A 288,358-nucleotide genomic window follows, 5' to 3' on the forward strand; every position below is an offset into this window, starting at 1 on the left:
GTTAATATGCAAATTGTATACCCCTCCTCCCCATTGGCAAATATAGTTAAAGCTAATGTCTAGCAACAGACTGCTGCATTCACATCTGGATATTCTCAAATTCCTATTTAAAGAGTGGGCATGGTTCTGATTCTGTGTGGTGGGCAACAGAGCCACCTGGTGGTCAGATTTAATACAGCTGGAGAGACCTTTTTTTGGGAACAGCTTTTGAGTTTGGGGTGTTTTCCTGGTTTTCTCATTTTGAAACTACTAAACATTCCTAAGGCACTTGAGAGTGGGAGATCAGAGGGAAGAAATTCAAAGCAATTGCAATGCAGTATGTCCCCTTTGAAGCAGCTAACATTCATGGAACTCCTTGATATCCATATGAAGGTAACAATAGCCCATTTCTACAGTGCTGGAAGGATTAGTGTTTTCCTCACAAAAGCTGAACACAATATTGGAGATATAAAGAAAGACAATAACAATTTTGCTTTTGAGGAACTCACAGTCTAATGCAGTGTCTAGATAAGGAAATACAATACTGAAAAGCATTGAAGGAAAGACTATAGAGATATACAGTCATAGACAAAAACAATTTTTTTCCTTCAAATCACAGGCAGTAGATAAGCAGAAGTCATTTAATGGCTAATGATAGAAAATAGGCTTCAACTTGATGTGGCTTTATTGCTAGAGTCAGAGGAACTGAGTTCATATTTCAGTTCTGTTTGACAGCTAAGAGATTTACTTTGGGCCTCTTCATTTTATTTTTTTTTAATTAAGGCAATAGGGTTAATGACTTGCCCAAGGATACACAGTAATTACTGTTTTTTGTTTTGCAAGGTCAAGTGATTTGCACAAGGTCACACAACTAGGCAATTAAGTGTCTGAGTTTTGATTTGAACTCAGGTACTCCTGATTCCAGGGCTGGTGCTCTATCCACTGTGCCACCTAGCTGCCCCCTTACCCTTTACTTTGACCAGATGAATCAGGTTGACTGGATGTGGCCCTGGATGGGGGACAATCAAGTGATTTACCTAAGGTCTGCACAGCTAGTATCAATTGTCTGAGACTGGATTAGATCTCCCATCCTGACTTCAAGGCCAGTGCTCTATCCACGGTGCCATCTACCTAACAAAAAATGGTAGGAGTAAAACTCAGATCTTCTGACTTCTAAGCCAGTTCTCCTATTACTCTGTTCAGTCTCCAAACCTGTTAATGGAGTAATAGAATTTAGAACTGGAAAGGAATTTATACAATTATATATAAAAACAATTTTCAGCATTTTGTCAAATTTTTTTCCACCATAGGAGAGAGCAAGTAATCTGAGAAAAAATAGATTTCTGTTAATTAAAAAAAGATTAAAATGATGATGGTTGCCTCACATCCAAAGGCCTGATTTATTTGTATCTGGCCACTGGACCCAGATGGATCTGGAGGAGAAGGTGAGGCATAGCACTTTGCATAGCACCCCCCTCACATATCTGATTCACATGCATATTATGGCATATCCTCCCTGATGCATGTCTTCAAGAATTAGAGACAAATGTAGGTTATACATGTAAAATTGCTAACATTTACATATTCATGCTGTGAAAGAAGAATCAGAACAATAAAGGTAGGAGGCAATTAGGTAGTATAAATGGAGTGCTGTGTGTGACCTTGGGCAAGTGCAAAAACCAAAAAAGTGAAAAATCAGAAGGGAAAAAACTAATGGGTAAAAATACTATGCTTTGATCTTCATTAAGATTTTTCTCTAGATGTGGATGAGAGTTTACATCGTAGTCTTCCAGAACTGTCCTTGATCACTATATTGCTGGGAAGATGGAACAACATTGCTGTTAAAATGTATAATGTTCTAGTTCTGTTCACTCAGCATCAGTTCATATAAGTTTTATTTGGGTTTTAGAAAGGAATTTAGACTTTAGTTCAACCCCTGGATTTACCTGGTTTACTCTAGTGAGAAGATAGACCTGTTGTCTCCTGTCCTGGGTTATTTTTGGCCTCTATATTTTAAGAAAAACAGTGCTAGGCTGAAGTATTTTTCTGAGGAAAGGAAACCAAGATGGCAGAGATTGAAGATCAGCTGAGGGACCTGGATAGCTATTTAGCCTGGAGTGGAGAAGCCTCCAATATCTGAAGGGTATTATAAAAACAAAGATTTATTTTGAATCCCAGGGAAGGTCTGTGATCACAAAGAGGCAAATTTAGACCTGATATAAGGAAAGGTTTCTTAATAATTATAGATATTCAAAAGTGGAATGGGGTGCAACAGAAAGTACTGGATTCCCCATTCCTGGAGTTTCCTACACAGGCTAAAAGACCACATTTCAGGAAGGGCAATTTTGGTTCGTGCATGGAATATAGAAGCTCTGAGATGTTTTGATGCCCATTACAGATGGGGTAATGATCAGGATTTCATAGGTGAAAGTAGCAAAAATTCAAATCCAGCTCCTCTGTCTCTCGAGTTAAGAACTCTTAAAAAAACACCCCCCAATATAAAATTGATTTATTTTATTTGGCCCTTAAAAACAATTAGGGAATTGGTTGGAAATTGCAGTCACATTTTGGTTGGATACCAAAAAAGCCCTCTCTTAATCAGGACAATCTAGATGAACTTGTCTTTTAAGAATTATAAATTTGAATGTTTAAAAAAATGTCAAAATTGTATACAAAAATGTCAACTTAAGAAGAAAAGGTTTGCCTTTAAGTTTATCCAAATGTAATCAAAATAGCACCACATCTTGGAGGGGAGGTTTGGAGTGCCTTGGGGAGGTCTTTTAACATAACTGATAAGACAGACATATCCTGAGTTGGAAGGGAATAGCAGGGAATTCTAGACGTGACATGAAGCACATCCCGAGTTGGGAGGGAGCACTCCTTTGATGGACAAGTTCTGGAAATCTGGCCTTCTGATTGTGCAAATATCATAATTAAGCTCCAAAATGCCCCCGGGAGACTAGTTCAACTGTATTTTCCTTCATGCATGACTGACTACAAACCTAAATGGACATTTAATAAACATGTAATTAGCCTAATAATGTATTGCCTTTTATGAAGGCCAAACTGGAGGTTAACATGGTCTAGGGCTCCTCCTGTTTAGAAAGTTTGCATTTCTATGGTTCACTGAAGTTTTAAAAATTTGGTTCATTGCTTTCCTAAAATTTGAATATGGACTCTCAACTGGATTTTCTTGAGTGCACTCAGAAGCTTGTCCAAAGTTAAAGCCAAGGCACACCTAGTCCCCTTCAGTTGTACACTATTGTTACCAAGCCTGAACCTGTAGTCATAACTACCTGAGTGGATTCCTTTGGCACCTGAGGCTGATGTTCAGTCTTTGGGGAGGTTTCAGTTTTGGGATGCTGACCCAAGACACTTGACACACTGTCTTTTCTCCTATTTGACCCACTATTTTACACTTTGCCCTCCAAAGAGGAAGTAGCAATTGGTACGAGTCCTTTCAATAGTTACTTCATCATAATCCATTTGTTCAGTTTTTCAGTCCTGTCCAACTCTTCGTGACTACAAAGTTTTCTTGACAAAGGTGCTAATGGTTTGCCATTTCCTTTTCCAGTTCATTTCACAGAAGATGAAACCAAGGTTAATAGGGTTAAATGACTGGCCCAGGGTCACACAGCTAATAACTATCTGAAAGATTTGAATTCAGGTCTTTTAGACTCTAGGACTGGTGCTCTATCCACTGGTCTAGCAAGCTGTCATGATGCATATATGTGAGGAATATGGGGATGTTTGGCTTCCACAAGAATGTGGATGGAGATTGTTAGTTTACATTACAAAGTCTAGGGTTTGCCTGTGTTGGTCCCTATGGGCAGGTATGTGAGTGTAAGACAAAAGACTTAGTCTCAACTTGATCAAAACCTGAGATTAGATCAGGTCTTCCCCATCTAGTTCTGAGTTAACCTAGTCTCCCTCATGCAGCTCAGGGAGTTTAACTGAAAGTTCCTTCCCCTGTGCTCAGTAGTATAATGAAGGGCAGATGTATCAATTAGATTGTGATCCCAGCCAATGATTGGCATGAAGGGGTTGGTACAAGCCTTTCAAAGTGCATATAAGACCTAGCATTTTTGGGATTTGATGCCCCTCTTTCCTTTAGAGGGAAGTGGTTCTTTTATTAAGATATCTTAATGGGGTGGCTAGGTGGCACAGTGGATAGAGCACTAGCCTTGGAGTCAGCAGTACCTGGGTTCAAATGTGACCTCAGACACTTAATAATTACCTAGCTGTGTGGCCTTGGGCAAGCCACTTAACCCCATTGCCTTGCAAAAACCTAAAAACAAAAAAGAGATATCTTAATAAAAGCCATTTTAATCTCAGTGAACTAAGTATGAGCCATTTATAACAACAGATATCCCCAATTAGCAATTTTCTGGGGGGGGGGAGGGTCCAAATGTACTGTCCACCATTTTACAAAGCTCATGCTGCCTTGGTCTTGTCCACTGCTATTGTAATTTATGCTGACAATATCTAATTGCTATTGCCTATGCTAGAACACAAAACTATCTAGAATACCTATCTTTATGTCTATATGGTTATATCTTATCTAAATAGGTTTATAGATCTATCAATAAATCTTTCATCCTGGACAAATCCATTTCCTCTCTTCACACCCAAATGTTAACCCTTGTTTTACATCAAATGGTTCCTCCTGAAGGACCTGTATAATTTTATGGGGCCTCTCACTTGGCAGGTTTGCTGCCTCCACCCACTTAGTCCTGGGCACAGCGTCTCCTTCCAAGGGAAGCGCAGTTTCTTCCTCGTGTCCTTTTTCAAGGCTAAGAAAGCTTCAAATGTGTTAACAAATTAAAAGGCACAGAACCGGCTCACATTCAAAAACGAGTCAAGAGTCTTCCTCTCTCAGGTCCCAGAGACCCTTTAACTGGGGTGCACTGGGAATGGGGCTCCAGCAAGAGGATGGGGCCTCAAGTGACTGCGGTGCCACCCCAATGTTCTTTGACTGCATTTCCTGTGGTACCAAACCTTCCGTTTCTCGGTGTTTGTTCTGTTTCTGGTTCTAGCCTCTTTGGGGTCCAGTTTTGGGGCAAAATGGAATGACGTTCAACAATCCAGTGAAGGGGCAGCCGGCTTAGTCCCTATTCACCTAGAAGGGTCTTCGTAGTCCCCAGGGATGAGCCACTCTCACGGCCCGGGGAAATTAGGCGTACCCTGTCTGTAGGTGGCGCCAGTGAAACTGGACAAATTGGCTTCTGACCCAGCCTAGGCGGGGTCCTTCAGTCCTTAACCTTCAGTCGGCCGCGGTTCCCTCATCTTTAACTGGGGCCAGTAAAGGAACGCTTCCTGCCGCCGCCTCCCTCGCTCCACCCATGAGACGGAAGCGACTTGCCCAAGGTCTCCCGGCTGTGAGCCGCGGAGAGGCGGGAAGCGGCCCAGGAGAGCTCGGGCCGGGTACTGGGCGGGCGGGGGCGGGGCTTCCGGCCAGAGGCTCCGCCCCCTCCCTCGGGAGTCGGGAACGCGAAGAAGGGCGCCCCCACGTGGCGCCGCGCCGCGCTTCTCCGTCGGCTTCCGTAGGGACGCGGTGACGTCACGCGCGGGGCGGCGCGGTTGCCGTGGTGACCGTTGCTCGGGGCAGCGCGTCCCCGGCATCGCTCTCCCTGCGAGTCCGCACCGGAGCCCAACCGTGGCCCCGGGCCGCGCCTCTCCGTTTGGGTGAGTGCCTGCCGCGGCCCGGCGGACGGACGGACGGACGGACGGACGGACGGCCCCGCGGACAGGACGAGCCCCCCGCGGCGCGCAGCCCAGGGGACCCAAGGGGCCTGAGAGCCGCAAGGAGCCTCCGAAGCCCCCGGAGCCCCGCACCGAGGCGCCCGGGCCCCCCACCGCCGCGCCTGGGAGCGGCTCTCCTCAGGAAGTGGGTCCTTTACGTATTTATGTAGTTTTGATTTGTCCACATGAGACACCCCCACTTCGTATTATCCCCCATTACAACCAGCTTCTCCCTCTCGGGCCTTCCACACCAAGTCTTATCCCTCTTTAAAAGCCCTTTGGAAACTCGGGCCAACACTCCTCCGTGTCCCTTCCCTCGCGCTCCCTCACCGTCCCAGCCTTGCTCATTAGTTTTCTTATGATCCTATAAAAGGAGGTGCTTGGACTAAAATGACAGTCTCCATCTCCAAATCCTTTGGTCCGTACTCTGATTTTGTGTCAGTGTGGCTTTTTCCTAAAATAGGAGGCCCAGAAGTGGGAAGTGTCCCCCAGACGGACAGGTAAGAGCATCACTCGCCGGTCGGAGATCATAGTGACAGCTTCAGCTGCCAAGACATTGTTGATTCATTTTACCATTGCAGGTACCTGTTCTCCTTAATCTCTCAATTTATTATTTTCAGGAACTACCATCTAGGTGTCTCTTTTCTATCCTCTACTTGTGTAGATGATTGTTTGAATCCTAGTGCAGAATTTTATATTTATCCGTCTAAGATTTCATCCTATTATATTTCACTTATCATTCTAGTTTTTTTGGAATCCTTTTATCTAATTCATTAGTGATCTCTCCTTACCTTTCATCATCTGCAAACCTGCCATTTATTCCTTCCTCCAAGTTACTGTCCAAAATAGTGAACAGTACAGGTTGTGGCTAGATCCCTTGGTGCACACCTCTTTCAGGATGATAGAAATGTTTTATCATTAGATCTGAGTGTTTAATTCTGAAGCCAACAAATTATTACTTGTTCATTTCACATCTTGCATTCTGGCTGCTCCTGCCTCCCCTCTGTGATCTCTGAAGATAGTGTCTAACATTTGGTTTCATGACATACATCTGCCACCTTGTTTTCATTTGGCCTTCAAGTGCTTCCGCATAGATTGGCACCCCACCATACATTAAGTCTGGGATACTCCCAACTGTTTTCAACAAACAGGTATCAGTGGATGATAATAGCCAGCAGAGCCAGGTTTATACCCTAAGCTCTGAGCTGGAGAAAGGCAAAAACCTGCTCTTTAGGTGAGTGGAGAAGTAGAAAACAGCATAGAGGAAAGCTCTGAGCTCAGGGTCTGAGTGGACATAGCACAAGATATCCAGTGCACCTTATGTGCACTTAGTTCAAGAACTGTAGTTCAAACCTTAGGGTTGCTACATAATAGCTTTGTTTTAATTTGGGCAACTCATTTTCCTCTGTAAAATGGGGATATCACTTGTATTTCCTACATCATAGGACTATTTATTTTAGACATTTTCTATAAACTTTAAAATTTTATAGAAATGAGATATTGTCCATGAAACAAATATACCTGTTCTATCTATATCTATCTATCTATCTATCTATCTATCTATCTATCTATCTATCTATCATCTATCTATCTATCATCTATCTATCTATCTATCTATCTATCTATCTATCTATCTATCTATCTATCTATCTATCTATCATCTATCTATCTATCTATCTATCTATCTATCATTATCTATTTTGATCAGTGGATGTAAAGCACTTTTTATAATACTATGTAAATTGCCAGCTGTTTGTAATTATTTATTAATCCCACATTTTTAAGCACCTAACCCTGTGTTAGATATTGGGTGATATTGTTTACGTAAGACACAGTCTTGATCTTAGAAAGCTTGTAGAGTAGTAGGGCAATACCAAAGTAGATAATAATAATAAGAACATAGAACAAACAAAATGATATCTTGTATCAAAGGGGAAAGTTTGTTTTCAGTAGAGGGCTTCTGAGAAGGATTCCAGGAGAAGAGGCAGCATTTGAGTTGACTTTTTCCCAGAACTTGGCTAGGAAAGTCTCAGAGGAGGTTCTTTGAGGAGAAGGCATACAGAGAGAGATCAGAAAATAGTCCAGTTTGAGCAGATCCATAGAGTATATAGAAGGCAGTAATACGAGATAAGTCTGGAAAAGTAGAAAAGGATCAGATGGTATAGGGTCCACAAATGACAGACTAATGAGTTTCAATATTGCCCTTTTGGCAATAGGGAATCCCTTTTTTTTTAGATGGAAAATGATATTGCTGAGTTTGCCCATTTCTATTGATCCTATTTGTGATTTCATTAATGTAGTAATTCCTCCTCTACCTCCTTGTCCCCCAGGAAATTTTATCTAGGAAGATCAGTAACTATTCCCTAAGGTCCAAAACCCTGCTAAATTTTGAAGGGTACATTAGAGAAAGGAGAGGGTAGAATTCAGGAAGGGGAGAAAGAGGGTCTATATTATGGGGGTAGTAATAGGGTATAGATGTGAGATATTTTAGGAGATGAAATTCAAAGGACTTTATCATTGACTAGATAGGAGAACAGAAGGAGGGGTACTAGTCCAAGATACTTAAAAATCACAAAGGATGAGAGAGGATGAGGAATGAATGATGGGACTGTTGGTAGAAATAATGAAGTTAGTAGGAAGGTGATTTTTTTTTGGAAAGATGATGAACTTGGTTTTGGACATGCTGAGAGTCAGTTGTCAATCTGGCATTCTTATAAGGAGGATGCAGGTCTGAGGCTCAGGAGAGAGAGGTCAGGATTGTTAAGTGTAGGTTTGAGAGACTTTTGCTTGGTAGTTGAAGCTTTGAGAGTGAATACAATTTCCATCAGAAAGTGAGTAGAGAAGAAAGAGGCCAGAGATAGGCCTTTGGGGAACTCTCAACTTTGGGGTTGGAAAAAGAATAAAGAATCAGCAATTGAGACAGAAAAGTGGTTACAGATATAGGGGTTAGAACCAAGAGAGAATTAAGTCTCTAAAATCAAGGGAGAAGAGAAGTAAAGATGATGACTAAATAAAAGATTGTATTTGGCCTTGGTGACCTTTGAGAAAATTTCAATAAAATATTGAGAAATAAAGCAAAATAAAGAGTGATGATTGAGTACAGGCGGTAATACAGGATTAGTCTTAAAAATACCCTAAATAAATATTCATATTTTCCATTAAGTCATCTTTGTCAAATATCAGGTATCAAGAGGTCTGCTTTTTGCAAATGATGGTTCATCACTAATGCATGATTTCAATAGGATATATATTAGGGCAGGGGTAGGGAATATCTGGCTTGCACACTGTATTAAGGTTTGGCACTGCCATGGCAACTCTAGGTGGGGTTCAAAATTCAGTAAATCTAGAAGATTTTTAGGGGTGAATTAATGAAATGTTTGAACAAATATGCAAAGTGAATGATATTATAAATATCCAAATGACCTTTGGCAGAAAAAAAGGTTCCCCACTGCTGAATTAGAGACTCCAGGGCCAAGTGTGGTCATAAACTCTAGGGGAGAGTTAATTGTGACCAGTCATCAGAGAAAGTTTCATAGAGGCTTTAGGGTTGGTGAGGCAGGTATAAGATTTAGATAGACAAGGAAAAGTGGTAGGACATACTAAAAAATTCCAGCAAGAAGGTAAAATCAAAAATATTTTAATCTTCATGCCTAAGTCATCTCTGCAGCTATAAAACAACAGGTGATCTATAAGATCCATTTCAACTATTAGCTTCTAACACCCTAAAGTCATCCTTAGCCACCCCATTGATGTTTGGAGTTGACTCAGGGTTCTTGAAGGTCAGGCCAATGGATAAGCTTCAGCATATGCTACCCTGTTGATAAGGCTTTAAATAGTCCGTGTGTCAACAGACCACTTATTATTTGAGGACAGATAGGAAATGAATCATTTTGGCCATGGTCAATCAAAGAAGGCTAAGATTTGAAGAGGCAGTAATCGACATTGCAGGGGGGGGATTATCTATGCTGATGGACAAATGAATCTTTGAATTAGTGAAGTAATCCTAAACCTTAAAAAAAACTTGTAGGGATGTTTATTGTGTTCTGTAGCGGCAATGATTTCTGTGCATATTACAGAGATGGATGCCAATTCTGATCTGGGAAAGAAAGAATATTGCTTTTATAATCTGTACTGTATCAGCTACCTCGTATTGACCTTTTCATCTGCCCAGCTCTTATTTTCATCTGCCCAGCTCTTATTTTGTTTGCATGCTCTTTTAATTCTCACTAAATTGTGCTTGTTTAAACATAATAAATCAGCTGAAATGACTCCTAATATACTCATCTCAGTAGCACTTAACTGCAGTGTTAGCCAGGATGTTGACAAAAGGTGATTTTGGAGCAACAGTTTTGTTTATCTTTTCAAGTGTATCAAGCACTTAGGAAAAATGTAAATATTTGATGAACTCAGGAAGAGCTAAAAATTGTACCATAACCAAATGATAAACTCATGCCTGGGGCATACCCCTCTCTAACTGTAGGGAATGTATTTCTAATAAGAGTGGCAAGTTCTGAAGTGGTTTAAGGCACTATGCTAAGCACTTTTTAACAGGTATCTCATTTGATCCTTAAAACAACTCTTCCAGGTAGGAGCTAATACTATCCCCATTTCACAGATGAGGAAACTGAGGCAAATGGCAGTTAAGTGACTTCTCCAAGGTCACAAAGTTAGTATCTGAGGTCAAATTTGAACTCTGGACTTCCTGACTGTAAGTCCAGGGTATTTTTATCCATGGCACTACTTGACTACCTCCTATGAAAGTCAGGGACCTTGTCCTCAAGGAGCTTTCAGTTGAACTGGGGATTTGACAGGCATTAAAAAAAATTAAATAACAATACATACAACAGTGGAGATAAGACATTTTTGAGAAAAGAAAAATAAAAAATTTTTTTGAAATAGAGAAACAAACCCCTAACCAATGACCAATTTGATTTTTTAAATATAAATATTTTATGTTTTCCAATTCTATACAATAGTAGTTTTTACCTATCATTTTTTGTAATGTTTCGAATTTTACAATTCCCTCCCCCCACTCTCTCATCCCTCCCCCCCATAGAAGGCAGTCTGATAATTTTATGTTGTTTCCATGCTATACATTGATCAAAATTGAATGTGTTGAGAGAAAAATCAAATCCTTGAGGAGAAAATAAAATATAAGAGCTAAATGACATAGTACATAAGACAACTTTTTTTTTTTTAAATTGAAGGTAATAGTCTGATTTTTGGTTAAAATCCACAATTCTTTCTTTGGATACAGATGATATTCTCTACCACAGACACCATAAAATTGTCCCTGATTATTCTGCTAATGAAATGAGCAGGTTCATTACTGTTGATCATCACCCCATGTTTCTGTTAGGGTGTACAGTGTTCTTCTGGCTCTGCTCATCTTGCTCAACAGCTGTTTATGCTAGTCTTTCCAGGCTTCTCTGAAATGCCATCCCTCCTTGTTTCTAATAGAACAATAGTGTTCCATGACATACATATACCACAGTTTGTTCAGCCATTTCCCAAATGATGGACATTCATTCCAATTCTTTGCCACCACAAACAGGGCTGCTATGAATATTTTTGTACAAGTGATGTTTTTACCCTTTTTCATGATCTCTTCAAGGTATAAACCCAGTAGTGGTATTGCTGGATCAAAGAGTATGCACATTTTTATTACCCTTTGGCCATAATTCCAAATTACTCTCCAGAAAGGTTGGATAAGTTTACAGCTCCACCAACAATGTATTAGTGTCCTAGATTTCCCGCATCCTTTCCAACATTGATCACTGTCCTTTCAGGTCATATTGGCCAGTCAGAGAGGTGTGAGGTAGTACCTCAGAGAAGCTTTAATTTGCATTTCTCTAATCAGTAATGATTTAGAGCAATTTTTCATATGACTATGGATTGCTTTGATTTCCTCATCTATAAATTGCCTTTGCATATCCCTTGACCATTTATCAATTGGGGAATGGCTTATTTTTGAAATAAAAAAAGAAACCATACAAACCCTTAACCAATGACCAATTTGATTTTAAAAAAAAGAAGTCAAAGAGAATATATGATTGGGTGTCACATGAATGGCACAGGGAAGGGACTGAAAGAAGCTCATAGGAGGGGGAGATTGTTTCCAGTGTGAGTGGTAAGGTACAACTCTGCGCAGGTCTTAAAAGCTCTGAAGTATTAGGGTACGTTATGATTGAGACCTGGAAGGAACCTCAGAGACCAGTAGTTTATATTTGAGGGAGCTGAGGCTTAGAGAAGGAATGACTGCCAAAGACCACACAGGTAGTCAGGAGCACATTTGAAATCAAGCTCATTCTTTCAAAAAAAAAGTATGCTGATGCCTTTTGTTTTTAAATCATATCCTTTTCTAGATATTGCTACTAACTCCATCCTGGAATTGAACCTTCCTTTGTAATGGGGAAAAAAAAACAAATAGAAAACAATTGATTCAGTGACTGAATTTTATAATGTAGTTGACATTTTGTCCTGGTAACTCTCTACCTCTCTGTCAAGAGTATTTTAGGAGCATAGATTTAAGAGATAGAAGGGACCTCAAAGGTCATCGATCATACATACATTTAGAGATAGAAAGGCCAACATCATTTTACAGCTGAGGAAACTGAGTCCCAGTCACACAGGTAACAAGAGGCAGAGGCCAGATTTAAATCTAGGTTCTCTGTTTTCAAATCCGACACTCAGCATTCTTTCTCCTGAGTCATGATATATGTGTATGTGTATGTTATAAGATAAAATGTATATTTGATATATACATAAGCAATTTCATACTTACATACATATACATAAATACATGTGCACACACACATTACACACACATTGTTGTCTAGGATTGGAATTAGTTATTACAATTTCTCAATCTGGCTTTATATTTTCACCATTATCAACTATATGGTTCTTCTGATCCTGCTTTTCTCATTCTGCATCTGTTCTTAGGAATCTTACATCATAACATACCTCTGTGAATTTTGTTATTTATTATTAATCACTGAAATCTAAATCTAAAATGAACTAAAACCACCTTTGTGATTTGTTATTTATTGTTATTAACTAAACACTCTCTCCAGCACTTTAAAGTTATTTAAAGGACTTTGTGACATCTTTGGGAGAATTAATTTCATTTTATAGTCGGGGAAAATTAGGGCAGCCAGATGCAGGCCTCCTTTACTCTCAAAGTAAGTCTGTCAGTGGTAGAAAGGGCCTGAGTGGTAGAATCTGGGCATGCTGTCTTCTTCCACCCCAGTGGGCTGGGGTTCTGGCAGTGGACTTGCCTGGAGTCCTTAGACCCTTGCTGCTTGGGAGGTCACTTACAGGCAGCACGTTCCCCGTCTTGAAGCTTTAGTGTCTTCTTTTGTAAAGTGGGCACTGTGTGAATCACAGTTCCCTCCTTCACAAGGTTGATGGGAATAAAAATCTATGCAAACCTAAGGTGAGATATCTCTGAGCTTGTTCTTATTCTCTCTGGACTGACTATAAACCAGGAGGGGGCGGCGATATTTTCAGATAATAATAATAATAGTCCAACTGCATAAGTAAATCTGGCATTGACCAGGTATATACTGAGCTTCTCCAGAAGTCCTGGGGAGAGAGAAACACCACATAAAACCCCTTAATTAAGGAGAAAGCTACTCTTATCTCCCTCTAAATTAATAGCAACAATCATTTATATCACATTATTATTATTATTTTTTTTTTTGGTTTTTGCAAGGCAATGGGGTTAAGTGGCTTGCCCAAGGCCACACAGCTAGGTAATTATTAAATGTCTGAGGTTGGATTTGAACTCAGGTCCTCCTGACTCCAGGGTCGATACTCTGTCCACTGTACCACCTAGCCGCCCCCTATATCACTTTTTTTGACAGATGAGGAAAATGAGGCTTAGAAACAGACTGACTTAATCCTTCATTGCACAGCTCTTAAGTGTCAGGGTCAGGATTTGAACCTAGCTTTATTTTTTTTAATGTATCAAAGGTTTATTCCTTTTTTTAAAAAATTAATTTTAAGCTTAAATACAAAATGAGAAAACAAAAAAAAATTTCCATGTACACAGCAGAACACAAAAAGATTCAATATAAAGTAATTAATTTCAAAGCTGTCCATCTTTTCTTTGCTTCCTTAGGTTTTCTTTTGTTCTCTGCTGTGCTGTATGTTCTTTATTTTTATCCCTTCTTCCCCTCTCCCCCAAAGAAGGCTACAATCAAGCACAGATGTATATGTATATACATATACAATTGCACACACATGCATATATACATATACATGTACACATATACATATAAATGTACATACACAGATGCATAGTTATCTATCATCAGAGACATACATTCATGGGCATATATGTAAGACTTTTCTTATTTGCACTTGTTTCTCTGATTAGGTTCAAATCTTTCCATATTTTTCTAAATCCAACAGCTCATTTCCTATACCACAGCAAGGTTTCAACCTTATATTGTCTAGCTATTTTAAATAGTGTAAAGCAGTTGATGAATATTGCTGACATAATGTAGTTTCCCAATTTTTCTCTTTTTACTAAATTTATTTTAGTTTTAACTTTTGTCTGAGATCATGATTATGGCCCTTGCTTTTTTTTTTTAACATAATAAATTCTACTTCTGACTTTATTTTATGTTTATGTATCTCATTTTTATAACATTTATTGAAAGCAACAGATGAAAACAATTTTTTTTTTAGGTTTTTGCTAGGCAGTGGGGTTAAGTGGCTTGCCCAAGGCCACACAGCTAGGTCATTATTAAGTGTCTGAGACTGAATTTGAACCCAGGTACTCCTGACTGCAAGGCCAGTGCTTTATCCACTGTGCCATCTAGCCGCCCCTGAAAACAAATGATTAATCTTGTATCTGTTCCATTTTTATAGGTGAATTCATCCCATTCATACTCTATAGTTACTTGTTTCTTTTCCTCCTACCTGTTTTTCTCATTGTCCTTACCTTATTCCTGTCCCTCTGTGGTTGGATTTTTTTTCTCTTTTGCCTGCTCATTAAAAAAAAAAAATTAGCAGCTTGTTATTATAATCACTTCTAATCCTGGAATAATGGAGGGGGGTAGAACCTCTGGCCTCAAGGTCCTGCTTACTATTATTTTTCAGATTTTGTTTAGGGCCCAACCTCTGGACTCCCTTCCCCAAGTCATAATTAGGACCACTCTCCACCCCTAGCCCCTCTGTGCTGGAAATGCTCTTGTTCCCTGACAGCTCTCCAGTGACTGTAACCTTCAGTTCTCTCCACTGGCCTGGAACCAAAACCTCTTGTAAGTGCCCACAGCCAGCAGAGGACTAGCCCCACAGCTTCTGCATCACCGGGGTGGGGGTGTGGTGCTGCCTCCTTGTCATCCAGGACTGCATCTCAGCAGCACATTTGGGTTTAGCATCCCTTATCAGCAGAGGTTCCCTTAATCTTACCCAGCTCAGATGCCTAACTCCCACACTATCTGGGAGGTGAAAATTGCTGTGACTGAGGCTGCCTCCCAACCCAGTGTTCCTACTTGCAATTTCAGCAGAGAACCCTGAAGGTGTTGTCACTTCACATGGACCAAACCCTGCATCCTGGGAGCTTTCTTCCATTTTCAGTTGTCCCAGAAGGACTGTTGTTCTGCTCCAACCTTTGTTTATTTTTGCTGCTCAACATTCGCACTGAAGTGCTATTTTTATTTTTTGCTGCTCTCTGTTCACCCTGAAGTACAGTTTTCTCCTGTCTGTGGAGGAAATCTGGAATTCTTAGAATTTTCTGATCTATTCTGTTCATCTTCCCAGAATCCTCTTGGACCTAACTTTAGTAGGACATATGACCAGTTAATGTCATGCTGCTTCTCACCACCAATGAAACATTATGAAAATTATTATTCTGCATCACTATTATAGTTCATTATCACCCCCCCCAAACACTCTAATATTGGGGCAAATATGTAGACTTTTGTTACTGAAAGAAAAAAGAAAGATTACATTTAATGAAACTGAAATATAATTTCTAATACCCTTCTAATGTTCTGGAGGCAGTGTAGCATGGTTGTAAAAGAATGGAGAATGAAGTTAAGGAATTTTGGTTTGAATTCTGATTCTGCCCTTTAGTAGCTGTGTGGTCTTACACAAGACTCAAGGGCCTCATTTAGATATCTGGGCCAGTTCTGATATGATTATGTAGACAAGGAGTTGAATAATACTTGCATGCTAAAATTTCCGTGTTCTAGTAAGAGAGAAACATTCTGTTTACTATGCACATGAGAATATGCTTTGACTCACCTCCTCTTTTGCCTTCTTTTAATTCATCTTTCTTACATAATAGATCTATTCTTCAAACATCTTCAGTTGTTCTCCTTTACCTACTTTGTTGTTGTTCAGTCATTTCAGTCCTGTTTAACACTTCATGACCCCATTTTCTTGGAAAAGATACTGGAGTGGTTTGCCATTTCCTTTTCTAGGTCATTTTACAGATGAGAAGACTGAGGCAAACAGTGTTAAGTGATTTGGCCAGGGTCTCACAGTTCAGTCTGAGGCTAGATTTAAACTCAGGTCTTCCTGACTTCAGGCCTTGTGCTCTATGCACTGGGCCACGTAGTTGTCCACATTTCCTACTTAATAATGTCTAAATTTCTTTAACTGGCATTGAAGGCCTTCTTCAATCTGGCACCATCCTAGCTTTCTAATTTTATCTCCAATCTTCATGTAGTCTGTGCTGCAGCAACACTGAAGAACATTCTGTCCTCTGAACATGCCTTATCCAGACTACATCTCTTTGCATGGAGCACAATAAGTCAATGCTTAATGTTTGGTGAAAGTTCCCAATGTCAATACTTAATGTTTGGTAAATTGAATTAAACATGGAACATGAAAACTAGACAAGACTTTAAGAGAGAGACTTGGGAGAGACCTTGGGTAGATTGGGAAGGGCTCAATCTGTGCCTCTCCTCTTTTCTAGATTCCAGCTATCAGAGTAGTAGGGATTGTGCTGAATTTTAAGTTTTGCATCTTCTCCCAGCACCTAATGCATTTTTACATAGTAGGTGTCTGTGCTAATGAATGAATGAATCAACAAAATTAGTACAATTAATATTTCTAAAAGGACTTTAATATTTACAAAGTACTTTTTCAAAATAATCCATTAAAAATAGGTAAGGGGGCAGCTCTGGCCCTGGAGTCAGGAGTTCCTAAGTTCAAATCCAGCCTCTTAGCTGTGTGGCCTTGGACAAGCCACTTAGCCCCATTGCCTTGCCAAAAAAAACCCCAGAATAAAAACCTATAAAAATATAAAAAAAAAAGAAAATAGGTAGGATCATTGTAACCATTTTGTAGATGAAGGAACTAAAGCATAGCAAAGCCAAGTGAATTGATCATGCTCACAGATCCAATAAAACACAGGCTTGAACTCAGGTTTTACAATGTCTAATCCACTGCTTTTTCTTTTCAAACAGACTTCCTCTTGCCTAGTACACACTTAATACATGCTTGCTGATTGATCGCAAATTAATCTGTTCTGATGAGGTGCTATATGATGGATTTTTGTGATCATTTTGTTGGACAGTTTTTAAGAAGTTTTGAATTTATCAGAAGAGCTATTTCCCAATTGATAAATGGTCACAGAATATGAAATGACAATTTTTGAAAGAAGTCATGGGAATAAATGTCTCAAATCTCTAATAGAGAAATGCACATTAAAGAAACTGATTCTGCCTTCCATCCATCAGATTGCAAAGCTGATAAAAAAAAGAAAATTAACATTTGGTAGAGGCTATCTGTGAAAGCAGTCACATTCCCTCTTTGTGGAGCTGTGAATTAGATAGTTCCAGGCTATACTGCAAAAGTTACTAAACTCTACATATCTGTTGATCCAGCTATAGATACCAATACTAGGTCTAGGCTCCAAAGAAATCAAAGATAGCAAAGAAGATGACCTGCAAGTACAAAACTATTTATAATATCTCTTTTTATAGCAACAAAGAACTGGAAACTAAGGGATGGAAGCCCATCCACTGGGGAATAGTTGAATAAATTATGACACGAATGATAGTGTCATTGTGTAATAAGAAATGAGAAAAATGGATGGTTTAATTCATATAGCTTGTATGTACTAGGTAGGGCGCTAAGCACTTTAACCATTATTATCTCATTTGAATCTCATTACTACTCTTTTAAACAAAGCCTTGTTTAAAAATTGAGACAAGAGAAGTTAAGTGACCTGCACAAGGACACACAGCTAATGTGTGTCTCAGGCTGAATTTGAACTCAGATTTTTCTTACTCCAGACCCAGGAGTCTCTACTGTACCATCTAGACTATGGGTTTCAAAGAAACCTGGAAAGATTTGTGTGAAATGGTCAAAACCTGGAGAAAAAATTAGACAACTACAACATTGTAAAGACAACTTTGAAAGACTTAAGAACTCTGACCAACACAATGACTAACCATATTTCCAGGGTATGCATGATGAAACATGGCCACCCCGCAGGACCTAATCAGCTTAGGGGACAGAATGAGACATGGCCAATTCAGCCATTTGTTTTATTTTGCTATGTATAAAGGATTTTATCCTTTCTTCTTAGATGGAGGTGGAATGGAGAGAATGTAGAGAAACTAAAATTTTTAAACTAAAGAAAATATAAAATTAAATCTTTAATAATCCATTAAAGAAGTTTTCAGAAAATATCACCTAAATCTTTTGATCCTCTTATTAATCAACTTTCTGGTTATTATTTTTAGCACAAAATGGAATCTGAGGAAGGGATGCATGAGAATTTACGACTTCAGTTTAAGGCTCTCCAGGAACAGCAGCACAAGAGGTTACAAAGACAGCTGGAGAAAAAAAGGGAAAAACGTATGAACATCAAAGGAGGTAGAAGTGACCTGAAGGTAACATTTGGTATTCAGAATGAACTGAACTCTCTTCGAGAGGGTGGGCAGCCAGCCAAGGATACCTTCAGTCAAAGGTAAATGGACACATGTGCCCAGCAAATTTCCACTAGGAGAAGTATGGAGTTAGGGAAGAGAGAATAAGAGAAATGATAAATGATATTGGTTCAAAAATCATGATATTTAGATTTTTTTCTTAAGTACAAGAGACTGATTTCAATGTAGTATTTGCTTTTAGTGTTTGGAACATTTGATTGAAGGCCTATGCTCTGTTTACATAATTTTATACAAATGTATTTGTGTAGCATTTAGAGTCAAATTGAAATGAATACTCATTATGATTTTGTTTATTCACTTGTTTTCCTCTGTGGAAAGAAGAGAGTATTTTGCATTAAAGAAATACATTCAGCATAATGTTGGTGGAATTTCCCAGGAGCTGATTGATTTTAATATGATGATATGTTTATGAGACATCTTTTAAGCTCTGTCATTTTCTCTTTTGCCCTTTGCTCTTTTTGTGTCAGTCTTTCCAGGATATAACCATACCCATCATGAGTAAATCCTGGTTTCTAAATAAAGGTCAATGGAGATTCTTTTTTGTTTTCTTGGTACACTGGGATTGATTTTTATAACCACAGAAGGATCTCTATCCTTGTCATTTTTCCTAAATGTCTCTAAAGGACTCATTGCATTCATTAATACTTGAGGGATCAGTGATCTCCTTGGTATGGGTGCTCCCTCCATGTCTTCTAACTATAGTGTTATGAATAAAAGCATTCATTTATTACCCTCTGATCAACCCCCTAGTGGTGAGCTCCTCTGAGCTTAATGAGACTGGGCCTCAGGTGATAGACACCCAGATTTTCTGGAACCTTTACAAATTGAAAGGAACTTTGTGTAATTTGGAGATAATTTTTTGAGAATACAGGGTCCTTTCCACTTTGTGGGGATTCATTGAAGGGGAATCTTAGTGGAGGAAATTTCAAAGGAAATAATGATTGGTTTGATTTGTAGGTTGCTTGAAGAAGAGATTGAACAACTCCATGAACAACTCAGAGAAATTGTAGATGAAAATGGAAGATTGTATAAACTGGTGAAGGAAAAGGACTTTGAAATAAAGCACCTCAAAAAAAAAATAGAGGAAGACCGATGGGCTTTTACAGGTAGGGTTGTAGAACTTGGGAAAAATCACTCAACTTCTCTGGGACTCTTTCTTCAACTAGGATTTGAAGAAATTGTACCAGATGATCTGTTTCCATGGTTCCTTCTAGTACTAATGAAACTTGCTGCAGGTATGCCACGAGGGCCATATAGCTCAGTGGTGGTCATAGAGCCAGGATTAGGACCCTACCCTACCTCCTGATACCCAGCTCAAAATTCTTTACTAGAGAGCGTATATATATATATATATATATTATATATATATACACACATATATATATACTGTGTATTGGCCTATGAGTGTTTTTGTGTGTGTGTGTGTGTGTGTGTGTGTGTGTGAGACAGAGAGACAGAGAGAATGAAATAGATTGCAATAATGGGGTCAGATGGAGTTGTGTGATAACTTGAGATGTCACCATTTCAGACAAAAATTGTGATTATTAATGGAAAGCTATAAATAGATTATAAATCTCATAGTCTAGAAAAGGGCTATTGCAGGAGATGTGGGGACTATGCTGACTCTTAAAACTTTGTGTGGGGGCGAGTTCCCCAGGTTGTTGGGCTGGAGGATTCAACAGTAACTTCGAAAAGTTCTGCATTTCCTCCAGGGCAGAACTATAGAGGTACAGTAGATAGAAACAGCTCTAAAGTCTAGGAAGAAACTGAGTAAATGAGGCAAAAAAGGGTTTGCCCCAGTGTTTCCTTGGCATTGTAGAGCCTTAAAGGACAAAGGATCTTAGTGCTGGAAAGGACTTCAGCAGTCATTTAGTCCAACTCCTTTATTTTACAGACAAGGGAACTGAAACTCAGAGAGAGACCAGATAAGTTTTCCAAATGCTGCTCAGTAAATCCTTTCAGCTGATTCCTGAAAGGGAATTAGGAAGTATAGTAGAGTGAAAAGAAGGTTGGGTTCTGAGTCGGAAGACCTACTTACTAGTTGATTATCTTACTTATTTCATGACCTTGAAGAAATCACTTCCCATCCTTTAGCCTCAATTTCCTCATCTAAAGAATGAGAAATCTGTTCTAGATGATTTCTAAGGATGAAATTCAATGTTTGCTATTCTAAAGGATCTTCTAACTATAATATTCTAGAAAATATGGGAAGGCTGGATGGTTTCAAGATCCACAGCTTTGTCCTCCTCTTTCTCTCATTTGCCTATTTCCTCAGTTTCTTCCCAGATTGTAGAGCTGTTTCTGTCTACAGTACCTCTTTAGTTATAGTTTATAGCCTCTTAGGGCTGGCTAGATGGTGCAGTGGATAGAGCACCAAACCTGGAGCCAGGAGGAACTAAGTCAAATCCAGTTTCAGATACTTGATATTTACTTGAAACCTTGTTCCCTTATGTGTTACCTTGGGCAAGTCACTTAATCCTGATTGCCTGGCTTCCAGGGCCATCTCCAGTTCTTCTGATCCATATCTGGCTACTGGACCCACTGGCCACTGGACCTTTCTAGAGGAGAAAGTGAGACAGCACCCTCCTCGCACAAATTCTGGTCATGTGTTTGTCATGGTATCACTTACCTGATATCTTCTTTTTTTTAAAAAAAAATTATTTATTTTGAGTTTCACAATTTTTCCCCTAACCTAACCTCCCTCCCCCTACCCCCCACAGAAGTCAGTCTATTAGTCTTTACATTGTTTCCTTGGTATACATTGACCTAAGTTGAATGTGATGAGAGAGAAATCAGGATATCTTCTTCAAGAACAAAGAACAAAAACACCATCATCAACTTCTTTGGCTAGATAAGATTATAAAAATCTCAGCCTCTTGGATCAGTGGTAACTTTATCCTAGACTATATCTAGGGTAAAATGAGAAACAGGAATAGAGGGTTAGCATTGAAGCCAATAACAGAGTATCTATGAAGGGGAAGAGGAGAGAAATCCCATTGGTGGGGGGGGGGGGAAGAAAGAACAGTTTCTGTGTAGTCTAAAAGAATGGCCAAATGTAAAGCAGGAGAGTATATAATGATTGCAATATATGGTTTAGAAAGTCTCTAAGGGGTTTCAATGTTTTGATATATTTTAAGAAACCTCAATGACATTCATGTAATTTGATAGAGGAATCATGTGAGAGACATTCAGGTTTTAAGGTTTATGCTTCAAGGTCCCAAAACAAATCTGAAAATAGAAAAAAATTATCGCAGTGCTGTCTAAGTATAAATTTTTAGACAGTTTGTACCCTATCCAAGTAAGGGTATGATGGTTGGTTGTTGTCTTTTGTGCTTGGAGAGGACCAAAATGGTGTCACTATGTTGAGGTCAAGGTTCAGCCTGCCCAACCATGACTGATCTCTTGGAGTGATTTGCTTATCCAACATTTCTTCTGAAGGATATGACCAAACTGAATGAAGGTATCAATGAACTAATGTGTAAATGTAGATTGAAGAGATATTTATTTAGAGTATTTCCTGACACTTGGGTCCTTGTAAGGGAGGCAGTGTGATATGATGTGGTGTGTTGCTTCTGGAGTCAAGCAACCTTGAAATCAAATCCTTCTTCTAATACTTAACTGTTATATGCTTATGGGTGAGTAATGCAACATTTTATTTTTTTCAATTGATTTTTCAATTACATGTAAGGTTTTTCAATATTCATCCACATGCATATGTATATTTTTAAGTTATGTAATTTCCTTCTACCTTCCCTTTCTTTTTTTTTTTGACAAGACAATGGGGTTAAGTGACTTGCCCAAGGTCACACAGCTATGTAATTATTGTCTGAGGGCAGATTTGGACTCAGGTTCTCCTGACTCTAGGACCAGTGCTTTACACTGTACCTCCTAGCTGCTCCCTCCTTTCATCCTCTCTTCCTCCCCTCCTCCCCTCCTCCCCTCAGCAGCAAACAGATGAATATTATATATTTGTGTTTAACATGTTTACAGATTAGTTATTTTTGGTATGTGGAATTACGATTAAAGGAAAAGAAAGAAAACCATGAGATAGGAAATTTATGAGAGAATTTTTTTTTTTTTTTTTAGGATTTTTGCAAGACAAATGGGGTTAAGCGGCTTGCCCAAGGCCACACAGCTAAGTAATTATTAAGTGTCTGAGACCAGATTTGAGCCCAGGTACTCCTGACTCCAAGGTCTGTGCTTTATCTACTATGCCACCTAGCCGCCCCGAGAAATTTTTTAAAGAAAGATTTTATTTATTTTGAGTTTTACAATTTTTCCTCTATTCTTGCTTCCCTTCCCTCCACCCCCTACAGAAGGCATTCTGTTAATCTTTACATTGTTTCCATGGTATATATTGATCTCAGTTGAATGTGATGAGAGAGAAATTATATCCTTAAAGAAGAAACAATATAAGAGATAGCAAAATTACATAATATGAGAACGTTTGTTTTTTTTTTTTTTCTAAACTAAAGGTAATAGTCTTTGGTCTTTGTTCAAACTCTTTCTTTGGCTACTGATGGTATTCTCCATTGCAGATAGTCCAAAATTGTCTCTGGTTGTTGCACTGAAGGGATGAGCAAATCTATCAAGGTTGATCATCACCTCCATGTTGTATAAGAGAACTTTTTAAAAAATGAATGTAGTGTTCATTTAGATTCTGAAAGTTTTTTTTATGTTGTTTTGTTTTTTTTCTTCTGGATGTGGATAGCATTGTTCATAGCCAGTCTCCTAGGATTGTCCTAGCTCCCTGACCTGCTGAGAGGAGCTGCTTCCATCAAGGTTGATCAACTTACAATGTTGTTAATGTATACATTGTTCTCTTGGTTCTGCTCCTTTCCCTTAGTAGACTTCTCTAGAGTCTGACCATTTATGGTTTCTTATAGAACAATAGTTCTTCATATCATTCATATATACCTTAACATGTTCAGACATTCCCCAATTGATAGACATTCCCTCAATCTCCAGTTCTTTACCACTACAAAAAGAGCTACTATGAATATTTTGGAACATGTAGGACTATGATTTCTTTGGATATAGGCCCGCTCCTCCCACAACCTCTCCAACATTGATCATTTTCCTTTTTTGTCATCCCAGCCCATCTGATAGGTGTGAGGTGATACCTCAGAATTGTTTTAATTTGCACTTCTCTAATCAGTAATGATTTGGAGCATTTTTTCTATGATTATATATAAAATTTTAATTTTTTCATTTGAAAATGTTTGTTCATATCCTTTGACCATTTATCAATTGAGGAATGACTTATTACCTTATAAATTTGATGCAATTCTCTATATATTTTAGAAATGAAGCCTTTGGGACAGCTAGGTGGAACACTGGCCCTGGAGTCAGACAATTTGAGTTCAAATCCAGCCTCAGGTACTCAATAATTACCTAGCTATGTGACTTTGGATAAGTCACTTAACCACACTGCCTTGCAAAAACAGCAAAAAAAAAATTGAGACCTTTTTCAGAACCCCTAACTGTGAAAATTGTTCCCCAGCTTTCTGTTTTCCTTCTAATTTTGGCAGCATTGGTTTTATTAGTAATGCAATATTTTATATCCTCATTGTTCTTGTCTTGTGCTATCTTCCTCATGGTGTTATTGTGAGAAAAACTTACAAACCTTAAAAATGTCATATAGTTGAGAGCTGTTATTGTTAATTCAGTCAAAAGAACCCTTGAAAAGAAACCTTGAAATATAACATGGCTATTCAGAAAATTTCCATCCACTCATATAGTATATTTAGGTGGAAGGAACTCATGGCACAGGCCACCCAGAAGACAAACTGAGATCACTCTTCATCAGTTAGCACCTTCATCAAAGCTAGGATCAACCCAGACAGATACTTTGCAATGACTGATGATTGTGGCCATGGACTGGATGTGCTGCTGAGCAGCAGGGCCGAGGGTCAGTCAGCAAGAGCAACGTGGTTGAAATAATCAATGGCATCCTTTGCTGGACATTCTCAATGCTCTAACTGGGCTGTTCTTTCTTCAGTCAGGCAAGGAACGGAAGGGAGAGATTAATTTTTCCTGACTCCGGGGCCAGTGATCTATCCACTGAACCACCTAGCTGCCCCAACTTTACCCAAGTTAGATTCCTCACTTCCCAATTCAAAAGGAACCCTCATCACTGCAAAGATAATTAAACCCAACAGTTTAATTCTCTGCTATGAACTGAGTTCTATTCTCCTTACTGGAGGAGATAGAAAGTTTAGCTAAGCAACACAGGGATTTCACAATCCAGAAATGGGATAAACACATGCACACAGTTTTAAGAAAAACATTGTGTACCAGCCTTTGGTAGTTGAGGCTGGAGGAGAATGTTATTTCTATTGGGGATCAGGGAAGGCTTCCTGGAGCAGATGCCATTTGAGTTTGACTTTTAAAAATATGTAGGAATTCAAAAGGCGGAAGGGAAATAGAGAACTTGAAATGCATGAGCTTTAAAGGTATGATGGCAGGAGAGTACAAGAGGGTCCAGCAGCTCAGTTTTTCTGGAGCACATAGTACATAGAAGGGAAATCAAAATAGAAAGGTCTTAAATGAGTGACATAACCAAACTTGTACATCAAGAAGCTGGATCTAGTTGGGTGTGATGGATGGATGATCTTCTGCTACCAATTTGGCAACACCTCTTCTCTCCTCCTCTTTCCCCAGTTCTGTAGGAGGAGGAGGAGGAGGAGAAGCAGCTTGTTGGAGACTGACATCCAGCCCCCCAGTGTTTTCTCCCTTGTGGGGACATAACTTGTAGCAGGCCCTAACTGCTAGCCTCTCTCTCCTTATCTTCCCCTCCCCTTCTCCCCATAGGAGGAACTGTAAAGAATGCCTAAAGTTTGACAGCTCTGGGAGACTGTAAACTTTATTATTCATCTGCTACTACTGAGCATTATTATCCCTAACAATTTTCTATGACCTGTTTCTCCTATGTTACTCAGTCAACACCCACACTTTGGAGGAAAACTATATCCAATCTACCTTTTCTTCTCCCATTCCAATCCTGCCTCTGGAATTCCCTCTCCATAGTAAACAAGCTTCTCATCACACCACAAGCTTCTTTCTTTCATACTCCACCACTTTCAGACTCTCCCTTTCCCCTTATCACTCATCAATTTCTTTGAAGTTCACAAAATTAAAATTTTCCACTTAATTGAGATCATGTAGCTGTTGTATATTGCCCCCACATAGTTCTTCCTTCCTTTCTCAAGTTGTCTAGTGACTGACTCACCATCTTCCTCTTCTCCTCATTTCCTCTCCTTATACTTGGAAGCTTCAGCATCCTTATTGATGCTCTCTCAGATTTCTCACTTCCCAATTCCTGAGTCTTCTTAAATTCCATGCTCTATTCTTTTACTCCATCTCAGCCACTGATTGGGATGGTTACATACTGGGTCTGTCTCACCATTACTCACAAGTGTTCCACTTTACTAAAAAAATGCTCTGTTATTCTTTCTGACTCTCTCTCTCTCTATCTATATCTATATCTATATATATCTATATATCTATATCTATATATAATTCCATCTGTTTCAAGGCCTTACTCTCCTTAAATCTATTCTTTTCCTGATCATTATAACCTCCATCCCTCCTCCCTGAACTTAGTATTTTCTTGGTCAGTATCTCTGTTATGACTCCACTTTCCTTCTTTTCCAATGTTGGCTCTATAGTTAGCAAATATGGAATTATCCTTTCCTTTAGAATCCCTCACCATCTTATCCCATTGATGCTTATCTTTGTCAAACCTCAGCTTTGGATGACTCTTACCATTGGCTTCTCAAGCTGCTAAATGGAGCTGGAGATGTCTTATAACCTTGTAACCTTGCTAACTGGGCATGTCATATATTATTATTTTTTTTTGCAAGGCAATGTGGTTAAGTGACTTGCCCAAGGTCACACAACTAGAAAATTATTAAATATCTGAGGTCAGATTTGAACTCAGGTCCTTTTCACTCCAGAGCTGGTGCTCTATCCATTGCACCACCTAACTGCCCCTTATGTGTTTTAATTATTAATGCTATCTAACTTCAACTGGACCCTCAATGAAAAAAAGCAATGCTTTTTTGTTTGTGTTTATTTATTTTTCTAACCTCGTGAAATGGTAGTTTTCAACAGTCTTTTTTTTTTTCACATTCCCCCCCTTCTCTCTTCCTTCCCCCTCCCCCGGAGAGAAAGCAATGTGATATAGACTCTATATCTATCACCATGCTAACCAGGCAATGCTTTTATTCATCATAAATCATAACTTATTTCCTTTCTCACTCTCCTCAGAGGCTGTTCCATTTCTTCTCCTCTTTCTTCAAGGCCTCCTCTCTCCTCTCTTTCTTAGTGGAGGACCTCATCCCTTATTTTTCTTCAAAGATTGTCTCCATTCAGTATGAGCTTCATCTTCTCCCCTTTGCTTTTCCTCAAAACTCCTTGACATTATTCTCTTCTCACTTTTCCCACTGCATGATGATGAGATGGCTCTTCTCCTTATGAAGACCAAACTCTATGTGCCTTTGAACCCCATCCCACTTCCAAGTTGCCCAGCAGATTGTAATCTAGGATTCCTCCTCTAATCTTCAATATCTCCTTGGTTCCTTCCCTACTACCCCAAATATGCTCCCCCATGTTAAACAAAAAGCAAAATTCACTAGATCCTACCAATCCTTTAAATTACTGTTTTAAATATTTCCTAGAAAAAATTATTATGCACCTTCCCTCCCTCCCTTTCTTTTCCTCTCACTCCTTGTGATTCCCTGAAATTGTTCCATTCAGAGTTACTCAAATCTTACATCTTATATCAAAGTTACTCACAATCTCTTGACCAGATCTCCCCCATCTGGTGCATTTGATAGTGCTGACTAACCTTCCTTCCAGGATAGTCTCATCTTTCTGGGCTTTCATAAACTTCTGGCTTCTGGTTCTCCCCCTCCTATCCATATTCTATGTATATCCTAAAACTCTGTCTAGGGTCACCTCTATACTGTCTGTCCCTGTGACCTTATCATTTTCCATGGGTTTAATTATCACCTCTCCACACACAAGTCAAAGCTATATATTTAGCCTCACATTATACATTACCTCTTGGATATTTCAAGTTAGATATCCAAGACTGCTTAAACACAAACCCCAAACTCATTTTGTTTTTGTCAAATAGACCATCCTTTTAGCCTCTCTGCTCCACCTCTGCTCTGATCACCTGACCCCGCTGAGGTACAATTCTACCATGAATCCAATTCAGCGAAGGTGAATCCTTGCCTGGAACTGATGTCATAAGAAAACCCAGCCATATCACTCTCTTTCCACTTCTGGCTCTCCCTCCAGTTTGTCCCCCCCCCCCCCCCCCAGCTGCCAGGTCCCTTTGTAAAGATCTCTTCTTCTCCCTATCAGAATGTAAGCTTCAGTGTCTGGCAGATAACAAATATTTATATTGGATTACCTGTCTGTCTGTCTGATTTTCCATCTTACATCTATCTACCTACTTATCTGTCTGTTTGTCTGTCTATCTACATTTTGCTCAACTCATTGTCTCACCTCACTTTTCCAGTTTCTCTCTCAGCTCACATAGCTACCATCTTTCACTTCTCACTTGGGTAAATTCAACAGCCTTAATTAATTAGTTTTCCTGTCTCAAGTCTCTCTTCACTCCCATCTATCTAATCTGTTGCCACACTGATTTCTTTAATTGTGGATCTGATACCTGCTTAGTTAAGTCCAATAACTTTTTTATTGTCTCTAGGATAAATAGATTTTCTTTTCTTTTTTTTTTTTTGGTTTTTGCAAGGCAATAGAGTTAAATGACTTGCCCAAGGTCATATAATTAAGTAAATGTTAAGTGTTTGAGGTTGAATTTGAACTCAGGTCCTCCTGATTCTAGGGCCAGTATTCTATCACTATGCTGTTAAATAGATGTTCTTAAAAAAACAAACAACCCCCCCCCCCAAATCACAACAAACTTTGAAGACCTTCAACAACCAGCCCCACAATTGCATTTCTAGCTTCATTTTGCTTTCCCTCTTCTCCCATACTTTGGAATCCAGCTAAATTATAATTTCTCATAGTTCTACACATGTGATACTTTACACAAGTCCTCTGTACTGGTATATTATCCCAGGAGGAAGAAACTTAAAACCTTGAAAACAAAGCATTTTATGGGACTACTTAATTGGCACTTCATATTTCACTATAGCTCTTACCTGTCCACTCATATTTATTCCCCCACCCTGTCTTCTGGCAAGCCTGTCTAGTAATAGACTCCTTCCCTCTGATGTCAGCTTTGTTCAAGGAACCTAGGCCTTCTAGACTTTTTTAGAGTCATAAGGTGGCCTCCAGGGATGCTTAGTCACCTATAATGTCAAAGAAATAAAAAACAGAAGTAGAAGTTAGGGTTCTGAGATCCAGCCTCTGGCTTGCTCTGGCAGGACATATTCTTTGACCACTCTGGCCTCCCAGAGAAGGGTAGCCCCTTGCTTCTTCCCTCTTGCACAGAGGCTCAAGTGCATCCTTCTGACATGATCTGCAGCTGGAAAAAGGAAAGAGGGATAACTGTCAGGCCACTGAAGTATGTTCTTTTTCTCTTGGAATTCTTCAAAGTTCCCAGGGTAGTTCTGAGGCACATTCTTTGGCATGGTCCCCATGGATGCTTCCTGAGCCCACTGAAAGATAGTTGAAAGAATAATTCCCACTGACTGAAAGTACAAGAATGAGGTTTAGATATGAAAACCTTTTCCTACTGAGCCAGAAAAAAAATCAGTGACAACAATTAAGTGAAAAATGAGCCAACAAGAAACCCTTTCAGTTTTTTTAGATGCTCAATAACTCTCCTTTTCCCAACCCTTGCTGCTTTTTTCTAGTTTTTTTTTTGCAAGGAAAATGGGGTTAAGTGGCTTCCTCAAGACCACACAGCTAGGTAATTAAGTGTCTGAGGTCGGATTTGAACTCAGGTACTCCTGACTCCAGGGTCGGTACTTTATCCACTGCGCCACTTAGCCACCCCTCTAGTTTTTTTTTTAAACAATACTACTTTTGGGGGTGGCTAGGTGGTGTAGTGGGGGCGGCTAGGTGGCGTAGTAGATAAAGCACCGGCCCTGGAGTCAGGAGTACCTGGGTTCAAATCTGGTCTCAGACACTTAATAATTACCTAGCTGTGTGGCCTTGGGCAAGTCACTTAACCCCATTTGCCTTGCAAAAATAAAAACAAAACAAAACAAAAAAAACACAATACTACTTTTGGAATAGTTCAATAGAATAATATTCCTGTTGACCTCATATTCCCCATACCTCCTTGACATACCTCTGGTGGTATCTATAGGACTATGTAAAAGGCCCTTAAATTCTACAGTCTGTGCTCAGTTCGAGTGTTGTCATCCTCCACCAGGTGTCACTCTCAGCCTGTACAGAAATTGTAAAGGGACCCAGAAAAAGCTCCTGCAAAACCTCAGGATCTCCTTAATGTTGCAATTGGAAGTGATCTTGGAGGACTCCTAGGCCAACTTTCTTATGTTATATGGCTGAAGAAACTGAGCATCACTTGCTTTTGGAGGTTTCCCCGTAAATGAGTGAGAATCAGAGGATTTGAATGCAGAGTCCTTGGACTGAATAGTTCCAGTTCAGTTTTCTCCACTATGTTAGACTTCTTTCCCAAGTGGAAATTTTTAGACATCCCAGGTGCTGGGTTGTAGGAAAGTACCCAGGATTTAAGAGCAATTGGTTTAGGTTCATGTCCTGGCCCTGCTATTAACTAGATAAAGTATTGATGAAGAACTTGCTATATTTGCGAGGCACTGTGCCTACATTAAGGATCTAAATTCAAGCAAGCTGGAAGCAACTTACATTCTAATATGGGAGGTAATACCTATAGCTAGGAACCTGGAATGATTCAGGGAAAATATCACACAGGAGAGAAGGAGAAGTAGGAACAGCTGGCCAGAGTGCAGGCTGATTGAGGGGAGGTTGGCATGACTGAAGTTCTTCCTAAAGGTGGGGTCTCAGGTTGGCTCTTATCACAGACCATTTGTGTAAACTAAACAATTTTATGTCTTTGGCATTCAATTTTCTCATCTACAGTGATCGCTGAATTTTCTAGCATTGTCTCTGACCATTTCTATATTTTAAAGGTGAGTCTGTAGGATCCCAAAGGAGCCACTTTTACATTCAAAGGATGCAATACTCATAGGTTTCATTGGTAAGATATAGTCAGTGGTGAGTCATTTGGTGGAAAAAGTAGACTTAGAATGAGGTAAACTATACTTGAGTCTGGGCTCCAAGACTTAGTTGTATAAGTCATTTTATTCTCTAAAAAATGAAGACAATACTCTTTGCCATCCTTAATATATGAGGAGTCTTTAGGGAAGGGATGCTTTTTCTGTTTTTTTTTGTTTTTGTTTTTGTAAGGCAATGGAGTTAAGTGACTTGCCCAAGGTCACACAGCTAGGTAATTATTAAGTGCCTGAGGCCAAATTTGAACTCAGATCCTCCTGACTCCAGGGCCGGTGCTCTATCCACTGTGCCACGTAGCTGCCCCTTGGTTGCTTTTTTAAAGAAATGCCAGGTGAGCTCTGACCTCTGCCCACTTCTGGGAGTTACCATGTACTGTAGAGGCCAACAGAGTACTCAGACCAAGAAATGCCAGAGGGTTTGATGTCTCAGAGGGCAACATTTTCATTAGCTTTGTCGTTTATCTCTTATTTTATCCAGGGACAAATAGTTTAACAGGAGATGTCATCGCAACCAAGATAGTAGAGTTGTCAAAGAAGAATCGAGACTTATCTGCTGAGACAGAAAGTGAAAAGACCAAAGTGAAACAACTGACCAACCGAGTCCGAGATCTGGAAAGAGAAGTGAGGTGTTTTGATCATTTCCCATCCCTTGCAATCATTCTGGAGGATTTTCTGTGTTTGAGTTCAAGTTTTCTTTGCTATTCTTTAGTTTGCTCTACATTAACTGGTTAGGGGTCAAGCCACCAAGGGAGCCTGACAGAGGATATGGGAAAGGAATAATGACACAAGATAAATAAGAAGCCAGTTTGTTGTAATTGCTAATTTGCTTCAGAAAATGCAAGTGTAATTTTTTGGTTGCTATTTCACTTTACTGTGCCTTTTGGATTTTTCATTTTATCTGCTCTTCAAAATCTAATATGAAACCCTTTTATTATAAGCAAATCATATCCAAGTGGATCATCTTCTCTTACTCTTAAGGATAATGAGTTGAGCCAGGCAGGACATGCTTGAGTCCATTTGGACTTGTGTGTATTTCTGGGATTTTGTTTACTTCAATTACCTAAAATTCAAATTTATTAAACACTGACTATGGGCTGAGTTCTGTGCTCAGAGTCAGGGGAGATTTAAATAAGCAAATACACACACACACACACACACACACCTCTCCTCAAGTAGCTCATAGTCTAGTAGAGAGAGAAAAATCCCAAAACAGATAACCACATAATATCAAGTGAAAATTGCATTAGAAAGAGAAAAAGTACTATGTGAAATCTGAGGACAGAGATTGTTAGCAAGGAGTTTGAAGAGAATCAGGAAAATCTTCAAGTTCAAACTTCTATTGAGTACCCACTATTTTCCAGGCACCCTCCTAAGGTGCTGGGGACATTAGGAGAAAAGCAAGAAAGTCCTTGCAAAACTTCCCAAAAGAGATGACATTTTGTGTTTAAAGGATGGATAAGAACTAAACAGACTTCTAGGTGAAGCAGTGAATGTAGAGCTCTGGGTCTGAAATTCAAATCCAGCCTCAGATACTTTACTAGTGTGTGATTTCAGGCAAGTTATTTAACCCTGGTTGCCTCTGTTTTGCATCTGTCAAATGAGCTGGAGGAGCTAATTTTTTGCTAATAAAACACTATATGAAGAGTGAGATATGATTCAACACCACCACCACCACAAATAAAAGAATTAAATGAACAAAAAGGGGAAAAAATTCTAATCATAGAACAAAGGCATGGAGGTGTGAAAGATCACTGAGTCTTGTAGGAAAAAGGACTGGTAGAAAGTAGTCTAGTTTGGTTGAAGTTTAGAGAATTTGAAGGGAAGTAATTTGAGATAAATCTGAAAAAGCAGGACTTCTCAAGGTCCTTGGATGCCAGGAAAAGAGGTTTGAATTTTGCTTGATAGGCATTAGGGATCTGATGAAGATTTGTGAGCAAAGAAATGACATGTCCAGATCTGTACATAAGGAGTATTATCAGGCAATAATAAGGAGCATGGGTTTGGGGAGGGGGAGAGAAGTGAAATGGGCAATACTGTAATTCTTGCTGATAGGCACCCTACTTTAAGGCCTGCAAAGTCCCAAGCTAAAGGTGCTTGAAAATGTACTTGAAGGCTCAGGAAAGAATAGTAGGCACATGACAAATCACTGTATAGGAAGAAAGGTTTCAACATAAACTCATTAAAAAAAAAATCTTTATGGCAGCTACTACATTCAGAGAAGTGGAATGACTTCTATTATGACTTCATGACTTCTATTAAATCCTATTCCAAAGTCTCATCAGGATGGGGAAGGAGATCTGAGGTTCCCAAAGGATATGTTAATAAATTGAAAATTATGAAAAGTCCTTCCAAACTGAAGAACTTCAAGTGCTGGTTCTTTGAAATATTCTTTTATCTAAGGACAAGTGCAGGGAGATGCATACCAAGAAAGCTGGTTATGAGGTGATAAATGTTTTTTGGCCACAGCAAGTCATGTTCTATAGGGGGCTGTGTTCTGTACCTATAATAATGAAGCCTGAGAGCTTTTGAAGGATTGAAATCCTACCTAACTGAAATCAGCATAGTCCAAACTCTATCTTTACCTTTCTTACCTGAGGTCAGGAACAGGCAGGGTTCTTATATGAAGACCTGAAGAAGCCTTAGAGAAGATATCATGATTCCAAGTCTACATAAGAAAATTACAAAGGAGGATCCAGAAGGAATGGTCCATAGAATTCAAACACAGGAAGGATTATTTGCTTTTGTTTTGTTTTTAAGTTTTTCCGAGGCAATGGGGTTAAGTGACTTGTCCAAGGTCACACAGCTAGGTAATTATTAAGTGTCTTAATTATTAAGTGTCAGATTTGAACTCAGGTACTCCTGACTCCAGGACTGGTGCTCTATCCCACTGCACCACCTAGCTGCCCCAACCTGACCTGCTTTTAAAATAAATGAGATGTCTGACACTCCATGATCCCTGTCTGTTTGATACTCTAAGCCCCCAAGTACCATCATAGGCATCATTCAGGTGTAAGGTATCAATAAGTACCAGGGAGGTAAACTATGGACCAGAAAGAAAAGAAGGGTATATCTAGTAGAAACATGCATAGAAGTTTAGAAGTAAAATTCTACAGGGCCTGTTAAAAAGGATGGAATAACTGAAATTGTAACCCTACAGGGAAGGCTTTTGAGTTTGGGTTTACTATGTCAGCAGCAAAGTTATAAGCAGTGAGCTGATGAAGCTTCCTGGCAAAGATCAGTGGTGTGGCCAAGCCACTCACATACAAAAATGGCATAACCTGTGGGTAAGGTTTTTGAAGAAGAGCACAGCCCTCCAGCTCATAGTAATAGCCAGGCTACGATTCTGATGTCTTGTAATAATATAGGTTGACTTTGAAGTAATGCTTTGCATTTAAACCTTGAATCTCATAACTACCCTGTGGAGTAGGGAATTTCAGGATTTGAACCCAGTTCTCTCCATAATAGTTTTAGTTCCTTTCTAAGAGAGTCAGTCAGGCCCTGGCAAACCTGACAGAAGGGTGAATGTATTGTCAGAGAGAGAGAGAGAGAGAGAGAGAGAGAGAGAGAGAGAGAGAGAGAGAGGTGTGTGTGTGTGTGTGTGTGTGTGTGTGTGTGTGTGTTTTTCATGGCACCATCCAAATGGATAAGGGTAAGTGCCACAGCTTTCATTGAATTTAACTTTGATATGGGGTACTATGATTTGCTGTCTAGATAAGGGTGGGGCCTGTCCAGGAATGCCCCACTTCTGTCCCCCTGGATGTGGCAGGCATGCCAGAATCCAAATAGTATTATCACACTAGGTGGGAAGATGATCTATAAATTGCAAATTAAGGAAAGTCCTTCCAAACTGAAGGACTGAAAGTCCTTCTCTGCTCCTCCCCAGACCCAGTGGGATAAAAATGGTGGGCTGCCTCTGCTAGTCCTGTGACTTAAGGATCAGAGGCAGAGAGTATTCATCGCTGATGACCTCTTGTATTGAGGTGTTTGTGTCCTGGTCATTGTTGTGCAACTGGAGTTCCTCATTTTATTCTTCACAAATAGAGATTTTCATCATAGAGATTGGTAGGGAGAGAAATAGGCAGGAGTCTTATGAATCAAGTCCATAGTGAAGTCTAAAGACTTCCCAAGGGAAGGATCTGTCTGCAAAGAGTAATAGAAACTCACACTTAGTCCATACTTTAAGTCCTGCAAAGTCCGAGCAGCTCTGTGAGGTTTCCTGAAACTGAAGCATTCAGTTAATCAGCAAGGGTTCTCAGGCTGCTGTGACTGATGTCTATGGAGTGATGTGGCCCAATAATCTCTTCCCTATCTGTGATCTAGAAATCTTATGATCCAGGAACTCCAGGATAAGGGGAAGGGAAGAGAATAAGCATTTGTCTACAAAGCATCAACAATGGGCTAAGCACTTTATAGATATTAGCTCTCTGGATCCTCACAAAAGCCCTGGGAAGTAGGTGCTGTTATTATTTACAATTGAGACAATTTGAGACCATCTTGCCCCGGGATCACATAGCCAGTATTGTGTCAAGGATTGGATTAGAACTCAGGTCTTCATAACTTCAGTCCTAGGGATCAATCTATTGAATTGTCTAGCTAGCTCTCTAGACTAAGGAAAGAAATCCAAAGCATAAATCTACTTGGAATTCCTAACCCAAGGACAAGAAGAGGTCCATTTTAAATGGTGAATAAGGGGGTAATTTAAAGTGAGTCATGAAGGTAACCTTCAACATCATAGTCATCATGTGATGTATTGGCAAGGTCATGGACTTGTTCTGCTGTGCCCTGTCCTGACTTAAATGTACTATTGAGGTTGTGGCTTGGATGCCAGACTAGATGAACCCAAGCTATAGATTTTTAGAACTTGAAGGCATCTCCAAGATCATCTAGTCTGTCTCATTTTTGTTGTTTTTTCAATTGTGTACAACTCTTCATGGGCCCATTTGGGTTTTTTTTGGCAGAGATACTGATGCATTTTGCTGTTTTCTTCTCTAGTTCATTTTACAGATGAGGAAACTGAGGCAAGCAGGGTGAAGTGACTTGTCCAGGGGTCACACAACTAGCAAGTGCCCAAGGTTGGATTTGAATTCATGAAGATGAATCTTCCTGACCCCAAGCCCAGCACTCTCTGCCCTGTGGTGCCACCCAGCTTCCTCATCTCATTTTCCTGAGAGAAAAATCAAAGACCAGAAAGGGGGAAAAGGACTTGTGAAACATCATAAGTGGCAGAGCTTGGATTACAGCCCAGGGTTTCTGTCTTCAATTCTACCACATTGTCTTCTGACTCTTAGTCCAAAGCTTTTTGCTCTATAGTGTGGGAGCCCCCCAAGATCACTGTCATTAGCTTGCTTTGTTTGGTGGCTGTTAGGAGACCAGGACAAAGAAACCAGAGATGGGGGTTGGGGTTCAAACAGCTCAGATATGACTTAAGAACATTCCCTTTGATGAGCCCCAGGCAACACCACTCTACAGCCCTTGTCCTCCTATAAAATCTTCACTGTTGGCAAGAATATTGGTGGGAGAAATAAAGAAACAGAAATGTTTGCTCTCTTTAGGTGGTCCCACTTCAAACTGTGCTCATAGACCTACCCTGTGGCTAAATGGAGGATTCATGTCAATCTGATGCTTTTCAGCTGCATTACAATTAACCTCCAAATCATCAAGTCTTTGGGCTGGAAGGAGCCTTGGGAAGGATCTTTAGTCTGAACTGCATCTAAATCATTTGGGAAAAATCATCAGGCTATTATAAAATAAAAACAAAAACAAAGCCTTCAGAGAAACTCTACAGCCTACCCTGCAAGCATATTTCCCTGTCTCAACATATGTAGTAAGGAAATTCCATAGGCACACCTAAATTTTAGCTTGAGTGCACTCTATTAAAGTGAGTGCATTCCTGTCAAATAGCTCTGAAATGATAGGTTTATCTGTCTTGGTTTCAATCTGGGTTTGCCACTTTCTAGATATGTGACCTTGGGGAAATCACTTGGCCTCTTTATGTATCTATTTTTTCTCAGCTGTAAAATAAGGAAGATGATCCCTGTATTACCTACCTCACATGGTCATTATAAGATTAAAACTAAAAGCTCAATAAAGTGGGGAAAAAACTGATATAAAAAAGTAAGTTAATGGGATCTTGACCTTCATGAAGAGAAGAGATGATTCCACTGGCCTCTGCCCTGGCCAGACCACAACTTAGTATTTTTAGCAGTATTGGGCATACATCTTTTAGCCTGTAGAGCATCCAGAGGTGGGCAACCAGAATGTTGAAGCTTGGAGAGCAGAACCTACACAGAATTGAGGGGCTTAGTATTGTTCTTTTAGATTTGATTTCTTGAAAATCTTCCTACCACTAAGAGCTGTCCAAAAGTAGGATGAGTGGGTGGTGGGTATTTAAAAGTTAAAAAAAAATCACTTGTTGAGTATTTTATTGTGGAGGATTCTTTTCTGAGGTTGGTACAGGTTGGCCATGCAAGTCCTTTACAGCTTTGAAAAACTGGGATTCTGAGCACTTTCTAAACATTAAAATGATATCTAAATGTCAGCTCTTGCCATTACCATCTACTTGCATAATTCCATAGACTTAGATCTGCTAGGCATTTACATGAGCTGTTGGGGCAGATGCAGTTCCTTTTTGGCAGCTGACCCTTGGTGGTGAGCCTTTCCATTTGGAGCAAGACTGCTGCTTGGATGACATGCAGTCTATTTCTGGACCTATACTTGGAGTCTTTCCAGCTTGGTAGGAACTGCGGAAGTTTGTGCATTATTTTTGAGAGCCCAGGTTCCCCCCACCACGCCAAGGACATGTTAGAAGAAGATGTTAGAATAGGGGTAAAGGATATATTTTTTAAAAAAATCATTAAGCTTTGCTTGGAATTTATCTGAAACAGGCTCTCAGTGTGATATATAAAAAAAGTTTGAGAGACATAGTTTCTGGGCAATTAATCATTTTATTAATTATCGCTAGCAGATAATAAAAAGGGTCAGTGATCCTCTTAAAGCCAAAGACCAAAAAAAAAAAAGAAAAGGAAAAGAAGAAAAAATGTCAAAGACCATACATATTGGCTTCTTGATGTTTATATACCCTTGGAAGAATGGATGTTCCTGACAGGTAGCAATCTACTTTGATTGGTTAGCAATTAAAGAGAAGAATGAATATTATAATGAGACATCTAGGGAAGTAACTGATCATTTGAACTTTAGAACACAATGGGCAAGATTTCATCCAGATTAGATTTTCTTCATAAAATTTTTCTTGTTGAGTGGATCTAGTCAGGGTAAAATTTTGGGCAAGGTTAGAGATCTTGAAAGACTGGAGTTTGAAATAGAAAAAAAGAAAAAACCTGAGTCCCCCCCCCAATTGATTATTTAATATAAGAAATAATCATTTCTCTCACCTGAAAAATGCTACCAGTTTCAAAGATTGTGCCATTTAGAATATTGAGATATGAAATAATTTTGGACAAAGGATATTAGAATTAGAAGGGACCTTGGAAATTATCAAGTCTAAACTGCTTATTTTTTGGAGAAAACTGAGAAGTATTAGAAATGAAGATGCAACTCATTGTTGATCTGTGATCACTATATGATTTCAATCTTTTGAGTAAACTTGAGAATCTAGATAGACAGGAAAGAGTACTAGACTTTGAACTAAAATCTCAGTTCTGACGCTAACTTTGTGTCTTTGGTCTTTGCTTTACCTGTGTGGAAGTCTCACCTCTTCCAGCTATGAAATGTGAATAACAGTAATACTAGTACTCTTCACATTAAGGGATATTTTGAATAATGTACTTTGTAAACTTAAAAGTGTTGTGGATATGGCAGAGAAATCTTAGGAGGTTTCCCATTCTCCTTTTCCAAATCTTTCCCTTTGTTCTCAGGCTCTCCATCTCCAGACCCAACAGACCTTGCCTCTTCCTTAACTGAGCTCGAGGTCATCTTAACAGGAACCGTTTCCACATCTCAAAACTAATGTGTTCTCAGCTTTGCTCTGTTCTCCTTCATCCTCTGAATGGCATTCCTTATGGCAAAGATAACTCATCCACCCTTGCCTTTGACTTTTGTTGCTCTTGATTCTTCCAAGACCCCTCTTCATCAGTCATTCTTTCTCTCTCCCTTTCACATCTTAACTTTCTTCTTCTCCACTGGCTCTTTTCTCTTCTGCCAGAAAACAGCTTCAGTTTTCCCATCCAAAACCAAAACAACAGAAACATCTTTCTTTAGCCCCATTTCTCTCTTAGATAACTGATCATCTTCCTTTCACTAACATATTTCCTAAATAAATAATGTGCTCTTCTTGTTTCTTCTTCTCCACTCTTCATCTCTTCTGGTGTTACAACTTTGCTATGTCAGCTATGAACCAGGCTCCTCCTCTCTAAGGGACTTTGGGTTCTCATAGACCAGGAACGTTTCTTCCTTGGCTCATGTCCCAACCCTAGAAACTGGGAGAAACAGCTTGAATATAGCTTAGGTCTGACTCGGGGATTTTTCCCCAATGTGAGTTACAGGGTGCCCCAACTCCTTCCTAGGCACTTGATATTGGGCATAGCACAATCTTATACCATCTATTATAGAAAATGCACAGGTTGCAAAGAAAGAAGGAAACGTTTATGAAGTACCTAATTTATCCCAGGCATTGTGATTTAAATGCTTCAAAAATATTATCTTGTTTGATCCTTACAACAATGTTGAGAGGCAGGCATATTATTATCCCCATTTTACATTTGAGGAAGTGTCTAAGGCTCATTTGGAACTCATGATCTTCCTGACCCCAGGCTCAGTGCTCTATCCACTGCACCACTTGGCTGCTTCTCCACTAAGGATGAACAAGAGCCCATGATCAAATACAGGAGAATAAAGGAACCCAGAAGCCCTCTCCCTTGTTTCTTTTATCTTCCTAGCCAGAAGACACTTCAGAGGACTACTAAAGAAATATTTTCCATTCTCCTCGGTCCTACTCTTGGTGAGCACATCCCTGCAATAGCAGGGTTGGCAAAAGTTGGTCCAGCTCTGTTGCCTTGGCACTTCTCCCCAGAGTAGGGAGGACATCAGTCCTTCAGCTGTAGAACAGTTATCTCTTCTCCAAGCATGCTATTGAAGGAGTTTTCTTCCAGGAAGCTAATGCCTGAACTCTCAAATTTGGGAATTGTGGCTCTCTTGGGAACCCTGGAACTTGCATGGAAAGGCTAGTCTCAGGAGTTGTGTGGTCTTTGACCTGTGCTCAGACAAGGAGCTAGGAAAGCACCTAAATGAGGTCTAGGAATTCCCTTTGCAGACTGTTCTGGGCAAGCAGAGGTCATTTGTTATCCATTTCTCAAGAAAATTACCGTTTTTTCTTCTAGTCTAGAGCAGGGAGAAAACTGCCTTTCCATCCCCCTTAGCTGTGCTTAAGACTGAAAATTGAAAGAAGAGAGGGTGCAGAAGAATTTGCTCTTATAAACAATGGGGATAGGACTCCTTGGACAAACATCCCTCTCCCCTGGCTCTCAGTCACCATTTAGTCTAGCTTGGACATAGCTCAGTGACTAAGGATCAATTAGAGGAATTCCCCTAAGTCCTTCCAACAAAGCATCATCTTTAATTTTTCTTTTACCCATTCCTTTATTTACCAAGTAAATAGGGGAAACATCAGTTTTATTTCCAAAATATCTTTTACAGATGTTCTAATTTGTCTTATTTCCATTGCCATCATTCTAGGTAAGATCCTTATTATCTTTTGCCTAGACTCTTGCAGTAACATCTTTATGAGTCTCTGTTTGCTTTCCACTCCCTAATATATTTCACATTTATAGCTTGAAACATTTTCCTGATTCCTCATTAAAATTCAAAAAACTCTGCTTAATAAAAGTCCAAACTCTATAGCTTAGTATTCAAAGCCCTCCACATTCTGGTTTCAACCTATCTTTTACACTACTTCTTTTTGCATACTATTTATTTCACTGAGACCCAGCTTTTACCCCAGATTCATTCATTGCTTTAATAACTGTTTCTTTGTCTTAAAATTCTCTCCCCACCTCCATCTGAAATATTCTATACCTCTTGACAGCTTTCCTAGCCGTTAAATCCAGTTCAAACATCACCTCCGCCATGAAGCCTTCCCTGTTTTCCCTAGATGGAAGAAATCTTTCTCTTATCTGATCTGACAACATGTTCTTTCTCCTCCTTTGCATTTGATGTATTCTAATTAGTTTTGTGTTTATCTGTGTACATATTTCATCACTCCTAAGTAGACTCTGATGCTTTAAAGGCAGAGACAACAATGCTTTATTTTGGACATAGTGTCTTGTCTGTGGTTGGCATGTAACAAAGGCTTCTTGGATGAATGTTGAGTGTGTCTGACTTCAAGTACTTTAAACTCGGCATTTGAGTTTTTCTGACCATTTACCCCTTTTATTCCCTTACAACTCCTCTGTCCCCTTTTTATCTCCTCTTCTCCTGTACTCTTAATGTTTAGGTGTTCTTGTTCAAGTTTCCTCTCATTGTGTTTTTGAAAAATAATAACCTAGCGATTATAAATACTCTGAAACATCAAAGTAAAGATATAAATGCTAAATTGTAATTCTCTTCCGCCCCCACCCCCAGCATCAAAGTGCTTTACTTTAGCAGGATAAATTACGGAATATAATCAAATATTAACTCCAATCATTTGCTTTTCCAGCTTCAGACAACTTTGGCAAAGATCCAGGGACAAGGAGGCCGAGATTCAGTAACCAAGCTCAATCCCAGGACAACAGATGGAATCTTGGTATGAATTCTGTTTTGACCTGAAGAAGACTGTGTCTACTAGTTTATATTTTGGTTGTCTGCTTCACTTGGGTGAAAATAGTTATCTTCGTAATTGCCTTTAAAGTCCTTGTCTCATAATCACTATGATCTAAAGTCTCTAAAGGAATTTGAACTGGGGTGGCTAGTGGATAAAGCACCCACCTTGGAGTCAGGAGTACCTGGGTTCAAATCTGGTCTCAGACACTTAATAATTACCTAGCTGTGTGGCCTTGGGCAAGCCACTTAACCCCATTTGCCTTACAAAAAAAAACCCTTAAAAAAAGAATTTAAACTGATGTCTAATCACAGGGTTATAGATATTAGATCCTTAAGGATCCTTAGGGACCATCAAGTTGATTCCAATGCTGACTAGCTTTATGATCATGCCCAAGACAACCTCTTGAAACTTGTTTCCTAATGTGTAAAACTGGAGTAAGAATACTTATGCTACCTAACTCAGAGGATTGTCCTCCCCCAAAACCCCCAATACTACTTGCTACTCCTTAAAGTTCTTTCTAAACATGAGTTATTTTTATTGTCTTGTCTTGCCCCAGTCCCTCCCTCAGTTTACAGGTAAAAAAACTAGTTAAAGTTATTGGTCAAGGTAACATGAGTACAAGGGTGGAGTTAGAGACAAGTTTTTCTGACTCTTCCTTTGAAGGGAATATATTATAGTTACCATTCTTATTATGCCTTCTTAGTAAATTCTTTTGCTGAGAGTTGTGTCTACACAGGAACCTAGGAATTGTAGCCACTTTCTGGGGATTCAGCCTGTGAATGGACATGCAGCTTGGTATAGACACTGGGGGCTTTATCCAGGACATATTTGAGTCCTCCAGTCCCATAGGCATGATTCTCCATCTGGGATTTTATTTATTGGATAACCTAATTTTTCAGGTGTCCACTAGAGAAAATATATTTTCCTTTCGTTTCAAGTCCTAATTGTATCACCCATTTTCCAGCATGCTTCCTTTACAAGTCAGGTCAATCTCTTAACATAACATTTGGATAGTTGTATTCTTCATTAGGAATATCTGTTTATTATTCTGCCATCATGACTATGGGAACTAATATGAGCAGTTTGGATTTTGTATCCTTGGACTACTGAGGACAATGTTCAGTCATTTTTCAGGTGACTCTGACTGTGTTCCAATTTGAAGTTTTCTTGGCCAAGCTACTGAAGTAGTTTGCCATTTCCTTCTCCAGCTCCATTTACAGATGAGGAAAGAGTGGCAGACAGGGACTTGTCCAGGGGCATACAACTAATAAGTGTCTGAGGCTGGAACTGAACTCATGGTGATGAGTCTTTCTGACTCCAAGCCCAGTGTTCTATGCTCTGTTAGTGCCATCTAGCTGCTCAATTTGCAATTTCCATAGAGCTCACCATGAAAGCTCATTCATGTGCATTTTTTAAAAATAAATTTTTATTTATATCTTTTGTTTAATATCACATTTATTCCTTTTGTCCCTCCTTTCCTTCTTTAACAAATAATACTTTTAAAGACAAAAAAGTAAAAAAAAAGAAAAAGTATCAGCAAAATTAATCAAAAATAGGAAGTCTGAAACTATATGGACTGTAGTACACTCGTAGACTTCCCATATCTGCAAAGGGGTGGGATGTAGGAGTGTTTTCTCATATTTTTTTTTGAATCAGGCATGTTCTTTGTAATTTCGCAGATTCACTTTTTGCTTTGTGTGTGTGTGTGTGTGTGTGTGTGTGTGTGTGTGTGTATCTGTGTATGTGTTTTCAGTTTACAAGGTTGTAGTCATTGTACATATCGTTTTCTTGGTCCTGTTCACTTTGCATTTGTTCATATCTTTCCATGTTTCTCTGTATTCATCCTATTTGTTATTTCTTATATAACATAGTAATATATCATTACATTCATAGACTACAATTTGTTTAGTCATTCTTCAATTGGTGGACATCTACTTGGTTTCCAATTTTTTGTGATTACAGAAAGCACTATGAATATTTTGATTTGTATATTTCTTCTTAGCAATAGACTCCTTAGGGTATGAGCCTAGTAGTGACCTTTCTGGGCCATTTTAGTCATTTTAGTCATTTTAGTCATTTCATTACACAATTCTAAATTGCTTTCCAAAATGATTATTATACTTTACAAAATGATCTACCAAAAATGTACTGATATGCTTATCTTCACAAAACTCCTCCAGTATCGACTATTAAACCTATTACCATCTTTACCAATCTACAGGATGTGAGGTAAAACCTCAGGTTTGTTTTGATTTGCATTTTTCTTCTTATAAGTCATTTGGAGCATTCTTTCATGTGGGTTGTTAATAATTTGAAAATTTGGAGAACTATTCACATATTTTGGCCACTTACTTCTTGGGGAATGAGTTTTGGTTTTATATATCTGTTAATTGTTTATATATCTTAGATACAAATCCTTAACAGGGAAATCTGCTATTAAGTTTTTTTTTTCCATTTATTTGTTCCCCTTCTTATTCTAGGTGCGTTAATTATATTTGTGCAGAAGGTAATCAGTTAAGAACAGTTCTTCTATCCATAACTGTAAGAGGTATATTGATCTGTTTCTTTTCTAATTTTTTATTGTATAATCTTTAATATTAAGGTCATGTGGCAATTTAAAATGCATTATAAGATATGGCATAAGATATTAATATAAGCCTAATTTCTGACAGATTGTTTTTCACTTTTCCTGGCAGTTATTTATCTTACCATGAGTCCATATCAATTAATCTGAGATTTTTCTGGACTTTTTTCATAGGATAAGATTTGCCTGCTGGCATAGAAATCCTGAGTAATCAACCCCAAGTGCTTAAATCCTTTTTTTGGGGAGCTGCACACTTCTTTGAGGCTTTTTTGAATTTATTTTAGTTTTAAAATAGCATACTTGTTCCTGTGATGGTTGAATTCAGAAATTCAGTTGGATATTTCCCTTGAGTTGAAAGGGGATCCCAGGAAATATTTAAGTATTCTAAGCATTGCAAGAGTTTATATCCCAGAGGAATTTATATCCCAGGATTAAACCTGATCTGTGAATGTAGGTCTAAAGCAGGATGGGTCTTTTAATGAGAGGAGGAAAGGATGAGTGCCTCAGACCCTTCTAGATCCAGCAGGTCTGTGTTATTACATGGGCACCAAGGCAAAATGTTTGGGCTTCTCACCTCAAGGTTGAGGAGGTGATTTCTAGTCAATCATAGGTACCTAATCCTTATGGAGAGTCTCATGTTTTATTGTAGCTTTATAGGGATCAGCTCTTTTCTTTGAGGAAGGAATTTTGGATTTCCTTTTTTTTTCCTTTTTCTTTTTTTCCCCCTGTCTTCTCAAGTCTTTTTAGACACTGATATATTTCATAAAATAATTTCTGTTTTTTAAAATCCTGTATTTGGAAGTGAATGTGATTCTAAGGTCTACTAATTATGGTAGAAGAATGTTAATCTCTGGATCATTTGTGAACCATATCATGGGCTTTGCCAAAAAAAACATTACAATTTATTTCCTGGGGACAGAATTTTTTTTTAGAAAGATTTTATTTATTTTGAGTTTTATAATATTTCTCCCATTCTTGCTTCCCTCCCCCGCCCCACAGAAGGCATCATGTTAGTCTTTACGTTGTTTCCATGGTATACATTGATCTCAGTTGAATATAAAAGATAGCAAAATTACATAATAAGATAACTTTTTTTTCTAAATTGAAGGTAATAGTCTTTGGTCTTTGTTCAAATTCCACAATTCTTTGGGACAGAAAATAAAAAAAATTATTTATGGAAATGGGGTTAAGTGACTTGCCCAAGGTCACACAGCTAGGTAACTATTAAGTGTCTGAGGTATGATTTGAACTCAGGTCCTCCTGATTCCAGGGCTGATGCTTTATCTACTACACCACCTAATTGCCTGGACAGCAATTTTTAAGCTAGGGGAATAAGGTTTAAATAGTTTTCCTCCAACTCTAAAACAATGTGTAATCTTTCTTAGTCAACCTGAGAGGATTATACATTGAGTGAAGGCAATTGATCCCACAAAGTAAATACTTAGTAACAGACTGAAAGAATAGCCATACTTTTGGGGTATATACATATATATGTATGTTTGTAAAAATGTATATACAAAGCTCAGGGGAATCTAGTTGAGAGCCAGATGAAAGTATTCTGGGAGGAGAGGATTTCTCTGTCCTCCCTTCACCTCCCATTACCTCCATGTTATTCAATCAGAGCTACTTCAATAGGAAATAATTTATCTTTTAGGAAGCAGAGATAACACACTCACACTTTAGACAAACACTGATAGAAAAGGGGGCATTTCTGAGGAAGGAAACCACTTCCAAGGAAGCCCTGATGTTGGAGAAGGGACCTAGCTATGCCCTTGAGAGATTTAGCTCTGGTCACCAAGAGTTAGAGTTGTGTGAGGATTCTTCCAATGCATTTTGTTTGTGTCTCTTCTTCTGGTAGATGCTCTACTAATGGGAATTTCCACCCCATGTTTGTTTTGTAGCTTCTGTTTTTACCATGCCACCTTCCCTGAAAGGTAATTGTGTGGATTGATGGATCGTTAATGAGGAGGAGCACACCAGTGGAGGCTTGTGAGCTTTAGGGTTAGAAGTACATATCCACAGGGCAATCTCTAGAATCTAGGGTAACAGCCACCACCCGAAGACTCAACCTTTGAGTTGGAGTGCCAATATGAGTGCAACTTAGGTGGGACTATTCCAGCAAGGATACTAAATAAGTGTTCTGAAAGAGTAGGTACACAGTAAAATGTTCAGAGTTCAGTCGACACTGAGCTTTTCTATTGGAGTAGCTGTTTGATTCAGTGAATAAAATATTGCATAGGAAGTAGAGATCTGGTACATATCATCACAGAATAAAGAAGAAGACTTTTGAGATACTCTAATCCATCCCCTTTAATTCATAGATGAGAAAACTGAGGTTAAGAGAGAGGAAATGACTTGTTCCAAATCACATAGCTAGTTAACAGCAGATTGTTTTCAATGACCAACAGCTGGACTCAGTGTACAGGGGAGGAACTGGGGGGGAGATAGAACCAACTTTTCATTCTCTCCCAATCATTCATTCCCCCACTGGGGTCCTTTTAAGGATTCAGAAGTTCAGGGGAATGTTCCTGATGTTCATCTATAACTGAAGAAGTTTGGCCAGGTTGACAGAAGTATAATTCCCACATACACAGATACCAATCTCTCTTTCCTTGGAGGGAGTGAGTAAGGAAAGACTTGGCATGCCACTTTGGGAAGATGGATGACCTTGTAAGCTCCATGACAGCAGAGAACTATGGCTTATCCAAATTCATTGTCCTGTATAGGCAGCTGGTGGTGCCATGGACATAGTGCTAGGCTTGGAATCATGAAGACCTGAATTTAGATCCAGCCTTAGATGCTTATGAGCTGTGTGACCCTGGACAAATCACTTACCCTCTCTTTGCCTCTGTTTCCTCAATTGTAAAATGAAGATATTAACAATACTTACCTCTGAAGAGTTGTTGAGAGATTCGAATGGGATAATATGGATATATTTCTTAGCATAGTACACACTCTGTAGTGCTTATTACCTTCCTTGGTCCCTCTTCCCCAGAAGAGAGCTCAGCATATAGTAAGTTTTTAATGAATATTTATTGGATACCTAATGAAGGTCCCAAAAGGGTACAAATAGATATATGTTTGTATGTATGTCTGCATGTGTATGTATGTATGTAGCCCTTATAAGCCCTGAAAATCCTTATCTCAACTTACATTCTCCCTGATGAGTTGAGATCTGAAGTAAAGCCAAATCTACAACCCAGGGTCCCAGGGTTACTGTTTTCTAGCCCAGACTCTGATGTATTCTCCCCCATTTCAGTTACCAATGATTTGCACACCATTTAATGTAACCATAATTAAGATTAACATTAACTAGCTTTTCAGAGGGATATTTATTGAGAGGATATAATAAGACTAGAAGTATAACCATTACCTCTTAACAATTGGGGCATATTCTCCCTCTACTATTTCATTCATCCCCAGGGAAAATGAACTTAAACATGAAAAAATTTTTAAAAAAAATTTATTTAAGGAAATGGGGTTAAGTGACTTGTCCAAGGTCTCACAACTAGGCAATTATTAAATACCTGAGGTTGGAATTGAACTCCAGACTCCACTGTGCCACCTAGCTGCCCCATGAAGTAATTTTTTAAAAAAATTATTTCCTGGGGCGGCTAGGTGGTGTAGTGGATAAAGCACCAGCCTTGGACTCAGGAGTACCTGGGCTCAAATCCGGTCTCAGACACTTAATAATTACCTAGCTGTGCGGCCTTGGGCAAGCCACTTAACCCCATTTGCCTTGCAAAAACCTAAAAAAAAATTATTTCCTTTTTAATTTATGGGATTAAACAAACATTTCTATAACAGTACAAATTTAATAAAGATGATTGAAGCAGGTTCTACAAAACATTTACCATCCTAAGTTCACTTCTGAAGGCAGCATTGCCTATGGACAAATCTTTTCCTTCTTAGATGACCCCACACATGCAGAATCCCTGCATGAGTTCTGAGTTGGAGAATCTGACTCTTCCTTTACAAGACTTTCTGGACTCAAGCTCCCCAGCTGCCTCCTCAGGGTGGGCAGGTAGCAGGCAGAGCACTTTTACTTTGGTGAGAATGGGGTTCCTGTGGCTAGGCACACTCTGTTATTTTCCTAACCTTGATGTACTTATTCGACTTATACTTGACTATAATCAAAGGCTGCCTTATCCTGAGAGAACTAGCCCAAGTCAAGTCAACAATAATTTGTAAATCACTTTGTTGTTGTTGTTGTGTCACGTCCAGTTCTTTGTGACTTCCATTTGAGATTTTCTTGGCAAGGATATGGAGTGGTTTGTCATTTCCTTCTCTAGCTCATTTTACAGATGAGGAGACTGAGGCAAACAGGATGAAGGACTTGGCCTAGAGTCACAAAGGTAGTAAGTGTCTTTGGCTGGATTTGAACTCAAGAGGAGGAATCCTCCAGAATCCAGGCCCAGCAGGAGCTTTGCTCCTGTACTACCTTGCTGCACCTACCACAGTAGTCTACAACACCTACTATGATAAAATAGGTCCTATTTCTAAAATATTTTAAGACACTTTCCCCATAATAATTCCATGAGGCATGTAGAACAAGTAATATCCCCATCAAAGAGACCCCAAAACCCCTCAACCAGAGAGGATCAAAGAGATAATGTGATTTCACATAGAACCAGGATAGGAATGCAGCTCTCCACTCCGGCTGCCAAAACCAGCCCTGTCCACTCTCCCAAACTGCTTTTCTCAGTGCCTCACAATGTTGAGTAGTAAAACTGCTGCCACAGGTCTTTGCTAGGTGGGGAGAAGCAGGGGCTGGAGGAGAGAGTCTTGATTACTTGATTCAGAAGTGTATTTTCCATTGATAAGTGTTTGATCAAAGACTTTGATCAGATCTCCACACACCAAGGAACAGAACAGCCCTCAGGACAACTATTGTTATCAAATTTAGGATCTGCTGGGTTATGATCTCAACTCCAGAGGCTTAGAAACCTCAGATAAACATTCAAGAAAGAAGTTCCCTCCTGAGGCAAACCAAACTTATTGAATTTCCACTTGCATTCTCCACTAAGGGCTTTGGGTAATCATATTACACAAAGCATTGTCTATTGTATCTCTGCTACATAGAGACCTCTATTTAATGTCTTATCAGAAAAGTGACTCTGAAGTGCGCATTTGTTTCTCTTATCCAATGTTCCCTTCTCATTATATAGAAGTGTGAACACTGGGGGGAATTTGTACTTTTGACTTTTCAGGCAAACTGGATTACTAGCTGTTTTTTTCATCTTGCCTTCTCTCCCATCTCTCCCTTCCTCTTCCTTTCTTTTTGTGCACATATATGTATATGTATATTTTTTATAAATGTATCATATATGTATGTGTGTATTAAATAGCATATCAAAAATGTTAAGATTAGGAAAATACAAGTTTGCCATTATACAGTGATATAGTCCCTTCTAACTTTAAAACCAATAATCCAAGAGTATTGAAGTTATTAATGACCCTGAGTCATCCAGAAAAGGCTAATTGATGTTCAGTGCTTTCTAGTTAAAAAGGCAAGAATATACCTTATGCTGTTTAGAAATATTCCCATCTAAAATTTTTTGAAATGGTACTTAAAGGGGAAAATCCTTAGTTGCCTGGAAACTTAAGAGACATGAATGGAAAGATAATCAGTTGATTAATCTTCCTCATTAATTCTATATAAAATGAAAAAAAAAAGAATGAAAGAAAAAGGTGGGTGAGATTTAAGGTGGGGAAGCTTCAGTACCATCAGAGACCCAAGTCCTATCTAGATTTTTTATTCTCTAGGGAGTGAGGACTTGTCATTCTGATTTTTGAAACTACCTCTACAATGATGTTAGAGAAGCAATTTCCTTTTTCTTTTCATTGTCAATGAAAATAAATTAGAAAGGATAATCGGATAAGATAGGATAATAACTCACATATATAACAGAAACTCATTCTCACATTTTTATAACACTCAGAGCCTTACAAAACACTATCTTCTCCCATCATCAGCTTTTAGAATTGAAAAGGACCTTATAAATCATTAAGGGCAATGCAATGGTTTTCCAAGGTTATGAAGTTTTTAACAAAGGGTCCATACCCTGGGCATGCATTTTTTTCATATTGATGGCTATTCATAGTACAACTCCTACCATTTTAAGACCTGTAAAATTTTTTTTTAGATTTTTTTAAAGGTAATGGGGTTAAGTGGCTTGCCCAAGGCCACAGGGCTAGGTAATTATTAAGTGTCTGAGGTCGGATTTGAACCCAGGTACTCCTGACTCCAAGGCAGGGGCTCTATTCACTGCGCCACCTAGCCGCCCCTAAAATTTTTTTATGTTAAAAAGCAGTCTTCATTCTTGAAAAGGCGGGGAACTACTAATTGAGTCTAATCTCATTTTCCAGAAAAGAAACATAGTGGGGGAAAATGTGGGATCTAGAAAAAAGGATCTGAGTTTAATTCTTCTTTAGAAACTCACAACCTGTGGAATTATGACCAAACCATTTCATGTTTCTTAGTGTCAGTTTTCTCATCTGTAAAAGAAGAGGGTTGAGTTAGATCTCTAAGGTCCCTTCCAGCTCCAGATCCTATCATCCAAATGATAGAAGCAGGACTCCAACCCAGGTATTCTGAATTGAAGATCTGCACTTTTATGGTTATTGTATTGCCTTTCCACGAATAATGAAGGAGGAATACACGTGCTCATGCCTGTGGCTATACACACGTGTGCAACAAGGCTCAGATGCATATGTGACTATAATATGCATTTATATGTGTCAACACAGATAGGACCATATGTGTGTAATGCTCATAGTTATAACTTCAACATGCCTGCACATGTGTGTACATGAATGAGTAGATACACAGATATACATATTTTTGTTGTGCAGTTGTGTCCAGCTCATTATGACCCCATTTGGGGTTTTCTTGGCAAAGATACTGGAGTGGTTTGCCATTTCTTTCTCTAGATCGTTTTATGATACTCACGCTCACATGCATGCATAAACACATGCATAAACACCATGTCAAATTATTCTCAAGGCCTTGGTTTCATTATCTGTAAAGTGAGGGGGTTGAGTTTGGTCCCTTGGAACTTGAAATTCTTTCTTTTAAAGGTATTATTACTGCTACTAATGAAAGTCTAATAATACATAGTTGACACAATTCCTAAGACATTTAATGACATCGGTTTGGAGACCTGGCTGTGGTCCTCCCTTCCTATGTCTCTTGGAACAAGTCCCTTTCAGCTTGCTCATCTTTAAAATGAGGGGGTGGGATCAGACGACCCCCAAATCCCTCCCAGCTCTATATTTTGTGCTGACTTTATTATGGCAAATTTTTTCCCTTCTTAGTTTGGTCTAGTCTTCTTTCTGTTACCCCTGGGCATTCAATATTCTGAATTTGAAAAGAGGTTCCTTTTCTATTTTTTTTTCTTTAAGGCAGAAAATCCAGAGGTGAAAACTTTGCAAGAAAAACTGGCTTCAGCAAACTTTAAGATGGTAGAATATCGCAACCAGATCCAGACAATCAAACAGGAGCTCAAAGTTGCACAGAAGGTATCTTTGAGCTTCTTCTTGTCATCATAGGCCCCACCTTGGCCAAGAGAAGGGCAAACCAGAGATGGCTCTTTTTTTCTTTTTTTCTTTCATTTTTTTTTTCTGAGACATAGCCAATCTCAGTTGAATTCCTAGGAGACCAAGATTCAAGGGAGACCAGAACAATAGGTTGTATTTAGAAGTAGAAAATATTCAGTCACATGAAAACCAGGCAGCTCTTTCTGGGCATGTCTCAAGATGCACTGACCTAGTTTCATGATCTCTATTGACTCATTCAGTTTGATGCCTGAGGTATATCTCGTGTCCTTCCCCAGTCCACACCTTCAGGGTCTCTTAGGCACTGAACCCTAAGTTTCATCTTCTCTTATCCTTACAGTGTGTTAATTATTATCAAATAAATTTCTGAGTTTGTTTAGCAAACCATCTTTGACTTGGCAAATTGCCCCAGAAATTAGATATGTCCCTGGGTCTCTTTGACTTATTTTTGTTGACCTTTTGGTATCTTTTACTTAATATCGAAAGCTACACTAATTATGATTAAAGCTTCATTTTCATAACACTTGACAGTTTATAAAGTACTTTCTTCACAATAACACTTGGCTGATCTTTATATTTCAGTTTCACAGAAATAAGAAACTGAGGCCCAGACAAGAGCAGATGCTCTGACTAAATCCAGGGCATTTTCCATTATATGATGAGGTTCCTTTCTAAAGAAAGTGTGCAGAGTTGGAATTAAGTCCCAATTGGTTTGTTATTTATTTTCATTTAAATAGTGACTGCAGCTAGAATTCTTTAGAGTTTTTCCTCTCTGCTGGAGCCTTTAATATTAGCCAAGATTTCAGAAACAGTCTTCTATTGTGGAAACAAGCTGAAAAAGCTTTGTATACATGGCTCGGTTTCAGTTGACAGGCATTAAAGAGGCCAAGTTTATAAATCAAAGCATATTCTTTCAGATTTGAAATGCCAAGTCAGCTCTGGGCAGAGAACTTCACTGATGTCACTGTTTGGTTCCCCTTGAGAGCCCCCGATAATTTCACCCCAGTATAACCCGATGGACATATTCTAGTCCCTCTCCATTTGCTGCTGCGTGGAGACGGCTGTCCATTTGTTTTTGTCTGATTCTACTCTCTGTGACTGAAGGGATGTGGGGCCAAAGATTTGCAAACACACCATGTGGAATGTACTTCCTGTAATTATCCAGAATTAGCCAAGGTTGAGGCAAAATGGGAAACACGTTGGAAGAAACACAAGGGTTTGCCATTACGTTTCATCTATCATGTACTGGGGGGAATGAGTTGTAGTTGCAAAGAGCTTTCTGCATCTGGGGTGTTGTGAGCCCTGGCAGGTGAGGGGGGGATTGCTGGCTAGGCATTCTGGTATCCATCTGGTAGGTGGTCATCTCCCCACTCTCACCCTCTGTTAGCCCTGTCCCTCAACCCTATGGAACAGTGTCATTATGGAAGGGGGGGTCAGTGGCGGTTCATATGTAGTGATGGGCACTAATTCCACTGGCCCCAATTTGTAGGTTTTGTCAAATGAAGTTGGGGAGGACATCAACATTCAGCAACTGTTATCTTCCCCTGGGACTTGGCGTGGTCGGGCCCAGCAGATTCTCATTTTGCAGAGCAAGGTGAGTTATGGCTCTGTGTTCTCTAGTTCCTAAGTAGTAGGTAATTTTTAAAAAGCTCATTAGAGTGCTATTTTCCCAGCAGCTTGCTTGTCCCAACTAGAATGAGAGAAGTGGAAAATTCTCATTTTTGCAAGGTTGCACCTCACAAAGCACTCCATTTAGAAGCAGGCAGTCATATCTTCCTCTGTCTGCATCCATAAGACTTTAAGATCCTCTTTCACAATGGACCTGTGAGGTGATTAGTACAAATAGATTGCAGATGAGGAAACCAAGGAAGTGAAGTGGCCTTCCCCACAGTTATAGCTGGGGAGCTGGGGTTCAGATCCTAGGGCCAACCAATCTTCCAGGGCCAACCAATCCCAAGACCAGTGCCCTCTCTATTGCAGCTCCTGCCCCTGACAGTGAACATTGGAGACCCCATGACTAGTGCTGTGGATGATATTCATAAGTCTTTATTAAGCATTTATTTTCCCAATTTGTTTGTACAGTCAAGTATTTTTTTCCAAAGAAGCTGCATTGTACAGTGGAGATTAGAATGGAATTGGGCTCTAGTCACCTGGGTTCAAGGCTCTTCTTTTCTAGGTATGCCCTCACTTCTCTCTGAGCTATGGTTTCCTTATCCGTAAAAGGATAAGATCAGATTACTAGCCTTTTCAGTTCTGACCAGCTCTACATACTATTCAGTTTAAGTCAACAGATATTTCTGAGTGCCTGGCATGTGCCCACTGGCACTGGGGAGACAGAGACAAAATGAAGCAGGCTTCCCTTCTAGTGGAGCAAACATGTACAAATATAAGTCAGTGTAAGACATGTGAAAAGTAATTTACAGGAGAATGGTTTAAACCTAAAGGCAGTTTTCCAAAAGTGGATCAGGGATTTTGCAGCACAGAATGGAAGGGAAGGGAAATGATTTAGAACATGGGATTGACATGACTGAGGACAAGGGACTTGGGAGTGTGGATGGCAATGGGAACGCTGGCTTAGGCAACCTACAACCCTGCGGCCTAGGCTTTCTGAAGGGAGCCCTGAGGTCCCCTCCCTTTAGGAGATCCTTACAGCCTCCCCAGGAGCAAAAGCCTAAGTTAATTTGATCTTCCAGTCTCTTATGAAAGAGGTAGGAAGTGGGGAGGAGAGGCACAAAGGAGCAAGGGAGATGTTAGATGCTGTCGGTGGGGGTTGGAGTCCTGGGCTTAGGAGGCAAATTTGAGGGACGTGGCCTCTGGCAGGTCAGTTCTCCTTTAAGATTCACTTTAGTGTCCCTGTTGGGATCTTAGGTCTCTGGATCCAAGCTAATTTCCTTCAGGTTTTGAAGAGGTGATTACAACTAACAGCTTCAGGTCAAATTCTCTATTTCAGGATGACCACAGGGGTCAAAGATCTCACCTATAGGAACAGTGGGTCTTTCTAAATAATTTGCCCAGATTTCTTGTAGTTGGTTGGTTCCAATTTCTCAGTACAATGAAGTTTTTATTTTGAGGCATAACTCCATTTTTTCTTGTCAATTGCTCTTGAGAATAGTTCTGTAGTGTATATAATGTTTGAGTTGGCAGGGACCTCACAACACAGAGGGTAGACCTGGAGATCTTAGACTGTTAGAGCTACAAGATACCTTAGAACATAGAATGTCAAAGATAGGAGGCCTCAGAATATAGAATGTTAGAGCTAGAGGAGTGCTTAGAGCACAGACTATAGACTGTCAGAACTAGAAGAGACTTAGAACATAGGATGTCAGAGCTGGAATGGACCTTAAACGCAGATCATAGAATGTCTTAGCCAAGGGAGCTAGAGATTCTAGTTCATCTGTCTCACATTATAGATGAGGAAACTCAATCTGCAGAGAGAGGATTTGCAAGGTCACATAATAAATGTGTTAAAGAGGAATTGGATTAGTACCCAGGTTTTAGGCCTCTTTCCTTGACCCTTCTCATTTGTGAATAGTTGCACACATTTTGGTTTGGATTTGAGGACAGATCTCTCTGCCCTTGGGGCATCCTGACTGCTCACAGCTCCTTAGAACTTCTCCTGTGGGCTTTGAATAATATTGAAGCTGTGATTCAAGCTAATATCCTCTGAAAGATTTAAAATGTTATTAAAATGTTATTATATGAAGTGGCTATAACCAGAGTAACAGGAAAAAACCTTTTCCTAGTCGTATATGAAAAATTAGGAGCCAGGGATGGGAATTACCACTGTCCTTTGTCAATGATACTAGTGAATTTTGATTCCTCCCTTCCATGGTCAAGCTTTTTCAGTTTGCGCATTTGACAGGCACCCTGTAGAACCATTCCCCTTTTATTGGATTAAAATGATCTACTCAGCAGTGGGGCTTGAACCTACACCTGTGGAACTTTGTTTTTCTATTTTCCCCCAGATTCGAGAACTTGAGAATCAATTAGGTTCAACTCGGAATCGTTCCATTAATAATGAGGAGGACATGTCAAACCACTCAGAAACAAAGAAATTTTCGGCCCAAGAGAAAAACCTCTTAAAGATCCGTATCTTGGAAAAAGAAAAAAAGGATGCATTAGAGGTAAAGAAGAGCTTCTCTGGCTGGGATTCCGAAGGTTTAAGCTGGATACTTCCAGATACACTGGGCTAGCTCTCAGGATGTTCAAGACATTCCCATTTTTTATAATATAATAACAGGCAATTAAACATTTATTAAACACCTACTTATGTACAAAACTAGGTACTAAGTTTTATGAAAAACAAAAATCTTAGATAAGACATGGTTCTCATCCTTATAGAACTAATAGTCTTAGTTGGGCACAAACTACACATAATTATAAATCACGATAGGGCAGATAGGTAGCACAGTGGAGAGCACTCTGGGTTTGAAGTCAGGAAGACTCATCTTCTTGAGTCCACCTCTGGCCTCAGATACTCACTAGTTCTGAGACCCTGGGCAAGTCACTTCATGCTGTTTGCCTCAGGTTCTTTATCTTACAGATCATCATTTTACAGAAGAAGAAACAGTTCCAGATTGGGGAGGTATTACCTGCACTAGGTTACATACAAGAAAAGTGACTTAACTGGTATACATGCCCAAAGTCCAACCCAAGTCTCACTGCTGCCTCACCCCCCAGGTGTATGCTACACCCTTGGCTGACAGCTATTTACCAGATTCAGAGTGCTGACCTGAGTACTTTGCCCAAGTACCATTTTGTGGTTAGAAAGTATGTTTTATGTGGCTGAGTCCTGGGGCTACACAGACAACTACTTGAAATCACCATCTTAAGAAGGCCTTAGGTTAAGAAGGGTTTGATCATATTCCCACAGGGAGAAGTATTTTTGTGGTTGTTTGTGAGTGTGTGAGTGTGAGTGTGAGTGTGTATGTGTGCAGATTAGCTTCTGACCCCTGACTTTTATCTTATTTGCTATAGAAATTCATTTATTTGACAAACGAATTGTTCTAGGAGCTAAAGGAGTTACAACATTTAGATATTCCCCCAGGACCTACCCTCATGATCCCAATTCTTTTGGGGGGATAAGATAAGCAAGAGGGCATTATGCCCACGCATCAGAACAGATATCCATATAAAGTACAATAGCCCATGCTATACACACCAGCAGACTGAGATCAGAAGATCAGAGTTGTTGCCAGTTGGAGCAGAGCCAGGGAATTTGCAAGTCTTCTTGAAGATGGTACCATTTGAATTGGGCTTTGTCAGCTATGTAGAAATGAACTTGACACAGAGGGAGGAGAGAGAGACATATCCAAGCATAGGAAACAACCCAACACAGTATAGAGTCCCGTAGAAGTTGAGAGAAGAGGAGATCCTGTCAAAATGGAGTCCCTGAGAGGCCTCAAGAAGCTGGCAACACTTGGGCTGAACCTCAGAAGTATGGAAAAGATCTGCCTTAGGGAGGAAGAGGGAGAAAGTTGTTTTTTTTTAAATTATCAGTAAAATGTTATTAAAAAAATTCTGGAATTGAGACTGAATATGTTGTGTTTAGGATCGGGAAGAAAACTAGGCCACAGGCAGCAGGATGTTCAAAGCAGTGGTACCTAAGTTTGATTAGAGAAGGAGAATTGGGGATGCCACCCAGGATGTGAGACTGTAGGGCTGTGACAGTTGTGGTAGAGGAAGCTAAGCCCTCTCTGGTTTTGGAATGAGAGATCCTGACTTGGGAAAGTCAGTCTGAATTATGTAGGCTCCAGTTCCTTCATGTAGGACCAGAGGGTGGCACTGTGGAAGGCTCTGTAGTCTTTCTTTTTGGTCTTTGAAGGGGTAAAGCTGAAGTGTTCCTTTTCAGGCCTCACCTGTCTTCCCCCTTGGGGGTGGCTGAGGATGTAATTTTTTTGTTCCATCATCACCTTCTCCTCCTTACCTCAGTCTTCTCCAAAAATTTAATCAGCCTCATCCTATTTCAACAATTATCTTGATTTTATCCTGAGGGCAGATTCACTTGGTCCCTTTCTCCACTATGTTAGAGTTTTTATATAGGACAGAAAGTTATTAAACAATTATTATAGCTCAGATGCCCACTCCACCCAAGTTAGAAAAATTTCTAAAATTTGGTCAGAAGTTGCTTCTTTTCTCTAATTTAACGTTTACCTGCCCCTCCCTCCTTCACTAACCTTGTACCACTATTTTTTTTTCAGCTTGACTTATTAAGTTCTAAGTAGAGTAAAGATACCATCTCACTGCTGCTACTGCTGTTCTAATATAAAGCTAGCTCTCTAATATAAAGTTAGCTGTCTCACAGGTTTGGTGCTCCTCTTTCAAAAACTCTTGGGTGTGAGTGACTTCAAACCATCTTCTGGATCCAGAGATTTGTATAGTTTATCTTCCTCCCAGGATGAAGAGGGACTATTTATCTCTCTGAATTACAAATCTCCATATGCCAATCAGTCCTCGAACCTTTATTACATATAAAACAAGGTGCAGCAAGGTGGGAAAGTGTATCAGTTGCTGAGTTTGGTGTCAGAAAGTCTCATCTTCCTGAGTTCAAATCTGGCCTCAGACACTTATTAGCAATGTGACTCTGGGCAAATCACTTCAACCTGTTTGCCTCAGTTTTCTCATCTGTCAAATGCGCTAGAGAAGGAAAAGGTAAAAAAAGTAAACAAAGATACTCTAGTATCTTTGCCAAGAAAACCCAAATGGGGTCATGAAGAGTTGTACATGACTGAAAACCAACTGAATAACAAGTGGGGTGAATTAAATTGCCTTCCAATTCTAAAGTAAGTGTCTTTTGCCAGTCTCTGAATTAACTGGGCAATGGGGAAAGAGGGAGCAGGCCTTTAGATATTTTGGAGTCAGAGCTCAACATCAAATTAATGTTTTAGGAAAGTTGGCTTGATGTCCTTCAATAGGAATGGATTAGATATAGAGAGCATTTAGAAAGCTGTTAAAGTCCATACATGAGGTGGTAATGGTGGTGGTGGGGCGGGGATGGGGGTATGATGGCGGAGCTGAACTAGTATGACAACTGTGGGAAGGGGGAGGAAGGAACAGATGGTATAGAAAATTCAACAAACATTATGTACCTGATTTATGTAAAGAGAGCAGCTGTGTTCCTTGACTAGAAACCTCCAGCCAGTTCCAAATCTGTAGTAGTCTCTCCTCAGGGTCTTCTAACATTTTCTCAAATACAGTAAGATCAAATGATAACTTGAAATATCACAGAGCCTAAAGGGCAAAAGGGACTTCAGAGACCCTCTAGCTCACCCTGAGCCAGTCCATTTCACTTTTGGAAGTTCTAATTATTAGGAATGTCATTATTTATAGTGATGGCAATAATATCTCATCTCATCTTAATTGAATAAGGTTTACATAAGGGTAGTCTTGGGACAAGTTTTTTTCCTGCTATTATTATTAAAGGTTCTGGTCATTGTAGGACAGCTGGAAATAAATGACTGTTTTTTTCTAATTAAATTTTACAATTTTTGGATGTGAAATAATCTTCTGTAGGCTCATTGAAAGCCTGGGTGGGAGATCTTGAGTAGAACTTCCAGTAATGATGATACTGTATGTCATCCTGCTCTGATAATGGTTTTCTTTTTTTTAGGTTTTTGCAAGGCAAACAGGGTTAAGTGGCTTGCCCAAGGCCACACAGCTAGGTCATTATTAAGTGTCTGAGACTGGATTTGAACCCAGGTACTCCTGACTCCAGGACTGGTGCTTTATCCATTATGCCACCTAGCTGCCCCCGATAATGGTTTTAATTTTGAGTAGGATCATAGAATTATAGAACTCTAAACTGGAAGGGACCATATAACTCAACCCTTTGTTTTATAGATGAAGAAATTTAAGAGATTAAGAGATCTGTCCAAGGTCACACAGTCAATCATCATTAGAAGGGTATGTGAACTGAGATTTTCTGACTTGAGATTCAGCATTCTTTCCACCATATCATGCTACATTCATAAAGACCTTTCTTCTTCTAGGACTCCATGCCTTGTACATTTTGTAGTCTATATATCTTAAAGATTGAGTTTCTATGTCAGTGTCTACTAAAACCATCATACTGGCACCTGGATTAAGATGACTATGAAGACCACCTTGTGAGTCCTCACAGCAGCCATCTTAGCCTGGGTGTTTTTAATGAGTGTCTCATGGCTCACCTGGCCTTGGGTATGTGGTATAAAGGGCCAGGTGGCCAGGATATTGAAGGGTTGAGCTAACTTAATGACCTTGATGACCTGATGCCTTCCTCCAAGCCACCTGAACATAAGCAATTGAGAAAGCAACATAGTTCAGCTAGTTGGATGACCTGCTTTCCTCTATGTTACACAAAGATTATCAAAATATGCCAGGAATTAACAGTTTAGTATTGTGAAAAGTCTCATTTCTAGAAATGGTCACCTAGAAAGAGAAGGTGAAGATGGAGAATAATTGCTAAACAAGGTCATAACAAACTTAGAAAAGACACCAACACCTTTCAGGTTCCATTTAACAACAATGACAGTCAAGATATCCTGCAAGACCTTCTTTCATTTGGTGGCTTCTCTTCTTTCCTCTTTAGTTTCCTCCAGCTTCTGTGTATCCTGAAAAGCCTTAATTGAAAAAGTCTTTTTAGTCACCAAGTGACAGCGTGAAAGTTAGGAGAAACAAGGGAGAATCATGTACTTGATTCCCAGCCATGATGAGGAGCATCATCAGGAAAGGCTCACAATTGATATCCCGCTTATGTCCACTGGTGTAGCTAACTAGGTGGCCCAGTGGATGGGATAGCAGCACTGGAGTCAGGAAGACCTGAGTTTAAATATGGTCTCAGATACTTACTTAGATGTATGACCCTGGGGATGTCACTTCACCCTAAATATCTCAATTTCCTCATCTGTCAAATGAGCTAGAGAAGAAAATGGCAAATCTTCAGTATCTTTGCCAAGAAAACCCAAAAATGGGATCATGAATACTCAGACACAATTGAAATTACTGAACAACATTAGATCACTTATCAGAGAAAGTTATGTAAGAACTTCAGACCAACTATGGCATGTTTGAAAAAACATGTCAGACTTGGTTGGGGATCAAGTACATGATTCCCCCTTGTTAATCCTGACTTGCATGCTGTTATTTGGTGACTTAAGACTTTTTACATTAAGTTTTTCCAAAGATGCACAGAAGCTGGAGGAAACTAAAGAGGAAAGAAGTCACCAAATAAAAGAACAAAGAAGACAAAGAACTAGGAAGATTCAGTTTGATGTCCTGGGCTCTTAGATAAAGTTAACCATCAATTATCAAAAAAAACTCCCCCCTCCAACCTAAAAAAACCAAATCCCAATGCACATTTTTCTTGATTTTTTTTCAAATCAGTGTTAGAACCAAGTAATTGTAGTTAACAATTTGAGCTGTGATAATGCCTCAGTTTCAATATAGTTTATTTATGGAATTCTCAAGAATAGTTTGAGGCTGTCCCCATTATCTGTTATTTTTGTAACACATAATTACCTTATGGTATATATACCTCTAACCAACTGATAATATTCTTCTAGTATGGAATCTGGTAGATTCCATATTTTTACAGCCTGCTGTGAAATCTCTTTTTCAAGCTTGTCTTTCACTTCTGTATATTTACATCTACAATCAGTTATTCTCTCTTTTGTTTCTATGATCAGACCTGCCACTGAGGTAGGGGTGAGGAACATCCAGCCCTTGGGTCATATAAGATCATTTGGTCTGGTGTTGCTAAAACAATGTATTAATCTAAGAGGTTTTTCGGAGTGAATTATTTAAATGTTTAATCAAATATAGCAGGTTAATTTTCAAGTTGATAATTTTGTATGTCTGTGAATTGATATTATAAATATCCAAATGGCCCTTGGCAGAAAAAAGTTTCCCCCCTGCACTATGGAATAGAGTTTTTCTACTCTGCCGATTATTTCTGCTGTGTAGGTCATAAATTCTATTTTCACAATTCCTAATTTTTTTTTAAACCATTCAGAATGGAGCAGCTAGTTGTTGCAGTGAATGGAGTCCTGGAGTCAGGAGGCCCTGAGTTCAAATCTGCTCTCTGACACTTAATACTTAGCTTAGCTTTGTGACCCTGGGCAAGTCACTTAACCCCATTGCCTTGCAAAACCAAAAATTATTCAAAAATATTCTGCTATGTTTCCATGCTTTCTTGAGAGAAAACGATCAATGTTGTTTCATTTTCCTTTGTCTTTTTTAAATTTTTAAAAAAGATTTTATTTGAGTTTTACAATTTTTCCCCCTAATCTTAATTCCCTCCCCCACCACTATACATTGATCCAAATTGAATGTGATAAGACATAAATCATATCCTTAAGGAAGAAACATAAAATATAAGAGATAGCAAGATCAGACAATAAGCTATCAGTGTTTTTTCTAAATTAAAGGTAATAGTCCTTGGTCTTTGTTCAGCCTTCACAGTTGTTTCTCTGGATACAGATGGTATTCTCCACTGCAGACAGCCCCAAATTGTCCCTGATTGTTGCACTGATGGAATGAGCGAGTCCATCAAGATTGATCATCACCCCCCATGTTGCTGTTAGGGTGTACAATGTTTTTCTGATTCTGCTCGTCTCACTCATCATCAGTTCATGCAAATCCCTCAAGGCTTCCCTGAATTCCCATCCTTCCTGCTTTCTAATAGAACAATAGTGTTCCATGACATATATAGACCACAGTTTGCCTAGCCATTCCCCAATTGAAGGACCTTTACTTGATTTCCAATTCTTTGCCACCAAAAGTGGGGCTGCTATGAATATTTTTTGTACAAGTGATGTTTTTACCCTTTTTCATCATCTCTTCAGGGTATAGACCTAGTAGTGGTATTGCTGGATCAAAGGGTATGCACATTTTTGTTGCCCTTTGGGCATAGTTCCAAATTTCTCTCCAGAAAGGTTGGATGAGTTCACAGCTCCACCAACAATGTAATAGTGTCCCAGATTTCCCCCAACCCTTCCAACAATGATCATTATCCTTTCTGGTCATATTGGCCAGTCTGAGAGGTATAAGGTGGTACCTCAGAGAAGCTTTAATTTGCATTTCTCTAATAAGAGCAATTTTTCATATGACTATGGATTACTTTGATCTCCTCTTCTGCAAATTGTCTTTGCATATCCTTTGACCATTGGTCAATTGAGAAATGGCTTTTTTAAAAAATATGACTCAGTTTTCTGTATATTTTACAACTTAGTCCTTTGTCAGAAACACTAGTTGTAAAGATTGTTTCCCAATTTACTACATTTCTTTTGATCTTGGTTACAAGTACTATTGATATAACCTTGATGGACTCACTCATTCCATCAGTGCAACAATCAGGGACAATTTGGGGTTGTCTGCAGTGGAGAATACCATCTGTATCCAGAGAAAGAACTGTGGAGTTTGAACAAAGACCAAGGACTATTACCTTTAATTTAGGGAAAAAACCTGGTATTACAGTCCGTGCAAAAGCTTTTTAATTTAATGTTATCAAAATCATCTAGTTTGCTTTTAGTGATGTTCTCCATCTCTTCCTTTAGTCATAAACTGCTTCACTTTCCATAGATCTGACAGGTAAACTAGTCCTTGATCTTATAGTTTGCTTATAGTATTTTTTTTTATGTCTAAAATCCATTTTGATCTTATCTTGGTATAGGGTGTGAGGTGTTGGTCTAATCTAAGTTTCTTTCATACTAACTTCCAGTTTTCTCAGCAGTTTTTATTGGAGAGAGTTTTTAGCCCAATAGTTGACTCTTTGGGTTTATGAAACAGCAGATTAGTATAATTGTTTCCTGCTATTGCACCTAGTCTATTTCACTGGTCCACCACTCTATTTCTTAGCCAATACCAGACAGTTTTGATGACTGATGCTTTGTAATACAATTTTAGATCAGGTAGGGTTAAGCCACCTTCTTCTACACTTTTTTTCATTAAATTCCTGGAAATTCTTGACTTTTTAATTCTCTATATGAATTTACAACTTTTTCTAACTCATTAAAGTAATTTTTGGAATTTTGAATTATGATTTAAGATTAGGGCACTAAACAAATAGTTTAATTTTGGTAAAATTGTCATTTTTATTATATTGGCTCGACCTATCCATGAGCAGTTGATGTTTGCCCAGTTATTTAAATCCAATTTAATTTGTGTGAGAATTGTTTTATAATTGTGTTCAAAAAGTTTCTGAGTCTGCCTTGGCAAATAGACTCCCAGGTATTTGATATTGTCTGACGTTACTTTGAATGGGATTTCTCTTTCTAGCTCTTCCTGCTGTACCTTGCTAGTCATATATAGAAAAGTTGAGGATTTATGAGGGTTTATTTTATGTCCTGCAACTTTGCTAAAATTGCTAATTGTTTCTAGTAGTTTTTTGGATGATTTCCTGGGATTCTCTAGGTATACCATCATGTCATCTGCAGAGTGAAAGTTTTGTCTCTTCCTTTCCAATTCTATTTTTTTTTTTAGTTTTTGCAAGGCAGTGGGGTTAAGTGGCTTGCCCAAGGCCACACAGCTAGGTAATTATTAAGTGTCTGAGGCTGGATTTGAACCCAGGTACTCCTGACTCCAAGGCCAGTGTTCGATCCACTGGGCCACCTAGCCGCCCCCTCCAATACTAATTTCTTCAATTTCTTTTTCTTCTCTAATTGCTGAAGCTAATATTTGTAATATGACATTGAATAGTAGTGGTGATAATGGGCACCCTTGTTTCACCCCTGATCTTATTGCAAATGCCTATAACCTCTTCCCATTGAATATAATGCTCTAGACCAGAGGAGCCCCTCCTTATTATTCTAAGCAACAGTCTATTCATTCCTATACTCTCTAGTGTTTTTAGTAGGAATGGGTGTTGTATTTTGTCAAAAGCTTTTTCAGCATCTATTAATATAATCACATAATTTCTGATAGGTTTGTTGTTGATATAATTAATTATACTAACAGTTTTCCCAATATTGAACCAACCCTGCATTCCTGGGATGAATCCTACTTGTTCATAATGTATTATCCTAATGATAACTTGTAATTTTGCTAAGACTTATTTAAGATTTTTTCATCTATATTCATTGGGGAGATAAGGCTATAATTTTCTTTCTCTGTTTTAACTCTTCCTGGTTTAGATGTCAGTACCATATTGGTTTCATAGAAAGAGTTAGGCAGAGTTCCATCATCCCCTATTTTTCCAAAGAGTTTATATAGAATTGGAACTGTTTGGTAGAATTCACTTGTCAATCCATCAGGCCCTGGAGATTTTTCTTAGGGAGTTCAATGATGGCTTGTTGAATTTCTTTTTTCTTAGGTATTTAATCTTTTCATTTAACTTGGGCAACTTATACTTTTGTAAATATTCATCTATTTCACTTAGATTGTCAAATTTATTGGCATAGAGTTGGGCAAAATACTTCCAAATTATTACTTTAATTTCCTCCTCATTGGTGGTGAGTTCACCTTTTTCATTTATGATACTAGCAATTTGGTTTTCTTCTTTCTTTTTTTTAATCAAATTGACCAGAGGTTTATCCATTTTATTTTTTTTTTTGTTTTTAGGTTTTTGCAAGGCAAAATGGGGTTAAGTGGCTTGCCCAAGGCCACACAGCTAGGTAATTATTAAGTGTCTGAGACCAGATTTGAACCCAGGTACTCTTGACTCCAAGGCCGATACTTTATCCACTTTGACACCTAGCCGCCCCAATTTCATTGTTTTTTTCATAAAACCAACTCTTGGTTTTATTTATTAATTCAATAGTTTTTTTTTTGCTTTCAATTTTATTGATTTCTCTTTTAATTTTTAGAATTTCTAATTTGGTATTTATTTGGGGATTTTTAATTTGTTCTTTCTCTAATTTTTTTAGTTGCATAATTAATTCATTTATTTCCTCTTTCTCTAATTTATTCATGTAAGCATTTAAAGATATAATATATCCCCTGACAGCCACTTTGAACGAATCCCATAGGTTTTGGTATGTTGTTTCATTATTGTCATTATCTAGGATAAAATAATTAATTTTTTCTATAATTTGTTGTTTGATCCACTCATTCTTTAAAATGAAGTTATTCAGTGTCCAATTACTTCTAGGTCTGTATCTCCCTGGCCCAATATTGCATATGATTTTTATTGCATTGTGATCTGAGAAAGATGTATTCACTATTTCTGCCTTTCTGCAGTTGATCATTAGGTTTTTATGCCTTAGTACATGGTCAAGTTTTGTATAAGTGCCATGTACTACAGAGAAAAAGGTATATTCCTTTCTATCCCCATTCAATTTCCTCCATGGGTCTTTCATGTCTAGTTTTTCTAACATTCTATTTACCTCCTTAACTTCTTCTTTATTTTATGATTCGATTTATCTAGATCTGAGAGCAGGAGGTTGAGGTCTCCCATTAGTAGAGTTTTTCTGTCCATGTGTTCTTGTAATTCTTTCAGCTTCTCCTCCATTGGGTATATATATATATATATATATATATATATATATATATATATATATATATATATACTCAGTATCGAAATCATTTTATTGTCTATGGTACTTTTTAGGAGGGCATAATTTACTTCCTTATCTCTTTTAATGCTATCTATTTTTGCAGCTGCTTTGTCTGAGATAAGGAGTGCTACCCCTGCTTTTTTCACTTCAGCTAAAGCAAAATATATTTTGCTCCAACCTTTTACCTTTTCTCTATATGTATCTCTGCTTCAAATGAATTTCTTGTAAGCAGCATATTGTAGGATTCTGGTTTTTAATCCACCTGTTATTTGCTTATGTTTTAAGGGAGAGTTCATTCCATTTACATTCAAAATTATAATTACTAACTCTTTATTGCCCTCCATGCTATCTTCCCTCTATTTGTATATTTCCCCCTTTTTCCTCTTTATCCATATTTCCCAGTATTTAAGTATTTAAGTATTTCTCCTAAGTAGGGTTATAGACCTTGGCCTGGAGGGAATGTTTGAAGCTATTAAATACTTTTGTCTTCAATCAATGGTGGGCTATACCCTGGGGTGAGGTCATCACTCTCTATTGTCAGCTGAGGTGGTTCTTCTGCTCCTGCACCTGTGCCTGGGGCAGAAGGTCCATAACTGTGTTTGTTCTGGGAAGAGGCTTCAGCTGAAATGGAGGTGTAGACTCAGAGTTCCTCTGTACCAGAGGAGTCCAGGGATGATGTCCACAGCTCTCCTGCACCTGAACTCTCCCCCCAGCCCTGTCGGCTGAGGGTCAGCACCTCCACCAATGCCTTTGCTCCCTAGTTGATCCAAGGCCCCGTGGTAGACCAGGCTCTAGCCCTGCCGCTGATCAAGCAGGTCCGGTTCTCCGGCCCTCAGGTTCTGGGGCTCCAACCCTGTGCTAATCAGGCTGATCCATGGCTGATCCATGGCTGATCTGCACTCTGTGCCTGGACTCACCCATGATTGGGGAAGACAAATCCTGAGTGGATGTTCTTTCTCCTGGCTTTTCTTTCTGGGTTTTGTTGACCATATTTCTGTTACGAGGTTTATTTCATATCATATATGGGGAAAGATCAGGAGATTTTAGAACTGTGCCTGTCTTCTCTCTGCCATCTTGGCCCCATTTTCCTTTATCTTGCAATATTTCTTCATAGATGTCTAGAGTCATTTAATTGATCTGGAAACTGAATCCCCTTTTGTTATTAGTGTCTTCTCTGTTAGTTTATCTACTGATGTTCAGGGTCTTTAATTGAGATTTCTTCCTCTTGAATCTCTGCTAAGTTCAAGTCTTTTTTTTAACCTTTTATTTCCCTGTTGCTCTCTTTCTGACTCCTTCCTTATTGATGGTGATGGACCTTAAAGCTGTCTTAGGCTTCCCATGCTGAACAATTCATGTTTCATTGCCCTTGGTCTAACTTAAGTGATGTCTTGGGCGGGGGGACAGAATTGAGACTAACTGGATGCTGGGCTCTTTCCCTCAGGATTGGTGGAGTACCACTGACCACTCACATGACTCTTGCTCCAGGTCCTTCTGTTCCTTAATTCTCTGGTTGAGTTTTGTTGCATCACAGAGCAAGCCTCTCTCTTTTGGTTTTCTTTGGCATAGGGAGGAAGGGTAGAGTGAGTAGATTTGAGTTCAACCCTGACAGAGTATGACAAGTGGTGATGCAAACAACTTAGGGGTTAGGGATTTCTCAGCTCTAAGTTCAACAAATTATTTCCTCTTTGGAGTTCTTGGTGACCAAGGAGTCAACTAAAATTGATTTTTCTGTTGTTTACAGTTCCTATTCTGGTGACATTTGAGAGGTCATGAAGATTGGAGAAAATGTCTAGCCTGCCATTTTGTCATGTATCCTAAAATTCACTTGCTATGATATGTGATTTCCACCATTTAATAGTATGATGTGCATCGATTAACAGAAAGATAATCTTTCTGTAATTTCTGGTGGTTGGTCTGATCCTGGATTGCTATGAGAAACCTTTCCACTTCTATAAACAAATTTGTATGATTCAACCTTGTATTCTAAAATTCCTAGCTGACATGTGGACTTCACCCAAGGTGATAAGACAGGCAGTCAAGAAGGATTTAAGTGCTTACTGGGCAGACCTGGAGTCAGAAGGAGCTGGGTTCTAATCCAGCCTGGGATATCTTGCCACTTACTAACTGTATGACACTGGGCAAGTCACTCAGTTCTGTTGACCTTACATCCAGGACCATCTCCTGTCATCTTGATTGATATCTGGCCACTGGATCCAGATAGCTCCAGAGGAAAAAGTAAGGCTGGTAACTTAGGACAGTACCCCCCAGTTTACATGCATGTCTAATGGGGGAAAGCAAAACACAAAAAGGAAACCCTCATAATGGGGTCTGAGGAGAAACTCACCAATGGAAGAAGGGGGCTGACATGGCAGAGAGAGATATTCCAGTGTGAGAATAGCAGCTGGGGCATTGTCCAGAAAGTCAAGAGTAGAGTCAAGAGGGGAAGGAATCAACTCTCAGTGAAGTACCTTTTGATTCAGCTCTTGAATTTTAAACATTTCATCAGTTCCATCTGATGACAAACCACTTTTGATTATATTTGACAAATTCAGTGAAAAATACCTTATCAGACTTTAATAATAATAATAACTAATATTTTATATAACATTGCTAAACATCTTATAATTATTAGTTCATTTAATCCTTACCACAACCCTGAGATTAGATGCCATTTTTATTCCCTTACCGATGAGGAAACTGAAGTTGACAAAGATAAGTATAAGGCTTTCCTTTCTTTCCTTTCTTTCTTGTTCAATGTTATCATCACAACCCTATCTTCTCCAAAAAGTGGTCCTCTTTACTTATTTTGTCCTCCTGTTTTCTCAAAACAAAAAAAATGAAACAAAACTGTTACAAATGCAAACCTTTCCATTACTCATAGCTCTTCTTGCCATATCCAACTCATTCTGAACTTTAGCACTCCTGAGACTATCGTAAAACTATGCTGCACTTTTGTGTCCATTCTCTATTCTTCCCTTGCTTTTATCTTCTGTAGATATTTTTGAAAAAAATATAATTTGATGATGGATTCCTTTTCTTCCCCATCATAACTGGATTTTTTTGAGTCTTCAGAATTTCATTTTGAGAATTTCACTTCACTGGGGCTAATTACCCATGTAGAATTTGAATCTATCAAATCCTACCTATGTTTTCTTTGAACTCATTTGAAGACTTCTTCCCCCAAATTTTGGATATATATCATAATATTCCTGGCTTTCTTCTCCTTTATCCCAAACTCAAAGATGAAGCAATTTTTTTTCTACCCAAGGTTTCTCTTATTTTTACTCTAATATACCAGATCACTCTTGGATTGGTGAAAATCAGATCTAAAACAGAAATTCTCCTCTTGTTATTTCTCTGTGCCTTGAAAAATACAGTTAACATTATAATGAAATTATCATTAAGGCAATCAAGAAATAGCTAATTACTCTCTGAATAAAAAAGTATTCAAGTCACATTTTTAATTTTTTTCCATCACTTTCTTAAGTACACAATCAACAGAATAAATCAAACCCTGATTTGTAGCATTTCCTGATTTCCTAAGTATAAAAATAAACACTGAAAATTTAACAATTAACTTTCAAGAGTCAGTGAGATGGGCTCCAGTGCACTCCCACTAATATTACATTCCCCATAATCTTTTTTACTATCTCTTTTTTCCTTTTGAATAGGAATATCCTTCTAGAACCTTATTCTAGTCATGGGCCTCATCCCACCAAGACTCGTTGTTATTTTTCTCTTTGAATTTGAAGCATTAGGATCATCTTCCTTGTTAACCATATATTGTAAATTTGTGACCAGACATCTGAGGCTATGAGTTTCAATACTGTTTTTTCTTGTATATAGTTAATGTTTACCAAATGCTTTGTTGACTGACTGATGAGAATATTTTCTCCTATGAATTTCTGGCTCTTTAAAGGTATTTGTCTTCCTACACTACAGCTAATCCTGATCACAAATTTGGTGGATATATGGAAGCAATTTTCTTCTTTCCCCTTGTCTTTCAGTTGATTGGATTTTGTCAGACTTCAGACAAGTGCACTTAATTAGTCAAGTGCATTCCATCCCTAACTAGGAGCCTGTCATTCCTATATTTTAAACTGCAATCCAGAAATTTTGAATTCTGTCTTTGACTGCATACATCTGCTTTTCTGTCCAAAAGTTTCACCTTCAATTAGCAGCATTGTTGAAAACACCACTTGCTATTCTTCAGGCCTTCAGCATGTTGTACTAGATGCCATAGCTTTCTTGATTCCTCTTGTTCTATATCTAGTTATATCATTTGTTCTGAGCAGTTCACCACAAGTGATGAGTTGGCATCCAATTTGCCAAGGCTTAGGAGAGTCTTTTTCACTCTTGTCTACACCTTTAGGCCAGAAAAGTACACTTCTGTCAGAATACAAACTTCTTGAGAGCAAGGATACTCACTTTTGGGAGTATCTACTCCAGTACTTGGCACGTGGTAGGCACTTGATAAATGCTTGTTTATTGATCTGTTCAACAAATATCCAAGTGCTTCTTAGCATGGAATCTCCAACCAATGCTTCTTCCTCTGACAAACCTTACTGGATTGTCTCTCACCCAAATGTCCCTGTGTATCCATATAATCATCCCTCAAAAGGAGAAGTAGCTTGCTTCTTACTCAGAGTCCTCAACTCTCTCTTCTGAAATAGCCTGATATCTGTTAACTTAATCCTAAGTGGTCAGTGTTTTCTTACCTTTCTACTCTGTGGAACATCCTTCCATCCTCCTCTCATTGCCTCTTCATATTTCTTTTCTTCTTCATTTTCACATTGGGACTCCTTTCCCATTTTTTTTAAAGGATCACTATTTTTCATAATAACCTGTGGAGCAGAGAAGCATTTTTCAACCTCCTCTGTCTTTTGTTCTAGGAGATAAATGAGCTTACTCTTTGAGTACTGACTGAAGTCACTTCGCTGTGGCAAAAATGTCAACATCTCATTTTCCTTGCAGACCACTGTAACTTCTTCCAACTTTTCCTAAATTCCCTACTGTAAGTGAGCTTTTCAGATTTTGTTGCTCTGTCTGGCGGCTCCTCTTCTTCCTCCTCTTGATTTCTTTTTTGAGTCCTCTGTGGGTTGAGGAGTAGACCCTATTTCACTGACTGACTCAAACCTAGGTGACTCAGGCTGGGAAGGCTTCAAACATTGGCACTTGAGGCTGCCATATTGTCAACAGCCAGACTGAGAAAAATAGTTCCTCCATCCTCTGTAATACTTTAAGGTTTAAAAATCACTTTACTCAGGCAGTTGATACAAATATCATCCATATTTTACAAATGAGAAAATTGATCTTAGAGAAAGGAAATTTCTCACCTGTAGCACCAAAACACATTAGTATCTGATACAGAATTTTAACTGATCTCCCTGTCCCAAGTTCACTGGATCCAAGTCTATTACTTTCTCTTTGAACTGCTGCCAAGAGCCCAGGAGCTTATCACCTATTATGTGGTAGGCTAGCAAGGAGTGAATTTTTTCAGTCCCATAAATTTATGAAGAACCATCTATTAATGGGTAGGAAAGACTGAAATCTGCACTGGTGGAGGGAGCCCACATGCCAATGAAATTACATGTCCTTGAACTGCTGAAATAATAAATTATGTTGTACTGCTTTGCATTTCTATAATTAATTTCATCAAAAATCTTTTAGTACTTTTCAAATTTTAAACCTTAAACAATTTTAAATTCAAATATACATACAATAATTTAACTCTCCAGATAGGAAATGACCAGTGAAGCAAAATGAGTTTGAAATGATTTGCTTAGAAGTCCCATAGGAAGAGTAGCATTTCCTTTCACCTCATGCTGAAGAGGACTGGAATAACTGATAGGAAGTGATGGGTAAGTAGCAACATTCCTCTGAGGCTCCGTTTTCTCAGCTGCAAAGTGAAAGGTTTTGAATTTTATGGTCTGAAAATCCTTTTTCGGCTTTAAAATCCTATGACTATAAGCTCCTTAAGGACAGGGTCTATGTCATGATCATCTTTTCATTCCAAGTGCTGAGTAGTTGCTTAATAAATGTTTGTTGAATTACTAATTGGGATTATTTTGTATAATCATGCCTTATCTCATTTCAGAGACTCACGAGTGAGCGAGATATTCTTCAAAAAGATCATGAAGAACTGAAACGAAAATGTGATGGCATAAAATCCCGGAACAAAGTGTTATCCAATGAAATTAAAACACTTAAGAGCCAAATCATAACCTTGCTTGAGAAAGGCAAACATGACGATGAGCTCATAGATGCTTTAATGGTATATCCATCAGTAGCTGTGTGATTGCCTTATAGACTCACACTCTTCCCGAAGCGTGCCAAAGGCAAAAGAGCCTTGATCCTAGGAGGGAGACCTCCTTGCTATTACCATTCATTCAGAGGTGACTGGTAGGACTAATGAAGCACTTGCAAGGGGTTTTGTCTGGGAGATTACTGCTTCAGGCAGGGTTTGAATTAGATGCCCCTTTGGATCCTTTCCAGTTCAGAACTTTGAAGATATATGGTATATTTGCAATCTCATACTTTTTATGTTTCCTAAGAAATAGATATTGTAAAGAGAGAAAAAGCTCAGTGAAGCTAGAATAATTGGGAATCATCATGGGATGGATAAGCCTTGAGCTGGTCTGAGAGGTTAGATAGAATTTGAATAAATGGAGAAGGGAGATTATACTATAGGGGAACTAGTTTAAGTAACTGCATAGATGAAGTGGGGAATGCATAAGACTCGTATAAAAGAACAAAGAAAAGTAATAAAAGATACCTGAAAGGTTCTCAGGAAGATCTAGTTTTCTTTCTTGCCCCTGGGAGATGTGAAGTTAGTTTTGCATGAATCATGAAAGGGATTGTCATGGAGGAATTTCATTGTTGGTATTCAGATATATCCTCTGACTCAGGAATCTCTCCCAAGTAGTACATGTGGTAAAGACAGCAAGGAGTGAATTTTTTTCAATTCCATCAACTCATGAAGAACCATCTACTAATGGGTAGGAATGGTTAAGATCTGCACTGGTGGAGGGAGCCCCCATGCCAATGAAATTACATGTCCTTGCTAAAGTAATTATGCTGTGCTACTTTGCATTTCTATAATTTCATCAAAAAATCTTTTAGTACTTTTCAAACTTTAATCCTTAAATAACTTTAAATTCAAACATGTTTGAATTATGAGACCCCCTTTTAAGGTGTTTAAAACTCCAACATTAGATCTTTGTCTCTTTGAATCTAAAAGACTTTTTTCTTAAAAGTCATCTGAAAATGCCTGTTGAAGGAGATAGCTTTAACCATTTTCAGCTGATATTTTAGTGTGCTTCTAGGCAACGAAGATCAAAGTGATTGCTTTTGGGGAGTAGGAGTAGGACTTGGGAGTGGAATGGACTGTCTCTTCAAGTTTTTTATGATTCAGAAGGTAGGAAGGGATTCCTCAGGTTGATGGTTAGGGCTCATGTGTGCTTATTTCTAGGCAGCTATAGCCCCAATTCTACCAAACCTCCTCCTGGCAAGGAAGGGGGCTTAGTGGAAAGACAGCATAGGAAATTGAAGACTACTGAGGAAAAAATTGGGTCTAAGGTTATTGAACTGCTTGTGTGTTTTCCCTTGTTAGTGCAATGAAGAGCTTCTCCATGAGTGTAACTCAAGGAAGGTCTTTGGAGGTATGCTCCAAGACTCTATTTTTATCCATGTACTTTATAACATTTATATCAATGATTTAGATGGAGGCCTAGATGGCAAGTTTATTGAATTTGCAGATAACACACAGGTAGGAGGTTTAACTAATATGCTAGATGCCATGCTTAGAATCTAAAGATTTGGACTGGAATGATGGACTTAAGTTAGGAAGTTAGAGATAAATGTTAAGTGCCTCAAATTTGGGGGGTAGGATTAAAAAAAATCACCTACGGAAGTACAGAATAAAGAGCTATGGCTGCTGAATGGTTCATGTGCAAAAAGACTAGGAGGTTTTAGTGACCTGCATGCTCAATATGAGTCAATAGCAAAACATGGTGGCCCCAAAGCTCCTGCAGTCTTAATTGCATGAATAGAAGCCCTGCACCCAGAATGAGGGTGGGGATAATCATACTGTCCTTTACTCTGCTCAGGTCACATCTGGTGTATTGAATCCAATTCTGGGTACAACATTTTAGAAAGGACAGTTTGTCTAGAGGAGAGCAGCTATGATGATGAGAAACCTAGAAATAATGTCATTTAAGGATTGTTTAAATGAAGCTTGGAAAAGACAAGATTTGGGGGTAGGGGTTGGAAGGATTATGGTTGTTACCTGGTATTTCCAGGGCTAGCATGTGGGGAAGGATCTAGATTTATTCTGTTTGATACCTGAGAGCATGCAGAAAAGTCTGGTTTGGTTCACTGAAAGAAATTTCCCAACACTGAGACCTATACAAAAGTAGGATGGGCTTGTTCCTCTCCCTACAAGTCTTCAAGCAGATGTTAAATGACTGCTTGTGAGGGAAGTATTCCTGCTTCAAGTATTGGCTGAAATGCACCACAAGATCCCTTCTTGTTCTGAGTGTCTATGATTCTGGAGCATTCAGAACTATGATCTCCAGTGACTTTTTTTTTGAACTTCCTCAGAGCCAGTTAAAACAGCTGCAAGATATCTTAAGTAAACTCAGTCACCATGATGAAAGGACAAAGGAGTCTCAACAAAACTTGGACCAACAGCTGACCATGCAGAATCAAAAAAGCAGCTGTCTTATAGCCCAGCTCCAGGAGATGGTGGCTGAACGAGAGGCAAAGGTCCAAGAGCTGGAAGAAGAAATTGGTCACCTCACTCTTCAGGTAAAAGCATAGTGTGAGCATCCATAAGTCATGTTTGAAAGAGTTTTTTTGAACTGGATAATTCACCTTGGTGGTTTATTATTTATTATTATTATTACTGGCAGTAATAGCAGCTACATAGTGGAAGAGCATGGAACAAGGAGCCAGGGGATTTGCAGTTTAAGAATATCTTTGTCATCATTGTACTGTGTGATTCCATGGGCTAAACCACCAATTCTCCTTCCTTACAGGTTCCCAAAAGCATTTTGTCTGGAGCTTCCATCTCAAATTTTTCTCAGAATGTAGTTGTGTAAGAACTCAAAGGAGTGTTAAAAGTCACTAAGTGTAAACTAATTTTACAGATGAGAACACTGAGGTTCACAGAGGTGGACTATGTTGACCAAGGTCAAATAGGGAATAAGAAAGGTTTTTGAACCCAGATCCTTTGACCTCAGATGTGGTGCTCTTTTTATCATACCATAGCATCTCTTGGCAGACCCTGAAGAGAGGACAGAAGAAGGTCATCTTAGAGTCTTTCTGATCAAATCTTTTTAATCTGTTAATAAATACATCATTGCAATCTTGGAGATGTCTTCATTGGCGGTGCTTCTCACAGAGCACTTTAGATTATTTTCCCATGAATTTTCCATTGTTGAGATTTCAACTTTGCCTCATTACATTGTGGGATCATAATAATTTGTGAATATGTTCCAGTAGCCACATTCAATTATTTTTATGATTGTACCCTTTGTATTTCCATCACTTTGCACATAGTAAGTGCTTAATAACTTTTTTTTACCTTTCATTTGTTCGTTCATTCTAAGCTCTTTGAGACTGGGCACCATGCCATTTTTCATTGTTGTATACTCAACCCTGATTTTAAGGCCATGGGCATAGTGGGAAGTTTAATCATAGTTATTGAATTGAATGATAAAAGTGGAATAAATAATGCATGTTCCCTAAATACCTGCTTGTAGGGGTAGGATGAAGAACTAGGGAATCTGATAGTCTTTCTATATAATAAAATTGTTTTTTAGGCCATAAGGCTTCAGGAAGCCAGACCACTGTGAATATGCCACACTGCTAAATGGGGGTTCAACTCACTTTGGTGGTGATGTGGGAAAAGAGGGTGGCTAGGACTGGTATGGGCTACTGTGGCCTGTGGTTTTTCATGTTTTGCCTTTGCTGCCACTGAGCTTCTTTCCTAATTCTCCCTGCCCCCATCCCATGGTAGAAGAGATTCAGGAATATACCAGTCAACAAAGAATTAATTTTTTTTTAGATTTTTTTCAGGGCAATGGGGTTAAGTAGCTTAAGGCCACATGGCTAGGTAATTATTAAGTGTCTGAGGCTGGATTTGAACCCAGGTACTCCTGACTCCAGGGCTGGTGCTTTATCCACTGTGCCACCTAGCCGCCCCCAAGAATTAATTTTTAAAATATTGACTGAATAGCAACGATGTGCTGGTCAGTGGCCCAGAAATGAAATGAAAATTCTTTGACTTTAAAGAACATATAATCCTTTTAAAAAGTTGTTATTTGGTAAGTTTTCTGTGTTTTACTTTACCATAGTTTTCACCAGCACTTTCCCCCACTCTCCCTCCCATAGAGCCTTTTCATTAAACAAATACTATTTTTTTAAAGATAAAAAAGGAAAGAAAAAGAAGTCAAAATCAGCACATCTAACACACTGACAAAGTCTCAAAATATGCAAACCCTTGGTTTGGGGTTGGCTTTGCCACTATCTTCATTTGAGTCCTGCTTGGACTTTATAATTTTGTTATATTCACTTTTGATTTTTTTTTTTTTGGTGTATTCTCATTTACATTTTCATGGTATTGTGTATATTGTTTTATTGGCTCTGCTTAGAGTATACATTCTTTTAAAATTATGTAATCTAATTGGGGAGGTAAAATAATCTTTTCAAAAGATCCATGATTTCATCAGTTTGTGTACAACCTTTTTTCCAACCTTCCATGCCTCTCTTCTGAGCTTTAGTCTTTTTTTTGTTTTTTTATTTTATTTTATTTTATTTTAATTTAATTTAATTTTTTATTCTCATTTTGTACAAATTTTTTTTACATTAATAAAATATTATTGTTTAAGAGTAAACAAAATACTCCTCCCCCCATGAATATAGATTTGCTTGGGCGATAAAGTAAAGGGGAGATAAAAAAATTAAAATAAAAAAAATAATAGTAATAATTGTAGGTATGGCCAGGTGGTGCAATGGACAAAGCACCAGCCCTGGAGCCACGAGCACCTGAGCCCACATCCAGCCCCGTAGACCCAACAATCACCCAGCCGTATGACATGCAAGCCACCTGATCCCCACTGCCCTGCAAAAACCAAAAAGAAGAAAAAAAAAAGACCCAAAATAAAATAACATTAATAATAGTAGGGGTGGCTGGGTAGCAGACAGAGCATTGGCCCTTGAGCCAGGAGCACCCGGGTTCAAATCCGGCTATGTGGCCCTAGGCAGGCCACCCAGCCCCATTTGCCCTGCACCCTCCCCCAAATAATAATAATAAAAAATGTGCTTCAGTCTTTGTTCCAACACCAACAACTCTGTCATGGGTGGATCACATTCTTTATGGTAAGTCCATCGCAAAAGTTACTTCCATATTTTTCCAACGTTGCCATTGCTGATCACAACTCCCTCCTTTCTTATTTCTCCACTACCATGTACTATATTTTCTCTCTCCTTTCACTCTGACTCTGCTGTAGGGTCGCTGAGTGGTGCAGCAGACAGATCCCTGGCCCTGGGGCCAAGAAGCCCTGAGCTCCCATACCACCCCTTAGGCCCAGAATCCACCTGGCCTTATGGTCCTGGACAGGCCTTCTAATCCCAGCCCCTTGCAAGAAGTAAAAAAGAAAATGTGTTATATCTGACCACTCTCCCCCCATGGTCCATCCTCTCCTCCTTTCTTCACATCCCTACCCCTTCCCCCCCTGTTCCCCCCCTCCTTCTTACTCCAGATGTCTATACCCCATTGAGTATATATGCTGTTTCCTCTCCTAGCCATCTCTGATGAGAGCAAAGGTTCCCTCTTTCCCCCTTGCCTCCCCACTTCCATATCATTGCAATAGCTCATTGTAAAAAAAAAAAATCTTATTATATGAAATATCTTGGCCTATTCCCCCTCTCCTTTTTCTTTCTCCCATTACATTTCCCTTTTTTTATTGACTCCATTTTTGCACCATATTTTATCTTCAAATTCAGCTTTCTCCTGTGCTTCAACTATAAAAGCTCCCTCTACCTGCTCTGTTAACTGAGAAGGTTCATATGAGTATTATCAGTGTCATTTTTCTATGCAGGAATACATGCAGTTCGTCATCATTAAGTCCCTCATATTTTCCCCCTCTCCTCCAATCTCCATGCTTCACCTGATTCCTGTATCTGAAGATCAAACCTTCTGTTCAGCTCTGGCCATTCCAAAAGGAACCTTTGAAATTCCCCTGGTTCATTGAAAGTCCATCTTTTTCCCTGGAAGAGGACATTCAGCCTTGCTGGGTAGTTCATTCTTGGCTGCATTCTAAGCTCTTTTGCCTTCCAGTAAATTATATTCCAAGCCCTACGAGCTTCCAATGTAGTTGCTGCTAAGTCCTGTGTGATCCTGACTGTGGCTCCACAATATTTGAACTGTGTCCTTCTGGCTGCTTGTAATATTTTCTCTTTGACTTGGGAGTTCTGGAACTTGGCTATAATATTCCTAGGGGTTGGTTTTTTGGGATCTCTTTCTCAGCGGGATCGGTGGATTCTCTCCATTTCTATTTTGCCCTCTGCTTCTAGAATATCAGGGCAATTTTCCTGTAGTAATTCTTTGAAAATGATGTCAAGGCTCTTTTCCTGATCATGACTTTCAGGTATTCCAATAATTTTTAAATTATCTTTCCTAAGTCTGTTTTCCATATCAGTTGTTTTTTCAATGAGATATTTCACATTTTCTCCTAATTTTTCATTTTTTTTTGGTTTTGAAGTATTGATTCCTGATCTTTGGTAAATTCATCAATCTCCCTGAATTCTATTCTTTGTCTGAAGGATTTGTTCTTCTCAGAGAGTTTTCTTATCTCTTTTTCCATCTGGCCAATTTTGCTTGTTAAGGCATTGTTCTCCTCAATAACTTTTTGAACTGTTTTATCCATTTGACCCAAGCTGGTTTTTAGCATGCTATTTTCTTCAGCATTTTTTTGGATTTCCTTGACTAAGCTGCTGACTTCATTTTCATGGTTTTCCTGCATCTCTTGCCTTTCTTTTCCCAGTTTTTCTTCCAACTCCCTCATTTGATTTTCAAAGTCTTTTTTGAGCTCTATCATAGCCTGAGCCCAATTTCTGTTTTTCTTGGAGTCTTTAGATGCAGGAGCTTGTGCTTCCTCATCTTCAGACTGAGTATTTTGATCCTGCTTGGGCTCATATGCAAAATATTTCTCAATGGTCTTCCTCTTGTTTCTCTGCTCATTTTCCCAGCCTGGGCCTGGTTTTGGGGTGCTTCCTGAGCTTTTGGGACACTCCCACAGGGGTCTCAGTGTGTGAGGCTCTGTCCTCCCTCCTAGTCTGTGAATGACCATAAGAGCCCCGCCTCTGCCATGGGGCTGAGGTGGGGGGGCCCTGCTGTTCTATGGGGGGGCCTAGACTGCGATCAGGATCTGAATGTGGTCAGAGCCCCAGGGTCCTGTTCTAGGGGCAGAGGACAGAGCTCTGCAGTCTCTCTTCACTCCCCTCCCTCAGCTCAATGGGCTCATGCCCTGGAGGCTCCTGCTTATGGCTCTGCCTGCTTCTGTTTCCAGATCTGGGCTGCCAAAAGACCAAGCTGCTTGCTGTGTGTCCTGAGGGCTGGGCTCCATGTGCTTGCTCTGGCAGAGATCCCCCGCTGTTCTCCCACTTTGTGCCCAGTGCTTCCGGGGTGCAGCTCAGGAGACTCCCCCGCTGCTGTGAGCTGGGGCTGCCTCTGGGAGACTGAAGTTCTTTGACTCTGGCGGGCCACCCCTCTGGCAGGCTGCCCCTCCAACCCCGGGGAGAAGGGCCTTTCTGCTCTTTTCCAGGTTACCTTGAGTAGGAGAACTGCCTCACTGGGTCCCTTTGTGGGTTCTGTTCTGTCTCTCAAAAGTTTAGTTAGAGTCCTTAGTTTCGAAGTTTTATCAGAGAGCGCCTAAAACTCGATTCTTTCTTGTCACCATTTTGGCTCCGCCCCCTCTGAGCTTTAGTCTTGCAAAACCAACTACTTGCTGATCATCTCCACCTGAATATGCTATAGGCCTCTCTGACTCAACATGTCCAAAACAGATTTAATTTACTCTCTCCTGCCAAACTTAACCCATATCCAGTCTTCCCTGCTTCTGTTGAAGGTCCCACAGTTCTTCTAGTGACTCATGTATACAGCCTCAGAGATATCCTCCTCTCCCACAGATCATCTATTGATTAGTTATTGCTGCTTCAGTCTCTATCACTCATCCACCAATCCATCAGACCCTCATCTGATTTCACCTGGACCCCTAGCCCTCCAGTCCAGTCCTTCTGTACACAGTAGTCAGGGAACACTCTTTTGAGAGCTAAAGCATAAGTGGCTCCCTCTTCTAGGTTGAGGTATAGATTTGGCATTTAAAAATCTGAACAATTTGGATCCAGTTTCCTTTTTCAGAATGACTTTACATCATTCCCTTTTAGGCACTCTCTATTCCAACCACATGTGCCTACTTGCATTTTCCAGGCCTTGGCATTTATCTCCTATCATCTTTGCAGAAGGTGTCCTTCCTCACCTTGGCTCAAGGGTCATCACCACAGGTATCCCTTCCTAATCTTCCTGATTAGTAGCTCTCTCTCGCTCTCTCTCTCTCTCTCTCTCCCTCTCTCTCTCATTCTTTCTCTCTCTCTTCAAATTAGTCAGAATATTTACTTTTCTGCGATACATTCTAGCTCCCAATAGAATGCAAGTTGTTTGAAAACTAGATCTGTTTGTCAATCTTGTTATTGTGTCTCCCACACTTAATAGACTAAAGTTTTGCCTCTTGTGACTGCTTAAAAAATATGTGTTGGACTAAAATAAATTGATCATTTATGAGTCTATCAGAGGGTCTAGTTCAACCCCCTCAGTTAATAGAATGAGGAAGCTGAGAGTCAGAAAGCTTTGGGCCACCCTGGTGATAGTTAGCATTCAGAATATGAACTCAGGCCCTCTGACATACCTCTAGTACTCTTTTTGTGCTCTTGGTTTTCAGCTAGCCCTTAATGATTGATTTTTGATGATGAACCTTCTGAGTTAGCCAACTGACTAGTATTCATTGCTAGGCCTCTCTTCAGAAACTTTCCCTCTTGGGAGGGCCTGTCCTCGAAGGACCAAGAATTATGCAGGTCATGCCCTAATGGAGCATCAAAGGCCTAAAGTCAGAAATACCTAAACAATAACTGACATCAGGCTCCCTTTCCTAACTATTTTTGGTTTATGCTGCATTTTCCTCCTAACAACCCTTGGAAATAGGTAGTACTAGTATTAGATCCATTTTACAGATAAAGCAGCTTTGTCTCTTAGAGGTGAAGAGACATGCTGGTCATACACTAATTATTTAGATGTGACACTCAAAGTTTATCAGACCTAACTTCATTAATTCCCACTGTCATGTTCATCACTGGTTCACATTTGCTGAATGTTAACTGGTGTGTGCTAATAGAGCACTTGGGCTGGGTCAGATAATGCCAGGGGTATGCTGGTAGGTATTTAACTACCAGCTCTGGGGGGGAGGGGAGTACAGATGAAACTTTAAATTTTAATCTGTATTATTAACATTTTCTCATCACTATCTTAAATCTATAAATCAATAAAACGATTGAGTTCTGGTTTGTATCAGTTATTAATTTATAAATACATTGAAATTTTAATATTTGATCCTCTGGCACCAGTAAGAGCTAATTCTAGTGCACCCCTGGATAGTGCCTATGAATTCCAAAGGCTTTTCATCTCAGCAAAACTAGGTAGCAGAAGATGGGAGAAAAAAGTTGAGTAGGAGAATCCAGAACTAAAGTGTGCCTAACTTAAACTTTTCCCATTTTGTCTTCACTTACCTCCTATGAGCTAGGGTTCATAGTTGCCACTGCTGCTCCTAGTGGAGCCAGACTATGAGAAGGAAGAAACCCACCAGTTCTAGGATAGGGAAAGTCAACACAGACAGGTACACCAAGAAGCTGAGCAAGGCAGTGAAGTGGCGGAAGATATGCCAGACTTGGAAGGTTCCTATTCTGATTCAAACACTTATCAATCAATAATTGATCTAGGGCAAATCTTGTCACCTTCTGGGTTTCAGTTTTCTTATCCATAAAGTGGGAATGACAATATCCCTAATATCTCATTCACACTGTTGTTGTAAGGGAAGTATTTTGTAAATCTCAGAGTTTTGTAGTCATACTCAGAGAGCTCCATATTCTTGAGTTTGGAAATTTTCTCCAGTGATGTAGACTCTAGTTCATCCACATCTTATCATCATCATCCTCTATTCTTAGATCACCACTAGGAAGTCCATCCAACCTGATGGAGGCCATCCTCACCTTCTCCTGACATTCCAAGGGTATCAGTGGAGCCTCCTGGCTGTTGTCCTCCCCTAATGTTGATCCTCATCTCGCTATCTTCTCCTTGTATATTTTTTGATGTCACTTATTCCTCTTCTTCTTTGAAGCCCTTCATTGGTTATATGGTATAACATGCTTGCATCCACCATGCATCTTTTTCTTGGCCTATGTATGATATTCAGTTTTAATTTATCAGAGGCATTTGTATTTTATGTGTTTTATGTAACACTGAGTATAAAACCTTAGTATCAAGAAGATGGGCAATTGCCTTCATGGAAGGTATCAGTAAAGGAGCTCTTCAATTTCCCAAAGAAAATCTAGTCTACCCTCTTCCTCCCCATTTCTGGGCCCAGATGTTCAGCCCAATGAGCAAGCTCTCTAACCATTAGGCAGTACTGTCTCTTTTTTTCCTATTGTGCTAGGAACATTAGTCAATTTAAAAAAAAAAATTTGCAATGCAATGGTGTTAAGTGACTTGCCCAAGGTCACACAGCTAGGCAATTATTAAGTGTTTGAGACTGTATTTGAACTCAGGTCTTCCTGACTCCAGGGCCGATATTCTATCCACTGTGCTACCTAGCTGCCCCCTGGGCCACCTAGTTGCCCCCATTAGACAATCTTAATATGGAAAAGGAAGATTGAGGGAATCTATTAGACTTTTGTTTTTTTAGGGTTTTTTTTTTTGCAAGGCAAATGGGGTTAAGTGGCTTGCCCAAGGCCACACAACTAGGTAATTATTAAGTGTCTAAGACAGGATTTGAACTCAGGTACTCCTGACTCCAGGGCTGGTGCTCTGTCTACTGCACTATCTAGTCGCCCCCTCTATTAGACTTCGTTGTGAGCAAATTTGTTGCTCTTGTTCTTTTATTAATGCTGATTGTGATCTTTATCATTTATCTTCTGGTCTTCAGTTCTCTTGATCCCTGATTAGGAGGGGAAAGGAAGGATTCTAGAGAACCTTGGGCTGGGGGACCATGACTGACTGGTTCCAGGCTGCTGTCTGTGGAGGCCTTTCTGGAGTCATCCTGGAAGGCTGACCACCTGTGCACATCAGCATATTTATTTAATTTGTAACAGATACATCCTTTGCCTTTCAAGCTTAGGAGATGGGGAGAATGGGGGACAGGGCTAGGGGATATAACACAAGATCAATATACTCATTTCTAAAAAGAATCATAATTTCCAGATCAGGAAAAGGCTGAACAAGAGCTAGCTAGGCACAGTTGCCCCTGCAAGTTTATAAACCCCAGCTGAAGCATTCGGATATGATAATTTTCTGATGGTCTTCAAATTTTAAGTGAATATCTCAAAGTAGAAACTGCACATCTGTTTTGGGAGCTTTCTGTGTCTAACACTGTTACTGCCATCTGATTTACTGGCATGAAAGGAGGCATTATTAGATATCATTATTATGCAAGAGGCATTTTCATGAAGCCAAACTCACTTTTCTCTCCTGCTAAAAGGAATCTTACTTATTTATTTATGACTTTTTGATGTGGCTGTTATAGTTAGCAAAATAATAACAAAAATGTCCTGTTTCCTTCCATCACCCTTTTGGAGTGCTTTTTCTTCTTTGCATTTTATTTATTTATTTTTTCCAGCTAGCTAATAGAAGTATGATTAACCTAGTTGCAGTCGCTGTGTATATTACTCATTCTGAATTCTTTGCCCTGCCTAACTTCTTAAGCCATCCTATATTTCTTTGTATTCTTCATATTTGTCATTATGGTGAAATAATAGTCCATTATTTTTTTGGGGGGGGGTGGGAAGACAGTTCAATTTAGAGTTGACAATGTTAGTTTGTATTATTGCCTGCATGACCTTTGGCTTAGCTTGCTTAAACTCATAAAACCTGAGTTTCCTACTCTTTTTGTTTTATTTTGTTTTGTTTTGCAAGGCAATGGGGTTAAGTGACTTGCCCAAGGTCACAGAGCTAGGTAATTATTAAATGTCTGAGGTCAGATTTGAACTCAAGGTTTTCCTGACTCTATCCACTGTGCAACCCAGCCGCCCTGAGTTTCCTACTCTTAAGAGAAAAATTCTAAAACTTTTTCCATCTCTAAATGATATGCTTCTAAATAACACAATTTATTCAGCCACCCAAGTGTTTTCTAAATGGGTGTGTTCAAGATTTGTTTTTGGATTGGTTTTGTTTTGTTTTTACCATTACAAATAAAGTACAGATGAACAGTTTTGTACAGAGATTTTTTTTCCTCCCCTTTTTAATTATACCCCTGTAAAGGGATCACTGGAGCATTCTTTCAGACATCTGAAAGAAGAAGATCCATAAAGAATGCTCCAATTCATTTCTGTGCTTTTGAATGCTTGGGTTCCAAAGCTTTGTCAAACCATGCTTGTGTTCCTTTTTTTTTTTTTAACTGCAGCATCTTCAGAACAAAGATCGAAGTGAGGACTCCAGTTTAATGGATGGCAGTTCACTGTCTTCCAAGTTTACTGAGGAGCCAAACTTTAGCCTACTCAAACCACCCGCATCAGCCGGAGATCACATTGGGAGGGTCGGAGCTTCTCGGTAAGAGGCATGCAACTGAGATATTTGCAATGAATATCAATTATTCAAAAGGATATTGTTTCCTGCCAGCTATCCAAAGCCACAAATGCCATTTTAAGATGACTGCGGCATTTCTTATACAATATATGGCTACTTCTGATTACATTATCTCTGCATTTGTAGGAAGGACCCATTTAAACACAGACATTATTACATTAGGAATGTGTCTATTACAGTACACTTTAATAATAGCTGCATGGTTGACTTTTAAGTGCCTCTGCTTCTAAGAATTTGAAAGAGGGAATCCATTTAATTATTATTCATGCTATTGTTATGCCTTGACTTCTTCCTAAGGTGGCCGCCCATGCCTGGTGGTGCCTCTTAAAGGTTATGGCAGTAGAGTGCAACTTTGTCAGGTCCTACCTAGCCAGAAAGGATTTGGATATGGTCCCAGAGGTGGTCTGTAAGTCTTTTGTCTGAGGACCTGCCCAGCAAAGTGCAGAGAGACTCATTATTTAGAAGTTTGGTCAGAAGGTGTTGATTTTTTTTTTTTGCAGCCACAACTCATTAAGTAAGGGTTAGAAGTGTTGGTGCTCTGGACACCACTCTATTGGGAAATGATAGATCCTTAAAGTATGGAGTTGATATTGTTGCTGTTATAGTTGCATCTGGTTTTAGGTAATCAGGAGTTCTGAAACAGTACCTCAAATGAGGATGAAACCCTGATTACCTGCTACTAATGATCTTGGGGGTGTTAGCAATAGCCAAGAAGTTGGAAACAGACTTGGCATTGTGGTTTTCTTGGATTTCTCATCAACCAGTTTCTGGCTGAGTTTGTGCTCAGTTGTCCTGAGAGATCCTTCTTGTTTCATATAGAACGGTGAGCAGCCTGGGACACACTCTTGTGGAATCTTCAATCACTCAGCCCTCTCTTCCCAGTCCTAATATGTCACCTCGAAGGTAGGTCCTCATAATGACTACAATTCTTTCCATTCACCTGCTTCTTTGTGGCTTCTCAAATGCATTCCCATCCATTATCTCAAAAGCCCCAGTGAGGCAGACAGTGCAAGGATTATGAATCTCAATTTTGAAGAAGAAACTGAGGCTCAGAGAGGCTAAAGTACAGAAAAGGGATTTGAACTCAGGTCTCCTGACTTCTTTTCCATAACTCTTTTCTCTGTCACACTCTTGCTGTATCCACTTCCAAGGTCTGAATTACTCCCTGTGAAATAAAGCCCCATTTTCTGTCCTATGTTGTTCCCTTAGCTGGGACTTTTGTGTCATATCAGTGAATGTTTTCAAACCACTGAGCCATCTTGTCTACTTGGCCTTGTCTTTGTGATAACATTTAATTTTTTATTTAAATTTCCCTCTTGGTTAATTTAACTAGATTTTAGTCTTAAATGTTTATGCTTTTCTAAGTGCTCTCAAATACTTACAAGTATTGTAAACAGTATTGTAAGTAGTCTTTTTCATTTGTTATATTTGTTGTCAAATACATGCTTCACACATTTACTTTCTTAATTGGCATGGTGCAGAGCCCATTAGAGAATGAAAAGATTTAGGGAAGATTTAGTCCAACCTCCTCATCTAACAGATGAGAAGGTGTGTGCCAGTTGCTTGGAAGATGTCCAGGTGAGATTATACTAATTGCTTTTGAGATCTAGAATTCATAGCCTTGCATTCATAGTCATTTAACCATCTACAATGGAAAACAAAATGGATAAAACCATATTGCCCAAACTTCAGGATGGGTTCCCATGAGATTAGCCCATGATGTCTTCCTAGGATAGATACTGCAGATAGACAGTGAAGTGAGCCAGGGTCAAGTGGTAGGAGAATCACACTAGATTGTATTATGAAAACTGCAAGGACTTTCAATGATTCCAAACCACAAAAGTCCATCTCTTTTAATACCTGTCTCGTCTTGGTGATACTGTGTGTCTGTGAACTCAGAAAGAAAAAAGTTGCAGATTGCAAGTAGGCTATATAGCATGTTATTAGTGATGACCCATGCATAAAAGGCTTCAGCAAGACTATGTTAAGACCAGAAAAATGGATGGTTCAGCCAAAGGGTCAATGAGAGTCAACAGATAGGCATCCCAACTTGTAAATTCCTATATCTGAAATCCTAAAAGAAACAGAGGAAAACTTCCAACATTTTGAGTAAAACTATGAAGAATTTACAAATAAAAACACAGATGGGGATTGTATAGGATAGGAAGACATGGAGAGTCTGGAATTTCCATGAGTTGAGGAAGAACCTTCTCAGATGAGATAATGGACCTATTCAAGTACCAAAATATGGATCTTGGTGCCTCTTTTCCTGGTTGACTTCATGGCCTAGGTTCAGCTGAATTGGGTGCTCCAAGACTTGAGAATAATTCAAATCTTGATTGGAGAGGTCATTTATCAGAGATCACCACAAAGGCCTTATATACTCTTATATACTTATATAGTCTGGTATATACCCTTATATATTCTGCTGAGGTCTACCACAGTCCTGATTTTGACACTAATTTGCTATGTGACCTTGGATTTCAGGATTCTCATCTGTCAAGTAACATCATTAGACTAAGAACTGGATGGGACTTTTCAGACCATTTTGTCCAATTCTCTCATGTTAGAGATGAGTAAGCAACATGGTGCAGAGCAAGACTCAGGAGATCTGAGTTCTAACCATGTTTCTTCTGCTACTTTGTAGTGTGACTTTAGGCAAGTAATGCCCCTTTTTTGACTTCAGTTTCATATTAAAAAGAGTGGGAAGTATTGGACAAAGCTTCCTTTCAGCTCTGATAGTCCATGATTGAGGTAAGGGAAAGACAAAACCAAACTGAGTTTTAGGAAGGTGAAATGACTTGTCCAAGATGATAAAGGTAATAAATAAGCAAAACCATTATGTTTGACAAATGAAGAGAGATCAACTAGAAGCACCTGAGAGGCAGGTTTTGTTATCTTTGAGCTATTTGCCTTGGGATAAAGTAGGTTAATCAGAAAATTTATTGAGTAAGCTGTGAAACGCTTAGATTTGGATTAGTTGACCTCAGAGATTCCTTTGGAATCTGTGACTCCCAACCCACTGATGAGGCCGGAGTCTCCCACCATCCATCTCCATCCCATGGTTCTAAGGTTTTGCTAGAGTTACCTTAAAACAACTCAGCCTCCTCTTAAGTGACCACAAATATTTCCCAACCCCAAGATTCTCTGATCCTCATGCTTTTTGATCCTTATGCTTTTTGTAGGACTGCAGAGGTGGACTCTAATGAACTGAAAAAGAGCCTAGTGCAGATATTGGAGTTCAAGACGCTCTTACAGTCTGCTGAGGTGGAAAGGGATCGGCTTTCTGAGTTTGTTGTTGTCCTGCAGAAAAGGTAAGGCTCTGTGAAGTTTTTCCTGGTCTTGGCCATGATGATTCAACTCTCACCTACCCCACTGGCTTCTGGCACAAGGGCATTCCTCTCTGCCTTCAGAGACTGTTCAACTCACTGACCTGGTGGTTTCCTGTTGAGTTCCCTTGTCCACCAGGGGATTCATTCAGCTCAGAAGAGAAAAGAAACATGCATACACTTGGGTGGGGTTGCTAGCAGGACAACTAGCAGAGCTGTTTATTGGTAGTATCAAACAGTTCTTTATAGCAGAAAACCATAAAATTAGCATATAGGATAAAACTAATGATGTAAGTTTAATTTGGGCAGGATGTAACCCAGGTCAAGAAGTTCGGCAGGCCTATCAATAAGTGAAAACAGGAATGACACAGTTGTGTTATCAAATCAGAGTTCTGTGGAAAGCCTTCAGCTTGAGCATCACCACAGTTTAGGTTTTTTAGCCATAACTGACTTTCTAACCCAAAATTGCTTGAGCGGCCATCAACAGTTTCCATAGCTTTCTGTGCTTCAGCTAGAATAATAATATAATAAATATAATATAATATAACTCATTGGAAAGTCTCTGTCTTTTGCTCTCTGGGGTTATATTACAGTTGAGATATGGCTGTAACATTTATTCATCCAACGTTATTAAGCACCTATTGTGTGCAGAGAACTGTGGTAAGGGCTAGGGAAGGCACAAAATAGGTTTAAAGTGACATAATTTGGTAGATCCTCTGCTCTGTTTAGAGTCAAGAAGATGTGCTTCACTTCCCAGCTCTGAAACTTAGTAACTGCATAGACGTGGCCAAGTCATTACCCTTTATAGCACTGATGATGAAGAAAGAAGCAGTTCCCCATCACTGCTCCTTCATCCAAGATAGAAATCAAGTCAAAAAGACAGTGTTTAGAGGGTATACAAAGCCACCAAAAGAAGACCATCTCAACATCCTGCCCCTTCCGACAACCCCAAGACCATTTGGCTTTGAAGACAGCCCAAATACCTTTGGAATGAGAATGGTTCTATGAGAAATAAGCTTGAGTTTTACTCTGCTCTGGTTTTCCTTGGCCACTGAATTTGCTATGAAGAAGGTCACCCAGGTATTCAGTGTAGATGTGAAAGCCAATAAATATCAGATCAAGCAGGTAATAAAGAAACTATGACATTAATGTGGCTAAGGCCAACACACTGCTCTGGCTTGATGGAGAGCAGAAGACCTTCGTTCAGCTTGCCCTCTAATTACCTGGCTCCACCTACAATAAAATATTTTCAAGTAAAAAGAGAATAGATGTTTACCTTGTATCAAATGCACACTCCCTTCTTATTTCTGACCATTGAAATCCTCCCATTTGCTTCAGGTTACAGATTAGGGGTCACTTCTTCCATATAGACTACCTTGGTATTTCCCCCTGAATGTGACCTTCTCTTCCTCTCTAAACTTAGAGCATTTGGACTGGCTCTTGAAGCTCAACAACATTAAGTACCACCACTCTTCAAGATCCTAGGCCCTTATCACATTCTACCTTTTGGTGGACATCTTATATCCCTTTGAGTATATTTCTTGATGACGGGTATTGTGGGCCCTACATATCTATAGAACCTTAAATTAAATGTTTCTTGAATTAAACCCTGTGTTAGAAATTTGAGGGGGTGGAAGTAGGCAGACAGATTACAGAAGATCCAATCCCTCTCTATAAGGAGCATATAATCTAGTTGGAGAGAAAAAATACACAAAAATAAAACAATTAGAGAACAAGACAGCATATAATAAAATGCTAAATAGTATTATCGGAACAATTAAGGAACAACACCGTGTGTAATAAAAAATGATCACTAGTTAATGCAGACACAAGTACACTAGTAAAATTGGAGCAGGAAGAGAGACATTAGTGCGGGCTTGAGTCACCATGGAAGGTGACAGGGACAAAAATTCTATTTCATGTGAGTGTTTCAATTAACAGTTGGAAGGATAAATATCATTGCAGTGACATTGTACAAACCTCCAAAGTCTGAGTACGAAATTGCATGTTGAACTTATGAAATATTTAAAAAGTAAAACTGCATGTAATAGAAATTTGAAGTTTCTGGTAAAATCCTCTTTCTGTTCTATTACTATTATATGGAAATACTCATTTTTATTTGGAATAATATTTATTTGGAATATTTTTGTTTGGAATAAAAAATCTAAAATTAATGAAATTTTTTCAAAAAAGTTTATTTCTCAAGAAATAAGCATTTATTTGCTTAATAAATGTTTGTTGTTTCTTTGTTTGGTTTTTTACTTTATCAATTTTTGAATTTTGCAATTTTTCCCCTAATCTTACCTTCCCTCCCCCCACCCTCCACAGAAGGCAGTCTGATAGTATTGTTTCCATGCTATACATTGATCTAAATTGAATGTGTTGAGAGAGAAATCATATCCTTAAGGGAAAAAAATAAAATATAAGAGATAGCAAAATTATATAATAAGATAACAGGTTTTTTAATAAAGATTTTATTTATTTTGAATTTTACAATTTTCCCCCATCTTACTTCCCTCCCCCCACCCCCACAGAAGGCAATTTGTGTCTTTACATTGTTTCCATGTTGTACATTGATCCAAATTGAGTGTGATGAGAGAGAAATCATATCCTTAAGGAAGAAACATAAAGTATAAGAGATAGCAAGATCAGACAATAAGATAGCAGTTTTTTTTTCTAAATTAAAGTTAATAGTCCTTGGTCTTTGTTCAAACTCCACAGTTGTTGCTCTGGATACAGATGGTATTCTCCATTGCAGACAACCCCAAATTGTACTTGATTGTTGCACTGATGGAATGAGTGAGTCCATCAAGTTTGATCATTGCCCCCATGTTGCTGTTAGGGTACACAGTGTTTTTCTGGTTCTGCTCATCTTGCTCAGCATCAGTTCATGCAAATCCTTCCAGGCTTTCCTGAATTCCCATCCCTTCTGATTTCTAATAGAACAATAGTGTTCCATCACATATACCAGAGTTTATTAAGCCATTCCCCAATTGATGGGCATCCCCTCAATTTCCAATTCTTTGCCACCACAAACAGGGCTGCTATGAATATTTTTATACAAGTAATGTTTTTATCCTTTCTTATAATCTCTTCAGGGTATAGATCCAGTAGTGGTATGGCTGGATCAAAGAGTATGTACATTTTTGTTGTCCTTTGGCCCTAATTCCAAATTGCTCTCCAGAAAGGTTAGATGAGTTCACAGCTCCACCAACAATGTATTAGTGTCCCAGATTTCCCACATCCCTTCCAACATTGATCATATTGGCCAGTCTGAGAGGTGTGAGGTGGTACCTCAGAGATGCTTTAATTTGCATTTCTCTAATAAATAGTGATTTAGAGAAATTTTTCATATGGCTATGGATTGCTTTCATTCCTCATCTGTAAATTGCCTTGGCATATCCCTTGACCATTAGTCAATTGGGGAATGGCTTGTTTGTTTTTTTTAAATTTGACTCAGTTCTCATTATATTTTAGAAATGAATCCTTTGTCAGAAATGCTAGTTGTAAAAATTGTTTCCCAGTTTACTACATTACTTTTGATCTTGGTTACAGTGGTTTTGCCTGTGCAAAAGCTTTTTAATTTAATGTAATCAAAATTTTCTAGTTTGTTTTTAATGATGTTCTCCATCTCTTCCTTGGTCATACACTGTTTCCCTTTCCATAGATCTGACAGGTAAACTATTCCTTTTTCTCCTAGTTTCTTATAATATTGTTTTTTATGTCTGAATCCTGAATCCATTTTGACCTAATCTTAGTATAGAGAATGTGAGGTGTTGGTCTAATTCAAGTTTCTGCCATAACTAACTTCCAATTTCCCAACAATTTTTTTTTTATCAAAGAGAGAGTTATTTTAATTGACACACACACCCTGCTAGTCCCCACTATTGTCAAGAGGTTTTTCTACATCATCTCAAAGTGACAGATCTTTCAGGTCTAAGCCACCACATGGATGTAATCTGACCCATCACACAAGCCAAGGTCACACCTGGAGTAGGCAGGTCATTCATCATGGTCTACAGAATTCATTTGCTTCCCTACGTTTTGTATCCTTGTCCTAGCCTAGTAAGGTGAAGCTGTCAGGTGATTACAAAGATTTGGGTTCATCATTTGATGAAAACCATGGACTGAGTATTTAAATTAAATCAAAAGGGAGGGAGGAGCCTGTTTAGCACAATCAGAATTATGAAGGGCATAATGAGAACTGATGAATCCCTCTCTTCCACTGTCCGTAATAAAAGAGTCAGAGGGCTTCTCTGTGAAATTAAAGGGCAGTGAATTTAGAACTAATGAAATGAAGTACTCTTTGATGCAACAGAAAGTCGACCTGTGGAGATTCACTGCCAGCGTGAGGTTAGGAAGTTAAATGCTGTTCAGGGACTCAAGAAAGGAGTATATAATTTTATGACCATTAATAGCATTTTTAGTCATTCCAGCTATGGCAGTTGATAAGGGTAATCATAGCTAATGCTTCAGGGAAGGACTGTGATTTTTCTGCCAGGATTAAAAAGGAGCCTTTCTCTAAAAGTAAGATCAGGCAATTGACTTTAGTGCATTAGAAGCTATTTTCTCTAGAAAACTGGCTGTTGGTAGTCACTGTTGGACATAGGATATTGGACTAAACATACTGTCTAGTAGCCCTTGGGTTTCTACCTCAGCCTTTGTGACTAATTGTGTGAAAGTAGCATGAGGTTATAGAGAAGTGTACAAAGGCGGCTGCTCACTGTGTGCATCGTCCAAGAGCAGCCTCCTCTCCTCCCCACCCCCAACTCTCAAGGCGCCTATTAGCAATGTCCATCCTGTCCTTGTTCTTCACTCCATCTCCCCTCCCCCTACCTCCTGCCCCCTGAAATTTCCTCAGCTTAATGATTCCAATTTCATTCACAATTGGACTTCTCTTTGGACTAGAGATATAAAAAGGAAGCACACATCTGCACCTTGGCCATCTCATTGCAAGCCTCCTCCTTAAGATGAGCTCTAGATCGTCTTCTGTGTTATGACCATAAAATTGTTCTTCTTTGTTTCTTTATCTTCTCCATTTCCCAATACAATCCCTAATATCTTTCCCAGGGAAAAATCCCTTGAAACAAAGAATAAGATGTTAAAAGTGTTAGCAAAACTGACATTGACAGAGTCCAACATCACATACACTACCACATGCATAGTGGTTTTATAGTGTTGATGGTTCTTTCCATTTACACTGCTGCAATTATTGTGGATATGACTTTCCTGGTCCTGTTTATTTCTTTTTGTATCTGTCATATAAGCCTTCTTCTTGTTTCTCTATTCATTAGATAGAATGCTTATTAAGTGCTTTTGTTTGTTAGGCATGGTATTAAGGGGGAGGACGAAATACTAATATATGCCAAAAAAACAGGGAGCTAACCTTATAATGGGGGAAAACAACACATAAAAGGGAACAAGAAGTTGGGAGGTGGGGTGGCAGAAAAGGATGCCTGAAAAACATTACTTGTACAAAAATATTCATAGCCCTGTTTGTGGTGGCAAAGAATTGGAAGTTCAGTGAATGTCCATCATTTAGGGAATGGCTGAACAAATTGTGGTATATGTATGTTATGGAACACTGTTGTTCTATTAGAAACCAGAAGGGATGGGAATTCAGAGAAGCCTGGAGGGATTTGCATGAACTGATGCTGAGCGAGATGAGCAGAGCCAGAAGAACAATGTATACCCTAATAGCAACATGGGGGTGATGATCAATCTTGATGGACTTGTTCATTCCATCAGTGCAACAATCATCGACAATTTTGGGCTATCTGTGATGGAGAATACCATTGTATCCAAAGAAGGAAATGTGGAGTTTGAACAAAGACTATTACCTTAAATTTTTTTAAAAAACTGGACTGTTGTTTTGCTTTACTTGCTTCTGGTTTTTTGTTTATCTAGATTGTTCCACTGATATACTCTTCTATTTTTAGCTAAGTACCAAGTTAAATAACTTGATGACTACTGGTTTATAATAGTTTAAGCTTTGGTCCTACTTCACCACATTCATTTATACTGGAGTTTTTCAGTTATCTCCCTTAAGTTTCTAGACCTCTTGTTCCTCTAAATGAAGATATTGTCTTTTTCTAGTTCAATAAAATATTACCTTGATAATTTGACTGGTATATTACTAAATTTATAAATTGGGTAATACTGTCATTTTTTAAATATTGGGCAAACAGACTAGATTTAGGTACATAATACACAGTAATGAATGAACATAGTAATCTTGTATTTGACAAACCAAGATTCAAGCTTTTTGGGAAAAGAATTCACTATTTGACAAAAAATTCTGGAAAAACAATTTAGCAGAAACTAGTTATTGATCAACATCATACACCATATATCAAGATCAGTTCAAAATGAGTACATGATTTAGAAATCAATGTGATAAAGGAAAAATTCAGAACATGAATACTTTACCTGTCAGATGTATGGATAAAAGAAAAATTTATGACTGAAAAAGAGATCGGTAGTGTTATAGGATATAATATGGATAGATTTGATTATATTAAATTAAAAAGGTTTTGTACCAACAAAACTAATGTAGCTAATATTGAAGGAAAAACAGGAAATTAATGGAAAATCTATGGGAAGTTTCTCTGGTAAAGTCCTCATTTCTCAAATTTTTATATATATAGAGAGAACTAAGTCAAACTTTTAAGAATATGAATCATTTCTCAATTGATAAATGATCAAGTAGTTTTCAGCAGAAGAAACCAAAGCTATTTATAACCATATGGAAAATGTTCTAAATTATTTTCAGTCATGTTGATACTGGAGTGGTTTGCTATTTCCTTCTCCAGCTCATTTGACAGATGATAAAACTGAGGCAAACAGGTTGAAGTGACTTGCCTAGGATTATATATGCTATTTGGGGGGGGGTTTGGGGGAGGGGGCTAGGAAATGGGGTTAAGTGGCTTGCCCAAGGCTACACAGCTAGGTAATTATTAAGTATCTGAGGCCAGATTTGAACTCAGGTACTCCTAACTCCAGGGCCGGTGCTCTAATCCATTGCACCACCCAGCCACCCCCAGATTATATACTCTTGATTAGAAACATTACAAACCAAAATAATACCTATCAGATGGGCTAATATTACATACAAGGAAAATGACAAATGTTGGAAATTGGGATGCTGATGTATTGTTGGTGGAGTTGTAAAATGATCCAACCATTCTGGAAAACAGTTTGGAACTATGTCCAAAGGCTATAAAAACTGTACATACCTTTGATTCAGAATATCACTCTAAGGTCTGTATCCCAAAGAAATAGGAAAAGGTCCTATATGTACAAAATATTTATAATAGCTTTTTTGTGCTATAAAAGAATTGGAAATTGAAGGGGTACCCATCATCTGGGGAATGGCTGAACAAGTTGTGGCTTATTTTTTGATGGAATACCATTGTACTATAAGAAATGGCAAAAGATTTTCAGAAAAACCTGGGGAGGTATATATGAACTAATGCAAAATAAAGTGAGCAGAGGCAAGAGATAATTGTACATAGTAACAACACTACTGAATGATGATCAATTGTGAATGACTTATCTATTCTTAAGAATACAATAATGTAAGACAGTCCTGAAGGATTTATGATGAAAAATACTATCTACCTCCAGAGAAAGGGGAATCTGAGTGTAGTTTGAACCATACTTTTTAAAAAAATTTATTCTTTTGTTTGTGAGTTTTCTTGGTCTAAGTTCTCTTTTGCAACATGATATATGTGGATTTTTTTTTTTTTTTAGATTTTTCAAGGCAATGGGGTTAAGTGGCTTGCCCAAGGCCACACAGCTAGGTAATTATTAAGTGTCTGAGATCAGATTTGAACCCAAGTACTCCTGACTTCAGGGCCGGTGCTTTATCCACTGTACCACCTAGCCGCCCCTATATGGAATTTTTAAAGGAGCCCAGTGGAAATGCCTAAGGGAAACTTTCTGAAAAACTTCATGAAGGGGAGAAAAGAACTTTCAGCAAAGGGATTTCTAGGAACCAGTTTTCACCTGTAATCTAAGCTTGAGCCTTTGATCTCCCAGACTCTGTATGTACTTGTAGGAAAGCATGCCCTGGTTTAAGGATATTTTTGTATTAAATGTTCTTACTACCCACCTTAGTAGATACTAATTTCTAAAAGCTAATTAAATCTTGCTGGCTAATTGATGTTAATTTTATTAGGATAAACGTAACAGTTGGGGCTCATAAACCAGATACTGGAAAACCACCTCCCAGCCTCTTGGGATTTACTCCTAGTCCTTAGAGGAGAAAGACTAGCTTAGGAAAGCAGCATAATTCCCTTTCTCCTATTTTCCTTTCTTGATTTCCCCTTCCATCTCTGCTTCCCCCCACCTGTTGAATTTGATGTAATTTTTACACCAAACTGTGAGTGTGTATGTATGTATGCACATGTAAGAATATCTATGTTCAACCCTATTTTGTATGGTTCAGAGAAGAATGAGGTTTTTCTGATGCTCATACTCCCCACCCTTTTTCTATTTATGCTCCTCACATATTTCAATGATTAGAAACAGTCAGTTCCATCTTCTTCTTCCTCCTTTCTTCTGCATTTCTCTTTTTCTTTTTTCCTCTTGAAATTCTCAGAACAGAATAAATCCACTGCCAGGTCTGCATTTCTGTTAATTAACCCCCTTAATACCCTTTGATGACTTGGAGATTTTGAAAAGACACATACCTTGGAATATTTGTTTTTTCATCATTATATATCCCCTTCCAATTGCTCAAATACATTTAACACTCTAGGTTTTTGACTCTTGTTTGCATTTCAGTACCTACTCAGTTCTGATCTTTTTATCATGAATGTTTTAAAGGTGCCCTTTTCTATTAAAGGTCCCTATAGGGCTGTGCTTAGCTTTGCAGGGTGTTACTCTTAATTGTAAACCTATATCTTTTGGAATATGTATTCTAAGACCTCCTTTCATTTATTTTAGAAGCTGCTATATCATATGTGAACATAGTTCTCTGTTATTTGAGTTTTTTTCCTGAATATTTGCCGTAATTTTTCTTCAACCTGGAAGTTCTGAATTTTGACTATGATATTCTTTGTTTTGGGGGTTTCAGAAAGTTATTTGTGCTTTATTTCTATTTTCATTTTGCTTTCTATTTTTTGAAAATAAATTTATTTAATATTTTTTCTTTATAAATTTTGAGTTCCAAATTCTTTACCTCCTTCCCATTTATGTCCCACCCACTAAGAAGACAAGCAAAAAATCCTATCAATTGTATATGTTTAAATCATGGGAAACATATTTCCATATTAACCATATCACCAAAAAAGAAAAGAAAAAAAGAGAAAAGAAAGTTATACTTCAATTTACATTCATAGTTCATTATTTCTCTCTCTGGAGATAAATTGCATTTTTTTCATTGTAAATCCTTTGGAATTGTCTTGGATCATTGTATTGATCAGAATAGCCAAGTCTTTCACAATTGATATTGGTGTTACTGTGCACAGTGATCTCTCAGTTCTCACTTCACTTTGCATCAGTACATATAAACTGTATTGGGTTTTTTTCCCCTGAAACCACCCCCTCGTCATTTTTTATAGTTCAATATTACTACATCATAATCATGCCACAACTTTATTCAGCCATTCCCCAGTTGATGGGTGTCTCCTCAATGTCCAGTTCTTTGCCACCACAAAAAAACTGCTATGTTTTTGTATATATATACAAATATCCAAATAAACATTTATTGCTTTTTCTTTGCTCTCTTTAGGATACAGACTTAGAAATGGTATTGCTGGATCAAAGAGTATTTTATAGTCCTTTGGGCACAGTTCCAAATTGTTCTTCAGAATTATTGGACTAGTTTATAATTCCAACAGTGGTTTTATTAGTCTACCTTTTTTCCTTCAACCCCTTTAGCATTTGTCATTTCTGATAGGAGTAAGGAGGTAACTCAGAGTTCTTTTAATTTGCATTTCACTAATCAATACTGATTTAGAGCTTTATTATAGATAGCTTTGTTTCATATCCTTTGACCATTTATGAAATGACTATTATTTTTATAAATTTGATTCAGTTGGGAAATGAGACTTATCAGAGAAACTTGCTATAATTTTTTTTATATTCATTGTATCTTTTAACAAATTTAGATTCCCTTGATTATCTCTTTTAATTGGGTCTATTTTTGTTTTGCCTTGTCTGAGATCATGGTTACTACCCCTACCTTTTTTTATTCTGCTAAAGCATAATTGATTCTGCTCCCATCTACCCCCCCCATCCAGACCCTCTATCTCTGTTTTTTAACTCTGTGTATTTGTCATTCTATTTCAAGTGTGTTTCTTGTAAAAAAAAAAATATTGTTGGATTTTTAGTTTCTTATTCATTTGGCTATCTCCTTCCATTTTACTTGTGAGCTCATCCCACTCACAGTCACATCTATGATTACCAACCATATATATTTACCTTTATCCTATTTTCTTAGTGGTACAGCCATGTGGTCCAGTGGATAGAGCACTGGCCTTGGAGTCGGGAGGATGGGATTTTGAATCCAATCTGACACTTGTCACTTATTAGCTCTGTGATCTTGGGCAAGTCACTTAACCCTGATTGCCTTGCATCTAGGACTATCTCCAGTTGTCCTGATCCATATCTGGCTACTGAATCCAGGTGTCTCTGGAGGAGAAAGTAAGACTGGTAATTTAGCACAGCAACCCCTCACTCAAATCAGTTTATGTGCTTATCAAAGCATCACCTCCCTGATGTTGTGGTCTTCTTCGAGAATAAAGGACATTCTATTAAAGAATGAAGGACATTTTATTATGTTTATCCCTTCTCTCTTTTTTATCCTATCCTTCCTCTAAAGTCTATTTTGTTTATATTTATTATATTATACTGTTTTATTATATCATATATCATATTATTATTATTATATTATATATTACCATTGCCTTCCTTAATCTGCTCTTTTTTATCATGCCTCTTTCCCTATCTCTTATCCTCTTCTTCTGTTTCCCTATTGAATCATAGATTCAATTCAATTTCTTTACCTAGCTGGGTTTGTGTATATGTGTGTATATATATGTATATGTATATATATATATATATATATATATAAAATATATAAATTCTTTTCTCTTTGAACCTATTTCAATAAGAGTGAGATTCAAGCATTACTGTCCACTACCCCCCCCCTTTCCCTTCCATTGTAAATGGTCTTTCTTGCATGCCTTTTTATGCAAGAAAAAATTTTCCCATTCTTTTTCTTCCTTCCCCCTTCTCTCAGTGCATCCCTCTTTCTCATTCTTTCATTTTTTTTTTTGGAGATCATTCTAACATAATCTATTCATGCTCAGGTCTTCTGTCTATAGACTCCTAACTTCCGCAATAATGATAAACTTCATAGGAATTACATATATTATCTTCCTGTATAAAAATGTAAATAGTTTAACTTTATTGAATCTCTTATGATTACTCTTTCATACTGATGTTTTTATTCTTCTCTTTAAGTCATTTCTTTGAAATGTCAGATTTTTTTACTTTAGCTCTGGTCTTTTCTTCAGGGATTGCTTTTAAAGTCCTTTATTTTATTAAATATCCATTTTTCTCCTTTGAAGGATTGTACTCAGTTTTGTGGGACACAGGTTATTCTTGTAATCCTAAATCCTTTGCCTTCTGGAATATCATATAAACTCTCCTCTTCTTTGACTTGGAAACTGCTAAACCTTGTGTGATCTTGACTGTGATTCTATATTTGAATTGTTTCTTTCTGACTGCTTGCAGTTACTACTTGAGAAATTCTTATTTAGCTAAAATATTTCTGGGAGTTTTTATTTTACAGTCTCTTTTAAAACACAATCAGTGGATTCTTTCAATTTCTATTTTACCTTCTGGATATTAAGGCAATTTTCCTTTATTATTTCTTGAAATATGATTTTAGAATATTTTTTGATCACGGCCTTCAGGTAGTTCAATGATTCTTAGATTTTCTCTTCTTGATTTTTTCCTGGAAGAGAAGGCTCAGCTTTGTGGATAGTGGATTCTTGGCTGCATTTCAAGCTCCCTTGCTCTTCAAAATATCTCGTTTCAGGCCCTTAATGTTGATGCAGCCAGGTCCTGTGTAATCCTTACTGTGGCTCCTTGATATTTAAATTGTTTCTTTTTAGCTGCTTGCAAGATTTTCTCTTTTATCTGACAGTTCTGGAATTTGGCCACAACATTCCTTGGTGTTTTCATTTTAGGATCTTTTTCTGGAGGGGATTGATGTATTCTTTCAATAACTACTTTGCCCTCTGGTTCCATGATATCAGGGCAATTTTCCATCACTAGATCCTGTAATATTAAGTCCAGGCTTTTTTCCTCTTCAATGTTTTCAGGAAGTCCAATAATTTTCAGGTTGCCCCTTCTTGACCTATTCACATTTTCTTCTATTTTTTCTATTTTTTGATTTTGTTTGACATGTTCTTGCTGTCTCATGAAGTCATTAGTTTCCGCAGACTCCATTCTTTTTTTAGGGAGGAGTTTTCTTCATTAACCTTTTGCAATTCCTTTTCCAATTGGTCAGTTCTACTTTTGAAAGAGCTTTCCATTTGACCAATTGAGGTTTTGAGAGAATCATTTTCTTTTTGCATTTGCCCAATTGAGGATCTGAGAGATTTATTCTCATTTTGTATTTGTTCAATTGTATTTTCTAAGGATTTGTTTTCTTGTTGCAAGGTATTAATCTTCTCTTGGGTTTCTTTTGCCAAATTTTCCAATTGATTTTTTTTTTAGGATTTTGCAAGGCAAATGGGGTTAAGTGGCTTGCCCAAGGCCACACAGCTAGGTAATTATTAAGTGTCTGAGGTCAGATTTGACTTCAGGTACTCCTGACTCCAGGGCTGGTGCTCTATCCACTGTGCCACCTAGCCGCCCTCCAGTTGATTTTTAAACTCCTTCCTTAATTCTTCAAGGGAGTCTTTCTGTACTGGAGACCAGATCATATTCTCCTCAAAGGTTCTAGGTCTCTCTGAGTTAGGGTCTTTTCCTTCCAAGAATTTTTCTATGGATCCACCTTTCAGCTGACCCTTTTTCATTTTGCTAAGACCTTGAGTTGGGGAGGGGCTGATTCGCAGGGGTTTGGTTTTGGGATTGCTAGAGGCTTTACTCAATGAGTGCAATTTCTCTGGCTGGCCAGTAGGAGGTGCTGGTTGCTTTTCCTGGCGTGTCTGTGACCTTGATTGAGGCCTTCTCCCTTAGCTTGAAGGGAGGGGTTGGAGCTATTGAATTCTTTTGCCTTCAATCAATGGTGGGCTTTACCCTGGGGTGAGGTCATCCTTCTTCCTATTGTCAGTTGGGCTGGTTCTTCTGCTCACACACCTGGGCCTGAGGCAGAAGTAGTTTGTAATTGTTTGTTCTGGGAAGGGGCCTCAGCTGCAATGGAGGCATGGACTCAGAGTTCCTCAGACCTGAGGAGTCCAGGGATGGTGTCCACAGCTCTCCTGCACCAGAACTCAACCCCCAAGCTCCAGAGGGTCAACACGCCTCTGCTCCCTAGTTGACTCAAGCCGCCCCCCCCCCCCCATCTAGCCCCACCGCTGATCCAGCAGGTCCATCTCTCGGGCCCTCAGACTCCCTGGCTCTCATTCAGCCTCTAATCTGGCTGATCTGGGGCTGATCCGCCCTCTGTGCCCGGACTCGCCCTCCCAAACTCACCCAAAGCTACAGAAGAGAAATCCTGAGGTAAATGTTCTTTCTCCTGGCTTTTCTTTCTGGGTTTTGTAGGTTGGATTTCTGTTAAGAGGTTTGTTTCATATGATAGATGGGGAAAGATCAGGAGACTTTAGAACTGTGCCTGTCTTATCTTCGCCATCCCAGCCGGAACCATAGTCTTCTCTTAAGATCCACCCTCCTTTCCAGCTCCCCCCTTTCTTTCTTTTTTCAACTTTAGGGCAAATTTTATTAATGTCCTAAGAGCAGGGTAACTATCAGAATTCTTCTATTAGGTACCTAAAACTATAGACATTACCAGGGACTTGGGTCTAACCTAGTCATAGCAGCCATTGGCTATGTGTGTGGTGGGAAAGAGGAAGAACAGTTCTGGGGGTGGGGAAGACAGCAACAATGGGCTGGTGAGCTGGCTCTCAAATGAGATATTAGTTATATGGTAAATTCTTTCCCTTTTTCTTCTTATCAGTGCTGAATTTGCTGAGTTTGGAGAAATATTTTTGTTTATTTGGAGGTGATGAATAGGGAGTAATATCCTAAGTTATTCCCACTCCACACCTGCCCAGAATTCCTGTCTCTCTCTTTATTTCATTTAATTCCCTCCCCTTAATTAAATACCCCAGATCCAATTTTCATTTTTCAAAAATTTTCCAATTTTCAAACCAGTCTTTCTCTGCTCTTTCAGATGCTCAAAGTACTTACCTCTGACAATACTGTGAGCAAAGCAGCACAAGTATTAACATCTCCATTTTACAGATAAGTTTAATAGTGTAGGGAGGTTAAAAGACTCTACCTTAGTGACACTGTCAGTAAGTAGCAAAGCTGGGATTCAAACCCAAGTTTCCTGATCCCAAGTCCAGTTCTCTTCTGGGTAAACTATAAAGTTCAGCCAGACTCAGATCCCAGAAGAATGGGAAAATGTGGGGTGGCTAGGTAGAGCAGTGGATAGAGAGCACTGGCCCTGGATTCAGGAGGTCCTGAGTTCAAATCAGACTTCAGATACTTAATAATTACCTAGCTGTGTCACCTTGGGCAAGTCACTTTAACCCCACTGCCTTGTTAAAAAACAAAGAATGGGAAAATGTAAGGATGGGAAAGACAAGACCATCCCTGGGAACTTGGGACCCTCTGATTGAGGAAGGCAGAAGACTGCATCATTTTAGTACAACCAGACTTTTCCCCTCATGTGATTTCATTTGAAATGGATTTCACCATGAGTCATATGTTCTTTGTGGTCTTCATTATTATCACCTTTTTCAATACTTCAAAAGGTGCCTAACTTTTCCATTGACACAGACCGCAGACCCTCTTTGCTATTTCATTATTTGTCAGGATCACAAAATGTCATTGTTTCATGACCAGTCCACTGGTGGGTTTAACCTGGAGTATCTGGCACATAGAATAACTATGTCCTTAATATAATGTTTATTAAATGAATGAATGAATGAATGATGAGAAGTCTTCCTACATTTTGCTAGGCTCGTCCTAATAAGACGGACAGCCAGCCCATCACCACTCCAGGCTTCAGATTTTCACAGGAACTGCAGCAACTTGCATCTTGCAGGCATTGATTTTATGGAAGTGTGGTGTGGTGGAAAAGACACCCTGCTTCAGACCCTCACTAGTGGGTGACCATAAGCAGGGCGGTTCCCTTTTGTTAGCCTCAGTTTCCCCATCTATAAAAAATGGACAATTCCCCTTACACTCCACTTCCCAAAGTTGTTATAAGAAAACTGATTTGTGAAATACAAATAAAAATGTGTGACAAAATGTCATCAATCTATTGCACATATTGTTGAGAAGATAATTTTCACTGGCATGAGGGCCAGTTGCTCTTGGCATATGCTGAGTTGGCAGAGCCCAGGGCCAGATATCATCACAGGAGGATTCCTGTTGTGACCTGACCAGGCAAGGCCCCTCCTTTGGCTCACTTTGTTCCCTCAGGCAGACAAGATGAACAGGTCCCCAACAAGAATCTTTGCTACTGTGGAAGGACACGTGACCTTCTTTGCCCTTATGAGGGCTATCACCATCTGTCCTGGAAGTTGGGGGCTGCCATGTCCTTTCCTCACATTCTCTCAATGACATCAACTCTAATCATAGCTGCCATTTCTTTAGATCTTTAACATTTACAAAGCACTTTCCTCACCAAAATTCTGAGATGATAAATAGTGCAGAGATTATTATCCTTATATTACAGATGAAGAAACTAGGGCCTATACCTGTAAGGAATTTGTGGGTGGTCACACAACTGGCCAGAACTTGAACTCAAGACTCAACTCCCAATCCAGTGTTCTTTCTCCTACATTATGCTGAGAATGAAACACCCTCTACCTGGAGGGACAGGACAGAAGGGGACTAGGTCTTTGGCATATCTCTTTACAAAGGTTGCCAACTTCTCTACTAATTATTTCTGTCAGAAGTGGCTTAAGTCACCGTGGCTCACCAGGGGATGAATTTGTGCTTTCCCTCCCCCTTGGCCAGTTCTGTGTTCACTGTCAGTTCAGAATGTTGAATGCACCTCTCCTCAATGAAGTCTCCTGCTCCCAGGAGCTGAAGAATAAACAGGAAGTAGAGGTCTGCCCTTGCTCTCAAAAAGCTTGGGGTATAGTTGAGGACAGAGAATTTATACAGAAAAACACTAGATATACTTTTGTAAAATTCACAGCACAAACTGAACCACAAATTTCCACAGATTTCAAGATTGTGGGAGTTGTAAAGGTCTTCAGGGAATTTGAACTCCACTCCCTATCCAAAGCAGGAATCTTTTGTATAACCTCTCTAGCAAATGCTCATCCGACCTCCATTCAGAGGAGTGATGGTCATTCTAGTGATAGTGAGTAAACTCATTCCATAGATGTCTCTTTCCCTATTTGGATAGTTCTGATTCTTAGTTAAGCTTTTTCCTTACTATCTTGGTTATCTTCCTGGGTTTTTTTTAGGTTTTTGCAAGGCAAATGGGGTTAAGTGGCTTGCCCAAGGCCACACTGCTAGGTAATTATGAAGTGTCTGAGGCTGGATTTGAACTCAGGTCCTCCTGACTCCAGGGCCGGTGCTCTTCCCACTGTGCCACCTAGCCGCTCCGGTTATCTTCCTCTTGACAAAATACATTTGGTGACTGTTGTGATGGGGGGAAATGCAAAATCAGGGAATGCTCAGATTCATGTAGAATCAATCAAGAAAAGATTCCTGAAGGAGGTGAGTTTGGGAGGAAGTAAAGAACATGGATAAGAAGAGGGGGGGGAAGCATAAGACACTCAGGTTAGAGCAATAGAATGACCACAGATGGAGTATATGTTGGGATGGCGCAATATAAACAAGACTGACAAAAAGGGACTGTCAAAAGGGAGAGTTAATTGGCAGAGAAGCTTTGAAAGTTTAATTAACTTCAACCTCAAAGCTCCTAAAGAGTGCCAGTTTCATCCATATGGGGTGTTCTCTCCATCTGTGGAGATCATGACCCCCTCCATACTCATTAAGCAAATACTTTGTATTGTACAAATTCCTTTGTCAGATACTGAAAGATGATACAAATTATAGATTTTTACATATTCAATGTCTTTATCAAGCTTAGAATTTAGTAGAAGGGAAAAGTAAAACATACAAATAACTATAATCTATGTCACAAAAGTGTAAAAAGTGCTAAATGAGGTCTTAGAAGGAAAATCAGACTAGCGGTGGAGGTGGGGGGGCAGGATTAAAGAAGAATTCCAAGAAAGGGACATTAAGGGTTAGTCTTTATTTTTTTATATAGTTTTAATTGCTGCCTAAAATTTCTTACATTGTCATAGTTATTTGCAGTATCCCTTCCACATTTCCCCCCTGCCAAAGAGTCATTCCACATCACAAATAGTATTTTCAAAGACAAAAAAATCAACATAACCAATCAAGACATTGAAAAAGTCCAAAAACATGTGAAATGTGTTAACACCTGACTCCACCTCCATGAATGGGTGAGCTGAGGATGACCTGAAGTTAGTCTTTAAATTATGGCTAAGATTGATTAAAAGGGGGGAGTTGGCATTCTAAGCTTAGAGAACGATGAGCAAAGACACAGAGGTGGGATTCAGGTATCAGCATGATATATAAATACAAATACCTCACACATAATTTGTAAACTACAAGTCTAGAATAGGGATTCTTAACTTTTCTTTGTGTTATAGACCTTTTTGGCAGTGTCTAGTGAAGCCTACGGACCCTTCTCAGACCCATGTTTTGGTTTTTTTTAATAGTATTTTATTTTTTCCACTTACATGTAAAGACAATTTTTAGTATTCATTTTTTATAAGATTTTGAGTTCCAAATTTTCTCCCATCCCCCTCTCTTCTCCCACTCCCTAAGATGTTAAGCAATTTGTTATGGGTTGTATATGTGCAATCATGTAATACATATTTCATTGTAGTAGTCATGTTATGAAAGAAAAAACAACGAAAGAAAAAACCATGGAAAAAATAAAGTGAAAAGTGTGTTTTGATCTGTATTCAGACTCCATCACTTCTTCCTGTGGATGTGGATAGCATTTCCATCAGGAGCGTTTTGAAAATGTCTTGGATCATTGTATTTCTGAGAAGAGCTATGTCAATCATAGCTGATCCCCGCTCAGTGTTGCTGTTACTGTGTATAACAGAACCATGTTTTAAAATACATAAAATACATAGGTTTACAAAAGAAACCAATTATATTGAAATGAAGATGGACTTTTCCCCCCATTCAAATGCAAACCATTTCACAACAGATTCAGAACTCCTGGACTAGAGAGAAAGGACAAATGATAAATGTGGGTAATATATGAAAATAAATGAGTAGATGAGTATCCTGGTTATCAAGAACAACTTTTTTCCCTGAACATGACTCTATTTGTAATGAGAAGGAAAGCTTCAAATCGATGCTTCCTAGGTACACACTGAGTGATTGGGACCCAAGACCAGATTTTTTAAGCTGATTCCAGTTGTGACCTTATTAGTCCTGGTTATATCCCTGGCTAGTTTCTACTACCCACAGCAAAACAAGATGAACAGATCTGTGACAAAGGATCCCTGTTGTCCCAAAACACAGCATTAACAACCTTAAAGTCTGAATTGTAGAGAAAGGAATGGGAGGGAGATAATACAAACTCATTCATGAAGAAGACCACCATGATGGCGGATTCTTTATAGGGTTAATGACTCACCTTATCCTTGGTGAAATAATTCACTTTAGTTGTGTTATATATTTGCTTTGGTTTTTCCAAAATCAAAATATTTATTCTATAGAATTTTCTGATACTTTACATTGACATTAGGAAAGGATTGAAGAGCAACTGGATAAAGATAACTGATAGCAGGGGTAGCTAGGTGGCACAGTAGATAGAGCACCAGCCCTGGAGAGAGGAGGATCAGAGGAACTGAGTTCAGATCCAGTCTCAGATACATAATAATTGCCTAGCTGTGTGACTTTGGGCAAGTCACTTAAACCTATTGCCTTGCAAAAACCAAAAAAAAAAAAAAATATAACTGATAGTACATATAACATTACTCGTTCATAGTTTAACTTTATTTTAAATGACTAACATTCTTTGTTTGAGCTTCAAATTCTCTTCCACACTCCAGTCTCTCCACCACCCATTGAGAAAGCAAATAATATGATGCGATTTTACATGTGAAGTCATTCCAAACCATATTTTTATATTAGCCATGTTGCAAAAAAAAAAAAAGAGAAAACAAGAAAACTTTTTTTAAAGTGAAAAAATATACTTCAATCTGCTCAGTTTTCTCTTTGGAGGTGGACAGAATTAGTTTATCTTATTTTAAGAGAACTGATGTCTCATAATTTACCACCAATGGTGCCCAAAATTTTCATCCCAATTTTGTTGCGATGTGAGTGGTATTCATTTATATGGTTGCACCAAATTGTAGTATAGATCTTATTCTCAGTTTTATCTGTTTATGGTTTGAGAATCAAGACTAGCATTATCTCATAGAAAGGATTTAGCAGATTATCTTTTTTTCTATGTTTTTAAAAACAAGTTTATATAGCATATGGATTTTTTATTGTTGTTAATTAGTTGTTTCACTGAATAAATTTCTAAATCCATCTGGTCCTGAAGATTTTTTTCTTCCATAGGAGTTCATTTATGACTTGTTCAGTTTTGCTTTTAGATGTCTGGCTTTTAAGTTATCCTCTTCATGTTTTGCTAATTATAGTATTTTATATTTTTGTAGCTATTCATCTATTTCATTTAAATTTTCAGTTTTATTGCCATATGATTTGGTATCATAATTTCTGATGACTTTTTTCCTCCATTTGTTATGAATTCTGTGGTTTTTTTTGCTTTGTCTATTTTATTTCTCTCTTTTATGAAATTAGCTAATTATCTATAAATTTTTTTCATTTTTAAAAAAGATTCAGTTTTTTTAGTAGTACAGTTCTTTTTTTTTTAAATGTTAGTTTGGAGGCAACCAGGTGGTACTGTGGAGTACTGGAAGCAGGAGGACCGGAGTTCAAATCTAGCCAAAGACACTTGAAACTCACTAGTTATGGGATCTTAGGCAAATCACTTAACCCTAGTTGCCTCACCAAAAAAACCCATTAAATGTTAATTCATTTTAAGTTGGTTTCCTCATTTTTATTTTTTTAAAAAATCCCTTTTGTGTTTATTTTGGAATTGCTTGTTTTGTAGTTTAAAATTGAATTAATTTTTGAAAATTTTGTTTCTATGACCCACTTATTATTAGAATGTTATTTTAGGGCATAGTTAAGCTTGTATCTTTTGTTCATATTTCCTTTACTGATGATTTTTTTTTACCACTTTGTGATCAGTAAAGGATATGTTTAAATTTTTGTCTTTCTACATTTGTCCATGAGTTCTTTGTGCCTTTGCATGTGATCAACTTTTTAGGATGTCACCTGAAAATTACATATATTCTCTTAGGTGTCCATTCAGAAATCTCCATGGATCAAACAAACTGAAAATTTCCAACATTTTCTTCATGTTCATAATTTCCTGCTTATTTATCTTGTTGAATTGAACTTTGAGAAGAGGACATGCAAAACATATATTGGGGAACACAAGTAGTTCCATTTGGCTGGAGTATGGAAAATGTAGTAGGGAATAATGTGAAATAAAAGGTTATAAAAGCAGGGTCTTACCAGATTGTGAAGAGCCTGGAATGCCAGGCTAAGGAGATTGGATTTTATTTAGTGAGCCTTAGAAGTTTTTGAGTAGAGAAGTGACATTCTGATCAGAGTAATGTTGCTAGGGGATTTCATCCTTCCCCCCCCCCACCTCTTTCTCTAGATATTTTGGGAAACAATTGTGAGTAATCTGAATAGCCTTAGCAGCTGCACCCAGAGGGAATTGTGGTAGACTGTGACAACTGGGGAAAGTGAAAGGTTACCAGTCCTCAATCCTAAATTTTACTGTTTCTGGGTATTATATTCTCAAATGCCATATCTCTTCTGAACCCCCAGATATATGAGAGGCACTGCTAATGTAGGCAGGAGCTGTATACTGGAGGAGAGGTGGTAAGGAAAAGCAATCTGTTCTAGGTTAAATAGAGGTTGGAGGCAGGAAAATTTTTGCTACCATTCAGGGTGAGTGTAATGAAGACCCTAACTATTTTGACAAAGGTAATGGGATTAGAGAAAGAAGTTGTGGATATACAACATGATTGCTCAAAGAAGCTTTTTTTCCCCAAAAAGAGTTACTTTTGTAGCTGCAATCCTCAAAAACTTGTGTCCAAATACCTACTTTACCTAAGGTCCTGTATTTGACACAGAATAAGACTGATCCCTAGTTGAGTGACCTCAACCATGTCTGTTAATTGTCCTCCATGGGCCTCAGTTTCCTCTTCTATGAAATGAGGCAGGTGGTTCAGATGGTTTCCGAAGTCCCTTCCAGCTTCAGATCTGAGGATTCTGATGAAAATAATTTAAGAAATCAAGCATGATTAACCAGCCAATGAAGTACCCTGGTAATGAAACTCAAAGAATGAAAGGCCTTAAGAGATGCTGTAGTCATAGCTGAAAGAGGACTTTCTCTTAAGTGAGGGTTGAGAAAATAAATTTAGGTCACTTTTGTTTGTGTGTCAGGGTTGATGAAGGGAACAACAAACTTCTGGACACCGACAAGAAGCTCCAGGAGGAGCGACACAGAAATGTAGTTTTGGAGCAGATGCTGGAAAAAAACAAAATGGATACAGGCAAGCCCACAGCTTCACAAAAGTCCTCAACAAGGACCAAATCAGGTAAGACTCGGGTGTCAGTAGCCAAGAAGTCACATGGCCAAAGGTACGCTATGGGAGGGAGCTTATTACTAGTGGTAAAAGTCTCTTTCCTATGTATGAGTTCCCTAGAAAAAGGGATAGAAAGATGAATTTCCTAAAAATTAGAGCTATCCCAGGCAGGATGGTTGGACACAGGAGATCATGAAGTTTCAGTTCAGACATGAGGAGGAGGAGGTTCTTTCCACCTCTAAGATTCTAAGAGTCTGTGATAGCATAATAACCTCTAAGTGATAATTTAATTGTAAAACAACAATCTCAAAAAATTAATTTTCTTTCATAAAAAAGATTTTTTATTTGCGTGTTTTGTTATCACAAGTTGGAACTACTGGAGTACTCTACAGATAATAAAGATAACAATTGGCATTTTTTTCTTTAATACTTAAGGTCTTTCCTCACAATAGTCCTGAGGAGTAGGTAAAGGAAGTTTTGTTCTCCCCATTTGACAAAACAAAGTGACTTGTCCAAACAAAGTGACTTGTTCAGGGTCCTGTAGCAGGTGCATCCTCCTCTTGCCCCAGAAGGTCTCCTAGCAGAGACTATCTGTCCACTTCTCAGAGATGTTGTAGAGGAGATTCCTGTTCAGATACAGAATTGGGGTAGATGTTATCTTAAGGTTCTCTCTCTCTGAGACTGTGAAATCTGAAGACTTCTGTCTCTAAAGGAATGTCTTTTTTTTTTTTTAACAAAGAGAGGTCATTGCAAAGACCCTTTTGCTTGACATTTTATGGCTAGTGATGGAAATACAGGACATATAGGGATACCGGTGGATGTAGACTTTGTCTGACCCACCCCAGTTGGGTGCTTCCTTCTCCCCTCCAGGTATGCCAGGACCTAATGGCATGGTGAATATAGCATGGATGTGGAATCAGAGGACCTAGTGGAATCCTGACTCTGATCACCCCTAGTGGTGTGATTCTGGACAAGTCATTGGAACCACATCTGTAAAGGTTGATCTCTAACTCTGACCCTACCAGGGTCAAAAGTACAGAGAAAAATAGTATGATGAGGTCTCAGAAAAGATAATTTTAGCAGTGAAGGATTTTGGTTACCATATAAAGAGCAGATTTAGCCAAGTGGTATCTTGGAAGTAAGATTGAGAAGTGATCAGGAAGTGAAATCAATGACTGTGGACCACTTTTAAGAGATTTTTGTTGTAAAAAGGAAAAGAAATATAGCATGACAGGTTAAGGAATAATAGGTTTTGTTGAAGTTTTTATTTAGCACATTAGCATCTGAAATGGAATCAGATAGGAAGAGATTTCAACCAACCATGCCTTGCTTCCTTTCCTCTATGGAATGGATGATGACAGTGGGAGTATAATAATCAGAAACAGTAAAATGTAGGAAACTGGGAACAAGTTTCCTCCTCCCTCTGTTAGAGCCCCTTCTCTTTTAATGAGAACTGGTGAACATTTGTATCATAAACCATGTGATTTGCATCTGTGAGGGACCCCCCCCCACCCCAGAGATCATCTTCTTAAACCCATTCATGTTATAGATGAGGAAACTGTGATCCAGAATGATTCAGAGATTTGGTCAAGATTATATTGGTAATGAATAATGCAGCTGGGATTCAAATCCTGCTAGCCTTGACTCCCATCATGCCCTTTCTTTCCATACTATGTTGCCAACTCAAGGACCAACTGGTTTATGGAACTCCTTAAAATCCTGCTCACTCCCCATTTTCTGTTTGAAATTTCACCTAGCTGAAGGTGAAATTGAGAATGGCATTAGAGGGTACCTCGCATTTTAAGATCTGTCAGCATCCATGAAAAGCTATTGCTGGTGATGAAGTAATTAGACCCCCTGTAATTTATTACCACTGAAATATGATAATCTGCTGCTATAAATATGAAAGCTTCACTAACACGGTTAAAAAAAGAATTCACTGCAGAATGTTAACATTTTATTCCCTTGATCAGACTCTTTTATGACTTATGGACTATAATCCTATAAATGCCTAATGCTATGAAACTTCACATCCCTGGAAAGAACTTTTCATTTTATGTTTAATTTGATGAATTAATAAAGCTCTAAAACAGAGGGTGTTACTCAGGATAAAGTATTGATTTGCTAATAAATCACCAGCAGAGGTTTTGTTGTTTTCCTAATAAGTTTTTTTAGACCCAGATTAGGGTCAAAAGACTTATAGTTGGAAGGAACCCTAGAACCTAGAACCCAGAATATTGGAATTGGAGGGAATTTAGAAGTCATCTTATGCCAAGGATACATGGAGAGATTTTAGGGGGGGGGTCTATGCACCTAGGTGGGAAAGAAGTGTCATCTTTATTTTTTTACAAACTTCTAACTCGAGTTCTTAAGGTGTGTGTGTGTATACATCCTCATGTGAGACACTTCTGGCAGTCTGGTGAAACCTAGAACCCCTTCTCAAAATCATAGTTTTAAATTTATAGAACAGAATATATAAGATTATAAAAGAAACCAATTATATACAAATAGAGTCATCAGAGATTAAATAATATCCACAGCCCCCCTCAAATCAATCCATGGGCATCTAAGGAGTTCTGTGGAACCCTGTTAAAAACACTTGCTCTAACTGAAATTTAATATTTCCTTCAATTTTGACTTAAAACAGAAACAAACCTCATTCTGAGAAGGCTCTCTCAGTCTACCCAAAGTGTCTGAGACACATTAAAAAAAAGGTTAAGAAATTCCTGCTCTGGTCCAAACTCCTCATTTTATAGATGAGGAACCTGAAGTACTGGGGAAGGCAGAGATTTGTTGCAGCCCACATTGCTATATGAATGTGTCAGCCCTCTTCTATGACAATACCTCTCTTCTTTTAATTGTATTCTCCTATCCCAACCATTGAGCCAAAACAATCCTTACTATCTGGGTCATGACTTACCTTTCAGAATCACTGAAACCTTGGTTGTCCCCCCCACCATTTCTGGATCAGCCTTTCAATTTTAAAAGCCTTTTGTTTGAGGGTGGGGGTGGGGAATGGCCAACTTTGAGTACTAACAAGCTCTGAGGTTTTCCTACATTTATTAATTATTACACCCATCTAGCCTCCACTCAGGTCTTTCCCCAGGGTCTCATTGTGTCAAAGAGGTACCCAGGAGTCTTGAAAGCTATTTCAGTTCTGACAGGTCTTTCCAAGCAAGAAAGGCTTGGGGATACAGACCTAGTGATGGAATCTTTTACCTGAGGACCATCCTAAATGTGGATAGCTGTTTTTGGCTATGGCAAAATATCCCATCAACAAGTCACTCAACAAGTATTTATTAAACCTTTATTATTATGAGCCGAGGATGGAAGGCAGTGGTCTGCCTTGGCTGAGTAGCTACTGAGTCATACAAAGATAGTGCTTTCTAGGCGTCTCCTAAAGTTAATGTTTCCCCACCCTTAATTGTGATCCTTCCAAGTTCCCAAATGAGCTAATGCCAAATTGCTTCAATGGACTCATTGCTATGCCAATGAGCTGTCAGTCTCATCAATGATGATCTATATGCTGCCATAGGATTGGGTAATACTGTACCCTGCTGACCACTCTCTCTCTCAGTCTCTCTCTCTCTCTCTCTCTCTCTCTCTCTCTCTCTCTCTCTCTCTCTCTCTCTCTCTCTCTCTCTCTCTCCCTCCCTCCCTCCCTCCCTCCCTCTCTCTCCCTGAGGGGCTGGGGCTGAGAGGGGAGGTTTTCTACTCCTCAACCCAATTTTCCATCTGCAGATATATGTTTCCTCTTCTATTGGTCTTGAATGCTAATATATTCTCTTTTCCAATTCGCCTTTGGTATTGTGTAAAGAGTATTGGATATGAGTCAAGAGACATGAGTCTGAATCCTAACTCTTAACATTATCTGCCTTACACATAACAATTTAGTTTTTTCTTAAAGAACACTGGACCTAGACTCAAGAGAATCAGAGTTCAAATCTGACATTAGATATTTACTAGCTGTGAGACCCTGGGCAAGTAACTTAACCCCTGTTTTCCTTAGTTTCTCATCTTTAAAACCAGAAGGAAATGACAAAGCTCTTAGAATCTTTTCCAAGAAAACACCAAATCACAGAGGGAAACACCATTGAAATGACAGCAACAATTGAACAACAACAAAACCTTTGTAGTTGTCTGGCCTAAGCAAGTCACAAATTGTTTGCCTCAGAGTGATGGTAAAGTATAGGAAGACTAGAAAGTTTGGGGAGAGGGTCTAGGTTAGAGAGGACTTTGAATACCAAACAAGATTTTTTATATATGGTCCAAGAGAAGTGATAGGGACCCACTGGTGTTTACTGAGGATGGGATGAGGTAGTGTATGACACAGTCAGACTAGTGCATTAGGAAAGTCATTTTGGTGGCTAAAAAGGGGATGAATGAGAATGGGAAGGGGCAAATGAGAATGGACCATGTCAGGAGTGTGTGAATCTTCCTCACCCCTGGTCTTCACATGAAAACTGAATGACCACTTGCCAAGGATGCTTGTGGAGAACCATACTCAGATAGGACTTACCTCTGAGGTCCTTTCCACCTTCTGTAACTCTTTAGAATTGATAGTCAATCCCCACCACATCAAACTCTCTTTTCATTATGACTTTCCATTGTCATGGTCTTGTCTTTTACCTCAGTTACTTCCACCTTTCATCAGAACTGCCAGAGTAGGGGCTGAAGCTGAGAGAACATTTCTGTTGGAGAAAATCCATGATGCTGACTTGGATCAAAGTCAGAACTTCAAGTTTCTGGGTGAAGGGTATTTTCTATCTAAGGGTGCCAGAATTCTAGCCTGTGCTTGTCACCATTCAAACTATTTCTTAGCCCCAACTATTTATTTTTCCAGAGGGCAATAGCTCAGTGCTATCAGTAGCACAAGCTTTATTTGACAGATGCGGATACTGAGGCTTAGGGAGTCCAAAAGTTTTGCCCTGAAGTTACAGATCAAGTTAGTGGAGAATTGAGCTCATCAGGTACTTGAGGACTGTAGAATGAATAAAAAAGCCTGTATGAAGTGCCTGCTCTGTGTAAAGTACTGTTCTAAGCAGTGAGGATGCAGACAGAAAAAGCAAGATGGTACCTGTCCTCAAGGAGCTCACATTCTAGGAGAGGAAATACCTCAAAATCAGAAGTAAAGGTCCAGTGGTCCTCAATGGACAGTGACAAAGCAGATGGGAATGCATCTTCTATAATGCCATTTCCACTGATAAATCATGTCCCTTTCTGATGCCAAAACATTTGACGATGGAGTTTAGAGACATTTTTTCCCCCCTGGATTTTCAGTAGTTCTTGCTACTGAGGAAGTGGGAGTTGCAACATTTGCAGAGGAAGTTGCCAGGTCTCATCTTCACAAGAGTTGCTTTCCTGAATGGTGACTTTGGGGGCTGGGCAGGTCCAGCGGTATGGGGAGGGGAGGGGAGCTGCTATTCCCAGGACTCTTGGCCTTTATGTGTTCATCTGTGGATTATACATTTAGAACTGGAAAGGACCCTAGAGGACCTTGAACCTAATTCCCTCATTTTACAAGGGAACTGAAGTTTTCAGAAGTTCAATGATGTGCCTAAGGTCACATATATAGGAAGTATGATCCTATGATTTTTGGTCCACAAAATATTTTCCTTACAAAATTCTTTACTCACAAGAGTAATTTTGCATGGACTATTGTATTATTTAGATGAGGAAAATGGAATCTCAGAGAGATTGAGTTCTCCAAGGTCACAAAGTGAGTCATGGAGTTGGGAATGGAACCTACATCCTTAACCCCAAATCCAGGGTGTTTCTTTACTATGCCAGACAACTCCTTTTTGATCAGTAATCCAAACCTCTCTCAATGAACATCAGATAAACACCCCAAACTAGAATGGGCCAAAAGGGCTGATTCGGTAGAACAGTGGAATGGAACTCCTTGAGGGCAGAGACTGTTTGGTCTTCATCTTTGTGCTCCTGTTGCCAAGCCCAGGGACCGGTATACAGTTGATGCTTAATATTCGTGATCAAATTGATAAGGAAGGGTGAAGGCACTGGCCAGTCAAGGTCTAGTAATCCATCAAGACACATAGAACAGCCTCCTGCTCTTTTCAGAATTCTAAAATGGGAAGCTGATGGCAGAGCAGCTCTAATTGCTACCCATGCTTGAATGCTAATGTTTTCATCCTGCCCCATGCTGAGCGTCCTGGCAGATGACTGTGGATAGAATTCTTGCAGATCCAGCAAATGATGAGGCCCTGAAAACTCTTCCCTGAAACATATATGCAAGGAAAAAAACTTACTCACCCTTCCTTTGGCAAAAATGAAGCCATCTGGACAGCACAGTCATTCTGGCTAGTCTGGAGATCAGAAGGGTACACATATCTTATCTGGTGTTCAATGTGTGTTTATTCTCTGACATTCTTCAGGTTTCATCTGTTCTCCTTTTCTCCTCTTTGTTCTTTCTGAAAACTAAAACTTTCCAAACTAATTAAGGAGGATATATCCTTTCCATATTGATAATTATGGTGACCCATGCAGAACTGTAGCCTATCTGTTTTGGAAGGAATGTTAGAAATTAGAATGCCAAAGGGGGATAGGAACCATTTTGTTCTCACGGTTCAACATTTTCAATATTAACAAAGACAATCAGCATCATTTATATTTGATGAGTAGGGTAGTACAAATACTATTATTCAATTTACAGAAGAAAATGGGACTCAAGAGAGATCACATAGTTTTCCCAAGTGACAGTTAAGACTCAACTCTAACTGGTCTGATTCCTAGTTAAGTTCTCTTTGTAAAGGGCTTAGCAATGTCTGGCATATAGTAGACATTTCAAAAATGATTGATCTCTCTTAATATTATTATTATTATTATCATCATCATCATCGTTAATATTAGACGAATGTGATTTTCAACAGTGTCCAGCAGTTTTAAGACAAATATCTTTTCTCTGTTCTCTTCTCCCCAAAACCAATCAGCCTCTGCCCTCCTACTTACTGTATAAGTTCTGCACTCATGACCCCCACTTCCCCATCTAGTAATTCACTGCTCAATCCCTTACAGTGTCACTTGTATCCCTTTCTCCTGAAACAACCTTCTCTAGTCACCCTGATTACCAAATTCAGCAGCTCTTTATTAGTCCTCATCTTCCTTAATTTTCTCCCCTTTCTGCACCTCCCTCCCCCCATGCTTTACTGGATATTCTTTTTCATTTGTTCTCATGATATTTCTCTGTCCCATTGTCATCTTTTAAAAAAATGGATCTAAGGGGCAGCTAGGTGGTGCAGTGGATAGAGCACCAGCCCTGGAGTCCAGAGAACCCAAGTTCAAATCCAACCTCAGACACTTAATAATTGCCTGGCTGTATGATCTTGGGCAAGTCACTTATCCCCTATGCCTTAAAGAAAAATAAAAAAAAATTGATCTGATATGCAGATGGGAAATTTGTACTAGGGGCTTCACACTCTTAAATTTATTGAGGTGTCAATTCTCAAGATATTTTTTAAAAGGAAAGAATTCGAAAAATCACAGACCTTATTACTCTTTGGAAAGCAGTTGAGAAAATATCAATGATGACTGGCCCATGTATGTGCTTTTCATCTCTAGAAAATCATTCTGAGAATAATCTACAGACATCTCAGGGCCAAGGTGTGAGAGGGGGACCATGTGTACTGCTACTGAATTGATGAAGATGCTCACAGAATCCAAGGTGCTATGGTGTTTGATGCTTTTTATTACCAAAAGAAAAATGTTCATCAGAACAAAATAGCACCATAAAGACTCTCTTCACATGAGGCTTTTCTCATGCATATCTTACAATCAGACAAGGTTACTTGAAAAATAGCTTTAATGAACTTCTAATTCTAATATCAAGTGAGGTATAATGATAATGATGATAATAATAATACTATTTGCCTAGCACTTTAAGATTTACAAAGCATTTTACATCTATTAAATCCTCACAACAACCCTGTGAAGTTGACATTTGTGGGTAACACCGTGCTCATTGCATTTGTACTAAGACATTGAAGAGCCTACTCAGTAAGGTTCATGATGCTTTTTTTTTTTTGTTTTTGTTTTTGCAAGACAATGGGGTTAAGTGACTTGCCTAGTGTCACACAGCTAGGTAATTATTAGAAGTTTGAGGTCACATTTGAACTCAGGTGTTCCTGACTCCAGGACCAAAACTCTATTCACTGCGCCACCTAGCTGCCCTCATATTCCTTTTTAAAAAGGATAGTTTAACCATTCTCATGAAACCAAGCAAATGGACAAAGAATACCTCTTGCCTGTCTAGATTCTGATGTTTGCTTGGATGGACAGAAAGTCCATAAAGCTGGGCTATAAGTAATTGCATCTTGGGCAGACCCAATGGGTGAAAAATGATCCAGAGTCAGAATTGGATAGTGGGAGGAGATTAGGTTGGAGCACAATTGAGTAATTATGCAGTATCTTTTTTTTTTTTTTTTTCCTAGGATCTTCTGTCTCAAGATGCACCAGACCTGTTGATTGTGGGCAGCCTTTGGGGATGGGTTTTTTTTTTTAGGTTTTTATAAGGCAAATGGGGTTAAGTGGCTTGCCCAAGGCCACACAGCTAGGTAATTATTAAGTGTCTGAGACTGGGTTTGGACCCAGGTCCTCCTGACTCCAGGGCTGGCCCTATGCAGTATCTTTTAATGACTCTTAGCTTCTTTCTAAAACAAAGACAGACCACCCTTGCAACACCAACATTTTTCCAGTGATGTTCTATGACTTGGAATTCTAGAATAACACAGTCTTTGAAGAATGAAATCTGGGAGTAACTCAGAGGGCAATGGAGAGCTAAGGAGTGTGAGGAGGCTGAAGCGTATATGATCAAGGAAGTATCAATTTCATAGAACAGCGAGGTAGAGGAGACCATTGGAGAGATGTTTGACTAGCATTGGAGGTGGACTGGTCAGGCAACTAGGGAAAGGAACAGCTGATGGATGGACTGTTTCCCACAGAGTCAAAAGAATTAAGGGAGGCTCCTCATATGTTGGGTGAGTCTTAAAGGGGCACATGGATAAAAGTCACACAAGATGAGGGTTACCACCTGCCCCAGTGGAGTGACCAGACCTGTACTGATGAGATCACAGACACATCTGACATTTATATAACAAGTGTTTTATATATATAAATAGATATATACATGAACACACATATACCCATTTACATATATATAGAAATATATATGCGCACATATACACATTTACATATATATAAATAGATATATACATGTACACACATACATTCATATATATAGATATATACATGCACACACATTCACATATATAGATACATACATGCACACACATATACACATTTACATATATATACACACACACAAACTTGAACATTATTAAAACCCACGCATGGACAATGTCATTTTTCATTTGGGTGTCACCTGAACTGAACCAGGGCCTCACGTATCCTAGGTACTTAATTTAATGTGTTAAGCTGAACCAAATGGAACTGCATTGAATTGACTTAGGCCCCGTGACTTTTAGGCTGTGGGAGATGGTCTGAGCAGGGGGAGAGGGTGGGGCAGAGAGAGATGAAAACAGGGCTGTCTCATATTGTTTCCTGGCTCTCTCCCTTGATCCCTTCCCCCCCCCCACATGCTTTTCCAGCTTTGGGCACAGCTCTATCAGGGAAAGTGATTTCTCTGAGTCAAACAGGGACATGGGGGGAGAGCCAGGACAGTAAACCCTCTCCATAATCCTCCACCTTGCTCTGAGTTTCATGAAAGGAGAATTAGAGCCTCAGGAAGAGATCCCGATCCTGCCCTGGCCACTTGTGTGACCTTGCAAATGTCATTTCCCTTCCCCTGACTTCAGTTTCCTCATATGTAAAATATCTAATTCCTTGTTTTTATGTATCCTAAGATTCCTTCCATTTCCAAATCTCAAGTGATCTCTGCAGGATATTTGACTTTTCCCTGAGCCTTCCAAAGCAGATTTCCTTTCCCTTTTACCCTCTACAGTGTTTTGATTCAAAAAACTCAACAAGCATTTATTAAGGTCTGCTACAAAGGTCTCTGCCCCCATGGAAATTCACAGACTATTAGATCCAGAAGGTTTTGATGTATAGTATTTCATGAAAAGTTTATAATAGAGGTACAAAGTTTTTGTGATGTCTGAGGAAGGAAAGACCCTTAACTTGAATAGAGTGGTTTTATTGATAGATATTTCCTTTCCTGTTTATAAGCAAAGGCATGACTAGTTGGATCATTTAAAGACTTCAAATGGATATATATATATATATATATATATATATATATATATATATATATATATATGATATTTAAACACATACACACATAGAGAGATACATAGCTATATAGACAGACATAGATACATATAATACATAGATGCATCGATGCACAGACAGACATAGTGAGATTAATAAATAGATAATTAGATATATTATGTATTTAGGAGTAGTTTATTTTTCCTTTATTTTCACTTGCAGCCCTTTAGGTCCTTGGTCAAATTTGATTTTTATTGGCTGTGAATGAGTATTCAAGTTTTTGGCTCAGCATAGATATGGCAGGATTTGACAGTTACTGGGGATTCATTATATCATAGTCTCTGAAAAATAACTATTAGATACATAAATAGTTATAGGGACAGATAGATACATAGACAGACAGACAAATACATCTACAGACAGATACAGATAATCAGATTCATGAATAGATATACAGATTTTATATATATGTATAGATTTTATACATTTGTGCCTATGTATGTATGTGTGTATATAATGGATATATGTATTGTACTCCAAACCCTCAACATAGGAAAAGCATTCTTCTGTGTTCTAAGTTTAACAGTGGCTGACATTTGTGATGTTGGCCCAGAAGGTTCAGAAGGAGAGCTCCTTCTCTGAGCTCACAGGGACCCTTGATTCATCCTAGAAGTAATGTTTGCTCTTCCTCCTTGAAGAAGATTATGATATCAGGGAGATGATGCCATGACAAGCACATAAAATGGATTTGAGTGGGGGGGTGCTATGCTAAGTCATCAGCCTCACTTTCTCTTCCAGAGCTATCTAAGATCCAGTGGCCAGCTATGAATCAGAATAACTGGAAATGGTCCTGGATGTGAGGCAATCAGGGTTAAGTGACTTGCCCAAGGTCACACAGCTAGGACATATCTGAGGCTGGATTTGAACTCCTGTCCTCCTGATTCCAAAACCAGTATTCTATCCACTGTGCCCCACCTAGTTGCCTCATTCCTAGAAGGAAAATAATTCTAAAGAAGAAGATTGGACTTTTCTCCAAATTCGCACCCTAGAATAGTACTCTGCCTCATGTTTGTAGTCTCCTTAATAGTATTTTAACAGGGTTCCATCTAGAAAAGTTCTTAACATACAAAACATATCAGATTTAGGTTAGCAATTTATTTCCTCCACCACAAAAGAGATGCTTAAAGTACACATGACTGATAAGTGCACATTAACAAATACTTAAAACATAAATCTGTAACCATCACACCTACTCTACTCTCCCAGAAGGTAAAATAACTGTGGAACTGCAGATATTTCGGATTCACCTTCAATCTGTCCCATCCAGGCAACTCAAGAGGTCCATATTTCTGAATCAATTAAGCAAAACCCTTTTGAGATTTTCGATGATCTTGTTAGAATCCCAGCATCCCAGAAATGAAATGAGGAATCTGGGCCAACTTGTACCTGAACAAGGATATTTTCTATGAGATTCCAGTGTTAAGATCATTGGATGGTTTTAAAGAGTAGAACTACCTTTCTCTGTGACTGTGGGGCTCTTCTTTTCAGGGGCTTGTTTCTTTCTTCACAAAATGGAGGTAGACTTTTATATCTTTATATAGTCCAATCCTAAAATTGGAGGGAAAGGCTTTCAAATCTCCTTTTGCCTCAAAAGCCATCTTTCTATTTTCTGTAAGCATTACCATCCCCATCCCATCCCAGCCCAGGTCATCAGGCTTCTTGGGTGGCTTGGGAAAAGACAACTGACTTTTTGTACCTAATAATAAAAAATAAATAATTAAAATAAGAAGCTGTCAGGTGGTTTGCCTCCTAGTAAAGGGGATGGAATTGGGGGGAGGCATGTGGGTAGCCTCCTCAGCAGCTTTGTTGTGTCCCAAGATTTTCACTTTGGGTGGGGGTCTATTTGCATCCCCATTCATGCCAATTGGGGTTACCTTCCTACAACTTCACTTGCCTTTAGTATGCTTTGGAGTGCATGTGCAGGTACAAAAACTCCTACTTACTGTTCTGAGGAGTAAACTGAGGATATTAGAAAATAAGTGACTTGCCCAAAGCTATTATCCAGGACTCCTGATATCAAGACCAGTGTTTTTTTCACTATAATATGCGCTGAACATGAAATATATTAAGAAATACAGTAAGTTTTGCCTCTATATTTTTTTGTTCAAAATACTTTTCCCTATAGGAGAGATCATCAGAGGTTTCTACAAATATAGATACAATAATGCAAATGGGTTATGTATTTGTAATTTTTTTTTTTTTTAGTTTTTGCAAGGCAATGGGGTTAAGTGGCTTGCCCAAGGCTACACAGCTAGGTAATTATTAAGTGTCTGAGGCTGGATTTGAACTCAGGTATTCCTGACTCCAAGGCCAATGCTCTATCCACTGCGCCACCTAGCCACTCCATTTGTAACTTATTTTTAAAATTGCTCACAACTCCTCTTAACCAACAGGGATGATTAAGGAAGACTACCTGAAGGAAGTGACATTTAAATAGGTATCAAAAGACTGGATAGGAATTCAACAGATGACCCAGAAAGAAAAGGTTTGGGTCATCAATAAAGATCTCTGTAAACTTAAGTTTAAGAATCAACTTTTGTGAGTTACTGAATTTACTTTTCATGTGATTATCTAGGACTGCTTGCTAATTCAAGACATAACTTAAATGTGAGTGAGAGGAGGGACCTGTCCCTGAGTCAGCTCACAGAGGTACCACTGGAGTCACAGGTGGAAGAGCTTACCACCAGGTAATCGGTTCTGTTTACTTTCCTTCTATCATATTGTTGTTCTTTCCCATAGAAGGTTGTATCTGTTCATCAGGGACCAATTTGTTTGAATTTGAATGAACAAAGGAAGACTAGACAACAGATGCCATATTTATAATTCCAGCAATTGACAATAGCCAAAGGATCCCAAACCCAGAACCCCAGAATCCCAGAGATGAAATGTGGAATCTGGGCCAACCTGTACCTGAACAAGGATATTCTCTATGAGATTCCCCAAAAGTGATCATCTGTCCTTGTTCAAAGGTCTATGATAAGGAAGCATGCTATTCTTCCCAAGGCAACCCATTCCATTTTTGGAAAAATCTAATGGTTAGCAAGATTGTCCTTTCTCCAAGTCTATATCTTCTTTTCTGGAATTTCTACCCCTTACTCCTTCAATTCCACCTTAGCTCCTACCCTCTGGGGTTACACAGAGCAAATTTAATACTTTTTCTACATTGCATCCCTTCAAAAATCAAAGTCAGCTATCATCTTTCCTCTAAGTCTTCTCTTTTTCTCTAGGAATAACATCCTCACAAACCATGGGTTCAAGTCTCTTCAAGGACCTATTTGTATTCTTTCAGATGCTCTCCATGTTATTAAAATCCTTCCTAACATGTTATCTCCAGAGAACTGATAACAGTATTTTAGAGGCAGTCTGACTGGAGCAACAGGACTCTCATCTTCCTCTTTTCGGATACTATACCTGAGGTCACATTAGCATTTATGTTGTTGACCCATATTGCACTTGCAGTCCACTAAAAGTTCCAGATTTTTTTCAGATAAAGGGTTCTATAGCCACGACTTCCCAGTGTTGTTGTTTTTGAAAAGCTGATTTCTTTGAATCAAATGTAAGATTCTACATTTATCACAGTTAAATTTAATCTTATTAGTTCATCTTATTTGGTGCTATAGTCTAGATTCTGAAGTTCTTGAATCTGGTAGCTTTCCCTTCTAGTTTTATGTTATCTATTTTATAAGCATAATATCCATGTCTTTATTCACCACCTTGAGAAAGAAAAGGGTAAGGATTACAGATCAAGTCTTATACCAGAGAATGTCTTCCAGTAGACATTGTACCTTTAATGATTATTTTTTAGGTCTGGCCATTCATCACCTGGCTGCTAGGCGATGCAGTTGATAGGCCAGGCCTGGAGTCAAGAAGACTCATCTTCCTGAGTTCAAATCCAACCTCACACACTTAGTAGCTGTGTGACTTTGGGCAAATCACTTAATCCTGTTAACATCAGTTTCCTCATCTTTGAAATAAGCTGGAGAAAGAAATGGCAAACCATTCCAATATCTTTGTTTAAAAAAAATCCCCAAATGGGATCACAAAGACTTGGACATGACTGGGATGACTTGACAACAACAAAAGATTCACCACCTTCTGAAATCACCTGACAAAGATCAAACTCACTAGAAGAATCTGAAAAAGTTTGTCAGATCCTGGTAAGGAGTATATCTCTGCTTCGATCTGACAGTTTAGTGACCCTAACCAAAAAGGAAATGAGGTGAGTCTTCAAGATACTATGCTGTCTCTTTGGGATCACTGTTTGCTATTTAGATGCCCATGAGTCATTCATTTAATAACGGCCCCTAGAAATTTGCCAGGAAGGAAGTCAAGTTGATTGGCCTATAGTTTGCAGACTTCACTCTCCTCCCTTTTGGACACTGAAGACAGCACTTGCCTTTTTTTTTTTTTAAGTCATGCAGCCTCTCATCCTTCAGAATTTTTCAAAGATTGCTGGTAGCTCAGGGATCAGAGCTGACAGTTCCACCCCAGGATGTAGCTAATCTAGGCCTTGGGACTTGAACTCAGAAGTTGCTTGATGCTCCCTTGTCATCCCTCACCTTTTCTGGAGTTTCCCCTTAGCCATTTCTAATCTCTTACAATCCAAAGATCCCTCTGTTTAGTAGAAAAAAGAGAGGTATAAGATTGAACACGTCTGCATTCTTTTTATCATCTTTTATCATTTTCCTACCTATTCTATCCCCTTTTTAATCATCCCTTCTCCACAGTATAATTTTAAAAAAATAGCCCAAACCCTCTTGTTTCCTCACCAAACTTCTTTCAGAATCTTAAAGGAGCCTTCCACTCTTCCTCGACTTGTTACAAAATCCAAATCAGTCAGTCAGTGAGTTCTACTCACATAGGTCTCTTTGGACAACTCATTTTCCTCCTCAGAATGGTTTCTGAGATTCAATTTGGGAGTCTGATATGATCACCAGAACTACCCCATGAGTATTTCTGGAAAAATTAGCACTTACAGTAAATAGCTGAATGAAAGATTTTAATCAGCATGTCTACTGTCTCTGAACCAAAAAAACCCAACTTGTAGTGATTGATTGTTTTGCAGGTTAATTTATTCTCTGGGCCTTAGAAACCACTGAAGTAGGTTATTCCAATAATAAAGAGGGCTCCCCTTTTAGTTTGCCTGCCCTAGACTTACAACACCACATGGGACCCAGTTGGTTCACATTGTTTTGTTCTTGTTAATTCTAGACATGTCATTTTGCTGGCATATGATGCTCCAATCAGCAACTTATTCCTGGGGACCCTGAGAGGTTGATGATTTAATTTGGGTCACACAACCAATATACATTAAAAATAGAACTTGCTTCAGATGACCCTGGTTCCGAGGTCAGCATTCTTATCAGCTATATTATTCAGGCAGCTTAGTGCCGGGCCTGGACTCATCTTCCTGATCAAATTCATCCTCAGATACTTACTAGCTGTGAGACCCTGAGCAAGTCATTTAATCCTATTTGCCTTAGTTTCTTCATCTGTAAAACAAGCTGAAGAAATGGAAAACCATTCTGGTGTCTTTGCCAAGAAAATTTCAAATGGCATCATGATATCATACATGATTGAATAACAGCATACTGTTCTACTTCTTTATTTTATTCCCATTTTTACAGAGGAGAAAGCTGACCTTCCTAGAGAGGGAAATGACTTGCCTAGGGTCACATAGCTAGAAAATGTCTGAGGAGAGAATTCTAAAATTCAAGCCTCCTGACCCCAGTTTCAGTACTCTGTCAACCATCTCAGACTGCCTCAAGTAGTTCTTTTATTTTCCCTTTAGTTCTTTTTGATCACATTCTTCTCTGAACATCAGTTTTGTTCTCTGTGAAATGGGAATAATGATATATACTCCTTATCTTACAAGGTGCTTGTCAGGGAAGTGCTTTGTAAACCTTTGGAACCCATTGGTATGGGACTCTGTCTCCTCACCATTTGAACTGATATACTTTGCTCTCATTGGGAGAGCGCCTTCATTCTGTGTTGCATATTCTCCAGTTTGCCTTCTCAGGCTCTGTTTTTCTGTCGAGTTAGATAAATTAGTTTCTTTGCTATTTTGTATGTTCCTTGTGGAACTAATTTTTGGTGGGGAAAAAGTTCAGCCTTGGCAGCAGAGTTGAGGGACCACCTTTCCCCATTAATGGATGTGACCAGGTATTTAACTTAAAACTGAAAAGCACATCCCCTGGACTACCAGCCTAAAAGGGAGAAGAAGAGAGCTTGTATTCTAGCCTGGTGGCTCCTCTCTCTAAGAAGAGCAGAGCAGCCAGCCTCCCTCCTCACCCTCCTACTTCCCCTAATGGAAGGAACAGGAAGAGGATGGGAGGATGAGATTCTAGAGATGGGATCTATTCCTGTCTCCCTTTAAGCCACAATTGAGAAAGCCTCATTATTTGTGAAAGAACCTGACTAGCTCTACAGAAATAACAGTAACTCACATTTCTACAGCATTTTCCAGTTTACAAAGCACTTTCCTCACAATATCCTTCATAGGCAGGAGGCGCAGGCATCATCCTCATTCCTGAAGAACGACTTAAGGTTCCAAAAGGTGAAATTAGCAAGTCCCTTTCCTGTAGTCATACATACACACATGTACACACATGCACATGTGCACACACATGTACACACACAATATCTGAGCTGAGTTTAAACTCAGCTATTTCTGCTTCCAGACCTATCCTCTTCCTCATGTGAGTGGTTTGAGAAGTGAAGTTTTATTTTGAGTTTTTACACACACACACACACACACACACACACACACAGAGTCTGAGCTGAGCTTAAACTCAGCTATTTCTCTTCCAGATCCATCCTCTTCCTCATGTGAGTGGTTTGAGAAGTGAAGTTTTGTTTTGCATTTTTATCTATTTAGACTTTTGATCCAAACTGAAGAGAATGAAGCCTTGAAAGCTGCTATGAACAACATTCTGAAGGTGAAGGAGGAAGACTTCAAGTTGTACCATGATACCATGAGCCAAGTGAAACAGATCTTCCTACAGGCCCTGCGACAACAACAAACAGAAAAAAACTAACAGCCATCTCTGCAAGCAGGACCCTAGGGAAGAAAGTGGGGAGGCAGAACTGGACAGGACAGACTTCCATTCTCCATAGCCAGGATCTTCCTACCCTAGAATCATGTAGCCTCAGGTTTTGCTTGTCTGTTGCCATCACATTGAGAGTTGCAAATGGAAGAGGAACTGGATCTGGGATGGGGATTGGCCCCACCCCACCCCCCGCCCCAGTCTTCATCCCCTTTCTTTCTTATGGTACCATTAAAAATGAGTAAGTCCAAGGTGACATCAGTTGAGTAAGGCCTAATCCCTTAGGGTGAGACTATGACAAAAGAAGAGGTCTTAGAATTCCATCATAATATGAAAACAGCTCATGAAGCACTTATTTCATAAAACCCTAGAATGCATAGAATTCAAGCATCCTACCCAAGAGGCTATGTTAACAGTAGCTTGTATAGGATGTTGGGATCATGGGATTTTAAAGTGCAAAGTGACCTTAGAGATAATAAAGTCCAATCTCCTGAGACAGAAGAGGAAATTGAACCCCAGAAAGGGAAAGGGACTTGCCCAAGGTCATAAAACTAGTAAATGATAGAGTTAAATTTGAACCCAAGTCTCCCGACTCTCAGGTGAACCCACCAAACATTCATTGAGTGCTTACTATGTCTGGGACTGTGCTCAACACACAGAGGTGAAAACTTGTCTTCAAGAAGCTTAGCCTAATAGGTGGCAGGCAGACATGCACACAAAATATGGTACTAGGAGAAATGGGAACTAAGCATCAAAGGAAGAATCCATTCAGAGTGCACTAGGAATATCAGATGTCAGCCAGAGGGGCCCTTTTACTTGAATGGTTGCTAGGGGAGACTAAAAGGAGTAGAAGGAAGAGAGGATTTCAATAAATATACAAGAGGAGAGAATGCATTCAGTAATGGAGACAATGGAAGCATGTGAAGGCAAGAGGATACCAGGAAACAATTGAGGAGTCTAGTAGTCCAATTTGACTAGAGCATCAAGTATGTACAGGGCTGGTAATATAAAGTAATTCTGTGAAGGTAAGTTGGAACCAGATTGTGAAGACCTTGATAATTGGGCAAAAGTCTCCATTGTTTACCCTTCAGACTCTAGGCAGTCACTGAAAGCTTTTGGTCAGGGTAGTGACATGGGAAGAGCAATAAGAATGATATTCTGAAAGATATAGGAAAGAATAATTAATTGGATAGGACTTCTATCTCAGGTTATAATGTTCTTTCCACTAACTCAGGCTCTTTTTTTATAGCTTATTTATTTATTGTTATGACTATTCCAAATAGCCTCAAAGCTCCAAATGAAAACCCATGAGACTAACATCTAGCCCAAGTCCACCCTTCCAATTAGGTTTCATTTCTCATTGCCTATAGACAATCCAGCTGTTGCAGGGGCAGTAAGAACAGAATAATGACCTACTCCCGGGTTGTAGTTTGTATTATAATCCCCAAACAATCTCGTGGTTAAGGTTGCCGTAATGGAAGAATTAATCTTCCAAACAGACTGTTCTGAGCATCACTCTCCTGCTCTTTTGTGGCTCCCCATTGTCCTCAGCAGGTCCTTGGAGGCCCTTCCTGATGTGACTCCCAGTTACCTCTCCAGGCTTATTTCATAATCATTCCAGTCACATAACTACAACCTCTCAGACTGGACCAGTTATTCCCGATCTCATCCTGCCCTCTCCTGCTACCATGTCTACACTTGGGCTACTCCCTTCCCCCCTCACTTACTTTTCATTTCTACTTGTTGAAATCTTTCTCTTAAAGACACATCTCAAATGTCAAGTACATGAAACCTCCCCTGACCTTCCCACTTCTCCACCCTCAGCAACCACATCATCACCAAAGCTGGCAATGCTCTCTCCCCCAGGGAAATCTGCCCCATTCTCTCCTCTGCTATCATCACTTGCTATTTTATATTATATTTTTTGCCCATGTGTTACATTCTCCCACATTATCAGTAAAACGTAAGCTTCTTGAAAGTATAGTCTGTGTCATTTTTTTCTATACTTGTATCCCTTAGTAGGGTTCCATATAGACTCCAGACCATAATCGACCTTTAATGTTTATTAAGTTGGATGGAAGGCAAAGGATCTTTAGTTCCTCGTATAGTTACCATTTCGTAAGATTTAGTGCACTAAGGGCCCTTAGAATGTAATACATGGATCTTCAGAAAGGAAGTAATTTTAGAAACCTCTGCATTTTACAGATAAAGAAACTCCAGACCCAGAGAAAGGAGATGACTTGTCTAAGGTCACAGAGATGGTAACTGTCAGAGCCAGAATTCACACTCCATTCTGATAATTCCATATCCAGTGTTTTCTCTATTCTGGATATCTTTGTCAAGTTTGTGAAATGTGGTTAGAGTGGAAAGAGGCCTGGATACAGAGGCAGCAGACTCTATGGGCCCAACTTTGAAACTAAGTACATGTGTGAACATTTAAATAAACATTTATATTCTAGGCACTGTGCTAAGAGCTGCTACTATAAAAATAAGCAAAAGACAATCCCTGCCCTCAAGGAACTCACAACTTAATGAACTAACAGTCTTTCTCTGTAAAATGAGGAGTGGGACTAGATCTCTGAGGGGCCTTATACCTAGTTCTAGGATCTCTATGATCCATGATCCTCTCATCTTGAGAGATAAGGGATCCTTAGATCCCTGAGAACCATCCACTCAGAAAGTATAGACTTAGAACAGACCTTCCCACTGTTGGGATCTCCTCTTCCATATTTCCATATCAGGAGACTGAGACACTGATGTTTGGGAGGACAGAAATCTGCCATCTCTGGAGGGTTTTTTTTTTAGGTTTTTGCTAGGCAATGGGGTTAAGTGGCATGCTCAAGGCCACACAGCTAGGTAATTATTAAGTATCTGAGGCCAGATTTGAACCCAGGTACTCCTGACTCCAGGGCCAGTGCTTTACCCACTGTGCCACCTAGCTGCCCTGTGATGGTTTTTAGTAGCTCTCTGCCTCACTCCCCTGACAAGGGGAAGAGTTGCTCTCCACTGAGGGTGGTACAGGGAGCCAGAATCATAGGGTCTCAAGCTTGAAGAACTAGAGACCAGTTTGCCCCCCACCCTATCATTTTTAAATATCTGAGGCCCAGAGATGGAAAGGGACTTGCCAAAAGGCACTGGGAGCCTCCTGGGGCATGAGAGATTTTGTAGATGAATGGCCTTGAAAGTGAAGGGGGCATTCGTTGTGATCCTATGGACTTTCTTGTGAGTGTTAGAAGTAGACTTGGAGAAAATGAAAGGGAGAGGTCAAGGAGGACCTCTCTTTTTACTTGATACAAATTGTACCCAACCTACAATTTTGTAAAAATATAAAAAAAATCTTTGGGATAAGAATACTAAAATTCAATGATTCAGTTTGAAAGAAGAGCATTGGACTTTTAATTAGAGTATTTGGTTTCCATTGGGACTGTGCCTTGTGAGCTTGGGAAAGTTCCCTTCCCTCTTTCTAGGCCTCAGTTTAAGGTATAAATGGAAAAGACTGGGACTAGATCTTTAAAGTCTCCTATGACTTTATCCCAGTTCCTCTGACTTGAAATCCTTCATTCTTTATACTTTTGCACATTGTGCCATTTCTCTTGGCATCTTCCCATCCCTAGATACTCCTGGGTGGCAAAGTGAAAAGACCTCTGGGTTCAAATCCCAATTCTGCCATCTTCTTGGTAAGTCAGCTATCTCAACTTGGCAGTTTTCTGTTCTTCCTTTGAGAGACTTGGATCAGTTGACTTGTGAGGTTTTTCATAGCTCAATAACCTTGAAATTATTCTCCTTTTCCTAGTGAGAGCCCTTAGATTGGGAAGTCAGGCACAGTGGGTACTCTTACATGTCTCTCCTGGCTTTGACAAAAGGATCTTGGGGAGGACAGAGAGACTTTGCATGTCTGACATCCCCTCTTTGTCCCTTCATTGCTGTGGCAACTATCCAACCTCCCTTCCCACCTCAATCCCCCTATACAGAACAGGGGTCTTCTACAGGAGCCACATCATCTCAGGGTGAAAGTCCTGATGGGCTCTAGGCTGAGCCAATTCCTAGAACCTACTTGGTGGTAGCAGGTTCAGCCCCTTGGCATCAGTCTGATGCATTATGTAGCCGGGGAGCTTTCCCACTTAAAAGGATTGTTAAGGTCTCTAGTCAGCAGTGGCCTTGCCACTGTCAGTACCTGAAGACAAGAATAGGAACAAACTGAGCAAAAACTAAGTTCATTTTGGGTTTTAGAAATTCATAAGTAGAGCCATAGTCCTAGGTTACTTCATTGAAAGGCTTTAGGCCGAAGCCAACCATGGAAAGGCTGCCCCTCTCATCTATTAATTCATTAATCAACAAATATTAAGTACCTAATGCAGCTTGTACTTAGAGAGTTTAGGTAGAGCTGCCCAAGTGGAAGGATCAGGAGCCCTGGCACTGGAACACTTAAGGCAGACACTGGATTTTGTCAATGGGATTATTAAGCATAGATTGGGTTAGAGGTCCTTTCAAATTTGTGATTCTATGAGAACCTCTGCCCTCATTGGGCTCATAATGCAAAGTGCTTTGAATCCAAAGTCAATTCCTAGTTATCTAATCAGGCAAGTCACTTAACCACTCTGGGCTTTGGTTCTTCCTCAATAAAATAACTAGATTGAAGGGTTTTGAGGTGTGTGTGTGTGTGTGTGTGTGTGTGTGTGTGTGTGTGTGTGTGTGTGTGTGTGTGTGATGGACCCCTTTGACAGGCTGGACCCCTTCTCATAATGTTTTTAAATGTTGATAAAAATATACATAGGTTTATAGAGGAAATCAATTATATTGAAATAAACTTGTAAATTTTTTTTCCCATCCAAGTTCTTGTACCCTTTGGGAGGGTATAGATAGAGATTTGTGGCTCTCAGGTTAAGAACAACTGGGCATAAATCTATGAAAAGATAAATATAGTAGAGAAGTAAAAATATGTGCTATATGAGGTCCAATCATAGACTAAAACCAGGCAGACACTTGGCATGGAGAAATTTGGAGGTTTCCCACAGAAAACTAGATGTGACAGCCCCAGAGTGGTAAATTTCCTTTAGGAAAATGGTAAAACTGGTCCACAACTTCATCAGCAAATCCACACTGATTCTAATTCTGGCAACCTGCATTTGTAATGGGGAAAGATTCAGTGGTGAATTGGCAGGGAGTTTCCCTTGGCACTGTGTTTGTGTGTGTGTGTGTGTGTGTGTGTGTGTGTGTGTGTGTGTGTGTTGGGTGGGGGCTAGGCTAAGGAAGGACTTGCTCTGTGACTATATTGGTTTCAACCAGATTGCCAGGAGAGTATTTAACCTATTTCGGAGAACAAAACTGGTTAAGGTGGCCTCATTTACATACTGTCACTAGATGAAGTTAATTCCAAATTATTGTTCCCTTTTCAGCAGATGGCCCAAAGATCTGTCCTGGTCAAACCCCATGTAACAGGGCTGGATTAGAGTACCCATAAATAATATTGGCCACACACACACACACACACACACACACACACAAGAGAGAGAGAGAGAGAGAGAGAGAGAGAGAGAGAGAGAGAGAGTGTTAATGAAGGTCTATCATTGAGTTAATGGAGACCTGTCAATGAGAGCTGACAGAATTAACTTCCTTGCCTACCTACTATGTAATATGAGTGAGTGCTGCATATCAGTCCAGGGAAGGTCTCTTCTGAAAGATGCTGTTATATAATAATGTATAATATGATATAATAATAATTATATAATTATATAATTATATAATAATTTCTTTTGTTTTACTACTTCCACCTTGGAAGAGCAGAATCTGGCTTAATTCGCTAGGGATATCCAGCCCTTTATAAGCGTTATATTGTCAAAGCACTAAACATGGATTAGATTTATTAGCAGAATGTAAGAAAGAGGTACTTTTCTTTCCTTCTATGGCACCATACTCATACCCCTCAGACTAGCTTCCAAACCATTCCCATGGCACAAATATCAATCCCCTGCTTATTTCCTAATATCCCCAAATACCCCCATGCCTTGGAATTTCACTCATCTATTCTTTTTGGGAATTGCTCCAATGTTGAAAGTTGGGCAAGAGATTTTTCCCAGACAAGCTTCAATGACTGCTTCTATCTTACCCGGTTTTTATGGGGACACCCCACAACAGAGGTAGCTTCTGACAAGTCTTTCAATAGTAATTTATATTAGTAATTATTTAGACATTTCTAGCTAAGAATCACAGGAGGTTAGAGTTGGAAACTTAGAGATCATTTAGGCTAAACCAATCCCCCAATCCCCCCCACACCAGCTCCACGCATCACATACACACTAAAAATGTCAGCCCTGCATTAGCTACTTTGGAGGATGAGAGACTTGACTAGGAAGCTAGAGAAGAGAGAGCTGGTGGCTGTGAAGACAGTGATTCTGATTGTACCTTACAGAGAAATCAGAGTTGGTGTGTTGCTTTGCTAAGTTTGGAGCTTGGAAGTCTTGACAACACATGACTTAAGAGAGAGAGTGAACTGGGTTGAGATATTAGTTTGAATGCTAATGCTCATTCAGTTCAGTGTATCCCAGTTTGTTGTGTGTGAGCACTGATGAAAAGGTGGTAAGAGCAGCTTCTGTCTCACATAATGTATTGGAATCATGGATTCTTGCCTGAACAATACCAGTTAACCTTTGATAGAGTCCTGGGACTTTCACTCTTCCCTAATTTCTAAACTTTCACTGAACTCTAAACCCCAACTCCAAGTTCTGAACTTTTCTGGCCCCTGATTCTGCATTCTTTGACTCTGAGATTGGCAGTACCTAGTCCTGCCCCTTTTTGCCACTGGCATCTACCATCCCATCTATATTTTCCTCCTGGTCTTTTTCTGCTGTGTACTCTAGATTACAAGTATGGTTTTCCTGGGATTGGTTTATAAGAAAAAAAAAACAAAATTCAGAAATAACCCATAATATTCCCTAAAAGTGAAGAGAAAAATTACCCTCCCAGACTGAATGGTACCTGATATTCATTTTATTTTTATTTTTTCATTAAAGATTTTATTTATTTTGAGTTTTATAATTTTCCCCCAATCTTACTTCCCTCCCCCTATCCCCCCCACAGAAAGCAATTTGTCAGTCTTTACTTTGTTTTCATGTTGTACATTGATCCAAATTGAGTGTGATGAGAGAGAAATCACTGATATTCATTTTAAAATGTAAACAGTCCTCTATTACCTGCCCCTTTTTTTGTCATTGGCATCCTAATTGGGTAGCTGAATGTACCATCCCTTCTATCTTTTCCTCCTTGTCTCTTTCTACTATGTACTCTAGATTATGAATAGGGTTTTCCAGCAGTTTATAAGAAAAAAGAAAAGTAAAATTCAGAAATAACCCATTAGGAGTTCACTAAAAGTGTATATAAAAAAGAAAATTATTCTCTCAGACTGTATGGTGCCAGAACTTTTTTTAAATGTAAACAGTATGTTTAAAAATTACAGGTAAAAACAATTTTCAACATTCATTTTTAAAAGATTTTAAGTTCCAAATTATTCCCCCTTCCCCCTTTCAAGACAGCAAGCAATCTGATAAAGGTTATATTATATATGTACAATTATATAAAACATTTCCACATTAGTCATGTTGTAAAAGAACAAAAGGAAAAAAGTGAAAGTAGTATGCTTTGATCAGCATTCAGGCTCCATCAATTCTTTCTCTGGATGTGGATAACATTTTCCATCATGGAGATTTTGGAATTATCTTGGGTATTACCGAGAGGAATGAAGGCAATCATGGTTGTTCATCACACAATGTTGCTATTACTAGTGTGTAATGTTGCTCACTACACTCAGTATCGGTTCATGTAAATCTTTCCAGGTTTTTCGTAAAATCTGCTCATCATTTCTTATAGTATTCCATTTCATTCATAAAATACAACTTGTTCAACCATTCCCCAACTGAGGGGTGCCTGAACTTTCTTAGTTTTTTCATCAAATCAGACTTCCTCAGAATTTCAGCTCATGACTCACCTTTTCTAGTCTGAGAACCCCACATCATAGTCTAGATCCTTCCTGGTCCCAGTGAATAGTAATCGATTTCCCGGAGTGGCTCCCTATGGGTTTGAGACTGACCAATCTGGGCTCATCAGATGGTGTTCATTGAGCTATTCTACAGTTTGAGACTGTTCCTGTGTCTGATCAATTAGGCAGGCCCTTAATTACCAGTGGGCTTTTAGGATTCTTCCCCAACGATGTAATCACTGGGCCAACTATCTATCCCATCCCCTTCACCAAAAGTAGAGAGTTGTCACCTTAGAAAGCATTTCTAGGAGCAGCCTATCAATCCCAGGAATGCCCAGATCACCACTAGAAGAATATTCTGAGCCCCATGCAGACACACACAGAACCCATAATATGGAAAATTTAGCTTTTATCACTCCTCTAGTTTTGGAGGGGAAGGAGGAGTATTGAGAGTGGTTATTTTTGTTCAGTCATGTCCAACTCTCATGACCCCATGGATCTTATTTTCCAAGATCTTTGTTGACAGAGATACTGGAGTGGACGCCATTTACTTCTCTAGTGGATTAAGTTACTTAACCAAGATCACATAGCTAGTAAGTGTCTGCAGCTGGATTTGAACTCAGGTCTTAGCAACCAGGCCCAGTGCTCTATGCACTGAGTCACCTAACTGCTTCTAGAGCTTGCTTTATCATTGCAAACAGCAGTACTTTCAGACAACTATTTTTATAGAATTCTTTGCTTGGTATTCAAGACCCTCCCTATTCTAGTCCTTCCCAACTTTCCCCACTTTGTTTTAAATCACTCCTTAGCCCTCCACCAAACTATATGTGACTCCTGTCTCCTGAACGTGAGCTACATCTCCCACTGTTAAAAGACCCTAAACTCAAAATCACTTTCCCAACTCCAGGTTTGCTTGCAGACTTCAATCCCTGAACACTGTCTTTTTTTCCAGAGTAGTGGTGGCTCAAGCCTACGTCATTCAGATATATCATCCTTTAGAGATCTTTTTCGTTTCCTTGGATACTGGAATTGCTCCAGTTTCCGAATCAAGGTTCTTCTCAGGGTTTGAAAATAACACCCTGGGAATCCATACTTGGGTAATCCAATAAAGGGCTCAAAACAATTCCATTCCCCAGGTTATTAATCCCCATATCATCAATAGATCTAAACATACTCTGTCACAAAAACCCCAAGGGCTGATTACCTCCTTGCTGAACTTACTCCACAGATAATTTAAGATTTCCCCCATCTGTATCACAAAGGGAGTAACTAACAATTACTGACATCTTTGCCTTGGACATATTTAAGTATTTTATCCCTCCATCCCTTGCTATCATTTTCTAGAGCAGCCTTCAATGACAACTGACACCTCCAGGAAGCCCTCCTTGTGCCCTTCTGTTGGTAATGACTTTTCCTTGGAACCTCCCTTACCTCTTCATGCCTCTCTAATGTAGTTCTCATCCTATTTTGAATATTAAAGTTAACTCTTTGAGTCTTTTACCCATACAAGACTGGGAGTTCCATAAGGGCAGGGGCTGTGTTTTAATCTAAATTTCATGTCTTTTTGCCCTGAACACAGTGCTATGTATTTAGTAAGCATTTAATAAATGCATCTTAAATTAATGTATAATTTCCAGAAAATACTCCTAGAGACGAATTTTTCCTAAGGCCAGTAACAATAAGTGACTGTAATTTTCATAAAATTTTCTCAGAGATGAGCTTTCCCAAAGCTAGCTCAGCTACTTCATTAAATCCAGGTAGAGATATATACCTTAAAAGGCATAAAAAGTATGTGAAATTTCCAGCAACTGACAGGGCCCATTAAAGCCCTGACATTGTGTCCAATGAATGTTTAATTTATGTTCCCAGGTTTACAAAGTGGAGCTCAATGATGCAGAAAATAGGTAATGGGGCCTGTCCTCTATGGGGTTCACAAAGTTCTGCCAAATCTTAATTAACAGGATTGCAGGATCTCAGGAAAAGTCAGGGACAAGAGAAGAAGGGAATTAACGAAGAACTGAAATGCTGGTGGATGAGAAAAGAACTCTGCACACCCAGAATGGGAGTCAACACCTGAATTAGGACATGTGGCTGTCATTTGGGGACCCAGAAGAAAGTGGGATGGAGGCCTTGAGGTTAGAGTGTCCCATCTCCTTCCCACTTGGATTCAGTCACATTCATCATCAATCATTGTGACTGGGAATCTACTATTTGAAAGGCATTGATTGTGCTAAGCATCATTGGAGGAAAGCTAAAAGAAATTTCATGAAAGGTGCTTTCCCCCCCATTCTACTACTCCCTCCCCACCTCTCTCAGGTTGTTTATCCCAACAGAATGTATATTCCTTGAGGGCAGGGATTGTTTTTGTTTTTATATTCCTTGAATACATAGTACTCAATACATACTTATTGATCTCTCGACTCTAAATGTCTCTCTCTCTCTCTCTCTCTCTCTCTCTCTCTCTCTCTCTCCTCTTTTTCTGTCTCTCTGTCTGTCTCTTAGAATCAGATTCAAAAACTTCCTGGGCCTCTTCTAACTCAAAATGTAAGATTTGGGGACCCATAGGTTTGGGGTTCTAAGGGGTTGTCCAAGTCCTGCCTCTTCTTCTCTTTGCAGATGAGGAAATTGAATAATTGGGAAGACCAAGGGATTTGCCCAATAAGTGTCTTAGGTAAGATTTAAACCCAGGCCCCCGGATTCCAGATCCAGTTCTCTATTACCTTATCACCTTTACCTATGGTACAGAAGGAGGAGGAGGAGGAGAGGGAGAAGAAGAAGAAGAAAAGAGAAAAGAAAAGAAAAGGAGAAGGAGAAGGAGATGGAGAAGGAGAAAAGGAGGAGAAAGAAGGAGAAAGGAGGAGGAGGAGGAAGAACAAGAAGGAGGAAGAGAAGAACAAGAAGAAGGGAAAAGAAGGAGAAGGAAGGAGGAGAAGAGGGAAGAAGGAGGAGGAGGAGGAAGAGGGAGAACAAGGAAAAATGGAAGAAAGGAAAGGTCTATAGATCTATATCTTCAGAGACTTCTTTATATTTAAACTTTTCTGAATGACTCAGCATCAAATCTATGAGCATCTGTGGTTATTTGTCCTTCGTTCCTGAAGAGACCCACGTCAGGGGGGTGATGCCATGTCAAGCACATGAATTGGATTTGAGTGAGAGGGCACTGTGCTAAGTCAGCAGCCTCACTTTCTCCTCCAGAACCATCTGGGTCCAGTGGCCAGATATATATCAGGATGACTGGAGATAGCTCTGGATGACCTTTCTAAACTTAATTTTTTTCCCAGATCTGTTTGCCTGAGGTAATGTCCATTCAGTCATTAAAGCTAGGTAAAAACTGAACAGAAAATACAACTAAAACTTATAGTCTTGGGCAATACCTTCGGGGCCTTTTGAGGTGTTGGGAAGTTCTGTGTCCCTGTGTTCACTGATCCTGCCCCGGGATCTTGCATCTGTAGTCGCAACTTTTCTGTCTCTTCTCTTTCCACCTAGCCATCAGCGATCACCTAGAATCATGGAACCTTAGATCTGGGAGGGTCCTCAGGATACAGGGTGCAACTGAGGCAGAGTCCCTTCTAAAGCATCCCCAATAGGTGCTCATTTGGCCTCTGCTTGAAGATCTCTCCTGTCAGAGGAATCACTATTTCCCAGATTAACTAACTCCCCTGGGTCAGCTCTCACGATTAAGGTCCCCCTCACAGCCCAGGAGTTGGCCTTCCTAGCCAGCCTCCTGGTCTGTGCGCTCCCTGGACCAGAGGATCTCAGCGCGAACGTTAAAGGTCTAATTTTCCAAGGGAGAGCTTGGCCGTGGCCACTCTGCCCCCGCGGCCTTTCCCGCAGCCTTCCCAGGTCACGCAGGAGAAACTCTCTTCTGAGACTCAAGCCGAGCAGTTGGCTCTCTCCCCTGCCCTTCCCCGGTCTTCTCCGGGCTAGTTCTCCTAGCAGACTCCTGGTACCAGGCTCCTGAGCCAGCACACTCACTCTCCCCTCCTCCCTTGACCTCAGGCCTTGCAGCTTCCCTCCCACCCTGCTATTTCTGCCCCAGACTCGGGGGCACTATAGATAAAAAGCCGATGATAGAATGGGGGAGGGGGAAGGTGACTGGGGGTAGGTGGGTCCTGGTTTGTTTCTCCTAGTTTTGCCCCCCTCCCAGCCTGTAGAGTCTCTCTCTCTCTCTCTCTCTCTCACACACACACACACACACACACACGCACACACACACACACACACACACACACACACACACACACACACGCACACACACGCACACACGCACAAACACGGACATATATTTTATTCGCCCCTATCCCTCCCCTGTATCTGTCCTGAATGGAAGAGAGTGCCAAGTACTCTTGGCCCTGCTTTACACATATTGAAACTGAGGTCCAGAGAAAGAAAATGACTTGTCCCGGAGAACAAAGTCTGAGTCAATCTCAGGTTGATTCCAAATTCAGGACTTTTCTCTATTATCCAATCTCTCTGAGCCACCGAGGCCCAAGTTGGGGTTCCCTGTCCTCAGCTACTTAAGGGTATAGAACAGAGGCTGGCAAGGGCAACGAGGAGAGCTTAGTCTGATGGGGAACCTCAAGACCATCCCTGGGCTCCAGGAGGTGACGGGACTCCCAGAACCTTTATTATGACTGCTTCACCTTGAGTTCTGTCTCTGATTCCACTCGAGCCTTCTCTCGGGACCTGCAGTCTCCTTCCCTGCTCTGCCCATGCCCCCCACCCCCTGATAACTCCCCGAGGCTGGCCCTGGCCTCTCCTGCAGCCTGGCTGTGACTGGCAGCTTCCTAACCAACCCCCTCTCTGCAGAGCCGAGCTGGGGGAGCACCAGTTCTCTGCAGCCTGGGCGCCACTCACAGCTCAGCTCGGTGGGGCTGGAAGGGAGGGGGAGACACACCCCTGCCCAAGGGTCCCCAGAGCCCTCCTGGACCCACTACTGGACAGACAGACACAGTCACCTCCCCCTCCCCGGGGGTCAGCCCAGTCCTCTTGGACCCACAGCTGGACAGAGGAACAGACAGAGGAACAGATCCAGGTGCCAGCCCCCATCCCTTGAGCCCAGCACTGCTTGCTCCCCTACCTTCCCCTCACCCCACTTGTGGCTCCCTGGGGACGCTCTCTGGGGACTGTGCCAAAGGGGCACCAGCAGCTTTCTCAAGGTCAGTGCCAAGCCAATGCATGCCCTTGCCAGACTAGAAACTCTTTTTACACTTTGGGTGTCAGGGACCCACAGACTGAGAGGGGGGCACAGGAGAACAAACTAGGACCTCCCCCCAGTCCCTTCCCCCTCTCCCCATGTCACAGTCTGCTTTTCATCTGTAATGCCACCAAGTCTGGGGCAGGAATGGCAGGGTGGGAAGGAGGCTGCAAGGACAGAGGCAGCTGGGGCAGGGGGTGGAGGAAGGCCACGAAGTGTCTTGGGTCTGGTGCCCAGGTGCCCAGGGTGGATCATCCACATACCCCTTTCTCCGGTCTCACTTCAGCCCCTAGGATCTATCTGGACGCGGACCCCAGCAGTGGGAGCAGGGGCATTGTCAGCGTGGCCCCTTCACATACACAGCGCACACCTCCCAGGACCCCTGCAGGAAGGCCGAGGCTGCCAGGGGCCTTGTTGAAAGCTAAAATTGGAAAGGGACGTGTGGGAGGCAGCTGACAAAGCTATTTCTCTCGCCTTACTTCTTGGTTTCAATTTCAGGCACTGACTCCAGTAGCATTATCCCCCAGAGGCCCCAGGACCACCTCTGGTCAATGGGAAATCATCTCTGGGAGGAGAGGGGCTACGGGACTGGAACATTAAACAAGACCTTAGAGATCATCTGGTTTAACATCCTCGTTTTTCAAATGAGGAAACTGAGACCCCGAGAAGGGGAAGTGACTTACCCAAGGTCACAGAGTCAGTGGCAGAGCTGGGATCCAAACTCTTGAGTCTGGTGTCCCTTCCACTTTGCAAAGTCTTGGTTCAGGTTTAAGCTAATCCAGTTTATAGATTCCTGCATTCTCCTGATGTAATGGGAGAGTTGGGCCAGGATCCTAGGTGCTGGGGGCTCTGGACTATATAGCCTCAGCTCCATCACTGTCTTGTGATTGTGACAAAGTCCTACCTCCCCGGGTTCCAGTCTCTTTCCCTGGAAAATGGGATTGTAGACATATCCTGAATGGATTTTTCTACATACAACATGAAGAAAAGTGAATTCTGAGGGGGGTGGATTCTGATCAGACCCAGGACTACCTAAATAACCACATGGAGGAGGAAGAGTGTGTACATTTATGCCCATTTTACAGATGAAGAAACAGTCAAAGAAAGAGATGACTTTTCTAAAGTCACAGAGTTGAGATTTAAACCCATGTCCTCTTATCTCGGAATTCAATTCTCTTTCTACTAGCAAAGGACAGGAACTTTGCCATTGTGGTCACAGCGGGGCTGACCTCCCTGCTGACCTCATCTGGCAAGGGAGGAGTTGCTCCGAAGTGTTCTTGCTGATGCTCACAGCGTTCTCCCCAAGGAGGGCCCAGCTGGGAAGTCTCAGGAGCCTTGCCTCTGAGCTCTCCAAGTCCCTATCCCAGGAAAGCCCTGTCAGAACTAGATCCTGTATCCCAATGGAACAGCTGGGCTCCAGGGGGTGTGAGACAGTTAGGAGGAGAAGGAAGGACGGGAAGTGGTAGAGAAGGAGACAAGTGGGGAAAGGCAGGCAGGGAGGTAGAGAAGGAGAGACAGACAAGGAAGGCTGGACGGAAGGGGAGAGAGGGAGGAAAAAAGAAAGGCAAGCAACAGATGGAAGGAAGAGGAGGAGGGACAGACAGAGAGAGAGAGACAGAGAGACAGAGAGAGACAGAGACAGAGACACACACAGAGAGAGAGAGAGAGAGAGAGAGAGAGAGAGAGAGAGAGAGAGAGAGAGAGAAGGCTTAATTGGAGGGAAAGGGAATGGAAGATATAAACAGAGAGAAGAAGGGAAGGGAGGAAGAGAAGGGAAGGAAATAGATGAATGGGAGGGAAGGAAGGAGAAAAACTAGGACCTTCACAAAGTATGTTATTAGAAAAGATAGTGGGGCAGCTAGGTGGCATAGTGGGTAAAGCACCGGCCTTGGAGTCAGGAGTACCTGGGTTCAAATCCGGTCTCAGACATTTAATAATTACTTAGCTGTGTGGCCTTGGGCAAGCCACTTAACCCCATTTGCCTTGCAAAAACCTAAAAAAAAAAAGATAGCAATGAGGTAGATGAGGGGAGGGAGCTCTCAGGAAACCATGTCAGAGGTGGGGACACAACCCACACCATCCTATAGTCCATGCCTACCTCCTTGGGGCTTGGCAGTAGAGAGACCTAGTCAGTATAACTGAGGGACTTAGTCATTTCCATGGAAGAAGCCATGGTCTCAGCATCATGAGATTCATGGTTCAAGTCCTAGATCAGTCAGTAACTCCCTGAATGACCCCCTGGACAAGTCTCTTCCCCCTTTCTGGATCTCAGTTTCCCCATGTGTAACATGAGGGAGGGAGGCTGGACTGTCTCCAAGGTTCTGTCACTGTGTCACAAGTTGGAAGGGACCTCCCAGAGCATCTAGTTCAACCAAGTAGGAATCTTAGGCTCATCCAGCTCCTGCCTGAGGACCTCCAGGGATGGGAACTTGTCTCCTCCAGAAGCTCTATTCTATTCCAGCTCTAACAAGTGTCTTATATGAAGCTGAAATCTGCTTTGTGAGGGGAGGTTGGGGAGGGGGATGGAGGTTCAGTGAAGGGCAGGGGTGGACAGGTTAAGTGAGGTGATGGGAGCTAAGTGCAGAAACTACAGGCAATACAGCTCATTGTTGGGGATGAAGACTCAATAAGAACATAGAGGCTCATTGAGGATGGGGGCTCAGTGAGGGGGATGAGGATTCATTAAGAAGACAGGTAGTATGGCATAGGCCAGGGAAAGAACTCTAGCTTGTCTTGGAATCCTGACCCTGCCATTTACTTCTGGAATATTTTTGTAGGTCCCTCCCCCATCTGATGCCTCAATTTCCCCATCTATAAAATAGAGTTGGACAAAATTATTTCAGATTCGGGGTGGCTAGGTGGCACAGTGGATAGAGCACTGGCCCTGGAGTCAGGAGTACCTGGGTTCAAATCCAGCCTCAGACACTTAATAATTACCTAGCTGTGTGGCCTTGGGCAAGCCACTTAACCCTATTGCCTTGCAAAAACCTAAAACTAAAAAAAATTATCTCAGATTCTTTCCAACTCCAAAACATATGATCCCAACAGGCCTGGCTCTTACCCCAGTTGCCCCAGGAGTAAAGGGAGTACTTCACCGTGCCCAAGACAGCACAATGCTTTAATAGTTGCTTGAAGAAACTGGAATTGAAGGTCCTTGTGGAACGAATCCCTCATTTAACCTCTTCAAGTCTGTTCTTTCGTCTATAAAATGAGTATGTTGTTATAGTAATATCATGAATATTAACATAAATTATAAGCTAGTACTATACTTTGTTGTGGAAAGAACATTTGACGCGGAGTCAAAAGACTTGGGTGCGAGTCCTGATCGGATGACTTACTATGTGACCTTGGGTACGTTATCTGCCAGACCTTTCTAGACATCAGGTTCCTCAACTGTAAAATGAGAGGGGACAGGGCTGGACTGGATCTAAGGGCCTTTTGTGGGTCCTTCGCCTCAAGATATGAATGGGGAAAGGAAAGGGACTATCTCTTCAGTGTGCCCAGCCTGGGGAACTGGACAGCCGGGCGAGGCCCCTGAGAAGGAGGGAGGGAGATAAGCTGGCCTTACTCCACCTCCCCTCCCTTTTCAGGAACCTGAGCCCTGGGCCGTGGTGGCAGAGCCAAGGCAGTAACCGGAGCAGGCTGGCCCGGGGAACCAGGCTCCTGAAAGGGAGGCAGCAGGAGGGACCAGGCCTTGCTTCCATTCTGAGTCCACTCTAGGACTCCTGGGAGACCCGGACCCAGGCAAGGTAAAGACCCTCTCCGCTGGGCCTTGTGGAAACAGATGGGAGATACTCACTGGGCACTAGGAGATGGGGGGAGTTCATGGGGAGAAAGTGGAGGAGGGTAGGGTGGTAGACTTGAGGGAAATGACTCCCATGCATTATGGGAGCCTGAAGGGTCCGCATCAGAGTCCCAGGGAATCTAGAAATCTGGGGTCTTGTCCTAGGCCTGCATATCATCATTGTGCCAATTTGAGACCTCTCTGAGCCTCAGTTTCCTTATTTATCAAATAGGGCTAAATAGTCCTGCCCTGTCTCCTTCAAAGGGTTACTGTCTGAGTCCAGTAGGAATTCAAAGACATTACCAATAGGAAAATGACTGAAAAATAGTAAGTGAAGAATTCACATTAATATTCTTTCAGTAAAACTGACTCCATTCAAGAAGTGTTATTATTCTTTCTATCTCCTTAGTTCAGAGGCTCCCACAGGAGCAGGGCTGGTTCTCACCTTCAGATGGGGAAGGGAATTTGCTTGAGGACAAGGGGCTATGATTCCCTCTCTCAAACCAGGAATGCCCTGAAGAGAGGGATGGTTACACCCAGCATTCCCAGGGTAGAACACCGACTTTCCCCAAGAGAGGCCAAAGAACTGAAAAGGGCAGGACAGGTGTGAGTGGGACACTGATAGAAGCACATTAGTGCTATCTTGCTTGGGTTCTAAACATGAAAAAGCAGGTAACCTGGTTCTGGTCCTGTTCTCTAACTCCAGGGCCCCAGTGGTCTCCTTCCTTGAGGATGGGCATCAAGACTTCACTGCCCCATCCTGAACTGGCCATCTATGCCCTGGTTCTTGTGGGTGCTCTGGGCTATGCTGGCAATGGGCTCTTTGAGGCATCTAGAGGTAAGTTCTTATGTTGAAAAAAAAAGGGGATAGTTATCTTTGGGGGTTTTCTTGGGGGGAAGAGGGGAGGTACAGGGGTGGATGAGGATGGAGAGAGTGAGAGATTCTCATTCCTTTGGCATTCTGACTCAGAAGCCCTGGTTTCAGATCTCCATTCCTATGCCTTCTATCTCTGTGATCCTGAGCAAATTGCTCCTCTCAAGACCTCAGTTTCTTCATCCATAAAACGGACATGAAAACCTTTGTATCACCTATCTCATGGCCTTTTGTGAAGGAACTGCTTTATAAACCTAGAGCCCTTTGAAAATTGAAGCTAATATTTACACCAGTACACTTCTTTTTCTGCTTTTGTCACTTAGATCTACACAAGAGGGATAATCAATCAGAAGTACATTCCTTACCTAATGGAGTAGTTATAGGAGAAATCACATTGTTATATACTCTACCATTATTAGAATTGGGATGGGGGGGAGAGGAGGAGGAAGAGGAGAGGAAGAAGAGGAAGAAGAGGACAAGGAAGAGGAGAAGAGGGAGAACAAAAGAAGGAGGAGGTGGAAGAGGAGGAGGAGGAGGAGGAGGAAAAAAACAGGAGTAGAAGGAGATATAAGAGAAGGAGAACAAGAAGGAGGAGGGTGGGATAAAAATGGGAGAAGGAGGTGGGGGCAGTGGAGAGGGAGAGAGACAGAGATGAGACAGAAAGGGGTTGGGAGGCAATGCTGTAGGGAGGAAAGCCCACCTGAGATCACTTCCAGAGTTGGATCTCAATGGTGCCAAGAGGGCGTGGGGGTGACCACACACAGATATCAATAGATGGCACAGTGCAAAGAGAGCCCGGGTTGAAGTCTGGAAGACCTGAGCACAAATCCAGGCTCAGACACTTACTGTGAGATCCTGGGCCAGTCACCTAGCTTCTCTCTGCCTCAGTTTCTTTACCTGTAAACTAGAGAACACCTCCTTTCTAGGGTTGTTGTGAGACTCAAATAAGATAACAATTATCAAGTGTTTAGCACAGTGCCTACACATTTACTATTGTTGTTAGTCATTTTTAGGCATTTCTGACTCTTTGTGACCCCATTTGGAGCTTCCTTGGCAAAGATACTGGAGAGGTTCATCATTTCCTTCTCCAACTCATTTTACAGTTGAGGAAACTGAAGTAAACATAATAAAGTGCCTTACCTAGAGTCACACAGCCAGTGTCTAAGACCAGATTTGAACTAAGGAAAATGAATGTTCTTGACTCCAGGCCTGGCTCTCAATTCACTTAACTGTTCCCCTGCAAATAGTAGGTGCTATATAAATGTTAACCATCATTATCATCATGAGATATACTTAGAGAATGATATATATACACTGAGAAATATACCTATGTTCCCGGATATTCCTCCTTCCATAAGCACACCCAGATGCATAGGCTGCCTTAGGAGGGGGTGAGTTTCCCCATCTCCAGAGCAGGATGCAAAGGTCAGAGGATAACATGTCATAAACAGGATAGATGGTAAATGGGGTTTCCTATTCAGGGATAGACTGGACAAGAAGGGTCCTCCTAGGACCTCTGAGGTTCTAGAATATACACAAATGTAGATATTTGGGGAAGGGCCAAGTTCTGTGCCTTGATCAGCAGATGGGCACCTGCTCTGGTACAGTCTCAGAGAGTGGAATAGTGCTCTGAGAAAATAAATGACCCATCCAGGGTAACACAGCCAGTATGTGTCAGTGACCCCAGGAGTCCTGATTCTGAGCCAAACAACAGGCAATGATAGAAGCACAGGTGCAGATTATAGAAACACCCACACATATATCTGTACACACACACACACACACACACACACACACACACACACACACACACACAAAGACAGCATTTATAGGAACGCCTCCCCTCCCTCTCTTGCTTCCCATGTAAAAGCTCCTGTGCCCAACTCTGGTCTTCAGAGAAGCCAGTGATGTGATCCAAGGAATCTCTCCCCAAATCTATTATGTGAATAACAATGACTCCTTCATCTTTTTTTTTTTTTCAGACAGCATGAACAGGAAGGCATTCAAGGATTTAATACAGCCTGGCTGGCATTACATCGGACGAAAGATGGTAGGTACCCACTCCCCAATTTTCTTTCCCTAGACCATCAGGATTTCCTATTTCACAAGAAGGGCTGAGAGACAGGAAGACGATATTGTTGAGCTGACCGGGCAGGAATGAAGGGCCCCTACTCTATAAGTCCATCTCTTGCACCTTCTTGGCTACTAACCCCTTAGGCCTCTGATACAGTCATTTGTCCTATATATTGGCTGCCACCAGTAGGGTCTGGGAGTTTCCGGTTGACCACTCCCTTGCCTAAACCTGCTCTCCACCAGAAACCACTCTCCCAGCTGAAGTTGACCCACCTTTTTATTCCTTCCTGTTAGGATCCCTTCTATCAGACAATCAATTTGCCAGGGTTGGTATGTCCTACCAGATCTCACCTTTCAAGAGGATCTGGATTTTAACAAATTTTAGAATCACAAGACTTAGGGTGGAAGAAACTTTAGAGATCGTCTGGTCCAAACTCCTTATTTTATAAGTGAAGAAGTTGAGGCTTAGAGAGATTCACTGATACCCCAGTTCTCACAGCCAGAAAGTATCCGAACTGGGGGATCCTATCCTGGGCTCTCTGACTTTAATCTTTAAAACCAGAACCCAGTGGTTCCCAAGACCTCATTTTAATTTCAAACAGTCTCTCTGAGCACCCACTTCTCATCTGGAATGCTGGTTGAACTGTCAATATTCTGCTGATTAACAAAAAGCAGCTATGAATTCAGGAAATTTTGAAATGAATCGATAGGTTATTAATCACAGTAGCATGTAGAAGCACAAGAAAATATTATTATGTGAGGCCTACTCACCCTCTGGGTCTCTCCTCTTATTTACTGCACTCATTCATTTGCATCTTCTGTCAGTGAGGGAAGCTGAGTTGGTGTGTGGATTTATGAACCCTTTGTAATCAATTCCATAACTCCCAGCCACTGCCTTAACCCAATACATAAATAAATTTCTCAAACTATAGGTATATATTTGGCACTCACTGTATACTAGACTCAGTTCTAAGAGTTAAAGTACTCATGGTGGAATCTTAAATTTGAGAGGAAATGTTTGGGAGTAGAGTAAGAGATAAAAGTTCCAGGTCCCCAACCATGGGTGACCCTGGCTGTTTAAGCAACCGTAGAAATAATCTTTTTAAAAATTAATGTATTTATTTTGAATTTTACAATTTTCCCCCCTAATCTCGCTTCCCTCCCCCCACCCCCCACAGGAGGCAGTCTGCTAGTCTTTTCATTGTTTCCATGGTATATATTGACTTAGACTAATAATCTTGACCTGGCCATTAGTGGAAATCTACCCCACACAAAAGAAAGTAAATGCCATCCTATTCAGACTCTGAAGAATACAGATAAGTATGTTCCATAAGGTGGGGGCACAAATCCAAGTCCCTACTCCCTTCCCTGTCCCCCTAAACTGGAGGAGAATTCTAGTATCTCTCTACTTCCTTTCTTGTTGTTGAGTCATTTCAGTCATGTTGGACTCTTCCTGATCCCATTTGGTGTTTTCTTGGCAAAAAGTACTGGAGTAGTTTGCCATCTCCTTCTCCAATTCATTTTACAGATGAGGTAAACAGAGTGCAGTGACTTGCCCAGGGTCACACAGCTAGTAAGTGTCTAAGGCTGGATTTGAGCTCAAGAATATGAGTCTTCTTGACCCCAGATCCCATACTCTTTCCATGATGTTACCTAGACCTTCTATTTGATCTCTCCCTCCACCAGGATGCAGCAGATTTCGAGTGGGTAATGTGGTTCACCTCCTTCCGTAATATCATTATCTTTGCCCTCTCGGGCCACGTGCTCTTTGGCAAGATCTGCTCCATGATTGCCCCACAGGTGAGTCAAAGTAGATGTCACCTCATCTGTTCCCTTGCCTGTCTTATGCATGTCCCCTTATGGTCTCCCATGTCCCAGACTCTGGCAGAAAGTCCTTCCACAAACTTAGAATCATTGAACTATAAACTCCTCGAGGGCAGGGACTATTGTGTTTTTATCTCTGTACTCCCTTACTATGTCTAGCTCACAAAAGATATTTAATGAATGCTTGGGGAACAGAACTGAACAGTATGTCAGAACTAGAGATCCTTCAGTCTAAATTCATTTTAGAGGACCCAGGAAGAATGACTTTTCTAAGGTCACGTGGGACATTTTCCTAGATAGAGATAGAGGGGAGTCGGGTCTCCTGACTCCCAGCCTAGGGCTGGCCCAACTTCCTCAAGGTGCCTCCAAGCCTCCTCCCACACTGGGTCTACTCCTTCATCTATCTTTCTCTTCCCACAGTTCCGCTCCTGGATGTATGCAGTGTATGGGGCTCTAGCTGTGCTGGGGACCATGGGCCACTCATATATGTTGCTCCTGCTGGCGCATTGCCTGGGTCTCTACACGATTTCTCTGCTCAAGCAGCGGTGGCTTTGTTTTCTCCTGGGTCTCGCCAGTCTGGCCTCTTTTAAACTGGAGCCCACCAATTCATGGCAGGTACTCCTGAGACAGGGGCAGGGTGGGAGAGGGGAGAAGAAAAGAGGGGTCCCAGGTGGCCAGGGAAGAGTCCCAGCCCCTAGAGTCAGAAGGGAATGCAGGTTTACTCTAGGAAAAACCTGCTTCTTTTATAACCTGAATCCCAGAAAGGGCAAGTCACTGGTCCAAGGTCACACAGTTACTGTCTGTGGCAGGGCTGAGATTTGTGCCTTTCCTTCTTGATGCCTCTGTGAGTGCTTCTTGTCCTTCCAGATGAGACTCAATTCCCCTTCTGGCCCAGCCTTCCCTCCCCACCCTCTTCCAGCCTCGATTCTACACTCTTCTCTCTTGTCTTCACACTCGGCCTTGTTCACAAGTCTTGTCTCCATTTGACTTTGAGCTCTGTAAGGACGGGGTTGGGTCTTCCTAGTCTCTCTCCTGAACAGTGATCTTCCTGACGTTGGGGACCAGATTCCCTCTTTCCTTTATTCTCCTTTACTATTGTGGCACTTAGGTCCAAACAGGAAAGGACCTTTCCTGAAGACCTGAGTAAATGAATGAATGAATGAATGAGTGAGCCTGAATAGGCTGGAAGGAGGGAAGTGAAGGCAGTGAGAAATAGGCATTTATGTAGAGGGGCCTGTTATATACAAGTAACCGTGCTGAGGGGCCTGTTATATACAAGTAACCGTGCTGAGCATTTTGCAGATCTGATCAGTGAGATGATCCATAGGCTGGGGTGATCGGGAGGGGCTTCCTCAGTGGATGGGATTGAACTGGATCCTGAAGGATGGAGAGGATGTGGGGAGGGGAGGAGGAAGATGCCAAGGTGCCGCCAGTGAGTGCGGTTCCTGTTCTTTTTCATCCAGAGCGGGTTTGTAACAGGCACTTTTGATCTTCAAGATGTGCTGTTTTACGGGGGCAGCGGCTTCACGATTTTCCGATGCATGAGTTTTGCCCTGGAGAACTGTGCTCGGCCCAAAGACAATTACTCCTTCCTAGACCTGCTCAAATACAACTTCTATTTCCCCTTCTTCTTCTTTGGACCCATCATGACCTTTGACAAGTTCCATGCCCAGGTAAGAGAATTGGGGCAGAGGGAAATCATGTTCTCCCACTCCCCCCCCAAAAAAACCCCATGAACTCCCTTGAGGGCAGGGCTGCATTCCCCCCCACCCCCAAATTAGATTGAGGGTGGGAGAAACTTGAAGGGCAGGACTGTGACTCCAGTAGAGTGAGGCCAGAGCCAGGTAAGCATCTCCTCCTCCCCCCACCCCCAGGTGAGCCAGCTGGAACCTGTTCGAAGGGAGTGGGAAATGTGGCAGATCGGTATCCAGGCCGGACTCAGCCTGGCCTCCATTGTGGCCGTGGACGTGTTCTTTCATTTCTTCTACATCCTTACCATTCCTAACGACCTCAAGTTCACCAGTCGACTCTCAGACTGGGCCTTAGGTGGGTGCGGACTAGATGTGGGATCTGATAGGGACCAGTGGTCTTTCTCCCATGCCTGTGGCTCCCTTCCTTCCTCTGGGGCCTAGACTGATTTTTTTCAAACAAAAATGGCTTAGAGAAAGCATTTGTGTGTGTTAGAAAACTCCCAAAGTCTCCCACCTCCAGTGACCTGAGCAGATTTGAGATTTTGGGGTAGGACATATCCATCTCCAAAGAGTGAGCAATGTGTCTAGATATGGGTATGACTCTGTGTTTCCATCCATGTGTGTTTATGGGGATCTGTGCATACACACATGTGTTTATGCATGTTCTTCATATCCCAGAAAGGGTAAGTCACTGGTCCAAGGTCACACAGTTGCTGTCTGTGGCAGGGCTGAGATTTGTGCCTTTCCTTCTTGATGCCTCTGTGAGTGCTTCTTGCCCTACCAGATGCGACTCAATCCCCCTTCTCCTCTCGCCCTTTACAAAGCTGGCCCAGCCTTCCCTCCCCACCCTCTTCCAGCCTCGATTCTACACTCTTCTCTCTTGTCTTCACACTCTGCCCTGTTCACAAGTCTTGTCTTGTCTCCATTTGACTTTGAGCTCTGTAAGGACAGGGTAGGGTAGGAGAGGGGAGATGGGCATCTATGTTCCATATATACATTTTTGTGCATATGTTGCTGTGTTTATATTCATGTGTCTATGGATATATTTTTGTGCCTGGGTATTAATATGTTTATTTCTTGTCTATATATGCATATGTGTATATTTGTGTGTGTGTGAGATAAATGTGTGTCAGAAAGCTGAGACTTAATCAGAAGTTGGTCAAAGCCCCCCCCCCAATTCTTTTAGAGAGGGAAACTAATCAATTCAATTCCAAAAACTGCTATTAAGTGCCCACTTAGTGCTTTCTCCTCTTTTTTTTGGCTTTCTCCTCTAAAAATTTTGTATTTTATTTATCTGGGCCCTTGCAGCCTTCTAGTAGAATGGAAGCTTCCCAAGGGCAGGGACTATTTGGTACTTACCAAATATTTCTTGAATTGGAATGGAATTGAATTGTAAGTCCCTATGTTCAGGACAGATGATGCAAAGGTATAAAACATGTTCCTGCACAGGGAGTTTATACTCTAATGCTATATACACGTATGCCCAAGTATATCTATTTATTCACACACACTGATAACTATTTCAAGGAAGAATGTGATGGATGAAAAAGACAGAGACCCCCAGACAAAGTATTCTAGGTAAAAATTTGAGAGGTAGAGATCTTTTTCAGTTTGGTAGGGGGAGAGAGAAAGTTGTCAAGGAAAGTAATGAGGAGACATGTTCCTGCAATAAGACATGGTGGATACCAGTGTCTAGAGGCTAGAAAGGACAAGATAAGACTAGGAAATACCTCCTTGTCACTCTTACTGGAACCTGGTAGGAATGAATGGGAGAAGTTAGCAGGAGATAACACTGAAAAGAAAACTGGAGTCAACTATGAATATTCCTAAATGTCAGACAAAGGGTTTGTAGTTTTGCCTGTGGACAATGGAAAACCATGGAAGAGTCTAGAAAATCAGTCCTACCCTGTGTACCCAGCCCTTTACTAGCTTGGAGAGGGGCAGATGAGCAGATCCAGGCCTTACCCTCAGGGAGCTTATAGGCTGGTTGAAGAGATAAGAACACCCCTTGGTGTCCTTATGTGAGGAGTTGAGGTGCGAAGAGAAGGAAAAGGGGTGAGGGCACACCCCTGGAACTGTGAGAAACCAGAGTAGGACAATTCTCTGTGGTTGGCACAATAAGGATCAAACTCCAATAGCTCAGATTGGTCGGTGAAAGATGGTGGAGTAGGGAGTGTGCTCCAGATGGACCTTCTCTAATAGGGGAAGAACATGAGCAGCAAATTCCAAGGAATTGCAAGCAATAATACCATAAATCAAACCAGAAATAGGCCTGGCTAGATGGGAAGAGCTGTGAAGAGGAAAAAAGATAGAAATGGTGGGTTGTGGCCAGACCCTGAAGGACTTTGACTTCCAAAGGGAATATATCTCAAACGCTAGTGAAAAGCAGTCACAGAGATCTAAGTTCAACTCCTGGCTATAATTTCTTGTGTGACCTTGAGTAAGTCTCTTTCTCTGTCCGGTGTCAGATCCAGGCCTCATCTGCAACATAAGGTTGTTGTCTCTGAACTCTGGGGTCTCTTGGCCAAGAAATGCTTCTGAGATTCTCTGATTCTGGCATAGCCTTCATTACCGGGGTGGGGTGGGGGGCGGGATAGGGTGGAGATAGGGAGGCAGGGAATCAGAGATGCTCCCTTCCAAGCTAAAAGGGGTCTCCCTACTTCAGCCGTGCTCTGGCAATGAGTCAGAAAAGTGAGTCATGTAGATAGGAAAAGGATGGAGGGAGCCCAAGATGGAGATAGTTGTTCATTCTGATCAGGAAGAGGTACCAGATGTACCTGCTAGTACATAAGAGGCAAAATTCAAACCTCCCCTCTGGTCACTTGCTCCTTCATTTCTTGAGATAATTTCAGCTTCCCAAACATTTCTTCTCCCAACCTCCTCTCCTCCTCCCAAGCCACAGTGACGCCATCTCTTCTATTGCCCAGATTAAAATTTTAGCCCTATTTGTCCTCAAACAAAGAGTACCTTTGTGCCACTGTCTCCTCACTCCCTTGACCTCAGCAGCATCCTCCCAACAATAACAGCTCCCGTTTCTGGGGTGCTTTAGAGTTTACAAAGCACTGTGCTCAAAACAATCCGGGGAAGTAGGGAAGTACAGAAGATGAAACTGAGGTCCAGAGACGTGAAGGTATTTTCCAGTGTCATACAGCTGATAGGTTTAGGAAATGAATTCAAGCCCAAGTTCTGTGACTCCATGTCGAGAAAAAAACAAAAGAACAAAGCTGAAGTCCAAAGAAGATGTGATTTTCCCAAGGACTCATGGGAGACTCAGATCTCCTGACTTGTAGCCCAAGAGTCCAGAGCAGAGGAGATAAGAATCCTTCTCTTTTGAAAGACTTCACAAGGGGGACTGTCCAAGTTGAGGGTGCTACATTTTAGGAAAGATACAAAGTAGAGTAAGTCCAGGGTGACCTTGATGGTGAAGGACCCAGAGACCAGGCCTTTTGGAAAGGAGAAGAGAAACCTTAGAGAGGATGTGTGGTACCCATCTTTAAGGATTCAAAGGGTTGTCACATGAATTCTGTAGGATCCTGTAGGACCTCGAGAACTGAGCTCCAGAAGATCAGGGACCAGGGCTTTGCTAAATTTGGTAGCAACCCCAGAATCCAGCAAAATGATCTGAGCACACTTAAGTGAAGTTCCTTGGAAGGGGGCAGATTTTAGGTTCATGGCCATATTAAAAAAAAAACAACAAACTTTCTAAACCTCAGAGGAATGAGGTAATGAAGCTCTATCCTGGAGGGTTTTAGATAAAGACCACATAGCCATTTGGTGGGGGGGGGTGGGGGGGCTCATGCTCAGATATGATTTGAACCAGATAATCCCTTCCAACCCCACTTCCAATATTTCCATTATGCTGTGGGCTTGACTCCTGTCCTAGGGTTCTACTCCTTGATTGACAAGCAAAGCATTTGCTGAGCATCTTTGTGTTTGAGTTCCTTTGGACAGAACTAGGGACCTTCAGTCACTTTAAAATAACCCCTGGTATTTTGGAGAGCAATGTGAGCAGGAGGGGCAAGGTCTAGCTCAGGCAGGACACTAAGAATCAAATGATGGGGGCCAGGGCAGGACAATCAATGAGTCACTCAATTCACCTGACTAAGAGATCATTTTGTTTTGAAAATTTTCGATATTTTCTCAATGGCCCCTTGGAGAACTAGGCCCCTAAGGTGGAAATGGGAGTGAAGGTCACACCCCCAGGGTAAAGAGGGAAGGACAGGTCCTGAGGTGACAGGAGAGCTTCCTTTTCAGGTTCTGTAGAGGGTGGCTGAGGGGGAGGGCCTGATCGGAGATAGGGTGGTGGATGCAATGACCTCCCAGTCCAGAGTGAGTGACACAGGTCCTCGTTGACTGTCAGCGGGCCTGGCCTACTCCAATCTGGTGTATGACTGGGTGAAGGCAGCTGTGATGTTTGGTGTCGTGAACACTGTGGCGCGACTGGATCATCTGGACCCTCCTCAGGCACCTAAGTGCATCACAGCTCTCTATGTCTTTGCAGAAACGTAAGTCTGTCCCCTCCCCACCACCCTTTGGCCATGGGGCATTGGAGGCATCCCTCTCCTCTCAGGACTCTCTGAGATTTTCTTATTCCTCTCACCCTCCAAGAACTCCCTAATATTCCCCTAAATTCCCTTCATAATATCAGGAGACTCTTTTGTCCCCCCGCCCCGAAAATCCCTGTTCCTATGAATCTCCAAGGTGGACAGGACCTTGAAGGACATCTGGTCCACCTGGACCCAAGTCAGAACTCCACAGGGCTTCTAGAGTCCCCACTATAAGAGCTTAAAGACCCTCTAGTAAGGCAATGGAGTTAAGTGGCTTGCCCAAGGCTGCACAGCTAGGTAATTATTCAGTGTCTGAGGCTGGATTTGAACTCAGGTCCTCCTGACTTCAGAGTTGGTGCTCTATCCACTATGTCACCTAGCTGCCCTTGCTTTTCAGTCTTAAAGAGTGCTTCAAGGTTTTCAAACTATTTTATCTACATTATTGAATTTAATGCTCACAAAAATCCTGTGAGATGCATGGTTCTGTCCACTATCCTCCATTTTACAGATCAGAAAACTGAAGCTCAGAGGTGTTAAGCGATTCACCCATAGTCACGTAGCAAGTCAGTATTAAGAAGGGGTTGAGTTTAGATCTTCCTCACTGCAAATCCAGCTTTTGCCACTATCCCATACTGCTTCTCATAGACCTCCCCACATCTCCTCTCTTCCAGCATCAGCTCCAAGATTGAAGGTTCCCTTCACCTCGAATTTTCCTATTATCTCTACTTTCTTGCTGGGTATACTCAGATCCAGGATAACCACTTCTCTAGTTATTTCTTTCCCGATGGGAAGGATAAATTTAGTATCGAGTCAAATCCAGAATTTTTTAGCTGCCAAGAGAGATCTCCTGCCAATGTATGGATGGTGGAAGTTACTTATCATTGCTATCTCATGTTTCCTATGGTTTAAGGAATGTGATCCGTTTCTTAAACTTATCTCTTTCCATCTTCTGTCAAAATGGCTCACACCATGCTCCCACAATATCACCTCCATTTCTCCTTTTCTTTAATCTTCACCCCAAACATTCTCCATTATGAGCTCCTTGAAATATTCCTGTCTTCCCTAGGATGCTCTGAAATCGCCCTTTGCCCTCGGTTTCCCCCTGAAGCTCCCCTGTCACCTCAGGATTCCCAAAGGACCCTTATTCTAGGAATCATGCTTCTGTCCCTTCAAACCTTCCAAAGGCACCTGTTTCTTCTCAGAGTTCCTGGGATATTCCTTTGTTCCCCAAGAAACCCTTATACTCTTAGAACTCTCTGAGCTGTATCTCCCCTTCAGGACTTCCTGAGACCGTCTGGTTCCCCACCCCCCCAAAGTTCCTTGACCATCTGTCTCCTCAGCACTCCCTGGGACACCTCTGTCTCTTGAGATTTCCTTGTTGCCTGATTCCTTCCTGAGAAACCCCTGTCCGCAGACCCCTTCGAGAAAACCCAGTCCTTTTAGATCTCCCCTTCCCCTCAGGGTTCCCCGGGGTGCCCTCCTGCTCTCAAAGATCGCTAAGATGCATCTGTATTCCTTTGGGGTTCTCTGAGATGCCCATACCACCTCGGCTCTTCTCTCCATTAGTATTTCTTCTCCACATCCTAGGCACTTTGACCGTGGGATCAATGACTGGCTGTGCAAGTGAGTGTCTCCTACTCCTGGGTTTTGGATGGGGGAAGCCCCTGAGCAGAATGGGGAGCTGAATGGAACAGTGGTAGATTGGGGTGTGGCCAGTGCTGGAGTTTGTTATGTTTGACTTTATGTATTTGTTATAAGGGATTCTTTTTTTCCCTTCTTTTTTCTATAGTAATGGGAGAGGGAGGTTAAGAGGGAAAGGCAATTTTCATTCCTTGAAAAAAATTTATTTTGAAATGTAGATGAAGGAAGGAGGAAAAGACTCATTAGATTCAGATATTTTCCAGAGATGGGATGTCCCTGAGTGGAATGTTGCAGAGAATTGGCTATTTCTGTGAGACAGAACTGGACAACTAGGGTGGCAGCTGACCAGGGCACCCCATCTCCCCAAATTATTCTGCCCCAGTGATTCACTTTCTCTCTATTCTCCCAATATTCCTTGCAGTCAATTCTCTGTGGAATTAACCTTCTCTTCCCCTCTCCCTTCAGATATGTCTATGATGCTGTTGGTGGAGAGCACAAGTCGGTGGGGCCAGAGCTGGGGGCCACGCTGGCCACCTTTGCCATCACTACCTTGTGGCTGGGGCCATGTGACATTGTCTACTTGTGGTCTGCCCTGAACTGTTTTGGTCTCAACTTTGAACTCTGGGTACAGAAGCTTGCTGAGTGGGGACCAGTGGCCCAGGTGGAGGTGAGCTGGGGCAGGGGAGAGGGGAGGACCAGGAGAAGAGAGAAGGAAGGTGATGAGATGGCTGAGGACTTCGAGCCAAGACTGGGGAACCCCTTGCTTCCCAGCGCCCCTCACATGATTCCTCCCTATTTACCCCATGTTACCTAAATGTTCTGCTGAATAGGGCAGGGGTTGGGGCCAGAAGCGGAAGAAACTAGACACAGTGTGCCTACATTGTCTAAGTGGTGTTCAGGGCCAGGCCCCGGAGAAGCCCTAAGTCGGAGGCCCAAGGCCTAGCTTCTAGCCTGTCTTTGATACTTTCCTTCTTCATGACCTTGGATGGCAAGTGATTTCCTTCCATTGGGCCTCAGTTTCCTCACTTGTAAGATGAAAGGGCTGAGACTGGATGGTTTGTCAGGTCCATGAGCCTGTGGTTCTATGATTAATAATCACAATAGTTAATTCATAATATTAGCCACTCCCATTTCTGCAACCCTCTGAGAGTTAAAAAGTTCTCTAGTTGTGTGTTGCAAGTATTATAATGTTCATTTTACAGAAAACTGAGGTTCATTGTATAGAATTGTCTAAGGACACACATCTAAGAGGTGACCAGCCAGGCTTTCTGCCTGCAAAGTGAGAGCAGGGGCAGGAAGGGGAAGATTATCCCCGGTGGAGGTACCAGACTCTACTCTATGGAGCTCAAGGTCCCCAAAACCTAAAATTCTATTCTTCTCTGACCCTTCCTAACTCCTCCTCCTCTGCCTCCCCTTCATCTCCCTTCCTCCCCTTCCTCTTCTTTCTTCTCCTCCTCTTTCTCCCCTCCTCCCCCACCTCCCTTTCCCCTTCCCTTCTCCCCCTCCCACTCTCCTTCCTCCCCCTGTTTCTCCTCCCCCTCCCCTCCTCCCCTTCTCCTCTTCCTCTTCCCCCTCCCCTTCCCCTCTCCCTCCTTCTCCTCTTCCTTCTCCCCTCCCCTTTCTCTCCCCCCTCTCTTCCACCTCCTCCTCTTTCTCTTCTTCCTCCCCCTCTTCCTCCCCCTCTTCCTCCCCCTCCCCTCCTCCTCCTCCTCCCCCCCCCCCCTCTGTTTCCCCGGACCGGCCAGGCCTCAGTGTCGGAGCAGATGTCCCGGAGAGCTCGAGCTCTCTTTGGGGCTGCAAACTTCTGGGCCATCATCGTGTACAACCTCATGTCCCTGAACAGCCTGGAGTTCATGGAGTTAGTGATTAGACGCCTACTGCTTACAGGTTTGTTTGGGATGTTGGAGACTTCAGGGAGAAGGGGAGGGGAGGGCAAAGTTGAGAAAGGGAGAGGTGGGCCTCCCAAGTGACTAAGCCTGGCCAGTTGGGGAAGGGAGATGAGAGAAGGAATTTTAAGCAGAAAATTCAATTTAATTCAAGTCCCTAACCAGCTATATGATCGTGTGATGGTCAATAATTCTCTATGACCATTGATTTCTTTCCCCATTCTCTACTGTCCAGCTCTGAAAGTCCTAGAGTCTCTCGTAGATCTTAAGAATCTATGTTCTATGTCCTAAGGGACCTCTTAGCTCTGATGGCCATTGTCTTAAATGCTTATCCAGTTCTAAATGCCACACACACACACACACACACACACATATAGTATTTATGTATATATGAATATAATACACACATATAGTATACATATATATGACTATAACACACATATATGTGTACATATGAATATAATACACATATGGCATATATGTTTATATGAATATAATACACATACATACATATAGTATATGAATATAATACAAACATATAGTATATATGTTTATATGAATATAATACACATATACATATAGTATATATGTATATATGAATATAATACACACATATATAGATAGATAGCTATAGATATGTGCTTTGAAAGCATTAGTGGGGGGGAGGTGGAGCTGTAGTAGGCCAGAGAGCTCCCATTGGGTAAGCAGAGGCTGTCTGTGGCTTTAACCAGTGTGAGGTTATGGCAGAGAAAAGGGAATTATTTTAGCATCTCACGGCACCCTCATTCACTTTCCTAGGATTCCCCCAAAGCACCTTGGTCATCCTGTTTGTCACCTACTGTGGTGTGCAGATCATTAAAGAAAGTGAAAGGATCCAGGCCCTAGAGGAAGAGAAGGAATCTGCCAAAGAGAAGGCTGCCTAGGGAAAAAAAAGAAAAGAGGAGGAAAAAGAGGAATCTGTACCATCACCACTCCTAGCTTTTCCCCAAGACCTCCAAGCAGCCCCAGCCCTGCCCTCACTCCCTGGGTTCTAGGCCACAAAGGAGGCAAAGTCTCCAACACCAAATAAAATGTTTTGCTACAACAGCTTGGTGGGTCAGTCTTCTCTTCCAAAGGTCAGCAGCTGGATTGGGTTTACTGAATTACTGAATCTTGGCCGTGGAAAGGACCCTCAGAGATCAAAGGTCATCCAGCCCAACTCATATATGAACAAGAAACCTCTCTATAGACAACATCTCCAAGACTCAGTCAAGTCTTTACCAGAACATCTCCAGTGACAGGGAATCTATGACTTTCCATTTGTCAAGAAAATTTTCCTTGCGTCAAATTTAAATATGCCTCTTTCCCCTTCTCATCAGAGAAAAATCTCCTCTTTGTCTCCCCTTATCCCCCATCTTCCCCCCCACCCCGGCAAGGACAGAAGTTCCATATATTTAATTTATTATTAAGTGGGATGAGAACTTGTTGGGGGCAGGAGAATGGTATCTGGAGTCTAAGGCAAAGTCTGGATCTTGAAAAGGGGCAACCTGTGCATTTGACCCTAACTGTTAAAAAGGTCACATTTGGTCAATGGCATTCCATGGTCTTTAGTCAATGAGTATCTGCCATTCCTGGTTCCATTTCTTCACCGTTCGTGGACCCATTGTGCAAGCCCATAACTTTTATACCAAGACATTCAAATCAATTTAATTTAGCTTCTACTATGTCAAGCATGTGGTGTTAGGCACTAAAATTATAAAGACAAATATGGCCTTGGGCTAGATGGCCTCTGAAATTCCCATAGTAAAGGCTTAATGCTTGTGGACTGAATGACTGAAATTCTGTGTCCTGTGATCCAGTGACCTCTTCACTGTACATGTCTTAAATGGTGGGGCATTGTTGATGAAACACATCCAAGATTCAGACCTTAAGACCACTGTTCTTTACCCCACATCTCTCTTTCCTTAATATTTTCCCCTCAATTATATATAAACAAAATTTTTTAATATTCATTTTAAAATTTTGAATCCAAATCCTCTTCCTCCCTCCTCCCTCCTCCCTCCTTGAGAGGCAAGTAATTTGTTATAGATCATATATGTATAGTCATGCAAAACAAAAAATTAAAATAAAACACAAAAAACCCACACCAAGTATAATAAAGCTTTTAAAAAAATATGCTTCAATCTGTATTCAGACTCCATCAATTCTTTCGCTGGAGGTGGATAGCATTTCTCATAAGTCCTTCAGAATTGTCTTGGATCATTGTATTGATGTGAATAGCTGTCATTCACAATTGATCATAATTATCAGATCATTATTAGTGTACAATGTTTTTGTAGTTCTGCTCATTTCACTTTGAATTTAAGTCTTGGGTTTTTTGGAAAGCAATCTGTTCATCATTTCTTATAGCACAATAATATTCCAACACAATCATATGCCTCAACTTGTATAATCATTCCCCATTAATGGGCATTCTCTCAATTTCCAATTCTTTGCTACCATTAAAAGAGCTACTATAAACAGTTTTGTATGTAAAGGTCCTTTTCTGTTTTTTTTTTTAATCTCTTTGGGATATAGTTCTAATGATAGTATTGCTGCATCAATGCATATGCACAGTTTTATAGCACTTTGGGTATATTTCCAAATTGTTCTCCAGATTAGATCAGTTCACAACTCCACCAATAGTGTATTAACCTATTGCCTCTCTATTGCACTAAATCATCTAATGTCACTTTATAATTTGTTTATGGATTCATCTCTAAAAGGCATTGTTCACTCATCAAGTAACTTTTCTGCTAAAAAAGCTATAATGAAGGGGCAACTGGGTGGCGAAGTAGAAAGAGCACTGATCCTGGAGTCAGGAGGACCTGAGTTCAAATTTGACCCCAGACACTTAATAATTGTCTAGCTGAAGGATCTTAAGCAAGTCAATTAACCCTATTGCCTTAAACTTTTTTTTTTTAAAAAAAGCTATGATGAGGTAGTGGTATTCAGGTATATTCTGAATTAAAAATCCAGATCCTGTTAGATCTATGGACTTTCCATTCATTATTTTAAAAAATTATTAATTTATTGGAACATCTGAATTAAAATATATCTAAATATGATATTTGAAGAAAATATATATGGAGCAAGTTTTTTATAGAATGCTATTTCTAAGGTACAATTTGAAATCTAGCTCAAGTCCTTAACATAGTAATTATTTGATTCCTGGTACATTTCCCTTTGATGGTTAGGGACAGTTATTTTCTTAGATCCCTTCATTTGTTTCAACTTTCCCTGGTCTCATACCAACCTCCTGGAACCTTTCTACTTGCTAGTATTCTTTCTATTTCCTTTAAAAAAAACTCTCTGTAACCAGTCCCACAGTTTCTTTCTCTAGTACCACAGATCCCTTTTTTTAATTATTCTCAAATAGAATGGAGGTTGAATGATTGCTTATTACAGAGTTCATATAGAGATAGATCCCTGAGGTTGTGATTTGCTTTAGATAACTTTAAAAGATCCTTTTAGACTCTAGGATTGTATAGCACTATGAAAAGCTCTTGTGAACCTTCTCAAATTCATTGTTTTTAACTCCTCTCTTTTTTTGCATCTTCCTTTTCCCCTTCTTTCCCCTTTCTCTCCCTCCCTTTCCTCTCATTCTCCTTTCCTTTCTTTTCTTTCAGCTAAGGTGGAAAGTAAACTTATTTGAGACTAGTCGGGGTGACTGTTCTGAACATTCCATCAGCAGTGTTTCCTATCAAATAATTTTAAGGTCTTTACATATTTGGTAGGCTATTTTGTCTCTGGTGAGACCCCCACTCTTCTCCCCTTTACTTCTTCCTCCAATCAAATATTTGCCTTCCCAGTAATTCCTACAAGCACCATAGCTATAGAGGTAACAGATGGCCCAGTGGATAAAGTTCTGGGATTGGCATCAAGAAGCCTGATTTCAAATTCAGCCTCAAACACTTAACTGTTTGGCCCTGGTCAAGGTAACTCACCCTCTGTTGGCTTCAGTTCTCTTTCTCCATTCTTTAAAATGGAGATAATAACAGTGCCTAACTATTTGTAAAGTGCTTGGCACATAGTAGAAGATGTTATACATACATATATATGGAATACAAAACTTTGTTTCTGAGTCATGACATGGGTGTGCATAGACACACATATGCACATATACACACATGCAGAGATACAGATAATCACATATATACATTCACAATATACATGAATACCTTTTTATACACATACATGTAACCACATATACATATTCATAATATACATATCAAGATATGTATATATATATGTATCATATATACATATACATATATATGTATCATGACCCAGAAGCAAAGTTTTAGATTTTTACAAATTGGGTTGAAACTTTCAGGATTTTCAGTAATAATTTCTAAACTAAATAATTTCTGCTTACCCAGGATTTATTTCCTTAAGAACATCTGTATTTGACTCATTTTCTATGCAGACTGGGCTTGTGTCTAGGTCTCTATAGAAGGATGATGGTAAAAGCCTCTAAGCCCCTAAGAAATTATTAAATATATTTTATTTAACTTAACCAAAAAAAAATAAGGGATTCATTTATCACGTTCAAGTCTATGGATCATAGCACACAATAACGTCCATGGGTATCTTTGGCAAAGATACTGAAGTGATTTGCCATTTCTTTCTCCAAGGGATTAAGGCAAATAGGGTTAAATAACTTGTCCAGGGTCACACAGTTAGTAAGAGAGTTGAACTCAGGGCTTCCTGACTCCAGGCCCAGTACTCTATCCACTGAGTCACTAGTTGCCTTCCTTCTCTATTGAACTTCCACTACCAACCCCAACCCCCAGGGTCTATAAAGTTCTCCAGACTTAAAGTAATTCCAAGTTGATTCCTTTCTCTTGGAAGATCTCTAAAGCAGAAATGTCAAAAACTTCATTGCAACCAGAACCCAATCAAAATGTAATTGGCAAATATTTAACAACATAAATGAAAATCCAATAGGTTATAGATTCTGGGCCTCGGTTTCTCCAGAATAGTAGTAATAACATATGCATCATTTATCGCGTGAGAATTAAATAAGACAATGTTATGTGAAATATTTTGTTCATCATAAGACACGGTATAACTGAGCTATTATTTTGGTTGTTATTGCTTTCTACATTAAGTTCAGTGGTTAGAACAGGGCTTCAATCCCAAGAGGAGCCAGTAGATGTCACTCTGTTCCCAGACTGAGCCCTGACCCCCCACTAAAAATATGGCACAGGTCCCTAGGAGGACTGGGCAAGAGATTGTATGACAAGGGTATGGGTAACAAACAAGATAAGCTAGGCACCCGAATGTGAACTGGCAAGGTTGACCTCTCTATCGCCAAGTATTGATGGCCTTGGACTCAAAACTGGAATATAGCCCTAGGAGAATAGGCTTTAATGTAAAGAAAAGGGTAGCTTACTGAAGGAGGCAGGGTAGCTTGGTGTATGAAGATATGATAATGTGAAGAAATTTCGAGACCAAAAGGGGAAGTCTAGAATCATAGGAGACAGCTGGTGGCACAATGGATGGAGCCCAGTGTCTACAGCCAAGAAGCCTGAGTTCAAATCTAACCTTGGACATTTGCTGTTTACCCCCAATTTCTTTATCTGTAAAATGAGGATAATAATAGCACTTATCTCTCAGGATTGTTGTGAGGATATGTAAACTGTTTAGCCCAGTACCTTGCAAATTGAAGGCATTATATAAATAATAGCTATTGTTATTAGGACCACAGATTTAGAACTGGAAGAGTCCAAATCCTCAGGTTACAGATGGGGAAATTGAGGCCTAGAGAAGTTGGGTAATTTGCCCTAAAATCATGTGGATAGTGAAGAGCAGAACAGAATTTGAATCCAGGTCCTCTGACTTCACATCCAATGTTCTTTCCACTGTACCTCTGCCTCAAATGATAGAGGGCATTGAGAGAAGAGTCCGGAGACAGAAATATGAGATGATACTAGAAATCACCTTCACAAAAAAGTTTAGGAAACAGATTCCAAACCAGGGACCAAGACATCCTGGAGCTAGACTGACAGATAAGAAAAGGGTTTGGCAGGATTTTTTGAGTCGTATTTGGAGAGAGAAGAGGCTCAAAGAAGGGATGGAATTACTGTTGGAGGTCCTGGTCAAGTGCAAAGATAACTGATGAATGATGGAGCTGCTTAGTTGTTTTTTTTTTTGCAAGGCAATAGGGTTAAGTAACTTGCCTGAGGTCACAGAACTAGATAAGTATTATGGGTCTGAGGCCAGATTTGAACTCAGGTTCTCCTGATTCCAGGGCTGGAGATCCAATGTGCCACCTAGCTGCCTTAGTTACTTAGTTCTTATCCTGTTTCTGCTTTCTCTACCAAAGACAATAGTCTCTAAACTGGGAAAGACAAAATAAAAGTGTCCAACAGAGAGCAGAGAGTGAAGATAATGAGGCAGATAGTAAGGGAGGCTGTAGATGCATTTGAGGACTTCAAGTTACCTGGTTTAGATAAAAGGATTGGGATGGGGTGGGGGTGGGGAGAAGGACTGGGAGGATTTGATTGTTGAGTCACTGTCTAATCCTCCAACAATATTAAGAATGAGCAAAGATCAAAGGATATATGCAGAGAGAAGAAAAGAAGAAGAAAGAAGAGAGGGAGAAAGAAGAAGGAAGAAGAAAAAGAAAGAAAAAGGAAGAAGGAAAGAAGGAGGAAGAAGAAAAGGAGAGAGGAGAAAGAAGAAAGGAGAAGAAAAAAGAAATCAAAGCTAAAAATGCTCTAAACCACTATTTATTAGAGAAATGCAAATTAAATCAACTCTGAGATATCAGCTCATAACTATCAGGTTAGCTAACATGACAGAAAAGGAAAATGACAAATGTTGGAAGGGATGTGGGAAAACACTAATGCACTGCTGGAGTACACTGGTCAGACTATTCTGGAGAGCAATTTGGAACTATGGCCAAAGGGCAATAAAACTATGCATTCCCTTTGACTCAGCAATACCACTATTAGGTCTGTAGGAAAAGGAAAAGAAACTATATGTACAAAAATTATAGTTTTTTTTTGTGGTGGCAAAGAATTAGAAATTAAGAGAATACCCAAAAACAAAGTAAAGACTGACAGACTGACAGTCAGTAAATGACTGAAAGATTGCTTTCTGTTGGGGCGGGGGGGAGGGAAGTAAGATTGGGGGGAAAATTGTGAAACTCAAATAATATCTTTAATAAAAATAATTTTTTAAAAAAAGAGGATACCCAATAACTGAGGAATGTCTAAACCTGTTGGATATATGATTGTTATGGAATAATTCTATTGTGCTATAAAAAAAGATGAATAGGATGCTTTCAAAAACAAAAATAAAAATAAAAAAATAACCTGAGAAGACTTATGTGAATTGAGGCAAAGTGAAGTGAACAGAATCAGGAGATCTTAGTACACAGTGTATTATACAGGAGTGAGTATACAAAGTACATAGCAGTATTATAATGATGATCAATTGTGAAAGACTTAGCTATTCTCAGTAATACAATGATCTAAGACAATTTCAAAGGACTCATAATGAAAAATACTATCCATCTCCTGAGAGAGAACTGGTGAACCCTGAGAACAGATTGAAACATACTTTTTTCATTTTCTTTATTTTTCTTGCTTTCTTTCCGAGCATGGCTGATAAGGAAATATGTTTTGCATGACTTCACATGTATAATTGATATGTTATCACTTACCCACTTATCACGTACCTGGGGGAGGGACTGGAGGGAAGGAGAGAATTTGAAATTCACAATTTTTTTTTAAAATGAGTTTCAACCATTATCTTATTATGTAATCTTGCTATCTCTTATACTTTATGTTTCCTCCTTAAGGATATTTCTTTCTCATCACATTCAAATAAGATCAATGCATACCATGGAAACAATGTAAAGACTATCAGACAGAATGGGGGAAAAATTGTAAAACTCAAAATTTTCTTAAAAAATGAGTTTTGGGGCGGCTAGGTGGCACAATGGATGGAGCACTGGTCTTGGAGTCAGGAGTACCTGAGTTCAAATCCGACCCCAGACACTTAATAATTACCTAGCTGTGTGGTCTTGGGCAAGCCATTTAACTCTATTGACTTGCAAAAACTAAAAAAAAAAAGTTTCAAAATAAAGGAAAAAACAAAAAATGGGAGAGGGATTGCAGAACCTGAGAAGGGCAAATGAACCTCATTTCCTTTCTAGAGAGGGTTATTAAATTAGGGGAGTGCTGGAGAGGTAGTTTACCTAGATTTTAGCAAAATATTTTAGAGTCACCTGCCATTTTTATAAAAAAAAATGGAGAGATGTGAAGTAGATGATTACTATTTAGGTGGTTCCGACTTGGTTGAATGGCTGTAGATTTGGACATGGTCCCTTCCAACTGAAGATCCATGATCTCTGGGAAGTCTAGAAGCAATAGCTGAATGACCACTTGCCAGGATCCATCTGTATGGATGTGTTAGATGTGTTGGAAGTAGGATTTGAAGTCAGATCATATCTCACCTGGTTCCTAGGGCTTGGATCATGAAGCCACCACCAACACACAGCTATTCAAAAGTCATGCACATCTGATCTCTTTTCAGAAATTCTATCCTGACTCCCTTCTGAGAATCTGTACTAGACTCTGGGCTAGGGAAAGCTCTCCCAGATTTTTGAAGGACTTCGTTTTAGTCTTCACTCTGGTATTCACTCATTGGGTAACTTTGAACAAGTCCCTCCCCCCTTTTGGGATCTCAGTTTCTCCATCCATAGAGTGGATCAAATTATTTTCCCATGCAGTTATGCAAATGAAAGCTTTGCATAACTTACAGACCTCACAGTTACTGAGGAGAGGACTGCACCAGAATATTATATGCTAAAAAAAAAAGGTTTTACACTAAATGATAACTCACTTTTCTATTCTATTTTTTTTCACAGTAATCTGTGAGGTTTGTAGGTTATACAAGCCTTTTTATTTGCTTCTCCAGGGTCACTTGGAAAGGATATAGAAGAGGCAAAATTTGAATCCAGCTCTCTGGATTTCAGTAGAAGACCCTTGGTCTGTAACAACTATTAACAATGTTTTTCTGAAGTACAGAAACAAGTGAATTTACCAGACATTCCCTCCCCTCTCAGCTGTAATCCAGTGAATGCCTTTCTGGCTCACCTGATAGCAATCCCCACTCTTACCCCCCCATCCTCTCCCTAACCCCCCCAGCAACATTTGAGGGGGGGTATATTTTATGCTGCTGGTCCCACATGTATATTGTTCCTTAATTCTCTGGTATCTCTGTCCTCTCGGAGGCAGCAGTTATATGTCTATCCCAGGAGATGCCTCAGTTTGGGGGTGGGGAGGACTGTCCCTAAATAGGAAGCCCACTGAACCTTATTCAATCATCAGCTAAGAGAACTATGGAATCTTGTAATCAATTATAGAATCTCAAGATCTCAGAATCTTGTTGCTCCAGAACTTTATTCTTTTCCAAGATCTGTGTACATACATATTTTCAGTATATAACCCTTCATCACCCCGCCTCCCCCAAATCACAGCCTCTTCTGGGATGGGGGCTGGGCAACAAAAATCTTGCTATTCCTAATTTACAAATGAGGACCCTGAAACCCAAAGAGATTAAGTCACTTGCCCAAGGTCACACCATGAGTCAAGGACAGAGTCTAGACTGGAACCCAAGTCTTCTGCTTTGCCATTCCTACCACCCCCAGCCCAGGGTTCTTCAACAAAGGAGCAGGCAGTGTAAAGCACAAGGACCATCATACAATGGTCATTCAGTCCAATCTGGTGGATTGATTCCCTGAACAGCGGAGACAGCCAGCAGGATCTTGTGACTCATTCCTCTCTTTTCCCCAGCATGAAGCAGAGAGGGAGGCTGGAGAAATGAATGTCAGAGTCCCTCCATTGCTTGCTTCTTCCCCATCTCTTGCTCAAGGTCATCTCTCTTGGGTCCAGATACTCCCTTGTCTGGTTCCTATCCTCTTCCACTGGGCTTCTAGTCTTGGGGATGGGGTGGAGAGACCATGGAGATTTAGAAACAATTCTACCTATTTTAAAACAAAGTCAGTACAAGGATCATTATCCTCATTTTTATAGATGAGAAAACTGAAGCATTGAGGGGCTTCTCAATCCAACATCATATGGGTAAGAAGCAGAAGAGCCTAGATTTGAAGTGGTTCCCCCTGGTTCCAAGGCCAGTGACTTTTCCATGATACTGCCCTTCATGTCCTCAAGGAAAGAACCACCTTCAATGTCCTCTACTGGGGCAGGGAAAGAAGAGCATCAGCCAGTTGGGGTCCCAAGGTTGACTTCCATGTCTATCACATCTTTGTCAGCCTCAGAACGTTGAGTCGGACAGGCAGGAAGGTGGCACTGGCTGCATAGGGAATTTCCCTCAAGACTCCTTCCCATTTCTTTTCTTCTTCATCATACCTGCATGAGAGGTACAGGGAGAAGAGAAGAGAAGGAGATGCATGGTGGTTAGAATCACAGGACCTCAGAAGTGGAAGAGATCCTGGACACCATCTGGTCCAACCCAAATCTGAAAAAAGGGTGCTCTCTATGCTACATGGTCTTCCGGCTGTGGTCTTCAAGACCTCCAGGGAGGGAGAGACCACGCCAACCCCTTGGGAGATCCATTTCATCTGGGCAAAGGTATAATAGAAGGAGAATTTTTTCTGGAATCAAACTTGAATTTTCCCCCTTACAGGCTCCACCCAGTGCTCCTAGGACTGCATTCCAAATCCATGCAGAACACATCTAATCCTTCATACAGCCCCTCAAATACAATTGGATCTCCTCAGGAATGCTTCCCCAAACTAAACATCCCAGTTTCCTTCAACCCCTCCTTTTGTGGCATTATCTCCAGTTCTCCTTATGCAGATCTATCTTGTTGTGCAAATTAGTTGTTTGTTGTTCAGTTTGGTCGAACTCTTCATGACTTCATTTGGGTTTTTTTGGCAAAGATACATAGCAGAGTGGTTGGCCTTTTCCTTCTCCAGTTCATTTCCCAGAAGAGGAAACTGAGGCAGACAGGGTTAAGTGACTTGCCTAGGATCACACAGCTAGTAAGTGACTTTGACTGGATTTGAACTTAGCACTTCCTGACTCCCAGGCTGGCTTTCTATCCACTGCTCCACCTACATGCCCATATGTTGCAAATAGCCATCTCCTATTTATCTGTTTTCTAAATTTAGATGTTTTATTATTATTATTATTATTTTAGGTTTTTGTAAGACAATGGGGTTAAGTGGCTTGCCCAAGGCCACACAGCTAGGTAATTATTAAGTGTCTGAGGCTGGATTTGAACTCAGGGACTCCTGACTCTAGGCCCAGTGCTCTATCCACTGTGCCACCTAGCTGCCCTAGATGTTTTATTATTAACTTCTCTTAGAGCATTTCTAGTCAATTAAAGAAGATATCCTGCCAGATGAAAGAAAGAAGAAACTACAAGGAACCTAGACAATGTGGGTTAGAAGGATCTAGAAGAGTTAAGTCCTTGAGTCCTAGCTCTGACACCTACTAGTTTTGTAACCATGGGCAGATCAATTCATCTCTCTGAGACTCAGTTTCTTTTTTTAAATTTTATTTAAGGCAATGGGGTTAAGAGTGACTTGCCTAAGGTCACACAGCTAGGCAATTATGAAGTGTCTAAGGCTGGATTTGAACTCAGATCCTCCTGACTCCGGGGTGGTGCAGTATCCTCTGTGCCACCTAGCTTTTCCTCAAACCTCAGTTTCTTTATCAGAAAATAGGTATAATAGGATATATACTTACTTCTCCAAGTTGTTGTAGATACCAATGAGATTGTAGTTGTTCACAACTTAAAGATTACTTGAATTTTAGTAGGCTGTAATTTCAGGTAACCTTTAAGGGTCTTTAAGGGTCAAAGAAATGGTAGACTCATGGCTGGATTTCAAGCATGAGGGAAGGCCATTAACAAGGAAGGTCCTCTTTCTCAAAGAACTGCTAATAATTATATAGCACTTTAAAGTTTTTGTTTAACCCTTACAAGAACCCTGTGAGATAGATGCTATTACTAGCCCCATTTAACAGATGTGGAAACTGAGGCTAAGACAGAGAGTGACTTGTCCTAAGGTCACAGAACTGGTAAATATCAGAGCTGAGATTTGAACTCAACATGTCTGGCCTCCTCAGTATAGGTGACCGCTCTGCCCACCAGGCTGTCAAATTTAGAGCCGTCAGGGGTCATCGAGGTATACCTTCTTATTTAATGGAGTAATAAGACCCAGAAAAGGGAAGGGATTTGCCCAAAGTCACACAATGAGTCACTGACCAAGCTGGGATCCAAACCCAAGTCCCTGACTTGTCAACCAGGGCTCTTTTCCTTACAATCTACATGAAGTGAAAATCCTAATTTTATACTCAGAATAGGCAGCACTGGACCTGGAGTCAGGAAGCCTCTGAGTTCAAATCCGGCCTCAGACACTTAACTCAGACAAGTCAATTAACCTCTCTGTCTGCTTATTTCCTCATCTGTAAAATGAGGATAATAATAGCTCCTACCTCCCAGGATTATTGTAAGGAAAAAATAAGATAAAATGTCTAGTGCTATAGAAAGGCTAGCTAGGTATTAAAGCAGGAACACAGGGTGGGGTTTTGGGTTCCTTGTGGGGAGCTACCTAAAAACATTTATTTATAAACCAATTATTTAATTCATTATTTATGAAAAAAATGAAATTTTATTATCTTTAAAAGACTTTTAAAGTAAGAACCCACTCCTGTGATGCTCCATCTTGTTGAGGGCATAACTGCGATTAAGGTTGAGCCAGCAAGACACAAGACCAGGTACATTCACTGTCCCATTCATACAATGCAAGTCTTCCGCCCCATCTTTGTCTTCTGGCTTCTCTGGTTTCCTTCAAGTTCTAACTAAAACCCTACTTTTATAGGAAGTCTTCCTTGACCCTCTCTTATTTGTTGGTGCCTTTTTTTCTGTTGATTATTTCAATTTTATCATAATAAATAGCTCATTTTTTATATTGTTTTTGAATATTGTCTCCCCCACTTAACAGTGAGCTTCCAGAAAGCAGGGACTGTCATGTGCCTATCTTAGATAAACCAGAATTTACCTAGTACAGTGTCTAGCACTTAATCAATGTTTATTAACTGATCTTGTCCATCTCTGGCATTCTTTGTTTTAAGGCTGACATTTCCATGATCTATAGTCTAACATTCTTCCCTGTTCTGAGATTCTATGATGCTCAAGGTCCTTTACAGTTCAGATATTTGATATTCCAAAGACTCTTCCAATTCTGACATTCTTTGTTCAATATTCTAGGGTTCCATCTGACTTTGACCTTCAATGAATGAGCTGATCACTGGATCTGGGAAGAAAGGGGTTCCCATTCTGGCTGCCTCCTCAGTTTGGTGCCAGGGGAAGCTGGCTTCAATTTATTTCAATTCATGCTGCATCCCATCTGCCCAATCCAGGAGACAATTTCAAACCTTCCAAAATTCCCTATGGCCCTACCCAACTCATCTTACCTCCATATGTCATTAAGCTCTGTAGGGACCAGCTCTCCTGACTCAGTTTCCAGGGTAGCAAAGCCCCCAATGGAATAGAGGGTCCCAGCCAGACTAACCAGACTGAGTGAGCTGCGTTCCTGGGGAAAGGCCAAAAATGGTTCCCACCTGGTGGAGAAAGCATAGAGATTATTGAGAGACTTTAGACACTATCTCTTCTAGTTCTCTTATTTTTCAGATGGGAAACTGAGACCCAATGAAGGGAAAGAATATTCCAGGGATCATACAATAGTAAGCATTGTAGTAGAGTCAGGATTCTAACTCCCAAACTCTAATTCCAAAACTTTCCTCTGTGCTATTCTGTTTCCTAATAAAAGGGAAATCCCTGGGGGAGAGGTGGCTCTCTGACCTCCCAGATACCTCAGGACAGGCCAAATAGGGTATTTGGAGGCAGGGGGTTAGACAAGGAATCAGAGATTCACTCCCTCCACCCAATGTAATTACCAGATGCCACCAATCCCTAGGCACCCAGAAGTGCCACCCTCTGGGAGAGCTCATTCTCATAATCCTATCCCCTGAAAGGTCTAGACCTTGGATCTCAAAAGGACTCTCTCTTGGAAAGTTCCAGAGACACTACAGCTGTAGCAAAATCCACAGCCCAAGGGTAGGATGCAATTTCAGGTCTCCAGGTATGACTCCCGCTGGAGACCCCATTCCCATTTCCTCCAGGGATGCTGACTGGCCCATACTTATTATCTGCTATGTTGTACACTTCCGATGAACTGGTCAGCCCCGTGTTGGTGACCCCGGCTACCACGTAGATCTTGCCGTCATGGACCGTGGCCCCAAAGAGGGATCGGGCATTCTGCATGGGGGCCAGTTCCTTCCACTCAAACTTCTTGGGGTCATAGACATATGTCTTATTCAGGCACTTCCTGTGGGAGAGAAGAGGCACCTGAATCACCAGGAAGGAGCCACACTGGGTGACGTTTTCTTGCCCTGTCTGGACTTTGCTCAGCTTAGTCCCTGTGTTCAGAATCTCCTTTTTCTTCTTCAAGTGCTGAATTCCCAACCCCTCATTTCCAAGTCCAAATTAAATGTCACCTCCTCTGGGAAGCTTCCCCTGATTCATCTGATTGATAAGGACCTTGTCTCTCAGACTTCTCCCAGATGTCTATTCTTGTATTCACACAATTATGTTTTTATAATAACTTTTATTGGTGCCTCATCCTCTTGCCTACAAGACTGGGAATTGCAGGAGGGCACCAATCAGATTTTAGCAGACCTTCACCAAGGCCCAGCCCAGGATCTGGGACACAGGTGCTCTATGGGTTGGGGTGCGGGCAAGAAAGAGTTCTCTGGATAGGATCCATAGGATCATCAGACTGGAAGGGATTCCTGAGGGGATCTTGGACTGTTTTAGTAGTCAACCCCAACCTAGAAGTTAAAAACCTGGGGTGGGGTCAGGGAATGGGCCTCCAGGTATCTGATGTTAGGAAGCCTAATGGAAATAAGACAGTGGGCCTAATGGAAATGAGGCAGTGGCAGATCTGACAGAAATCAAGGGACAGCAGAACCACCTTAGAAACCTCCCTCTAAACCTTTCTGCCATCTATTCTGAGTCAGGCTGGTTTTCCCCCAACCTGAGGCCACCCTAGGTGAGTGTCTCTGGGCTAGAGCTGAGCCAGGAGAAGCAGGGCCCCAATCAGTTGCTAGGGCTTCTTAGGTTCCCACGCCCCTACCCCAAGAAACATGCCTGATCCATTCCTTTCCTCCCCATCCTCTCTTTTTCTCTTACAGTATTATTTTCTTTAGCCCCTTAGTCCAGAACCAGCAGAGGGGGATCTGTACTTCCCCCCTCTTCTATTTCTCCAAACCCCCAGGGCTATGGGGACCCCCAGCTTCCCTATCTGGAATAGAGGACCATGGGTGCTCATGATGGCCTATCCCTGAAGGTCAGAGACTCTACCCTAAGTCCTTGCTACTGTTGGAAGCTGCCCCTCAGGTTCTTACCGGTCACTTCCTTTGCCCCCAATGACATAGATGAGGTCCATGTAGGAGACCACAGCATGACCATACACTACGTAGGGCAGTGGGTCTGACTCACCCCATTTAAATGACCTAGAGGAGAGAAGGACGGTGCATGGTCAGGATTTTATCTGCTTAGCCAGGGTCCCAGTGCAAGCCAGCATCTCACCCTTCAGACCCATGACAAACCCAGCTTCAGTTTCTGTAGGACCTTGAGCTTTCCTATAACCACCAGGAAACCACAATTTAGATTTGCCCAATGTCACACTAATCACAAAATAGTTCAGAGTGGGTCTTAAATCTCAATGGTCTGAGGTCCAGTCTAGGGTCATGTAAGCAGAGTGATCAGCCTGGCTGCTCTCTTCATCCTGCCTAAGCCAGCCAGGCCTGTATGGTTCCCTCTTATCTGGGAGACTCCTCTGGCTTCCTATGTTTTCTCCATCCTTCAAGGCTCAAGTACAGTCCCACCCCTGAAAGAAAAATCTGAATCCCATCCCCCTCTGCCCCCAAGCTCATTCCAATTTGATTTCTCCCCATCACAGAAGGCTGGAGTCAATACTAGCTCTGATTTCTACAATGTTCTTTCTTGTTCTCAGTCTCATTTTTCTCTGGTTTAAGTTCCTGCTTCTCACCCCAGACTCCTCTTTTTTTTCCCCCAGACTATGAGGTCTTTGGGGACAGAGCCTAGACCTACTTCAGCTCTGTCTCCCCCACCTATAAGAACCCACCCTGCAAATTATGAGTTCCAGGAGGATTATTCTTCCATTGCCCAGCCCAGACTGAGCCCAAGTAGGAGCCCAGGATGTGAGATCTTGGGACCAAAGTCTATCAACCTTGTCCCCAGTTTCTGACTTGAAGATGGATAAAGGTGGGCATTGGTGTGGTCCTAGCCCACAACTGCCTCAGTCTGGGGCAATTCCACCTGCCTCTGAGTCAAGTCCAGGTCAGGGGGAACAGGTACTAATTTGTTGCAAATTTGAGAACTAGATTTGCCTCCTTATAACTACATGTTATTGTATTCTAGGAAAATTGTTCTTGACCATTTGTATTTTTTGGATCTCCCATTACATTCTCTTACCTTCCTTTGGGTTGGGGAGAAGAAAAGGGCACCATTACTTAGCAAATTAGTAATTCCCATGGACTTGGTTTCAAGGATCCTCTGGTAAAGTCTTGGCAGCTCTGGGCATTTCAAAGCTATGGCAATGAAACCCAAGCTTGGGGCAGGCCCTACCTATAAAGGCTTCCATTTTGGGCCCAGGAATGGACTAGCCTAGTTCTGAGAGTGCTGAGTGTGGAGGGTCTCATCACCAGAAAGTTGACCTTACCCTCCATCCAATGCTAGCCTCCAGTCTCACTCTCATACTAACATCCATTTGAACCCTAATTCTATGGGGTCACACAAAGCACTTCTACTTCTCTCTTCTCCGTGATAATCTCATACATATATATATGTTATATATATTATTATATATTATATATATTTGCATGTGTGATTTATACATACATATATATATTTTCCCCAATTACATGTTGAAACAATTTTTAACATTTTTTAAGTTCCAAATTCTATTCTCTCTCCCTCCCTCCCCTCCCCCTTTCCTGAGACCCTAAGCAATCTCTTTGACAATCTTTAAACTATCTAAACATTTTGATCACACTGTCTTATGTCTACTCTTCTCCCAGATGAACACTGCCTTTTATTTCCAGCTTGGACTTTTAATAACCGTGTGACCCTAGGCAAATCACTTAACCTCTTATTTCTCTCATTTGCTTTTAGTCTCTCTGGAATATGGCTTCTGACCTCATCTTTCAACTGAAACTCCTCTCTTCAAAGTTATTAGTGTTCCCTTAATTGTAGAATCTAATAGTCTTTAAAAAAAACTTATTCTTTATTTCTCCACGAACTTTGACACTGCTTATCACCATATTCTCCTAAATACTACTCTCTAGATTTGTTCTTTCTTTTTTGTTTTTGCAAGGCAATGCCCAAGGTCACACAGCTAGGTAATTATTAAGTGTCTGAGGTCACATTTGAACTCAGGCCCTCCTGACTCCAGGGCCAGTGCTCTATCCACTGTGCCACCTAGCTGCCCCCCCTTTCTTTTACATCATTCTCTCCTGGTTTCCCTCCTATCTGACTGCTCCTCCTGAGTCTCCAACTCTCTCTCTAGCTCCTATGTACATAGTCATGGGACAGTTGGGTGACTTTATAGAGAAGTGAATTACTTCTATGTCATTACTATGACTTTCCCTCAGTCTCTTACTCTCCCCTATCATTCTCATCCCCCTGCCCCTCCCCCATGACCCCCTTACAGGCGGTCATAGCACATCACTGAGTCCAGGCTCTGCTCTCCCTCCTTGAGTTCTTTGCCACCTACGACGAAGATGGAATTTTCAGCCTCGCCCAAGCCAAATAGACAGCGTGGGGAAGGTAGGGGTGGCATGCCCATCCACTCGGAATCCAGGTGATCAAACTGAAAGAGATGGAACAGAATATAAAGGACAGCCTTTGTCCCCACCCCCTGTCAACCTTTTCCCCTAACCTGCCTGAGGAGCCCTTCTCTCCCTCTCCCATAGTTCCCTTTTCTCAGCAATTGATTCATGCCATGTTAATGGCATGGGGGTCTGTTAATGGGGGTCTGTCTCCATCCTAAACCCTCTTTTCTAAGCTTGGAGGGCTTAGAGTCAAAAATAATATCAACCCCCTCCCCCCAACACTTTTCTGTACTAAACATTTCCAATTCCTTGAAAGACAAGGCTCCAGTCTCTTCTCCATCCAGGTCACTCCTCTCTGGTCTCATTCCACTTTGTTAAGTTCTTTTCCAGTATATGAAACCTAGCCTTCCAAATGGAGTCTGACCAGAGCAAAGAAAAACAGAACTATTGTCTCCTTTGAGATTCACTTTAAAAACTTCTTCCCTAAACTCATTGATCCTCTAATTTAATGAGCCACACTTTCAACTCTAAAGACAAACTCCATTCCCCTCCTAGTTGACCTGGGATGATTCTGGGGCCATCCCTGCCCTCCCTGCCCCACTAAATGCCTCTAAAATGGAAGACAGCTGCCAGAAGCCAGTCCTGGTGAAGAAAAAAACTATTTATAGCTCCAGTTGGAGGAGGAGAGGGATGAACAGATATGGAGCTCAGGGAAAAGATATGGGAGAAGAGGGAACTTTTCTGGTAACTCTCACAAACTGAAGCATGGAACTTGAATTGATAACCTAACTGGGGTCAACAGCCTGGGGATGTGCTACCATCTTTAGCCAGACTTCCAAGCACTGTCTTGTGGAAGGGGGATTAGATTTGTTCCACTTAGCCACAAAGGACTGGACCAGCCAGTGATGGTAGTGGAAGATAGATTTCGGCTCAATAAAAGATGGAACCTTCAAGATTATTAGTTCCAATCCTCTTGTTTTATAGGTGAAAAAATTCAGGAGCAGAGAGGGAAGGGGACTTGTCCAAGGTCACACACTCAGCAGGCAGCAGTGCTAGGATTCAAACCCAATACTCTTTCTAGATTTTAGAGGGATTTTCTGTTTACTTACAGAATTCCCAGTGGTCCCTTCCAATTCAGAAAGACTACAATCTTGCAACTTCACAGCTTCCTAACTGGTCTCTCCTCCTCCAAGTTTCTCCTGTTCTGAAACATCTTATACATCAGAGCCATCCCTAAGACCCAGTTATTCACCAGTCATTCTATTAAAAGGCAAGAGATTTGAATCTAGACTTCAGAGGATCTGACTCAAAACCCAAGTTATTTTTTGCTATGTGTTTCCAACCATGTTCTTACTATGTTTTACTATGTTGTTATGTAGCATACTATGTTACTGTGTTTTTTATTATGTCGGAAGGTAAGTCCCTTCCTCTTTCCAAGTCTCAGTTTTCTCTTTCATAAAATGAGGGGGTTGGATTAAGTGATCCCTTCTAACTGTAAATTCCATTATACTGTTCTCCTTTAAAGCCACCTAGTCCAGTCTTTAGCTACATTATTGTGTTCCCCAACCCTACCAGGTACCTGTAGGAAATAAGAACTCATTGGGTCCTCCTTGTTGTCTTCATTGTAGAAAAGGCCCCCGGCCACAAAGATCTGGTTTTCTTTGGTCACAAGGCTGACATGGTTCTTGGGAATCTGAGTGGACAGGGAAGCAAAGTAACACTCATTGGTCCCAGGGTCATAGGCCACAGCCCCCGTGTCACTGATCATGAAGATTAGATCCTGGAGGAACATCCCAAAGCGCATAGTGTCATTGAGGATCCCAGGGATGATCGTGTCTTCATCATCAGCCTCTTCTGCTTCCTTCTCCCCAGTTTTCTTCACTTTCCCAGATGATCCTCCTGAATTTACTCCATTGACCATTCCAGTTCTTTCCTTCCCAGATATCTCTTCTTTCTTCTTCTTTCTCTTTAGAATAGTCATCTTCCCTTCATGGGAATCCTTGACCATCTGAATTTTACGGAGTAGCTCAGGTCGGGCCCTTACCAGTGGGTGCTTTTCCACCCGGCTTTCAAGGTAGTCTCGGGGCAGAAGACGGAAACGGATGCTCTCAAAGACAGTGGGAAGTGCCTGGAGTCGGGCCTCCTGATCACTGCCAGTGCTAGCCCACTTCATTACAGCCTCGAAGACTACCTCTTCTTTCTCTACATTGAGGCTGTCACTAGAGATGATAGCAATGAGCTCATCAGCAGAGAGGCCGTAGAAATCTTGGTCACGGGAAATAAGAGGGAAGCGATCACAGATGAAATCACGGGCAGCCACGGCCAACCGAGCACAGTCCAGCATGAGGCCAAGACGGAAGACTGCCAGGCAATTGGAAAGGCAGAGACGCTTCTGCAGGAAGGAAACACAGATGGTGAAAATGGATGGAATCTGGAAAAGATTGGCTGCTGCGAAAAGGTCCTGAACATTGTCCTCGTTGAGATCAATCTCTGAAGTGTAGAGGTAATGTAGGACCTTACCCATCACTTCTGGAGACACCTCCTCCAGGCTGATCTCCTGGGTCCCCTGGGAGTCCTTGACAAACATAGAACGGAAGTAAGGGCTACAGGCAGCTAAGACCAATCGATGACATGGGAATTCCTGTTCCTTCACCTTCACAACACAGTCCAAGAACTTGCGATGGTCTAACATGTCCTTCAATCCATCCTGGAGGAGGGTCTGCTGGTACAGTCTCTGTTCTTCTATTTGGTCCAAACTCTGGGCCATGGTGGTGGTCTTCTCCTAAGCCTCAGAAGGTAAGGAATGCGATCAGTACAGCAAAAAGTTCCGCCAATTCTTCCTTCACTTTGGACCCACTGGATTTGGAGTTGGGGGACTTTGTTTTGTCACTCACTATCTGTGACCTTAGCCAAGCTTCTCCCTTTCTCAGAGTCTCAGCTTTCTGCTCCGTCAAAAAGAATAAACGGACTCAGTGATTATTTCCAAGCTCCCTTTTAATTCTTCAGTCAGTAATCCTATGCATAGGAAGATATCTCTGCTTTCAAGGAGCCACAAGAGCTCTGGGGGTAGAACCTTCCATCTGTCTGTCTGATGTTCTATCCACTTGTCCGTGTATCTCAGTATTAGACTTGGTTGGGACAGAGATATATATATATATATAGTAGAAGCTGGGTGGAATCTGGGCTGAGGCACCATGTAAGCTGATCTACCTTGGGTGTGATGAGTGGGACAGAGGGACAGTTGGGGGTGGGGAGGGGGAACAAGACAGCTGGGCTTCCCTCCTCCTCCCACCCCATCCCCCTACCCTGCTCCCTGAACACTGGACCTGTGTCAGTCAACTATGAGTCAGACCCAAGCACTGGGGGGACTAAACCCTAGAGTAATGGAAAGGACACCCCCCCCAGACCTCATGATTAGAGCAGTGATGCCATTTGGGATGAACCAAAAACTGCCTCATTTCTAAATTGAGCTAAGGATGTGGCTCCATTTCTCTCTTGGCTCTGCTTGAAGACTCCTGGGGACCATGTCACATGTTCCTTTAGAACAGGTCACCTTTGAGGAAAAAGTGGGGGAACCTTGTGGGAGAAATGGAAGGATTTTTAGGAGAAAATGACAGGGTTGAGAAAAGGGAGGTGGGGCCAACCCTCTGCACCCTTTTCTAGTGTGACGGGAACAGCTGTAGTCTGAATCCCTGGATACTTGGTCACAGGGTGTGGCCTCTGGGGACTAGCCAGCTCTGTGCAGACTAGGTAATATCCAACCTTGAGGATCCACAAGGGACCTTATGAGTTCAACACAGCTTCCTGGACTAAGATATTCTATCTATGTGGGTCATCAGGAAGGGGAGAGAGAGAAAACTCAACCCCAAGAGTGATCACCTGCCTGTGGATCACCTGGGGTCAAGGCCCCATCAATGAATATTGATTTATCCATTCTAAGACAAAAAGAGTGGGGGTTTCTGACTCTATGACCTGGAGAATACATTCTAGACTTCTATTTGCCCTCTTAAGATGGATGATTTAGAGCAAGGTGGGACATGAGAGGCTTTCCAATCCAGGCCCATCATTTTGCAGATGAAGAAATGGAAATCCAAGTGTAGTCACTTGCCCAAGGTCACATACATAGTAAGTGATAGAGTCAGTATTCGAACCCAGGTCTTCTAGCCCTGAATTCCATTCCCTTTCCATGACACGACACTGCCTTCTCTGCACTCTTCTCATAGTCCAGGGGAGAATGCATTGTCACCCACTTTCTGTTGGAAGTTGGATTCATAACAGGCAAGCTTTCTGAATAAGTGGGAAGGAAGATATTGGGTCTTCAAGGAGGCCATTCTCCTGAGAAGGAAGAACCAGTCTTGTATTTTGGGAGCCTGCCAGAACCAGGTCACTCAGACATAAAAACCCCTCAAGCAACTGCAGTAGTTCTAATTTTTTTTTCCACCAGGCATGTTATGTATCATGCACTTTGCTAAACACTTTACAAATACTAACTATTTTGGTCCCCACAATAACCCTAGGTGAACGCATTTGTAATTTTCTTGGCAAAAACACTAGAATAGTTTTGCCATTTCTTTCTCCAGCTCATCTGACAGATGAGGAAACTGAGGAAAGCAGGGTAAAGTGATTTGCCCAGGGTCACAAAGCTAGTAAGTATCTGAGGTCAGATTTGAACTTGGCAAGATGAGTCTTTCTGAACCCAGACCCAGAGCTCTATTTACTGTACCATCTAGCTGCTATAACCTCATTTTACAGATGAGGAAAGTGAGGCAAATAGAGATTAAAGAGATTTGCTCAGGGTCATATAGCTATTGTCAGGTCAAATTTGAACTCGGGTCATCCTGACTCCTAGACCAGAGTTGTACCACTTAGATGCCTCCAAAAACCCCTCCGCCAGCCATGTGTGGACTCAAGGAATCTATAGTCCAATGTTCTCTCTCTCCCATGCTCCCCAGAGGGTCTCCCCTAGAGCTCAGTGCCTGGACTTTTGCTCCCCTGGCTGAGATCTCAAGGGCCCAAGATTAGACTGTCCCAGAAGTGACAGGGGCTACAGCTGAGAGTTAAATTTAGCCCCTCTGTGTACTGACAAACTATGATTCCATGCCACTCACCCTCTAGTTCCATATCATCATTCTCTGACTCATTTGTTTTTACCCATAAACCTGGGAGGAGGGTCTGGTGCTGAATCACTATCCCTTTCTTTCTTTGACATCACCTGAGAGAGCCAGATCTGTTTCTGTTCAGATTCTTCAGTGGGTCACTGAACCAGAATCATAAAATTCCAGAATAAAAGGAGTCAGAGAAATTATCCAGTCCCCCCTCAATTTATGGAGGAGGAAACTGAGGTCCAGAGAGAGTATGGCGTTTGCCCAGTATCCTAGTGGTGACAGTGGCAAGGTCAATACTCAAACTGAGATCTGATTTTCAATCTAAATTTGTTTCCCCAAGCAATTCCTCCCAGAAACTTAGTTATATACTTATCTCCATCAGTAGATCTCTCCAGGTCATTTTTACCACTCCTTTAGGCTATTGCAATAAAATCCTAACAGTTATATAAAGAAGCCTCTTCCCAGAAGTCTTCCCTTATCACTAACCTCTGTTGGGACCTCCCTAGAGAGCTTTATTTGCCCCTCTCTAACTTATCTAACAATGTGGCTTAGTATCCTTATTTGACTATGTCCCATGACCACCTATTAAATTGGAAACTCCTTGAAGGCAGGAATTGAGTCTTACCTAAATTTTCTGGTGTCTCCTGGGCATACAGTGCTCCATATTCAGTAATTATTTATTATTGTAGTAAATTTAAAAGGTTTATGGCCATTAAAGCATTTAGCAAAACCAGAACCACATTGATGGAATAGTTAGTTTCTTTACTTGCTGACTGGTCTCCAAAAGATTAGATGCTAAAACATTGTGAGTGCCAAAGGGTCATCAAGGGAACCTGGAAGTCAAGTCTACATGGAATTTTGTAGCCATATCAGCAGCAATATCCCAAAGAGCAGTTTTAGCCACCCAGGCCAGGCAATGTGATAGCACTTGGACATGAATTGGGTAGAACCACATCAGAAACTATGCATCTAAGCCTAGAGATTGTCCCTGGAGCCTGAGAGGGAATAAGGGAAAGCAGACTCCACCCTCAGTTATTGGGAGGAGGAATGTCCATACACTGTACTTCTCTGCTTGCTATGCCTTCAAAATAAATATCCTTTTACAAACACTTAAAAAAAAATATTTTCAGGAAGCCTGAAAAGACTTGCATGAATTGATGCTGAGTGAAATGAGCAGAACTAAAAGAACACAGTACATACTAATGATAACATCAACTGATGATCAACTATGATGGACTTGCTTCAAGAACAATAATAAAAGACAACTCTAAAAGATTTGTGATGGAAAATATCCAAATCCAGAGAAGGATCTGTAGAGTTTAAATGAATGTCAATACTTACTATCTTTAATTTTTAAAAGTTGTCTTATATATCATGTCATTTTTTTCTTTCTAATGTTTTTATTCATCTATTTGGATTTAATTCTTCCTTCACCACTAAATTAATATGGATCTATGTTTAGTATGGTTATACATGTAATGCCTATATTAGATTGCTTTTTGTCAGGGGGAGGGGGAAGGAAGAAAAGCGTAAGACTCAAAACCTTGCAAAAAATGATCATTGAAAACTACTATCGCATGCAGCTGGAAAAACAAATAAATAAAATATTTAAATTAAAAAAGTATTTCCAGCATCTCTGACTTCATTGGCATTCTCATTGCCAATGTGTGTCAGGACCCCCCCCCCCCGCCCGTGCCTTCATAGTTTTTCATAAGCTTCAGTGGATGAAAAGTCAGGCATCAGGTTTCCCAAGATATGTTAGTCCTCAGATGAGAAGCAGTCATGTTACTGGACCCATAGGACAGGCTTTTCCAGGTGAGTAGAATCTGTCTTAGCTTGAGCCCCATTGGTTCAAAGTTGGGACTTTGGTGGAGAAATCATCAGTTTAACCTTCCAAAAAAATTGCCACTTTCATCATGATACTCATTGTACATTTGACCATCCTCCATTGTTTTTGGAATGTTATGGATTAACAAGCCTGGCATTCTTCGTCTTCCACCTACCTTCCCAGGTTTATTTCCCATCATTCTCCCCTTAAAACCTAAGCTTTGGCCAACCTGAACTAATCATCATCCACTCTTTATGCCCATGTTTTTCTTGCATCTGTACCTTCTTCCTAACATCTGGAATGCCTCCCATTCTGCCCACCTTTGCATGTCGAAATCTTGTCTTGACTCAGTTCAAATGATGTCTTGAACTCTTGAAGTGCCTTTCAGCCTAGCATTAGTATGGTGTCTGCTGTGATCTTCCTCCCTCCCTCTCCCTCCTTTCCTTCCTCTCTTCCTCCCTCCCTCCTTTTCTCCCTTCCTTCCAACCTAATCCAACAAGTATTAATTAAAAGTCTTCTCTGTGCTGGGAAGTGTACTAAGCACTGGAGATATGAAGGAAAAAAATTTTCTGCTTTGCCCTCAAGTGGTTTACATTCTACAGGAAGGCAGCAATATGCTGACGGCTAAAGATTTCCTTGGTCATTTGAGGAGAGTGAAAGCCCAAGGAGGGAAGTCAGAAAAGGCTTCCCCTAGGAGTTAGTGCCTGCTCTGTGCCTGGAAGAAACCAAGATATGATTATGATGTTTGTCCTTCATTCTTGAAGAAGACCATGACACCAGGAGAGATGATGTCAAGATAGGAACATGAATTGGATTTGAGTGAGGGGGATGTTGTGCTAAGTCACCAGTCTTACTTTCTCCTCCAAAGTCATCTGGGTACAGTAGTCACATAATGAATCAGGATGACTGGGTGTGGCCCTGGATGCCAGGTAATCAGGGTTGAATGACTTGCCCAAAGTCACACAGCTAGTAAGTAGCAAGTGTCCAGGGCTGGACTTGAATTACTATCATCTTGACTCCTAGGCCAATGCTCTATCTACAGTGCCACTTAGCTGCCCAAGAAGGCAAGACACTGAGGCTGGAGGGAAGGCATCCAAAGATGACAGAAATCTGGAACTGGGAGCTGGAATGCTGAATTTGGGAATCAGAATACAGAACACACAAAGAATAAGATGAAATAAATCCGAAAAGATCGGCTGGTGCTAGACCGCAATGAGATTTAAATGCCAAACTGAAAATTTTGTATTGTATACTAGGTGCAATTGTTGTCCGGTCACTTGTCACTTCTGACTCTTGGCCCATTTGAGGTTTTCTTGGTAAAGATACTGGAAGAGTTTGCCATTTCCTTCTCCAGCTCATTTTGCAGATAAGGAAACAGAGTGGAGTGACTTGCCTGGTCACACCTCTAGTGAGTGTCCGAGGACAGATATGAATTTAAGTCTTCCTCACTCCAGGCCCAGCACTCTATCCATCTTAGCTGTCCATTAACTGGGATAGGGAACCACTAAACGTTTCTTGAGAAGGGAAGTGTGATTTGCTCAAGTTCACAAAGGCAGTAACAGAAGATCTGGGAATTCAGACCAAGACTTCAATGATCAAGCCCAGCTCTCATCCCACTCCCCAATTATGCCTTATTACTCCTCTCTGGGCTTTGAGTTCCCCATCTATTAAATACAGGGGCGGGAGGAGGTGCTCTCTAAGTGCTCTTCACACTCTCACAGTGTGGTGGATCTGTTAAACCGCGCCTTGCCTGTCCTGGTCATCATTATGGGTGAAGGACCAGTCCATCAATTCTCCACTTCCTTATCCTCACCCTATCCACAAGACAATCCAAACAGAAAACAGATAAAGTTCTTTTACTATCCCACCACCACATGCCTCCTTACCGTGAGTAAAAGTAGGTGAGAAGTCCCAGAAGCCTCAAGGAAGAAATAGACTCTAACAAGGTCCAGGATGCCATACAAAAGAATTTGTTCCTCTTCTTTCCTCTGCCTCAATTACACATTTGTGATCTCTTTGCAAGGGGCTCTGTCCTGTCTGCACTGGGCAATACAGGTCTGAGGCTCTGGTGCTATGAGGGCTCTACCACCTGGAGATCCAGTCTTACTTGCTCCATCCAGGTTTTTTATGCTTCATTGAACTACAATGCCAAGGGATGGTTCTATTACACTCAGTGGATACCTTTAGAGCTAGATGAGAAAGGGTGAGGAAAAGAAAGAGGTGAGGAGGCCCAGAATCAGAATGACAGAATCTCTCCTTTCTATCTTCTCAATAATTACCTTGTAGTCTCTACGTGGAACCCTCCCACAATGGTGAATCCATTCCCTTCCTAGACATCCTAGTCTGCTTTTTGTGATATTAGGAGTGCTTTGATTCCAGAAATTTATCTCTTTATAACTTCCACCATTACAAATCCCAGATCTGCCCTTCACAGCTAAATATTCACAATAACCCTTAAAAATCTTTGAAATCAGCTATCATTCGCTTCTTCTCTATGCTAAACATCCCAGCTCCTTTCATTTGTCCTCACATGGCATGATTTCCAGTCCTGTTAACTTTCTGCTTACATTCTTCTGGCCATTTTCCAGTTTTCAAACTCCTTCTTATTATAGGGTGCTCATATTTGAACACAAGATTTCAGATGTGTTCTGGTCAGGGAAAAAGACAACAGTCCTTTCCTCACATTCTGAGCAGAGTCTTTCTTAATGGGGTCTTAGATAGGAGCTTTTTTGTTGTTCTTGTTGTCCTGTCAGAATCAACTCATACTGGACTTGCAGTTCACTAAACCCCACCCCCAGGTCTCTTTTACACAAATTTTCATCTATTCACTCAAAATGATGGGTGTGGAGAATGAAAGGCTCTGCCCTGAGTCTCAGATAAACCCTCTGATCAAAACCAGGATGGATGAAGGAGTGGGGTCTCAACACTTGCCTCTAACCAGTCCCTTAATGTGTAGATTTGGAGACACAAGTGACCAAATGGAGGGAGAAGAAGAGAAGGCTCATTTTATTTATTTATTTTTTTGGCTTTTGCAAGGCAATGGGCTTAAGTGACTTGCCCAAGGTCACACAGCTAGGTAAGTGTTATGTGTCTGAGGCCAAATTTGAACTCAGGTCCTCCTGACAAGGAATCTCATTTTCAAGGATCCAACTTTGACCTGGAGTGTGGAAAATCTCTCCATTGTCCCTCCAGTGAAGTGCTAAGAAAAAAGAAGGCAGTGAATACTGAAGCATACAGAACCATTTCAAATTCTGACACTTCGGGTCCTGAAGCAAATCATTTCTCCTCTAAGTTTCAGTAAAATGGGAATAATAATGTTTGCATTATTATACAAGTTCTTCCCCTCCCAATGGACTCTTGTGAGGAAAGCAAGGTATAAACCTTAAAGTGCTCTATAAACATAAAATATAACATTATTTTTTATGAGATGGCAGTATGTTAGTAGTAGCGGTTGTTTCTTGGGCATAGGTGGAGTGAAATGACTTCCGATGACTAAGGTGTATTCCAACTCTAAAATTCTGATTCTGTGAGGATCAGTGGTGAGGAGACTTGGATTGACAATTATCCCTCCCCCCCCTCCTCCATGTCCTAGGCACACACAGATTCCTGTTGGCTGGAAGCCTCTTCTCTGTTCTAGCCAGGAAGGCAGGATGAAGAGAATAAAAGTACCAGAGGCTCAAAACAGCAATTAGGTACCCATTTTCCTGACCTTGTGACTGACTGCCTCAACTTTTCCTCAAATCCAGGGCATTGTGATCAGCCTTCAAGTCTGAACCTAGAATTGAAGTGGGAGGCTAACTACAGATTATACATAGATCCAGAAAGTCCAAACCCACTCAAAACAAGTTCTTCCTGTATTTCAGTTAATGTCCTTCCTACAACATGGTGTCAAGCTGAACCCGTCAACTATAGCTGTAGCTCCGATCAGAGAAGATGCTGAGATACATTTTTTGGGGGGCTGCCATATTACCTTGACTCATGTTGGATTTGCAAACCGTAAAAATCATGGACTCTCAGGGTTGGAAAAGACCTTCCAATAGACCATCAAAACAACTCAAGGAGTGACCCTAGTATTAAAAATATGCATATTTCTTCCCCTTTAAGGGAACCCAGTCTAAGAGGGGAGTAGGGAAGGGAAAGAAATTGGTTCTAAAATGTACAAAACGGCTTTCCCACATTCAGTAGAGTGAGTCTGTAGAGTTTTTCCAAGTCTTGAAAAAAAGGAGCTAACACTGGTGCTAAAGAAGCCAAAGGGAAAAAGAGGAAACCCTCCCAGACAATTCCCCACTATGGTCAAATGAAAAGTTTCTTAGGTCAAAGGTCCTAGAACTAGAAAGGAATTTAGGGACCATTTAGCCTGAAGGTTCTTAACCAGGAGGCCATGATCTTATTTTATTTTTAAATATTTTGATAATGATATTTAAATAGAATTGATTTTCTTTGTAATCCTAAGCATTTTATTTTATATATACAAAACATTATTATGTGAAAGGGTTCATAGTTTTCACCAGATTGTCAATGGGGTCCATGATGCAGAAAATGTTAAGAACCCCTGCTCCTTTTAGATGAGTTAACAGAGTCTCAGAGGGGAGGGACTTTCTTAAGATCAAGGTAATACTTGACTCCAAATCCAGTGCTCTGTCCACACAGTCACATCACTGTTCCTGACATGAGAAATATCAGATCAGTTATCTGTTGGTTGGCTCATCTCCATAGATACCCCAATCCTGACCCCTAGGACCAGAAACAGCAACTCTTCCACATGGCGGAACAGCATTTGGTGTTCAAGGGAAAATGAACAAGAGAGAAGGAAAGCTATTTGCCCCTGGCTCAGTTTCCTGGCACATGACTATGCTTATTCAGAGAATGCCAACTCAGCCCCTCCAAGCTGGCATCTTTAACATCTTTTTTCAAGGCATTCTGCCCAAGTAGCGGTGGCTGGTTAGGACTTGACTGAGAGCTCAGAGATATCTGGGCACTTAGATGGTGACTACCTCAGGGCCAGTAGAGGACTGCTCCTGTGAATGAGAAACCACTTTCTGCCAATGCTCCCTCCCCAGTGGGAAGCCCTTAGTTCTAGGCATCTCCACTGCTCAGCAATGATACTTTCCCCTTGCTTTCCTTCACTTCCCCCTCAATGTCTTAAGACAATTCTAATTCTTGGAGGGTAGTGACCCTAACTTATCTCTCCCTTGGCACTGAACACAGTATTCAGTATCCAGAGATGTTTTATCAAGGTTTGATTGTGCGCAGGATCACAGGACCTAAAATTGGAAAATGTCCTCAGATTTATAGCCTTATGAGAAGGCTATACCAAGGCAGAAGTAAGACAAACTCCTATGCTCTCCAAAAGGAATGCCTCTAAGGTCGGGAAGATTAAGGCAGTTCTCTGAGGGAAAATACTGAATAGAGGGGTTAAGTGGAATTGTTGAAGGATCTGCTTCAGGATAATGGAGCTCCGCCTCTTTACTTGGGTAAATGACCAAAGTAAGGAGGCTGAAGGGTAGAACGTCTCCATAGGGCCCACCATGCTAAGGCCAGTTAGATCCCAGTCAAGATTCCTGCTTTGAAGTCAATTCTCAAGAAAATCCAACAGTTGCTAGATCAGTAACAGTTAAGGACCATGAGTTTACAGCTAGAAAGGACAAGGGATGAGAGAAGAGAGGCCAAGTGATTTACCAAATGTTACACAGGTTAGCAGATCTGATCTTCTGTCACCAAACCTAGAACTCCACTGGACTCTGTTGCCCAGATATTGACTCCTCTAGAAATAACATCAAGCCATTTCTCAGTCAGTATCTAAAAACAGTGAGCAGATTCCAGTATATGGTTATGTGAGCCCAGAACCTGTAGCCCCTGAGTGAGTCTGCTCCCTAGGGAATCCTGTTCTTCCAAATAGGACAAAAAAGCACATTAATAACATATTTCTGGAGCAATTAAAGGGAAATAACTCACCCTCAACCAATAATGGAAACTCTGGAATTTGAGGAAGGGGAAAAGAGGGAGAAGAGGTACAGGGAGAATCCTTGCTTGGGGGGGAGCAGCAGAGGCTAGCCTCTCCTACAGTTCAATCTCCTCCTCATCAGGTAGAGCATGGTTCTACCAGTCTCTTCTCAGGACCAGGGACAGCATCTTCTCCCCTTTGGATTGTAGAAATTCTCCCAATCAAGGTAACCCAAGTAACAGCTGAAATTTGAACCCAGCACCCAAAACTATATATCTAATGTTCTTGCCACTCCCCCCAACTCCCTCCAAATTATTTACCAACTCTCTTCATTCAACTCTTGTAGAAGATAGCCCAGGAGGTGCATAATTTGGAAGAACTTTCCTCTTTCATATGTCCAGCAAGGGACATATTCCCAGGGATGGGGGGGGGGGGGAGGTCAGTTATCATTTCCTAGGGGAATGAGGAATGGAAGAGCCCCAAGTAGAGGAAAGCCCAGACACGACCATGTTCTGTCACCTCTGAGCATGCGACAGTAATTGGCTGTGGTTTCTGCTCCCCCTTCCACCCCCACCCAGGTAAAATGCCTCTAAGCAGATCTTCCCTTGCACTATTCCCCATCTCTTTTCCAATCCCCCAAACAATGCATGCAGCTGGGGAAGAGGGAATTATCATATATTGATTACAGTTTTTCTTTAAAAAAAAAAAAACATTCCCCCCATCAAGCAACAGAAAACTGGCTACCATATTTCCCAGGGTGAATCTCCTTGAAACATTCCAACTCCCCCCAGGTTGCCCCATATCTATACAGAATAAAGTGCTTTGTTTATTAATTATTATTAATAATATTGTTTATCACACTTAAGGGTCCCATGACCAGCCCTCCCCAAGGCAAGGAATCCAATGGGCCCATGGCCACCAGCTGCAACAGCTCAAATCTGGCCTTTATAAATGCTCCTCTATAGTCCCATCCCTTCCCCCAACCTCCCTCCTCCCTAGCTGCCAGCCAGTCCATACTACTGAGGTTGGCTTTGGCTTTAGTTTTTCCATGATGTATATCAACCCCTCCAACCGCTCAAGTTACACAGCACATAGGCCTGCATGTTCCTGGAGGTGGAGGGACCACTTTTGTCATAGGGCACAGCATGGGGCATGTTTGCCCAGGTGGGCATTGCCTATTTGGGCAATACTGCCACTCAAGCCCCCAGTGCCACTTCAGTTCCTATGTTCAGGCCTATGCCCTCTGCAAGGCTGGCCCAGGTTCAAAGAGGGTTCCAGCAGGAGGTGGGGAGAAGAGAGTCCATTTTCTTCCAAGTCCTCGATTTTCCTGCTCCATTTTTGACATAGCCATGGGAACCAGGAGGTCCTGTCTCCCAAAGCCTGGTATCAGTGGGGGAGGAGAGCAGAGGGAGGAGATTAAGGTGCAAAGAGTCTTAAAAACTACAAAAAAAAAGTTACAAAAAGAAAAATAAAGGAGCTTAATCAGAAAAAAATTAGCTTATGGAACTGCCTCAATTTAGGAACAGGATTAAAAGCAACCTTAACTGCCTCATCTGTAATCACTAAGGCCACACCTCTGCCTAAGTCGAGGCAGGCTGCCTAGGATCACATTGAAGTCCCAATTTATGCAGAAGGCCCCGGGCCAGCCCGGGCCACACTGCAGCAGCCTGGAGGGAAGGTAAAGGATGGGGAAGTTGAGGCAGCTAATAGGATACAAAGCCTCAGCCCATCCATGAGGATAGGGAGAGAGAAGAGAGGTGAATGGGCATAAATGCCCACTTAGCCCAGCCCAGAGGAGTGGAAAACCAGTTTCAGGTTACTCTTTTGTCATATCTAAGCTTTTCCCCACACATACATACATACATAATCACACACACATACTCTAATGAATGCATTCACCTTCATGTCCCTCCAACACACACACCCTGTATTTCCTTTGAGGTGGGGGAGGGAGTGGGAGAGCAGCAGGCTAGGAGAAATCGATGACCCCTGCCAGCACCCATGAGAACCGTCCTAGCCAAGACCAAGCAGCTTTCACTCTCCTGCCCCACAGCCTACCACCAGGAAGACCATGAGGCACCTGAGCTTGCTCTAGGGCACCAGTCCTGAGAGTCAGCTGGGGGGTGGGGAGTGGGAGAAATCCTAAAGAGTAGGTGGGTGGGGTTCCATGGAGAGAAGGCCCCCAACATGCCAGCCTCTTGGCTATGTCTTCCCCCCAAAAAATGTATTTGTAGCACCTAGAGACCCAGAAATAATGGGCCCATTATTTCCCTGCTCCTACTTCTGAAGAAATTTTGACTTTTCGCTGACCAAACCTTGGTATAAGCCATTTCTTCCAATTCAAGGGGGTAGGGTGGGGAGAGATCCCTTGGAGGGATGAGAGAGAAGAGCTGTTGGCTCATGTTTCTGGGATGCTGCCAACAGGGACAAAGCAAGAAGCAGTTAAATCCTCCCCTAAATCATGGTAGATTCCCTCCCTCTTGCCATGGGACCTGGCTGTATCCAACCTTTGGGGATTGGGACTGCATTTGGAGAATGACCAGCGACCCCTCAAGAGGCTTCTTTGGTTGAATGACCTCAGGATCCCCGAGAGGACAGAGGACTTGGCATCCTTGCCCCAAGGTACCATCATTCTCATCCTTCTCCATCTCCTAAACTGTAAGGCACTTTGAGAACCAATTCCTCCCCAGCAAGTTGTGATTCCTCCAGTTGGTGAAAAGGGTCCTTTTCCTCACCTGCCCTTCCCTCTACTCCCTGATTGGGCAAGAGCACAGAATGGTTCTGATGCCCCAAGTCTCTGACAGTCCAGTGGGATGCCTTTCCATCTTCCTAACACCTCCCAGGTGAAGGCATTCCCCACCCCCTCCCTAGCCCATGTGCTAATACAAAATTCTGGGGCTAGCTGAGCTTGACTCCCATTGCCCCCATCTACTCTCCCCTATGAGAAAAGGGTACCACTACCCATAATATTAGACTAGAAGAGGAGGCCTAAAAGCCACTAAGAGAGGTTGTGTGGGAAGGGAAGGTGGCAGCTGGAAGACAATGATCTATTGTCTTATGCCAATGGTTGTTGTGAGGCTGATCCCCTGGGAGTGAAGGGAAGGGTGAAATGCATCCTGTGGTCCCATTCCCAACTTCCTTTCCCAAAGTATGACCAAACAGCTACTACTCTATTTTCCCACCTGACCCTGGAATCCCCCATAGACTTGCTCTCCTGGAGTCAGAGCTTCCTCCCTGACTCAAGTGCCTCAAGGCCAGCAGGTAGGGGGAGTTGGGGATGGGGAGAGAAGGGAGAAATGGCATTTTGGCAAAACTGATGGGGCTTAGCCCACCCCCAATCAAAGTGAATCTAGTGCTTGTCCTGAGGTCTTTACCACCCAACACATATTGAGACACCAAAACACATACAGGCAGTCCCCCATTCATACATCTGTCCTTCTTTGATAATGTCAAAGTGTATGAAGTTTCTCAAAACTATATTCCTGGAAAAAAGGCTGATTTCTTTAGATAGTCCTCAGCCTTTTACAGTCACCTTTGCCAGTAGGTAAGAAGTCAAGATCTGTAAATATCTCCTTGGTGATCTGACTATGAAAGTTGTACAATCCACACCCAAAGACAGTGGTACACAAAGACAGGCAGACACACAGATGCACGAACATGTACCTGTGATCACACACACACACACACACACACATCCCTCCTACAGACTGTACCTCACCCCATAAACACTCTCCCCAGACCCACAGACAGACACTAGTCTAAAGACATCCTTGGGTGGACACAGAGACAAGAGCCTCTCAAGCAGACACACTTAGACTCACAAAGATGCAGACGTGTATACCCTGACTCTGGGACACACATGTGCTCACACACAAGGACAATGACCTCTCTCACCAAACTCACCTCTCTGCACTGCCGCCCTCCCCTATAGTGGCATACCGGGACTTTCAGACTGCCCAAGGCCTTCTACCTGCACAGCTCATCTTAGGTGGCAAATGCTCACCCCCATCTTGTCTCTGTCTTGATCCTCAAACCCCAACCTACCTCACACAAGGCCCTCAGAACCTAGCTTAGAAAACTGGCTTTAGCTGAGTCCCACCATGTGCTCAGAGAAGGTCTGGGGCTGCCTCTCCCATCAGCCTACCTACTTACAACTCTTCTCTCTCATTTTACAAATGAAGAAACTGAGTCCCAGAAAAAAAGTGACTGACCCATAGTCTAGATATGAATCTAGGTTCCTTGACTCTTAACCTAAGTCTCTTTCTACTTATACCACTCTGCCTTCCCAAGGCCTATTTTTCCTCTCATCCAAGCAATGGAAACTCCCTGTCCCCACTCTGCAAAAAAAAACCAAAAAAAACAAACCTAAGGTACCACCTCCTAGTCCCCATCCAGGGATTCAGCCTATATCCAATTCATCGTCAATACTACTATGATGAGACCATATGCAAAATGGAACTGAGTGGTCATGGAACAGGAAGGAGATGGGAAGGGGCGAGGGGAGCACAGGACTTCAAAACTGGAAGGGATCTTATCTAACATCTAGTCCAACTTCCTCCTAGTGCAGATGAGGAAACTGAGGTTCAGAGAAGACCAGCAGCCTGCCCAAAGTCATATGGGTTTTTGGCAGGGTGAGAATCTGAACCCTTGGAAATCCCATCAATCACTCTTTCCACTCTACTGAAGAAGGAGAGGGGAGAAAAAGAGAGGGACACACACATGGGCTCCATTTTCCAGAGTCAATCCATGGGGTCCTTTCAGAAGTGCAGCTGGGAGAAACTTGGTGTGGACAAGAGGCAATAAGAGGGCTCTGGGGTAGAGCAGCAGGGTCAGGGTGAGGAATAGGGACCTTAGTTGTGGCTGGCGTTGACCTTCCCCGTAGAGAACAGAGGGGGTGGGGGAGGTAAGTGAGGTGGGGGAGGTAGGGCCTGAGGAAGTGGGGGAAGCAGGGGCAGGGAGTGGGTAGGGGCTGGAGGTGGTGGTGGGGGCTGTGGAGGAGGAAGGCCAGACTGGATAGGGGTTGAGGGGGCAGCTCCTGGGGGCACTGGAGTCAGAGCCAGGGTCAGGCCTGGTGAGTGGTCACCACCATCAGGAGTGTCCGAGGTCATCGGGTGACTGACACGGAAGCACTTCTCTTTGTGGGCCTTAAGCATGTTGGAGAAACGGAAGCGCTGGCCACACACATCACAGGGGTAGGGCTTCTCGCCTGTGTGTGTCCGCCGATGCCTCTTCATGTTGGGCCGGCTCGTAAAGCTCTTGCCGCAGATCTCACAGATATACGGTTTCTCACCTGTGGACAGGGAGAAGTAAGGGAAGTCTGGTCATCCAGAATCCTGGCTGGTAACTCACACCCTGACCCCCCTCTGGCCCCTTGGTCATGGTCTTTCACTGCCAGTCACTCAAAGCCCAAGCCAGTCATTCACTCCCTTGTAGAGTGCTTTCCTTCCATCTATCCCCTCATCAAATTTCCACATTCCAGAACTCCCTCAATTCCCACTCTTTTTCCCTCATTCTGACTTTCATATGGCTGAGGTCAAGGACCAGCAGATGTAATGATTTAAATGGGAAAAGCCATAGACTAAGAGTCAGAAGGTCTGAGCTTGAGTCTCTGCAATGAACCCACTGTGGGACCTTGAGCAAGTAAGTCACTTCTCTGTAAAGTGGGATTGATCCTTCCTTACATTCTCTACCTAATGGGGTTATTTTAAGAAAAGCTCTTTGTTTAAAGATCGAGAAAAGAGTTATTGTTGATTATAGATTTCAGAGTTGGAAGGGGCCATTCAGAGGCTATTCAGTACCACCCTTCTATTTGACAGATGAGGAAACTGAGGCCTAGAGAGGTCTTACTCAAGGTTATTAACAGAATAAGTGACAGAAGTAAAATTCAAACTCAAATCATTCAGCTCCAAAGCTGAATGATCTTTTATTGCATTATGTGATCTGTTCTCAAGAAGTGGGTCTCTTTTGCTAAGACAAGCAACACCTGCCAATGGTCTTGGCTCAGCTTTGGTTAGATCTGAATGTAATTTCACTCATTTCACCTACTTAATCATGAATCTATTAAAATATTCCTGTTGACTTAACTAATTCCAATGTGGCAATCAGAAAAATATTTCAAGTTACCAAAGGCAGTTAAAAAGCCTATTCTTTCAAATTCAGATCTCAGCTCATTACTTTCCCCCTTTCAGCAAATATTTAATATTGCTGGGTGTGGTGGTGAAAGTCTATAATCCTTAATACTGGTGAATTGCTAAACTTAGGAATTCTGAGCCTCACTAGGAAAAGGATGTCTCAGGTTCTAAACTTGGGCTTTTTTCCAAACTGTGCTAAACAGTTCGCTTCTCTTCTCCCCACTCTCTGGAAGCCTCCCCCACCTGGAATTCCAAGATATCAGATCTCCAAGGGACACTATAGAGCAAAAGGCCTAAATCTTACAAGAGATAGATAAGGAAATTGAGACTCAGAAAGAGAAAGCAGCTTGCTTTGGGTCACACAATAGTAAATAAGAGTCAAAAGTCAAATTGGAAGAGTCAAAAGTCAAATTCAGGTCTTCAATTTCTAAATCCAGGGATCTTTGTTTGGGATTGGGAGAGAGAAAGAGAAAAGGGGAAAGAGGGGCAAAGGAGAAGGAAAGAGAAAAGTATGGAAGGCAGAAAAACAGAGAGGGAAAGAGAGAGAAAGAGGAAGAGAAAAAGAGGGAGAGAGGGAGAGAGGGAGAGAGGGAGAGAGAGAGAGAGAGAGAGAGAGAGAGAGAGAGAGAGAGAGAGACAGAGACAGGGAGACAGGGAGATAGAGATAGAGATAAATTTGGGGGTACTTGGTCATCACTTCTAGGGAGAGTTCTCTGGGTAAGTGAATTCTCTAGGTTAAGATGGGGAGAGAGCAAGGTGGGGCTCTCACCAGGAAGGTAATAATCCTGGGTAGGGAGGAAGTAAGGTGTAGGAGATGATGACAAGGGAGGTAGAAGGGAAGGAACGAAAGGAGAAGGGATCTTCAAAATCTCTCACCTGTATGTGTTTTCATGTGCTCATCAAAATACTGCTTCATGTTGAAGTCCTTCCCGCACCACTGGCACATGAATTGCTTGTGACCAATATGGATGCTCATGTGAGACCGAAGCTGGTACTTGTACTGGAAGCGCTCATTGCAATTCTGTCCAGGAAAAAGACAAGAGTAATGAATGTGAGGACTCTCACCACCTTCACCAAGTCTTTAGAAGTTCAGAAATGCTTGCAGATGGTTCTAGGTTAGGCTGTGATTAAATGAGTGGAGGGCAGAGCAGAGGAAGAAGAGAGGGGAAAGGAGTTATCTAGCACATGAGTCTGAGAACATCCCCCCTCCCTCTGTGAGTCTAGAAATTCAATTCAAGACTGGTTTGTTGAATTCAATTAAATGCTAAGTATGTGTAAGAGCTTAGGATACAAAGTCAACAAATTGTTTCACCCTCAAGAAATATATATTCCTAGTGATAAACAGATAAGTAAATGCAAGATAATTGGAGGGCAGAGAACAGTAATTGGAAGGAGAGGTGATGTGTATCAAGAAAGGCTTTCTGTAGAAGGTGGCCCCTGAGCTAAGCCTCGAAAGTAACTAAGGAAAATAAAAAGCACAGGTAAAGACTTAGTATTTTCCAGAGCTGAAAGACAACTGGAGACAGAGAGACAGAGGCTAATCTGGGAACAGCCCACAAACCAGTCTGACTGGGAGAAAGAGAATTCAAAAGGGAGAGATCCTGTGACAGTAGGAGTGGTCAAGACAGTGAAGGATATGGGATGTATTTGCAGAATGGTCCTGGAGCCAAATTATGGCAGGGCTTTAAAAGCCAATGAGAGGAGTCTGTATTTGATCTCAGAGAAAGAAGGGAGCTTGATGGCATCAGATTCAATCTGTGTCTGAGCAGTAACCCTACCTACATCTTGGACCAGGGGTCACCCTGGTTGAAGATTCCTAATGAAGGACAATGAACCCTTCCTCTCCCGGCAGCCCATTCCACTTTGAGGACAATTCTGATTATTTTTTTAATGTTGTATCAAAATCTGCCTCACTGAAAATCTTATTTATTACTCCCAGATCTGCCCATTGAGGCCAAGCAGGATAAATTGTGGCATTATTCTACTCATGTCCAAGCCCAACTCCAGTTGTCCCCACTCCAGAAAGCCTATCTACAACATTAGTAGCTAGATGGAACAGTAGAGAGAGCCTGAAGTCAAGAAGATGTGAAATCAAATCCAGCCCAGACACTGGTTTGACTTGACTCCAAGATACCACAGTATCCTCTCCATCCTAGTTGCCCTCTAGACTCATTATTTGTTGGCATCCTTCCTAAAATATGATATCTAAAGTTGGATACAATCTTCCAGGTATGCTCTAAAGCCTGTTGAACTATCCATACATGAGGAAACTGAGGTCCAGGGAGGGGACATAACTCGATCAAGGTCACAAAAGTTAAAGTAAGCACCTGAGAAGCAAGACGGTCCTGACTCTAAAGCCACATTTCCTGTTTCCTCTGTATCACCTCCTTCTAGGGTAGGGACAGGGAACGGGCCAGTCTGCAGACTGTTTAAGGCCTGCAAAATCATTTGATCTGACACTGCCAGGGCAACCACAGGTGGGACTCAAAATTCAATAAATCTAGGAGCTTTTTAGGGGTGAATTAAGTAAATGTTGGGCCAAATATAGCAGGTGAATAATGTTATAATTATCCAACTGGCCCTTGACAGAATAAAAGGTTCTCCACCCCTACTCTAGAGGATCAGCCGTTATTAATGTATCCTAAGATTATGTTAACGTTTTTTGGCTGCCATGCTTCTGGATTGATTCCTCCTATGCTGGTGGTCCACTAAAACTCCTGACTCTTTTTTCACAAGAATGTTTATTTAGAGCAAGCAGCCTTGGAATCTGAAGGACCTGAGTTCAAATGTGACCTCAGATACTTACTGTCTGACCCTGGGCAAATCACTTAAGCCCAATTGCTTCCCCCAAAATAGATAGATGGATGGATAGATAGATAGATAGATAGATAGATAGATGATAGATAAAAACTCCAGATGCAGTTTGTTAGTTCAATTTCATCAAATCTTTCCAAAGACTTTTTGTTGGTTTGATTATAGGTACTACCTTTATTACAGGCCTTGAAATGGGTCTAAAATTTTGAAAATTCCACTTCATACCAAAGAACCAAACAGGTTTTGCAAACATACTTCCATTGACAAAAAATCCAGGCACTGTCCCTTATTAAGGCAAACCAACTTGTTTTCTCCTCTCTGGGGACCTAATGGAATCTTGATCTAGATCTGAACTGTTAACATACAATATTTCTAGAGGTAAATGTATTGTGAGCTGAAGAATTTAGGAGTTGATGATGATGATGTTTGCCCTTCAATTGTTTTTAGATTTTGCAAGGCAGTGGAGTTAAGTAGCTTGCCCAAGGCCACACAGCTAGGTAATTATTAAGTGTCTGAGGCTGGATTTGAACTGAGGTACTCCTGACTCCAGGCCGGTGCTCTATCCATTGCGCCACCTAGCCACCTCTGTCCTTCATTCTTGAAGAAGATCATGACATCGGGGAGCACATGAATTGACTTTGAGTGAGGGGGTGTTGTGCTAAGACACCAGCCTCATTTTTCTCCTCTGAAACCATCTGGGTCCAGTGGCCAGATATGAATCAGGACGACTGGAGATGATCCTGGATATGAGACAATCAGGGTTAAGTGACTTGCCCAAGCTAGTAAGTATCAAGTGTCTGAGGATTCGAACTCCTATCCTCTTGACTCCAGGACCAGTGGTCTATCCATTGAGCTACCTTGTATCTAAGAGTTAGGAAGGTGGGGAGATAAATGGGATGACCAAGCTCTGTGATATGTGTATTTATGTCTACATACATGTGTATATACATATATATATATATATATATAATATGTATAGATCTCTGACCTCTCATGAAACATTGAGACCCCCTTCTTCTCTGCTTATGTGAATTCTACTCATCTCCAAGCCCAGCTCCACCTGTTCTCCCCGCTCCGGAAAGCCTTCTCTCATTACTCCTACCCACACTGATCTCTTCTCTGTCCTTTGGAAGAAAAGAGTCTGGGATTACATAGCAGGTCAACATTTAAAGCAGCATTTGAACTCAGGTCTTCCTGAATCCAGGCCCAGCACTCCATCCACAGTCCCACTTAACTGCCTCTGGTCCCACAGCTGCCTGGTGGTAAAAACACTAGACTTGGGAATCAGGAAACCTGGGTTTGTCCTGTATGGTCTCAAGCAAGATCTTCCCCTCCCTGAATCTCAATTTCTTCTTATAGAAATAACAATGTCAGACCAGATTACCTCTAAGGTCCCTTCCCAGATTGGAGATTTTTAGGTCTGAAAACAGCCCAGGAGAAAGATAGTAGAAGATTAAAAGCAATAAAAAACAAAAATTAAAAGTTTCTCCTACACCGAGAAGGAATGGAAGGAAAAATATGTCAACAGAAAGCTTGCCATGGAATCCAATGAAACCAAATCATTCCTAGAATGTTTAAGGATAAAGATGGAAGACAAAAAAACAAAAAATGGAAAAGACTTGCTAAGATTTTTATAACAACTTTCTGTAATGATGACAGCAGTAACCTCATGTTTGAACACTAACATCACAGTCCTTGAGCTCTGGAGAAAATGAAACAATTTAAGGATTATTAAGAAAATAAAGAGGAAAGAAATAGATGAAACATAGCAAACTTCTCCAAAAGCTTCATAGTGGAGGTGACACAATGTTGAGTATGCTTTTGGGTCACATAAGGTAAGGAGGAAAAGGTCTTCCATAAGCTCCTTTTACCTCCCCCACCCCCTCAGGCCCAGAGGGGTAACTTCAGAGCCCATTCTTCTTCCTCCCTAGAATCAAAGAGTGCCCCTTGATTTTCCAAAGGGGAATGAGCTAAGGTAGCCTCTCAGAGACATGATCGGACAGAAAGAGGGTCTTGGGGCTAAGAACAGGGAAGGCATAAGAGTCCCTGACCAATCTCTCACCAAGGAGGAGAGAGCATCCCTTAATTGACAGGTAGGGTCCATTAGTCCCTAGAAGGTGCTTACCTCACATTTGAAAGGCTTCTCCCCAGAATGCTGCAGTGAATGGACTTTGAGTGACATGCTCCTCTTGAAGGACTTGCCACAGGTCTCGCAGGTGAAGGGCATGTCCTTGGTGTGAGCTGAGAGGTGGGGAGGGGAGGAGGTGACAGCTATTAGAAAATCTGTTCTACCTGCTTGAGAGCTACGCGAGGCTAGGGACTGGGCAGGTCAGGATCATCTGCACTCATGGACAAGTCTTTCTCTGGGTCTGTTTCCTCATCAATAACATGGGTATATCAATCCTTACACTACTCATTTTATGGGGTTATAATGGGGAAAGGACTTAATAACTCTTAGTGCTTCAAAAAGAGAACCTGTTGCTATTATTATCACTAGTTGTAGAACCTCCTCAGAGCCACGAGGCCAAAGAGAGGGGAGGGAGAGACAAGGTTGCTCTGACGGTACAGAAGACTCCCCCAGAGAGTCTTATTGGCTTCCTAATCTCCAAGATCTCTATAGAACTCACCAAAAAATTAAGAGGAGAATTTCTAATACTGTTAATGCCTAGAAAGGATTGCTCGGAATGAACAGCAGCTTTGCTACACTAAGAGTCCCTGATATTTCCTTCCCTGAGAGAGTTGGGAGCAGGGAAGAAGAGTCACATAAGGGATAAGACTGATTAGAACTAGATTGCCTAGTATGATCTTCAAGGTCCTTTGCCAGAGGAATGGCCCAGTTGATTCCCCTAATCACAAGCCCATTTAACTTTCAGTCTTGCTTTCCATAATCCTCTAACTCAGTGTGGGATCTTAGACATGTTATTTTCCTAATCTGGGCCTCAGTTTCTCCATCTGTAAATTTAGGGACATGAAGCAAATTATTTCTGAGGTTCCTGCTAGTTTAAATATTCTGTCATCAACCTACCTGTTCTCTGTCTCTGTTACCAGTACATCAGAAAATCCTTGCTATCTCTAGGGTCATCCTCATTCCCTATTCACCATCCCACCAGCTCTTGAGGGAATCAAATGAGTTAAGGGTGGGAAAGTTCTTTAGAAATATAAAAGTAATTTATCATAGCACCCTAAGATAATAGTTGAAAAATTAGAAGGGAATAGGAGGGATTTATTAGAATCTCCTTTCATTAGCTAAATCTTCAAGGGAAGGAAACTAAGAGGGGCTTGAGATCTACCTCTTACTCCCTCATCCCTTCAGTGATGGGGGACTACCTACTCAAGAAACCTGGTATGGGAGACTGAATGGCCTTGGAGTCAGGGGGTCTGGGATAGAATTCCAGCTTTGTTGCTCTAAAACCTGGGCAATCTTGAGTCTCAGTTTCCTCATCTATAAAAATGAGGGGAGTGGACTCAGTGAGATCTCAGATACCTTCTAGCTCTAAAATCCTACAACCTCCAGAGACAGCCATGCTCTATGTTAAGCAGTTCTAGTTGTTGTGGGAGGGATGTCTCAAAACAAACTCAAATTCACCTATTTGCCCTGTTATAATGTATCTATCCCCAATACTGGCTCTAGTGATGCTTCCAGGGATTACACAGAACACCTTGGACTCCCTCTTCTATGAGATGCCTGGGGATAGGCAATGAATGTATGCTGTGCCAGCCCCCTTTCTTGCCCCCAAATATTATTATCTCTTTTTTAGGCTATCAGCATGAGGAGTTCCAAAATTCTCTAAGAACTGTATCTTCTTGTATCATGCAAGGCATCCCTGGTTCTCAAAGTATGCTTTTTGGACTCTGAGGGTTCCCCAAGACCCTTTTACAAAGTCTTCAAGGTCTGTTTTCATAATAATACTAAAATACTTTCTAATATGATAAATATTGAAAGTTAACACCCCCATAAACAAAGGCCTCAATAATTTTTCTTAAATGCGAAAGGAACAAAAAAGTTGAGAACCATATGTCTCTGTAATTTTTAAGGTTATAATAGATCCCATGATGTACACCTGGATCAAGTAACCCATTTTACAAATAAGGACATTAAGGCCCAGGAAAGTGACTTGACTTTTGTCTAAAGTCATGTGGTCAGGAAGCAGCAGAGTAGGGCTCTGACTTGAAAGCCATTACTCTAATCATCCCGCCACACTGCCTCTAATCCTTTCCATTTTGAAGACATTATGATTCATTTTATTAGTTACAATTAAGAAAGGGGGAGGGGCAGGAGACACTTGCTGTTGACATCCTAAAAATACTTCATATATTACCCATAACAAGTGCATAATTCCTATTGTGGGGAGGGGCACAGGAAAGGAATGGCTCTGGGGACAGGGCCAGAAACAGCTATATAAATTCAAGATTAGAAGAAAAGACCTCAGAGGCTACTTAATTTGGACAGATTAGGACCCGGGGTCCAGAGATGTTAAATGATGTCTACCATCATCAAAGGGGTATATATATAAACAAAGGTAGAATTTGAACCCAGGTCTTCCACTCCAAATTCTGCTCTCTTTCCACTATATAATGCTGACTTTCTTCCAAAGGACCTGCACAGATCATCTGTCTAAACCTCTTATTTTATAGAGGGGATGAGCCTCAACTAGGGATGCAGCTGGAGTCCCCACCCAGGCCTCTTTTAGGGATCTTTCCCCAACGTTGCCTATAAGCCCCTTCCAGACACCCCCCTGCCATGGAATTCTCCCCCATCACCAGGGACTCACCGACCATGTGTTTCCGCACGTGGGCCATGGTATAAAATTTCTTCTCACAGATCTCGCAGGAAAACTTCTTCTCTGCGTAGCCATGGACAATCTTGTTGTGCTCGTGGAGGGACCAAAGCTTCTTAAAGGCTTTCCCGCACGTGACACACTGGCCAAGGGGAGGTGGGGAGAGGGAGAGAAAACTTTAGTGAGAGGCCCCAGCTGACTGTTCAGGAGGAAGGGAGGGCAGGGAGGCAGCCAGATTAGGGGGGAAGGCCCTTGGGAGGGTCAGAGGAGAAAGAAGTCCTGGTCAACACCAACACACACACATACACACACACACACACACACACACACACACACACACACGCATAGACACATATAGGCAATGCATGCACGCACATATCTATTTATACACATACCCAGTACAAAATACACCCAACCACAGACATACACACCTACACGTGCAGATACACACACACACACACACACACACACACACACACACAAAATGCACACCCATACAAACCTATCTACATACATCCACAGTACACACATACAAACACATATACACACACATGGTTCCTAGGGATATCCTTTCACTTCCCAAACTAAAACTTTTCTTTTGCTATCCATGAGAATTTAATTCCCAGGTATCATCATCCTCCCTAACTCAGGAAGTCTTTCTGCTCTTTATCCAATATTTCTGAGCACTCCTGATTGTGTGTGTGTGTGTGTGTGTGTGTGTGTGTGTGTATTTGTCTGTCTGTGTGCATTCTCTAGCCCTGTGTTTTCTTAACCTTAGGTCCATGGCTCCCCCAGCAACCGGTGACTAGATTTAGGGAAAAGGGTTCCTGAACTTGGATGAAAAAAATTACAATTTTATTTCCAAAGAACTGTTTTCTTTTGTAATCCAATGTATTTTATTTTATACACTGAAAAACATGATTCTGAGAAGGGGTCAAAGAAGAACCTGCCCAAGGGATCCAAAACACAAAAGGAGTTTAAAAGCCCCTACATAAGACCCTGGAATGGCCAAGCTGGAAGGGAGTGGGTGTAGACCAAACCTGCCCGCTAGCTCTTAGCCATCAAGCTCCATAGCCACTTCCCAGCCTGGGCCTGAACTCTGCAACCAGAGAAACAATAGGGAAGACAAATCCAATTCTATTGATGTGTCAACGGCTCCACCAGGCCAATGTATGGAGTACATTACACATTATATTCTATCTACACCCCTCTGGTAGTGAATTCCTGGGTGTCTCTTTAATAACAGGAGGGAGAAGCTGGTCTGCCTCTTCTCTTACAGAGACATATGGTTCTCAAAATTTTTGTTCCTTTCACATTTAAAAAAATTATTGAGGACCCCAAAGAGCTTTTATTTATGAGGGTGTTAACTTTCAATATTTATCATATTAGAAAGTAAAACATTTTAGTATTATTATGAAAATAGACGTTGAAGACTTTGTAAAAGGCTCTTGGGGAACCCCCAGAGTACAGCCCAACAGAATCACAGATTTGAAAACCCCAAAGTCACTTGGGGTCCCTGAACAGCAAGAGACTGCCCTGCCCAGGAATCTTTAGCCCAGAGTCTCAACTAGCTGCTTCAAGCTACCTTCCCAGATTTACAAATCCCTTCTCCCTTACTTTTTCCTCTTCCTCCTCTTTTCCAGTCAGCCTGGCCTCCTAGACATCCCCTGCCAAGGTAAAGAGCATTCCTGCCTTGATGTCTTGGCTTACTCAGCCCCCAGTGCCTGGAGGCCTTTCCTCATTTCCCCAGCTGCTAGTGTTTGGAGAGTACCTTGATCTAATCTGTACCTGTTTTATATCTACCTATTTATCGAATACTGTCTTCCTGTTAAAAAATACCCCAGCACTTAGAGCAGAGTCTGATACAAAAGAAGCGCCTAATGAATGCTTAGGGGCTGACCAGTGTGACTGGCATACCTGGCCTGAGCACCCCAGGTCACTCTGTTCTCCAATTTTTCACATGCATGGTCCTTGTCTCTCCCCCAAGACCAGGATTTCCCTGAGGCCTCAGAGGAGGCCTCTTCCTCCACCACAGAGTAGAGAGAGAGAACTAGAGTACCGAATTGGAGGGTCAGAATTGGGAGAGAACTCAGAATCTAATTCAATTCTAATTAATAAGACAATCTAGCACCACACAGTGGGAATACAAAATTTTGAAGAGCCGCTGCCCCTGCAGTAGTGAGAGAACATATACACAGAGGAGCATAATATGAGGTGAGGACTGGAGGGTGAAGAGGAGGGACAAGAATTAGAAAAATTTGTATTTTTTATGTTTTATATTATTTATGTTTATGTTTTTATGTTACTGTGTAACAGGGATTGCTCTAAGCATTTTACAAACATGATTTCATTTGAAAGAGGGTAAAGGAGAAGTTGAGAGACTCCCGCTGGACATCCTGGAAGAAGGGGATTTGAAGGGGTCTGCAAGGAGATAAACTTATGTGGGGTTTGTGTGAATGAAAGGGGAAGGTGAGGCATCAAATTCAGGGAACTGCTAGCTCAGTCATCAAGTGGCTGGAAGTTAGAGAATGGAAACAAGACTAATAGGAAATAAGGCTAGAAGAGTAGGTTCATGAGGGCCTTAAATTGATGGCTAACGAGTTTGTTCTTCATGGGAGCAGCAACAGGAAACCACTGAGTATTTTTAAGCAAGGAGGGACACGGTCAGCCCTGAGTCTCAGGAAGACTATCTGGGCAGCTCATGGAGGGTGGATTGAGAGGGGAAAGACCAGAGGCAGAGACCCAAGAGACGGGCTGAGGGAAAGGGCTAGGGGGTCTGGAGTAATGTAATGGCCAAGATTTGGAAAGTCAGTGGCAACAGGACTTGACGCTTGTGGGGCCTGAAGGACAGGGAGAGACCAAGGATGATATGAAGGTTACAGACTTTGAAGGGAACCAGAATCTACTGTGTCACAAACACGATACATGGGGAAGCACTGTGTGTACTTACTAACTGTGCAAGCACTTTACGACCATTGTCTCAGGGGACCTGTCCCCATTTGGAAACTGAGACAAGTAGAGGCTAAATGACTTGCCCAACAGCTGGGGAATGGCTTAACAAACCGTGGTATATGTATGTCATGGAACACTATTGTTCTATTAGAAACCAGGAGGGACAGGAATTCAGGGAAGCCAGGAGGGATTTGCATGAACTGATGCTGAGTGAGATGAGCAGAACCAGAGAAACACTGTACACCCTAACAGCAACATGGGGGTGATGGCAAACCTTGATGGACTCGCTCATTCCATCAGTGCAGCAATCAGGGACAAATTGGGGCTGTCTGTGATGGAGAATACCATCTGTATCCAGAGAAAGAACTGTGGAGTTTGAACAAAGACCAAAGACTATTACCTTTAATTTAGAAAAAAAAATCCCATTATCTTATTATGTAATTCTGCTGTCTCTTATACTTTGTTTCTTCCTTAAGGATATGATTTCTCTCTCATCACATCCCACTGAAATCAGTGTATACCACGGAACCAATGTAAAGACTAACATGATGTGTTCTGTGGGGGAGAGGGTAGGGAAGTGAGATTAGGGGGGAAATTGTAAAATTCAAAATAAATAAATAAATGAAAAACAAAACAAAAAATAAGTGATTTGCCCAAAGTCACAAAGCTAGAAAGGTTCTGAGGATGGATTTGAACTCTGGTCCTCCTGGATCCAGGTCTAACATATATCTATTGTACCACCTTGGTTGCCAGTCACTTGGGTGACTGGGAAGGTCATGGGTATCCTCAACAAAACTGGAGAAAATTGAAAGAAGGGAGATTTTTTAAAGGGGAACATGATAGAAAGCAGCATGATACACTAGAGAACTCGATGGAGTTGGTGTGAGGGAGCTAGATTAAAATTCTATAAAATGGAATGGCCAGTCGCTGGATCTCTGACCTAAGCGGCCCTACCTACTCTAAGTCTGAGATCTTCTAATAAGATACTGAGCCCCAACTCTGTCATCTTTTAGCACCCAAGTCCCCTCCTCTAGAACCTGCCTCCTGGGCCTCATCCTGGGGGAGAGCTGACTCTGAATTCTCAGAAGCTAAACCTTCACCAGTCCTACCAAACTGGAATGGCTTCAAGGACAAACCCGGCAGCGGACCCTATGTCTGTCATCTGAGACTCCAGAGAGGGGCACAGACAGGGTCCACCCCCAGAAGGATGGCCATCTGCTGGTGACTTCTGGGGCCAGCAGCTATGACCAGCTCCTATGACCCAGGGGTCACAATCTGTGTCAGTGGGGAAGATCTCATGTCGATGAAATAACAGACACTTATAAGATCCAGATGACCTTTATAGATAGTGTTTTAAGGTTAGCAAAGCTATCTCTAAATATCTCATCTCATCTTCCCGACAACCTTGGGAGATGGGTGTTATTATTTATCTTCATGTAATAGATGAGGAAACTGAGACAAACAGGATAAAGTGACTTGCCTGGGGTCACACAGCTAAGAAGCGTCAAATATCTAAGGCTGCATTTGAACTCGGTTCTTCCTGACTCTAGGTTCACCCTTCTATCCTCTTCACTGACTCCATGTTCTTTGAAAGAAAATACATATCATAGTTCAGTTCTCAATCACACAGTCCCAATTCTCTAATTGATTTACACTTTGTTTTCCCAGCCAGACTCTGAGCTTCCTCTCCTTCAGCCTCTCCAGGCCCAGAATGACTGAGCACCTGATGGGCCCACAGAGGGGATTTATTAAAGATAGGTGCAGGGACAGCTAGGTGGCACAATGGATAGAGCACCAGCTCTGGAGTTAGGAGGACCTGAGTTCAAATCCAGCCTCAGACACTTAATACTTACTTGGCTGTGTGACCTTGGACAAGTAACTTTTAACCCCATTGCCTTGCAAAAAAAAAAAAAAGAAGAAAAAAAGCAGGTAGCAGGTAGCAAAAGCATTGGGTCTGAATCTCACTTCTACACTTCCCAGTTGTACAACTAGAGGCCAGTCATCTCCCCATCTCTAAGCCCCAATTTCCTTATCTATTTAATGACCTTAATAGCATCTTTTAAACTCAACCCCATGGGGTTGTTGTGAGACCAAACTGAAATGATGGCTGTAAAACACCTTCCAAATTTAGCCAGTTTTTATCATCTGCTAATGGGGCTCAATTTCCCCATCTCTAGAATGGGTCAAGGTTAGGAAATAGAGGTAGTCCAGAAACCTGGGGATAGGAGGATAGGCAGGGGAAAGGTGGTCTTAGGGGGCTTCCCACCTGGATGTTCCTCTCACAGTCTGTCTGGTGGTGCAGCAGGAGCTCACTCTCGAGCAGGAAGCGCTTGCCACATTTGTCACAGATCTGCATGCGACTATGGGTGACGTTCATGTGTTTCTCCAGGTACCAGCGGTTGTTGAAAACTCGAGGGCACTTCTGGCATGGGTGATGCTGTTTCTCCTCCAGCTTCACCTTGGGTCCCAGACCATCTGGAGCCGGGGCAGGCACCTGGGCATCCTTCCTTCGCTTCCGGCCTCTGCGGGCCCCCTCCTCAACACCCTCTTCCTCCTCCTCCCCTGAGACCCCCTGTTTGGCACTCTCCCTTGACCTCGTGGCCACACTGCTCCTTGTGGCCTGGCTTGTTCGGGATCCCTGACAAGCAGGTCTCAGTTTCTCCTTCCTTGCCCGGCCTGCCACCACCTCCTCTTCCTCCTCTTCTGTTGTCTCTGCCTCCTCTTCCTCACTATGCTCCTCCTCCTCTTCCTCTTCCTCCCCACCATCACCCTCCTCCTCTTCCTCCTCTTCCTCCTCTTCTTCCTCCTCCTCCTCCTCCTCTTCTTCCTCCTCTTCCTCTCCCCCACTGCCACCAGCACCCCCTTCCTCCTCCTCCTCTTCCTCTTCCTCCTCCCCCCTGGCTCTCTCCTCTGGGCCCAGCACTACAGTGGCCTCCCCAGTGTCAGCAGCTGATGGCTTCCCCTCCGGACCTTTGGACACATGGAGGGTCTGATTGTTCAAATTGACCTCCACGATGATCTGCTGCTGCTCCCCACTATAGGCCCCCTGACCCTCCAAGTCCTCCTCAGAGTCCTCTGCCCCTTCCAGCTTACACAAAGCCCCAGGCGCTGTCCCCTCAGTAGCCCCAGCCTCCTCCTTCTCCTCTTTGTAGAATGGCTTTGTGGACACTGGACTCAGCCCTAAACCAGTGGTGCCACCCAGCCCCGCACCATCTTCTACCCTCACTGAAAAAGGGTCTGCTCCTTCTCGGGCATAGATCTTGGGTTGCGTGGGGGCATCAGCCTCCTGTTTGATCTCACAATAGTATGAGGCAGGGCCAGGAGGGCAACCCCCACCACTGCTCCCAGGTCCCAGGGCCATGGCCACAGGGCCAGGGGGACCAAGGGAGCAGGCATCCAACAAGTCCTGGCAAGAGGCAGCAATGTCCGCCATCTGGAGAACCGAGGCGGCGTTTAGCACGTCCTGGACGTTGGCTGCGTTGACCAGAAGCTTAGAGGTATAGATGAAGTTGAGGATCTGCTGGAGGCCCCGAGGGGCCAGGGCCTCCAGAGATAGCTCGACCCTTTGCAGCTGCTTGTTCTGAGTAAAGAGAGAGTGGAAGAATTGGCTGTAGGCAGCCAGGACCCCTTTGTGGGCTGGGAAGACACTGTGTTGCTGTACCAGCACCAGGTCCACGTCACACAGGTCTGGCTGAAAGAGTCGCTGCTGGTTCAGCCTGTCCATCAAACAGGTGAAATGCAGGGCCACATCCTCCACCAGGGAATACTCGGCCGATGGGTAGTCAGTTGTCTTCTCAACTATCAACTGGAAGGAGAGAGAAAGGGAGAGAGAAAAGCCTGAATTGTGGGACATGTCAGCAGGGAGCTCAGAGATCATTCAGTTCAATAAACCCCCCTCTCCCCCATTCACAAGTAAAGAAACCAAGGCTCAGAACTGGAAAATTGTGGTTCCCACAAGAAATAAGTAACAACATTCTATAATTTCAAAGCCTGGACTCTTTACCAGATCATGTTGCCTTGAGAGAAAATAGAATTATCTAAGGATGAGTTCACCCTCAGTTCTCTTCCCTCCCTTCCCCAACCCTTTCTGTATTACATACTTCCCTGGTTACAGTTACCCTATGATTCTACAGTATCAAAACTGGGATCACAGTATCTATGATTTGGAAGGCACCTTAAGCATTATCTAGTTTCAGGACCCATCAAAACTGAGAGAAAACTTAGAGGTCATGGAATTTAATCCCTTTATTTTAAAGATAAAGAAACTGAGGTCCAGAGAAGAGAAGCAACTTGTCTAAAGCAACATCTTGGACTCAACCCCAGGTTTTCTCACCTGGTGCTCTTTCCACTATTAGGGACCATTGAATCTGTGGAAAGAATTATGATTTTCATATGAATCAATATGATATATATAATGGATATACTAATAATTTGAATTTCCCTTTTCACTGGCAGACTCTGGTTTTCGAGTCAAAGAGAACAAAGCAGCCTGGAGCAATTTGTTAACCTGACAAACCTGCATTCTTTTCCTGACCTGGTCTTTTCTACAATAAGTGAAGTGAATCAGAAAACTATATAACCTTCTCCGGATCCTAGCAAAATAATAAAGTACCTCCAAGACTTAACATCAACTTATTCTTTTCCACAGGACTGGACAACACTCAGACCAACTTCCACCACTGTGAAAACCACTCAAGTTCCCCAAACGATTATTTCGTGATCCCCCCCCTTCCTTCCTTCTTTATGTCATCTCTACTTCTAATACAGCAAGGTGGAGCAAATTTGCTAATTTACAAATCTGTTTCTTGCAGTGAAAATCATTCACCAAACCGCTCTGTGATTACTGGCACTTTGTCTCTGGTCTGTTCTGTTAAGACCAGATTGAGTCTGCCAAATTCTGTTAATAGGTCCAGCTTGCCATTTGCAGAAAACTGAAGTACAGATAAGAAAGAAAAACCCACTTTAGGAGATTTCACTCTAATTAAATAAAAACACTAATTACTTCCTTCTATTAAGGCCTTTAGTAATAAATCCCCCCCCCATTGTTTTGTTTACAATGCAATTTCTTAGTGAAATAGGAGTAAATATCATTCCCCCTGAATTGACTAAGAGATTAGATCACAGAGTCTAAAACTGAGGTTTCCTGATACCCAGTTCCAAAGTTTCTTCCAATCTATCATGTGGCATCCTTTCCCTTAGCTCCATTGCTCTGAAGTCTCCACTCCATTGTTTTCCATGATACTTATCACAGGGTTTGGGAGTGGGTGAGTGGAAACCAGCATCTTTGCCACTAAGGATATCCTCCATATACTCTGACCTGTTTTGTATGTTCTCATGGTCTTCAGAATTAGACTGCAAGCTCGGGAGCAGAGATTGTTTTTACTTTTTTTAGCATACACAGTAATTATTTATTAAATATTTGTTAATTAATAGCTTAAGCTATCTACCTCTAATGTGGAGCAATATACAGGAATGCCATGGTTAGACTTAGAATCAGAAGAACTAGGTTTGAAATCTGGCTCTGATATTTAACTGAGTAACTATAAGCAAATCTAAGTCTCAATTTCTGGGCCTTTAAAATGGAGTTAGCCTTATTCTTCTTATCTCCTTCACAGTATGACTGTGTAATACTTTGTAAACTCTTTATAAACCCTGAAATGTTAGAGTAATGGAAGCAATACTTATTTAAAAAAATATTTATTGTCTTCACAGCTCATCCTCATCCATTAGCTCACTTAACTTTCCACAATAAGCCCTCTGATGACCATAGGGCGGATGATTCTTTCCAACTACAGAAAGAAAATCCACTTTAGTAGATTTCATGTTAATAAAAATAGTTATTGTCATTTCTATCACCTTTTAAAAATGACAAAGTTCTTTAGCTATAACATATCTCTGAGATAACTAGTGAAACCTCCAGCCTAGCTCAAGTCCTGATCACCTCACACCAGAAGGATTGCAATGGTCTAGTTTGGTCTCCCTGCTTTCATTCCAGTCTTTGCTCTCTCTAAAACATCCTTCAAGAGCCTGCCAAACGGATAGTCTTGATGTGGAGGTCACACAATGTCAGTGCCCTATGTGAGACAACCCCATGGCTCCTTACTGTCTCCTAAGATAAAATTCAAAAGTCTTAACCTGGCCTTTAAAGTCTTCTATAACAAACCTCCCAACTATCTTTCCAGTCTTGTTTCCTAATATTCTCCTTCATGGATCCACAGGGTCAGTTTAACTCACTGGCTAATTGTTTCCCATTAAAGAACATTCATCTCCCAACTTTGTGTATTCTGTTGAGATGGGACCTTGCCTCCAAAAATCCTAGCTTCCTTCCAAAGCTAACTCAGGGACCAACCTACTCTAAGTCAAGATAAAACTCTGTTATCTCTGCAGTTAGGAGCACCCTCTCCCTTGGGAAATTACTTCTTAATCATTTGTATTTGCTTATCTGTGCTCCTATCTCCCCAGCATGATCTCCCTAAGGTCAGGGACTGCTCAGCTTCTGTCTTTGTATTGCCAGTGCTTAGCACAATATGTAACACACAGTATGTTTATGGAAGAATTATAATTACTTGTGTTCCTGAATACCTCCCTTTACTCTTCCTTCCTCTGTAAAATCGGAATTGGGCAAATAATTTCTCCCAATGAATCTTTTTCCCAATTTGCAAAAATGACAATAATAATCCCTCCCTCTCAGGAAAAGACAAGAAAATAGAAGCTGCTTGAGACAGTGATGAAGCAAGTGTTAGATCACAATTAGTCATTAATAATTATTGTTCAGCCATTCCAGTCTGACTCTTCATGACCCTCCATTTGGAGTTTTCTTGGCAGAGATATTGGAGTGGTTTGCCATGTCCTTTTCCAGATGAGGAAACTGAGGCTAGCAAAGTGACTTGCCCAGGGTCATACAACTAGCAAATAAATAAGGCTAGATTTGAACTCACAAAGATAAGTCTTCCAATAGTTCACCCATTTCAGTCATGACTGACTTTTTCTGATCCCATATGGGGTTTTCTTGGCAAAGATACTGCTGGAATAGTTTGCTATGATCTTCTCCATTTCATTTGCAAATGAGGAAACTGAGGTAAAAAAGGTTAAGTGACTTTCCCAGAGTCACACAACTAGCAGGGGTCTGAGGTTGAATTTGAACTCACAAAGATGTCTTCTGATTCCAGTTGTTCAGTTGTATATGATTATTCCTGATTCCATTTGAAATTTTTTTTTGGCAAAGATAGTGGAATGTTTTGCCATTTTCTTCTCCAGCTCATTTTATAGGTGAGGAAACTGAGGCAAACAGAGTTAAGTGACTTGCCCAGGGTCACCCAGCTAGTAAGTATCTGAAGCTGAATTTGAATTCACAAAGATGAGTCTTCCTGACTCTAAGCTCAGGTTCTATTCACTGCTCCATCATGTTGTCCCAGCTATTAATAATAATAGCTAATATTTATGTAAGGTTTTGCTTAATATTATTTCATTTGATCTTCACAATAACCCAGGAAAGTAGATGCTGCCATTATTACCTCCTTTTACAGAGAAGTAAACTGAGGCACAGAGAGATTAAGAGACTTGCCCAGGGTTATGAGGCTATTATTTGAACACAGGCCCTTCCATATCCAGAGCATGCCTAGTTGCCACATCTGAATTGGGATGAGTTAACAGTTAGCCCTGGGTGAGTTTTTAAAAGCAAAACTAGCATTTTAATTAAACTAAAGTCTAGTTGTCAGGGAATTCACTACACATTCAAACCCCTCATTTTACAGATGGGGAAAAGAGGAGACCAGCCCATAGTCTCTTCCTCCAGAGGAAGAAGAGGGCCACAAACCAGAAGGGCGAAACGGGGCCCCAAAGAACCAAAGAAGCTGGAGTTTACAGGTGCAGGTGATGCCTCTTACTAGCTTCTTTGTGACTGTGGGTAAGTCACTTCAGAATTCTGAAATAAAATAGGAATAATAATCCTCACCCTTCTTGCCTCTCAGTCAATGGGGGAGAATTTAATGGTCAACATCTCCTGCCAGGCTGGGTTGGAGGCTGCCAGGGATAGCAGCCTTGAGGTCTCCTATCCCCTCTGGGTGGGCAAGGCCCCCACAGAGTTGGACTGAAGCAGAGAAAAGGCAGGGATGTTGATGTTCTGTTGACATTTAATGAAAGGAAAAATCCTTCCCCCCCTCTGTGTGAAATGGCCAAGAGCTGGTCGCCCAGGCAAGGAGCCAGCCCCATGGGGCCCAAAGCCCAATCAGCCTCCACCTCCCGCAGGCAGGCCTGGGGGCCCAGGATGGGGAAGCATGTGGACACGCACACAGGCTGGCACCAAGACGAGCATTGTGGAGGGGGGAGATCCTTCAAACAGGTTTCAAATACAAATAGAGAATCTCCCCTAAGAGTCAGGAGATCTGGATTCAAATTCCAGCTCTGTTAATTAAATTCTACCTTAATGACCTAAGATTCTAATTTTCTCCTTTGTAAAATGAAGAGATCCAATTAAATGATCTCTAAGGCCCCGTTCAGTTCCAACAAAGTATTTTTGGGGGGGGAGGGGGTTAGGGGGAGTTTGTTTTTTGATCTAGACCTGTGACTTCCTGGGTCTGAAGAACACCTGGTGTGGAAATTCACTCCACCCATGCAGAACAGCAACTCCCCAATAATTTAAGATGTTACAGAATTCCCTTCTGGAACATTGGAAAGTTAAGTGAGGGATTCATGGTCACTCATCAGGATTTGAACCCAGGTCTTCCTGACTCTGAGGTATAAGATATAAAAACATCTCCCTGGGGCTATCACCTGGGGCTTCCTCAGAGCAGGGCTGAAACAGAGATTATCATAGGAAGTCAAACCATCATCTTTCTGCCTCTTTCTCCTCCCCCCACCCCGTCCACCCCTGAGCCCTCCTAGGTGGTCAACTCCAGGGCCCCACTGACCACTGGAGTTTTGCTTAGTTCAAGTTGCAAAGGCCAATAACCACACAAAGACACCATATTCTCATAAAGTGGTCCATCTGTTCTTGGTGATAACCAGGGTGGGCTATCTGGGATAGTCATCAGATTAGAGCATCCCCAGGATAACTTCCCAGGAGGCAGAGGTTGGGATAACATGCATCAGTGAAACTGGGAGTGAGTGCATGTCTAAGATACCCACACATCCCTGTCCATGGAATCTTTCATCTCCATTCACTCCCTTTTCTTCCCATCACTCCTTGCCACAGTTTACCTTGAAATCACACCTCACAGTCCATCTTCTCCAGGAAATCTTCCCAGATTAAGCCAATGGGATAACACTATCTCAGACAAAACTTCATCCTCTATACCTAAAGGCATAGAAAGACGCTGTTCAATCCCGTAATACATCTGTCTGAGCTGCATCCTGTTGGCCCCACAAGGCCTCTCTCTCCTCCAGGCTCTGGGATTCTAGCCCTGGCTTCGCCACTTATTAGCTGTTTAAGCCTGGGCAAATTCCTTCCTGGCTCTTGGGCTCCAGTCTCCCCACAGGGAGTGGAGGGGGGGGGGAGGAAAGAGATGGATTAGACCAAAATTTGGACCAACTGAATGATCCTGAAAGTTTCTTACAGCTCTTAGCTGCTAGGACTTCCAGCCCCATCGTGAGAAGTTCAGTCACTCCCTGTGTTACAGGCAACAAAGCTTAGGGTGTGAACCCAGGGACTCTGGCTGCAAATCTAATATGCTTTACACTGTGCCATGCTTCCTTGGTTGCTATGATCTAGGAAGAAGAGGAGCTCTCACCCTTTCCCATGAGCACATCAATCCAGATGTGCCACATCATAGTGGAAAGAATGCTGAACAAGGTTATTGAGCGACCCGAGGGCTGTTCTCAGCACTGTCATTGTCTGTCTGCATCATCTTCAACAAATCCTTCAAATCTCAGAGCCTCACTCTCCCTACCTAGGAATCAGGGGATTTAAATGGCTTTTTTTCTTTTAATTCTTATATTAATATTTTCCTGGGACTCAGACAACCCCGGTTTTACACTGTCAAAGATCATTACTAATGTCTCTATTATCCCTCAAATACTTAACAAATATCTACTATGTGTGCTTGTATTAATGTTATTGAACACTGGACTGAGGTAGGAGACCCCCTCAGTTTATAGTCCCTGCCCTTGTGGAATTCAAAGATTCGAATGAAGTAAGACCTAGGAATATCTAAGTGCTTCAGAGGAAGAAGCCTTTACCAATGAATTGGAACAGGGAAGACAGTAGGAATAGAGAGGGATTTTGCTCAGTTTTCATCCTTTTTAAACTTTTTTTCAGTAGTTGACATTGCTGACCACCCCATTCTTTATTTTTGTTTTTTTTGTTTTTGCAAGGCAATAGGTTTAAGTGACTTGCCCGAGGTCACACAGCTAGGTAATTATTAGGTGTCTAAGGCCGAATTTGAACTCAGGCCCTCCCGACTCCAGGGTCGGTGTTCTATCTACTGTGCCACCTCATTCTTCTTAATATCATCTTTAGAAATGCCATAGCTTCCTAGTTCCCCTCTTACCTCTTTGACTGCTACTCCTCTTACTCATCATGTTCCTCCCATTCCCCAAAGATTAAAGCCCTTCTCTAAGAGATTATACTTCTTCTCTGGTAAACTCATCTGCTTCCTTATTTTAATGGTTACATCTCAAAATCCTTCTATGATAGTCACTATCTGTGCAACCTTGAACGACTCATTCCCTAGACCTCAGTGACCTCATCTGTAAAATGAGATTATGGTGCTAGAAGGCCTTCAAGCTTTTTTGCAGCTTCACCAGATCTAGGATTCCCAGACTCTCCACCCCCACATCTTCAACTGCCTACTGAATATCTCTACATGGAAGTCTATCAACTCAGCCATCTTCCACTGAACTGAGCATCTTCTGCCTCCTTTTCAAACTTGACTACTTCCCTGTAAGACACTATCATCACCTAAGTTAGCATCTATCCACACTCAAGACTCATGGCTCATCTTTGTCTCCTCTCCATTTTTAATCCCATTATCCGATTCTATGGATTCTACCACACAAGGTCTCCACCTCCGCCCTTCCTCCCTCTTTGTAGAGCCATCTCCATATTTCAGACTTTCACTTGGGCATCCTGAAAAGTCTTACTGCATTTTTAAGCTCACTACATTAAGAATTTTGGAACATGCTGGATAACTTCCTAATTGATAGCTTCTCCCCCTCCCCAGGTTAGCTTTTAAAATAATCTTCCTAAGGTACAAATCTGACTGTGTAATTTCCTTTTCCTGATGGTGTAACTTCCTTTTTAGAGATTATCATTGCCTTTGGGTTCAGATACAATCTCAAAAGCCTAGCGTTCAAGGACTTGCACAATCTGGTGTCAATCTCATCTCATACAACTTTTCTTTACAAACCATATGTTCTAAGCAAACTGGACCACCTTCTATCCCCAGAATTACCCAGCTCCCTCCTATTCCCATGTTCATGCTGTCACTTATGTCTGTAATAAATTCCTGGGCTTCAATTCTGCTGGATGAAATCTGATGGAATTTCAAGACCTAGATCTAATGTGATCTCTGAGAAATGAAGACTACCCTGACAATACCCCGTTCAAAAGTTTCCTCAAGAGGCTTAGACCTCTGTTTTTCTCCTTTTCGTTCCCCCCACCCCCACCCCCCTGCCTTATATTAGAGGTTATTTTGTCCCTGGGCCCCATTTCCCCCCTCCCTGATTAGATTGTGGGTGGCCAGAGAATGGAGTGAGTCAGCTCTATCTTTGTATCCCTAAGACCAAGCATAGTACTCTGAACCAAGCAGGTGCTTAATCAATATTTATTGCTTTGCGGAATCTGTAAAACAAAGAGGTTAGATTATAGAGGGAAGGGAAAATACAGCCTGTCTTCTCTGTTTCACTGTAGTCAGAGATGATGTTTTTTGTGGGGCTATACCACAGACCATTTGGACAGAAGGAAGAAATAGATGAATTCAGGAAACAGATATTAGAATTAACAACTGAGAAGGCAAGGATAGTCAGATATCAACCAGATAGTGCTATGGCTAGAGTGCTAGACCTGAGTTCAAATCTAGCCTGAGACATTAACATACTAGCTGTGTGACCTTGACAAGCCACATCTCTGTTCACCTTGGTTTCTTCATCCATAAAATGGGAACAATAATAGTAATACCCAAATTGATATGAGGATCAAGTGAGATAATATCCTTAAAGCATTTAGTACAAAAAAAGGTTAGCCATTACTACTACTACTACTACTACTACTACTACTACTACTACTACTTCTACTACTACACTAAAGAAAAAGATTTCAAAAAATCTCATAAAAAGAAAAAAGGGTCTTATAGATTAATATTCTGTAGAGGAAGCTGGATCAGGAGTGATCAGAAACTCTCGAGAATGAAATTCTGAGGCTGCAAAAGAAATTATTCCTATGAGGAAAAAAAGGGGGAATAAAATGGACATACAGAGAACTTATCACCAAATTAACTTAGATTTATGAAAGACAGAGGAGAGAGAAGCAAGGGTAGATAATAAAAGACAAATACCCCGGTGTACTGTATGGTCCAACAAGAATAACTTGATGATATCTAAAAGCTCAGATTGAGCAGAGGCTGCCCAAGGAAACTAAGGACAACCAGTGGGTCTTTTAAAAAGTAATAGCTGGTATAATTATTAACACTAAACTGCTTGCCAAAGGCATTTGCTACCATCATGGAGGATGTCTAGGGTGATGTCTGATGGAAAAGGAATTTTTTTGATGGTTCTCCAAATAACATTGTCCTAAAGCAGAGCCTTTTACATGAGATCCATAGTCCCTCAAAAAGGTTCAGCATACATAGGGAGGGGAACAAATGGATGAAGGCTGTCTATTCAGATAATCAACAAATCAATTAACAAGCATTTCCTAAGTGTCTCTAATGTGCTGTGTGGAGCTGGGAATACATAAGTACAAAGAATGAAATAATCCCTACCTACTTGCAAGAACCTACATTCTAATGAGGGAAGGCAAGTACATGTATAATAAATATATGCAGCATGAACAAAATTGAATTAATAGAAGTAAAAAAAGCAAGGTGCTTTGGAAGGGAAGGTAACAGCAATTGGAATAATGGGGAAGGTTCTTGACTTGAAGATGATGCTTGAACGGAGTTCTTATATAGGAGTCTGTGAGGCTAGCTTAAGAACTGAGTATCTTCCAGTTAAGTTGAATGACCACCAAGGCTCAGGGATGGGAGATAGACAACCACATAGAAGGAACAGAGAGAGGGCATGCCTGGCTGGATTGCAGAGTATGGGAGGGAAGGTGACATCCAACAAGGCTGGAAAGACAGGTTGGGGCCAGGCTATGAAAGTCTTTAAAAACAAACCAGAGGAGTTCGTGCTTGATCCTAGAGGCAATAGGAAGCCACTGGAGTTGACTGAATAGAGGAGTCCTATGGTTATATTGGCACTTAAGAAAAATTTACTCTGGCATTACTGTGAGGATGGAGTGGAGTGATGAGAGATTTGAAGGAGGGAGACCAATTAGGAGACTTTCAATCATTCAAGCAAGAGGGCCTGAACTAAGAGGGTAGCTTTGTTAATGCAGAGAAGGGATCAAATATGAGTGATATTATGAAAGAAACGGCAAAATTTGGCAACTGATTTGGATACATGGGGTGAGAAAGAATGAAGAATAGAATACAAAACCAAAACTCGAAGGAATGGTGCCTTTTGTAGAAATTGAGAAATATAGAAGATAGAAAGGTTTTAGAAGAAAGATTGTGAGTTTCATTTTAGAAATGTTGACAACAAACCCTAGGCTCTAGGACATCCAGTTTAAAATGCTCAATAGGCCATTGGTGATAAAGGACTAAAGATCAGAAAATGGGAATCATTAATAGGCATTGGATTTGTAGTCAAGAAGACCTGGGTTATTACTCAGGTTCCTTCTAGCCATGTGATCCTTTCTTAATCTCACTGTGACATTAAATGAGGGAACTGGACTCAGCAGCTTCTAAGGTCCCCTCCTGCTCTGAATCTATGATCCAGACTGTGAAATGAAGCTGAGTTCATCCATGGATCTTGAATAATCTTTGCAAATGAACAATGAACTAGACTCAGAATTGAAAAGACGAAATGAGTTGGATTGCCTTTGATATCTTTTGACATGACATCATTTCATTTCCCAGTAGATCCCTTCCCTCTCCCCCCTGGAGGATCATCCCTTTCAACAAAGAATAGCAAAGTAACAAAAAGCAATCCAATAAAACTCATGGACACATCAAAACTAATCCAACCCTATATGAACTGTTCTACATCCATAGGACCCTCACCTCTGCAAACAAGAGAGAAAGGTGCATTCTCACCTACCTTTCCTTGATTATTACAATCATACAACAGTCAGTTTCAATTTGTGTTATTTTGTGTTATTGAAATTTTCTTTTTTATTGTGAACTTATCAAAAACAAACATTTTTATATATAAAGAAAAAGCAAGATAATGACAACAAAGTGAGTGCCTTCTGATGATTTTATATTGCTGTGAGGCTAAGAATACAAAGTTGTAGATTATTCAAAAACGACTGAGAAGGTACATGGTGGGTGTGAAGAGGTTGCAACACATAACAAAAAAGAAGCGGCACCATCTAAGAAATGACGACAATTGGGTCATACAGTCAGCGTAAAGGATGGCCTCTGTACATGATTCATCAGTAGCCACAAAAGATCAAGAGAAGGCACCCTGGGTGGAAACCTGAGCTTGGATTTCTAGGAGGACAATGACTGAGAATCACCCAGGATGGGAAGACATGGATATTTGTTGATTGAATCAGTGGAAGGAATTGTTGTTCAGTTGTTTTTCAGTTTTGTCTGACTCTTCCTGACCACATTTGGGGTTTTCTTTACATTGTCTTCTCCAGATAATTTTACTGATGAGAAAGCAAAAAAGGTTAAGTGATTTGCCCAGGGGCACATAGCTAAGTAAGTATTTGAGGCTACATTGAACTCAGGTCCATCTGACTCCAAGGCTTTGTATTCAAACTGCCCTAATGGAAGGATAACTCACATCAATAAAATCACACAAATACTGGGGGGAAGGAAGGGAAGAGGCAGCTTAAAGAAAGGAAAGGATCACTTTTAGTCAGACCAGAACTGACTATCAATAGAAAGCAGAAGTGATCAACTCTTTATTTTGTCTGTTTTCCCTGCCAAGGAGAAAGGAAAGGATAGAATAAAAATTGCTAATGGAGAATAAATGTTCAAGATTAAAGAGATGATAAAAGAAGTCCTAGCTGAGTTTAATGAGTTCAAGTCACTAAGACATGACTAATGACATCTGATGGTTCTGAATTAGTTGATAAGATCCTGAGTCAATACCAGTCTCACCTTTGAAACTGTGTGGTGATAAAATGCTCCAGAAATACCAAAGTTAGGCCAATGATAAAAAAAAAAGCTTCAAATAAATAAAAAAAAATTTAAGGGAACAGCTAGGTGGTGCAGTGGATAGAGCACCAGCCCTGAAGTCAGGAGGACCCGAGTTCAAATCCAGTCTCAGACACTTAATAATTGCCTAGCTGTGTGACCTTGGACAAGTCACTTAACCCTATCACCTTGCAAAAACAAAACAAAACAAAATTTAAGCTGCACTTTTGGTAGTAACAAAGAACCAAAAATAAGGTAGATGCCCATTGAGAAATGGCTAAGCAAATTGTGGTACATGCATATCATGAAATATTACTATCCTATAAGAAGTAACAAATCAGATGAAGTCAGAAAATCTTGGGAAGACTGTCTAACTGATATAAGGTGAAGTGAATAGAATGAGAAAAATGACACACACAAAGATCACTGTGATTTTAAATGGAAAAGATAATGACAATAAAACAATCAAAACTGAAGGCAGGAATACAGCAGTCTCATGGATAGGTCATGAATGTCCATCATTTCTGACTAGGTATATTCTCTCTGTTAGAGTTACAATTCTCAAGATTTGTGAGAATCTTTTTCCCCATGCTGGGATATAGCCAGTTTCAACTTACTGGATAGCATTTTTTTTCCCTTTTACCACCCCCCATTTTTTTTTTTACCTTTTCATGTGTGAAGGGAGGAATATATTGGGAAGTGTAGTAATGCAAAACAAAAGATATCAATGATGTTTTATTGTAAAAATAAAGAAATGCTGTGAAGAAGTGTTGCCACATGATTGAAGAACAGGAATCATTGTCCTGATTTTTCAAAAGGGGGAATAGTACAGAGTCTGCAAACTATAGGTCAGAAGACTTCAATTACTAAGAAAATCCTCGTGGAGAGTGAGGGATGGAGAGACTTGGACATTTGTCAGCTCTATATCCCCAGGCAAATCACTTAACCTCAAAAAGTCTCATTTTCTTCTTCTTTAAAATGGGGATAATGATGACACCTACTTCACAGAGCTTTCATGAAAATCAAAGGAGATAATGCGGGCAAAGTACTCTGCAACCCTTAACATGCCATACAGATGTGAGCAATTATCTAGAAGAGAAAGGAGTGATGTAAAAAACAAACAAAAAAACATAAACCAACAAGGCTTCATAAGGAGTAGATCATCCCATATTAACTTCATTCCCTTTCTCAAAAGAGTTACTAGAATGAAAAAAGAGAAAGATTCAAATATACCTTGGCAAATAAGTTGCTGAAATCTAAATAGAACCTCTCATGTTATCCTTAAAGACAAAATGGGATAATGATTTTGTATTCAAAACTGGTTGAAAAATGGGACCCAAAAAGTCATCCTCATTCAATTGTTGAAAACTTGGGAGTGTGGTCTCTGGTGTAATGAATGATTGAGGCATTATGGGTTTCCTATGTGCAATAGTCCACTACCTGCCCTTGATCATGTATTATTTAATATTTTTATCAATTAATTAGATAAAGGTCTAGACAATATATTTATCAAATTTGTAGATGACACAAAGTTGAGAGGATGAGATAATGTATCTAGGTAATCATAAACAGTCTAATGAAATGAAATGTTATAGAGATATGCATGAGGTCTCCTGCTTCACAAGTACAAGATGGTGGTGTCTTGGCAAGGCAACAGTTCATGTGAAAAAAATGTCCAGGCATTTTATTGGGAATAAAAGTGGAAATAAAAGGGAAGAGTATGATATTACCTCCAGAATCAAATGGCAAGCCCTTAATTCAGCACTGAAAGCCCTTCAAAAATTTGCCTCTTCTGTCCTTTCCAAACCTCATACATATACTTCAATATACTCCATGTACTCTTTATGATATGGCTGTGTTGCCATTTCTCACACATGCCATCTCCCATCTCCATGCCTTTGTACTGGCCATCACCCTGCCCTATTTGCTGTCCCTCTTCACTTCTGCTTTTTAACTTCCTTGGTTTCCTTCAAATCTCAGCTCAGACCTCTTCACAAAGTCTTTCCAATGTAAAGCCAAAGTTCCCTAACAGTTTCTCAAACATGAAATTCAGAGAGAATTCTCATTCTCTCTATCTCAGACAAAGTGAATTACTTGTAACTGGAGGTCTTCGTGTTAACTGTGTTGTTGATGAGATTCTAGTCAGGCACAGATTACTCTAAAAGGCTCTGGGGTCTGTTCCACTTCTTGAGATTTTATGATTCAGTTAAATAAAGGACCCCCAAGGTATTTTTTTCAGTTCTGGTCTTTTATACCCTAGGTCTCTCCCAGTTCTGGGAGGTGATCATTTGCAAAACAATAATAAATCAATCACTTTGAAGACACAGAGAAACTTCAACTGTGAAGGCCTGGGGTCCTGGCTGGGAAAGGGTCAAAGTCTAGATTAGCTAACAGTCTGGGTAGAAATCCTCAATCACTGAAGGTGGCTAGTTTCCACCAGAATTCACTTCTGAATCAACCAGCTCTAAGCCTACCTCTGCCTTAGAATATCATTGACTTTCCTCCTCTTGGGATGTATTTTCTTGGATCCAAGAGGTAGAGGACAATAGTAGTCAGGAGTAAAATTTGAACCTAGGTCCTCTGACTCAGGAGATATTTGCTTTTTACTGTGCTTGTGCCTTTGACCCAGGCTCGTAGGTCTGCCCTCTGGGGTCAAACTGAATAAACCCAGTTCCTCTTCAATATATCTGAAATCAAGAATCATTTCCCTCCCTTCAAGTCTTATCTTCTCTAAAGTAATCATCCCCAGTTCCTACACCTGATCCTTGTATTGCGGTTTTTCCTCCATCCTAATTTGGATCAAATCCCAGCCTTGATATGTATGACCAAAAGTACAAGTTTACCCTCTCAACCATTCACATTAAAACTTTTCAAATACCTCAGATATTCCATGACCTGCTTACTCTTCTTCCCTCTGACCCATTTTCAGTTGTGTTCACAATAGCCCTTCCTATATTTGAAGCCACGGTAAATATGGAAATATGGCAGATCTCTTGTAATCTAGGGCATAGAGCTAATTACCAAAAACTGAACCTCCTCTTGGCTAAGAGACACCACAGATCTTTAATGATCAATCTTTTTATTTTCATTATTAGGAATGGATGAAATTGTCTAAAATGATCCTCTGAACCTCCTCAGAATGGTTCAGGATTGTCATCACCATCACCACCACCATCACCATCATCATCATCATCATTACTACCACAACAACCTACAGTTCTTTGGGATCCTTTGAAGGAGAGGATGCAAGTATTATTCTCCCAATTTTACAGATGATAAAATAAAGGTTCAAGGATAAGGGACTTGCCCAGAGTCACACATCTAGGAAGTAGAAAAGTCCAACAGGGCCTTCCTTAGGGCCCTGTCTCCAAGTTCAAAGTTATTCTAATTCATCATAGTGCAAGAGTCACAAGCTTATGGGCTCTAATCATTATACCCTACCGCCTAGACAGATGGAACTCCCTCTAGACCCTCGAGGCATGATCCCTGTGATTGTCTAATCACCACTCTTGCCCAGAGACCCAAGTATGACATTCTAGGAAGAGCATCAGCATTGGAGACACAATGCCCAGTTCTCTAACTTATTTGGCAAATTATTCCTATTTTGAATTGAGGGAATTTGAACATATGTGACTACGTCATGAAATCCATTAATTACACTGGCTGGGATTTAGGTGTACAAACTCTGAGCTTCAGTTTCCCCAACTGTAACAGGAGGTTTATTTACCCAGACAACTTTGACATCCCTTCCACTGCTAAATTTCAAGAATAAAGTCTATTTGAGGGCAGAGCTGAGAGAACAGTCCAGAGTCAGAATAAAGATTATATAGACCCAAAACTCTGTGAAAAAGCTCAGTCAGAGAGAGAGAGAGAGAGAGAGAGAGAGAGAGAGAGAGAGAGAGAGACAGAGTGTGTGCATACACAAACATGCTCACTGGAGAGTTCAGAGGGGGATTTTCTTCCTATCAGACATCTAGGAAATCTCAAGAGGTCCTCATATCCAAGAGAGAATAGGGGCTCCCTCTGCCCCTTGGCACCCCCTGAAAGGGCAGGGCCTCTTTTCCCAACCCTTCTCCTCTCCTTCTGTTCCACATCCTTTCCCAGGGATAGAAAATAAACTAAAAACTGTCTACTGAAGAGTGCTCTCCTCACTTTCCCCACTCCCTCTTCCTCTCCATCTGCTGAATTTCTTCTTCCTAACTTACAGGTAGTAAACACTTAATAAAGAAATGTTTGTTGAGTTAATTTGAGAATTGCTTCAAGTCTCAGCTCAGATGGCCTTCCCCTTTGTGAAACCCCATCCTGATCTTACACACACACACACACACACACACAAGTCACATTCCTACACCATTCACTCTTACACACTCTCATGCATGCTCACAGACTCACTTTCCGTCACACTCTCACTCATGCATAAACATAAACACACACTCACATACTCAACACTCACACACTCACACGCTGAGTCTCACACATACACAGTTAAAAGTGATTTTTCTTCTTCAGATTTTCTGAGTGCATGCTGTCTGGCTCCCTCCTTTGTGCCCATCATCTTTCCCTGGCATCTGGCAGTGTCATCCCTGTGCACCAGATCCATCTACCATAAGCTCCTCTAAGGCAGAGGCAGGGCTGTCTTCTCCCCTCCCCCCTCAGCAGACATTTATTAAATGTTTGTTGAATTAAACTGAGACTGAGCTTTTGGGGAGGGGGTGGGTGGGCACTCTGATTTTCTCCTCTCTGTTGCTCACTTGGCAACTGGCACAGCCCCAACAAACAGTAAGGACTTAATCATTTCAATTCCATAACAAACATCTTTGTGCCAGTCATGCACAGACCCCCATCCAGGAAGCCCCCAGAGAGAAGCCTCTCACACAGTCAGCACAAGAAGCAGTGCCTGCTGTCAGGAAGCTCACTGGCCTGAAGAGAAAAACCTAAGCTCAGACACCCAATATACCTGGTGTCCGAGAAACAGGCAAACAAGATGCTGGGGAAGCAGTGGAGGAAATGCTGGCCTGGAGTCAGAAAGGCTCGAGTTCAAATCCTACCTCAAAGATACACACATAGTGACCCTGAACAAGTCACTTAAACTCTCTCAGTCTCAGTTTCCTCATTGATAAAATGGGAATAATAGTAGCCCTACTCCCTAAGGTTGTGAGGATCAAAGAAGATAATACAGGCAAAAGAACTTTGCAAATCTTAGAGTTCTATATAAACACCAGTTAGTATTATTATTTGGGCAGTTAGGTGGCTCAGTGAATACAGTGCTGGGTCTGAAGTCAGGAAGACCTGAGCTCAAATCCAGCTTCAGATATTTACTGTGTGCCCCTAGTCAAGTCACTTTACCTCTGTTTGCCTTAATCTATGGGAAGAAAAGATAAACTACTCTATTGTCATTGCCAAGAAAGCCCCATAGGCAGCACTGGCCTGCTATGGCCCACAGGGTCACAAAGTCAGACATGACCAAACAACGTGATCAGTACATGAGGTATGTTGTACACCCCAGCACCACCACAACCCAACACCTGCTGGGGTCTCTAGGGATCCTCTCTTTCCTCTTTGCCTCTGTCTTTCTCTCTCTGTCTTCCCTTTCTGTCTCTGTTCCTTCTCTCTTCCCTGTCTGCTCTATCTCTTCTCCTTCTGTCCCTGTCTCTGTCTCTCCTCTCCCAAACAGGAGAGGGTCCAAATCCCTCTCTCCATTCAAAGGTCTAAGGCTTTGCCATTACTTTTGATCAATGTGCTGCTGGGACTTTTCTGGTCTCTGTGATACTACTAGTTAGTCATCCCTGATCCCTAGTCTGAAAAGCACAGGGTTTCTAGTTTCTCTGTGACTGCAGAGGAATAGTCATCCTCCCAGCCCCTCCCAACTCCTTCCTCACATTCCCCACATCCAGTGACCAAATCCTATCAATTCTTCCTCCATCCTCCCCTCTCTACTCCCTCATCACCTCTTACCTGCACTACTGCAGGAGACTCCTAACTGGTGCCCATCCTGTACCCCCACCATCACTACACTTGCCCCTTTAGCTTACAGTGGTATCAGATCCCATGTTTAAATATCACTGTAAAATTGATTATTCATTATCATAGAAGCTGGCATTTCTATAGAGTATGAAAGTTTGCAAAATGCTTTTATATATTATCTCATTTGAACATCCATGACAAGCCTGAGAAGCAGGTGCTATGATTATCTGTTTTACAGATGAGGAAACCAAGGTAAAGAGAAGTTAGGCAACTTGCCCAGAGACACAAGTCTCTGAGGCAGAATTTGAATTCAGCTCCTTCTGGCTCCAAGTCTAGTGCTCTATTCACCAGACACAGACACACAGACACACACAATGACTCTCCTCTGCTCATTCATTCCTTCATCTGATACTTAACAACAATCCTATGAAGGTGATAATCCAAATAGCATTATTCAGATTTTACAGAGCAGAAAGTTGAGGATCAGAGTCATATAGCTAGAAAGTATTTGGACTAGGATTCAAACTCAGATTCTCTGACACCAAGTCTAAATGCTCTTTCCCCGACATGGGAACCTTCCCACTCCACCCAGGCAATCTTTCCAATGCACTGCCTTCACAGTCATGTTCCCCTGCAAAATCTCAGTGAACAATCGATCTAAGCCTTTAGTTGGTAATCACCAATCCCCAATTCCAAAATGCTTTCAACTTTTCAAGTGCTTTTTTTAAAGTTTTTTTTTTGCAAGGCAAATGAGGTTAAGTGGCTTGCCCAAGGCCTCACGGTTAGGTAATTATTAAGTGTCTGAGGCGGGATTTGAACTCAGGTACTCCTGACTCCAGGGCCAGTGCTCTATCCACTGTGCCACCTAGCTGCCCCCTCAAGTGCTTTTCTAACAAGCACAGTTTTCCCTATTTTTAAGTCATATGGATAAGAAGAATTGAATCTGGCAAAATGAGTAAATGAATCTAATGGGGGGGAGATAGACATAGATTAACTATGAATCCCACAAATCACAAGGACAAATGGTGGGATGGCTAGTTTCTGAATCTAATGAAGTGTCGTTTGGGAGTAAGAAAAGACAAAGATGAGGAACACAGACACACAGAGGTAGATCTACAGAAAGAGACGAAAGAGGAAAGAAGGAGAACCTAGCAGGCATCCTACCCAATGATGTCAACAATGGAAATGAAAAGATCAATCAGAGAAAGATGAATTAAAAAATCCATGGATGGTCCAGGAGATCAAGTAATGAAACCCATCTCACTCCTCTTTACTGGGAGGCAGGGGACTCCTCAGTAAAATGTCATCTACCTTGTTGGATGCCAGCCATCATATCAAGCTTGGAGTTTGGTTTGGTTCTGCTTTGTGACAAGGGAGAGTCCAAGGAAGGAGAGGCTCAGAAATGTCTATGATGCAGTAACAAAAGACATCAAAAATATTAAAATGAAATTAAAAGGTATACATGTGGTTTTTTTAATTACAAGAAACATAGGCATTATAGGTCATCAGATAACTAACAGGGAGATTGATTAAGGGATCCAATCTCTTTACTCTGTTTGTCTCAGTTTCCTAATCTGCAAAATGAAGTGGAGAAGGAAACGGCAAGCAAGTTACTCCAGTATCTTTGCCAAAAAAAAAAATGGGGTCACAAAGAATCAGACACAACTGAAATGACTGAACAATAACAACAGAGGAATAACAGTCCCTTGAGAGCAGGGAAGCTGGGCCAGGATCCGAGGGTAACATAGGAAAATTGCATCTTGTATCTAGTCCTCAAAGTCATCATTGTCATGAAAAGAACCTGTCCCAGGGATAGAGAGACCTGGGTTTGAAGCTCAGCTCTCCCACTAACAGACTGGGTGACCTTGGCCAAGCAGTTGAGACAGATGCTCTCTAAGAGTCCTTCCAACTCTAACATTCCATAGTTCTGTGATTTCACAATAAGAAAAAAAGGAATTCATGTCTTCCAGGACCTTGGGAGCCTAAACCAGTCCCTGTCTGTATCCCAGTCCTCCCCAATTCTTGACTCTGGACCCCTCCCTCTCCACAAAGAAAGCAGTGCCAGCTGGCTATGCCAGTAACCCAGTTCTGAGCCCTGCCCACCTCCCTCAACCAGATGTGCTGGCTCCCACCAGGCCCTCCAGCTGTGGGCCCTGCCCTTCCTGGTCCAGCTGTGCTGACTGCAATTCATTCCAATTACCCAGGAGGGACCTGGAAGGATGACAACCTCTATACCAGTGTCTCTCTCTTTCAGTCAATCAACAAGCATTTCTTAAGCCCCCCTCCCTATTATGTATTAGGCACTAGGGCAACAAAGAAGGAGATAAACCATATTCTCAAGGAGCATCTATCTCTGGGAGAAACAACAACAATGTATACAGGACAAATCTAAAGAAAATAAATACAGATAAATGTATGGCAAACAAGTTAGTTTGGAAAGGAAGGTACTAGCAGTTAAGGGGATCAGGAAAAAACTTCAAGGAGAAGGCAATGCTAGGCCTGAATCTCCCTTCTGCCCTGCCAGCTAAAGGCTGCAGAAACCCTGGACTTCTTAATAGAGAGCTCTCCCCCAGACCAGCCCAGACCCTCTGTTTGCCCCACACCCCCTGTTTGCCCCACACCCCAGTCATCTCTCTAAACTCAAGCTCTCAATAGTAACAGAAGGACTGAAGGGAAGGCTTAGAATGATTGTGCCGTCTAGGACCCCTTGCCAGAGAGGGTCCCCTCAACTTCAAGCTCCCACAGGTATGTCCCCCAAACCCTGCCTCTGTCTATGTGGTCAAGCAAGTTCTAGTCTGGAAGAGAATCAAGTCCCTGTCCCCAACTCTAGAACTCCCCCACTGGAAAATACCAAATGGAGCACACAATCACAGGATCACCTAAGCCATTTTACAGAGAGGGAAACTGAGTCACAGAGTGCAAGACATAGCAGAGCCAAGTTTCAAAGTCTTGTGACTCATAATCCAGAGTCCTGTTCACTAGGTGGTGCTGGCTGAAGGGTGTCAGAGCTGAAAGGGCCCTTCAAGATGATCGATCTAGAGATGAGCCTAGGAAAGGTTTAGAGCAGCAGCAGATGATAGCCCAAGGGAAGAGGAAATCAAACTGGCCTCAAAGAGCTATGTGAAGAACAATGAAAGCAGGTTAAAGAAAGGAGATTTAGATTTGATTTAAGAGAGAACTTGCTAAAAATCCGACAGAAGCAAAGGCAGAACAGGCTGCCTCTGGCAATGATCTTCAAGTAAAAGCCAGGCAACCTCTCATTAGAAACACTCTAGATTAGGGCAGCTAGGTGGCACAGTGGATAGAGCATGGCCCTGGAGTGAGGAGTCCCTGAGTTCAAATCCAGCCTCAGACACTTAATAATTACCTAGCTGTGTGACCTTGAGCAAGTCACTTAATCTCATTGCCTTGGGAAAAAAAAAAAAGAGAGAAACAGTCTGAATAAGTCATAGCACCCCCAGATTCCCTCCCAAATCTGAAATTCTTGACTTCCATGTGTCAAGACATTATGATTTTCATATTAATTGATCATGATATGTGTAATGAATTTACTAAGAATTTAGTTTTTAGAGATCCATTTTTCCCAGGAAATTCTGGCTTGGAAGAAAAAACAAATAAGACTAGGAGCAATTTGTTAATCCTGATGAGCCTGTATTCTTTACCTGATCTGTACTTGCCTATGTTAAACGAAGTGAATCAGAAAACGGTATAAACTGTTCTGAACCCAAGCCAAATAATAAAGGACTCCCAAGACTATACATTCAATTTAACCACAGGACTCATTGGCACCTGGACTGTCCTCTAGTAATGGCTTAGCCTGAAAAAGCCACTCAGATTCCAAAATGATTGTTTTGTGATCCACCTTCTCCCTCCCTTCCCATTCATGATCATGTCTATAATCTTTACTTCCACTATGAAATCCAGTGCTTCCACTAAGTAAAGTGCAGGAAGGTCCTAATTTGCAAAACTGTTCCTTGCAATGAAAGTAATTAATTATGCCATGACTAGATTGCTGTCACTCTTGTCCCGATGGCCTGCTCTGTTTTGCCCTGTCTCAGTCACATTCTGTTAGCATGTAAGAGAGAGTTCAATTCCTTCATTTTATATCAGAAGGAAAAGCAACATGGAAGGTTAAAGGTTCATAGTCAAGGCCACACAGGTAGCAAGTATGTCAGCAGCAAGTCTTCTGATTGCCATCCCCACCTCCTTTCTACTCCCATCTCCTCCCCTTACTCCTTCAAGGCTCAGCACCTGCAATACCATTCTACCTTCCTGTCATTTTCTAAGCCCATTCTTTAAAAACCCAATTCAAATGGCTGCCTCCTCTGGGAAGCTTTCCACAGTTTTTCCATTAGTGTTCATCTTAACCCTATGGGCCTGGAATCAGAAGACATTTTCATGAGTTAAATTCAACCTCTGTCACAACAACCCTGGCAAGTCATTTCACTCTGCCTCAATTTCCTCATCTGTAAAATGAACTGGAAAAAGAAATGGCAAACCACTGTAGTATCTTTGCCAAAAAAAAAAAACCCCAAAAAACAAAACGGGGTTATGAAGAATTAGACGTGACTGAACAGAATGGAAACTCTGAGGGCAGGCTCCTTTTCATATCGATACTTGCATCCCGGGACTAGTTAGTGAAGGAAGGCTTTTCCTGTTTTGAGTACTTCATTTTAAAAGAATTACTGAAGAACAGTCATGGCCGATGGAGGTGGGAATGTGAGGAGTGACTGCAAAGATTCTAGAAAGACCTCTCTCAAATAGAACCCTAATCATCATGTCTATATTTCTACCTGGACAGTTTGATGACAAAGAATTGGTTCACTGCCTGCTGTAGAGGCAGGATTTTCCCTTGCAAGAAGTACATGAGAGATCGTGGATTTTGTTTATGAACAGTTGAGCCCACTGACTTTGGGACTTTGAAATATACACATATAAATATATATAGATAGAGGCGATAGAGGCTCACATTCCAGAGGCAGGTACTTACAAGCTATGTGACCTTTGAACAAATCACTGTCTCCAAGCTTGCTTCCTCAACTGCAAAGCAGAATAGCTGTACTACCCATCTCACAGATTAGTTGTGAGGTAAACACATTGTAAACTTTATATAGAAACTGAAGATGGTGATAATCCTTTTAAGCTAAAACCATGTGTCCTGATCAACTGAATAGCTCCATTGTAATAAAAACAATGTTCAGAGATAAAAAAAAAATTTTAGACACAATGTAGTTCAAACTCCTCGATTTACAGAAAAGAAAACTGAACAAGTATGTACGGTGGAAAGCACTGATCTCAAGTTAAAAGATCTGGATTAAAATCCTGTTCACGCTTAACCCTGTGACCTTGGCCAAGTCACTAAATACACAAATCTAACTCTGTGGTTTCCTATCTTATTTAAAGCCCACTCCATGCTGTCTCCTCCAGGAAGCCTCCTTGATTAGATCAGCTGGTAGGGACCTTTTCCCTTAACCCTGCCAGTGGCATGGGGAGCAGGAGAATGCCACAAAAGGCTTCGACTGGACAGAGGGCAGGGAAGTTCAGTCTTTCTGCCTGTCCAGCCTGGGGGGCAGAGACAACGGGTTCCCACATTCCCTGGCCTCCGGCCCGGCTCCGGCTGGCTGGAGGGTCTCCGGCCCCTGCTGAAAGGATTCTCAAGCTGCTTCCTCCAGCCCCGGCTCCCCGAGACCACCTGGTCTGTGTCTGACCACCATGTCCATGGGTGTTTGTCCTGACGCTCCCCCAAGCTAGGGGCAGTTTGCTGAGCTTGCTTTTCCGAGCTTTTCCATCCTCATCAACCCTGTCCTGGGAGTCCTCTGGTCCAGAGATGTCCTGCCCTGCCGTGGCTCGGCCCCTGCTGAATTCAGTACCAGGGCTAACACTCTCCCAGGCTCTCTGTCTCTGTCTCCCCCCCGGACACAGACTTGCAGGGCCCCCAGGGGGTCCTGGATGGAGAAGCCAACTCCCCCCATCCCGCAGTCGGTGGTTTCCGGCGCTGCCAGCCCTCCCGGGGGCCGCGGGGCTCCCGGGTGCCCGCGGAGCGGGGGCAGCCCCTGGGGCTGGGCGGAGCCAGGGCACAGGAATGTGACCCCCGGAGGACGCTTCCCGCGGGGCCCGGGCCGAGGAAGGCTGCCCAGGCCGCGGCTCCCGCTGCCCAAGGGGCGCCCGGGGCCGGGCGGGGCGGGGGCCGGGGCCACACGGGGGGCCGCGCGAGCGGGGTGAGGCCCGGAGACGGGCGCTGGGGGAGGGGCGCGGGACAAAGGGGGGCCGCCGGGGCGGGGGTCCCGCCGCCTCCTACCATCTTGCCGCCGGCGCCGGGGGCTCACAGGGCCCGGCCGGATCCTCCTCCCGCCCGCGGCGCCCGGGGCCGGGCCGCTCCATGAAGCGCCGCGCAGGGGGGGCCCTCGGGGAGGCGGGCGGCGACCTGGCCCTCCGGCCTGCGGGCCCCCCGGGCCGCCCCCCGGCGCCGCCCCTGCATGGCCCCCGGCCGGGGGCGGGAGCTGGCGGCGGGCTGCGCTCAGAGCCCCGCGCCGGGCCGCGCGCCCATGCCGGCGGGGCGGCGGCCGCGGGGGCCGCGAGCGGGGCGCGGGGCGCGGGGCGCGGGGCGCGGGGCGCGGGGCGCGGGGCGCGGGGCGCCGGGCGCGGGGCGCCGGGCGCGGGGAGCCGGGCGCGGGGCGCGGGGAGCCGGGCGCGGGGCGCGGGGCGCGGGCTCTGCGGCGGCGGCTCCCGGCCCGGCCCGGATTGGAGGCTCCGCATCAGCTGGCGCGCCCGTCCGGCCGCTTAAAGGGCCAGGCCGCCTCCGCCGCTCCGCGGGGCGCGCGGCGAGTCGGGAACGGGGGCGGGGGACACGCGTGGCGCCCTGGGCCCACGCCCCCCCGAGGCCGGCCCCTCCCCTCCCCCGCGCCGGCGCCGCCCCCCCCTCCCGGCCGAGCGGCGCCCCGGGGCCCGGCCCAACCCTGGGGCCCGCGGCCACGGCCACGGCCACGGCTGACCTTGGGCCGGGGCCCGGCCTGCGACCCGGGGCCCGGACCTCGCGGGGAGCCCCGAGGCGTGGCGCCCCCGGGGGCGGCGCCGCCTGGCCTGCACCTCCGCCCCCCGCCACAGCTCGGACCGGGCTCTTAGTGGAGTGCGCGTGTCTGTGGGGGACCGAGTGTGTGTCACTGTGTCTCTGTGTCGTCTCTGTGTCTCTGTGTGTCTGTACATGTCTCTGTGTCTCTGTGTGTCTCAGTGTCTTGTCTCTGTGCGTCTCTGTGTGTCGTCTCTGTGTCGTCTCTGTGTCTTGTCTCTGTGTCTTGTCTCTGTGTGTGTCTCTGTGTGTCTCTGTGTCGTCTCTGTGTCTTGTCTCTGTGTGTCTCTGTGTCTTGTCTCTGTGTGTGTCTCTGTGTGTCTCTGTGTCGTCTCTGTGTCTTGTCTCTGTGTGTCTCTGTGTCTTGTCTCTGTGTGTCTCTGTGTGTCTCTGTGTCTTGTCTCTGTGTGTCTCTGTGTCGTCTCTGTGTGTCTCTGTGTCTTGTCTCTGTGTGTCTGTGTGTGTCTCTGTGTCTTGTCTCTGTGTGTCTCTGTGTGTCTCTGTGTCTTGTCTCTGTGTGTGTCTCTGTGTCGTCTCTGTGTCTTGTCTCTGTGTCTTGTCTCTGTGTGTGTCTCTGTGTCTTGTCTCTGTGTGTCTGTGTGTCTCTGTGTCTCGTCTCTGTGTGTGTCTCTGTGTCGTCTCTGTGTGTCTCTGTGTCTTGTCTCTGTGTGTCTCTGTGTCTTGTCTGTGTCTGTGCATGTCTCTGTATCTCTGTGTGTTCCTGTGTCTCTGCGTGTGTTAGCATGTCTCTGTGCGTGTTTCTGTCTCTGTGTGCCTGTGTGTCTCTATGTGTCTGTGTGTGTGTCTCTCTGTGTGTCTCTGTGTGTTTGTGTGTGATCTCTAGGTGTGTGTCTCCCAAACTACAAAAGGAGCTCCCTTTGAACGGGGAATCTTCCTCCTGTCTAACGTACTGGGGGTGCAGAGGGGCATGGGTGGGGCACACAGAGACCCGTGCCCCCCCAAAGGGTGTCCTCCGCCCCGTGCCAACCAGACTTCCCACGGATGTGCCTTAACAAGTCAGGGGAACACTCCCATCATCACAACACACTGCCTGAGTCAATGCAACAGAAACAAACGCTGGGACCTTGGACAAGTCCCTTCTCCTTTCTCCAGTTATTTGTCAGTTGGGGGGGGGGGGGGGGAGAGACTCTCCAAAATCCCTAACAGCTTTGACGTTCATCTCACAGACCAGGACGCTGAGATCTAGGGAGATGACCAACGTCACAAAGCCAATCACGGGCTTTTTTCTAAGGGTCCTTCCATATCTCATGGCTCTGTAACCCATTTATTCATAGGGCATTTCCATTTTAGTAGGAAGATTCCCTAAGACAAAAGAATGAAGCTCCAATGGTTGAAATTCAAGAATCCTTAAGCAGGTGGGAAAGATGTCAGAAGGAGGGTGGCAGCCTACCTCTGTAGGTAGGCACCTCACTTTTCTCCCCATAAGGACAATTGTGGAGGTGTCATTCTCCCATCTCTATCATTCTCTTCTTCCATTGAGTGGCTAGTCATTGTTACATAACCTATCTGGATCTGAATTCCTATTTCATATCACCAAAAGCCTAGCAGACATTTTTGAACTTCACCCTACCCCAGAGACTCATTATCTTTCCCCCAAATCCACTTTCATTTGAACTTCCCAAAGGGATCACCATTCTTTTTTTTTTTTAAGGTTTTTTGCAAGGCAAATGGAGTTAAATGCCTTGCCCAAGGCCACACAGCTAGGTAATTATTAAGTGTTTGAGATGGATTTGAACCCAGGTACTCCTAACTCCAGGGCTGGTGCTTTATCCACTGTGCCACCTAGCCACCCCTCCACTGCGCCACCTAGCCACCCCTCCACTGTGCCACCTAGCCTCCCCTAGGGATCACCATTCTTCCAAGTCATCTTCACATATTCATTCCACATCATACATTCTTTCAATGTCATCATTGACTCCTCACTCTCACCTCACATATCCAATGAGTTGGCAAATCTTGTCATTTCTATCTTCAAAATATTTCTATGTACCAGTCCCCTTCTCTCCATCCACATAGCCCCCATCCTAATTTGGGCCATCATCTCTCAAATATTACAATAGCTTTCTATTGCAATTTTATCCACACCTCAAATCTCATTGCAGTCTTAATACATCCTCCACACAACTGGTCACTCCCCCACTCAACAAACTCCTGTGATTCCGTTACCTCAGAGATCAGACACTCTGGCTTTTTAAAAGCCCTTCACAAGATGCCCCCAATTTACCTTTCTAGCACACTACTCCCCTTTAAGTACTTTTTTGGTCCAGTAAATGTCTTCTTCCTGTGTCTCATAGAGGGTACTCCATTTTCCATCTCTTTGCCTTTGTATTGGATGCCCCCTTGTCTAAAACACCTTTCCCCTTCACTTCTACCTCTTGTCACCTTAAATGCCACCTTCTACATGAAGCCATTATTGATCTGCCCAGCTGCTAGTGCTCACCTCACCAGTGATCTTGTGCCCATTTTGTTTCTCTCGTATTCCATCTCCCCTTCTCTCTCTCCCTCCCTCTCTTTCTCTCTTTATTTCTCCATTGAACTCTTTTATCTCTATATATATTTATATGTACATACATACATACATATATTCACAGAGTTGTTTTCCCCCGACTCAATGGAAGTTATTTAAGAACAGGGACTATTTGCAAATGTCGATCCTCACAATAACCCAAGGAGGTAGGTGATGTTATTATCCTAATTTCTGTAGTGGGGGAAACTGAGGCAAATAGAAGTTAAGTGACTTTCTGGGGTCCCAAAACTAGGAAGTATCTAAGACTTAGATTTGAATTTAGCTCTTTCTGTCTTCTGGCAAATACCAGCAAATAATATAGTGTCTTGTACTTGGTAGATGCTTTTTGACTGTTAGGATAGGCCACTGGTAGCTCCCACCCCCCAATACAAATATGCACATATCACTGGTGTCCTTACAACCAGGAGCATACCTGTTCTGTGGGCTTGTCACCTATATAACCCATGAAGGACCTGTATGTGATGCCTGCCTTACCACAGCGCCTGTGCCACACAACAGGGCTTTTCTTTAGGGCCTGATGCCCACTCAGTCTCCAAGAAGAAAGTCAGCAAGACCCAAGAGAACAGGAGGGATGCTGAAACCTATCGACCGAGCCAGAAAGACAGATGGTGCCCCGAGTGCTGAGTAGGAATGAATACATTTGGGTCTGGTTTCCTCAGTATTTAGCCCAATGCCCAAGAAGGTGGCATACCAGGTTCAGAGAAATCTTAGACTCAGACCAACTTCTAATCTGATCCCAGGGTGAGTCTTGCGCTTGGGACAGGGGATTACCTGAACCCCAGCCACAGACTGGGTCCCTATCTCATCAGTGAATTCAAGAAAGAATGAATTCAACTAGGGGTTGGTAAAAATAAGTTGAATTCCACCCCATCCCAATTGAGGACCCTGGAAGTGAAGATCCCCAAGGTCCTTCCTACCTCTAAATCTATGATCCTGCATCATCCTGATAAGGCCAGAGTCAGAGGAAGAAGGATAATTAAAAATAAAATAACTATAAATAAGCTAGAGGGGGTTGGGGAGGAAGCAGAGAGGAGGGAACCCCTAGGCAATCAAGGAGATCCAATCTTGTTTGAGGAACAACACTTAGCCTGGCTTCCCATCCAGAGCTCCGGTGGATGGGGAACCATGGAAGGGAAGGGAAGGGAAGCTTTGTCTCAGAGATAATTGGTAGCCACCAGGAGAAGGATGCTCACTGGGGTCAAACCTGGACCTTTCGGTTCACATACCACCTAATGCTTTTCAAAAACTTTAACTCTCTTTGGTTCCCCAATGCTACCCCATTTGACAAAGGAATAAACTGAGGCTCAGAGGAGGCGGTGACTTGCCCTTGGTCATCACAGAGCCTTAGGGGCAGAGCTGGAACTGCAATTCTGTTCTCCTGACTCCCAGTCCTGGGCTCTTTTCCAAGCAGCCTCTCTAATCTCCTCCTCTCTATTCCACTTCCATTCCCCCTCAGTCCCTCCTTGCTGCCAGCCAGCTGCATGGAGGGGGGGTGGGGATGAAGACAGAGGTTTCCAAAGAGGCCATGCAGATTATTGCTGATGGGGGGGGGGGGGAACCGCCTGACTCTAGGGAAAGCCAAAGACTTCTCTTCCATGCCCCCCCCATGGCCTGACATACCCTGGCCTGTCCCCAACCTCCCACTGCCCCCAAACCAAAGGCAGAGGGGTAGGACGGAGAGAGGATAGCAGAATAAAAGGACCCATTTCTCCCAGCTGGGAGGAGGAGGAGGGTGGGGAGAATAATGCTCATTTTTGGCACTGCCAGACCTGGACAGAGCCAAAGGAAGCCAGAGGAACAGAGAAAGTTAAGCTGGCATAGAGGGACTGGGAGGCCTAAGGGGACTGGGGGAGAAAAGAAGAGACACACATTGGATCCATCGAACCCAATGCCCTCCACCCCCACCTCCAACTGTCTTATTCCAATAAATCACCTATAGGGAGAGTGAGGCAATGCAGTAGTTAGAGCATTAGGCCAGAGGACAGAAAGATCTAAATTCAAATCTAACCTTAGACACTTCCTAGTTTTGTGACCCCGACAAATCACTTAAACCTGTTTGCCTCAGTTTCCCCAACTATAAAAATGAGGATAATAACATAACCTACCTCCCAGGGCTGTTGTGAGGATCGACATTTGTGAAGCCCTTGGCACAATGTTTGTTTCCTAATATTTGCTATATAAATGATTATTCCCTTGCCTTCCCTTCTCCCTTCTGCCCTCAGGAAGCTCCCTGGTAGGGGAGATGCAATCCCAAGCTACAGTGGAACTAAGAGACCCTAAAGAGGATGTAGGTAGTGTGAAAGGGTGTCTCTGAAGGGGGGACCCTTGGGTAGCACTGGCAAAAAGGAGCCTAGACCCCCTGCAACTCCAACTCTCGCCTCCTTATTCTCAGGTCCTTCCAGAGCCGAGTCAGGAGGATTTTCTGGCCTGGTGCTGCTCCCTAGAGGTTAAGGAGAACAAAGCTTGGTTCAGGGAGGAAGAGAGGAGGCATCCAAGCCAGGCCAGGGGCCCAAGTCTCTTTTTCCTCCTCTTTTTGATCCCGTTCCCTCCTCTCCTCTTACCACCTCCTCTCCTTTTTCCAGGCTTATGCCAGGAAACTATTGCCAACATTCAGTTATTTGCATAGGTTGGAATCCCATCATCTAGAACATTGACCTGCATGGACAGACACAGCAAACGATTGTCAAAATCATTGGATTTGGAATTGGATTTCTCCCACTTCTGGATATATCTCTCTTCTAGGCCCAAATCACATCCATCCTCCTACCCGAAGCCTTCCCTGACTTGTCCCTTCCCTATCCTCTGAGGTTTCTCTCCCCCAACCCTCCAAAGTTTTTGCATTAACAAGACTTTTGTATCATCATCATTATCTCCATTGGATTGAAGCTCCTTGAGGGCCGAGATTGTCTTGTGCCCTTTTTGCACCCCCATTGCTCAGTAATTGTTTATTGATTGATAGGTCTCATCCTCAACCCGACCCTATTAGATGAAAAACTCTTGTATCCTGAATAACAAGCATATAAAGGGGAGCTTTCATATTTGTTGAGCGTTGTTGGATTCTACCCTAGAGTACATTCCAGAGGCTCCTGACCCAAGGGACAAAGAAGGAGATCAAGATGTCACAATACTGTAGTTATCATTTACAGTGCAAAGGGCTGGGAGCACAAACAAAAAGAAATGCCCTGACCTCAGGAGGAAGATAGGTCTTAGTACGGAACTGAAAGGGAGTGTGGGAGGAGTTGAGAATCCAGAAGCCAGAAAGAGGGTTGGGAAGGCAATAAAGGGTTCCTTGACAAAATAGGGTGCCCTGGAGGAACTCATCCTTGGGATGTCTGCAGGTCCTGGATCTTTTGCTCTGCTATGGAGTATTGGAGAAAAAGCAACGGGGAGACAAGTCCAGGTTCTATACATTAGAGCAAGTCAGAGAAAAGAGGCTATGGGAGTCAGAGCAGAGCAGACTTCCTCATACAGCTGGGGCTTTGTCTAGGCCTTGAAAAGAGGATTAGGAGCTAAGAAGTACATGATGTGCAAAAAGACCTGCTTCAGGAGAGGCACAGTTTAGGAATCTGGAATGAGTACAGCATTTAAATGACGCAGTAAAGGAGCTTGCTTGGAATTTAGGGAAAAGGAGGGATTTTTTCAAGTGCCTCTTATGAGTTGAAAATGATATCTCTAAACACATGTGTATATGCGCAGTGAGGTGGTGAAGTGGTAGCGTTCTGGGCCTGGAGTTAGGAGGACCTGAATTCAAATCCAGCTTCTGACACATCCTAGCTATGTGACCCTGAGCATGTCACTTAACCTTATTTGCCTCAGTTTCCCCATCTGTAAAATGAGTCAGAAAAGGAAATGGAAAACTACTCCAGTATCTTTGTAAAGAAAACCCCAAAATGGGGTCACAAAAAGTCAGACATGACTGAAATGACTGAGCAACAACAAAAAACATATGTAGGGCACTTATGTTATCCCGGGTCCCTTTCAAGCTTTTAAAACCCGGTCCAGGTTCAGATCCACTAAGAATCCGCTGATACATTTCTTTTAACAAATTAAAGTCTGCTAATTCAAAACAAAAGATATGTAATTCAATATGACAGCAAAATAAGGGACAAAATTTTTCCTATATGTAGATGTATGCTTTCCTTCAGGATACATGCAGGAAAGATATGTGACTAGGACATATATAGTGAAGTGGAGAAGGAAATGACCAAGTGCTCTAGCATCTTTGCCAAGAAAACCCCAAGTGGGGTCACAGAGGGTCAGACACGACTAAAATGAAGTCACAACAGATTTTGAAGGGTCACATATCTAGAGAACTGGTGTGTCCAGGATTACCCCTGTGGCCATAACACCTTCGGATGCTTCTGCTTGTTTCCCAACTGGTCACTGGTGCCCTCTGGTGATACCTTCACAGACTTCTCTCTGCTGAGCTGTTCACTCTGTTGTCAGGCGTTTTGCGAGGTTGTCGCCACTGGGTATTTCTATTGAGCTTTCTCTTGACATCTGCAAGCCTTCCTCTATTAGGTGGACTCTTCTCCACCATGTAGACTCTTCCTCTTAGCTCTTCTACTTCATAGCTCCAGAGCTATTTCAGGTTTTTTTGTTTTGGGGGTTTTTGTTTTAGTTTTTGCAAGGCAATGTGGTTAAGTGGCTTGCCCAAGGCCACACAGCTAGGTAATTATTATGTGTCTGAGGCGGATTTGAACTCAGGTCCTCCTGACTCCAGGATCGGTGTTCTATCCACCTAGCTGCCTCCTATTTCAGGTTTTTTTTTTTTTTTGAGGTAGACCTCACCCTCAGCAGCCAGTCAGTCAGCTGGAGAAGCCCTTAGGCATTTAAATTTATCCTTTAACTCCATTGTTTCTGCCATTCTGAGTTAAAGCATCCCTAAGAGTGAGAAAATGTCTTTCACTCACCAGCCTCCTCTATGTGTTCTACAAATAAATTGACATTCTAATCTGATATTGTCCTTGCCTGCTATGTCCTTCCACTTGTCAAGGAGGTCACGTATTTGTATGTTAAGACAGTTACTAGGTTTTGCTGCAATGACTTTTACTTTTTTGTAAAACTTCTACAGAAAATGGTGGTACCCAGCATACTATTTATCAATAACTTTGCCTTTTTCTATTGTCCATTTTTTCTCCATTGGTAACTTATTTCAATAGTTCAGGTTGAAACTGTTGCAATTGTACACATTGAATTATCAATGTTATTTTTTCTTCCAATTTCCCCTGACTTTTTTATTTGTTCTAACTCAGGACTTCTTAACCTTTCTTTGAACTTTGAATCCCTGTGGGCAGTCTGGTGAAGCCTGAGGACCCCTTCTCAGAATATTTTTAAATGCATAAAATAGAATTACAAAAGAAGTCAATTATATATATAAAATACAGTTATCAAAACTTTTTTTTAAGTTCCCAAACTGGGGTGGCTAGGTGGTGCAGTGGTAGAGCACCAGCCTTGGAGTCAGGAGGACCTGAGTTCAAATCTGACCTCAGACACTTAATAATGACCTATCTGTGTGGCCCTGGGCAAGCCACTTAACCCCACTGCCTTGCAAAAATCTAAAAAAGAAAAAAGGTTGCAAAAAAAAATAAAGTTCACAAACCACCAGGTTAAGAATGACTGCTCTTATATAATATGCTTCTACACAAACAGCTGTTTCAAAGATGACTTCCTGAACCAGAAAACAGTTATTCCCTATTATTTAAGAAAGTGACAATTTCATTTTATGAGGTGGTATATGTGCTTTTATTTATAACATCTTCCACTCTCTTTAAGAATAGATTATTAAAGACAAATAGGCATGAGGCATCTGAATTGGATTATTTAGCTTTTTTTAAACTTAAGGCAATAGGGTTAAGTGACTTGCCCAAGGTCACACAGCTAGGCAATTGTTAAGTGTTGGAGGTCATATTTGAACTCAGGTACTCCTGACTCCAGGGTCAGTATTCTATCCATTGTGCCACCTAGCTAGCTGCCCCACACTTCTTTAGCTTTAAAAAAAAATTTAAATCTGAGTCCTGTTTTCCAATACCTTCATCCCTATGGTAACTGAGAATCACAGTATATATTGACTTGATTTGCAGGGTCTTGTCAGGTTCTTTATAGGGTTTTTTATCTCCTCATTCTCCCCTACATATGTTGATGTCTGCACTGAATTGATGTTTATGGTGCTCTCTTTATATTCATCTTGAAGACCATGAGGAGAGATAGCCAAGCATCCTGTGAAATAGTGTTTCTTTATGCTTTTGGACACCTCATGACACCAATTCAATCAATATTTTCATTAGACCCCTCAAGGAGAGCCTAGAAACTATCCCTTCCCTTGGTTACAGTAACTTGGCTCTTTCAATACAAGAATATCAGTATCAGTGGGGTCTATGTTCTTCCAATAAATTGTGGATCACTGGGCAAGGATTTCACATTGAGAGTTAATTATATAAAAAAAATGGGAGGCAGATCTCTCTCTCCCTACTCCCTTTTCTGCCATTTCATTACTGGGAGCAGAAAAGGACTGCAGAGGACTCAAGGGGTGTGGGCAAAGATTCTGCCACCTCTTAGTCCACCTTCCCAAGATAAACTTCTCCATGGGTTTTTTTTCTTCTTCTTAGTACTCAGACAACCTAAATGTCTCTAGATAAGTGGAACCTGCCAGAGCTTACACTTGGCTATCTTCACCTTTGAGAACCCACATTCACATCCATACTACAAGGAGGCATCAAAATAGGGCTTTGCACAAGAGGATAATGCACAATATTACATGATGAATGCCTTAGAGGAGGCAAGGGAATAAGGGGGATGGATAGAGTCAACTTTTGAGTCTGGAAGTCCTGCTTCAATGTCATCTGACACATCCTGGCTATGTGACCCTAGGGAGCTTCTAATAATCCTCCACACACTCCTACCCCTGTCATTACAACTTTCTAAGATTAAATTGAAGAGATCTGCATGAACTGATTGCTGATCTGCATGGATAATAATAATAATTAGCATTTTTGGAGTGTTTGAAATATGTTCTCAATTGATTCTCACAACAATACTCTGAATTAGTTCCATTATTATCAACCTCATTTTACAGATAAAGAAACTGAGGCTGAGAGTGGCTAAATGACTTTTCTAAGAATAAACGCTTGAGGCAGGGTTTGAGATAAGGTCTTTTTGACTCCAGGGCTAGTGCACTACCCTCTCCCACGACCCAATTGAATAGAGGACTCCACACCAATGAAATCAGAAGTTGAATTTTCAAAAGTATATTAGAAAGGTACAGAATGCTATAGGAAATCAAAGAAGAAAGTCATGACTGACTGGGTTTGTGGGATGGGCTGGGAAGATAACATCTGAGTTGAACTTTAAAAAGTGGCTAGGACTTTGGCAGGTAAAGAGGAGGAAAGAAGTTATATCTACTAAGCATGTGGAATTGGTAGCCCAAAGGCAAGGAAGGAAAAAATTGAGGACATTTGAGAGAATAACTAAAATCAATTTGGCTGCAGTGAGAGAGTGAGTGGAAGAGATATGAGATACACCTGGAAAGGCAGGGTAATGTCAGACAGTGGAGGGCATTAAAAACTAGGTTTAGGAATCTGAATTTTACCCAGAAGAAGAAGGAGCCCCTGAAAAGTTTTGAGCAAAGGAATGGAATAACCAGATTTTCATTGACAGAAATGTCCCCTACCCCTGTCTCACCCAGAATGTCCATGTGGTTCTAATTTCATAGACAAGGATGGAAAATTCACTTGCCCTATTACAGGCCTCTCAACCCTTGGTCAAATCTTAGATGACCAGAGAGGAGGTTAATGCTATCCTGGATTCCTTTTTTTAAAAAAATTTATTTAAGGCAATGGGGTTAAGTGACTTGTCCAAGGTCACACCAGCAGGTAGTTATTAAGAGTCTGAGGTTGGATTTGAACTCAGGTCCTCCTGACTCCAGGGCTGGTGCTCAATTCATTGTGCCACCTGGCTGCCCTTCCTTTTTTTAAAATTTACTTTTGCTATGCTATCTTATGAAGATCTGTATTGATGGAGTGAGTGGCTACACACATGTGAACTAATGAGATACTGGAATTTTTTCATTATTGAAATATTGGAATTAAAAAAATTCAGTCATTTCCAGTCATGTTTGACTCCCTTTGTCTCCTAGTTTGATACTCTATCTCCTGAAATGCTTAGCAGCTTGGCATCCTGGATTCTTGAGGTATGTCAACTAAGCATCAGACACTCTCATTCCATTGACTGAGCAGGGGAAGATGCTACCCTATCCCTCCTGAGATGCTCCATGCTAACAAGATTCAGCTGCCTGGGAATGGAGGTGTGTAGTAGAGTAGTTAGCCCACGGATCCATGTGATATTTTTATCAAAATGGTCAAAGGCATTGGAAGTCCTGACAGGCTTATCAAATTTGCAGATGACTCATAACCAGTAAGGCTAGATAACACATTGATAAGATTCAGAAAAAACTCCCTTAAGACAATAACAAAAAAATGAACCTGCTCGGTGTTGGAGGGGCTATGAAAAGACAGGTGCACTATCACACTATTGATGGAGCTATGAATTGGCCCAACTATTCTATAAAGTTATTTAGAATTATACTAAAAAAAAGTAATTATAATGTCCTTAATTCTTTGACCTAGAGATTCTACTGCTAGGCATATACCCTATGAACATCAAAGACAGAAAACAAGAATGTATGCCAAAACATTCAAGGCATTTGTGATAATAACGTAGATGCCTATCAACTGAAAATGATTAATCAAAGTAGAGATCACAAAGAACACTGAGTTATAAGATTTGATAGTTAAGAATTCAGAGAAGCACGGGAAGACTTAAGGAACTGATGTAGGGGAAAGTAAATACTAGAAAGTAAATACATAATGTCTAAATGGAAAAAACCAAACAAACCCAAACCCTGAAACTGAATTATAATGATCAATTTTATCTCCACATAAAAGTTGAAAAATGATCTTCCCTACATTCTTTAAGGACAGGAGTGTTTGTAAGTATGAACTTAGCCTATACACTCAAACCCAGTTACTTGGTTTTGTTGAAAAGTCTTTTTTCCCTTATGTTCTTTAAATTTTTTTTTTTGCTAGAAAGATTATGTTTGGTGAGGAAGGGGAAGATATAAAAACAAAAAGACAGTTTCAAGTTTATTTTAAATCCATAGTTTGATGTTATCAGTAAGACCATGGATTTCTCTCAAGATACACAGGAACAAAAGATCTAAAAAGTTAGAACAAGCCCAATTGAGTAAGATGAAAACATAATAGAAATGTATCTGGTGGATTGGATTCAAAATTTATTTTCACAAGTACAGTATGGGAGAGACATGACTACCTAGCTATTTGTTTTTTAAAGGGGGGGGGTTAGAGGATTACAAAATCAATATGAGTCAATATGGTGTTACAAAATGAGAAAATGAAGGCAATCCAGGGCTGAGGGGATAGTATCCAGGATTAGGGAAGAGACGGTGCCTCAGCACTCCAATATGATCGGATCAGATCTAGTGTATTGTGTTCATTTTAGGAAGGAAATTTACAAGATGTGGAACATGAAGAGGGAGACCAGGATGGTCCAAGATCTTGTCATCGTGCCATGTGAGAATTGGTCAAAGGAACTAAGCATGTTTAGCCCAGAGAAGTTGGGAGAACAAAGTACATTTTCTTCAGATATTTGAAGGGCTGACAGCTTGGTGCTGGAGGGTTGGACTAGGAGCAATGAGTGAAAGCTGCAAAACAGCGAATTTTAGTGTGATTTCAGAAAACACTTTATAACAATGAGATCTGATCCACAGTGGAATGGGCTGCCTCGGGAGGTCATGGATTGATTGGTCCCTCCTCAAAGCAAAGTCTGGATGATCCCTTGTTGGGATATTACAGGAAGGATTCCTTTTGGTATATTTGCTTTCCTATATTGGTATATTGGTACAAGAGGCAGCTAGGTGGCACAGGAGGAAAGGAGTTCAAATCTAACCTCTGACACTAGCTGTGTGACTTTGAGCAAGTCACTTCACCCTGACTGCCTCACATCCAGGGCCATCTCCAGTGTCCTGGTTCCTATCTGGACCCAGATGCTCTAGAGGAGAAACTGAGTCTGGTGACTTAGTGCAGCATCCCCTCACTCAAATCCAATTCATGTGCTCGACATGGCACCACCTCCCTGATGTCATGGTCTTCAAGAATGAAGGACATACTGGTGCATACCAATGGCCTCTGAGCTCCCTTCCAACTTGGAGACTTGGCAATCAATTCTGTGAATGGGATTGGATGCTCATCACATGGAAAGAGAACTCTAAAGAATCACAGGATTCAGACTAATCCTATTTCTTCAATGGATGGACTTACATGTGACCTTGGACAAGCAAGCCACTTGATTTCCTCATGGGTTACACGAGACCATTGGAATAGATGACTTCTAGGGCCTTTCCAATTTTAAATCTATGATGCTATAATAATTGGAAAGCAGTTAGCTATCAAACCAGGAGGGGAGGTACTGGCAGTGTGGTATATGGAATGAGCACAGATCTGGAGGTAAAAGTTCTTTGTGTGAGTGCTATTTCTAGGATGTACAAACTTTGTGATCTCAAACATCCTATCTAGCTGCACTGGACCATCTCTGGAGTCTGAGACTCAGTGAGTCTACAAAAGTCAGATAAAAAGAAAAACCCAGACCCTTAGAGATAGAAGGAATCTTACCAAATCCAACTTGTGCTTGGTAGGAATCTTTTCTATGATATTCCTGGCAATGGCATGGTGCCTAGTCTGTTTGGGGACAACTTAGATTGTTGGGAAGTTTTTCTTTGCATCATACAAACCTAAATTCATCTTTTTGCAGCGTCCATTCATCTGATCTCCTCAATCCTGTATTCTGGAGTAAAGTAAGAGAATAATCCTCTTTCATGAAAAATCCTCACACCAGAGAGAAAGAGAGAGAGAGAGAGAGAGAGAGAGAGAGAGAGAGAGAGAGAGAGAGAGAGAGAGAGAGAGAGAGAGAGAGAGAGAGAAACAGAGACAGACAGAGAGAGACAGAGACAAAGACAAGAAAATATTTGCCTACAAGGAGCAGTTCTCCCTTTGGCAGTTAGTTCTCCCTGACAGGAAATCCCTTCTGTCTCCTTTCTCTACTGGGACTGGAGAGTTTCATTGTGATTTCATTTCTAGGGGGAAGAAGGAAAGAAATTGTTGATCTAAGGAAGAGGGGGAAGAGAGGTAGAATCAGGGAAGGTAATGTCTTCAGGCAACACTGGGATCTTTGACCTTTGGGGAGTAGAGATGAATGGCAAGAGGAGGGGGTATTTCATAAAGAGATGAGAGTTCAGCTAGATGGCAAAAATGTTTTGTCCTTCAGTAAGGGCACTCTAGGTGGGGGAATAACTTGAGCCAAGGCAGGGAGAGGTCGAAATAAGTACAAAAGTGTGCAAAAGGGAGGAGCCTTTTTTTGCAGGGGAAAAAAGGATGCATTTGAGAAGAGTTGGCTCCTTGGAAGGCCTTGAATGCCAAATTGCCAAGCATATTGATGTTCAACATCCCACTATTTGGGTGGGGGGGCTTGAGGTTAGGGGAGAGGGGAAAAAAGATCAGGACAAGAGGGCACAGTTAATCTATTTTATAAAACATTTCTTAGTGCCTAATTCAGACCCTCCTGACTAACAAAGACTGGGAGGAGGCCAGAGACCATTTCCCTCCAGCTTTTCTCTTAAAAGCCATTTTAAAAAATGCAGTCAGCTCTTGGAAACTCAGAAGAAATCAAATGAAAACCATCTGCTTACCCATCTATCTGGTTGTGGTACAATGTCCCTTCAAGGGGACACTTCAGTTCATGTGCTTCAACTACTTGCCCAAACCTAACTTCAAATCCCAGAATGTCTTAATTCTAAGGGACCTCAGAGGCTACATGGTACAATCTTTTGTCATTTTACTGACACTAAGATCTAGAGAAGAGCCTTGCCTGAGGCCACAGGGATAGAAAAGAGAAAAAACATTTATAAGTTCATAAAGATGATCTCAATTGAGTCTGATAACGCCCCCCCCAGAGGTGGGTGCTGTTAATATCTCCATTTTAGAGGTGAAGAAACAGAAGCAGAGGGTAGGAGAGTAAATCAGGGTCACACAACTATCAAGGTTTTGACTAGATGGGACCTCGAGTTTTTCTGCTTGGGCAGTAGCACTCCATCCACTCACTGTAAAACCACTTGCCCCTTTTAAGTTTCCTTTCTCCAAACCCTCATGGATGACTTTTTTTGATGAATTGTCACAAAATGTTTTATATTATCAATAATGATAACTGACCCTTCCCCTCCTTCAGCCCCCCCCCCTCCCAGTAGAAGGTGAGCTCTGCAGGGCAAGATTATCACAGAATTCAATACCTTAGAGAATTATGAAACAAAATAGTCCAGGGTGAGTTCTTGACTCTATCAAACTGGATACTAGTGTTGCTTTTCCACCATTCATCATTTTCTTCTTGTTATGAAGTGGAATTTTAAAGTTGATTTAATTTGAATTACTCTAATTCTTAATGATTTGGAGTATATTTAAAAATTGTTTTTGACAGTTTGAATTTCTGCCTTTTCATGTTTTTACTATTTACTATAGAGAATGGCTCTTAAGGTTAATAAATTTGAATACATCCCTTATATCTTGAAAAAAAAACCTTTATTGGGGCAGCTAGGCATTGCAGTGGATAGAGCACTGGCCCTGGAGTCAGGAGGACCTGAGTTCAAATCAGACCTCAGATACTGAATAATCACCAACAGTAGGACTTTGGCAAATCACTTGACATCATTGCCTTAAAGGAAAAAACCCCACCAAAAAACATCTTTATCAGAGAAACTTTCCAGTTATGTCTTTTAATTTTTATATTACATTTGTAAAATCAAAAGTGTTTATCTTTTGCGATCTTATCATTTGCTTAGTCACAAAGCACTTCTGTCCATGAACAGGTAATTTATTCCTTATGATGACATTTTTTATCTGTCATATTTCCATTTGAAACTTTATCTTGATATATGGAATTAGAACTGATAAGTGGTGCAGTAGATAGAGCACTGTCCTTGGAGTCAGAAGAACGAAGGTTCAAATCTAACCTCAGATACTTGCTATTTACTAGCTGTGTGACCTTGGGCAAGTCACTTAGCCCTGATTGCCTCCAACCCAGGACCATCTCCATTCATCCTGATCCATATCTGGTCACTGGACTCTAATGGCTCTGGAGAAGAAAGTGAGACTGTGATTCAGCACAAATCACTCAAATCCAATTCATATGCTGGTCATGGCATCACCTCCCTGATGTCAGGGTCTTCTTCCAAAACAAAGGACAAACATCATCAGTGCTTTTTTGGAATGAGGTGCTAGTCTCCTCCCCTTTATGGTCAACCTCCTGGAGAATTGGTGTCTCCAACATTCTCTCCTCTCACTCTTTGGAGTTTGGCTTCCACCTCATCATTCTATGGAAACTGCTCCCTCTAGAGTTACCAACGATCTTAGTTGCTAAACCTAATTACCATTTTTCAAATCCCATCTTTCTTGACCTCTCTGCAGGCTTGACACCTTGTTCACCATCTTCTCAATACTTTTCTCTAGATTTTTTGTGACACTGCTTTCTCATTTTCCCTATTTATCTTTTTTCCTTTTTGTTTTTTTTAGGTTTTTGCAAGGCAATAGGGTTAAGTAGCTTGCCCAAGGCCACACAGCTAGGTAATCATTAAGTGTCTGCGGCAGGATTTGAACTCAGGTTCTCCTGACTCCAGGGCCAGTGCTGTATCCACTGCTCCACCTAGCTGCCCCCCTTCTGTTTATCTTGCTCACTTCCCAGTCTTTGTTGGATCTTTGTCCAAATAATGCCTATCATCCATCAATGTTTCCCAGGATTCTGTCCTGGACCCTTGACTCCCTTGATATAATATTTTGCTTGGTGACCTCAGTTCCTATGGATTCAATGATCAGATTTCTATGCTGCTAATTCTCAGATGTTTATCCAGCTCTAACTTCTCTCCTGAGCTCTGATTTCCCATCTCCAACTTCCTACCAGATGCGTCGCAAACTGTAGATATCTTAACTCAAATTCCAAAATGAAAATCATTTGTCCAAACCCTTCCCACTTCTTAAATTCCCCAGTAGTGTCCAGGGTACCACCATCCTCATTACCTACACACTGTCATCCTTAAATTCTCTCCCTTCCAATTAACAAGTTGTCAAAGTGCTGTTGATTAATCTTTATGACATCTCTTATCTTCTCTGACACTGTCACCACTCTAGTGAGGACCCTCAACACCTTATACCTGTACAATTGTAATAAATTGCTGGTCTCCCTTGCCTCACCTCTCCCTACTCCTCTCCATCTTCCTGGAGGACAAGTCCCTACGTTAAACTCTCTATTCAATTCAAGTGGTTTCTTATTGCTTCCAGACTCAAAAAATCCTGTTTGGCTTTTGAAGCCCTTTATAACCTTATCAGTCTTCTATACCTTTCTCCCTGCCCCCCCCCCCCCCCAGTCACTAGCCTTAACTTTTCCCTTTCACTGGTTGTTTGACAAACTTGGAACTCTCCCAATTTCCACTTTCTGGCTTCCTTCAAGTTTCAATTAGAGTCCCCCCCCCCCCCAACCTTTCTCATGTTTAAATCTTAGTGCTTTCCTTAGAAGATTCTCTATCTGTCTAAATCTTGTTTGTACATGGCATACATGTTCTCTTCATCAGACTGTAAACTCCCTGAGAGCAAGGATCAATTTTTGCCTTTGCCTCCCTTACATTTGACAGTAAATAAATATATATAAAACCCAGTTTCTAGCCTGCAGTCAGGTTTTTGGCAAATATTCCTAAGTAAATGGAGCCTTGGGGTTTATCATGTTATTGCCTCTGAAAGTTATGTACCTAATCTTTTAATAAATAGTATCAAAATGATTTAAAAATTTTTTAAACATTTTTAAGGTTTTGAGTTCCAAATTCTATCCTTCCTGAGATGCTAAGCATTCAGATGTATCCGTGCAATTTTATAAAACTCAAAAGAAAAAAAAAGTAAGTGAAAAGTATGTTTCAGTCTGTATTCAAGCACTATCAGTTTTTTTTTTTTTCTGGAGATGGATACCATGCTTCATCATTAGTCCTTCAGGATTGTCTTGGATCATTGTATTGCAGAGAATAGCTAAGTCTTCATGGAACAATATTGCTGCTACTGTGTACAACTTTCTCCTGGTTCTGCTCACTTCATTTTGCATCAATTCATGTAAGTCTTTCCAAGTTTTTCTGCTATCATCCTGCTTTGTCATTTTTTTATAGCACAATAATATTCCATTACAATCATATACCACAGCTTGTTCAGTCATTCCCCAACTGATGGGCATCCCTTTGATTTCCAATTTTTACCATCACAAAGAATTTCTGTATTTTTGTACAAAGAGGACCCTTCCCCCCTCTTTTTCTAAAATGATCTCATTGGGATATAGTCATAGCAGTCGTATTGCTGAATCAAAGGAAATGAGCACTTTTATAGCCTTTTGAGCATAGTTCCAAATTGTTCACCAGAATGGCTGGATCAAGTTCACAACTCCAATAGTACATGAATGTCCCAGTTTTACCATTATCACCTCCAACATCTAACATTTTCCTTTTTTGTCATATTAGCCATTCCGATAAGTTTAAGGTGGTACCTCAGAGTTGTTTTAATTTGCATCTCTCTGATCAATGATTTAGAACATTTTTAAAAATATAACTAGAGATAGCATTGATTTGTCTGAAAACCGTTCAGATCCTTTCACCATTTACCAAGTGGGGAATGACTTGTATTTTTACAAGTTTTACTCCATTCTCTATATATTTGTGAAATGAGGTCTTTATCAGATACTTGTTAAAATATTTTCCCGTTTTGTTTCCCTTATAATTTTGGTTGCAAAAGCTTAATATAACCAAAATTATCTTTTTTACATTTTAATGTCTTATAGATCTTCTTTGGTTCTAAATTTTCCCCTTATCCATACATCTGACAGATAAATATTCCATGCTCTCTTAATCTGTTTATAGAATCACCTTTTATGTGTAAATAATAAATCCATCAAATAATTTGATTATTGTTTGAGATTTGGTGCTGATAAGCAACCTTCCTTCCCTTTTCTTCTTAACCCCTTCCCGTCTTTTAATTACCCTTGAGAAGGGGCAGCTAGGTGGCACAGTGGATAAAGCACCAGCCCTGGAGTCAGGAGTTACCTGGGTTCAAATCTGGTCTCAGACACTTAATAATTACCTAGCTGTGTGGCTTTCGGCAAGCCACTTAACCCCATTTGCCTTGCAACCCCCCCCAAAAAAAATATGTATTAATTACCCTTGAGACCCTTGACCTTTGTTTCTTCACAAAAATCAGTTTTTTCAGTTCTGCATTTTTTTGGGAATATGATTGGCACAGCATTGAATAAATTAATTTAGGTAGTATTTTCATTTTTATATTAACTATCTCTACTTAACTATTTTCTGTTAGAGGAATTTAATAGGTTTCACAAGAGTTAAAGCTGGAAACCTTGGAGATTATCTTGTCCAACCCTTTCATTTTAGAGAAAACAGGTTTAGGAAATTGCCTTTAGCAGAGGTCTCCAAAATTTTTGATAGGTGCAATCCTATTATTAAAAAAAATCTCGAATCTGCACTTGTTTCTACATATTTCAAAGTTAAATCCACAAACCACTTTGGCAATGATTAATGTATACTGATTCTTATGCATAAATCAACATGAGAAAATATTTTATCTTGCAAATTATTAATAATGCTACCAAGTAGGGGTGATATAAGCAAACCTCTACTTTAGCTAAATCACTTCAGCAGCTGGCTGGAGGATGGACTGGAGCTGGGAAGTGACTTGAAGAAAGAACAATTAGGAGGGTTGTAATAGTCCAGAGGAGAGATAAGAGCCTAAACTAGGGAAGAAAAAGGTAACAATTGACAAAATTTGGATGGTACCCTTAAACCTTTAAAGACAAATAATAAAATCTTTAATGCAGATTATAACTCACCCATCCTTGCTCATCCCATGGGTCACTGTCCCACCTGGCTATTGACTCTTAGCGTCTACCCTCACTTAACTCACTGTCAGCCTAGGGGCACCTATGGGGATCTGAACAAGAGTGTTTGCACTCCAGAGAGAAGGGTAATTTTCCAGTTACTATGTAACCTCTGGAGTATCTCAGTGGAGACTAGGTTAGAACTACTTAGAGAGAGCCCACAGAGGGCAGAAAGGGGGCAGTTGAAAGCTTACAAAGTCACAGAATGAATCCAGGGGAGGAATACAACTTTGGAGAAAGGTCACATTCCACCCTTTCCAGTAGTGGGGCTTATCTTCCCATCCTCCTACTGGATGACCCTGCCCACCCCTGTGAAGGCCACCAGAGTGACTAGTTTTTCCTGTTTTCTACCATTTGGCTCTAACCTGCTGTTGGGTCTGTATTTTATTCTGCTCCCTTTCACACCCTTTCCAATGGCTTAGGTGATCTATTTGAACACTCCTGCATTTACAGCACTGTTCAAAAATGCCCACTCATCTCTGTATGGTGAAGCCTTTTACAAAGATTTTCTATCCCCAAACCCAGATCCTTCCTCAAATGGTCCAGGGGCTTGCCCTTATGACCACCCCATGTCCTTCCAAGGATCTCTCTCCTTGAGAGCACATAGAAGGCACACTACTTGGGTATGAAGAGGTGTAGTGGATAGAAAATGATGGAAATGGAGCTAGGCAGATGAGTTCAAATTGACTTAACCTCTGGTTCCTTCATCTGACAAATTAGGGTTGTGGTACCACAACCTTACAAGGTTGTTTGGAAGGTTAAATGAGATCAAAAAAGAGCTTTATAAATGTCATGAGTATTAGTAGAGATCAGGAATTATCTAACTTAAATAATTCTTTTTATAGATGAGTCTTGGATCATAGGCTCTAAAAACTGAAAACAAGTGATCAAAGTGGACGTGTTCAGGTGTCCTGATTTTTATGTACAAGTTCTTTCCATTACACTATATTATTTCTTATTTGGCAAAGAGATTTAGAGTATAGATCCCTTGGAGGTAGCCCTATATGGTTCTCTTCCTTGATCTGGCTCTCACCAAGTCAGTCCCTTCCCACAGTTTGAATCACTTACCAAGATTACTGAAGAACCCCTTTCTTCAATGATTTTTTTCTTTCTCTATTCAACATTAATGATCTCTCGGCAGAAATAATTTTTTTGGATTCCCACCTTCTGCAATCACTCATTAATATAGTTTCCAGATCTAAGCCTTGGCACATTCAATTGTTTGAAATACTGTCCATTCCAATGTACTACTTCTGTGAAAATATTGTATAACAATGTCATGCAATCAATTAAGAAGCTGGATATCTGTTAAGGATATCACAAGCATGCACTTATAAAACAACAATACTGCATCATCAGAGAATTTCCCTAATTGGTTTCCTGGTGACTACACTCTGGAGTCAGTCACTGGTTCAAATCCCAGTTCTGCCAACACTTAAAGCACATATAATCTTGGGTAAGTCAGAATTCTCAGGTCTGTTTTCTTGCTTGTAAAAAGGAGGAAGAGGCAGCTAGGAGGTGCAGTGGATAGAGCATGGGCCCTGAAGTCAGGAGGACCTGAGTTCAAATCCAACCTCAGACACTTAATAATTACCTAGCTGTGTGGCCTTGGGCAACCACTTAACCCCATTGCCTTGCAGAAAAAAAAAAAGAGGAACTGATTTTTTCCTAGTATGAGTCTAACCATTCCCTAACCATGAGTGACTGGGTTAAAATTATTTGGCCTGCTCACCTTTGTTTGGAAAACTGAGCAAATCATTAATTTTCTAGAAAATCTTACTTTAGAATATTGTATTTAGCAGATCATGACTCAAATCTCCTTCAGTACTGAGAAGACAAAGTTAATTATGCTTGCCTGAAAATCAATATCTTGTGGACACTAACAATAACTTCACAACCCCTCTTCACTTCTCTGGAGACTTAAGTCTGCCTGTTTCGTGAGGAAAAAAGGGGAGTGACTAATGGGATCCTAGTGGAAACCCAAGATCTAATTTCCTGACTCACTCAGATCCCATTAGAATAGGAAAGTACACCTTGACCTGGCCACACAATCCTATTTAGAAGCAGCCAATAAGAAAGCAGTCTCAGGATGTGGACCCAGGACCCTGGTCCATAAATCACAGAAGGGACTTTCCTTAGAGCAGTGCCTACACACTACGCTTACTAGTTGTCCTTGGATGAACTTAAGTTGAGCTAACTTAAATTTCTTTATCATATATTAATACCTCCCTAAGTGAGCTTTTCTATATACATGCTCCCCCATGAGCAGTTCCACCAAAGCTACACAACCCCTTTGTAGCAACAAACTCCTCCCTGTACTGCAAAATCAACATATCCTGTTAGAAACACAGGACTTCTTGCTCTATAAATGCCCCTAGTTTTATTCAGCCCACCACCCCACCACCCTTGGGGGGCAGAGTCCACTAGGAAATGCGACACACACACACCCATACCCATAAATGCCCCTTCCTTCACTTGGAGACAGGCTGCAAGTCATAATTCTTTAGAGACTACCCTGCGAAAGACTCTAATTGCTCATGAATACAAGCTTGAAAACAGAGGGTTAACTATGCTCTCTTTAAGCAAAAACATTACTAGAGATGGGATGTTACTTTCTCCTATCCACTGACCAAAGGAAGGATGGCAAGAAGGGATTCTAGCCATATAATTTATCTTTACATCTCCTTTTGGCAAATCCATTTTGACCCTACTGACCCTCATCCTATTACCCTTTCTCCCTTTCAAAAGCTGTCTACTCACATTGCTTCTGTTTCCTCTCCTCACTCATTTCTTGGTTCTACAATCCAGTTTGAGACTTCTTTATTCATTGGAAACTCTTCTTTCCAAAGTTCTCAACTATCCTTCATTCTAGTCTCTTCCCTCAGTCTGGGTTTTGATTGCTCCGCCTTGGTTGACCAGATCTAGACTCAACACACTCCACATCCAAGTGTGGGGCACAGGTATGAACTCCAACCTTTTTCCAATCTAGCTCTGAGCAGTTATCCAATCAACACTAACATATCTAGACTGGACATATCAAATGTCCTTTGACTTCAATCACCATTCCATCTTCCTAGTCCCAAATATTCTTTTTTGGTGACCACTTTGCCATATGTACTATCTTCCCCTATTAGAAGGTACAATACAAAGGCAAAGTCTGCCATGTTTGCTTGTATTTCTATCTGTAAGCACTTATCTCAATACTTGACCCATAGTACTTAAGATTTTTCATCTTGTTTATGATCTCTTAAACTGACAAACCTCATGTCCTTTTCTCAGATTCCTTATTTCATGACCTCTCTGCACCATCTAATTTTGGTGATTGCATTATCCTCCTGCATGGTCCTTCTGGGTTTTTATGACACTAGTCCTCTTGGTCCTCCTGTTTTTCAGGTTCATTTGCTGGATCATTATTCATCTCACAGTCCTTGTGGGTGTAATCCAAGGCTGTTCTGGGCTTTATGCTCTCCTCTTAGATGCCTCTTCAGCTATCATGAGTTTAATGTACTCCTAAGCCCTATAGCTCTAGTCTCCATTGAGATTTATTACACCATCTACTGGACATTTTGAATTTGATTCCCAATAGGCACCTTAAAAGTCCAAAGGAGAACTCACAATTTCCGCCCCCCCCAAACCCAATCCTCTCCTGAACTTCTATTTCTGCTAAGATGACCACTATCCTCACCCAGGTTCATACCATGTAATTATTCCTTCTCCCTCCTCCATATATTTAATCACTTGCCAAATGTTACTGATCTTACCCCAATTGCTTTAAAGACTATACATCTCTTTGAACCTTTCACTTCTCTTTACTCACATGATCCCCACTTGGTTAAGACTGGTATCACTTATCACTTAGTCTAATGCAACGACTCTTAATTGGTGTCCTTGCTTCCAGTTTTTCCCCTTTCTAGAATTCATCTTCAAAACAGCTGCCAAAGTGACATACTTAAAGCATTTCACTCTCTAATGGCATTGAAGATCTTCATATACAACCTAGACCCATTATACATCACACTCCTTCACATTCTGCATTTCAACTTGATTTCTATGTGCCACATAATCTCACACACACACACACACACACACACACATATTATGTCAAAAGAATGTAGCTTCCTTAATGACTGACTCCATTTTCTATTGTCTTCCTATCTTCAGTGACTGAAATATGTGAAATATTGTGATAAGATAGATACCTGAATGACTGACAATTAATCCCATCTATTTGGACAAATCCAGGATTATCAATGAAATCTGTACCCCTGAAAACAAGACTAAAAGAACTCAACTGATTCCACTCAAATCAGAGAATTTGGGGAAACAACCTTGAGTAAGAAGGAATGAGAGTGCCATTAAGCAGTTTGTAGACCATATTCTTCATAGGTCAAATTTTGTACCTGAAATTATTTTTAAGTAACATCATTTAATCAATTATGAAAACAAGAACATAAACCATAAAGATGTTAACATTGGGTAACCATGATGGAATGTGCTCTTTTCCATTTCAACAAGGATCTAATTTGGAGCCTTGGAAAGGAAGAAGGAAAGAGGAGACACACACACATACCAAGAAATTTGAGTTTAAGTATATTTTTAATTTCTACACAAGGTCCCCCCTCAAGGAGTAGAAGACATTTAATTGAAATGTATATATAAATCAGTTGTTTTCAATATGTACAAAAGTATCTTCAATATCTCTGAACACTACCAGCTCCCCAAATATTCCTTTTCTAGTAAAGGTGACATTACAAAAACAGCCTGATGATGCACTTTCTACAAAGTATCACAATACACAACATAATTGAATTTTATTCAAAAATAATTCAAAAATACAGAACAAGTCCTTTAAGAAGAAAAGCTATTTCTGTAATTCACTTCAGTAAACATGTGAGCTGAACGCTGCAGCTAAGGGTTGTCCCTTGTGAGGGAGGAAAACAAGCAGTGCTTTCGGTTCAGGATAAAAATCCACTCTGGGCTGAGAGATACAGTTAAGTCCCAGTCCAAGGGTTACTTTTGCTTTTACTTAATTAGATCTGGCAGTTTCTAACTGAGGTTCCGAACATGTTGTTCTCTGAGTTGTACTTAAATTTTAGTCTATCTTTTTCCCAATAAACTTTCTGAAGACTTTTGGTATGACACAAGCAATATTGTGCATTTAATATGAAATGTCTAGAGGGTCATGGTAGTCTGAATTAAGTCATTTTCTTAAAATAAATTTATCTACTAGTTTGGGAATCAATTAAACAATAAAAAAAATTTCATAACAGGATGGTTTTCAAGACAAGGTAAACCAAGAGTTTTCAAAAACCTGACTTTCCTAATTTGAAGCCTTTCTTTAAACTGACAAGTGTACCATGGACCCCCATCATCCATCTTATACATTTCAATCTGAATTGGAGAATAAGTACAATTGGGAAAAAATCCAAAACATCAACTTTTTCTGTTGAAGGCCTTGGAGAAAAAACACTGTTGTAACATTATTTATCAATGCCATCTCACAAATCTGAGAGCTATATTTTTAAAGTCATAGAAATTCAGTCCTTAGGACAGAAATGTATTTCTGGACTGACTGAATCACTTTGGTGGTGTTTCCTTTTTTAAAGCACTGACTGGAAAAGTCTGTTTCTGTGAATGCTTTCAGTAGGCACCCCAATTCTATTCAGTAGGTCTAGGCAGTCAGACCAACATGCACAATGGCACTGCCAGGGGGCATGTGGAGCATAGCAAAACTGGGAAGAATGTTGAAGGGACCACATCCCAGAAGGAACCATATAAGATACCATTGTGTTGCAAAGACATTTCATTTTCCCCTTTGCTGCAACTGTTAATGTACAGTGTATATAAGGCCAACGTTTTAAGGAGGCACCAAGGGGCACCCAAGCACCAGAGCATGGACTGAAATGCAACTTTTTTCTTAAGAGGTTAAATTCCTAACAATAGTCTTTTTTCTAAAAGGAGAGAAAACATTAAGTTCTCAGGGATGGTGCATCTGGATATGATATTTACAATTAAGGCTAGTTGCTAATCTTAAACTCACCCGCTGGTTCACAGTAATTATGACTACCCGATGTTTGAAGTTCATCCTTTTTCTAATACCTTTGAGATAGCAAAGAAGAGAGGAATGAATTAAGAACCTTGGAGGCATTACTTTGTATTCCCTGGCTACTACTGGCATTAAATCTGTGTGGTTTATTTCCAAGAATATGTATGTACAAGACACCACTGAATTGGTGTATAAACAGTTTTAAAACTTCAATCAGTTTAATAAAGAGAAATGGCAGCCTTTGATAATTCTTCACAGTTCCACTCTTGGCAGCCAAGACATTAAAATGTGAACAAAAAAAACAAAAAGTCCAAAGTTCCACAATGAATTATTTTTGGACAGACTTTAAGTAATCTTGAAATTTACAAGAGATACAACTAGGTGAATAGGAAAACTTGATCTGAGAAAATAAAATTGGTTTCCATAGTTGGCTATTGAAAATGTGGCAAAAATAATCTCTTTAAGTGACAGATTTGTATACTTTTCAATCTTCTGTTCACCACTGACAGAACTCAAGACTGATTAAATGGGGTCTGGCTTCCCTTGATTTCCATTTGATACTGAAGAACAGTAGAGTGGACTGACTGCCATTACATTTTTCACATATTTGATACTTTTCAAATACAAATATAATCAGCACCACCAAGGGAACTTTTCAGCTGTATCTGCTGCTTTCACTGGGGCTCCGGTGATTAGAATAGCTTCGGTCACTTTCACTGTCAGAGCCATAAGATCTACAACTCCTAGACAAAAATAACAATATAGACAATCCCTTAATTTTAAAACTTCAAAATCCTATTCTCATAGCTTTTATACAATAAAAGTAACTCTAGAGCACTTAAAATTTAGAATATCATAAAAAAAAAATTGAAGAAAGCTGGGAGGCAGCTCAGCAGTGAGAGCAGAATGGACCAACTCAGGCATTTTCATACTTTAGGAAAGTAATATTAGACTTAAAATATAATGAATAAGCAAAGAAAGATCACATGCAATAAATTCTTTGCAACTCATGTAAGAATATAGCAGAACGCTGACTGAACAAAGTAATTCACAATCCAAAAGAAATATTAGCTTTCATTTTTTATTTTTAAAAATAATGAGGAAAGAAAAATGATTAAATGAAAAAGAGAAACAGGTGAAACAAGGAGTTAAATGGCAGCCCAGGGTCAGTAACTCCAAATTGTGGGAACCCGAAACAATGGTAGATATTGGTCAAGACAGCAGTTTACTACCATTCTTTATCCACCAAGCACCAATCTACAGTATAGGTATCCTAGGTACATATCACTATGATATTATTGAGGTTTTTTTTAAGATATTATTAAGGTATTTTTTAACAAAATAACTGTAAATAATCTGCAGTTTTTTTTAAAGTTTCCAGTTTTCTCTTCAAAAAGTGATTAACTTTTGTTCACCTTGATTATTTTTAAGAAATGGTCTTGGTACAAAAGTGGAACATAGCTTTCATTGCATTACCTCCATTTCTTCTAAAACAAATGTTTGTCCAAGGAAGGATGAATATTTAAAAATTGATTTGGAAAATTAACATGAACAAAACTCTTTGCTTTAGATTGATAATCTTTTTTTTAAATTCAAGAACTGAAATATACTATTTCTGCAGTCAGATTTATTCCTTCTTGACATAACTATTTTAAATAACTCTGCAAAGCTTTACCTAGAGGAACTTGCAAGAGTCCAACTTATTGCCACTCACCTGGATCGCCTATTGTAACTCCGAGATCGTCGATAACTATCACTCCTTTTGCTCCTACTTCGACTGCGACTGCTATAATAGCTGTCATAAGTGTAGGACCTAGTTTAACAAGTAACAACAAATATTTAAAGTTTTTCAAAGGTAATCATTCATATATACTACTTTAATGAATTATGTATGCATAGGGCTCTATTTTGAAAGAGGCACTCTATAGATATATTGTATAGTGAAAATGGGAATAAACCGTGTATAGCAAAGAAACATTTACCATTAAGGGGAATGTTAGATTCATTAAACATAAAAATATTAACCTGTTTTCCTTAATAAAAGATACTAAAAAATTACAAGTGAAATATATTGACTGAGATTGAGAGATCTTTTTAGGCAAATATGCTACATGAATACCTGCCATTACAATTTTAATCTATTTTTACTTTTTTTTTACACTCCTCCCTTCCCTAGCTCCACTCCCCAATGCAGTACTTGTATTCTGCCCATTAGAACAGAAATTTCCAGAGGGCAAGGAATATATCTCTTTTGCATTTCTATTCCCCAAATTCAGTCAATGCCAGAAGGGTCAAGTGTTGAATATATACTTTTTCTTTCATTCATTCATAACACACTATGCATAAATTGTCCTTTGAAGAGGATAAAATATATTTTCAATGAATGGACTATGAAATAAATAATGAATTTATTATAAAATAAATGATGCCAGCATCGATGAAGGAGTGCAGTATAGTAAATAGCTAGAGCTGCAGCCTAGACTCCATTTTACCAATTCAACTACAATCTTGGATAAATCTTTCTCTCTCTCTCTCTGAGCCTCTACTTTCATCAACTGATCAGGGAAAATAGTGCTTAGACTACCTAATTCATGTCGCTGTTGTGAGAAAAGACATTCTATAAATTTAATTCAATGAACATTTGGCAAATATAGCATATGTGGAAGATAAAAAGACAAAAATGAACACAGTCCCTGTTCATAAGGGGGAATACATGTATACAAGTGAATATAGCATAGAGACCAAGTAACTTATGAGGGTGAGAGAGTAAATCTTGATTTCTATAGAAATGTAAGCTATTTCATAATTATATTAAAAATAAAGTTCAAACCTGGATCGACTGTGATGATCGTAAGAGCTGCTCCTAGATCGACTTCTGCTATATGTTCTACTATTGAATATTCATGGGGGAAAAATGAATAGGTTAATTATAATTGGCTATTATAAAATTAGAGAAACCCAAATATTTATTGTTTAGTTGTAGTAAAAACTCATGACAAACATAGAATATGAAGCCACACAAATCCTATTTAGTCTTTAAAATACACTTATATTTTATATATATATATATATATGTATATGTATATATATATATATATGTATATGTATATAAACCCAAATATTGCTTAATGATTCTTCTATTTGGATATATTTGAAACACAGATACCAAATAAAACATTGTAACATTAATTTTTCTATATTCAGCATTGAAGAGGTATGCTAAGAGTGGGAAGCAATGAGAAAGGACATAGGGAACAACCTAAAAATTGGTAATTCTGGGCTTGAAACTCTATGATGAGAATATTAAGTTCTCTTCCCTGCAGAATTTCTCCCAAGTTCTACCTGACAAAACTGGTAGCTAAAAGTATTAATGCACACCCATTAGTGATCAAGAAATACATGCAAATGGAAAAACAGAATTTTGGAAGAATATGAAAATAGCTCCCTTTCCTTGCTCCCTAGTTTCTCTTTTCCCTCTCCAACACAAGAACATCAGGATGTAGGGTGTGTGTGTGTGTGTGATTTTTTATAGACTTTTTTTTTTATCTCAGGCTCAATCATCTTCCTAAGTCTAGTATTCACCAATTACTCTTTTCCCCTCAATGACTTCAATCTCCTTATACATGACTTCTATTTCTTAATACACCTTTTTAGTGTTATTGAGAAAAGTCAAAATGGTGATTGTAGGCATCAGGGTGCAGATCCAAGTCAATAAGCATTAACCAAGAGCCTACTATGTGCAACATCAAATGATATTATTTAAAAAATATCTGTGCTACAGAATGAGGCAGCCAGGTGGCATGGTGATTGGAGCACTGACCTTGGAGTAAGGAGGAAAAGAGTATAAAACCAGCCCTAAGACACTTGACACTAACTAGCTATGTGACCTTGGGCAAGTCACCTAACCCTGTCTCACATCTGGGGTCTTCTCCAGTCCTCAGTGATTGTCATGGCATCACTTCCCTGATGTCAAGATCTTCTTTGAGAATGAAGGACAAGCGTCATTATCAATCTATAGAATAAAGTTTTCTACTTGAAGCATACTTACCTGTGACTTTTATAACTGTGATAAGAACTACTGCGACTTCGTGATCGATCTCTACTATACCATCCTCTGCTTCGACTTCTAGAATAACTTCTTGAACTACAATTCAGAAATAGTTTATGAAGTATAAAAACTAAATACATAAATTAACTTTTTATACTGTGAAAAAGGTGAGGCAATTTCAGAACAAGAAAATTAAAAGAATGGTCTATGTTTGTTCATTCATTTACTAAATAAATTTTTATTAATCCCTGGCTGTACACAGAAAGCCTCAAAGGACAGGGGACAGTTTAGTCAAATACTGCTCCTGCCTGAAGCTCATAGGCTGTCAGGGGACTAGGTAGGCGACTATGCCAACATGCAGTAAGTGCACCAGGGAGAGAAAAAAAAATCTATATGCAAGAGTTCAAAGGAAAAGGTTGCTACCAACTAACAGGATTAGTAATGGCCACATGGAGGAAATGGCATGAGACAGATTTAATTTTTTTCTTAATTTTAAAAAATATTTTTCAAGATGAATAGGGATTCAGTAGGCAAAGACAGAGTTAGAAGAGTAAAGGTAGGAAAAAAGAAAAAACTGGCATGAGTTTAAGGGGCACAAAATAGCATCTTTGGAAGAAACTGAGATAAACCTGGAAGAGTAGCACATTGCCAGTTCGCAGATAATTTTGAATGTCAAGAAAAAGTCTGGACAGAAAGTCAATGATTTTATGTTTTTTTTTTTGAAAAAAGGGACAGTCAATGTGATCAGGTTTATGCATAAGGAAGGACAGGAGAGGGCAGAATGTAAGAAGGAAAATTGGTTTTGTCCTATGTTAGTTCCAATGAGCATACAGAAAAATGCCTGAGAATGAAAAGTTAGAATTGATGGAATGCAATAAACTAATTAGAAAGGAAAGGTGACGGTAAAGAAGAGTCCAAAATAACCTCCCCAAAGAACTTTCACATAATGACCCTTGACAGAAGCTAAATCAGAAGGTAAGAAACTGCCCAGGTAATGAAAGAATCTCTCAAATAACCACAGTTCAAATCACACAGGGTAAAAATCAATTGAGGCTATTAGCAGATTGCAAAGGAAAAACAGAAAAAGCGTTTTGGAGGAGAAAGACTGTAAGACAAAGAGAGAAAGTAGAGTGATGGTTGGAGAATGGCAGTAGAAGATGCTAGCAATCAAGTTTATATGGCTCTAATTAATATCAGTTTAACCCTTAGGACTCTGAGAAGGAAAACTGCTTGTTCCCAGACCCAAGAACCTCTTCCTAGAAGAAGCCAGCCCTGCTCTGTCCATCTGCAGCTATTCTCAAATCAGGAGCACACTTCATTTATGCCTTAGTTCCTTCTGCCACACCACCCATCTGCAAAGTGTGTTAAATCCTGGAGTACACAGAATGTCCTAGTATTAGTGTACCTAGCTTAACACACACAATGCTTTCAAATAAGTGCTTCATCCATTTTCTTTCTTCATTCATTTCATTCTCATGGTGGTGGAGGATACATAGCATAAATAAGTAAAAAAAAAACACTATTAAGAATAAATTTGTGATAGTGGAAAAGGAGATAGAGAAATTCTTCAAACTAAGTCAATATATACCTCCATATTTAGTACTTTCAATCCAAAGGTTGAGAACAATGAAAAATGTCAAAAAATATGACTGAATTGAAATGAAAGATAAAGGCTTCTAGACTGTAGAAGCTTCACAGATCTTAAATGAGTATATATCAACAATACCTACAAGAAGCACATGATATGATGAACAAATGATGTTCTCTAATCTCAACTGAGGCCTCAAGCTGCACAATCTTTTACTCTTCTATCCCTATTGAATTCTACAATTATTTGTCCCAAAACTTTTCTTCTTAAGTCAATAAAAACATTTCTTTCCCCCTCCCTCTCAAAAGACCTAATCCTAGATCTCACATCAAGAAAACTGAGTCCCATTATGTCAACTCCCTTTTGCCCAACTCTATATCTCAAATTCCTTCACCGTTAACCTCCAGAGTTAAGTCTCAGAGGAAGAGGTAGTCTGTTTTGGAAGAAAAAGGATCCCCTTCCTTATGCCTCTGATTCCATTATCTCCCAGTGCTTGCCCTTTCAATCCCTGACTATAAAACATACATGAAAAATAAATCTTCCCTTGATCCTGCTTATCGCCCCTCAAGCTACTGTCCTACTACTTTACCTTTTTTTAATCAAAAAATTTAAATGAAAAATAATTTTTCTTTTTTATCCTTTCACTATTGGGGGGCAGGGGGAAAGGGGGAAGGTGGAGAAGGCAAAACTTTTATAATATGCATGATCAAGCAAAACAAATCTCCACGCTGGTCATGTCTAAAAATATACTTCATTCTACACTGAGTCTTTTGAATATTATTAATTGTCACTAGTCATCTGGTGTCTTGGAGGATCATTGCATTGATTCTTATAGTTTTCAAAGTTCTTTTTTACGCTGAGTTATTAAATAGTTCTGGTGCTGCTCATTTCATTCTACCTCAGTCCTTAAATCTTCCCAAGTTTCTCTAAAATCCTCCTTATTAATCTTTTTTTAAACAATACAATAGTATTTTCTTCCTTGTTTCTCTTAATTTACGATGTCACTTTTAATGTCTCTAAGTCACACATCAATTTGATATATAGTATGACATACTACTTTATCCAGTTTCTGCTAGACTGCTTCCCACTTTTTCCTAGCAGTTTCTGTTGAACAGTGAGCTCTTAACCCAATTGCTTTGGTCTTTTAAGTTTAATCAAACACTAGGTTACTAAGCTGATCTGCTTCTAAGTGTTGGGTATCTAACTGTTCACTGATCAAATTCTCCATTTCTCAACGAGTACTTAATCATTTTACGATTACTATTTTGAAATAGTTTGAAATGTAGTACTGCTACTCTGAAAGTAATGAGCTTCTCCTTACTAGAAGTCTGAGTAATTTTACCTGGGATATTTATTAAAAATGGCCTTCTTGGTCAGGTACTGTTTAGATTAAATTAGACAAGTCTTTAGTCTTTTCCAAACCTGAAATTCTGTGAGTCTATGACAATGGAACCATACTTGGACTGCAGTTATCTCATTATCTGATGTGCAAATTTGAATAAGTGGAAAGGGCTCCTTTATCCCCAAAGTATACATATTTTAATCTTTCTAAAAATTTTAATAATGATCTACATATGTATTGAGGCTATCCTAAATGAAAACACAACATAAACAATATGCTACAGTTGACATTTTTTCACAAGCATACAACTAACTAAAAGGTATAGGGAATATGTTGGGGGGGGTTAATTATAAAAAATAATTTGATTCAATAGAACAAAATGAAGTTTTATAAGTTCTCTTGTAATGAGATATTTTTCATGAATGTTAGGGCTATAGAAAAGTCTCTTTGATAAATCCAATGAGAGAAGTGACTTGACAATTATTCTTCTAATGGGGAATAATGACTGAACTCTACTACAATAAGGATTCCAGATATTCTTAAGTTCTGGCATGTTGAAGATTCTCCTAATAATAAACATGATATACATGCATAAACACCCAAGACTTCAGCCTAACAATCCACAAAGAAAACTAGCAAGTGAATAAAGAACAGCTATTATCCAGGGTATTTAAATGGATAACCCATTGAACTACGACAAGACCCTGCAGGTGGATAATGAATAAACTAGGTCAAGAATCAAAGATGAAGAAGAAACAGCAATAGATTACAGTGGAAAAACTGTAATTTCAATAATCTCAACTCCTGCCTCACACAAAATACCATCATTTTAAATACAATTTTTTTCTGATACTATATTGCTGAAAATCATGTCACACCACAATCTTAGAATGATTAAAAATTTTATGTAATCTGACAAACAATGATATATGGTGTCTCAGATTAAATTAGGATATACTAATGATGATGAATTGAGTATAAATGGTATAAGATATATCAACCAAATGTATGATTGGAAAAAGTGGTGATAGGAAGTTGTTTTGAAAACAGCCTGAGTGCTGAAACAGTTCCTATATCATGATGAAATGACCTAAAGGAAGATTTCCTATGGAAGACATAAGAGAACAAAACTGGAGAGGTTCAAGGTAAGTAGAGGACTTGTAAGATGAACTGCTAGAGAAAAACCCTGATGGTAAATGCTATCTACCTCCTGAACAGAGAGGTGGACTCAAGATGCAGAATGAGACATGCATGTTTACAAGACCAATATGGAAATTTATTTTGCTTAACTATGCAATTCCTTACAAAGATTCTGTTTCAAATTTTTTTGAAGGGGCAGAGAGGAGGTGGGGAAACTAAATGTTCATTAATTGAAAAAAACAAAACAAAAAAATCACAGCTAGAAGAAGTAGCCACAATGAGACAATAGATTCACTTAAGTACTGAAATATAGTAGAAAGGGCTGAGAAAAGAGACCAAAAAGAAAACTGAGGCAATTTTTATGAAGAACCAGAAAAGGAGCCATAAAACAACTTTCTATTATAGGGCTCTTCCCTAGCCTTAAATCTTTTTAGTTTTATTCTTAACATATTGAATATGCTGAACAAACAACTAAATATTTATGGAAAATCTCTTGTTTCTAAATATTGGTGTTTTTACTTGGAAATATGCACAACTTGTCAATTGACAATTTATGTGAAAACTATCTTAAAGATGATTTGTTCTAATTTTTTCCCTTCTAAATAAATCTATACATTATTAGACAAGTCACAACTTCTACAAAAGAAAGGTTTCCTCATTTATAAAATAAAAAAAGTTAGACCAGTGTCTCCCAGCTCTGATATTCTATCAACGAGTAGAATTGGGGGGGAGGGGAGGTGTTTAGAGGAGAAAGAAAAAAAAACAGAAAATTGCTCACCGATAGGAATAAGTAGAACTTCGAGATCGACTTCTTGAATGACTGTAGGAAACAGACCTTGTTCTGTGTCTTGATTTGGTTTCAGATTTACTTCTGGACCTACTTGGACTCCTGGATTGGCTGTTGTCATCTCGACTGGGAGTCTGCTCATCACTAGAGCTCTCTTGATTTCTTGGTCTCCGGTTTAGTCGTGCAGTTTTTCTCACTTCATCAAAGAGAGAACCAGGACGAACTTTATTTTTGCTTTTGATTTCTATTCGCAGGCCTTGTGGTTTTGTGTCAGGTACAGAAGGTAAAGTCTTAATTTCCATATTACTGGATGTTGTAGTTGCTGAAAGATTACCCACACCTTGTAAAGGCTTCCACTTATTATCAACTATATTGCTCTGGCTTCTTTCACTCACATCTGACTTGACAGCATTTTCAAAAGTACTAGCAAATCCAAGAATATTACTTTCTTGCTTTCCTACTTCAACCACTTTCTTGTTCTCAGTCACATTGCTTTCCTGATTAATAATTACAGCTTCTAGATTTTCATTTTGCAAATCTTGGTTTAGGGCAATGTTTCTATCTGGAGTATCAAAACTCAGATTGCTTGGAGGGGAAATCTCTAACTTTACAGGTGAATTGCGTTCTGGAGTACAAATCTCCATATTATCATCTGTCTGTACCACATCTTCTGTTCCACTCTGAATGGTTTCATCAATATGCTGATTATTTTTTTGAGAAACGGATACATTTTTATCTGCATTTAAAATGCTGGTAGAAGCATTGGGTTTAATATCGTCTTTCGAGAGTGGATTAGAATCTGCTGAAGTATTAATCACATTTTGTTTGCTTGAGTGGCTGTTGTCCCCACAGAGTTTCTCAGTTTTCATACTTTTATCCTTGGTAATTTCATTGTTCTCAAAATCATGTTTTTTCCCCTTTGTATCCTTGGTAAGTTGATTTTCATTAATCTCTTCCTCCTCCTCTTCACCAAATTCCAGTGGAGGTTGCCAATGAAAGATCTCCTTTCGTTTCTGAACCTTGTGTTTTTTCTCTTTTTTTCCTTTGGATTTTTCTTTCACCTTTTTAGTGTGTTCTTTTTTAACATTCTTCTCTGATCTATGTTTGTGTTTCTTTGACTTTCCGCGATGGTTTTCAGAATTGGAGTGGGAGCTTTCTGAAATAGAAGATGACAGATGCTGTCTACTTGGCTTCCAAGCACTCTCATCTGGAAGGATATTTTCTGAAGATTTTGGTGTGGGTTTGGTCTTGGTGAAGGTCTCAACAAACTCTGTATCAGATTCTGATGTAGCCTCTCCTTCCTCTTTATCAGAAACTGGCCTAAAATCTACCTTATTCTTGTTTACTTCTCGCTCTGAATTGGACTCAGAGTCCCATCTACTGCCAGCATAATTCTTCCTTTTGGATTTTTCTCCATTGAGAAGATGGTCTGAGAAACACTCATTTAACATCTTCCTTTTGGAATGATCACTATCCCATTCAGACTTTAATTTCTCTTCATCTCTGTTGGAAGATACATTTTTTTCCTGTTTCATATTATTGGTACCTTCTCCTTGGTCATGTTTATCTCTGTCTAGGTTTGGCTGTGTAACTTTCACAAATGACTGTTCACTATCTGAAGAATAGTCTAAAGATGACTTGCTTTCACTATCTTTCCTCTTTCGTGAGGACTCATCTCCACCTTTGGCATACTTGTTGCTTAATGTTCTTTCAGAACTACAGACCTGTCTTTTCTTTGAAACATTAATACTCTTCTCATTAGCTCTAGATTTTCTTCTTGTTCGTCTTCCATCATCACTGCTAACAGAATATGACGATGACCTACTATACCTGGATCTATCACTATATTTACCTCGTGAATGGGATCTAGGTGTTGATAGAGACTGAGACCTTGAATGTGAGCTAGCTAGACTCCTTGATCTTGAATATGATCTTGAATAAGACCTACTTCTGGAAGACCTGCTTCTTGATCTTGGTGAGCTCTCTGAACTTCTATCACTACGATATTTTGAATAACCACTCCAATCACTATCTGAACTCTTTTCTCTCTTACGATAAGAGGATGAAATACTGGGCTCTTTTATGTTTATTAAATTGTACGTATTTGGGGGAGGAAGTAAATGGGTTGTCTTAGCCTTCATTTCTTGAATTCGTTCATAAGATGGCTTCCAGGGCTTCTGTCCTGGTTTCCATCGTGAAGGTGGAGGACTATCACTTAAAGGTATTACAGGAATATTTTCAGCTACTATTGGCTGCACAACAACCTTGTCATTTGGTGGCACTGTTGCTCTTAAGGGTTCTGTTTTGATTGGTTTATTTTCATTTAATCGAGAAGCTGTACTTCTCGGGGATTTAGATGTTGTTCTCTGACACCTAGACTTAGAATTAGATCTGGACTTTGACCTGCTCCGAGAAAGTGATGAGGATTTTGATGCTGTCCTTGACCTAGAACTTCCTTTGGAATATGAACGAGACTGGGATTTTGATCTGTAGTATGAATGAGAATCTCTGCTATATTGGGTTGAAGAGCTTTGTTCATCTTTGTCAGACTTAGACCAACCCCTCTTAGATGAGTGCTGAGATGATGATGATGAATGAGATCTCCTTTCTCGAGCACAAGGAGATTTCATTTGCCGGACTGAAGATCTTGAGGAGCCGACATTTGAAAGCTGAGAAATTTTCTTTTTCTTGGTTGGTTTGTGTCTCTTGCAGTGTTTCTGCTTTTTAGCTTTCTTTTTATGTTTTACTTTTTTCTCTTTTCTGTGTTTTTTGTGATGGCTGTCAGAATGTCTTACTGTACTAAGGTCAGAATAATAGCCATTGTATGACCATGATCTTGATCTTTGAGACAAACTTCTTTCATCCCATCGACTTGAACATGGATCACTTAATCTGTGATCAAGAACAGAGAGGTAGTGTATTGTCTCATATTACTAAATTTTTAAAAAATATTAAGCACAAAAGAATTGTAAATTAAGTGAAAGTCCTTCAATTGGGGAATGGCTTAACAAACTGTGGTGTGTGTGTGTGTGTGTGTATACACACACACACACACACACACACACACACACACACATACACTTATATATATATATGTATGTCATGGAATACTACTGTTCCATCAGAAACCAGGAGGGATGGGAATTCAGGGAAGCCTGGAAGCATCTGCATGAACCAATGCTAACTAAGCAAGATGAACAGAACCAGAAGAACATTATACACCTTAAGAGCAACATAGGAATGATGATCAACCTTGATGGACTTGCTCATTCCATCAGTGTAACAACCAGGAACAATTTTGGGCTATCTGCAATGGAGAATAACATCTGTATCCAGAGAAAGAATTGTGGAGTTTTTTAGAAAAAAACAAACCATTATCTTATTGTGTAATTTTGCTATCTCTTATACTTTATTTTTCTTCCTTAAGGATATGATTTCTCTCTCATCACCTTCAACTGAGATCAATGTGCACCATGGAAACAATGTAAAGACTAGCAGTGCCTTCTGTGGGGGGTGGGGAGAGGGAAGCAAGAATGGGAGAAAAATTGTAAAACTCAAAATAAATAAAACCTTTCTAAAAAAAATATTAAGCACAATAAAAATGATTTCTTAAAAAAAGCTCTAGGTTGCCACCACCAAAAAACTACTCACTACCAATTTCATGCATAGCACCAAAAGAAACCCATGCAAGAGATAAATCAAAAAACCAAAGGGATTTTTTAGTGCCATGGATAAAATAAATGAAAAAACTTAAGGCTTTGTTCCAAAATAGTGCAATTTATGACAATACAGTGCACTGAAACATCGTTAGGATATGATCTCAGAATTTTGGATCTGAATCCTGGCTCTACAACTTTTTTTACCTAGGTGACCCTGAGCAAATAACTTCACTTCTCTGGGCTTGTTTCCTCATATGAAAAATGAAAGACCTGGACTAGAAAAATCTTAAAAAGCTTTTGTAGCTCTAAATTCTAGGATTTTATGTATTGTATCAATTCATGGCTTTCCTCTAAGCAGGACTTTACACAGTGCCTGGGATTAATTCCATGAACACACTTGCCTCAGCATTATCTTAGATCCAACTCACAGATACCAAAGATGAGATTTTAATTGTTTAGGGGTTTCTGAAGTACATATGCCGACCAGCTATTCCAGAAAAGGTTTAGTCCTTAAACAGATGACAGGTATGGGGTAGAAGACCATGCTTTTTAAATAGCTTATACTGCAGTGTATGGTGTAATGAGAGTTGGATTTGAAGCTAAAGGACATGCAATCAAATCCTGGCTCTGCTACTTACTACCTATGTCATCCTAGGCAAGATTATTTGCCTTTTTTGGCCTCTAATTTCCTCATCTGCAAAATAAGTGGACAGAACTAGACACTTTACTATTTAAGCATTTACTGACTGAGTGCCTACTTTGCTCCTGATAACATCTTAGTCAACATTAATTAAAAAAAAATCCTTGCCTTCAACAAGCTTATATTCTAATGAGAGAAAACATGAATGTGTGCACACACACACAACACACATTCTCTCTTATAATTACCTCAAATTACAACATTCTAATTTAGATTGTGACTCCCCCAAAAAGGACCATCTCTTAATTCTTCAGTCCTCCTAGTACCTATCATACAGCAGACCAAAGTTAATCATTCAAGCTCTGAGGCTACTATACTTACTTATCTCCTTTACTCCATTTTTCTCCACTGGGTGGTCTGTATGCTCTTAACCTCTGCATTTCTTCCTTCCAGTGAGGAGGTGTTTCACTGCTTTCATCATCATCCGACTCAGAACAAGACCTTGATCGAGGTGGTGTGTGATACCGCTTTAAGAAGAAAGAGAAGATTTAAAGTCTGTAATCTCCTTGATACAAGACATTACCTGATAAAGTCCTACTGTTTCCTATCTCTAGAATTTCAATGCAATCCAATTCTAAAGCTCAGTTCAAATAGTACCTCCTTCACAGGAGAGTTAAATGTACTTATTATGTCCTCTAACAAGGGATGGTAAAAAAAAACAAAAAACAAAAAAACTAAATGGAGTCTTAAACTGAAAAGAAAAGGGTAGATATGAAATAGACTATTGTAGGATGCAGGATGTAGCTATAATATGTAGGTAAAGTAGCAGGTACCCCCCAAAAAAATCCAGAAAAAGAAAACAAGAAAACCTGCAGTCCTGGGTGCTATGCTAACAGTGTAGTAACAAGTAAAATGAATTATAAAGACTAATAGAAGAAAGCAATTTTTGACCTCATTCATATCACAGATTGGTGTTATCAGTTCTGTAACTCAAATGACTTTAGAAGATGACTCATTTGAAAGGCAAAGAATAGATTAGAAGTGATAGGTAGGGGCGGCTAGGTGGCGCAGTGGATAGAGCACCGGCCCTGGAGTCAGGAGTACCTCAGTTCAAATTCAGCCTCAGACACTTAATAATTACCTAGCTGTGTGGCCTTGGGCAAGCCACTTAACCCCATTGCCTTGCAAAAACCTAAAACAACAACAACAAAAAAGAAGTGACAGGTAGCATTAAATATTAAAAAGATATTCATGTGACTCCAGACACCAGAAGAAAACTCTGGCTTTCACCAGAGTGAGAACATTTGAGTGAAATTCAATGGAAAGAGAAACAGAAGCAATGAAGTGATAGGAATATAATATAGACAGGAGAAGGAAATAATAGAAGTAATACAGAAAACAGATCATAAGCCTGACACAGAGACTAGAAAGATTAGTAATGGAGGATTTCAATTATTTGGACATGTGCTGACAAGGTCTATGTCAAAAGCAAAGAAGCTAATCATTTCCTGGCTTGCTATAATGATAATTTCATCGTTCAAAAGTTGGAAGCAAGGATGGTAACTATTGTTATTCAGGATCAGATTCTGACCAACAAGTAAGAACTGCTAAGGTAGAAATGATGGAATCCTGTTGGGGAAGTTACCACTCTATTTTAGAACTTATAACAGAGAAGAAAGTCAGACATAGTCTGACAGGTATCCTGAAATGTGGGAGAGCAAATTTCATGTGTTGAATGGTCTGATACATATACAATCATAATATATATGTATATAAGAGGCACAAATCATGCCTCTGAAATGTGAAGGAAGAATTTTTACTGACTTAAGAGGAAGAGCTACAGGAAATAACAAAATTTCAAAGCATATCTCTATGGCTGTTTAGTTGAATGACTATCAGAATAAGAATATTCTCTACAATCTTCTGATTAAGTGGTCAACCAGATTTTATTCCAAGACCTTGAGTGAGAAGTATCCCACTACTCTTTAGGTCATCCATCCACTCCAACTGTTAAGATATTTTTCATTATCTCAAGAGGAAAATCGACCTCTTCACTATGTCTTCCCCTTCATCATGCCTCTATTCTCTGAGCCAATTAGAACAAATCTAATCCTAATTCTGGACAACTAAGTGGTGCCAAAGTGAGAGTGCTGGGTCTGGAGATAGGAAGACTCATCTTCCTTAGTTCAAATCTGGCCTCAAACCCTTAGTGTGATCCTGGGCATGTCATTTAATCATGTTTGTCTCAGTTTCCTCATCAGGAAAAGGAAATAGCAAACTACTACAGTATCTTTACCAAGAAAATCCCAAATGAGCTAATGAAGAGTTGGACATGATTGAAAATGACTAAAGCACAAAGAAATCAGTTCCTTCACAGGCAGCCCTTCCCCTCCTTGTAGGCAAACCTAAGGCTATCACATGAAGAGAATAAGAATTGTTTGGCTTGGTCCCGGAGGACAAAACTAAGAGATGTGGACAGAAGTTATATATAGAGACAGATTTTTCAAAGTATCTAAAGAAGAATAAGATAAGCAAAACAACAAAAATTTGGACTTCATTACCATAAATAAAAGATTCAGATCATCAATATTCAATCTACATGTCTTTTCCATCTATATAAAATTTTTATAAACATAATCCATATTCATACTGAGGTCATCTTTAATGAACTATCAGGAAAAAAACATTCCCTAGAAGATCACATCTTTTACTATCACCCAATTAACCAAATGATGTAGAGAACACAAGCTGTCACTGTGGTAGTTCACTGACTACAAAAGAGGACCATATGGGTTTTGGGGCAAAATTATAAAGTGTCCTTAATAATAGAAGAGAAGAATGTTGGAGAGGCTGTGGGAGGACTGGGACATTATTGCACTGTTGGTAGAGTTGTGAACTGATCCAACCATTCTTAAGAGCAATATGGAACTATTCCCAAAAAATGTGATCATACCAGGGGCAGTTAGGTGGTGTAGTCAACAGAGCATCAGCCCTGGGGTCAAGAGGATCTGAGTTCAAGTTCGGCCTCAGTCACTTAATAATTGCTTAGCTGTGTGACCTTGGGCAAGTCATTCTTAACCCCCTTACCTTAAATTAAAAAAAATTGATCATACCCTTTGACCCAGCAATTCCAATACTAGGCCTATATCCAGAAGAAATAATAAAAAAATGGGATAAGTCCCACCTGTTCCAAAATATTCATAGCAGCTCTTTTTGTAGTGGCAAAGAATTAGAAATTGAAGGGATGCCCTCCTATTGGGGAAAGGCTGAACAAAATTATGATATATGAATATTATGGAATGCTATTGTTCTCTAAGAAACCATGAATGGTCGAACTCTAGAGAACCATGTCCTTTGTAGCAGCCTGTTCACATTTATCATGGGACTCTTACAAGAACTAATGCTGAGCAAAGAGAGCAGAACCAAGAGAATACTGCATATAGAGGCAGAGTTGATCAGCTTTTATGGATGCAGCTCCTCTCAGCAGTTCAGAGATCTAGGACAGGGCTGTCGAAAATGTGGCCTGCAGTGCCTTTTTATGTAGCCTGCCTGTGAGTGTACTAAATGCTTCAAGTAAATGAAGCTGAGTTACTTCACTAAAATGGCAAATCAAAATATATTGTGTATTATTTCAATTAAAAACTTAAATGTAAGGTTGAACAGCCCTGATCTAGGACAAGCCTGGGATACCTGTTATAGACAATGCAATCTACATTCAGAGAAGAAATACAAAATAAAACAAAAAAAAAACCCTACAGAATTTGAGTGAACACTATAGTCACTTTTTTTTTAGGTTTTTGCAAGGCAAATGGGGTTAAGTGGCTTGCCCAAGGTCACACAGCTAGGTAATTATTAAGTGTCTGAGGCCAGAATTGAACTCAGGTCCTCCTGACTCCAAGGCTGGTGCTCTATCCACTGCACCACCTAGCCATCCCCTATAGTCATTTTTTAAAAACTTCTTATTTTCCTTTCCCATCTCATAGTTTTCTTTCTTTTCCCTTAATCCTAATTCCTCACACAGAAAATGAAAAATCTGTAAACATGTTAAAAACAAATGTATGTGTACAATGTTCACCAGCCTCAGACTATTCATGGTTGAGGGGAGGGAGATGGGGAAGGGGGGGGGCGGGGTGAAAAGAAATTATATAACTTATAAATATATATATGAATGTGGATGAATATTGGAAAACTCTCATAACATATAATTGGAAAAATAAAATATCAATTGTGGAAAAAATAATAGAAGATAACTTTATTCAATGATTCTTTGATCATTAACATTAGACAAGGTATAAAACTAAAAGAGGGATCATTGCCAAAGATATATGTCATTGTTATTCATAGAGAATATTTGGTCCATGTCCTATAGATGGTGAGGTACTCCAGATACTCCAGCTTTTTAATAACACTGAGCTGATTGCATCAAACCTTGGAATGTAACAAAACCTCTCAGATGAGACTCATAGTCATTCAAAAGGGAAAAAAATCAAGCGGACAGTTACCTATTAACCAGCTTATAATGGACAATTAACATGTGTGTGTGTATATCTATATCTATCTCTATGTAGACCTAGATATATTTTAGATAGATACTACAAAGGCACAATGAATTAGTACCAATATTGAACAGGAAGAAAAACAGCAAGCTGGACTGTGTTTGACAAAAGGCAAAGCCATTTTAATGTCTCAAAGCTTCTTCCTGAATCCTTTTTTTTTTTGGTTTTTACAAGGCAGTGGGGTTAAGTGACTTGCCCAAGGTCACATCATTAAGTAATTATTATATTAACTCAGGTCCTGCTCTATCCACTGCACCACTCAGCTTCCCCCTCTGAATCCTTTTAATACCAAATTTCTGGATTGAAGGGCTTTCAGCCATGGAACAGTATAATCTCCAAAGAACTGAAAATGAGTATTATTATCAAGAAGGCAATGGATAAAGCAGAGTCCCATGATGAATGTGAACAGGCCGCTACAAAGGACAAAATAAGAGCTAGAGTAAACATGGGAACATGGGATTCAAAAAAAAAAAAAGAGCTGATCCTGCATTGAGTGATAAATTATTTTTGAATTTTATTGGCTTTCTGGTGAAGGGAAAAAAAAATTCATAGTGGCAAACTTACAGAACACAGATAAGAGATACACAAGATGAATAGGCATATTTGTATATGATCTGCATCTGGAGGCAATATACTGCTTGATTAGATCACAGATTTATTTGAATCTATTTTATGATTTATCACATAATCTATTTTAATGAAAATAATGGGCATTTAATAAATACTTCATGATTAAAGAATCTCTTTATCATCTATACAAGTAACCTGTAAAAAAGAATCAGAAAATACATACTATTGTGCCCCGTCCCTTAATTTTCCGTCCTGATTTTGATACAGATGGCTTCTGATCATTTAAAATGGGTGCAATATCAGGAAGTTTCCTAGAGCAAAGGAGAAGAATAGTAGCAAAAATGAAGAAATGAAAACTAAGACTTTTCTTCCTGAAATATTCAACTCTAAGAACATGGCAGGAATTGTAACACATTATAACCAGCAAGTCTTGAGTTTGTTAAATAATTGCATCTTGTCTCTGAGGATCAAAATTATTTAAACCATAAACTTTAAAAATGTATTACTTCTTAATTCAGACCCATTACAATAACATCTGCTATTGTACTGTTTTTTATCAAACACTGATGTTTTTAAGAATGATGAACTAGGCATCTTGCATGTTAGAAAGAGCTTTGGACTTTGATCAGATTTACCTTGGGTAAAATCCTGGTTTTGCCATTTATCTGAGTAGATTCCTTCACTTCTCTGAAGACTGCTGGAAGAAGTAGCAAGGTTCTGGATTTGGATTCAAAAGACTTGGGTTCAAAGGCTAACTCTGACACTTACTATCTTTGTGACACTGGACATGTTATTTAATTTCTCTGGGTCTTATTTCCTCATCAGTAAAATGAGGAGGTTAAACTAAATAGCCTAAGATTCCCTACAGCTCTCATCTACTATCTTTTACATCTCAGTATCTTCATCTGAAAAATAGATAGAAATAGTTGTATCACTTTTCTAAACTTGAATTATGTACATCTATGTTAATCAGTCCTAAATTAGAGTAGCCATTTATATGTCTATTCTAGTGTTTTTGTTCCATTCTTTCTTGTCAATGTCTATTCTTCCTGTTGTCAGATTGTATCTGTAGTGTCTATATTCTGTTGCCTTATTTTACAAACAATTTCAAATTAATGGACCTAAGAGTGGTTCTACCCTCTCACACAGAATAAAATGCAGTATGAGTTTTCTGACAATATATACTCTCATTCAGGTTTGCTCTATGGCTGTTAGCTGAGCCTCAAGTTATTCTAACCCCAATTTAATCAAATGAACATTTATTAAATTCAAACCAAGTATGTGTTAACAAAAGACTATCAGTATGGATGAGACACCAATATTCTGAAGCCTGGGGCCTACCATATAGTAGGCATTTAACTAAGACTCGTTTCCTTCCTTAAGGAGCTTATCATCTAACTGGCAAGGAAAGAAGGGTAGAGAAACTTAGACACAAATAACCCTAACATAAACAGAAGTCAGAGAACTACAAAGGAAAAGTCAAGGCAGTGTGTGTATTTTGAGACTTTCCCATGTCAGAATAGTGAGAGACAGCAAGGAGTTCAATTTGGCTAAAATACAGAGTGCATGAGGAAAGGGAACATGAGCTACTCTAAATTGAGGGGAAAATGATTCTTTTTTTTAATTTTATTTTTTATTTAAGGCAATGGGGTTAAGTGACTTGCCCAAGGTCGCACAGGCAATTATTAAGTGTCTGAGGCCAAATGTGAAGTCAGGTCCTCCTGACTCCAGAGCTGGTGCTCTATCCACTGCACCACCTACCTGCCCAGGGCAAGTGATTCTTACCATAAGCCCTCCCTATCTAGCCAAAACTAGAGCATGCTTTATCCCAACCAGTCACAGTAACCTTCTGAAGTGGTTCTCCCTAGATTCTTCAGCACTCCCTCCCTACTACTATTCCCCTCCCCGTAATTCCCCATAAAGAGAAGTAAATCCACTCCTTTCACGACTTCCTCTAGTTTAGAGTTATCCTATAATAGAAGGGGGAGCTGGGGGGGGGGGGGGCCCGGAGGCTAGGTGGCGCAGTGGATAGAGCGCCAGTCCTGGAGTCAGGAGTACCTGGGCTCAAATCTGGCCTCAGACACTTAATAATTACCTAGCTGTGTGGCTTTGGGCAAGCCACTTAACCCCATTTGCCTTGCAAAAACTTAAAAAAAATACAGGGGGAGCTGATTCCTTACTCATCTCAGGCTTGTGGAGCTAGCTCACTCCAGATCATGTTTTATCCTACCTGAATCTAGTTAGCATGAATATCTTGCTGTCTGCCCTTCTATCAAAAATATACCAACTCAATCCACACCCTACTTCCCACCCTATGTTCAGGGAATAAAAATGAAATCAATTATTACATTACTACAAAAAAAGACTAGTAATCTACACTTTACCCAATGGTTCTGCTTACAAACCTTATCCCTGCCTAACCCAGAGGTTCCTTCCTGATTCTTGTTTGATTCCTTTCTAGAATGTAAGCAACTTAATGTAAACAACTGAAAGGGAGTAGAAGTCATCTCACTATTTTTATTGGGCATTTGATAAATATTTAATACATCTTTTATAAAAGAATAAAGTTGAAAATATTGATAAGAGTCACACTGCGGAAGCCTCTGATGATGCAGAATCAGGGTTTATACTTTTCTTTAGTAAAGCAAAAAGAAGTTACTATAGATTTCTGAGAAAGGGAACATAATTAAAGACTACACAGGTAGCTGTGGAAAGGAATATAAAAAGAAAATGGAAGACCAATTAAGAGGCTAGTATAATAATTCTCTTATAAAGAGTCCACCAGGAGAGAAAAGATGAGGTCCTGAACAAGGCGGGGGGTGGTGGGCTACTGTGGAATCCAAGAGAACAGACATTGCACAGGTAGAAATGAATGCCTTAAGAAATATACATGTCCAAGTGAAGGCAAATAAGTGCAACATTAATAACAGAATGATGTAACTATTTTGCTTTTATAATAGAAGGAAGGAAACTGTCACTGACTGGCAAGAGAAAGGAATGTGTGGTACCAATTACTTTTCAGTCACATTTCTTATCAATTTTACACTATTAGAATTCCAACAACTATTAGAATTATTTGCAACAAAATTATTATGATTAAAGTTTTTTAGGCATTCATTTTACTTATCTCTTCCGAGATGATTCTTTTTGAACAAGTGTTAAGGAACATTCCTATGGACATATCATTCTAACCCTCTAGTATGGAATATTAAGAACCTACAAACTCTTCTTAAAGATCTTAAACTCGGGCGGCTAGGTGGTACAGTGGATAGAGCACCAGCCTTGGAGTCAGGAGTACCGGGTTCAAATCCGACCTCAGAAAATAATTACCTAGCTGTGTGGCCGTGGGCAAGCCACTTAACCCCAATGCCTTGAAAAATCTTTAAAAAAAAAAAGATCTTAAATTCTCACCCTCAAGGGAGAAATAGAACAAACTAAACATGAGCTGAAGGGATCTCTACACCAGAAAAAGATATGATTAAAAACCATTCTTACGGTTCAGGTTCCACAGTGACAACTGGCATATCTCTTCTTAATAAGAACCGATTTTCAGGTACTGGAGGGATCTCTTCTGGACGTACGACTGGCTTTTCCCTTTTGGTATTTAAATCCACTCGTTTTTCACTTGTATCACTTCTCTCAGAATGCCTTAAATAAAGGAAATGAAACTATCTCCAATTAAAATGCATAAATATATTTCATGAAGAAAAAGTCATATGAAAGAGTCAAATGTTAAAATAATGACACACTTAGGAAAAGTCAATTGTATAATATTAAATAGGTAAGCATAAATCATCAAATTTCAGAAAAGCTCTTTCACAGTCAAGACAGTCAAGTCTTTTTATACTCAATGGTCAAATTTAATATCTTGCCTAAAAAACTAAATCAACCAGGTATGGAAAAAAAAGCCATGAATGTGGAAATAAAAAGTGCTCTCTCTTTTTCTCTCTCTAAGATACACACACACACACACACACACACACACACACACACACACACTTGCATTTACCCCCCCGAGGTCTAAAGAGATTTTCTAACTTCAAACCCAGGCATCTTGATAGAAAGGAGGCCTGTGAAATTTTTCCAGATAGTTTAATGATAATAAAAATGCCACAAATCTTCAGTGTGTGAATTGACTCAAGTTTTCCTCACTACTTATCGTATAACACTTTCAGATATTAGGCTTTTAAGTCCCTATCACTTTTCTCATCAAGCTATGTTGTATTAGCCCTCACCCTCTGTGGTTTGATGACTGTTTAATCCTCTGCTCTTCTTGTTTACTACTCTCCTCCTTTCGACTCTTTTTAGAACGTTTAATTTTGAGTCTCCTCTTGTTTTTTCTTCTTCTACTTCTCTCATTTTCGGCTTCACTGTCAGAAGATGATTCTGAAGAGGAAGATGAATTGGAGGATGAATCCGAGTCTTCTGAATGAGTTGATAGCCTCCGTTTTTTCTCCAAAGCTTTTGAGAGACATTAAAGAAATTTAGACAGTAAATATTTAGGTAAAACATACTTTTCTGCTTACAAATTTAGGATGACTTTCCTTCATTTCAAAAGGACACTAAATTTATTTACCAACCAAGTAAATATAAATGTTCCAAAAGACAGTACACATTTTTTTTGCAAGGCAATGGGGTTAAGTGACTTGTCCCTGGTCATACAGCTAAGCATTAAGTGTCTGAGGCTAGATTTGAACTCAGGTCCTTCTGACTCCAGGGCCAGTGTTCTACCCACTGCACCACCTAGCTGCCCTTAAATTTAGTATACTTTTAAGATCCAACAACTTAAAAGTGCACTAAAGCTTTAAGAACACTTGGCACATAGCCTTATTTTAAAATAAACTTTGATTCAATTTTTCTGACTGCTAAAAAACATGTTTCACTTAAGTCTTCTGGCTATTAAGAATTTAAATCTTAGCAAAACAAAAACAAGCCCCAAAATAAAAGCTTTTTCATTGTAATAGTTCACTGTTCTTTATGGAACCCTAACTCACTGGCACTGGAAAGGCTGCACAGAGTTAAGTTGGAGGAAAAGTGAGTAGAGCACCAGCCCTGGAGTCAGGAGGACCTGAGTTCAAATCTGCCTTCAGACACTTAATAATTAACCAGTTGTGTGGCCTTGGGCAAGCCACTTAACCCCACTGCCTTGCAAAAAAAAATCATCTAAAGAACCAAATTATCTCTAATATAATTAGCACTTAGTAATTTAATTGTAAGAAGGCAGAGGTCATAGCAATATTATGCAAACTATGTCTGAGGTGTTTCAGGGTGGGGTAACTATGGAAGGAAGAGGAAGGGCCCGGGAGATAAGTGAAGAGCTGGCTCCTCAGCCGCCCGCGGGCGAGAAGCGGTTTGCCCGCGGCACGGAGCGCGGGCAGAGCGAGTGCCAGCTCCGCGCCAGCTCCGCGAGGGGGCCAGGCCGGGCGGGGCCGGGCCGGGGGGCTGCCTGGCCCCGCTGTCAGCCGCGGAGGCCGCCCCCCGTACTTCCTCCCCGCCGGGGAGACTTTGTAAACATCCTCAAGCAGCCGCGGGGGCCGGGCCCAAGCCCCGAGGTTGGGGCCAACGCGAGGAACAGCCGCGGGAACAAAGAGGGGGTCGGCGGCAGGCGGCGAGGGGGCGTGTGTCCGGCCCCGCGGGGCCCCCGCCCGCCCGCCCCTCTCGCTCACCCGGCTCGCGGTTGATCTCGATGTCGAAGTGGCACTGCGGCCGGTCCTGCGCCCCCATCGCGACCGAGGCGGCGACCCCGACAGCTGGCCCTGGGACGAGAGAGGAGCAGAGCAGGCCGGTCAGGAGGCGGCGGGGCCGGCCCGGCCCGGCCCGGCGGGGGAGCAGGCCGGAGGGGGGCGGCCCCGCACGGGCACCCCGGTCCTCACCTGGCGGCCCTTCAAGCGGCCCGAAGGAAGGAGCGGCCGCCGCGGCGGCAAGCCGGCACCATGGGCCTGCCGACGTCCCCCCTCCTCCCGCTCAGGCCCGGCCTCCCTCCTCGGCAGCCCCCTCCCCTCCGCCGCCTTCCGCCCCCCTTTCGCTCCCTGGGCCTTTGGCGTCGCCAAACACCGCGAGAGCACTGCCAAAGGCCGCGAGAGTCCCGGCGGCGAGGGAGGGGAAATAACGGAAGAGCGAGGCGGGGGGAGCGGAGAGGAGGGGAGAGGGCCGGCCCGGACCGGCCCTGGAGATCTAGAACCTCGCGACGGAGGGAGGGAGGGGAAGACAGGAAGGGGCGCGGGAGCGCGGGGCTCTGCGCACGCGCGGCCTCGCTTCCCTTCCGCTCCTCCCACCTCTAGCCCTCGGACCCCACCCCCTTCTTCCTGCTACCGCTTTCCTCTCCGGTACCAGACCCGGGATGGAGTCTGCGCAGTAGGGCACTTCCGTTCAGCGCCTCACAGTTGGATGAAACTGACCAGGGGGCAGATACTATATAACAAAGTGCAGTTGGAGAGACTGGCCACGAAGCAGGAACCGCTTCATTCGTGCTTTTTAAAAATGCATTTCTTCTGATGCCGCCTCCTTCATCCCCCACAGTTCTTCCTCTCCCTCAATCATCTTCCTCCAGGCCATCAGAAAGTTTTGGTTTTTAATCTGTTTACTTTCATTAACACGTGTAAGAATTCTTTTGGTCAGTTCGAAACTTAGATGAACTCCAGAGGCCAGCACTCTAACCACTGTGCCACCTAATCCGTCCATACACACAGGGACTGAATGACCCTCTAAGGTCTTTTAACCTCTCAGGGTTCCCCAGGCAGTTCTCAAAGATGATAATATTGCCATCTTTATTTTAATGGAATTATGTCATTTCCCAGTAGACAATACGAATTCATGTTGGACTAAGTACTAAGTCCTTGTTCCATCAAGTAGAGGGTCCCCAATGCTTCTCAAAGTGCCTAGAAGACTTTATGGAGGGGGGGGGGGGCCAGATCCAAGATGGCAACAAGAGCAGATCCTGTCTTAGGTGCTCTCATAAATCTACAAAACTAAGGACTCTAACTAAAGTTTCCAGTGACACAACCCACAGAGGGACCCAGGGAGGCAGTTCTCCTACTCATGGTAACCTGGAAAAGAGCAGAAAGGCTCTGCTCCCCGGGGTCAGAGGGGCGGCCGCCAGAGCCAAAGAACTTCAGCCTCCCCGAGGCAGCCCCAGGGTGCTGGGAGCCTCAGCTCACAGCAGCCAGGGAGTTTCCTGAGCTACACCCAGGGAATACCAGGCACAAATTGAGGGAACAGCAGGCGACCCCTGCCAGAGGAAGCGAGTGAAGCCCAGCTCCCAGGGCACACAGTAAGCAGCTTGTCCAGATCCAGGAAACAGAAGCAGGCAGAGCCTGTAAGCAGGAGTCCCCAGGGCATGAGCCCATTGAACCTAGGGAGGGGAGTGAAGAGAGAGAGACTGCCCAGCTCTGTCCTCTGCCCCTGGAACAGGACTCTGGAGCTCTGACCACATTCAGATCCTGATCACAGTCTAAGCCCCCCATAGAATAGCAGGCCCCCCCACCTCGGTCCCATGGCAGAAGGGGGCACATATGGTCATTCACAGACCAGGAGGGAGGACAGAGCCTCACACACTGAGACCCTTGTGGGAGTGTCCCAAAAGCTCAGGAAGCACCCCAAAAACAGGCTAAGGCTGGGAAAAATGAGCAAGCAGAGAAAAAAAGAGGAACACCATTGAGAAATATTTTGCATATGAGCCCAAGAGGGATCAAAATACTCAGTCTGAAGATGAAGCACAAACTCCTGCATCTCAAAACTCCAAGAAAAACAAATTGGGCTCAGGCTATGACAGAGCTCAAAAAAAGACTTTGAAAATCAAATGAGGGAGTTAGAAGAAAAACTGGGAAAAGAAATGAGAGAGATGCAGGAAAAATATGAAAATGAAGTCAGCAGTCTAGTCAAGGAAATCCAAAAAAATGCTGAAGAAAATAGCATGCTAAAAATCAGCTGAGGTCAAATGGATAAAACAGTTCAAAAAGTTACTGAGGAGAAGAATGCTTTAAAAAGCAGAACTGGCCAGATGGAAAAAGAGATAAGAAAACTCTCTGAGGAAAACAAATCCTTCAGACAAAGAATAGAACTCAGGGAGATTGATGAATTTACGAGAAATCAGGACTCAAAACTTCAAAACCAAAATAAATGAAAAATTAGAAGAAAATGTGAAACATCTCATTGAAAAAACAACTGATATGGAAAATAGATTTAGGAAAGATAATTTAAAAATTATTGGAATACCTGAAAGTCATGATCAGGAAAAGAGCCTTGACATCATTTTCAAAGAATTACTACAGGAAAATTGCCCTGATATTCTAGATCCAGAGGGCAAAATAGAAATAGAGAGAATCCACCGATCCCCCAGAGAAAGAGATCCCAAAAAACCAACCCCCTAGGAATATTATATTCCAGAACTCCCAAGTCAAAGAGAAAATATTACAAGCAACCAGAAGGATGCAATTCAAATTTCACAGCACAGCAGTCAGGATCACACAGGACTTGGCAGCAACTACATTGGAAGCTCATAGGGCTTGGAATAGAATATACCTGAAGGCAAAAGAGCTTAGAATGCAACTGAGAATCAACTACCCAGCAAAACTGAATGTCCTCTTCCAGGGGAAAAGATGGACTTTCAATGAACCAGGGGAATTTCAAATGTTCCTGTTGGAATGGCCAGAGCTGAACAGAAGGTTTGATCTTCAAATACAGGACTCAGATGAAGTATGGAGATTGGAGGAGAAAGGGAAAATATGAGGGACTTAATGATGATGAACTGCATGTATTCCTGCATAGAAAAATGACACTGATAATACTCATATGAACCTTCTCAGTTAATGGAGCAGGAAGAAGTAACTTTTATAGTTGAAGCACAGGAGAAAGCTGAATCTGAAGATAAAATATGGTGTAAAAATGGAGTCAATAGAAAAAAGGGAAATGTAATGGGAGAAAGAAGGGGAGGGAATAGGCCAAGATATTTCATATAATAAGATTTTTCTTTATTACAATGAGCTATTGCAATGATATGGAAGGGGGGAAGGCAAGGGGGAATGAGGGAATCTCCACTCTCATCAGAGGTGGCTAGGAGAGGAAACAGCATATATATACTCAATGGGGTATAGGCATCTGGAGTAAGAAGGGGGGGACAGGGGGAAGGGGGGGATGTGAGTGATGGAGGAGAGGATGGACCATGGGGGGGAGAGTGGTCAGATATAACACATTTTCTTTTTTACTTCTTGCAAGGGGCTGGGATTGGATGGCCTGTCCAGGACCATAGGGCCAGGTAGATGCTGGGCCTAAGGGGTGGTAGGGGGGCTCGGGGCCTCTTGGCCCCAGGGCCAAGGATCTGTCTGCTGCACCACTCAGCTACCCTACAGCAGAGTCAGAGTGAAAGGAGAGAGAAAATATAGTACATGG

General features: G+C 41.0%; 5 protein-coding genes across 14 annotated transcripts; 2 read left to right on the forward strand and 3 right to left on the reverse strand.

Annotated features, from left to right (window-relative positions):
• The first annotated feature begins 5,561 nt into the window (after positions 1 to 5,561).
• Positions 5,562 to 128,566, forward strand: CCDC13 (coiled-coil domain containing 13). Of its 4 annotated transcripts, none has more exons than XM_074197845.1 (16): positions 5,562 to 5,664; positions 18,435 to 18,661; positions 19,599 to 19,747; positions 31,323 to 31,465; positions 41,496 to 41,582; positions 51,589 to 51,705; positions 53,231 to 53,335; positions 55,707 to 55,865; positions 72,307 to 72,483; positions 74,811 to 75,017; positions 84,938 to 85,083; positions 85,939 to 86,022; positions 88,305 to 88,433; positions 110,187 to 110,341; positions 123,204 to 123,315; positions 127,506 to 128,566. In XM_074197845.1, the coding sequence occupies exons 2-16, from the start codon at positions 18,441 to 18,443 to the stop codon at positions 127,663 to 127,665; spliced, it is 2,151 nt and encodes a 716-aa protein (XP_074053946.1). In that variant the 5' UTR covers positions 5,562 to 5,664; positions 18,435 to 18,440; the 3' UTR covers positions 127,666 to 128,566. The 4 variants fall into 4 exon arrangements, with proteins under 4 accessions (XP_074053946.1, XP_074053949.1, XP_074053947.1 ...); XM_074197846.1 differs by lacking the exon at positions 5,562 to 5,664 and adding an exon at positions 5,671 to 5,866; XM_074197847.1 differs by lacking the exon at positions 5,562 to 5,664 and adding an exon at positions 6,194 to 6,302.
• An 11,908-nt stretch (positions 128,567 to 140,474) lies between these two features.
• HHATL (hedgehog acyltransferase like) lies at positions 140,475 to 161,648 on the forward strand. Of its 5 annotated transcripts, XM_074197851.1 has the most exons (14): positions 140,475 to 140,681; positions 143,892 to 144,055; positions 144,434 to 144,592; positions 145,334 to 145,465; positions 147,484 to 147,551; positions 149,261 to 149,374; positions 149,819 to 150,013; positions 150,862 to 151,071; positions 151,273 to 151,444; positions 155,450 to 155,594; positions 157,203 to 157,259; positions 157,743 to 157,944; positions 159,023 to 159,164; positions 159,962 to 161,648. In XM_074197851.1, exons 4-14 carry the CDS (start codon positions 145,360 to 145,362, stop codon positions 160,084 to 160,086), a joined length of 1,536 nt encoding a protein of 511 aa, XP_074053952.1. In that variant the 5' UTR covers positions 140,475 to 140,681; positions 143,892 to 144,055; positions 144,434 to 144,592; positions 145,334 to 145,359; the 3' UTR covers positions 160,087 to 161,648. The 5 variants fall into 5 exon arrangements, with proteins under 5 accessions (XP_074053952.1, XP_074053951.1, XP_074053950.1 ...); XM_074197850.1 differs by lacking the exon at positions 143,892 to 144,055 and having other exon boundaries at positions 140,475 to 140,805; XM_074197849.1 differs by lacking the exon at positions 143,892 to 144,055.
• A 6,911-nt stretch (positions 161,649 to 168,559) lies between these two features.
• On the reverse strand, positions 168,560 to 183,848 carry KLHL40 (kelch like family member 40). The gene is made up of 6 exons (XM_074197857.1): positions 178,667 to 183,848; positions 176,965 to 177,125; positions 174,637 to 174,744; positions 173,373 to 173,558; positions 172,645 to 172,791; positions 168,560 to 169,569 (listed from the first exon to the last, which is right to left on the reverse strand). Exons 1-6 carry the CDS (start codon positions 179,852 to 179,854, stop codon positions 169,458 to 169,460), a joined length of 1,902 nt encoding a protein of 633 aa, XP_074053958.1. The 5' UTR covers positions 179,855 to 183,848; the 3' UTR covers positions 168,560 to 169,457.
• A 6,816-nt stretch (positions 183,849 to 190,664) lies between these two features.
• On the reverse strand, positions 190,665 to 234,353 carry ZBTB47 (zinc finger and BTB domain containing 47). 2 transcript variants are annotated; one of them, XM_074197856.1, is made up of 7 exons: positions 234,249 to 234,314; positions 210,973 to 211,006; positions 208,906 to 210,444; positions 203,682 to 203,829; positions 201,035 to 201,150; positions 196,972 to 197,116; positions 190,665 to 195,254 (listed from the first exon to the last, which is right to left on the reverse strand). In XM_074197856.1, exons 3-7 carry the CDS (start codon positions 210,361 to 210,363, stop codon positions 194,815 to 194,817), a joined length of 2,307 nt encoding a protein of 768 aa, XP_074053957.1. In that variant the 5' UTR covers positions 210,364 to 210,444; positions 210,973 to 211,006; positions 234,249 to 234,314; the 3' UTR covers positions 190,665 to 194,814. The 2 variants fall into 2 exon arrangements, with proteins under 2 accessions (XP_074053957.1, XP_074053956.1); XM_074197855.1 differs by lacking the exon at positions 210,973 to 211,006 and having other exon boundaries at positions 234,249 to 234,353.
• A 19,990-nt stretch (positions 234,354 to 254,343) lies between these two features.
• NKTR (natural killer cell triggering receptor) lies at positions 254,344 to 283,445 on the reverse strand. 2 transcript variants are annotated; one of them, XM_074197859.1, is made up of 9 exons: positions 283,207 to 283,445; positions 282,467 to 282,619; positions 279,195 to 279,282; positions 274,227 to 274,372; positions 269,538 to 272,438; positions 264,690 to 264,785; positions 263,472 to 263,528; positions 262,356 to 262,454; positions 254,344 to 261,384 (listed from the first exon to the last, which is right to left on the reverse strand). In XM_074197859.1, the coding sequence occupies exons 2-9, from the start codon at positions 282,493 to 282,495 to the stop codon at positions 261,297 to 261,299; spliced, it is 3,504 nt and encodes a 1,167-aa protein (XP_074053960.1). In that variant the 5' UTR covers positions 282,496 to 282,619; positions 283,207 to 283,445; the 3' UTR covers positions 254,344 to 261,296. The 2 variants fall into 2 exon arrangements, with proteins under 2 accessions (XP_074053960.1, XP_074053959.1); XM_074197858.1 differs by having other exon boundaries at positions 254,345 to 261,384; positions 263,472 to 263,531.
• Positions 283,446 to 288,358: the final 4,913 nt, after the last annotated feature.

The sequence above is a fragment of the Macrotis lagotis genome, chromosome 8, assembly GCF_037893015.1.
Source record: "Macrotis lagotis isolate mMagLag1 chromosome 8, bilby.v1.9.chrom.fasta, whole genome shotgun sequence".
Taxonomy (NCBI): Eukaryota; Metazoa; Chordata; class Mammalia; order Peramelemorphia; family Peramelidae; genus Macrotis; species Macrotis lagotis.

Bases quoted from the DNA above. Each gene is read 5' to 3' on its own strand.
- KLHL40 (XM_074197857.1), bottom strand. From the start codon at position 179,854: ATGGCCCAGAGTTTGGACCAAATAGAAGAACAGAGACTGTACCAGCAG. The intron at 174,745-176,964 runs GTAAGGGGGTCA...TCTCTCCTCTAG, and splicing joins GTGATGTGCTATGACCGCCT to GTCATTTAAATGGGGTGAGT. The intron at 172,792-173,372 runs GTATGGGCCAGT...TTTCTCCACCAG, and splicing joins TACAACATAGCAGATAATAA to GTGGGAACCATTTTTGGCCT.
- HHATL (XM_074197850.1), top strand. From the start codon at position 145,360: ATGGGCATCAAGACTTCACTGCCCCATCCTGAACTGGCCATCTATGCC. The intron at 145,466-147,483 runs GTAAGTTCTTAT...TTTTTTTTTCAG, and splicing joins GCTCTTTGAGGCATCTAGAG to ACAGCATGAACAGGAAGGCA. The intron at 159,165-159,961 runs GTTTGTTTGGGA...TCACTTTCCTAG, and splicing joins TAGACGCCTACTGCTTACAG to GATTCCCCCAAAGCACCTTG.
- ZBTB47 (XM_074197855.1), bottom strand. The intron at 201,151-203,681 runs GTGAGTCCCTGG...CCCACCTCTCAG, and splicing joins CGTGCGGAAACACATGGTCG to CTCACACCAAGGACATGCCC. The intron at 197,117-201,034 runs GTAAGCACCTTC...TTTCCTGGACAG, and splicing joins AGAAGCCTTTCAAATGTGAG to AATTGCAATGAGCGCTTCCA.
- CCDC13 (XM_074197845.1), top strand. From the start codon at position 18,441: ATGGAATCTGAGGAAGGGATGCATGAGAATTTACGACTTCAGTTTAAG. The intron at 41,583-51,588 runs GTATGAATTCTG...TTTTTCTTTAAG, and splicing joins GGACAACAGATGGAATCTTG to GCAGAAAATCCAGAGGTGAA. The intron at 86,023-88,304 runs GTAGGTCCTCAT...TGCTTTTTGTAG, and splicing joins CCTAATATGTCACCTCGAAG to GACTGCAGAGGTGGACTCTA.
- NKTR (XM_074197858.1), bottom strand. From the start codon at position 282,495: ATGCCAGTTGTCACTGTGGAACCTGAACC. The intron at 279,283-282,466 runs GTAAGAATGGTT...CCTTTGCTCTAG, and splicing joins GTCACTGTGGAACCTGAACC to GAAACTTCCTGATATTGCAC. The intron at 262,455-263,471 runs GTTTGAACTTTA...TTGTTAAACTAG, and splicing joins GATCATCACAGTCGATCCAG to GTCCTACACTTATGACAGCT.